The following is a 238,830-nucleotide window of genomic DNA, read 5'->3' on the forward strand; positions in this document are numbered from 1 at the left end:
CTCTAGAATTCCATCTGAATTCTCTTTAGAACTTCCATCTATATCCAGGACCTTTATATTTACATTTGTGAGACTGCTCCATATATCTTCTTTTCCTTTCTACAACAGTCAGAGTTCTGACATTAATTATACTATTTTTAAATTGTTTTCAATTATACTATTTTAATATAAGAAATTACATAAAAGTTGTCATCCTCAGTTATTTGAAACAAGATCAGAAAAGTTATGCTAGAACTCAATGCCACACACTGGTTACCAACAAACTACTGCGTGTGTGTGTGTGTGTGTGTGTGTGTGTGTGTGTGTGTGTGTGTGTAAGAGAGAGAGAGAGACAGAGAGAGAACTGAGGATCTCAAATCCTGAGCTCCAGCAACCCTCCAGCCTCAGCCTCTTGAGTTCCGGGATAACAGATGTGCACCACCACACTGCCTGAGACCACTGTCTTTTTCGTTTTCTTTGGGCTTTGTAAGCCGGGCTCTTGTTCCATAGCCCTCACTGGCTTTGACCTCCCCATTTTCCTGCTTCCACCTCCTGGTGCTGGGAATTACAAATGCGCACCATCACGCCTGGTTCTGAGCCCACGGTGTCTATCGTCTTTGTGTGGATCTGCATCTCTCCCTTCATCTTTTCTCCTTCCTTTCCTTCTCTGTGCATATGCACATAGATACACAGGATACTAAATACCATCACTCTACACATACTGTTCTGTAAACTGCTCTTTTCTGTCAACAACCTGCCATTTTAGGGGCTGGGAATACCATTCAGTTGGTAGAGTATCTACCTAGGATGCTTGAAGCCCTGATTTCAATCCCTAGCCCTGTATACAGCCAGGCACACTCCTATAATCTCAGCACTCCAGAGGTGAAGGCAGGAGGAATCAGAAGTTCAAAAGACCATCCTTGGCTACATAGTGAATTCAAAGCCAACCTCAGATATGAGACCCTGTCTCAACAACAATAACATTTTTAAATCACCATTTCAATAAATGGTATGTTTTGTTTTGTTTTGTTTTTTCAAGACAGCATTTCTCTGTGTAGCTTTGTGCCTTTTCTGGAACTCACTCTGTAGCCCAGGCTGGCCTCAAGCTCACAGAGATCTGCCCGCCTCTGCCTCCCGAGTGCTGGGATTAAAGGCGTGCGCCACCACCGTCCGGCTTTTCTATTTTTCTAATTGACCCTAAAAAGGGTCTGTCAACTACTTTGCATAAATCCAGGCCAGGTGATGGCGGCGCACGCCTTTAATCCCAGCACTCAGGAGGCAGAGGCAGGCGGATCTCTGTGAGTTCAAGGCCAGCCTGGTCTACAGAGTGAGTTCCAGACAGGTACAAAGCTACACAGAGAAACCCTGTCTGGAAAAATGTAGCATGACTCTTAAAAGGTCTTATTAATAAAAAACAAACCCAGAGCCAGGTATTGGGGTGAATGCTGGAAGATCAGAGAAGCAGAACAAGCCACAGCTTCCTCACCTTGCCAGTTCCTCAGCTGATCCTGTTTCCTCAGACTGCAAACCTCTGTGTCCTTATCCGAATGGGTCTCAGCTGAACTGCTTCTCGAAAGCCTGAAAGCTTAACCAGCCTAAGTTTCTGGTCCTCATGCCTTATATACCTTTCTGCTTTCTGCCATACTCCCTGGGATTAAAGCCTCACTTCCTGGGATTAAAGATGTGAGTCACCATGCCTGGCTGTTTCCAGTGTGGCCTTGAACTCACAAGAAAGAGATCCAGGTGGATCTCTGCCTTAGGAATGCTAGGATTAAAGGCGTGAGTGCCACCATTTTCTGGCCTCTATATCTAGTGGCTGTTCTGTCTCTGACCCCAGATAAGTTTATTAGGGTGCACAATATTTTGGGGAACACAATATCACCACAGGAAAAAAAAACAAAAAACAAAACAAAACAACAACAAAAAACCCTAACAAGACATCAGTTGCATCTTCCTGTTCTGAAAAGGAAAAGGAGTCCTAATTGTGTCTAGCTTATAATCAAAATGGCTGCTTTGAGAAGTATGGCATTCTTGACACTGGACTTTGAAGCAAAGCCCAGCCTGGTGTACACAAGAGACACAGGAAATTGCTGTGCGCAGTCGAGGGATATAGCAGACAATCTTTTAGGTCTTTAATTGGAGGGTTGAAGACCACCTCCCTCTTTCTTTTCGTGGTGCTGGAAAGAAAACACAGGGCCCCATGCCAGTTACACAAACGCTCTCTGCTACCCACCCCCCTCAGCTTCCCCTGAGTTTCTGGAAGTCCTATCAATGGGCCACTTTTGATCCAGATCCCAGTCTACTCAATAACATCCCTCCAATAATCCCTCTCCGGCATCATCCATTCTTACTTCTCTCTTGAACTTTCTCATCAGTATTCAAATATGCTGTTATTTCTCCTGTCTTGAGAGTACGTGTCAGTCTTACTTCCCCCTCCACACGCCACCCATTCCCCTCCTTCCACCCCCCCTCACCCCTTTGCCCTTCCCTCTTGAAGTCAGTTCTGTCAGGCGTTTGCTGACACTGCTCTCTTCCAACTGCTCTTGTCCAGGTCGCCCACCTTTTCCTTGTTGCTAAATGCAACAGGCATTTCCACGGCCTCATCATATTTATCTGGGGCATTTGGCAGATGCTCATTTCCTCTTCCTTTAAGCATGGGCTGGTCATTTGCCTATTTGCTTCTTCCTGCTGTGCTGGGTGGAGCACACAATGACATTTCCCAGGCTCCTTTCTTCTCTGACTTCCTGATATGTTTGGCTGATGGGAGTTATTGGCAGGAGATTGGAGGAGAGAAGGGTAGAAGCCAGGGTATTTCCCTTCCTTTCTCTCTGTTACGGATGTTGTCTCCAGCAGTGACTGGATCGCCTCCTTGGTTTCCACTGGATAGTTGCTCCCTCCATGGACCAACCTCCTAGTAGACTGGCATTTCTGCCGTACGGGGTAGTCTCTGATCCTGTGCTAACATCCATCCTCCAACCTTGGCCGCAGCTTCTGGCCACAATACAGTACCAAAGGACTCAATTCTCTAGGATCCATTCTCTTTGCTAGCTGTACTTTTAGCTTTGGCAACCTCATCCTGTCTCGTGGCTTTAAATAGCATCTATACATGGATTATTAATTTATAATAATTAATTAATAACCCAATTATTAATTTTTATTTTATGTGTATGCATTTATGTACATATGTATGTGTCACATGTGCATGTGTGCACATGTGTACCACATGGCCTGGTACCTGTGGAGGCTAGAAGCAGCCACCAGGCTTCTGGAACTAGAGTTACCGACAGTTGTGAACTGCCGTATAGCTGCGTCCTCTGAAAGAGCAAGCTCTTAACTGCTGAGCCATCTCTCCAGTCCCAGACAACTCCCAAACTTCTATCTGTAGCAAGTCTTCCACAACTGGGCTGAAAGATTACATCTCTGTGATGCTTAATCTTGGCTGTCAACTTGATTAGACTGAGAGATGTTTGGATGGTTAGTAAGACATCCATCCCTGTGTGTGTGTGTCTGTAAGGTTATCTCCAGAGACAACTAGGCCATGTGGGTTACATCCATTGATGCATTTTAAAATTGGACAGTAATCGACCTTCCAATGGGAAGGTAATGGCAGTTGAAGAAAAAGGTCACTGGGGGCATGTTCTTGGGGCTGTGTCTTGCCCCTTCCTCATACTGCTTCCTGGCTGTCACAAGATGAGCAACTCTGCCCCTCCACTTCCTTCCATGATGTTCTGCCTCAATTCAGGCCCAGACACAATGGAGGCTAATGACCAGCCTGTATGTAACCTCCTTGAAAATTGTTTCTCTTAGGCTTTTGCTCACAGTGATAAAAATATCTGACTAATGCAACATCCAACTGCTTATATGACATCTCCACTTAGCCAATAAACATCTCAGAAATATGTCCAATTCATAGTCCCTGGCTTTCTTACAAAGCTGTTCCTCTCCACCTGAGACAATGGCACTCTGGGCTGGCAAGATAGCTCAGTGGGAAAAGGCACTTGCTGTGCAAGCCTGATGACCTGAGTTCGATACCCAGGAACTGACATGGTGGAAGGAAGAATTGACTCCCCAAAAATTTTCCTCTGACCTCCACATGCACACAATGAATGACCCCCTCCCCAGAGAGGGGGGGAGAGAAAAGTTTTTATAAAGAAATGACCTTATTCACTCAATTATTCCAGACGCAATTCAAGGAGCTATCGTTGATCCTTGCCCTCACTTCTCACATCTCATCCAGAAGCTAGCCTTGGGAGCCACCCCCATCAGGCTGCATCTCAACCGCACTCACGTTCCTTTCCCAATCTCCCCCCGCCTCTTCCCTCACACTGGACTGCCAACATGGTCTCCTGACTGGCCTCCCTGCTTCCATTCCTGCTTTCCTCCAAGCCATTCTCCACATGGCAGCTACCACTTTAAAGCACGAGTCGGGACTCCAGAGACGGCTCGGCAGTTCACCTATCACTCCCAGAAGACAGACTCCAGGCACTCACAACCAGCAGCTCACGACTGCCTGTGACTTCAGGGTATCCAACACCTTTGACCTCCACCGAGCACTTGCACACGTGGGCATACCCCCACACACCTAATTACAAATAAATAAAGATAAAAGAAGCCATGAATCAGCGGACCTAGAAACATAGTTTAGTGGTCGAGGGTGTTGTGGGAATTCGCTCCAAAGTGTGCTTGTGTAGAATATGCGAGGGCCTCGCACCAATCCCTAGCAGTGCAATTTTTGAAACTTGATTATTTCTTTTAGTTTTGTGATTACAATATACCATGGGCTAGGAATATCGGACGAGGACAAAACCGTAGACACACTAAAGTGGACAAGGGAAAGCCCATGAGGCTTCAACCCTGCACAACGAACTAGAGGCAACTAAGGAAAGCTGAGAGCAGGAAAAATAGTCTTCTCCAGGGAAGAGCACACCAGTTGGTTATCCAATACCCAACAGTCAGCTCTGAACACATGCAAATGTTTTAAACAAAACGAAAGCCATAAATCGTATGGTGTTACAGCTTGGCTTTAAAGTTTCTACCAGTTGCCGACTTCGTCTGCGATCCCAAACCCTTCTTCTCTTCTGCAAGGCCTCCTGTGGCCTGGCTTCCATTCGTGCCTTAAACCTCACTGCTGCTCTCTGCACTCAGTGACCCTTGCTGTCCCTTTGGTTTTCCCCAAAGCTTGCCCCTCTGTACTTTCCAATGCCACCAGCTGGGACGCTTGCCCTTGGCCTTTACGTGTTGGCCCACTCAGCTTTTGCAGATACCACACGGCTTAGAAATGGGCCCTCCCCAGAGCCCACCTCTGATGACCCATAATGCTCTATGACATCACACTCTTTTTTCAAATGTTGCTGTGCATATGTGAGTGTAGGTAAGTGCACATGGAGATCAGGACACAACTCTGGTTATGGGTCCTTGTCTTCCACCGTGACACGGGGTCTCTTGTTCACTGCTGCATATGCCAGGCTAGCTAGCCTCAACCTTCTGGGGATTCTCTCGTCTCTGCCTCCCATCTCAGCACAGACACACTGCGGTCACCCACATACGCCACTACATCAGGGCTTTTACATGCATTCTGGGGGTATGAGCTCAGATCTCCACACTTGTGTGGGAAGCACTCGACTCACTACGCCATTTTCCCAGCTTCATATCACATTATTTTTACTAAAATTTTAATTTAAAAAATTATTATTCATGTGTGTATATGCACAACCATGTGGAGGGCAGAGGACAACTTTCGGCTCTCTCCTCTCACCATGGGTTCTGGGAATTGAACTCAGATTGGTGGGCTTGCGGAACCATCTTCCTGGCCTTGAACTCACATTTCATTCAGTAGTTCCTGTCACTTCGCTTTCACAATGTGAACTGCTTTGTTCACCACTAACGTGCCCTGCTTCAAGAGCACACACAGACTGCTGAGTAGCTAAAAGGTAGTGAATTAGCCTTGAACAGGAAGACAGACATCTTTACCCCGAGACTGCAAAGCCAAAAGGACAGAAGGATCGAAATACATTCCTCTGCTCTTGATGCTTTGGAGAGAGCAGTCATCTGCTGGAGGCAGGGGGGCCTTGCAGGGAAAGAAAGAAGGGAAGAAAGTGGTCCTAAGTTGATATGATGGGAACAGCAGAGGTGCTGATCCAAAACACCGAGTTGAACAATTGACTATCTGTGGTGAGATCCCATCTGACACAAGAACCATACATTCATGGCATCAAACTCCACTCATTTACAAGATGTGGTCACTCAACTATCGGAGTATGAGATCACAGCAAGCAGACTGGCTTGACTCTAAATTGAGAGTTTGCAGGCTGGATGCTGGCATATAATCCAGACTCAGAAGGACAGAAAGACAAATACCACATATTCTCTCTCATATGTGGATCCTACATACACACATACATATGTATATAATATGTGTGTGTGAGGGTCACAAAAGTAGAAAGGGGACCATGAGAGGGGAAAAGGGTTTTGAGGAAGCGCATAGAGTAACAGAGCACATGAGACATAAAAGCAAGAAAGTGATGGCTGGGAGCTGGATGGTGCAGGAGGAGCAGGGGAAATGGAAAAGAAAAGGGACAAGGAAGATCAACAAAAACAATTATGTAGAAATGTCATAATGAAACATTACATCTCACTTGAATGTTTTAAAAACAATCAAAAAGCCAGATATGGTGGTGCAAGCCTATAATCTTAACACTTGGGAGGTGGAGACAGGCAGAACAGGGGTTTCCAGGTCGTCCCTGGCTATACAGTAAGCTTGAGGTCAGCCAGGGTTCCATGAGACCCTGTCTCAAAACAAGACAGAAACAGAAAAATTGGCCTGGACAGATGGTGGCTCATCGGCTAAGAGTATATGCTGCTATTGCAGAGGACCTGGGTTCCATTTCCAACATCCATACGATAGCTCACAACTATCTGTAATTCCAGTTCCTGGGGACCCTACACCCTCTTCTGGCCTCCTTGGGCACCAGGCATGCATATGGTACATATACATACATGCAAGAAAAATACTCACACACATTAAAAATAGAAAATTGATTTATAAAAGAGAAAAAAGTAACTTTTATAACTACGAGAAAGCAGTTAAGTACCCAAGTATAAATTTTAACCCATTATCTACAGGATCTGTACATGAAAAAGTACAAAACATCAATGAAAAGGACCAAACACCTATACAGATGTCAGTTCTCCTTAAAACGATCTTCAGATTTTACAAAATCCCAAAAACCCTAGAAAGAATAGTGAACATATCAACAAGCCAATTTTAAAGTACTGCAAAGACAAAAATTCAGAATAGCCAAAAATAATTCCAAAGCAGAACAAAGTTAGAAGAATCTTAAAACTGAACATAAAGCTACAATACTTGGAAAGCTGTAGCAGGAGAATCACTTGAGCCCATAAGTTCACAGCCACCCTGGGAACATACAGCAAAACTAACTAAGTAACTAAGTAACTAACTAACTAAGTAACTAAGTAACTAACTAACTAAGTAACTAACTAACTAAATAAATAAACAAATAAATAAAAATAATGTAAAGGAGCTTGAGGGTGGTACTCAGTAATAGAGTGTAACACATGTGAAGTCTTGGGTTTGAACCTCAGAATTAAAAAGGAAAAAAAAGTACTATGTGGGTAAAATGACAATGGGTGAAATATAGTGGATTTGTTGTTGTTGAGACAGAGTCTCAATTATGCAGTACTGGTTGGCCTGGAACTTGCTATGTAGATCAGGCTGGCCTTGAACTCACAGAGATACAAAGTGTCTTTGCTTCCTGAGTGCTGAAATTCAAGGTATGTGCCACCATACTCAGACAAGAACTGACTTTTGACAAAACTATAAAATATATGAAAGAAAAAGTCTTGTCAATAATTAGGTGTCAAAACAACTAGAAATATAAAAATAAAATGACACACAACTTGTGCATTATACAAAACTACTTCAAAATAGACTACAGATGTAAATGTCAAAAATAAAACTTCCAGAAATACAGAAGATATTTATGATTGAGTCAAGAAAGGCACTATAGGGCTGGAGAGATGGCTCAGAGGTTAAGAGCACTGACTGCTCTTTCAGAGGTCCTGAGTTCAATTCCCAGCAACTGCATGGTGGCTCACAGCCATCTGTAATTTGATCTGGCGCCGTCTTCTGGCCTGCAGACATGCAGACAGAACACTGTATACATAATAAATAAATCTTTTTAAAGAAAGAACGGCACCACAGGTGCGGGACAGATGGCTCAGTGGTTAACAGCACTTGCTCTTGCTGAGGACCCAAGGTCAGTTGCCAGCCCCCCCACAGAGGCTCACAAGCGTATGTAACTCCAGTTACAGGGCGTCCAATGTCCTCTTTTGGCTTCCATAGGCACACCCATACAAGTGGCACGGATGCACACACATACATATAAAGAAAAGAAAATACAAATCATTTTTGAAAGAAATACATTATGCTATGAGGAAAATGAAAACACATACCACAGAGAGTGGGAGATATTATAAATCATACATCTATATGGACATAGGGTCAGACTGTAAGATCTCCTAATGAATCATAAAACAAACAAAAAATCATCAACAACAAAACACCTCGAAAAAGGAGGTTTAAAAATGGGTAGATGAAGCTGGCCACTGGTGCCGAACACCTTTAATCCCAGTACTTGGGAGGTAGAGGCAGGAGGATCTCTGAGTTTGAGGCCAGCCTGGCCTACAGAGCTAGTCCCAGGACAGCCAGGGCCACATAAGAAACCCTGTCTTGAAAAACAAAAACAAAAACAAAACAGATAAATAAATAAAACAGAAATAGTTCAACATTAAAAAAAAATGAGTAGAAGCTGAATACACACTTTACCAAAGATACACAGATGGAAAATTTACATATATGTGTGTGTGTGTGCAGCAAAAAAAGAGACCAAGTCAAACTGACAAAGCTTTTTTTTTTCCAGAGCTGAGGATCGAAACCAGGGCCTTGCTTGCTAGGCAAGCGCTCTACCACTGAGCCAAATCCCCAACCCCGACAAAGCTCTTGCATAAATACTTCTCTAAAGATGCTATCTAAAAGGCCATAAGCCTATGAAAAGATACTCGACATCACCAGTCACCAAAGAAATGCAATAAAAATACAATGAAATTCAATAAGGGTACAGAGAAATGTGAGCCCTTATATATTGTTGGCTTGTGATTGTGAAAGATTTTGAAACAATACAACAGTTAAGGAAGACAGAACGGAATCTCCTGGAAAAAATTGCAAATAGCCAGACCTGATGGTGTGAGTCTGTAATCCTAGCTCCTTGGGAGGCCAAAAAGCAGGGGGATCTTGGGTTTAAGGTCTACTTGGGCTAGCAAGACCCCGTCTCAAAAAATGTATTTAAAAAAATTTTAAAGGCTAGGGATACAGTTCAGTGATAGAGTACTTATATAGCATGTGGAAGACCCAAGATCCAATGCTCACTACAAAACCAAAACATACCTCCCCAAAATAAACCTCCATAGACCCTAGAACTATCTTACTTCTGAATACTTACCAAAATAATTGAAACTGGGGTGTCCCAAAGATATTTTTACACAGTCATGTAGCCATGCTCACAGCAACATTATCCAAATAGCAGTCTACTGACAGTGAGTAAATAAAATGCAATACACACATGCTAGGGAATTATTACGCCTTAAAAGGATACACTGAGGACCCACACCATGTGAAGTAAGCCCCTCCCAAAAAGAAAAGTGCTATATTTTTCCACTTACATTGAGTATCTAAATTAGACAAGTTCACTAGAGCAGAAAGAACAATGGTGGCTGCCAGGGCTTAGGAGATGCAGGGAAAGAGGGGTTGCTCAATGTGTGTCTGCTTTCAGATTTAGAAGATGAGAAGTTCTATAGATGTGTATCACAATGATGCAGATTAACACTATTGAACCACATCATTAAAAATGGTTAGAAGGCCAGGCATGGTGATGTATGCCTTTAATTCTAGCACTTAGGTAGCAGAGGCAGGTGGATCTCTTTGAGTTTGAGGCCAACCTGGTCTACAGTGAGTGAGTTCCAGGAAAGCCAGAGCCACATAGAGAGACCCTGTCTCAAACAAAAAACAAAAAATAATAGTTGGAGAAACTGGACATGGTAGCCCAATTCTGTAGTCCCAGCACTTGGGAGGTGCAGGAAGGAGAGTTCAAGGTCACTGCTGGGGGATATAGCTCAGTGGTAGAGCAATTGGCCAGCAGCCATTAGATATTAGATTCAATTCTTGCTAGTAGCAAAAGAATAAAAATCCCGCCGGGCGGTGGTGGCACACACCTTTAATCCCAGCACTCGGGAGGCAGAGGCAGGCGGATCTCTGTGAGCTCGAGGCCAGCCTGGGCTACAGAGTGAGCTCCAAAGCTACACAGAGAAATCCTGTCTCTAAAAACCAAAAAAAAAAAAAAAAAAAAAAAAAGAAAAAAGAAAAAGAAAAAGAAGAAAAATCCCACAGCCATCAGGCGTTCCTGTTTCTAAAGATAGGAGCTGGAGAGACTGCTCAGTGTTAAGAGCACTTTTTGCTCTTGTAGAGGATCTGGTTTCCATTCCCAGCATCCACCCATGACTCCAGTTCCAAGGGATCTCATGCCCTCTTCTGACCTCTGTAGGCATCAGGTACACATGTGACACAATAGATATATGCAGGCAAAACACTCATACACAGAAAATAAAATTGAAAAGATCTTAAAAAAAATCATAAAACTAAAACCCACTAAGCATGTAATCCCAACACTCAGGAGGTAGAGACAAAAGAAGGATCTGGAATTCAAGGTCAGCCTTGGGTACATAGAGAACTTGATGTCAGCTTGGGTTATATGAGGTCCTGTTTCAAAAATCTAAAACTAAAAATAAGAGCTAGCTGCTACATGAGCCCCCCATCTCAAAACAAAAAATATGGTTAAGAAAACAGTTTTAAAACTGTATTAAAGGCAGTATGTTCAACATCATCTATCACTGGGAAAATTAAATGAAAATCAGTAGATACCCCTGAGAAACACACAAATCGGAGGAGACTGAGGACAATTGGTCCATGGCAATATGAATCTTTTTTTTTAAGATTTGTTTATTTATTATGTATACAGTATTCTGCCTGCATGTGTCCCTGCAGGCCAGAAGAGGGCACCGGATCCCATTACAAGTGGTTGTGAGCCACCATGTGGTTGCTGGGTCCTCTGGAAGAGCAGTCAGTGCTCTTAACCACTGAGCCATCCCTCCAGCCCCGGCAATATGAATCTTAAGATGATCAAAGCAAGCTAGTTTAATTTATTCTATTCTATTATAATTTATTCTATTCTATTATTTATGTTATTTTATTTTATACTTTATTTTCTGAGAGAGTCTTACTTGCTATAGTGCCCAGATTGGTCTTGAACTCCTGAACAAAAGTGATCCTAAGTGTTAGAACTGTACGCACATGCCAGCACCCCCAACGAGACAGGTTAGTCTTTAAAATAGGTTTCCAATTTCTCTTAAATGACAAGTTACACTTACAAATGTCACCAACTATTAGAGTGAGAACATTTCACAACATTTTCATATTTTAGCCACAGTTGATCAGTTGCAAAAAGAAGAGAGTATGACTACAAAATTTCAATATGGCTCTTTTTATTAAAACACTGTTGCTATAAAAACACTAGAAACTAATAAGAGAAAGTACATCATATTGTTTTAATAATTTTCAATAAAAAGAATAAAATATAATGAAAGGTACAAGCTCACTGGATACTAATGACATATTGCAAAACATACATCTTCCTCTATAAGAAAGCAAAATGCGTAACTTGAGCCAGATGTTGAAATGCTTGGGATTTATCTAAGAGCAAATATTTCAGAAATATGTAGAAGTATAACCACAGAATTGCTTTAGGGGGTTCTCTAGCTGAATATTTTTACATTGCACTTCACTTGGCTTTGCAAAATGAATTATGTTCTGATCTAACTATACATATACATATAAATAAGGATTCCACAGAAGCAGTTCAGCATAGTAAAGAGTTTGAGTTTTCAAGTCAGATTTTTGGCTCTACCAATTACTGGCTGGTGGCTCTTGCGGAACTTGAAGTCTGAGCTTCAGGAGCTCATTTGAAAAACGTGATGACAAGAGTTAAGTTATCTCATAGGAGGTATTGTTAGAAAGAGCTAATACCTCTAAAGTGCTTTCCACAGCATCTGACACACACCAAGTACTCAGTGGAGAGTACGGAGTATTAATGTTGCTATTACTACTATTATGTTGCATTACTAACAAAATAACCACCCCTCAAATCCATACACACACCTCAAAAGGTCTACAAGGAAGGAAGTACAGGAGACTAACAATAATCAGAGGCTGTGGCCTGAGACTAGAAGCCTGAATTTCTGAGGTGGTGTAGGTATATCCAAGCTTTGCATATAGGAATTTGGGGATAAAGTGGAGTAAAGGTAGAGGCCACTGGCTGGTGGACACAGTTGGTCATTCATACAATAGTAATTCTGTCTCCCAACTAGAACAGGAACTGAGGTGAAGAGAATTAGTCACAAAGACCCTCCTCACTGGCTGCGGAGTAACTGGGAAGACAGTAACACGGTACCACTCTGCGCACTGCCGCCATCCCCGATCCTCTAGCCGAGCTTTGGCTAGCTCAACTGTACCTCTACGCTCACCTACTTTTCCCTGCAAGTAATGAAATCAGAAAAAAGGCAAAGAAAATTCCTTCCCGGCAGCACCTCACACACAAGCCCTGGGTGCTTAAAAAGTGCAATTGGTCAGGGATAACAGGAGGAGGGCAACGCACTCCATGTTTGCTCACACCTCGTATCCCAGGCAAACAGATAAGACTATGGGAAGAACCACGTGGATAGTGACCTCGCTGAAGCAGCGACACTTCAAACAGTCCTCTGCAAACAGCAAATGTAAAACAAGACACCCAATAGATAAGCTACTCTCGCGATGCCCCCTCCTGTGTTCTCACACAGTAATTCTCCCGGATGACTGACTAGCTCCTTTGGGTTACTTAGCAAGGCCATATTTCAATTCAGACCTGAGCTATCCTACCCCTGCATCTGCAATCTGGCTCTCCTTTTTTTTTTTTTTTTTTTTTTTTTTTTTTTTTCCGGTGCTGGGGATGACCTCACACATGCCTAGCATGCACTCCATTACTGAGCTACACCCCCAGCCACATGGCTTTTCCTTTTTAATTCTGAAGTTTGATATGGCATGGCTCACCTATAATGCTAATATTTTAAGTACAGAAATATTTCTGCAGATTCGGGTTTCTAACTGATTTCTACTGACAGGAGAAAGATTCAAAGCATAGTCAATTCTAAGAACAGTTCGAAGATCAGAGACAGAGTCTCTTAAAGGATCCACCTTTTAAAAATGAAAAGGAATTAATTTTAAATTTAATTCCTGCAACTTTCCTCCTATACCATACTTTTTCAAAAATCTTTAGACATTGTATTAGCTTTGAAGAAGAAATAAAAAACACCTACTTTAGAAACTAGAGACTTAGCTAGCCCTAAATATATCACAGAAGAAGGGTACTTCAAATGAAGAGGACTGGTACAGAAGCCAGGCACGATGGTGCGTTCCTGTAATTACAGCACTGGAGAGGCTAAAACAGGAGGATCACAAGTTCAAGACCATCCTCCAGTATGTAACAAGGAAGACAGAAAACTCATTTATACATAGTTTTTTTTTTTTTGGTTTTTCGAGACAGGGCTTCTCTGTGTAGCTTTGCGCCTTTCCTGGAACTCACTCTGTAGACCAGGCTGGCCTCGAAAACTCACAGAGATCCGCCTCACTCTGCCTCCCGAGTGCTGGGATTAAAGGTGTGCACCACCACCACCACCACCACCACCACCACCACCACCACCACCACCACCACCACCACCACCACCACCACCACCACCACCGCCCGGTTTATACAAAGATTTTGAAAACAATCTGCCACCCAGAAAGCAAGTGAAATGGAGTTAAGGACTTCAATGAAAGAAAAGAAGAAAAATGTAGGAAAAATCAATGGGATGGTCAGACAATCTTTTCCTGGGACATAGAAACTAGACCATGAAATCAAGAAGCTATTTCGTCTTGATCTAAGTGCTAGCCTCCAGTCTGAACACAAAAAGATCCAGATTATTTGAACTGGTTGTCGATCAGGGTCCCCTTCATTTTTGCTTTCTTGGCTTCCAATTCAGCCTAGGAAGAAAAAAAAAAGTATGCCCTGATATATCACAATCACATGAAATACTCAACATTTCTTCTTTATTCTAACTGTCCCACTCGCCCTTAACTGCTCAGTGTACAAGTCAACAATGGTTTTAGAATCCTTATCCATCAACTTCAAACTCTGGCTCATGAAAGCTACATAAAAAAAGTGTATGTGTGTGTGGGTTACGAATCTAGAAAGAGGCTCACAAAAGGGAAGGAGGGATAATGTGCTAAGAAAGCAGAAGGAAAAGCACAGTGTAGATCTGTAATCGAAGAACTAGGGAGCTAGAGGAAAGAGAATCAGGAGTTCAAAGCCAGCTCTGAATACATAGCAAGTTTGAGGTCAGCCTGGACTAATCCTTTCTTTAAAAAAAAATAGAGAGAGAAAGAAGAAAATAAAAAGCAGAGGAGGAGAGACTATGTGGAAGAAGTAAGGAGAGCAACCAGAGGGGGTAGGGAGCATGGGAAGGCTGTGAGGTAGGGAGCATGGGAAGGCTGTGAGGGAAGGCTGTGAGGTAGGGAGCATGGGAAGGCTGTGAGGGAAGGCTGTGAGGTAGGGAGCATGGGAAGGCTGTGAGGTAGGGAGCATGGGAAGGCTGTGAGGTAGGGAGCATGGGAAGGCTGTGAGGTAGGGAGCATGGGAAGGCTGTGAGGTAGGGAGCATGGAAGGCTGTGAGGTAGGGAGCATGGGAAGGCTGTGAGGTAGGGAGCATGGGAAGGCTGTGAGGTAGGGAGCAGGGGAAGGCTGTGAGGTAGGGAGCAGGGGAAGGCTGTGAGGTAAGGCGGTGGGGTAGGGAGTATGGGAAGGCTGTTGGGTAGGGAAAGAATGAAAACAAAGATAATGAGACATATTTATGAAATGCCATAAAGAAACTTACTACTTTGTATGCTAACCTAAAAAAATGTTATAGACGTTTTGATGAAGCATCAATGCAGTAATGTCTGAAGTAATGAAATAAGCCAATACTGTTATCTTAATAACACAAATTAAGAAAGTAGTAGTGAACAAGAGTTGGGGGGAGATAAAAAAGTGGGGTAAGAACAATCAGAATGAATAAGATACGTAACACAATATTCATGAAATTATCAAAGCACAGCTCCAATTCGGGTATACTGAGGTAGCACAACTGTATGCCATTCCACCCTGGAGAGCACTCGAAAACCCGGCCCTTAACCCGACCACAGAGTACAAGCAGCAGATTCAACCATCACCCCAGTCAGGCCTGTCAAACAAGAGTTCTAATTTAGCAGTCAGAAGCCATTCAGTATTGCAGAGTTGGGCTTACCAACACAGTCAGAGGCTAGGTGAGAAAGCTGGCAGCCAACTATGCTAGTAACTCCGAGAGCTTCTTAAAAGCTCCCCTGCCTCTGCAAATCTTATTCAAAGCAAGACATTCAAGCCAGGGGGGCTGCGCCCTTCCTCCCCAGGCCACTCACCAGCTCTTGCAGTCGCCTCTTGCTCATGCCTTTGCGCTCCAGCTGTTTTTCAATCACTTTGGCATTCTGTGCATAGGAGTCAGCAACTTCCCTCTACAGGAAAAATGAAGGACCTTTACATCAACACATTTAACAGGAACTACAACCAAGACAGCAGTAGTTACACTGCTCAAGTCCAGAAACTGGACCTCACACAGCGGGCCTCCCTACACTTTCAACTCTTTATCTGCTCAATAACCCAGGAGAGTTCAGGTTTCCACGATGGTGATCATGTGAGAACACCCCTCCGTAAAAACCACTTGGCTTGAAATTCCAGAAAAGTAACTGCCGTTACTGCTAAGGACAGACTGAAAGCATCAGAGCCAGACTGGAAGGGACTGAAAATCATTCAGTCAAGTATCTTATTTATTATTTGTTTGTTGTGGAGATAGGATCTTGTGTGTAGTACACGCAGGCCCTGAACTGTCAGGTCTGAGTCCACTTCAGTAGTTTTAAACCAAAAGTGATGAGAGGATCCAAATTCCTTGTTCTCATTTGCTAGATGTCCCTCCCATTCATGGAAACAGGTACTCCAATAGCAGAGTTTCTTACTAGCAGAGCGGGCTGCAAAAGCAGGCTTGCCAACTGTCCTGCTCTACACAGGCTCTGGCCTGGAGCCCCTTACTCCTCCCTCCCGATCCTAATTCCCTGAAAGCAGAAGCACTTACAGCCTCTATCTCTTCTTCTTCTTCATCAATGGTAGACACAGTAACAGAGCTGAACTTGCCCATGTCTTTAGTCCGTTTGGTCATCATAACCTAGAATAGAGGAAGAAGCATCAAGCTAAGTTCACCCCACAAGGATCCATGAGCTATGTATGCAAGCACATTTGTGTGCATCTCAGTGTTTTCAAGCATTTGCTATTGAGCTTTTGGGTTGTCTGTTTCTGTTTTTTTTTTTTCGGGACAGTTTCTCTGTGTAGCCCTGGCTGTCCTGGAACTCACTTTATAGACCAGGCTAGCAATGAACTCAGAGATTCACCTGCCTCTGCCTTCCTCCCAAGTGCTGGGATTAAAGGTGTGTGCCACCATCACCTGCCAAAAGATGGCTGGAGAGACAGCTGTGGGTGCTGGGAACCGAACTCATATTTTTGCTTGTGAGCCTATCCTTTAATGGCTGAGCCATCTCTCCAGCACACTCTTGAGGGTTTTTTTTTTTTTGGCTTTTCGAGACAGGGTTTCTCTGTGTAGTTTTGCGCCTTTCCTGGAGCTCACTTGGTAGCCCAGGCTGGCCTCGAACTCACAGCGATCCGCCTGGCTCTGCCTCCCGAGTGCTGGGATTAAAGGCGTGCGCCACCACCGCCCGGCTGAGGATTTTTTTTAAAGTATATTTAAAAATCAATCTAATTTATTGAGGATTTAATTGTTCCCACTCTAAAAAGAAAAAACTGAATAAAAGGAAAATAGAAATTATACAATTTCTAACCTTACAAGACTACTGTATATAAAGTAAATAATAAATGTCACAGTTCTATAATACCTGCATGTACACAACAATGGCATTTTCTTAATAAATATCTCATCTATAAGGAAAGTCTCTCAGGTATTATACCTTTATTTTAAGAATTAGGAGGTAGTGCTATAGCTCAGTGGTGCTTGCCTAACTAACATGTACAAGTCCTGGGTTTGATCCCCAGCACTAATCAAATTTAGGACTAAATGTGGAGCTATATTAAGTAGTCTGTGCCCTTTGATGATAATTACCTTCTTAGGAGGCTCCTGCTTCTGGGTATATATATTGGTTTTCCCAAAGCCTTGGCCAAATTTCACCACGGCTCCATCCACGATGAAGGTCACAGGAGCATTCTTTGGCTGGGACTGGTAGAAGAGCGGCAGTCCACACCTGCAAATGGCAGAGTGAATCTCTGGAAGGCCTCCAACTCTACACCCCCAAAGCATGACTTGCAAAGTAGACTTGGTTTCTGGGAACAGTCTTGTTTGGGGCAGGAAATGTTTACCTTTTCCCTAACAAACTTGATAAGAATCAATTAGGGTGCATGTTGAAATTTCTGATCAGGTTCCTAGGCCTCTTCCAGAAGATCCTGGTTTGGCAACTATAGGGGTAAGTGAGGCCTGAGATTCTGCTCTTTTAATTGGCATACCACATGATTACTGACATTAGACAAAATTTGGGAAATGCTAGCCCACACTACTACTGGCTTTGTAGTCAAAAACTGCTACCATTATTCCCAGGTGCCTGAACACTGGTTTGGGCATTCTGTCCACTTTGCTGCTTCATTTCACAGCATCAGAGAAAGTGGACAGGAGGCACTACAATGTTTGGCAAAATAAATCCTGTACAACTGCCACTTTCTCTGGCTGACCTACAAGAAGAAGACCTACAAGATATGATTAAAAAAAAAAAAACCAGCTTCATGAATCCAGTATGGCTAGGAACTCCAATGTCTTCCTATCTTCTACTTACTTTCCTCTGCTTCAATGCTCCTACTCTGAGTCTTTTGAGAGCCAAGACACAAGTGTCCTCACATAAAGATTGAACTGAACTGCCAAGTATAGTGGCTGGCCTTTCATCCCAGCACTATGGAGGCAGAGGCAGGTGGATCTCCGTGAGTTCCAGGCCAGCTTGGTCTACATACTAAGTTCTAGGACAGCCATGGCTACACAGACAGACCCTGTCTCAAAACAACAATAACAAAAATTGAACTCACTAATATTCTTACTATTAATAGTCTAAAGCTGGAAGTTTTGCTTTGAACAACATCCTTTAAGATTCCTAGCTTTGTAGTCTACATAATACATTTCATACATAAGCCCGGAACTAAATTATATTGTGTCACATTTTCCATTATGACTCAGCCAATTCTACTCCAAAAGAAAATATATGTTCACAATAAACTGTATCTAGAATACTCACAGCAACATTCCTGGTAATAGCCTACACTGGAAGCAACTGAAATTCATTGTGAATGGGTGTGCAAACTGATACGATGGGATGTTCAAAACTAAAGGGTACTGTGAATGAGGAAATGAACTAACAGGATGGGATACTCAGCAAAAAAGAGAAACAAATGATTGATACACATAACAACTTGGATGAATCCCTAAAACATCAAACTGAGAAAAACTAGGGATGGGGCCAGTGAGATGGCTGAGTGGGTAAAGGAGCCTGTTGCCAAGGCTGAAAACCTGAGTTTGATCCCCCCAAGACGCACATGGAAGGTGAGAATCTTCTCCAAGTTGTCCTTTGATTCCTATATGTATGCCATGTACATGTGCAGGAGAGAGGGAGAGAGAGACAGACGGAAAGAGAGAGAGAGAGAGACAGAGACAGAGAGACAGACAGAGATAGAGAGAGACAGAGAAGAGAGAGGCAGAGACAGAGACAGAGAGAGAGAAGAGAGGGAGAGAGTGAAGGAGGGAGGGAGAGAGGGAGGGAGGGCAGGAGGGTGGGTGGGCAGAGAAGGGGAGAGGGAAGCGGGGAAGAGAGAAAACTAGACCAGCTATAGAAGACATGTACTTGTATGTGGTAGAAAACACTATAGAATTCCCCAAATTGTTAGGAAAGGTGAAAGCACAGTGACAAGGAGTAGTGAGTGACTACCAGGGAGGATGGAGAAAGGAGACTGGCTGCAAAGGACATGGGACTGCTGTAAATGCTTTCTTTCTTTCTTTTTTTTTTTTTTTGGTTTTTCGAGACAGGGTTTCTCTGCATAGTTTTGCGCCTTTCCTGGAGCTCACTTGGTAGCCCAGGCTGGCCTCGAACTCACAGAGATCCACCTGGCTCTGCCTCCCGAGTGCTGGGATTAAAGGCGTGCGCCACCACCGCCCGGTTTGCAAATGCTTTCTATCTTGACACTGGTGGCATTACTTTACTGTATTTTTCTCTCAAAATTCATTGACTTGAATATTTAAATGGCAAATTTTATTGCAGACATATTACATCTCGATCTTTCAAATTATATTATATTAAAAACTCACGTTTTTTTGCTTGGTGCATGGTGCATGGTGCATGCCCATAATCCCAGACTTGGGAGGCTAGGGCAAAGGATCAAAAGCTCAAGGCTGGCCTGAACTACACATCAAGACCCTGCCTCAAAAGAAAAAAGGGCCCCGGTTTCCTTACTTTTGTAATCAGCTGGTCATGGATGGACTTTAACTAGAGTCTTTGGAAAGCATATTAGCATTTGGTTTGAAGGCCTTTGAGATTACCGAGTCCAAAGAGAGACTATTTTCCTAAGACATTATGCTTTTACTTACCTATGCTCAGAAAAACCCATACTGTTGGTACTTACTTTGCACACTTCTTTCTGTACTGACGTTCAATGCCCTCAGGCCTTCACAGAAAATGGAAGTAAAAATTGAAAAGTTAAGAGCAAATCTCATAACCGATTAACCTCCTAGCTCATTTTTCCCATCATTCATCACTTATCATAATTCATGCTAAAAGTTCAGAAGTTCTTCATTTCATAGATCTACTGGCTAGTTAAGCATATATTAAATTTATAACTCCAGCATGCATTCCTTCTTTCACAAGCATGTACTGAGCAACTAACAGGGTTGTGAGCAATTAATAATAATGCTAGCTAAGCAGAGAAAAGGGCAGTAATATTAATAGTCAAAACAGTGATTGGACTTGTAGTATCAACAATAATAACCACAATAATATAGCAGCAGCTAATTATCTAGTCAGCCCTTTGTATCCATGGTTTCTGAATCTGTGGAGTCCCCCAACCATGGATAGAACATGCTAGACAAAAGTTGTGTCAGGGGCTGGGGAGCTAACTCAATGAGGAAGAGTGCTTGATCTGCCAGAACAAGGATCCAAGTTAGAATCCCCAGCATCCACCTAAAAAGCCAGCCATGGCTATGTATGCCTGTAACTTCAGGATTAGGAAGCCAGGACATGTAAATCCTGAGAGCTCACTGGCCAGCCAGCCTAGGTGAATGGCAAAGCTCTGGTTCAGTGAGAGACCCCGTCTCAAGGGATAAAATGGAGAGTGACAGAGGAAGACACCCTAGCATGCAGCTGTAGACGCTGCATGTACACCCATGCACCCATGTGCATGCGAAACACACACACACCACAAAGTTGTATTAGTACTGAAAATGCACATATTTTCTTGTCATTATCCCCTAAGCAATGCACTATCAATTATCTCATACTGTTTCATTGGCTTGGGTATTATAAATAATCTGGGCCTGCTGTTAGTCAAAACCCACTCCCAGTGACACACCTCCTCCAACCTCCTAATCCTTCCCAACAGTCCACCAACTGGGAACCAATCATTCAAATCTATAAGCCTATGGGAGGCGATTCTCATTCAAACCACCACACTGCCAAATTCTTCTCTATAGAACTTGCACCAGTTTATACTAGTATCGATGTATTGAGAGTTCTGTTTCTCTACTGCCTCACTTTTAGTGTATGCTAGTTAACTGCATCCCAGCCAGTTTCACATGTGAAAAATTAGATCTTCAAGGGTGCCATAGCATGTACCTATAATCATGGCTACTCAGGAGGCTGGGAAAGGAGGAACACAGTTTGAGAACCAACTGGGTAACATAGCAAGACTCAATTCCAAAACAAAGGGAAAAGAAAATGAGATCTGCCAATTTGTATTTCCTTTTTTAAAATGGGAGCTATACATCTTAGCACCAATATGACAGCCATTTGTGTCACAAATTTCTTTTTTTTCTGCCTTCTGAACTGTTAGCTCCTATCTTTCGAGTCACCATCTTCTTTTACATTAAGGAGACTTGCACTATTAATGGGCCTTGCAACTGTTTCTTTCTCAGTTCGTCATTTGTCTTTGATATTCTTTTGTTTTACAACGTGAAATTTTTAGACTCTTCTGTAGTCACTACATTTCTATAGTCATAACTTCTCTCTCTCTTGTTCTCTGCCCATATATGTTATAACATAGACAGGACTTCCTCAACATGAATTCCTATCTGAAATAAAAAATTCCAACCACTTATTCTAGAATCTGTTCCCACTAGTTTCTTCCTCCAAATCACTCTCTGAACAGAGGCAGAAGTGGCTTCCCTGGTACCACCTAAGAACATAACTACCGGTTTCTGCAGCATCTTATATAGTCTCCTTCTTCCATATACACATTCCACTTCCATGGCCAAATCAGTCCTCCTCCTTCTGTTTCAGCTCTTTAAAGAGAACATGTGCTTTCCAACAGCTGACCGTTTACACACACATGCTTCTCCCTCTACAAACCACGCTCTGCCCATCACATTGCTAAGGCGGTCTTTTGTCTACGCTGATGCCACTTCCTAAGGAACCTAGTCAGAGGCTATTCCCTGAACACATTCACTAAGAAGTTCTCGTGTGATTTTCTCTATCAACCCTTTGTTTCATTCACATGGCTTTTAATAATCATAATTACCTGATTTTTCTACTTATTAATTTTCCATGATTTCCATCATCCATTCCCTGAGATCAGGCAGACTCTGAGCAAAATAAAAGAGATATCTTGGGGGGATGGAGAGAGGGCTCAGCAGTTAAGAGCACTGGCTGCTCTTCCAAAGGACCTCTGTTTAATTCCCAGCACCCATATGGTGGTCCACAACTGTCTGTAACTCCAGCTTCAGGGATCCAATGCCTTCTTTTAGCCTCTGCAGGCTCCATGTACACATGTGGTAAACAAACATACATTCAAGCAAAATACTATACACATAAAATTAAAAGGACTGGACACTGAGAAGATGTACAATAAACAGTGAATAAATTCATCTTAGTAACGAAACTAAACTGATAATCAAGGAAACTTTTTCTGAGATAAGATCTTACTGAAGACCCCCAGGATGATCTAAAATTTACCTATGTGGCCCAGGCTGGCCTTAAACTCAAAGCAACCTTCCTGCTTCAGACTCCCACATGCTAGGATAACAGTTGTAAGCCACCACATCTGGCTAACGAAGTTTTTTTTTTTTTTTTTTTTTGGAGACAGGGTCTCTCTGTCCTGGAACTCCCTCCATAGACCAGGCTGGCCTTGAACTCAAGATCCACCTGCCTCTACCTCCCAAGTGCTGGGATTAAAGGTGTATGCCACCACTGCCTGGCTGAAGTTAAGTTCTTTTTTTTATTTTCTAAAGAATATTTTTTAAACTTTATTTTATGTGCATTGGTGTGAAGGTGTCAGATCCCCTGGAACTGGAATTACAGACATTTGTAAGCTGCCATGTGGGTTCTGGGAATTGAACTCAGGTCCTCTGGAAGAGCAGCCAGCGCTCTTAACCGCTGAGCCATCTCTCCAGCTTCTGAAGTTAAGTTCCTAAGTGGAGGAAGTTGTAATGGTAAGGTGGCACCGCACTCTGTCTAGAGAGAGTCACAGAAGCTTCATGAAGAGGTGACAGAAAATAGAATTTCATGTAAATGAAATACTCCATGTATACATAGTATATTCATGGAATTGCTATATACAAAGAATTATTGCCTAATACCATTAGGACTTAAAACTCAAGGATTCCCTACCAATATCATACACATAAAAACACTGCCAGAACGGGGAGGCGGTGGTGCACACCTTTAATCCCAGCACTCGGGAGGCAGAGGCAGGTGAATCTCTGTGAGTTCAAAGTTAGCCTGGTCTACAAAGCGAGTTCCAAGACAGCCAGGACTGTTACACAGAGAAACCCTGTTGCTGGAGGGCTTCTCTCCAGGTTCCCCAAGCCCCGCAGTCCCACAATTCACTTATAAAATAATCACTTAGACGCTTATATCACTTATAAACTGTATGGCCGTGGCAGGCTTCTTGCTAATTGTTCTTTTATCTTAAATTAACCCATTTTTATAAATCTATACCTTGCCACGTGGCTGGTGGCTTACCGGCGTCTTCACATGCCTCCTGGCTGTGGCTACAGTGTCTCCCCCTCAGCCTTCCGCTTCCCAGAATTTTCCTCTCTCCTTGTCCCACCTACTTCCTGCCTGGTCACTGGCCATCAGTGTTTTATTTATATAGAACAATATCTACAACAAAACCCCATCTCAATCAATCAATCAATCAATCACTGTCAGGCTATTCTGTGAACAATTGTATACCAGTAAGTCAGATAACCCAGAAGTCCTAGAATGAAAAAGGATGACATGAATGGGTGTGGCGGTACTTGCCTGGAAACCCAGCACAGGGGAGGTTGAAGCAGGACTGAGTTGAAGGCCAGCCTAGGCTGCATAGTGAGAATCTGTGTCAGAAAACAAAAGAGAAAAAAATACCACAAATTGCCCAAACTCACTCAAGAAGTAGATGGGAAAGATGGGCCATGGGCTGTGTGCTCAGCAGTAACTGGTGAAAAAGAGGAACACTAAGAAAAGACCAGAATTCTGCCTTGGCCAGCAGAAAAACACAGAGTAAGCCCTTGGAAAAGCTGCACACTACTAGAACATGAACCATGTCCAAGGGGAGTGGACTTGCTTGTTGGTAAGCTCTAGGAATTCTGAATCCTAACAATGATGTGGCTACAAGTCCCTGGCCTAGGCCCTGCCATTAAATAAGGCACTATTTGCCACTAAATAAAGCTAGTCCTAAGGCTGACTCATCCTAAAGGTAAGGCTGATTGGATTTCAGGGTTTCTACTTCAGTATAGGGTCACCCAGTAATTTTCTTGACTAGCTTTATGATGTCATAGGTGACTGCAGCCTAGTATTAAATTGCTGTGGTGGTTTGAAAGAAAATAGCCCCTATAGGGAATAGGACTATTAGGTGGTGTGGCCTTGTTGGAGGAAGTGTGTCACTGTGGGTGTGGGCTTTGAGGTCTCCTATGCTCAAGCTACTCCCAGTGAGACAGTCTACTTCCTATTGCCTGCATATCAGCATGTAACAGCTCCTCTCCAGCACCATGTCTGCCTGTGTGCCGCCATGCTCCTCACCATGATGACAATGGACTGAACCTCTGAAACTGTAAGCTGCCACCTCAATGAGATGTTTTCCTTTAAAAGAGTTGCCGTGGTCATGGTGTCTCTTCACAGTAAGAGAAACCCTAACTAAGGCAACTGTTTTCTGTACTAACTGAATAATACATATTGATATATAATACTATTATATACATAACTCTCTACAAATATTATATGTAATTATTACAGTGATCCTAAAGATAGTCGATAATTTTCAAAACCAGTAATCGAAATAATGGGGGAAGATATAACGAAGGACAAAGTGACCCATGTAATCTGAGCACATTGGAGGTACAAGCAGGAGGCTCAGGAATGAAGGTCATTTTCCACTAAGTACCCCATTCAAAGCCTGTGCTACAAGAGAGACCGTCGAAACAAACAAAAATAAACAAAAAGTTAAAATAAGAGAAGAGAGGTTAGAGAGACGGCTAAGAGCACTGGTTGCTCCTCCAGAGGCTAGGGTTCAATTCCCAGCACCCACATGGTAGCTCACAATCATCTGTAACTCCAGTTCCAAGGGATTCCTGTTCTGGCCTCTATATACACCAGGCACACAAATGATACACAAACAGGCAAAACACTCACATACAGAAAATAAAACTTATAAAAATGAGAAGACACAGAAAACCCCACATGATACAGGAGTATCATACATGGAGTGATGCATTGATAAGCTAAGGAACACTAAGGATTGTTGGGGGAAAAATCCAGAAGAGAGTAAGAGATGGCTCAGAGAGTAAGGCATCTGCCACCAAACTTGATGACCCAAGTTCTATCCCTGGGACCCATGTGGTAGAAGAAGAAAACTATCCAAAGCTGTCCTCGAACCTCCACAGGCAGGCCATGGCAGCTCCACCCAGGCCCCACCCTCTACCCCACAAAAATAATGGAAAAAATTAAAATTAAAAGAAACAAACAAAAAATGCCAGGCCTGGTAGCACATAGTTTTAATCCCAGAACTTGGGAACCAAGAGCAGACAGATCTCTATGAGTTCCAGGCCAGCCTGTTTTACATAGTGAGCTCCAGGCCAGCCTAGTCTCTCTCTCTGTTACACTTACACACACACACACACACACACACACACACACACACACACACGCACGATGATAGGTGGGAAGGGATAAGTCAGCAAGAGCATAGCTCTGCTGACAACTTTCAAACGTCAGCCTCCAAATCTGAACCTTGCTGTTGTTTGTTTTGACTCTTTGGGCTCTTTTGCGGCCCGCCACCCAGCTCCCAAATAAACACACAGAGAGAGACTTTTATTACTTATAAATGCCCGGCCTTAGCTTGGGTTGTTTCTAACCAACTTTTCTTAAATTGTTCCATCTACCTTTTGCCTCTGGGCTTTTTCCTTTCTCTATTTCTGTATATCTTCCTTTCAATCTTACTCCATGGCTGGCTGGGTAGCTGGGTGGCTGGCTCCTGATGTCCTCCTCCTCCTTGATCCCTCTTGCTCTTCCTTCTTTCTCCTCTCAGATTTCTCCTCCTATTTATTCTCTGCCTGCCAGCCCTGCCTATCCTTTCTCCTGCCTCACTATTGGCTGTTCACCTCTTTATTAGACCATCAGATGTTTTAGACAGGCACAGTAACACAGCTTCACAGTTAAACAAATGCAACATAAAACAATGCAACACATCACACCTGTGCATCATTAAACAAATGTCCACAGCATAAACAAATGTAACACATCTTAAAATAATATTGTACAATGTTACCTATTAATTTTGATTGCTTAAAGTTACCCAGGTTGTGGTATATTTCTATAGCAGCTTTAGCATGCTAATATACCAGTGGATTCCAAGTGTCAAGTGCCCAGCATACAACAGGAGCTCAGAAAATGAAATATTTGCTGAATAAATGAGTGGACTTTATAATAAATGAGTGGATTTCCTGTGGTATTGGGTGCCTGGAGGTGACCACTCTTACCTTTTATATACACCTTGGAATTCTTTCCTTTTTAAAAATGTGTATGCATATTAGTGCTTTACCTGCATGCATATCTGAAGAAGAGGGCATCAGATCCTCTGGAATTGGAGTTACAGATGGTTGTGGAAATTGAACCTGGGTCCTCTGGAAGAGTAGCCAGTACTCTTACTGCAGAAACATCACTCCAGCCCCTCTTTCCTTTCTTAAAACTCTGCATTATTAGGTTCTCCTGGTTCTGTCCAATTCTTTGTAAATCTCAGTCTTCTTTCTTTCTCTCCCATCTGCTTTCTCTTGTATGTATGTATGTATGTATGTATGTATGTATGTATGTATGTATGTAAAGGGTCTCATGTAAGCCTAGGCTATACATAGCTGAGGATGACCTTGAACTTCTAATCCTCCTGCCCCTACCTCCTAGAGCTGAGATTACAAGTGTGCACTACTATCCCTGTTATGTGCAGTACCAAGGACTGCAAGTACTCTACCAACTGAGTTATCAGCCTTATGCCTTGCTCCACACATTCAATGTAACTTTATCCTCCCCCATTTTTATTTATTTATTTGTTTGTTTGAGACAGGGTTTCTCTGTGTAGCTTTGCACCTTTCCTGGAACTCACTGGCCTCGAACTCAGAGAGATCCGCCTGCCTCTGCCTCCCGAGTGCTGGGATTAAAGGCGTGAGCCACTACCACCCGGCTGTGACCTCCCCCATTTTTAATTACCCATATACACCAAGGATTCCTCAATTTAAAAACACACATATGTAACTCCCTCCTTATAAAATGGAACTAAGAAGCCGGGCGGTGGTGGTGGCGGCGGCAGCGCACGCCTTTAATCCCAGCACTCGGTTGGCAGAGCCAGGTGGATCTCTGTGAGTTTGAGGCCAGCCTGGGCTACAAAGTGAGTCCCAGGAAAGGCGCAAAGCTACACAGAGAAACCCTGTCTCAAAAAACAAAAACAAAATAGAACTAAGGAGGCTAGAGAGATGGCTCAGTGATTAAGAGTATGATGCTCTTGCAGAAGACTCAAGTTTGGTTCCCAAGGCCAACATTTAGGTGGCTGACACACCACCTGCAACTCCAGCTCCAGGGGATCAAACATCTTCTCCTCACCTCTACCGGCACCTGCACTCACATGCACATTCATTCTCTCTCTCTCTCTCTCTCTCTCTCTCTCTCTCTCTCTCTCTCTCTCTCTCTCTCTCTCTCAAAAATAAAAATAAATCTTTAAAAATGGAAATAAGGCTGAGGAGACAGATCACAGTCTGTAAAGCACCTGCCTTGCAAGCAAGCAGGAGGATCTGAGTTTGATTCCCTGGAACCTAACTACATGCTAGGTATGGTGGTGCCTTTGTAATGCCAGCACTGGAGAAGTAAGAGTCAGGCAGTTCTATCGGGCTCACTGGCGAGCCAACCTAGACTACTTAGCAAGTTCTAGGCCGGTAAGAGAGACACTTTCTTTAAAAAAAAAAAAGTGGAAGGCACTCAAGGTTATCCTCTGGCCTCCACAAGCATGCACACACACACACACACACACACACACACACACACACACAAAACATCCAACACATACACAAACACAAATACAAAGAAATAGCTTTTTACTTCCTTCAAATAAAGCATTTCACTGTCCTCACCACAGTATGCACGAAGCTTTTTCTGCAAAACAGTAACCCATGCTCTGGCCACAAAAGGCTATTGCAATTTCCCAAGCACATCATGCTTGATGCTCTTAATGCTCCCAGATTCATTCTACCTGGACTGTTCCTCATCGTCCTCCAAAAACTGGCAAAGTCCTAGTTCAAGCCAAGCAAAAATTCCACTTCTTTCAGAGCCTTTCCTGACCACAACACAGGCACCTTTGTTCACAGCACCAGCATTTCTTTCTATCACAATTAAGTCAGTTTCCTCACTGACTTCTTTAATAACAACTGTGCCTTATTCATTCACAGATTTGGTACCTAGCTCAGTACCTAGCACATGGCATGCATAAGATTATAGACGGGGGAATGTAACTCCAGGAGAGTGCTCACCCAGCAAGACCAAGGCCCTTGGTTCTTTCCCCAGCCCTGCAAATAATACCAATAACAACATCAAAAGTTGCATGTTGTGCGAACTCATTCAAACCTGTAACTGAACCATCACAGCTATCAAATGCCAAGAGAAACCATTTCTCAAAGTACATTTCTCAAAGTACCATTTCAACAAAGTACAATAAAGAATTTGCTGCATTAACTTAAGTTAGAATACTAGCAAAGTATCAGGCCTACCTATGTGAGCTGCTCAACCACTACACAGAATAATTTACATTCTTCAGAAACAGACCTCAACACAGCAGCGAACTAAACAGAGCATCAAGCCCTTACCTCCGAAGATAGGTAGTCTCCTCATCTTCTGTGTTACAAAACTTATGAGCATGTTTGGCAGCATCAATCACGCGAGACCGGTCCCGGGGTCTCATGGGCAATTTCTCTAACTGACAATCTAAAGGAATGAAGAAAGATTTCGTCGCTTAGAATCACTGAAAAATATCCTGAGCCTAGAGTGGTGGTGCACGCCTGTAATGCAGGAGGATCACCGGCAAGTTCAAGGCTAGTCTAAGTTACATCATGAATTCAAGTTCTGCCTGAGCAACTTAATGAGATCTTGTCTTTAAAAAAAAAAAAAAGCCGGGCATCTGGCTGCAGCCGCCGTTTTCAGCCACTCACCCAGCACCAGGACCATCTGGCCGCACAAACAGTAGTAAACATGGAGGGGCTTCTCGCCGTCATCATATTCCTCGCGGTCCCGGGTGTCGGAGCAAACCACCGACCGGGACACGACTTTCGGCATAGCTAAGGCAGAGCAGTCAGAAAAGTCCAAGGAAATGAAGAGTCGCGCCGAGATGGCGTCATAGACGCACGTGCAGGACCGGCTCTCCACCCTGGTCACGTGTTGGTACCGGCCTGATTAACTTCCGGAACGTCCCATCTCGCTACGATGCGGGGGGAGGCGGGGGTAGAGGGTAGAGTGCTTTTTATTTATTAGTGCGCTAGTGTGTGTGTGTGTGTGTGTGTGCGTGCGTGCGTGCGTGCGTGTGTGTGTGTGTGTGTGTTGAAGTCAGAGAACAACTTTCTGGATTCTATTCTTTCTTTCCACTTTGTGGATCTCAAAAGATGCAACTCAGGTCCTCAGGTTTAGCGGCAAACACTTTTAACTACTGAGCCATCTCTCTGGTTCATAAATATTCATGAATTTATGTAAAACCCAACACAATAAAGGACTATACATTATACACACACACACACACACACACACACACACACACAGACACACATATATATATATGACCTAGATTTTCGATGTCCCTGTAAATATTTTGATCTTATTGGCAGTATTCAGTGCCTAATAAATGAGTAATAATGAAGTAGAAACTTGGGGCTGGAGAGATGGCTCAGAGGTTAAGAGCACTGGCTGCTCTTCCAAAAGCCCTGAGTTTAATTCTCAGCACCCACATGGTGGCTCACAACCATCTATAATGAGATCTGGTCCCCTCTTCTGGCATTCAGTCAAACATGCAGGCAGAACACTGTATACATAAAAAATAAATAAGTAAATAAGTAAATAAATAAATAAATCTTTAAAAAATAAAGTAGAAACTTTTTGTTTTTTCCGTAGTGGGGATTAAATATAGGATGTCGCACTTACTACACAAGCATTCTATCACTGAGCTATCCTTCAGCCCTATTTCTTCAATTTACTTTTTTTTTAATTTATATATTTTTATTTTATGTGTACCAGTGTTTTGCCTGCATATATGTCTATGCACCCTGTTCGTGCCTGGTATCCACAGAGGCCAGAAGGCGGCTTTGGATCTTCTGGAACTGGCATTACAGAAGGTTGTGAGTTGCCATGTGGGTCCAATAGAACCAGAGTCCTCTGGAAGAGCAGCTAGCACTTGTAAACTGCTCAGCTATCTCTCCACCTCTTCCCTCCTTCCTTCCTTCCTTCCTTCCTTCCTTCCTTCCTTCCTTCCTTCCTTCCTTCCTATCTTCTTCCCTCCCTCCTTCCCTCCCTCCCTCTCTTTCTCTCTCTTCCTCCCTCCATCCTTCCCTCCCTCCCTTCCTTTCTTTCTTTTTCCTTCCTTCCTTCCTTCCTTCCTTCCTTCCTTCCTTCCTTCCTTCCTTCCTTCCCTCTCTTCTTCCTTCTTCCTTCCTTTCTTTTTCTTTCTAATGCAGGGTTTCATTATCTAGTACAGGGTGACCTGCAATTTATAATCCCCTTCTCTCTGTCTCCTGTGTGCTGAGACTGCAAGCCTGTATCACTGTGACCAGATGAAACTTCTTTATTAAAAAAGATGCAACTTAAATTCATTTTTAATAAAGATACGATTCAACTTGGGCACTGAGGAAGCCCAGTGAATAAAAGTGCTTGCCACCAAGCCTGGTGGCCTAAATTTCACCTCCAACACCCACATGATGGAAGGCAAGAACAATCTCTCTCAAGTTGTCATTTGACTTGTGGTGTGTGCGCATGTGCACACACACACACAGAAAGAGAGAGAGAATAAATAAATAGTTTAAAAGACTAAATTCAAATAATATATAATTCATTTTTTGAAAGTGTATTAATAGGCAGGCATGATTGCAGGTCTTCAACCCCTATACTCAAAAGGCAAAGGCAGGCGGACCTTGCCGAGTTTCAGGCCAACCAAGTCTGCACAGTGAAACCCTGTCTCAGAAAAAAAAAATCAATTTGGTAAGTTTAGTCAAAGTTGTGGAACCTATACCATTGTCTAATTCCAGAACATATTTATCATTTCAAAAGGAAATCTCATACCTATTATTAGTCATTGTCTGAATCCTTTCCATATTATAGAAGGTGATTCCTTTTCATGGTTGAATAGTATTTTATTGATTGTTTATCTGAGCATTACTGGTTGTCATTTGCCTTGTCTCCACTTTTGGGCTAGTATAGATAATGCTGCAATAGACATTTACAAACAAGTTACAATGTTCATGTGTGTACAGGTCATAATCAGGATGGCCATTTTCAATTCTTTTGGTTATATACCTAGTAGCAAAATGGCTAGATCAGGTGCAAGTCTGTATTTAATCTTTTGAGAACCTACCAGAGTTTTTCAAGGCAGCACACAATTTTACATTCCTATCGGTAGTGTTCAAGGATTCTTATTTCTCTCCAACCTTGCCAATAATTATTTTCTGTCATTTAGTTTGATTATTTATTTATGTGTATGTGCACACATGTATGGATGCCTGTGAAAGCCAGAAGGGTGCCTCAGATGCCCTGCTCTGCAGCTGGAGTTACCAGGAGTTGTGAACTGCCTGATACGGATGTTGGGGATCAAACTGGGGCCCTTGGCAAGAGCAATAAGTACTCTTAACAGCTTATCTGTCTGTCTAGCCCCCATTGTCAGACTTTTATATTATAGCCATCCTGGTGGGTATGAAATGGTGTTTCATTGTGGTTTTGATTTGTATTTTCCTGATAACTAATGATGTTGAGCATTTTTTTCATATGCCTATTGGTCACTTATATATCTTCTTTGGATAAATGTCAGCTCACATACTTTGCCCACTTTTAATTAGTCAATTTATTATTGACTTGTAAGAGTTTTGGCAGTGCTGGAGATCGAACCCAGGTCCTCATGAATTTGGTGCAAGGATTCTATCATTGAGCCCAGAGTTCTTAATATGTTTTGGATACTAAGCCTTAATCATGTAAATGATTTGTTATTAGAGGAATCTTGCTGGTCTTGTTTGTCCTATGTGTGAGGGGCCATCTTTCATCCTCCCTTCTCCAACCCAGAAAGTCTCCCAACATTCTCTTTCTGGAGGATAGATGCCTGGGGAAACTTAGAATAAACACATCAAGTCAATTCACATTGAGTAACTTCAATAATCCAAGTATCAGCACTGAAATGTTTTGTTTTAAGGAGAGACTCCACTGAAGACTGCAGGAGTTTGTGACTAGAGGAACACAAGATATATACCAACTGGAATTTTAAAAGCAGTTTACCAGCCCTTCAGTGAAGATGTATTATAAAATATAAGACTCTTCTTTTTACAAGCTTATTGATGTGTGTGTGTGTGTGTGTGTGTGTGTGCAATGAGATGGGTAAGTGGTTAAGAGCACTGGCTGCTCTTCCAGATGACCTGGGTTTGATTCCTAGAACCCACATGGTAGCTCATGACTATCAGTAACTCCAGTCCTAGGAGATTGAAAACCCTCTCTGGCTTCCAAGGGCACTAGGCACACTCATGGTGCACAGGTATAAATGCAGGCAAAACATCAATGGACATTGTCCGCTCCCTGTTTCCAGAGTTACTTACAGGAGTGTACATGAGAGGTTATTTACAAGAGTATGAGCAACTCACCAGTGGCTACACCACTGAAAAAAAGATCTCTCTTTCAGCAACCATGAACTGTTGATGTCTCCTCAAGAAAGGGTGAGGTCTCATGAGTCCCTTCTCCCTCCAGGACAGGATGGTGAGGGGTCCAATCTTGTGCCAGTAATCACAGCTGCCAGGAGTTCAAAAGAATGCTAAATCATGCCCAGAAAATAGCATGCCAATCACCCCCAACCCTTCCTTCAACTCTTACATTCTTACCCTCTCTTTTGGGATGTTTGGTTCTGAAGTGGGTGTTTTAGATGTCCCATTTAGGACTGAGCCGCCAACATTAAGACTCTTACCTTCAGCATTTTGAGCATGTATGAGTCTCTGCAGTAATCACTTCCCACTGCAAAAAGAAGCTTCACCCAACAAAGTTGACAGAAGCTTTACTCTATGGGCAGAAACATAAATATGCAGAATGCAATTAGACAGGAGCCTTGGATCTATGACCGCACTTTCCAATTTTAAAAATTTTTTTTAAAATATTTATTTATTTTAGTGTATGGTATGTATGGTGTGTGTGTGTGTGTGTGTGTGTGTGTGTGTGTGTGTGTGCCTGTCACGCGCACGCGTTTTTCCAGGTAGGTCCCACGACTATAACTCAGATTGTCAGGCTTGGCTGCAGGCTCCCCGTCTAGCTCAAGCTAGCTTTGTACTCACAGCTCCTCCGGTTCAGCCTCCCCCCAGTGCTGGAAATACGGTAAGCACCACAGACAAATCAAGACAATTCTTCCTGTTTTGTTGGGTTGCTAAGGAATTGAACCCGGGGCTTTGTGCATGTTAGGAAAGTACTCTCCTGCTGAGTTACATATCTAGCCCCAAGTATAAGGGAAATATTAATGAACGTCTTAGAGAATCATAGCCCTTTACATTTTTGTTTGTGAGCCCAGCCTTTAACAGCTGAGCCATCTCTTCAGCCCGAGAATCACAGTATTTGATCCTTAGATCTTAGACCAATATCATTCCTTTCATTCCATACTATTCAATACTTGTTGAGCATCTGTTCAGTGTTAGGAACTGTGCTATAGTAATCAATTACAAGTGTTCTCACTCCTCATGTGGCTTAGTCTAGTGCTGGAGTTAGCAAATGTATTCTATAAAAAAAATAGAGAATGAATCCCTTAGGGTTGGAGGGGCAAAAGGCAAAATCAAGAACATAGCCTAGGAATTTATATAAGAGAAAATTTATTTATGTAAGCACTTTATTGAAAAATTTCAAAATATAACATTATTCCTTTAATATACAGATTTAGTAATGCAAGTCTACTAAGTAGAAAGATGGCATACTTTTATATAAAAATGATATTTCTCATAGTTAGGTTTCAAAGTGAGTATTTCTGATCAGTAAATTCAGCTGCAGATATTTATCTGTAATAAGATTTGTGCATTTGATCTTTGAAATTTTTTCACAAAGATAAATAATACCATATCTCTGTATCAGTCCACAGGATATTATTTTAATTAAGCATATTAATCCCCAAGAAGGCATTTAAGCAATTCTATTAGTTTAAACAGTTTAAAAAATAGTATGTGTATAAGTGTTTTGCCTGCATGTATGTCTGTGCACCACATGTGTGCAGTGCCCATGGAGGCCAGAAGAGGGCGTCAGACGACCTCTGAAGGTTGTGAATTGCCTTGTGGGTGTTGGGAATTGAACCCTGGGGCCTCTGCAACCACTAAGCTATCTCCCCAGCTCTCATTCATACTCTTGTGTTCATTCTTTTGCTTCAGTGCGGGGAATCAAAGACATTTACCTTGCAGCATGTCCCTGCATTGCAGATTAGTAACTTTCAGTACAAGTTTGAATAGAAAATGCTGTTGGAACTGAAATCTGAGCTTGCGAAATATATTTGCTGCAAATTTATATAAGAATGCAAACCTTTTAAAAACAGTTAAATAATATTTTTATTTATTCTTTGAGAATTTCACACACATATCCAAATACCCCTCACTTCCAACACATCTCAGCCATGCTCCTGCACACACACACACACACACACACACACACACACACACACACACACACCCTGAGTAAATGTTAAAAAAAATTGAAGACACAAACATAAAAAGAATCATTTATCAAGTCTATAGCAAAAAATAATTTTAAAAAACCATTGGGTGTTCTTTAACAGATGTGGAGGGTGCTGCTTCTCATTCAGAAAACTTTCAGTCTTAGCCCTGAGCTCTAAGAAAGTTCAGCTGCTAAGCTGTACAACTGCGGCAGGCAGGGCAAATGAGAAACATTCAATTCCCATCTCTGATCAAAGACAGTGGTTCCATCCAGGAGAGTGAGTGAATGGCCCTCTGCTCTCAGACAGCATGGAGTCCTTGGCTGTGAAGAGGGCATTTCTTCAGGATGCCAAAGTGAGATGGGGGTGAGACAATGCTTGGCTAACTGTGCTGCAGGTAATATGTTCTAGCCTGATAATCATCTGTGGAAAACAACTGTGTTGCTGCTGCTTGGTATGACAACTTGCTTTGATGAAGAGTGTTGGGGACACAGTGTCCCCAGCATGCAATCCCATTCCTCAGTCTTAGGACACTATTCTCAGACAGGTGTCTTGGTCTTGCAAACTAAACTGCTTTGCTTTGAATCCTTGAGTTATCTTGATTATATAGTCCAAGAAAGAAAGAGAAGGAACTTTAAAAAAAATAGACAAGCCCACAGGAAACTTAAACATGTTTACTGTATCTTGAAATTACTTTCAGACAGATATCCAGTCAATAAATTAACCATTTCATGGACACCCCCAGGAGAGCTCCCTTGCTCTTTCGCTGTCTCCTTCCCCTTGCCCCTGGCCCCCTTCCCTCTCTTCTTCCAGATCCCACTATGTAACCCAGGCTGGCTTTGAACTTGCACTCCTCCTGCTTCAGCCTCCCCAGTGCTACATTCACGGTCATTTTTCACCATGCCCAGCTTGCATGGTGCTTCTCAATAGTCTATTCTGTACCTCTTCCTCTCTTGTACTCAAACTCTCACAAAAGCTGCCTATGGAGTCCAAATCCCCCATCCTTGCATTTAAGGACATTTAGTCAACTTTGTTAAAAAAAAAAACCTCTCAATTTTCCAAGCTGAGGTTTCATTACTTCTCTGTGAAGAACCTCTCCCACGCTGGGTATGACGGTTCACACCTGCAATCTTAGCACCCAAGAGGTTAAAACACAAAGACTGCCATGAGTCTGACAGCAGCCAGGGCTATGTAACATAGTGATTTCAAGGACAACCCAGCCTATAGAAAGACCTTGTCTCACTTCCTGCCTCAAACAACACGGCATGGAACACATGAACCTCCTTTTCTGACTGAGCCCGCCTGCCCACTTCTCCAGAATACAGTTTCGCTCCATGCACTTGTTCATGTTGGCGTCCTCATATAAACTGTTGGGATGTTGTCTCTTTTCCAACAAAACTGAAGTGGGCTTGTTTTAGGAAGCTTGTCTTGACCCCAGTAGACTAATGGTCCGTCATCGGTGCATTTCTCAACATGGAGGGATTCCCACGCGCCTCCTAGAGATCCCACTCTTGCTGTGGAAGGTAGGGTTGTATAATGCCACCCTTTACAAAGACTCTTGGTCCTTGTGGTACCCACATATCTTTGTTTGGCTGTTAAGCCAAACATTTAATCTAGATTCTACAGGGAAGCAATTGAACAAATTTTATTTATTTATTTATTTAGGTACTGGGGATGGGACACGGAGTCTCAAACATGTTAGGCAAGTACTCAACTACTGAGCTCTAATACTCCAGTCCTCTGAAAAGAGTGAAGACAAGCTGGAGTCAGAAGATTTTTTTTTTTAGATCTAGAGATTATCAAGGTCCGGTGTGATCTAATCGGATAAACTAGAGAAAGTACACGGGGTTCTCCTTGAAGAAAAATGTTCAAAATGTGAGAAGAAGCAAAGGAGAGAGAAACACTCCATGTGTGACTGAACAGAGAGCAGGTCCCATAGCCAAGAATGGGGAGTGCTCCCAGTTTGGCAGTCAATAATGAAACAGGGCCTCAGCCCTACAACCACAAGGCACTGGACTTGGCTAACAGTAACCAATTGGAATGACAGAGAGCACATGCTCTTGGTTTTTGCCGGTCTTGCTTGTGCTGATTTCATATGTGTGAAGTAGAAGACTTCAAGTTCCTAGATAAGGGGAAAGGAGTTTTTGAAACTTCATTTTGTAACCTTTTCCCACCACAGCCATAATACAATGCTGTGATGGACACTTGCTTTAACCGGTATGTTGGAGTTAATGGGAGATAACAATTGTCTGCCATGAAGGTACTTGTTGTTAAGCACCTAGCAAAATCATTACTGTTGGTATGTGCTTCCTACCTCCTGTACTAAAAACAAATTTTCCTGTGTATCTGATGATTTCTGGACATCTTCACATGGATGTCTCATCAGTCCCAGGAGCTCAGAAAGTCCCACTTAAAATTTCCTCTCCCAAACGTGTCTTTCACCCTTTATACCTAATTCTGTTAATGGCCACTTCAAATCTCCACTTATCTTGGGGCTTAAAGCTTCAGGCACTTTTGACTTCTTGCCACCACATTCAATCTCTTGCCAAGTGCTCTTTATTCACCCCTTCCTTTTCTCTGGTGGCTATAGAAGGCTGGGCTCTCTGAATGAGAGAGAGAGAGGGAGAGGGGGAGAGAGAGAGATTCAAAATGCGAGCAGGACTTAATGGGAGAGAGAGTCTGTTGCCGACTTTGAAGCCACAGTAGGTTCCATGGTAAATGGCCCCTGGGAGGTGGGGTTGCCTGGTCTGGTATCTCTCCCCCGCAGTGGCACAAGAGCCCTAAAGCTGCTCTCTTGGGAGCAAAGTCTGATTAACACAGCTCTAAGGGTGTCACCTCCATGCTCAACCACCTTCCCAGGATTCCATTAGCTTGGCATTCAAAATTCTCCGGGATTTAACTCAAACCTGCCTTTCTCATAATTTCCATTGTTCTTAAACATGTATCTTGTCTGCCTCCTGAGTGATTTTTGGATTGATCTTTAAAAATGCTTCTTTCAAAATGTTATTGCTTTTGCAGGTCCCTATCCCACCTGTGACTCTCCCCTGCAGCTCACAGCTTTACCACGTGCACCTACTGTTACCTTTCCTTCCGATCTTCTGTCCTTCCAAGGCCCTGCAGCTGGATAATCTCATACCTTGGACTCCTCTATACTAGCTGCTCGGCTTGTTGAATTGCCAAGGGGAAATGTGGTTCCAGAGACAAATTGTGAGTGCCCAGAGAAATTGTAAATTGTCCATTTTATCTGCCTGACGCTCTCATTCCCATCACCATTTTATTCAGCCCCAGGTTTAAATGTTGGGATTGAATTGTGCACCCTCATCCTAAAGAAAAGGGACCCAGAGTCCATTTTCAGAGTCAAGACCCATTTATTTCTTTACTTATTTTATTTACTTTATTTATTTACTTTGCCCACAATAGTAAGCAGTCTCTTGTGTCTGCAGGACTGTGACCCTAACATTTGTGTCTTTTGAGAATGGGTTTTCCTCTGCCAACTCTTTCCTCCACTTTTCTCTTTCAACTTCTCCTCTTTCCTCCACCCTAGACAGTAGTTGACACTTCAAAAAAGTATTCCTTCTCAAAACAAAAGAAGTCATATCTCTGTCATCACAGACCTTGGTCGGCCTCTGGGATTTACAGTGAGTTTGAATTAGCCAGTGTTACATTGGATACTATTGTAAGCGACCGAAACTACTATATATATTAAGAGGAGGAGGAGGAAAGGGACTGGGGAGCCAACAACAAAGTAAGAAGTCATTAAGGACTGGCACGGTGGTGCACTCTTGTAATCCCAGCATTTGGGAGGTGAAAGCAGGAGGGTCAGGAGTTCAAGGTCATCCTCAACTACACTGTGAGTTCGAGGTCAACCTGGCTTACAGGGGACCCGGGTCTCAAAAAAAGAAAAAAAAAAAGCAAGTAAATATGAAAAGAAAACTTCACAGGGTTAGCCTTCAAATCAGCAAGTGGGACCAGAGCGGTCCCGTCCCCCCGCCCCGTTAAATCCCCGTGAGTTGAAGACTTCCCTTTGCTCCCAGGCTAGCCTTCCTCCTCCTCGAACTTGGCCGCCACCTCCCCTCCCCGTCGGGGGCTTTCAGGCCGGGCTCGAGTGACATAACAACTTCCCCCCCCCGCCCCGTGTCTTGGTACGGCCCGTCCGGCGTCCGGCTTCCACCCCCCCTCGCTTTCTCCTCAGGTTGGTTCAGCCCCCGTCTACTCAGGGGTGGTGCTTAGCCGGCGCCAGACCGACCCTCGACTTCGGAGAGGCAGTGCCGTTCCTCTGGGCGCTTCCCCGGCCGCTTCGGGCGCCTCCGCTTCCTCGGGGACCGCTGACCCTGGTATATGCCCCAGCTCTGACCCCGCTCGAGAGATGTCGACCCCGGCCCGGCGGCGCCTCATGAGGGACTTCAAGAGGTAAACCCCGCGTCCGTCAGGGAGAGGCGCTTAGGGGGCTGCCTGCCGGGGCACAGGGCGGATCCCCAATTCGGGGCGGCTCGGGGTGTGGGGATGGGGGGCCCGGCGGCGAGGCGCGGGACTCAGGGGAGCCGCTGTGTGTCTCTGAAGGTTACAAGAGGACCCCCCGGCCGGAGTGAGCGGGGCTCCGTCCGAGAACAACATAATGGTTTGGAACGCGGTCATTTTTGGGTGAGTCGGCGGCGCTCCGGCCGCTGCCGAGGACCGAGGCACCGGGGCCGGCCCCTCGACGAGCCGCGGGGGGGTGGTGGGAAGGGGAAGATATTTGGGGTGGTTCGGGCCTAGGCGCCTCCCCGGAGCCTCTGCCTCGATTAGCTCCGTTCCCGCTGCCAGGGGAACCGTTTGGGGTTCTAGGGGGGCGGGGTGGGGAGGGGTGGCGGCCGACGCGGCGGCGGCCTGCGCTGCCTCCGGAACCCCAAAAGGCCGGCCGGCCGGCCCGGAGTGGCTTTGCCAGCACCGACAGCCGGGGCGGCGGCGGCGGCGGCGGCGGCGGCGGGGACGGAGGCAGGCACGGGAGCCCTTGACACAGCCGCCTCCTCAGGGGCGCCAGGAAGAAGGGGACCCCCTCAGCGGGCACTAACTGGCTTCTGTTTTTGTTTCTCTCTGTGGCAGGCCTGAAGGGACCCCTTTTGAGGATGGTAAGAGTTTCTTTACCCACCTTTCAGGAGCCTGCTCATCCGGGGAATGGGTCCCCTGTCATCAGCAAGCCTGCCCTGCTTAGAGAACCTGCTTTGCCTGCCTCCTTTGCCGGCTAAAGGCTTGAGTGAAAGCCAGTGTGTGGTGGCGGGTCCTGGACAGGCTTAGGCTTAACCAGAACCGCACCTTTTCGGTCGCTTTCCTCCGCTTTAAACCGTTCTGGGTAAAAGTCACTTGGTAAAAGAAGTGCCACGGCGCTGGTATTAAGGAGTGTGGGGGTTTGAGCAGCGAGCCTGCTAACTTCAGCCCCCACGGAGGTAAATCAGGACGACACCAGTCCACCAGAGACCATCTGGTCCAGTGTTCATTCCATCCCGAGGGCAAGGATTGTGTTCAGCGGTAGTGTGTGCTTTGTTGAGTGCGGAATGGATGCAAGAGTCTCTGACACACAGTTACCTGGCCTCTTCAAGTCCACATAGAAGACACATCAGCCTTACTGCCTTAAAGATGCCTAATTTCAGTAGAGTATTGTTCCTTGATTTTAAATTCCTTTACAGTGTGTGCTTTCATTGGGATCCTCTCGTCAGTAATCTCAAAGCAGCTTCAGAATTGAGGTTTGCCTTATACCAGTACCCCTTTGGCGAGTGTGTATCAAGAGGTGTATAACTTTTAAACCTAAATTTAGGGTTAACTTTTAAAACACACTAATTGCTCTTCAAAAACTTTATATTTTTGAGTGCCGCCATGGTGCCTTATGCTTTTAATTCCTGCATTTGGAAGGCAGAGGAGGAGGCGGCAGGTAGATCTGTCAATTTGACACTAGTTTAGTCTACATAGTTTCAGGCCAGCCAGGGATACATAGTGAAACTTTGTCTCAAAAAATAAAACAACAAAGAAAAAAACCCTTTCTATTTTGACATATTTACAGATTCCTGTACAGTTGAAGTACCACAAGAAGACCGTGTAAACTCTCCCACGTACCCTCCCTTATTTGGTTATCTCTTGAATGACTTATACTACAATATCACAATCAGAATTGACAGTGATAGAGTTTTATAGGCAGACAGTTGTGTATGTGTGTGTTCAGTTTTTGGGTTTTTTTTTTTGTTTTGTTTTGGTTTTTTTTTTTTTTTTTTTTTTTTTTTGGTTTTTTTCAAGACAGGGTTTCTTTGTGTAGCTTTGCGCCTTTCCTGGAACTCACTTGGTAGACCAGGCTAGCCTCGAACTCACAGAGATCCGCCTGCCTCTGCCTCCCGAGTGCTGGGATTAAAGGCGTGAGCCACCACCGTCCGGCTAGTTTTTGGGTCTTTTAAGGTTTAATTCATTTAAAGAATGATTAAAAACTATTTGAGTTCATGAAATTCTTTAGTGTATGGGGTACTTAAAAATAATCTTTCTGTAATTTTTTTCAATGATTTATGTTTCTTTAGTAACATGTGCATGTGCACGCACACATAGACATACACACCCTTCAGTTTAAAGGTGACAACCAAAACATTTCATTTTTTTCCCCAAGACAGGGTTTCCCTGTGTAGCCCTGACTGTCCTGGAACTTGATCTGTAGACCAGGTTGGCCTCGAACTCAGAGATCCCTCTGCCTCTGCCTCTGCCTCCTGAGCGTTGGGATTTAAAGGTGTGCACCACCACTGCCTGGCCCAATACATTTCTAAAACTACTTCATATCTATGCTTGCTGAGACAGATTGCTTTTAGTAACAAAATGCTGTGAAGTAAGTCAAGTTCACCTCATTCTATAATTTGTCTCAAATTCCCAGACACCCTTAGGAAACCATGGATAGCTACCCGAGTACTTTGAGCTTTCTCTTGACCTCACTTACTAGGTAACTGCTGCTGTTACATGCTGCAATAAAAAGAAAGAAATAACACAGGAGAGGGTGATCCTAGGGCATACTACTTTGATGAATTTAATGGAAGAGTCCGACAGACTTTTCTTTACTAGATTGGTAGCTTTTGTTGTTGTTTGTTTCATTTTGTATGTGTAGCTCTGGCATCCTGGAACTCATGCTGTAGACCAGGTTGGCCTCAAACTCAGAGATCCCTCTGCCTCTGCCTCCTGAGTACTGGGATCAAAGGCTGATCCACTTCTTTATATATAAGCTTTATGTGTAGACCAGTGGTCCTCAACCTTCCTAATGCTTCAATCCTTTAATATAGTTCTTCATGTTGTGGTGTCCCCAACCAAAAATTATTTTTGTTGCTACTTCATAACTGTAATTTTGCCACTGTTATGAATCATAAATATTTGTATTTTCTGATGGTCTCAGGTGAACCCTGTGAAAGGGTTATTTGATTCCCCCCAAAGGGGCCATGACCCACAGGTTGAGAACCACTGGTGTAGGATTTATTTTTATTGCTCCCCACCCCCTATTTTCCTCAGACTGTTTTATCCTAGGCACAGCTTATTAATAGCACATCATTTTGCTAGAGACTGACTACTTAAAATTTCAAGGGTACTCCTGATGTTTAAAGTAGTGTGGATTAAAAAGGTACTTGTGGAATCCATTATCTCCCTGGACTGTTGCCTTTGACATTACTGGCTTTGTTTTTGATGGTGCATAGTTATCTCTAACCTGGCATTGCTGAAAGGAGTTAAGCTAAGTGACAGTGCCCATCTCTGATTCTTTCAGTCTAATATACATGGATGCTTCCTCGAGGGTTTAGAGCTCTGACTGGCAAAAACAAATTCTGACCATTTTTTTCATTATTCTTAATTACATTTGGAGAATTTATAATTAGGGAAGATTGATAAATGATAGCTGATTTTGCTGTTTCCAAATTAAAAGCCCTCACACAACTTTTGTTTATTCCTTGGTAGATGTTTCTGAACTGGGTCCTAGTTAAAAAGAGGAAATCCTGAGAAAAGGATTTCTTAAAGGCAGTTTGCTTTATATTCATATATTTAAGATGAGGTGGATATGTTCTGGAAAACTTGCACTACCAGAATATTGCAAGAAAATACTTCGTTGAAATATCTTTATATATAAGCTAAATACAAAAGTTGTGGGATATATTCTTTATCATATCCCAAATTATTAAGAGTGAGATAACTGCAGGTACTTTTTATGGTATATGTGACCTTAAGAATTTCAGTGTGTTTATCTTTTTAAAAAGTTACCTCTTGAGTCCACTAATAAAGAATTTTCTTTCAGTCATCAAAAGAATTTTTTTTTCTGTTTTTTTGAGACAGGGTTCTCTGTGTAGAAAAAATTTTAAGTACATATAATTTTGCTTTTTCCTCCAGGCTCCTAAGTTAGTAGTCAAATGACAAGAAACATGAGCAGAAAAGTTTTTCTTTGACTAACAGGATTTGCTTTCTTTCTTCTCTCTCTCTCTCTCTCTCTCTCTCTCTCTCTCTTTCTCTCTCTCTGATTTGTTTTTGTTTTGTGTTGTTTGTTGTTTTTGAGACAGGGTCTCTTGTAGTCTAGGCTGGCCTCAAATTAAATATGTGGCTGAGGATGACCAGAGGAACCTAAGAAGTTCCTGATCCTCTTACCTCCCCTTCCCAAGTGCTAGGATTAGAGGTGTTTGTGCCAAATTGGCCATCAGGCCTGATTCTTAACTTTGAATTTCCAAAAACATTGAATCTATGGTATGTCTTTAGGCAGAATATACATGCTTTAATTCAACCATGTCAGTCTTTATTGCCATATACTAGACATTTCACACACACACACACACACACACACACACACACACACACACATACACACACAGAGTATATTTTTTTTTCTGGTCTCCATGTTTATTTATGTTGGTACTTAAAATGTTTTGGCCCCTTCAGGAAGATGAATAAAAATCAGTAAAAATCAGTAAATATTGTGCACAACAATGAGGCCTAATCTTTCATTATTTTGGAGTCTAGCCCTCTGAAGGTGAGCTCTGGTGTGAAACTGTTTAATAGCCTATGATTTTTTAAATTGCCTTAACAGTTGTTTAGATCTCATGAATTGCAATTGAGGGTTCTACTGAAGAGGCTCTGCTTATTTAATATAATTGAAAGAAATGTTGCCTTTTAAATGTATACATTGAATAAGATTTGGTTAAGTCTTAATTTATGAATCAAGTAAGCATAAACAGGTTGTTTCACTTTTGAAGATATCTAAAGCTTTTACAAAGACTGGATTCACTACTTTATAGCTAGGGTAAGCCTCTTGTTGCTTTTCCAGACCAGTTAGGCAGAAGGTTCCAGCCAAAGAATTTGAACTGGCTGCATATATACTCAACTTACAAATATATGTGTTTGCTATATGACAGAAAATTAGTGATGCTTAATAACTGAACTTACTTATGTGTTTCTCACTGGTAGTAAATCTCAGAGCTTGGATTTTTCTCTCATTTAGCCAGGTCTAGATATGTGAAGCAGAATTTTAGCTAAAGTAATTGTCCATTTATGGAGAACTTTGTAGGACTATACACATCTACTACGTTTAAGCCTTACAACAGTGTTGCAGTAGATACTATTAGCCTTCTTTTGCACATGAAAAACTTGAGGTTTATCAAATGCAGTACCAAAGATATGTATGAGTGTTTTACCATGTCTGTGCACCATGTGTGTGCCTATTGCCCTTGGAGGCTAGAAAAAGGCTTGGGATCCTCTGATCTTCCATGTGTGGGAAACCTATCCCTGAGCTTTTACTCTTAAGCCATTGTGGTGTTTTTGCTGTTGCTTCCCCTGTATATTGCTTTACCCCCTTTGGGTACCACATTTAATGATGCTTTAGTTCAGGGTAGCTGGGGTCTCTGTATTGTTAAGCCTGCCTAGTTTTAGAGTAGCTTCATGGTCATAAATCCATTACCTATAATTTAGTGAGATACCACTACTAATCCAGTTCTGTTTATACATAAGAGAATTCTAAGTGTTGAATATGGTCTGCCATTTCCACTTGCATTTCACGGTCATTAATACTGAAAATGAAGGACTGTGCTTTACTTCTAAAGAAGATTGCTGGGTATGGCAGAATATACCTTTACTCCTAGCACTCAGGGGCAGAGGCAGATGAGTCTGAGTTCAAGGCCAGCCTGGTCTACATAAGGAGTTCTGGGGCAGCCAGGACTACATAGAGAGACCTTGTCTCAAACAATGACAAAAAGGAAAATTTGTAAGCAGGAGGCGATGAGCATGAAGTATGCTCTGATGCTCTGTAGTATGCCCATTCCATACTGTTTTGCTCCCATAAGCTTCTTTATAGAGCATCTACATAGGGTCTTCAAAAGAAAAGTTTCTAGAATGACAGTAGTTTGGAGAATGTACTTTTCCAGTTACATTTTATTTACTTCTATTTTTGTGGTGCTGTGGATGTAACTGAGGGCCTGGACTAAGCTAAACAAAATGGTCTTATTCAGCTACAATACCAGGTCCATATTTCCATTTAAAAAAAAATCAATTCTTCTTTCCTTCCTTCCTTCCTTTCCTTTCTTTGTGTGTGTAAGGACTTTGTAGTATTTCTTTTCTTTTTACATTTATTTTCTGTATGCTTGTGGGTACACATGTGGAAATCACAGGACAGTTTGGTAGGAGTCAGTTCTCTCACCTCGTGCATTCTGGGAATCAAACACAGTTGTAAGGCTTAGTAGCAAATGCCTTTACCTATTTAGCCATCTTGCCAGCCCACATACTGTGTTTTAAATTATTCTAGAATTTGGTGACATATTCATAGCAAGCACTTAGCCATCTCATCATGCTCTATAACTGATTCTTGAGTTTACTTGAAGAGATTTCAGCAAAAAAAGTTCGATTGCTTTCTTTTTTTGTTTTTTCCAGACAGGGTTTCTCTGTGTAGTTTTGGAGCCTGTCCTGGATCTCACTCTGTAGACCAGGCTGGCCTCGAACTCACAAAGATTCGCCTGCCTCAGCCTCCCGAGTGCTGGGATTAAAGGCATGTGCCACCACTGCCCAGCCCAATTGCTTTCTTAAATCTAAGAAGCACACTTAAAAATAGCACTTCAAAGGATGTGCTCTCCACATCACAACAGCTTACAGTTGTGGAGTGTCTATAATTTAGTATGCTTTAGGGCCACCAGCTAACCTTAGGCTGGCACATATTTTTAAAAATCATTTCTTTTTAATGCTAGTAACCTAAACAAGGATCATGAAGATAAATTTGTAGGAGCCATTAATGCAATCTAAACCAAATGTAAATTTAAATTATTTTTGTTATTCCCTCCATTAGTATGAATTATTGCATTGATGTTTTAGTGAAGTACTTTATGAGTCAAACTTAAGGGTCTTGAGAGGCATTGCAAAGCTTGTTTTGGCTTAAGTTCAATTAAGTTTTCATTATATCACTATTACATGAAAAGAAACCAATGAACATTTTTCTCTGTGCTCCATTTTATTTATTAACTCAATTGTGGATTTGCATTTCTAGCAATGGTTTTGGATTTTTTTTCCTAGTCTATTGGGGGCTGTTAGAGAATTTGAAGGTAATGGCTGATTGCAATAGGCCTTTGAGGTTTTGAGAGGTACTGGAGGTTAAAACTAGGGCCCTCTGAATGCTAGGCAAGTGCTTTCCCACTGAACTGTATCACTAGTCCTAAGTTATCTTTAGTCTAAAGATCAAATTTGGGGCTCAGTACCTTGTCATTTGAAGGATATTTTCAAAGTGCATAATGACTATCATACAGCAAGCAGCAATTTTGTTTATGGTGACTGTCTTTAAGTTTGGAGAATAATGGGGAAATAACTAAATCACCTTTGGGTGGTGCTTCTAAGAATAGTTCCTAGAGATGTGTTTCTTAACTGGTCTCCTCTATACTTTACCACTGTCTATATGTTATCTCATTTAATAATTGAAAAAAACTCAGATAGCATTAAAAACAAAGTACATGTGAACATGAAAAAATTGATAAATAAAATCTCCTACCCTCCTTTTTTAACTACAGGAACATTTAAACTTACAATTGAATTTACTGAAGAATATCCGAATAAACCACCTACTGTTAGATTTGTCTCTAAGATGTTCCATCCTAATGGCAAGTATTTTATTTATTCATTTATTTCTTTGGTTTTTGAGACAGGGTTTCTCTGTGTAGCCCTGGCTATCCTGGAACTCACAGAGATCCTCCTGCCTTTGATTCCTGAGTGCTGAGATTAAAGATGTGCACCGCCAGTGCCTATTCTTTTGGTTTGGGTTTTTTGTTTTTTTTTTTTTTTTTTTGGTTTGGTTTTTGGTTTTTGGGTTGGTTTTTTTTTTTTTTAATGGCAAGTATTTTAAACATGTTCTTGTAAGGTCCTACAGTGCTTTTTACAGTGGTATTCCAAATGCTGTTGCTGTTCATGTGAAGTACTTGTGAGTATTTTGCGTAGGTATCTTCCTGTCTCTGGAAATTGGAATTTGTTCATGTTCTTTTACCATCTTGACCTATAGTCTTAGAAATGCAAGAGGATGGTACCTTTGCTTGGAGTTGTAACAGTCTGTTAGCTTTATGATATTTGTTACTTACTAAACAAAAATAAGGATGTTTTTGAGGGTTCTGTTTAATGACAGGCCAAATTAGGGTAACTGTATTGTAATTATCTTTACTAGCACTCAGAAAGGTATTTTTCAACTTAAGGTGCAAATCAGAATTGCCATGGAACACTTTGAATACAGAGTCTATGGTCCCACCCCAGACCCACCAAACACCAGATTTTGTTAAAGGACCTGGCACAGTTTGCTGGAAAAGTCTACAGTCTACAGGATTATGTCTTTTACTTTTTTTCTAATAAATTTTTTATGGTGTTAAGACTTTTATCTTTATACCAAGATAAAACTTTGTGAATGTTAAGCTGTTACTATTAAAAATAGGATATGTAGTTTTCAGATTTAGTGAGCTAAATTTCCTACAATTCTATGGAAGGATACCCACTGGAAAATATGTATGACATCCTGAACAGACCGTTTCTTCGGAATAAGCACTGCCTTCCAATTTTATACCATGTTATTTCTTGATCACGTTATTTCCCTAGTAATGATTGATACCTTTTTAGACAGTTAACTAGGAAACTTTAAACTTCAAAAGCATTCCTGAGCATTTTTGTCTTGAATATGCTTAAATTTTAGTAGTCTTATGTTTAACATACCTACTTCTGTGTTCTTAGTCTATGCAGATGGTAGTATATGCCTGGATATACTTCAGAACCGTTGGAGCCCAACGTATGATGTATCTTCCATTTTAACATCCATACAGGTGATTCTTTTTCTTTAATGTGATTATGATCTTTGATGTTTTTACATTAGTGATTATTTTGACCTTTTAAATTTTGGGACCAAGTTTATTGTATAAGGGAAGTAGACCATTAAAATACACATCACCAGGAAATGTTTATGTGCATGTATAGTTGCCTGAGCTACTTGCAGTTAAGTTAGTATGTGGAAGATGGAAAAATTAACTATTATTTGGAACAGCTGTACTGCCACCAACTGATAAAATAACTGTTCTTCAACACTTTTTTTTAAAGTCTTGTTGCATTAAGGAACTGACATTTCTATCTTTTTTATGTAGTCTCTATTGGATGAACCTAATCCCAATAGTCCAGCAAACAGCCAGGCTGCCCAGCTGTACCAGGAGAACAAGCGGGAATATGAAAAGCGTGTTTCTGCAATAGTAGAACAAAGCTGGCGTGACTGTTGACTCAGGGAAGAGCAAACGAAGAGGCTGACCATAAGAAAAATGTATATTGATGCGTTTATCAACTTCTTATTCTTAATTCATTACATTTACTTTATTAAAAACAAAATAGCTGTTGTGCTGTTTGTCTTCCCTTGCCAAATTTTTCTTCCCCTTTCTGTCCTCCTGTGGAGCATCAGAGATACCATTTGAAATCCAATGTACTGTACCTGGGTTACTTGCAAACATTACTACTGCATATGTCCCTTTGTTGTATCTCACCTCCAACCTTCAGCCTCCAAGCAGTTATCAGGTTACTGTACATTTTATACCAAGCTTTTAAGATAAACAGTTATGTACAGCCTGGTGACCAGGATGTTATTTGTAACAAAATGATTGCTGCTGTGTTTCATCCTGGCCAGCCCTTCCCTTCTGTTTTATTTGGCAAAGAATGTATTTAGAATATGACCTAAAGAAAACAGGAATGCATCCATGTAAACATTTTAAAGGGGAAGGAAAGCTGAAAAATCCTATACTCATTTGTAAGCAAGATGAATTACAAGATGGCACTTACTAATAGCAAGGAGACCACTAAAGGACCCAGCTAACAAACTGAAGCAATTTTAATATGACATAGTCCACTTTTTGCAAGATAATCATAGTACAAACCCATTATGTTTCAGAATCCTGGCCTTCAGAGCATTTTGCTTTTTTTTTTTTTTTTTTTTTGGTTTTTCGAGACAGGGTTTCTCTGCGTAGCTTTGTGCCTTTCCTGGAGCTCACTTGGTAGCCCAGGCTGGCCTCGAACTCACAGAGATCCACCTGACTCTGCCTCCCGAGTGCTGGGATTAAAGGCGTGCGCCACCATTGCCTGGCACTAGCATTTTGCTTTTTAAAGAGGTATGAGAACAGGACTAGAAGCTATCATTTTTTTAAGTTGGGAAAAACTGAAGATCCTCTAATGTTTTTAAAGGAACAACAGTGTTGCCCTAAATAAACTTTTCTTTTTATGATTCAAGGAAGTGAGCCTATCTCTTGCAAACTTTTCTCATTCAAATCCTGAGTTATTGCTGCATGCTTTCAGTGTTTTGAGAACCTTAATGCCCACACCTGCAATTTTTCTTTGGATATTTACACTTTTAAAGATACAGTATGGGGCAAGGCTTGTAAATGTTTTGTCTAATATATTTTAATTGTTAACCTTTTATGCATTTATAGCACTTCTAACTTTGCACAAGTAACCCATGTAAAAACTGTACATTTTCGAAAGTTGTAAATAAAAAAATAACCTTAAAACTTAGTTCACATTTTTATTAACTTTTTTTAGGGATTTCCTTTCTCCTTATCTTTCCTTTTAAAAATAAGTACAACAAAAGCAAAAAAAAAAATGTTTTCTGGATATACAGACAGTACTATAGAAAACCTTTTTCAACTTTGCAGTCACAGAGTTACTGCTTTTTGAACATTTTGTCATAAATTATTCAATATACATTGTAGGCTATAAAAAAGAATGAGGGGCTGTAAAGATGGCTCAGAGGTTAAGAGCACCGACTGCTCTTCCAGAGGACTTGAGTTCAATCCCCAGTAACACATGGTGGCTCACAACCATCTATAATGAGATATGGTGCCCTCTTCTGGCATGCAGGCACACCACTATATGTAATTATGTAATAAATCTTTAAAAAAATGAATTGATAGGTATTTTACTAGTATCCTCAGAAACTAAGCTCTAACTTGTTTATCTTGAGAATCCACCTCTTAAAAATCCTCTAGCTTGGGTTGGGGATTTAGCTCAGTGGTAGAGCCCTTGCCTAGCAAGCGCAAGGCCCTGGGTTTGATTCTCAGCTCCAAAAATAAAAAAAAAAATCCTCAAGCTTAGTGGGGTGTGTTTATGTAGGCCTCTAATTCCAGCATCTGGGAGGCAGATGGATTTCTAGAGTTTGAGGCCAACCTGGTCTACAGAGCAAGTTCCAGGCCAAGCAGTTATATAATGAGACTCCATCTCAAAGGAAAATAATGGGGAGGTGGGGGACAATTGGAAAGACAGCTCATTGTTTCAGAACACTTGCTCTTTTTCCAGAGGACCTGTTTCGGTTCCCAGGACCCACACTGGGTTGCTTACAACTGCTGTAACTCCAAAACTAGAGGAATCTGATGCCGCTTCGGGCCTCCTTGGGTATTGCACTCAGGCAAGCACACAACACATACATAAAAATGAATAAACCTTTAATACTACATTTATATAAAATGTTTAAATTTGGTGTAAGCTTGTGAGGGCAGCTATCTTCTGACATCACGTTGAAATGCAAGTAAGCTCTCCTGTGAGGAGCAACCTATGTCACTTTAAAGAGACTATGACAATGACGTGCTATGTCTTGTTAATAGTTGGAAGGAAAAGATGCGTGCACCCCAGTCATCCTTGAAGGGTACTTAAACCTTATTGTGGGAGAGTTCAATCTACACTACTAAATACCACATTAACTGCATTGTTCCACTTAGGAGTGATGTCATCAAATACACTTAATATTTGCCTTTCAAGTCCATTTCTGTTTGCTGTTTGAATTAACTTTTTCCACTCCGTTTTGGCTGGGCACCTTAAATATTGATACTGTTAATATTTGAACAATTTAGGATGAGACTTGGAACAGGCCGAGTTAGTAACACTTTATTTTGTACACCTCCTGAGAAACACCATCTCCAATTTCTCATGGGATAATCCTTTTACAACCTTAACAATGAAGCGGACATAGACACAGCCAAAGCTACCTAGACACTCATCGGAACATTTCATACAAATTACCCTTTTTTCTTCTTTACAATTTTTAGCACAGCCTGCCTTGTCTGCATGTAATTCCAAGAAAGTTAAAGCAGATTTGCAAGGTGCCTTTTTGAGATCCAAATTTTCAATTCTGCACCTGCTTATGTAAGGAAGTGGGTATGCTGAAGAACCAAAGTTGTAATTAAGAGTCCTTTATTTAGGACCAACTTCAAGGGTTACTCATAGCAAAGTAAACACACTGAATACTACTAAAAAAGAAAAAAGCACCCCAGTGGAATGTATATTTCCATTAATTTTGCAGTCAAGGGGGTGTTAAAAAGTGGCTCTGTGAGCACAAGCACATAGAGATTTCGGCTTATATTTAATATAAATAAAACTTGGAAGCACTCATATTCAGGTTTTATAGCAAAGTTCCTGGGCTAAAAATGTTTTTTATTTCTAAGGAAAATGCAAGGACAAAATAAGGGGAAAACTGGAAACTGGAACAGCAAGGTTGTCAGCAGCTCATTCCTGTCAACCTAGTTTCTCCACATTATTCTCAGGCAGTTAGTGACTCTGCCTTAATTCCACATTAATACTAAAGCTACTCTACCAAGTTACCTGGCCCACCAAAATCAGGAACCCAATTCCTATATACTTTACCTAATTATCACAGATCCTTAAGTGTAACTAATCTGTTCCATGATGCTTTTATAAACAAATATGACTTCTGATTTCCTACCATTTTCCTCTAAAACAAAACAAAACAAAAAAACATTTTGAGAGGAAGACATGTAAAGAGAGAAGCAAACCAAGTTTTCAAATATCATAATCCCTGAAAACCATCTTTTGTCACCAAGAGCACCAAAGACAGTGTTCTAACTACCTGAACCATAACTTTCTAAGACGGGAGTAAATTTTGCAGGTAAAAAAATAGTTATAATCACAAAATCGATGAAAGTTCTACCCTAGTTCTCTGTTTTTGCTAAAGTATTATACACCAAAATAAAATGTACACCTCTTCTACCAAAACTAATAAAGTATATACACTACGGTATGGAAAAAGAGTGGAAAGCTGATGCTGTACTGTGCTACCCAATGCAGGCACATGTAAGTTAAGCTGTCCACGTATAAAAGCTAATCTATATTTTTAAATACACATTTTACTCTCGCTTCTTAGCATAAAAAAGAAAAAGGGGTAGGGAGGCAAAAAGAATTTACCATGTATTGTGGGCCAGTTATAAGCCAAACATGGATCCTGCAAATGGGCGCTGAAGAGCTGGCTTAGTGGTTAAGAGCACATACTGCTCTTCCAGAGGAGCAGAGTTCAGTTCCCAGTACCCATGTCAGGAGGCTCACAAGTGCCTGTATTGCCCGCTCCATCTGACACCTCTGGCCTCCATAGGCATATGCACTATACATGTAACTCCCCCACACACATTATAAAAAAAGAAATCCTTTGTTAACGGACATTGCAAACAACCTAAGAGTCCTTATTATCATTTCTCTGGAGTTGTTTAACTATCCATTTTAATATTCATTTGTCGTATTGCTAGGTTTTACCTGATTCATCTGAGATACAATAAAACCACATAAAAATAAACAGCCAAAGATTACTTGATAAGCCAGAATGCTGGCATACAAGAAAAAAACAAACCACAAAGTAAACAAAAAATGTGATGACTGACAGACTCTGCTCCCATTTGCTAAATCACTACATTATCCATGTGTGCTCTGACTGAAATACTTCGTGCAGCCACTAGTTCCTTTGTCTAAAGACCCAAAGTGCTGCCACTAGGCTGCTCTCCAGAAAGAAGCACACCACCATTTTGATCACCTTTGGCTCCTTTTTATTCAGGAAGCATACACTAACTCTTTTATATTTATACATTTTTACATTCCAGAAATAAGCGAAAATAGCAGTTTTAAGTATGTTACAAAGTTGGCTTTGGGGCGTAATAAGCTTTTTGAGAGAGGGACCAGCCAACTGACCTTTTCATCAAAGCACCAATGTATCTTCAGTCTTTTACCAGGCTCTACCACAGCTGTGGTTGCCTTGGATGTGGTGCACAGACCGTGTGAAAGCTACAATGGAGAGTTGCTGAGTCTCTCTGCAAGGCACCAAGAACAAACAGTTCAAGCTTCCTTTCTTCTCACTGAATCAAGGCTTTTGGGAAACTTTTGGACATCTCTCTCAAGTAGTGCTCTCTCAGCATGAAGACTAGAATGTGTTAAAAGTCATCTATCACAAGATACAGTAAATCACTTCCAATATCCTGGATATCACAGGGCAGAAGTTATAAATAAACACACACTAAAATTAGTTTTAAGAAAGTTTTACATCATTTAGTAGTTGGTAAGGACATTTACATGTACAGCACAATTCATTGTTAAATGTTCTATAACTGGCTTCACACAGAGATGAAAATTGGTAATACAAAATGACCTGACATTTTAATTAAATCTGGAAGTAGCTGCAGTTGAATTAGAGTCACCATTGACTTTACATATTGTTGCAGAGTGCGGTGCTATGCCCTTTATAGTGTGAATTGTTTTCCTCAGAGTGAAATTGCACTTCGATGGGTGATTTTGCTTGTGCAAACTACTAGAATCTGAGGGACAGAACAATATGAAAGACACAAACAGTAACTGCACAAACAATATCATCTGCTGGGTTAAGCTAATACAAGTGGACAGAGTTCTCTCCAGGTCCCAATACCTAATAAAGCACTATATGAAACGAACAAGGTGAAACATTTTAAGAATGAATACTCGTCAACCAGAATATGTGGCTTTTTTTTTTATTTGTAGACCTGCCTCATGTGACCTTTACAAGATAACTTAGTAAAATCTTAATTTGCTTGGGGCATGACAAGCTCGTAATGTCCCACTTGGCCTTCCTGTTTGAGTTGATCTAGTAGGTCTTCCTTCCGCCGTTTTCTACCTACCACCAGGTACCTATCGTGGCCTACCCCATGAGACTTACTCTTCAGGCCATACTTCTGAGCAATCTGATGGATTTGCTTCCGTTCGTCATTGGTCAGCTCTGTGGAGAAGGTCAAATCTGAGTGGCTCTCAGAGCGGGCATAGTTTCTGATGATCTGTTCTATATCTCTCTTAGCAATTTTATTGACCCTCTCTACATCTAGTCCAAGCCCTTCTCGCTTATGCTGCTCTTTGACTGAGATAGGCTCCCGTATGCCCTCACCAGATTTACCTAAACCACCACCCGTCCAACCCATCTTTCTCAGCAGTTGGTTTCCTATGTTATCTTCTTTGATTTGCTGTTTGTAAGCTTCTTCTGCTGAGCGGCCCTGAATTTCATTTCTGGAAATCACATCTTCAACAGTCCCTTTCTTCAAGTTGTTAATGACAGTTGGTTGGGTCTTTTTGAGGGTTTTTACAGCTTCTCCAGCAGCTTCATATTTGACACTTTTCTTCACCCCAACTGCTTCTGCAATGACTTCACTTTCTAGAATCACTTTGCATTTCCAGCGGAGACCTGTCATCCTTTCATAGACATATTCAACTGTCATTCGGTTAAACTGAGCCGTATCATTCAATGTGCACACAGGATTGGAAGAATTCTCATAAACTACAACATCTTTTATATCTTTCTTCTTTCCAGATCCTCTGGGTGAAGAGCCTGAGTGGCACTGGGAACTTTTGACAGATGGGTAAGTGGGTTGTGTTTTTTGAAGAACCTTCAAAGCCTCATCAGCAGCTGCATGTTTACTTGTTTTCTTGGTTCCAAAACCTTCAGCTAAGCAGTGATCTTGTAGGAACACTCGACACCGCCATGTGCGATTTGGCATCATCTCATATTTGTACTCAATTGACATTTTGTTGAACGAGGCAGAATTGTTAAGGATGCCAATTGCATCGTTTGCATTTTCTGTAATGACAAAATTGGTCCAGTGTTTGGCAGAACTATTAAAAATAGGCTGCCCCGAAGCATCCTTTCCCAGTACTACCAGGTCTTCTGGTGGTTTCAGAGCTGGGGGAAATTCATATGAAAGCATGCCAATCTGACATACAACAAGGTCCTCTCCAATTATGTGCTTGAATTTCCGCCGGACAACTCTAACCTCAATCCGCTTCTGTAAGAGTTTTACAGCTAGCTCAGTAGCTCGATCCCTGGACCCATTCTTGCTCCCTGCATAACCTGTAGTTAGATAGATATTTTGGCATCTAACTTCACAAGCGTAACCATCTGTGAGAAGTTTTTTATTTTTGGGGATGTCAGCAGGAGGAATTTCTTTTAAAGGAGCATATATATACTCAGGATTTGTCTTACATGCCTGAATACAACGAGTTAGCATATAGGTATAATTAATTTTATCAGATCCAGAAGTCATCTCTGGATTAGAAAGGTTCTTCCAGATAGCTGCTGTTAACTTTTCAATAAAATACTGTTTTTCAGCAACCACTGACTCAGGAAACATCTGTGAAGGAGAAGGCTCTGGAGGTGGCTGACAGTTTGCCTGCTGGGATGTGCTGCTTGGGGCAGGGTTCCCATTGTCAAAATACATGTTGGATTTTATAGGCTGCTCTTTTGTGAAAATAAATCCCGATGAATTACAGTACCGAGAATTCCCATCTTGTATACTGAAAGAGTCTTGAGTATAATCTTGGTAGAAGTTTCTTGGCATGTTGACAAAATGTGTTCGTCCATTTACCTCTTTTGTTTGAGGGCCATAAGGATCTTCCTGTCTTTCAGCTTTTGAACTACTAGCTACAAAATGTACAGGCTCAAAACGAGGTCTCACATGGAATTTGGAACCAGCTTGCTTTTTAGGAGGATTTTGACCTATAGAATGAGTGAAATTTACAATTCATTAAAATGGGAATATTTCAAAAGAACCAAGCAGGAAAATAGCACCAACTGCATTATCTGAAAGCTGCACTGTTGGTACAAGGTCTGTCCTAGTCACTTGGGTGAAGGGATTCATATCACCATAAGACTCAACCATAAGGGGAGATGCTCCCTCTCCCCCCATGCATAAAGAAAGGCTCTTAATAGGAAAGAGTTCATCAAATCAAGTATGCAGGCTGCTGCCGTGCATGACTAGGAGATGAAATCACAAGTGAGCTAAAGCACGAGTGAAATGAACTCTTCACCTCTACGGAAAGGATGTGCTAGGACAAGCTCTTACCACCTGTGCTCGGGAGTTCCCAAAAGAACTCCAGATGACTCTAACGAAACAGAAATGCTAGAGGACCAGAGGCACTTACTAAACCTTTCTCTTTTGTGACAGAGGTGAGTGACTCTATGATAGTGATGTACACCGTTGTAACTTATAGTATCAAAATAAACAGTTTTCAACCAAAACCTTAGTTCTGACTTTTCTTGCACAAAAGGCTGTTGCCTTGATTTCTAGAACAGATAACAACTGGAACTAATGATTAATGGGGGACACCACATTTGAAGCCACAGAGATCTACTACTAAAGCTATGCCAGAAACTAGTGCTTCTTCCCTACAGCATTCCTCAGTAGAAAGCTGGTCCATCTGGACCTATCCAAGAATATCTAATTACTCAGATGCTCAGATGATCTCAGAATAAGACTCTTCTATTTAGAGGAAGGTTCCATGGCATAGACTTCAAGGATAGCATTATAGTGGGACTTTGTACTTCCAGTTCTTTTTAGAATACTCAAAAAATTGTATGTAAGTTAGAAATTACTTATCTGAGCCAGGAAGAAAGGCGCACACCTTTAATCCCAGCACTTGGGAGGCAGAGGCAGGTGGATATCTGTGAACTCAGGGCCACCCTAGTCTACTACATGTAGGTTCTAGGACAGCCAAGGCTACACAGACAGACTCTGTCTCAAAAACAAAATAAAAACAAAACAAAACACAAAAAAAATCATTTATCTTTGCACAGAATTCAATGCTACCAGTGTTATTTGAAGCCACGTGCCACACTCATATCATTTTAAGAAGCCACACTTCTTCAAATCCCACCTCCAGAAACAAGCTATACTCACCATCGTAGGCTGAAAGGTAGCGTTTTTGGCCTTTGGAAGGTTTGGGCAGCATCAGATCATATGACGGCATCTCCCCAATATCAATACCTTCGGCCATCTGAAGAATTTTTTCCATCAAGCGTGGGCTGTATCTATAAATTAATATAATGTACATTAAAACAGGCATAGATACAATTCTTATAAATGCTTCTAAATGAGAGAGTATTTTATCATTGCTCCCACAGGATTTATTAGCAGGGTAATCAGCCCTAAAATATTTACCTATAGAATGAGTAGTTAAGTTACTCATTAGGCATCAAGAGCAAGGTTTTCTGGATAAAATATACATAGAGACTGCAGAGACGGTTTATCAGATAAGAGCATTGAATGCTCTTCCAGAGAACCCAGGTTTGACTCCCAGCACCCACATGGCTGTTTACAACTGTCTATAATTCCTGTTCCAGAGTATACAACACTCTCTTCTGGTCTCTGTGGGCAACAGACATGCATGTTGTGCACAGACATATATGTAGGCAAAAAACAGTCAATATACATAAAAATAAATATTTTTAAAAGACATACAGATATAATTTCTAACCAAAACCATTTTAACACGTGAACTGGAAATATAGCTATACACTCATGATTTTTCTCTTTCATATATGTATTATATGTAAACAATTACATTTATATGTTTACAAAAATACTGAGTGTTAAGGACAGCTGGGTGGCTAACATCCAAATTGTAGCTGCTATCATTTCTCATGAAAAGAAATCATGTTCCTCAGAGAAATGCATGCTTCCAAGTCTGGGGCAGGAATGTCTAAGAAGAGCCTGGGAGATCTTGGGCCTACAAACAAAGAGACAGTCAAAGGTTACAGGAGTTGTGCCAAATGGACTCAGAAGCCAATCAGAATAAACTCCTGGCAACACGAGCCAATTTGCGTATCAATAACAGGAGCAACAGCTAGCGTGAATTAAAATATATCAAATATGTTTAAAATCTATTAGTTCATAATACTTACAAAGCTATTATTGGTGAATGGAAGAAATCAACTCATTATTCTCTAGACAAGTAAATATTAAAGGGAGAAAGCAAGTACTTATCCTGTATTTTCCTGTTCAAATTTTATCTCAAAATCAAAGTGTTGCCAAAGAAAATCTCCTTTAAAGATTTAGTTTTAGTTGTGTGTATTCGTGGGGGAAGTGTGCATACCGGGGTGCAGGTGCCATGGGAGTCCAGAGGCATCAGATCTCTTAGAACTAGAATTATAGGTGTGAGCTGCCTGTTGTGCGTAATGGGAACCAAACTGCACTCCTCTTCAAAAATCAATAAGAACACCATCTCTCCAGCCCCAAGGAAATCATTTACAGAAGCATTACAGCTAGCTAAGGTAAAATGATAGCCCACTATCATTCTGCAAGGCACAAGAAGTCTACTGGTGAGGTATAGACAGGGAAGAACCTAGAAATGGACTCACGTAAATAATTCAAAACTGGCAGTTGACAAAGGGACAAATACAATCCCACAGAGGAAGTCTCTGCAACAACTGAGCACCTATATGTAAAAACCAGGCAGGTAAACCTAAACTTCACTTTACAAAAGCATAAAGTGGAAAACTATGAAACTTTGAAACTATGAAACAGTATGGGACAGTGTGGGCTGGAGGGATGGCTCAGTAGTTAAGAGCACTTGTTCTTATAAAGGACCCAGGTTCAATTCATAGCACCCACGTGGCAGTTAACAACTGTCCATAACTTCAGAACCAGTCCATAACTATTCATAACTTCATAACTTCCAGAACGCACATGATACAGTCATACATGCAAGCTACACATGCATACACATAAAATAAATCTTTAAAAAGGAAAACAATGGTAAAATGGACCTAATCAGAATTAAATCTTATCCTCTTAAAAGGCTGCAAAAAAAAAAAAGACAAATTACAGACTGGGAGAAAATGTTTGTGTACCAGGTACTTGATAAGAACTTGTTAGCTCCAAACCCAAGAACAACAAAATCAAACTTCCAAATGAACAAGAGGAGCTGGGGAGAGCTCAGTGGGTCAAAGAATATTTGTTGTATAAACTGGAGGCCCCAGATTCAGTTCCCAGCATGTATGTAAAAGCTGGGCATGGCCACGAAAGTCAGTGGGGCAGAGACAGGTGGATACCATAGCTGTTGGCCAGCCAACCTAGCTGAAATGGTGAGCTTTGGGTTCAGTGACAGACCCTGTCTCAAAAAAAACAAAAAAACAAAAAACAATAAAGAACAACTAAGGAAGACTCTTGACAGCCTACCTATGGGTGCACTCATCTGTACACATGAATGTACATGTATACACACACACACACACACACACACACACACACACACCAAGTACAGACACACTGTAAATGAACACACAGAAGGATGTTCAACATCATCAGCCACCAGGGAAATGCAACTGAAATACATCACTGACCTATCAAAATGGCCAAAATAAAATAGTGGTGACACCAAATGCTGGCAAAAATACAGAGAAACTGGATCTCTCAGACATTGTTGGTGGGACTATAAAATGACAGTTACTCTAGAAAACAATTTGGCAGTTTCTAATAAAACTAAACATTAATTATCACATGACCCAGCAACTGTACTCTTGGGCATTTATCCCAAGGAAATGAAAAGTTATCGTTCATATAAACACTTGTATATCAATACGCAAACCGGCTTAGGCCTAACTATATATAATCAGGTGAATGGCTAAAACTCTGGTACAAAAACCACCAAAACACCAGGGAAACGACATAGCAACAGAAAGGAAGAAACCACAGCTACAGGTCACAGTGAGTGGGGGGGGGGGTTGCTAATTATTTTAAAAGAACAATAGGCGGGATCTTTGTAGTATTGGGAATATTAAAGGTCTTCTTAAAAACCATATTACAACTGTGTGTAACTGCACACACCGTGGTGCCTGCTACATGTGGCGGTCAGAGAACAACTCTGGAGTCATTCTCTCCTTCCACTTTCATGTGGGTTCCAGACATCAACCTTAGGTCATCAGGCTTAGATGGCAAACACCTTTACTCACTGATTCATCTCACCTGCCCAGAAATAGGAAATCTATTGACTACAGTGATGGATTAAAACAACAAGCAGTTTTGGGGTGCTGCTCAGTGATAGAGTGCTTGCCTGGCATGCATGAGGATCTAGGTTCCCTCCTCAGTACCACAAGTAAAAAAAAACTATACATAATGAATGCTACAGAATGAAATACAAACATACAAGCAGGACCCGAGTAAGATCTGCTGGTGATGACAATGTCATTATTCTAACTGTAGTATTTTATCATCACTGAGGGAAACCAACAGAGTACTATTGGGCTGTGTGGGCTATGTTTGCTTTATGACACTTGTTTATGTGCCTGGAGGGGGTTGTACACGTGCTGCATTGTGCATATGGAGGTCAGAGGACCACTTGTGAGAACTAGTTCTTTCCTTCCACCATGGGAATCCTGGGGCTCAAACTCAGGCTGTCAAGCTTAGTGGCAAGCTTTCTTGTCATTGTTTTCTCCCACCCACCCCATCTTCTGTTTTGAGATGGTCTCAATATACAAGTCATATGTATCTCTCAGACTAGCCTCCCATCTCAACCTCCTGAGTGCTGGTATTACAGGTGTGACCACAACAGGCTAGATTAGCTTCTTGATAACATAATTTTACTGCATGGCAATTAAAAAATGAGCTCAAACAAAGTTTTGTTATCATGAGCACCTGCTTACCCTTCCTATTTTCAGAGCCTTTCTTGGCCTAACTGGCAGGATTTGGGAAGAAAGTCCTGAAACTGAGTAACTAGCACAGCTTTTCATGAATACTTGTGAAGTTAAAGATGAACATCTTGCATTTTCAGTGCAGTAGGCTACCTACCCATCAGATGGCTTTCCTTGTAAAGCATAAATCAAAAGCTAGTAGTCTTTATTGGCAGATTATGGGAAGCTAGCTACAACCTGAATTTCTTACAGACAACTGCTATCACAGTGAGCATCGGTCCCTGAATACCAAGCGTAATTCTATTGTTATTTACTCTTATCTGAGCATCAGAAAAGATATTGTGAAGCATCATACATTCTACATATCACTTCCTTCAGATGTGGGGAGTCCAATTTCTAAAGTATGGGATGAAGATAAAGACTAGGAAAATCAGGTGACACAATTTAAAAACACTTATTCATTACTTTAAAAAAATTATGTTATGTGTATGGGTGCTTTGCCTACATATATGTCTGTGTACCATGTGTGTGCCTGGTGCCCATAAGGGCCAGAGAGGGTATCCAATTCCCTGGAACTGGAGTTATAGATAGTTTGTGAGATGCCATTTGGGTGCTAGGAACTGAACCAAAGTCCTCTGAAAGAGCAGACAGTGCTCTTAACCACTGATTCATCTATCTAGTCCGAAGTCCACAGCTTTTTAAAAACACTAATATCACATTTGCAAAAACTGGTGGTACAATCAAGCCACTGGCCTTGGGTCCAGTCATAATTCTCTCGGTCTTCAATCAGAGCCTGACTCTGAATATGCAGTATAACTGAAAATGGTGCACATGCCATATGATGCACATGAAGGATATACCTAGGGCTCCCTCCATTCATATTCACTTGTCTCTCAAATTTCTTCCAGCTTCGGTAATTATTGTTCCTATTTATTGCTCCCTATTCATTACAACTGCTACAGAATTCACCATCTCCTAGAGGCTATAAAAATAAACCCTTGCGTAGGTTGCCAACACAGCCAGATTCTGTCCTTTATTAGGAAGTCATAATACAAAAGAAGCCCAGCAAGCTTAAATAAGAATGGAAAGACCATCATGTTATCTAATGCTTGACTAGTCAAAATACAAAGCAAAAATTTTAGTCCTGTTTAAGATCACTAGAATTCTATTTCTAGTCCTAAAATTATCCAAACACCCATCCAAGGATAAAGGTCAAGTTATTGCACTCTTCCATAGTGACTTTCCATAATGCACTTTTCATAATGCATTAAAAATGATACCTTAAACTCTAAAGAAAACCAATGAAGAAACACTTTACATCTCAACCAGTGATAACTTCAGTGTCATTTAAGGGGTTATTTTATATTCTGTTTGTTTTCTATGCCCTCCCATCACCAAATGATTGTCTGTGTTGATCTGCTATCTATGACAAGAGTTCTCTTTATGTTGCTATCACACCGATTCTATTTTGGTTTTACCATGCTGAAAATTGAACTCATAGACTTGAGCATTCCAGGCAAAGATTCTACCACTGAGTTATAGTCCCCAGCCTGCTACCATATGGGTTTTAATGGCTACACAATGTTCTGTATTATGGAATATGACATAAAATATCATTAAGGCAAGCCAAGTATAATTTTTAAATGCACACATATCACATATTTATATGCCCATTAGATTACATGTTTGGCTGTTAATACCACAGAATTGCAACAGGTCTTAAAGTTCTTTACATAGTTTATCAAGCTTTTGGAAAGCAGGATGTTCTTCAACTCACCTACCATGTCTAGCATATTATTAAAAGATGATTTATAATGGGCAGCATACTCTTCTTCATAGCTATCACAGTCTTGGTTACAAGACAGTTGCATCTATGTGCACAGCTACAAGAGAAACATAAATCATTATACACAATGGCACCTGAAATTTAGTAAATATTCGATAACAGATGTTTATAAGTTATTTGCAAATATATTAAATAGCTCTACTAAATCTAAATTAAAATGCTGAGATTAGAAACTTAAAAGCTGGATGTAGTGGCACATGCTACTATATTATTATTAATTATTAATTTCATGTGTATGAGTGTTTTGCCTGCATGTATGGCTGTGCACCACATGCATGCCTGATGCCTGAGGAAGTGGTAAACCTCCATGTGGGTGCTGGGAATCAAACCTGGGTCCTTTGCAACAACAACACATGCTCTTAACCTCTGAGCCAACTCTCCAGTTAATCTCAACACGTAAGAGGCGGAGGCAGAGTCAGGCGGTGGTGGTGCATACCGTTAGTCCTAGCATTTGGAAGGCAAAGGCAGGTGGTTCTCTGTGAATGAGGCCAGCCTGATCTACAGACTGAGTTCCAGGACAGCCAAGGCTACACAGGGAAATCTTGTCTGGAATAAACAAACAAAAAGTACAACAACAAAAGAGGCAGAGGCAGGTGGATCTCTGTGAAATCAAGGTCATCCTGATCTACATAGTGAGTTCCAGAACAGCCAGGCTATAGAGTGAGACCCTGTTTTGGGAGAAGGGGGAGAGGGAGAAAGAAAGAAAGAGACAGAGAGAAAGACAGACAGACAAACAGACAGACAAAAATTAGGGCTTCAAAATACAAAATTCGACATTCAAAACTACTTACGAGATATTTAATGGTTCAAGTTAATAATCTATGTATATATTAGAGGTGAATTTTCAAAATCCCCACCCCTCACTCCCACTTCCTTAGTGACTTGTGTACCTATGTGCAACGTTAAGTTTCACAATATATATCTACCTGGAATCTACCCTCCAAACTCTCTAGACTGTATCGAGGAAAAGAAGTCAAGGTAGCTGAGCTGATTTCATGTCATTTCTCTAATTATGTGTTAACAAAGATAAGCAAGCCAGGGTTTGTATGCCAGAACTCTGCTTCTAAATCCTATGGATCAAGACTGGAAAACTGAGCCAGGTGGTGGTGGCACCTGCCTTTAATCCCAGTACTCAGGAGGCAGAGGCAGGTGGATCTCTGTGAGTTCGAGGTCAGTCTGTTCAACAGAGCGAGTTCCAGGACAGGCTCCAAAAGCTACACAGAGAAACCCTGTCTCAAACAAACAGAAAAAAAAAAAAGACTGGAAAACTGAATATTCCAGATAATCTAGACACTGTGTCTTCTTAAATGGCTGTGGGTGGATCTTGGTGGTATAGTTTTTTGGCTAGCATGCATGAGACTATAAGTTCTACACTCAGTCCTGCAAAACAAATAAGTAGAAAACACACTTGCTATAATCTGTAAGTAAAAACTGCAGACACCCTAGGTCTTCATATGCATAATTATTTAAGTGTCATATATGTAGTTGATCCAAAGACTATAGTAAGTTTTCATTAGCCACAAGACTAATGTTTTGAAACTGTTTTAGAAATTTATCGGAAAATTCTTCCTGTCCCACACTAAGTGCTGTGATTACAGGAATGAGCCATCACATCCAGCAACATTACTTGATAGGCTGCTTACTTTTATAAAACAGAAAAAGTGAAGGGAAAGTTCTTTGAGATTCTTGGTTGGTTAAACAGCGAGGAGAGACTATTAAAATGTAGAGTGGAGGGCTGGAGACATAGGTCAATTGACAGAGTGCTTGCCTAGCATTCATGAAGCCCTAGGTTCAATCCTCAGTACCAGATAAAACCGAACATGGTAGTACACCCTGTGATCTCAGCACTCAGGAAGTAGAGGCAGGAAAAGCAGAACTTTCAGATCATCCTCAGCTACATGGCAAGTTCAAGGACAGTCTGGGCTGCATGAGACCCTGTCTCAAAAAAAAAAGTAGATTGCAAAACATCACTTTATTTATCCTATAAAGTACAACTTCTCACACTCTGGTCCTCAAATCAAAATATCAGCATCATCTGGTAACCTGACAGAAATAAAAATTTTGAGGCCCCTTCTCACATCTTCTGATTTGGAAGATTTTGAGTAGGGGTCCAGGAACCTGTCTTTTAATAAACCTAACAGGTGATTATTATTGTTAATGTTATTATTTTAGACAGGGTTTCCTTATATAGTCCAGGTAAGCCCTAAACTCAACATCCTGTTTCAGTCTCAGGTCCTGAGTACTAATATTAAAGTCTCATGCTACCACATGCAGTATCTCAAAACGTGTGTTCTGGTGCATGCTTATGTGTAAGAACCACAATTACAGAGTCAAGAAGATATTCAAGTGCTGGGGAGATGATTCAATGCTTGCTACAGAAGAGGACCTGAGTTTTAATCCCCAGCATCCATGTAAAACTAGGGCAAGGTGAAACACTGCACTGTCTGTAATCATACTGTTCATAGAGGAGACAGACAGATCCCAGAGGCTCAGAAGCCAGTCAGTCTAAGCTAATTGGTGAGCTTTAGATTCCACGAATTTGTCTCACACAGATAGGTAGAGAGTGATCAGAGGTGACACCCAACAAGGATCTCTGGCCTCACAGTCAAGGGTACCCACCACATAGCCTGCCTCTCTCTCTCTCTCTCTCTCTCTCTCTCTCTCTCTCTCTCTCTCTCTCTCTCTCCCCTCTCTCTCCCTCTCTCAAATCTGTTCCATGGAAATGGCCACTATCACCAAAAGGAATGAAACGTGCTCTGTGCTCTGCATCACTGGCACATGAGTTCTTCCTGTGGTAAATGGTAGAATTTTTAGATATTCCTTTTATCCCAGCTCCTAATCAAATAGAATCCCTTGAACAACTAATTAATAATTTGAGTTTACAAAAGACTGTGCTACCACATTCCTACAATTTACCTGAGAAAAGAGCAGTCTGTCACATAAAACAAGAACCCTGCTAACTTTGAGAACGTAGATTTTATGCACTCAAGAAGAGAGCTAACAAAGCCTACTTACAGTGAAGACCACACTTAGTTGCTAACTTCCAAAGTTCCCTTGGGTTCTTCCCATTCTTCTATGTCCAATAATCAGATATAACGCAAACACTGCTTTTCAGTTCATCTATTTCATAACTCTATGGTAATTGTTGTAGTGATGTAGGTATACTGCAACACACAGACTTCTACACAAAGGATTTGCAGATACGCACCCACACACCCTGGGTGCTTGAGCTTTTAAGGCCAACTACCATTGGCTTGGTTTGTGTTCATACCCTAGCTATGCATGAAGCTGCTCTTCTCGGGATATAAGCCTGAGATTTAGAGATTTGACTTCTGTCAGTTACTTGCTTTTGTTTATGGTCCATCCTTCCCAAACATGGCAGCTGTGTCTCAATGGAAAGAGCATCAGACTGGAAATAGTTGTGAGACCTTGCACAGTAACTTAACTTCTTGGCCTTCATTGATATAGCTGTAAAAGGGACATACCTTCTAACCTCTAGGGTGGTTAATACAAGATGGGAAATGTTGAAAATATGCTATATACTACAAATCTGTATACATCTACCACTCCCCAGACATTTACTGAGCAGCTATTATGCTAAAATAGAATATTGTAAAGATTTCTTCTAGGCACTGAAGACAAAGATGTAAATATGAACAATAGTAAAGTCCTACCCACCCCCCTAAACTTGCATTCTAGCAGGAAGGTAAATTTAGTTTTGAACACAAAGGATGCTTATCCTCCCCTAAAAGATGTTTTAGGATTTTGATTCCCTGTAGCCTTTTGTGGTATTAAGATTTAGGATTGTAAGATAAAGGTACCCTTTTACATGCAAGAATAACATTGTTAGGTAAATTAGATTTATCTGATGATTAGTGGTTGAGGCTTTCCCAGCAGCAACCCGTTCCTCCAGTGAAATAATCATTATCTCTAGAGATAGAAATTATGTTAACTTAGAGAAGATAGAGAAAATAAAATTCTGTGACAGGGCAAAACAAAGTTTCACACAGGATGCCACCTTCAACAATTAATAAGGTAAGAGCAGACAATTTCTTCTGCGTTGTTTACAGTCATTCCTAGAACTGATCTGGCTGGATTGAATCTGATCATTTTACAGAATTTTTAATCTTCCTAATAAAAACAAATTGGCTGTTAGGCAGGAATATATAAAAAAAAAAAAAAGAAGTTGTTTTCCAGTCTACTGAAGGAATTAGTCTAGGATAAGGCCAATTCTGAGGTTCTGAAGGACAGAGGACCCAAGCATCCTGTTCAAAAAAAAAAAAAACAACTGCGCTGGAACCATACTGCAGTCTCCACAGAACGCAAAGTGCTTTCCAAGAGGCCTGTTCAGAAGCCACCAGGTTCTAGGAAAGGAGGAAACAGAGAAAGACACATATACACCCCTCCAACCTCACACAGAGGCCAAATGTTAATTCTTCTTATCACATTGAAGGTGAAAAGAGGGCAATGTATTTTCACAGCAGATAGACCCATTTCTTTGTTTGAGTACATTATGCGCAAATCTACAAGCAAGCCCGACACTGCAGCTCAGAGACCTGATACACACCGCCTCCCCAGGAGAAGACTGCAAGACCTGGCTGGGGGGCTGCAAGGAGAGGAGGGTGTTTAATCTAATGGACATGGAAGAAGAGAGTGGCCAAGAGACTAAGATTAAAGCTGCGGAGTTCCTTGTCCACTCCCTGAAGCCCTATGGAATCTCCTCTGCGGATGCCGCATCCTTGGGAAGACCCTATGCAGTTCTGAGGTTCTGCTATTTATCACCAATCACCACGACTAACTCTCAATAATTCTCTTCCAGGAGCCACCTAATCTCCATCTCTGGTCCTCGAGGGGCATCTCTGTGCCCTCATGTGCTGTCATGTCATTGCCTGCCACCACGGACGCCCACCCCACCCCTCCACCACTAGTGAAGCTTCTCCGTGTCCTCTAGCAAAATCTTCAGATCTCAAGCCTCCAAGCTATCACCCGCATCCCGCCCCTGTTCCTATCTGGACCACCTTTGCTGACCCTCTCCTTCCCTTGGGCTGGGCGTAATCCAAACTCCATCCTCCGCCTCTCACCCTCATCCCTGAGCCGACCCCTCATCCCCCGTCTCCCGTCCTCGTCCCTCACTCGAGCTCTCCACAGCATCCTCACCTGCAGCCCAGGAAAACGTGGTTGGTCCAGGCGGCGGAGAGCGCGAGGAGCTGGTCGAGCGCAGCCCCGGGGTAGCTGTGCAGGTGCCGACAGATGAAGCTCCGCCGCAGAGCCCAATGCCAGTCACTTTCGTGGCTATAGCGCCACTGCTCCAGCACTGGCTCGGGCGGGGGCGGCGGGAGGGGCGGCAGCGGCGGCGGCGGGAGGGGGGGCGGCGGCGGCGGCGACAGGAAGTCACCCCCCAGCAGCAGACGTCCTCCAGCCATCTTCTCCGCTTCAGAGTGGGGACGTCGTCCTCCCCCCCCCCTCTTTCCCGCCCCAGGGACGAAGCCAACAAAGTGGCCGCGAGCAATCGAGGCGGCTGCGGGGAGGAGCGGGTCTGTGTGAGGGACGCTGGAGGCCAAGTCTTGCGGGGGGACGGGAGTGTGTGCCTGGGGGCTACGCTCACAGGGGAAACGGGGCGCAGCGGTCCTGGCCGCCAAGCTGGCCGCACCGCTCCAACTAGTGTGGGAACGTGAGGGCTTTCTCGTATACCGGGCGCACGCGCCAGCGGAGTTGAGCCCCGCTACTCCGCGCCTCCTCGGACCCCGAGACCCACACACTGAGAGAGGAGCAGCAAGAAAAAAAAATAGAAGAAGCACCAGCACGCTGGGATCCCCGGCTCAGGTCTCTCACCCTACCTCCCCGCGTGCCACCCTGAGGCTGTGAGGCCACTGCGCACGCGCCGCGGCCGGTCTCCAACTTCAAAATCCCGCCGCGAAATCTCGCGTGATGGACATTTTTTGCCCTTCCTCTGACGATTACTCTCTCCATTGACGCACTCTGGTGACCAGCGGTAGGCGGGGACTCCCGATAGGGACCTGAAGACTGGCGCTCGGAGGTTCCTGAACACGGTGATTCCATGGTGTCCCTGGAAGGTGTCCTCAGGTGATTCGTTGGCAGTGATGCCTGGCTCTACCTCTACCTGGGTTTCTAAGCGGCGCGATTCTGAGGCTGTGGTCTTTGGAAGGGATTTAGGTTTCTGAGTGATTTGGCATGTTTTTCCTGTTAACTCTCTGAGCTGCCTCTTCAGAGACTAGCTTGAAAAATCAACGCACCGTTCACCGGCAGCTTTGGAGCTGCTTGTGAAAGCGTGGTTGCAGAGAAAATAACGGCGTCTCTTCTCAAGCCTATCCTTTTACACTTTTCTGATCGTGGCTGCAGACAATTCTGTGTCCTGTCAATATATATATTTGGTTTTGTTTTTCTTCCACTGGGTTTTATGTAGCCCAGGCTAGCTTCCGATTCACTATACCAAGGGTGACCTTGAACTTCTGTCCTCCCGCCTGCATCTTCCAAGTGCCAGGGTTACAAAGTATATCATCATGCTCTTATATTTCAGTTTACTCAGGAGCCAAAAGACTAGTTAAAAGCTGCTGGGCAGCATAATGGCCAAAACACTATATAGATTACAATCTCAGTAATGAAAATTAACCCTTCATAGATTTAACTATTACACTAGCATCAGAACTACTGGATAAGGTGTCTTTTGATACATTATCCTCAATTTAAAAGTGTGTGTGTGGGGGGGGGAGTTGTTTCTTGCTATATAACCAAGGCTAGCCTCGAACCAACACTTTCCCAGGTCTCTTAGGTGCTGGGATTACAGACACTAATCATTGTGCTCAACTTGCAGATTGACAAGAATAACAAATTTAGCTTCTCATTTTTTTTTTTTTTTTTTTTTTTTGGTTTTTCAAGACAGGGTTTCTCTGTGTAGCTTTGCGCCTTTCCTGGGATTCACTTGGTAGCCCAGGCTGGCCTTGAACTCACAGAGATCCGCCTGGCTCTGCCTCCGGAGTCCCGAGTGCTGGGATTAAAGGCGTGCGCCACCACCGCCCGGCAGCTTCTCATTTTTATGTAGCCATGTCTCTGTGGGAGTGAGGGAGGGCAGACACCAGAAAACTAGAAAGGGGCCCATGAGAGGGAGAGAATTACTTTTACCAGAAAATTGCCCTATAATAAAATCTCAATAACTGGTATCTATGCTTTATTAAAAATACCAAAACTCATGATTGAAGGGATCCACACCTAATCGTTAATGAGAAATCTTAAATTCTTGATTATGTTCTGTTAAGAATTGCTGTTCAAATTTCCTTCTAGGTGTATCTTTTCTGGTTAGTAATATTACTGAGTATATTGTCATATTCTGTTTTTGCACATTTCTACACATGTAACTATTTCCACTCAATGGTGTAATTTTTATTTTGGTCTTGATATATTTCATTAGTTAATCTTGTATCTTCTAAATCTAATAAAATTTTGAGAAAGAAAAACAACTGACTCTTTTTCCCTCGATAAAATGTCCCATCTGTGAAAACAGGGAGTTCCGCTTTTGCTGTTAATGCCTGCACTGGCTTCCACGGGCATGCCATAGGCTCGTCAGATGGATGAATGCTTTTCTCTTTGCACCATCCTAGCTTCTTAGAGTCGACATCTTAAGCTGATGTTTTAATAATTGGATTAATTTTGGGCTTCTATGGTTATGTCCCCTTCAAAATTCAGTTGCTGAAATTTAATGGCCAATGTGATGGCATTAAGGGGTAAGAGTCTTGGGCTAGCCTTTAATCCCAGCACTTGGGGGACAGAGGCAGGTGGGTCTCTCTGAGTTCAAGGCCAGCCTGATCTAAAGAGTGAGTTCCAGGATAGCCAAGGCTACACAGAGAAACTGTGTCTCAAAAAACAAACAAACGCCGGGCGGTGGTGGCGCACGCCTTTAATCCCAGCACTCGGGACTCCGGAGGCAGAGCCAGGCGGATCTCTGTGAGTTCCAGGCCAGCCTGGGCTACCAAGTAAGTTCCAGGAAAAGGCGCAAAGCTACACAGAGAAACCCTGTCTCGAAAAACCAAAACAACAACAACAACAAACAAACAAACAAACAAAAAAGGTAGGGTCTTAGTGCTGAAGAGATGGCACAGTGGTTAAGAACATGTGTCATCCTCACAGAGAACCCAGATGGTGCTCAGAACACCCACATGTTGTCTCACAACCATCAGTAACTCCAGTTCTAGAGGAATCTGATGCCCTTTTCTGGCCTGTGTGGGCACTAGGCATGAATGTGGGCTACATACATGGAGGCAAAACACTAATGCACATAAAATACATCTTTTAAAAAAAAGAAGAAAGAGATAGGGTCTTAAGCTAAGTGTGGTCGTACACAGGTATAATCTCTGTATTTGGAGCTAGCTACTCTACAAAGTGCGTGCAAATCCAGCCTGGGTAAGTGACACCTCTTCTTCAGAAAACAAAATCCCAGGTACTGGTGGCACACACCTGTAATCCCAGCACTTGGGAGTCAGTAGGAAGCAGGCTGATCTCTGTGAGTTCAAAGCCATTCTGGTCTAGAAAGTGAGTTTCAGGACAGCCAGAGCTCTCTGGTACACAGAGAAACCCCGTCTCTAAAAACCAAAAAGGTGGAGGGGAGGCAAGAACAGAAAAAGGTAGGATCTTTAAGAGTTAATTAGGCCTTGTGGGCTACTTCCTCCTGAAAGAAATGAAGATCTTCATAAAACATAATTTCATACAGCATTTGAACTTCTATCTTCTCCTATATGAGGACACAGTATTGCTCCCTTCTGATACAGCAACAAGAAACTGTCTTGGAGCAGAGAACATTCCTCACCAGACAAGCACGTTTGCTATTGTCTTGATCTTGGACTTCCAGTCTCCAGCACTCTAAGAAATCAATCAGTTCTTTAGCAGTTCTGTAGCCTTGGGTATAGCAGCACAAAGGAACTCAGACATGGTCTATGCTGCCAACCCTCTCCAAAGCAGCATTGCAGTTATAACACATCTTTCCTTAAATCTGAGAAAAAGAAAAACTCCTTCCTCTTAGCTCAGAATAAATCTTCATCAGATTTGCACTTAAGTTTGAGACTTCCATATTTGTATTAATTCTGAAACTGCCGACACCATTGCTCCTGTGGATTGGTTACAATTGTATTTGACACCCATAGGTCCCTTTTGTTTCCCTTTTTTCCTCTTGGCATAAACTTAAAATGTTTGATTTTGAGACATGATCATATTCCACAGACATCCTCACTTAGGGAGTTGTAATTATACTGGGCAGTATTCTATAGATTCCTGAATGACAGATTATGTGATCCATTTCCTAAGGTGGATTATACAGGGAGTTCATAGAAAACTGATTTTGTGTAGAACATTTGTGACCTTAGCTTGGGTGTTTAAGCCAGTGTGTGTCTCACAAATTTATCACTGAATTTCTGGAGAAACTTAAGTAAGTATCTTTCTTATATATTATTTTCAAACTATAAAATTGCTATAGGATCTCAGTTCCTGTGATGATTAATCTTGCTTGTCAAGCTGTATCCATACAAATAACATTATACAGACTGAGCAGATTGTGTTTGTATATTTAGGAGTGTGTGTGTGTGTGTGTGTGTGTGTGTGTGTGTGTGTGTGTGTTTGTGTGTAAGACAACAATTAAAAAAAAAGAGGCCCAAGGCCAGAGGCCATTTTTCCTGGAACATCATGATGGTGTTGTTTATGATTTCCACTATAGAGTGGAAAGCTTTTCTCTAGAAAAAAAAGCAGAAGAAAAACTTGCATGTTCATCTTGTGACCTGGTAATCCTTTTTTTTTTTTTTTTTAATAAAATCCTACAGCCAATCTGTTTCAACCCATTCCCTTCTCACAAGGTACAGAATCTCTCAGGGAGCAGCTGAGACACCTAAACAGAAACATTATCTGAATAAAGATTGAGGATATGGAGGGAAGAGACTATAAAGGCAGTCCAAAGCAATCCTGAACCATACCACAAAACTGTTCCCGTTCATCTTCCTACCCTCCATTGGCCTCCAACACAGCCTTCAGCCACTCTCTTTAGACTGTACACGACCCATTTGACTGCACAGCCTGCCTTCTCTGGCCTTTCTTGTAAAGGAGTCAGTAACGACAGGAGGGGACCTCAGAACCCGGTTAAACACTATTTCCCATTAACATATCAGAAATCAGACTACCCCAGATTCGCGTGTGTGTGTGTGTGTGTGTGTGTGTGTGTGTGTGTGTGTACAAGTTACATTATTGTAACTCTCTAGTTTCCCTCCTACCACCAACTCCCTTCCTCTTCCTAACTAGCCTCCTTTCAGCTTTCATAGTTTCTTGTTTTTGTTGTTGGTAACATAATTTCATTAGGGTAGTTTACAGTAGCAGGGGTCAGAGTTTGTTTGCAGGAGCGTGGGCATCTTACCATCAGCTGTACACTGAAGAAAGCTTCTCTCCCGCAGCATCTGCATGTAAATCCTTAGAGAGGCCTTTGTTTGTTTTATTGTCTTGAGACAGAGTGTCAAACAAGGTGTATGCAGGGACTTACAGTTTCTCTCCATAGCTTTTTAGTAGTAAGGTCGTTGATGGAAGAGGGGTGACTAAGCCTGGCAATTATATAGTGGAGGAATGAGGCAACACCTTGACACCACATGGAAATACTTTCTTACTATTTATGAATTTATTGTATGTGTGGGTGCATGGGTGTCATGGTGCATTTGTGAAAGTCAGAAGACAGCTCTGCTGAGCTACACTTGACAGCGCACCGCACGTTCTGTATCTTTAAAAGCAACAACCAAAAGGACTTCAGAAAGATCAGTGTTGAAGGTGGAGAGATGGCAGAGATTAAGAATGCATACTACTAAAGAGGGCACACGCCTTTGATCCCAGCACTCAGGCGGATCTCTGTGAGTTCAAGGCCAGCCTGGTCTCCAGAGCGAGATCCAGGACAGCAAAGGCTGTTGCACAGAAAAACCCATCTCAGATGCATGCTGCGCTAGGACCAGAGTTCAATTCCCAGCACTCTCAGATGTACACTAACTTCAGTTCCAAGGGCTCAGACACTCTCAAACACAGGCATGTCCTCATGTACATTCTTGCTCACACACATTTGTAGTTTTAAAATAAAAATATTACAAAAAAAGATCAGTGTCATAAAAGGCAAATAAATTCTATTCCAAATTAAGGAGATTTAAAATACAAGACAAAATATATGATTCTAGACTAGATCCTGCATTTTTAGAGAAAAATGATGTAAAGGAAATAATTTGGTAGATTAAAATGCTGTAATAATGAGTCATTTACCAAAGTTGACAATGTCCAGAAGAAGAGAATGTACTTAACTCAAGTTGACATTGAACATGATACAATAGCCAACTCCTGATCCTCCTGTCTCACCTTCTCAGGGCTGTATTACAGGCATATACTACCACTGCTGGTTCTATTTGGTGCTAAGGATCAAACCCAGGGCAAGCAAGCAGTAATGCAACATTGTAATGGTTCTCAATGGGAGGTGTTCAGAACAAGAAACCTAAATGCCCCGTGGGTTTTTTTTTTTTTTTTAAGATTTATTTTAAATCATGTGTATGTGTTTCTGTCTATGTGTGGGTATGTGCATGTGAATTCTGGAGCTTCAGAGGCCAGAAGAGGGAGAGGGAAACCATGGAGTTGGAATTACAAGGGCTCAGCTCCTGTGCTGGGAACCTGGTTCTCAGCAAGAGCCGCAAGGGCTCTTAACCAATGGGTCATCTCCCCAGCTCCATCCAATCTCCCCAGCTCCCCAATGGGTCATCTCCCCAGCTCCATCCAAGAATTTCTTTTCATTTTCATTTATTCAGTGACTTTGTACCCACGTTTGCCTGCACCATGGCACATGACTTAAATTCAGAGGACAACTTGCACGAATCCGTTCTCTACTTCCAGGAATTGAACTCAGATCTTTAGAGGCTTGGAGGTTTTCCTGCTGAGGCACCTCGATGGTCCAAATGCCCAGATACTTTTTGTGTTTTGTTTTCAACGCGTATTGGTTCTGTGAAGGACTTACTGGTATTCTCCTTGTCTAGAGAAGTCCCACCCCCACCCTACGCCGGGTTTACTAAGACAGGGTCAGGATATGTAACTCAGACCGGCCTTGGACTCACTGTGTTTGACATCCCCTTCCCCATGCTTTCTGAATGCTGAAATTATAGGAATGTGCCATCATCCCAGCCTTTGGCGTTTTTTGGATTTTGTTGTTTTTTGGTAATAGAAACGGTTCCCAGGGCTTCGAACTCGGGCTTTTATTTATTTATTTTCCGGGGCTGGGTGTAGTGCACGTCTGGGGAAATGAAAACAACTTACAAGAAATCAGGTTTCTCCTTCCGCCATATGGGGCCCGGGGATCGAACTTATTGGACCTGGCAGCAGGCGCCTTACCATATTACCAGGACGCGTCTGACTTTTCTTTATCACAACTTTCCCGCTATTCCAACTAGCTAAGGAGCCTGTATTTTTCCACACCTCTGCAGGCTCATCAGTGTTCAGCGACGTCATAAACGAGAATAGGCTTACTCTGCTGCCCTCTAGTGTGTGAGCTGCGTAGAGGCAGGTCAGTGCTGTTCGCGCTGGTACCTATGTGAGCTGCATAGAGGCAGGTCTCTGGTACCTGGGCAGAGGCTTCCGGTTTCCCTGCAGAAAAGACTCACTGGTCCTTTCTACTGCATTTGGTCGTTAGGCAAATGGAGCTGGGGGAAGCCAGCTCCACTTCACTCACAACCCGATTTCTGAAAACTGACCATTCTCCCTTTTGCCTACCTTAACTTTTGGGAGGATGGGAGGCATCTCTCTCTGAGAGACTGGAGGCTTAGTATCTACAGAATGTCTTTTAACTTGTGAAATGGGGGAAATGTTCACATCACAGGAGTAAATGAGAGACGGAGCACAGAGCTGTTTTTATTCCATAATTAAAACTTACCTGGATTTTGCTCTGTGGGATGCCAGTTTCTGTTTTCCCCTCCCTCTATATCTGATACTCAGTTCATTTGGTTAGCCCAACCAGTGCTAATTAAAGGGAAAGCAGGAGACTGCCTGCTAATACCCACCCTGCCCCACTGGAATTTCAGGGCCAGGAGGAAGAAAGAAGGGGCGTGGCAGTCCACTGAGGAAGACTTAGTGGGCTCACGGCCTCTCTCTGTGCCTCTCAAATTATCCACTTGGGAGGTGGCCACCCATTTCCTAAAGCAAACTGTGGTGAGCCATGCCACCAACTGATGGGAGCAGATCATAGAACCACTGAGCATTTGTTTGAATTTTATTGAAAATTGACATGGACATTAGAAAGATAATGAGCCAAACAGTGCTGGTTCTGGGATGTATCTTGTGGAAAATGAAAGCCCCCGAGGGGCAGTGACTGGTCACACCTTTGAGCAAAAAGAACCACGGAGAAGAAAGGAAAAAACAAACACAGATTCTGGAAAACATGCGGAGAGGCTCTCAAGAGACAGGACAGCAGAATGTTGGTGTTTGTGGTATGGCTATATGGGAAAGATCACTCACGTGGTATTTGGATGTTAAGTAAAGCCAATGAATTGAAGGCAGATTTACCAACATCAAAGCTCTCCTTCCAGATACCAAGTTGAGCAGAAACCTCTTGCAAAACCCCCAAAGCCCCTTGGAAGTTTGTGTGGAGAAACTTTGCTCTCGCTAAGCTTAAACCCCCTCAGTCTCTTTCTCCAGCGGAATTGTTAATGCTCCATTTCTCCCCCTTGCTGGGGTCTGCAGCAAGCCCGTGAATGCTGAAGATGCGGATGTCTCTCCACTTTCTCTTCCATATTCACAATCAGCTTAATAGTGGCTGAAGACAGTCGACCCATTGACCCAGAGAATTGTTTTAAACCAAACATAGAACTCAAAACCTTGTGAACAGCGCTTCCACACCCACAGCTGAGGTCTCCTGCCCCAGTCACTTAACACCTGGGGGAGTGGTCCTGTCGTCGTCTCTGAGGTCACATCTGGTCCATTTCCAGCTCTGATGATTCTTTTCCTGCCTTGTAAGTTTAGGACAAGACACTTCCATGTAAAACACCATGTAAGTCAGAAGAGAGCTTCTTGCCTGGACACAGGGACACATGTACACTTGAGTGTGGTGTATATGTGCACAGTTGCAGGGAGAGGGGAACTGGTTGGTTTCTTGCTTGAGACAATATGGAGCCCTAACTAACTCTTCTAGAATGGCAGTCTTCTCCTGTAGACTTAGAACAGCTGCTGAAGACAAGGTTAAAAAAAGCTGGAGAGGGAGAGAGAAAGAGAGAGAAAACACGAAATTAGCCGAAGAGAAAGGATGTTCGAAGTGGAATGCCAGGGGAGTGGGCAGTGGAAGACAGCATAGGTTAAATGCCAAGAAGACAGGAGCAGGTCACGGAGGGGCCGTCACCATGGGGACTCTGTTGAGAATGGTTGAAGAACACCACACACCGGTTTAATGAGTCTTGCTTTAATTAAAAAATAAGCACATATTAACAGCCACACGTGAATACCAAATGATGTCTAAAAAAAGATCCAAACTAGGTGGGGAAAGCAGATTTCTTGGCTTCGGAGAAATGAAGTGTGTGTGTGTGTGTGTGTGTGTGTGTGTGTGTGTGTGTGTGTGTGTGTGTTTCAGGAAAGCCATTTCATTCTAGTCTAGAAAAATAAAAGCACAGACCATATCTAATGACTGGTTTTTGTCTCACTAGAAGCAAACAGAGTTTAGGGTGCTTTAAAAAAATAGTAACAACTGTACTCATTACAAAGACTCCCAAATGAAGAAAAACAAAACCCATTCCATTTACAGTGAGAATAGTTACTCAATGAAATGTAGCATCATCTCAATTCCTTTCATAAGTTCAATTGTTTTTTATATCCACCAAAGTTCCCTGATTATAAGAAGCCACACAGTGCGCCGGCAAATGGACACTGACCTGGTCCTGGTCCAGACTTATAGGAAAGCTAACTGACCATCAGGCACCATGGCAACTGGCCTGGAGCCTTCTCCTCACCATCCCATCCTAGTTTTCTATGTGAAAACCCTCAAGACTCCTCTAACATTGACTGGTTTCTCTGAACTTCAAAAAAAAAGTCTTGTCTCCAGGAGCATACATAAATACTCGGGTCCCTTAGTGAAGTGGATCAGGAACCCAGAGACATGAAATTTTGCTTGGGTTTTGCCAATAAACAGCAGTGGGGCCTTGGAAAAGTCCCTCCATTTCTCTACATGTCAATATCCTCCATAGGGGGTTACATCAGCCATGCTGACCAAAAAGTTCCCACCTTAGATATAATTCCTGCTTGCTTTTGGAAGGTTGTATAGCTCAAATGCAAACGAGAGGCCTCATTTCTGGGAAGGTGGATTAAAACCTCTAAGACAGCTGGGTCTACACATGGCTGGTGTTTGCCTTTAATCTTAGCACTCAGGAAATACAGGCAGGCAGATCTCTGTGAAATTGAGGGCCAGCCTGGTCTACATTGTGATTTCAGGGCCAGCCAGGGCTACATAGTAAGAACTTGTCTTAAAAACAAACAAAACCCCCACAGAACCCCATAACTACAAATAAGGGGTCCTTTTCAAGGAGACCCAGACAGCCTTAACTCAGTAGCCTGGCTCCCCCGACTACTGACTGTGTATCTGAGGGTATTTAGGGATTCTGCTTTGGAGCTTTCTGTTCTTGGTGGTGGTGGCTTCTTCTGTTTTACCTCTAGGCATATGGTTTCCTGAAATTCTCCACTTCCAGTTGGTTTTTCCCAAGAAACTAGCTCATGCTTTCCCATTGTTGCCCTGTACTTGCCTCTGGCCAGTGACCAGTAACGTATCAACATTGCCTTCTCTCTTTGCCAACAAGAAAAGAGAGTGTGCACATGGACTTGCTTGCTTTGAACTAGTTCCGCTTTGGGCTTAGTCTTGGCTTCGGGGTATTAACTATGATCGAGATAATGGCCCCCGCCCTTTTGCAATGGTTCAGAAAGCCTGGAAATTTATTATCGTCTTGTGTGTTTTAGAGGTAGTGATCTTACGACCACCTTTAAAATATGAAAAAAGAAGAAGGCCATGGTCCATGCCAGTCAGACTGGGAGGCAGAAGCAAGTCGCAAAACTCAAAGAGAGAGAGAGAGAGGAGGCGGGGTTGAAGTACCAGAGCAGGGGTGGAGGGCCCTGCTGTCTGGCACCATTAAAAAAAGTTGTCAGTTAAGATAAGAACCTTCGCTTAAAAGGCTAAGTGGAGTCCAGTCCAGCTGTAGCAGGGCATACTATTCAGTACACAGCCATGGATTACTGCAAAGGAAGGGCAGAGAGACGCCATATTAGCCACAGATCATTGCCAGGTCGCCTCTAGCTGTTGCTCTGTCGCTAGTCAAACACCAAAAGCCATACTGTGCCTCATGGCCCTGAGAGTGGAAGGCTCTGTACTTCAAAGGGTTGCCAAAAGCCATAATCAGATGGGACCCATTATAAAACTTAAGACTAGGGTATTTTGAAAATATCAAATCCTTAGACCAAAGTAAATGTCAAGCAAGAGCACCTCTTTTCTTCCCTCCAGCTAAGGATCTCTCCTCTTGTAAGCGGCATGTGTGCAAATGCAGATTCAACCCATCATTACAATCATTGGGTAGACTAGAATACCCATCCAGGCAAACCCCAAGCCTAGATTCTTTGACCAGCTCACCAGTATACAAACTGGGATTATTAGTCTTGCTATTCCATCTCACTGGGATGGCAAGAAATGACCAATGACATGCTAAAACCCCCAAAGAGAATTCTATAAGTCTATCATTCAAGACTCTAGGCTGGTAATAACATTCCGCTTTATTTTCCCTTCTGTATCTGTGGGGTACCCAGAACCAGAGAGAGGGGAAATATGCACTGTCTTCCCCAGAAAATTGTGTTTTATAGGAAGGGCTTGGAGCAAATAAGTGTGTGGCTGACTTTTAACACAGCTTGTCTAAGGTGACTTTGAGCGAATGGGATTGGGGAAGGGCTGGGCTAAGGATGGTACAAGAAATAGGTATCACTGACGGTTCTTTTGAAGCCTATGAGAAGGGGCTATGGCTCCTGGGATTAGAGGAATGGGAGGACAATCCCATTGACTAGGATGCAGGAGTGTAAGGGGACAGCTCTGAGCCCTGACTGGTGCTTACCCAGCCAGCGTAGATGGAAATACCTCAAGGAAACAAGTATCAGTCACCTTCAGCGGGGAAGCTGGCACAGGAAAAGTAGGAAATAGCAACCCCTAAACATGTAACAGTCTGGCAAGGATGGGGATGGGGAAGTGGGGGCACGGATGACTGGGGTACTAGGTGAGGGACTGAGGTATGGAATGTGTCTCCAAGCTATGTCATGGCTGACTTCTTGGCCAGAGGCCAGAAATCACCATTTGACTCTCAGGCTTCTATAAACACTCGCAGGAAGACAGGGGAGGGCATGGGTTGTATGCCCCCTAAACATGGTAAGGGGGAAATAAAGAGAGGGAGGCCCAGCTCTGGTGCACAGGAAAGGGTGCGTCTACAGGAAGCCCAAACTGAAAAATGAAAAGAGAAGGGGGGGGTTAATGAGTGAATGGATGAATGTACCCCTAAAAAATGTCAGAAGGAAATTAAGTCATAACTAATAGATAAAGTAGAATAGCTATGTTAGATGGTCTTAAAAGTCGTGTTCACTGGCTCCTGGGAACATGCTTTCTCATATGAATGGCAGCAGTCATGGCATTAAAAAGCAAAATAAAGATCAAAACCCACGCAAATAATTTTAAAAATCTGTTCTTGACATACAATCACTCACACACATACACACACACACACACACACACACACACACACACCAACTGATCTAGAACTGCTTTCATAGTCTAGTACACAGAAGCTTGCCAAGAAAAGACAACCTACTTGGGCTTGAAATTGGCTGCTCCAGCTGTTTACTGTCTCTCACGTCTAAGTCCTGGCTTTAATGATAGTTTCCCAGGGTTCATTTTAAGGGTGGCCACTAACAAAGTTGTACTCAGGGAACTCTGAATGAAAATGTGTCCGTCAGTGGGCAATGAAATCTGAATTAGCCAAAATTGAATTCACCAGGCTACATCTTTCCTGCTCTCATTGAAAATGGTGGAACAAAGAACCTCCGTATGAACTGAGCTCAGACACTTGGCTAGGCACTTGGACTATGGTAATGACTATATTCTAGGAATTTAGTCTTCCTAAACAGAACGCTGCTCTTTGATGCTGGTGCTCCAGCAGAGGCTCCAGGGCTTGGTTTTAAAGCAGGCAGTAAATGATTTCTGTGTTCCTTTAGGACGCATTTGTTTGGCTCAGTTTCCTGGGCTTTCTGTTTCTGAGGCCTGGATGGACTTCCTTGCCAGGATTTGCTTGAAAGGAGGATGCTTTTGCCAGCTGCCTCAAGTCTCTAGTGCAATGGTTGCCGCCACCGGTTTGATGGCTGACAGCAGGCTCGCCATATAAACCACTGCATGGCTGGGCCAGAAGACGTCTTCTCAATACTTCAGAACCCAACCCAAACAAACCAAAAGTAAGAAAGGCATTTTATGAGACCACTGGGGTACCTTCAACACCAACTAGACATTTTATGTTAGCAAATTATTATTAATCTTGGAGGTGTGATCATGATGGCTGTGTTTGTTTTAAAGCATCATTATCACCTAGAAATATATACTTTGTATTTTACACATAAAACGATACAGCTTTTGCCTTACAATAACCCAACATTTGTGGGTAACTGAGGAAGCAGGATTAGCTGTATGTCAATGATTCTTTGATGACCAGGCTCCAGGAATATGAGGCTGGATTGTACTATTACCTCTTCTCTTCCCTACATTTGAAAGTTTCCATGTTAGAGTTTTAAAAAGAAATCTAAGTGTGCTGTTAAAACTATCTCTATTCAATTTCCCCCATGACCTGATTTTGGTAGAGTATACAAAAGCTATGTGATAGCATGGAGTGTTCTGTTTACTCCTGTAGACACAACCACTAGCCCTCAGGCATTCTAAGAAATGCCTGCTAAATCCTTAGCAGAGGTTTTCACGAAGCTTGTACTTACAGAATATATATATATATATAAAGAGTGTGTGTGTGTGTGTGTGTGTGTGTGTGTGAGATGTATCTGCAGGTGCCCACAAAGGACAGAAGAGGTTGTCAGATCCCCTGGAGCTAGAGTTACAGGCAGTTGTGGGCTGCCTAATGTGTGGGTGATGTGAACCAAACTCAGCTCATTTGGAAGAGTAGCAAGTGTTCTTAACCACCTGAGCCATTTCTCCAGACCCAGAATTAAATCTTTAAAAAAATTAATGTATTAGCACTGTTTGTGGGCACACATGCCATGATGTAGTGTGATCAGAGGAGAACTTTTGGAGTTGGTTTCTTCTTCCACCTTTACATGGGTTCTAGGGATGGAACTCGGACTGCTGGGCTTAAATGGCTTTCTGTGAAAGGCAGATGCTGTCACTGAAGCTGCTGAGCCCCTTGCTAGCCCTTACAGAACCAAATGGAATGATTTCCCGAGAGTAGCTAAGTCTCTTCACTGTCTTCCACTGAAATAGGAGAACTTGAACCCCGCAGATAAGGAGCAGCTGGTAGAGGGAGACAGAAGTAATTTCCTAAATCTAGGGTGTGTGTGTGTGTGTGTGTGTGTGTGTGTGTGTGTGTGTGTGTGTGTGTAGGGGGGTCAATAGTGACTGTGACATTGCAGGCAGGGACTGTGAACCCAGCAGTTTCCTGCATCATCATAATCCATTTTGATTATGGCTCTATGGGAACAAAAAATGTCTGAACTGAAACTTTACTCATTGGTCTTCTTATGCTACACAGCTGCTGTAGCAGCAAAGGTCTGCAAATGCCATCACACACATCCCTCCAATCAGGCAGGCAGTCATTCCACATGTAGCATGCCCACATCAAACCATGACAGATTACATCTTCATACTGTAAGTCTTGGGAGGAAACTAGCAGGTCCAATGAAGCCATTTCTTTCATCGTTAACTCTATGTATCACAAGTGTGGGGTTTGGGGAGGTATGTTCTAGAAGCCACTGCCAGGTCTATTTAGAGTTAATAAAGCTTACCAGGACCCTGGGTCTCATGCAGCATGCAGCAAACAGCAGAGTTAACTGTAAAACAGTAAGAGCTGATGAAGATGGAGTGAGCATGAAGAGAAATCCAATACTATGAACTGATACAAATAATGAAGTGTTAGCGGTCAAAGAGATTAGGCGAGACAGGGAAGGGATCAGGGAAGGGTGACTTGGTAGACACCCCTGGAACACTGGTACTCTTTCATAGACTCTTCAGGGGCATCCAGAGGAAATTCTAAAGCTGGGACTTGATCAGATCCAACCACAATCTGTCTAAAAGAAACATTGCTACCACAGTTTCTACCCTCTTCCAAACCATCACCAGCAAAAGCACCATGGGAGCAGAGTAGCGTAAGTTTAGTGACATGTCTTCTAGAAGTTAACCAATTGCTCACAGAGACACATAAGGAGCCCAGACCTGGGACCACTCACACACAGTAGGGTACAGATGGGGACAGGCTGCCTCTGATTGCTAGTGTAAGGTGCCACATTTCAGCAAGGTTTTCACCCATCGAAGAAACTGGAAAAGGGCACTGTCACCAACCCCAGATATTTCTGGAGAGTGGGGAAAGTTATATCCCTATCCAGTCTTCTGCATGAGATGGGAGGAAGTCAGTCAGTTTTGGGGGGGACGTCTGGTCTGGGAAGAGTTTTCACTGAGCATCTTAAAGGGACTGTATACAGCAGTGGTTCTCAACCTTTGGGTCCCCAATCCCCTTGGCGGTTAAATGACCCTTTCACAGGGGTCACCTAAGACCATCATTGGAAAATGCAAAATTACAGTCATTAAGTAGTAATGAAGATAATTGTATGGTTGGGGGTCAGCACAACATGAGGAACTGTGTTAAAGGTCGCAGCATTAGGAAGGTTGAGAACCACTGCTCTACAGCATCAGTGCCGCCTAAACAAGCCAGGTGATGACAAATTCTTTTATTTTATTTACTTTTGGTTTTTTGAGACAGGATTTCTCTGTGTAATAGTCCCGGTTGTCCTGACATTTGCTCTGTAAGTTAGGCTAGCCTCAAATCCGAGTGCTGGGATCAAAGTCATGCACCACCACCACCACCCAGTGCAAAATAAATTTTAAAAAGGAAAATATGAATCATTTCCTGCTAGTATAACTAATATGCCATGACTGATAAGTTAATAGATGGTGCATCCAAAGAGGTTTTCCATCTGCCTAGTTGAACCTTACTACCAAAAGAAATATCAGTGAATTTGATATGTAGTTTTAAGATTCTATTGTGGGGGTGGAGGTGGGGCGTGACAGGAAGATCTCTATGAGTTCGAGGCCAGGGTGGACTACAGATCGAGTTCCAGGATAGCCAGGGCTACACAGAGAAACCCTGTCTCAAAAAAAAAAAAAAAAAAAAAAAAAAAAACACAACAAAAAACCCCAAAGATTCTATTCTGGAAAAGAAAAATCTCTGGACCAAGTTGGTGAAAATATTCAAATTTCATATTATGTAATCAAATTGGATAACAAGATCACAAAACTTAGTGCCTTGACTGGAATGTATCCAGTGGCTGACTCAAATCAGTGGCCCAAAATAGAAGGTTATGAGCATGGTCATCTCTGGAATCTTAAGGATCCTTTAGTAAAGAAACTGTTAAATACTCCATCTTGGAATTCCCTGAGTCCCACTGCACAAACAGCCATAGAGTACAAGGGAATCTCTGGATGTGTTCTTCTTTTGTTTTGTTTTGTTTTTTGAGACAGGGTTTCTCTGTGTAGCTTTGCACCTTTCCTGGAAGTTACTCTGTAGCCCAGGCTGGCCTCGAACTCACAGAGATCCGCCTGCCTCTGCCTCCCAGTGCTGGGATTAAAGGCGTGCGCCACCACCACCTGGCTTGGATGTGTTCTTGCCAGAAACATTTTCTTCTTCTCTGGCTCTGAAATGAGGAATGGGTAATTTCTGCAAGCAGAGACTGGGGAAGGGTCAGGACTATTATTAACTCACCCAACACTTGGAGAAACCAGATGGTTTCTGAATCATTCCCCAAGCTTGAAAACGGCCCATGCACAGGACATTGGCATCTGAAGGCTCTCCACCAAGTTCTTAGTGTCCCAGGCTGGGTATAACTAAGCAGCCAGCAGGAAGAGGTACAGCAAAGGGATGGGGGATGGGAAGCAGGGTGCAGCCTTCAGTGGCAGCATTCACCTTTCACAGGCTGCAGCTATTGGGAACTGAGGCAGAGGAAGGCTTAGATTGTAGGCCCCTCCCCTCAGATGTGGGACAAGCAAGCAGACCTGTATGCTGCAGAGTACTGAAAGTCTAGATCAGTGGTTCTCCCCCTTCCTAATGCTGGGACCCTTTAATACAGTTCCTCATGGTGTGCTGACCCCCAACCACACAATTATTTTCGTCGCTGCTTCATGACTGTAGTTTTGCTACTGTTATGAACCGCAATGTAACTATCTGTTTTCCAAGGGTCTTAGGCGACCGCTGTGAAAGGGTGGCCCAACCTCCAAGAGGGGTCCCGACCCACAGGTGGAGAACCACCGCTCTAGGGTCTAGGGAAGTGCATTTAGCTTCTGCTAAAAGATCCTGGTCTAGCCATCCTTCCGTTCCTCTCCGGATCCTCCTACCTCTCTCACAGTTTGTTTCCTACTCTCTAGACCCGCTTCCCTTTACCACCCGCCATGAGTTGGCAGAGCCTTTCCAGATGGGCCAAATGGCAAAGCTGTACTTCTGGGAATGCTCTCCTCCCCCTCCCCCTCCTCCTCCTCCTCCTCCTCCTCCTCCTCCTCTCAGCAACTCAACCTCGGGTGCCTCGGGGACTCTGAAGACCACTTGAGTCACACCTGAGCACCAGCCCCCTTGGGCTCTAGGTCCTGCCAGGTGGTGGATGGAGTGAGGGGAGGGGATAGGCAGGAAAAGAAAGACCACACACACACACACACACACACACACACACACACACACACACACACCGCAGTCTGCTACTTACTTCTTCTTCTCTTTGTCCCTTTTCAGAGTCTGCGAGCCCCCAGCCTGAGAACCCTGAGACTGGAGCAGCTCAGCCGCTGTCTTTCTCTGTTTGAAAGCATTCACTTCATCATCCAGGGATTTCTTCTTATCCTCCAGCTTCTTCTTTTCTTCCTGGTGCAGTTTCTTCAGACGGTCAAACTTCTCATGCAGCTGGCAGAGAGGTACAGGGAGGTTAGAGGGAGCCCCGCCCCCAGCAGTGAGCAGTCCCCAGCCCAGTGAGGACCAGAGTGGGTGGGAACCACTGTGGCTGCAACTCTGTAGGACTCTGAGACATTAGGAGACGTTCCTGCCAGTGACCGCCATGATGGCGCCAAATGATTGTAGATTGCTGTAAATGTTCTCAGAATCTCTGCTCCTGAAATGGTCAAGGAACAATGTATTCTGTGTAACCAAACATTTTATTTAAAAGAACCCTTGTAGTTATTGGGTGTGGTTGATAATAATATTCAGTTAGTTTGTTACAAGCCAGCTACTAAATCTAATGTATAGGCTGGAGAGATGGCTCAGAGTTTAAGAGCACTGGCTGTTCTTCCAGAGGTCCTGAGTTCAATTCCCGGCAACCATATGGTGGCTCACATTCGTCTTTGATGAGATTTGGTGCCCTCTTATGGTATGCAGGCATACATGTAGGCAGAACACTGTTTACATAATAAACGAATAATCTTAAAAAAAATCTAATCTATAAAAACTGTTTTCATTAACAGAGTACTCTTTTCTTTTTGAGACAGGGTCTTGCTGTGCAGCTCAAGCTAACCTTGAACTCACAATCCTCCTTTATCTGCCTTTTGAGTACTGAGCTTACAAGTATATGCCAGCATGCCTAGCTTACACCACAGTTGAGGTAGGCTCTGTTATTATGTCACACCACTGGAATGCACAAAATACCTTCATAAATAGACCAAGAACAATTCTGTTTTCTTCTGGGGATTCAGTTTTTATGAGGAAACTGAGAGTCTCATAAGCGAAGGCATTTGCCCAAGGTCAACCCAATCTTTGGAGGATTATATAACGGGATCTCCCTCATGTAGAGCTCTCCTCCTGGCTAAGCCCACCCTAGGATCTACATGTCTGTGCTCCCTAAGGCTGGATCACAGGCATGTGCAGACATGCCTGGCTCTTTGTGGGGTGTAGCTCTGAACTCAAGTCCTCATGCTTTCAGGGCAAGCACGCTTATTCACTGAGGTATCTCCCCCGCCTCCCCAACTCCTGCTGCCTTTTCTTGTCCCCTATAATCAGGAAAGATCACCATGGACCATGGTGAAGATTTAAACCATAGCAATGCTGGTCAAAGAAAATACTTGGCCTTGAACACAAAAAGCGACAACAACCATTCCATAAAATTGGATGAGTGCTGAGAACTCAGTCTTTTCAAACAATTTTAAAAGATTTATTTATTTTACATGCACGTGTATTTTGCCTGCATGTGTGCATGTGTACCACAGGCATGCCTGGTACCCTCAGAAGTCAGAAGGGGACGTCGAATCTCCTGTAACTAGAGGTCAGGATGGTCACAAGCCACCAAATAGGTGCTGAGAACTGAACCTGGGTCCTCTGCAAGAGCAAGTGCTCTAACTGCTGGGCTATTTCTCCAGCCCCGAAACCTCAGCCTTAACCAGAGGCAAGGCTTCACTCACCTTGAATGGACTCTCAGACTCAAAGAACAGCAAGCATATTCTGGCATGCTGTTGTGACTAGTGGATCAGAGAGCCAGAAGCACGGATAGTCACACCACTGGGATGCACAAAATACCTTCATAAATAGACCAAGAACGATTCTGTTTCCTTCTGGGGATTCAGGAGGAAATTCTGCACTCCGTAGCACTTGCAGGGCAAGGTGGAGGTCAGTTCTGCAGATACTATGGCCATTTGAGACCGTTGCCTAGTAAGATATGGCAAACGACAAGTTTGCTGTCTAAACCTGCTTCACCTAGTCACTTGAGGGGAGTGTCAGTTGCTTTAAAAGAGCTTTAGTTCGGGGCTGGGGATTTAGCTCAGTGAGAGAGCACTTGCCTAGCAAGCGCAAGGCCCTGGGTTCGGTCCTCAGCTCTGGAGGAAAAGAAAAAGCTTTAGTTCATTACAACTTTTATTCATTTTTCTTTTTTTTTTTTTTTTTTTTTTTTGTTTTTCGAGACAGGGTTTCTCTGTGTAGCTTTGCGCCTTTCCTGGAGCTCACTTGGTAGCCCAGGCTGGCCTCGAACTCACAGAGATCCACCTGGCTCTGCCTCCCGAGTGCTGGGATTAAAGGCGTGCGCCACCACCGCCCGGCCCATTCATTTTTCTTTAAGATGACCCCAGCTCTCTTCCTAAAGGTAATGGGTGACATTTTTCTTCTTAAAGTGAAACTGAAATAAAGCCAATACCTTTACCACAAGTTTTGGTGACAGCCCTGGAGAGTCTTAGGAGATCAAAGGTGAAGAGGTTTGGGGAGTAATAGTTTCCCTTGTTTATGTTTGAGGGGTGTGATGGTTAATTTTGACTATCAACTTGATGGGTGATTTATAACCACTATGGAAATTAGCCTCTAGGTGGGTCTATGAAAGAGTGTCTAGATCATCGGACTAATTGAGGTGGGAAGACACACTCTGCAGGTAGGTGGCACCATTCTATGGGCTGGGGTCTTGAACTGAATTAAAAGGAGACAATGAGCTGGGTACTAATAGTCTCTCTCTGTGTCTCTGTCTCTCTCTGTCTCTCTGCTTCTTGTGCAAAGCGATCAGTTGCACTAAGCTTGTGCTATCATGCTTTCTCACCACAATGAATTATATCTCCAGAACTGTGAGCCGAAACCAACTCTTCCTTAAGTTGTTTTTGTCGGGGAGGTCTTTGATCACAGCATCCAGAAGAGTAACTAAGGCCCAGAGAAGTGAAACACTGGCTGATGTTCCCAAACTGTACTGCAGGCCAACTACTCTGCCATCGGAGCCTTGCGATCCAAGGCCATTGCTTAAAGGAAGAGCTGCATATGTTTAGTTCTTTTTAAAGAACTTATTACTATTAGGGGCCGGAGGGATGGCTCAGGAGTTAAGAGGACTTTCTGCTTTTCCAGAAGACTCAGTTTTGATCACTGACATCCACTTGGCAGCTCACAATCATCTGTAACTCCAGTTCCAGAAGATCCAGTGCCCTCTTCTGGCCTCCTTAGGCACTAGGCATAGAAGTGATGCACAAACATACATGCAAGCAAAAAACATCCATGCACATAAAATAAGATAAAAATCATTGTTGTTGTTGTTGTGTATGTACGTGTGTCATAGCATGCATATGGAGACCAGAGAATCACTTTGGGGAGCTGGTTCTCTCCTGCCACCTTGTGTCTCTCTTGGCCGTGCAGCATGGGGTACCATCATGCTTTGTATCTTAGCCTCTCATCTCACCACTCACTACAGATGGGGATCACTGCAGCTGGCTTTTATGTGCTTTCCAGGAACGGAACTCAGGTTGTCAGGCTTGACTGGCAAGCAGACTTTTACCCACTGAGCCGCTCAGCCAGCCCAAACAGCAGGGGCTTAGAAAGGACCACCAAGTCTTGGTTTAAAGAACCAGCTAGAACTGCACCAACGCAGATGGAGGTGCCAGGCGTGGGGCTCAGTGACGGAACACTTATCTAGCATGCGCAAAGCCTGGGCTCCATCCCACCTACAGCTAGTGGCTAGCATGCTGGATGGCAACACCTCTAAACAATGAACAGAATGAGGAACTGCCCCGGCCTTAGGGAATGGAGGTCAAGGAGACACAGATGTCCTCTGAGTCTCTCCAACGGAGCTGCACTGCAGTCCTGCCCAGAGGCCACAAGTCCCTCCACCCACCCTCTAGCTACTCGGTCAAGGCTGAGGCCTCTCGCCCTGCACTCAGTCTCTCCTCCACCTGCCTGCTCTCCAGGCTCACGTTTACCTCTTTCTCCGCCTCCTTGAGCTCGGCTTCTTTCTCTTTGACTCTCTGGACAAACATCTGTCTCATCTCCTCTTCTTTCTTCTGGAGCTCCCCTAGGAACTCATTTCTTTTCGCCTCATATGTCTCCTGTAAACTGTAGATACAATCAAGTCAATCCCACTGGCTCCGGGGCAACCCCTGCTCAAGAAAACGGCCCCAACCATCCTGAGTTCTCTCATCCTCTCTTCCCTAGTTCTAATTCTGACCGAGAAATGCCAAGAGACCCACAAAAGGGGAGGGGTATGTTAGCATGCAACAGCAATATTACAGAGCTACTGAAGGGGGCAGAGGAGCCCTGGTGAATTGGATTCCTTCTAGAAATATTTCTCTCTCTCTCTCTCTCTCTCTCTCTCTCTCTCTCTCTCTCTCTCTCTGTACAGGATGAGGAAACTGGGGCTCACAGAGGTGAAGTGACTCGCTGAAGAGTGTCCACCTAGTCAGAGGCAGAGCTGACCGCAGAGGCCGGGTCTCCTGTTCCTTCGTTTAAGGCCCCTCCCACTGCTCTGCACTGTCGGCCCCGGCTCTGAAACCGACCACACTGACTTGCCACTTCCTCAAACACTTGCTGAGATTATTTATACCTACCATGGAAGTGAACAGTGTGGATAGACATGAAGCCAGTCGCTCGGCCTCTAGAGTCCAGAGCCACCATGCCTGTCCTAGAAGAACTCAGGGTCTAATGGGAGATGCCTGGATCAAGACCACTGCCCCTGGCCTGCTCTTAGTTTTCAAAAAGGGAGAGTCAGCCTGGTGAAGAACAGGACTGTGCTCCCAAAACAGAGAAGCATGTGGGAAGGCAGAAGTGGGGAGTGGTGTTCCTGGGGATGTGGCCACACTAGAACAGGCTTGGGGGAATCATGTGAGCCATGGAGGAGCGAGAGGGGAGGTTCTTGAGTCTGGAAGAAGAGGACAGGCTTTAGATGGCACATTAAAGAAGCGGACATATATCCACAGAGCGGTTTACATCAGTCAGAACATGAGGAAGTCTGCTTGGCTATTCTGGGAAGGAAACTTTGCAGCAATTCAAGTGTGAAGCGGCAGGATCTTCATGTTAAGGGCTGGCAGGGAATGGAGAGATCTGGAGGGACAATAAGGGCTGCAGAATTTCTAGGTCTTGGGAGAAATCAAAGCTGACTCTAGACAGCTCTCCTCTGAGCAGCTCACACGGACTTTCTCAAGTGTATCTTATTCTCTTTGTGCGCATCTTTCTTCGAATCTTAGTGCTTTCTTTGAATCTACGTTAAACTCTGCTAATACCCCCCAAAGAAATGTGGACCACTAGGTAGACGGTAGAACATGAACAGCAACAGGAAATGCTGGAAAGGGAAGAAGAACACGGACTAGACGGCAGACTGTTGGGGACTCAGATCAGGCATCCACAGAATGCCTGAGTGCAAATGTCTGCAAAGCAGTGGCATCCACGGCTTCAGAGTTCAATGGCAAAGTCTTAGCTTTGGATTCATCGGCTACCTAGGTGGAAATTAGGGTTGTGAGAAAAGAAAGAACCAGGACAAAGCGACAAGTATGAGAGAACAGAGGTTCCTTCCTCCATGGAAGGAATTCTGAGGGAGCAGCAACATTTAAAGGAGACAGCTGAAGAAACTGAGCCGGAAAGTGAGACCGAGGAGTAAGATGACAGAGAGGGAGAGGGATAAAGCTGGCCAGGCCACTACTGGAAGAGCTGAAGGTCTGCAGAAGGTATCTCAAGAAAGCTGAATTAATGTTTCCCATTAAAATCAAGCCACAATGAAATCGGCCACCAACCTACAACTACAGGCCCTTTTGTGGCGAGCTGGAGGCGAAGCCAGATTGCAGTGGGTTGAGGAAGTAAGTGAGGGAGGAGGAAGAGGAACGGTAGATACAGAAATGTTTCTTTCCTGTCAGAGACAAACCTCTTGACAGGGGAGGAACTGGCAAAGAAAGAGCAGAGCTTAAAAAAAAAAATAAAAAAAAAGAACTTCATTAGGCAGGAGTATTTCCGAGCAAGGTAGACAAGGGGCAGTGGAAGAGAGGGAAGCGAGCGAGGATGCTGGAACAGAAGTACCAAGGATGGGGCAAAGGAGGAAAGGCCAGGACTGAAGGGCCAGGTAGAGGCACACCTCCTTCCGGGTGCAGATGAAAGCTGTGGAGGTGAAGGAGAGCAACGGCAGAGTTTCCGTCAGAGACAAGCTCGCTGACCTGCCTATCCCCAGAGGGGTGGGAGGCTGCCATTCCTAAAGCAGACATCCCCCAAAGGACTGCTTGTACAGTGTTCTGGGCCCCCTTTCTGCTATGAACAGGTTCCGTGGGATCCCAGAGGCCATTTGAATGCCTTTTCCTCCCACAGATGATCCCCCTGGCTTGCTCATGGATGTCTGACATTTCCTGAAAGGAGATGGAGTCACAGTAAAGGGCAACACATGGTAATTCAAACTGCAGGGCTGATGACACATATTGTGTACACAGAGCCGAGATTTCCACTGGTCTATGGCCCCCACCTGTGTAATAAAAAGCACTTTAGATTCTGAAACACCAGTGACTACTCATCTTCAGTGGCCAAAACAAAACTCACACTGAAATGCTTCGGCAGTGGGGGAAGAGCATCACGCAGGTCACCAATACAAGCAAAGTGACTGTGGTCCTGTTTTGTATTTTCCTACTCATTCATTCATTCATTCATTCATTCATTCATTTGGTGCTAGGGACGAACTCGGGGCTTGTGCATGCTAGGCAAGCACTCGACTACCAAATCACATACCCAGCTTTCCTTTTTTGTTTCTTTTTGAAAGGGATGCTCTTGCTGTGCAGCCCTGGCTGGTGCAGTACTTGCCAGATACCCCATAGCAATCCTTCTGCATTAGCTTCCCCAGTGCTGGGATTCCGGGCATGTGCCACTATGCCTGACTTTTCCTATTTGCTTTCTGAGAACAGGGAAGAAGGGAAAGAATATAGTGGAAACCTGTCTTAAGCAACAGCAGAGCCAGATGAAGAAACAGGGAACAGAGAACAGTTCCTAACTGCTACCCAATAGAACAAAACCCCAGCTCAGGGTCTCTGTGAGCCTGGCTGACTAGAGCAGTTATATATGGGAGGGAGGGGCAGAAGCAGTGGGTGATCAGTGGTTTCTCCAGGCCCCCTCCCTTCCCTGCTTTTCTAAGCAAGGTGGTGGTAGCTCTTCTGGCAGATGTGCAGACCCGGAGCGGGAACAGTCCACACAACACTGGTGACTCTGGAATTACTCTGGGCCCTGTAGCTAGCCCCATGCCTCTCCTCCCCTGCTGATCCTCCAGGGCAAGGCTTCCTGAGCTGGCCTGGCCTGGCCTGGCGTGAGTGGTGGTACCTGAATGGTTTGCTGTCGGGGTCGGTGTCCTTGAAGCCCATCTCCTCCAGCTTACAGCGGCGGTACAGTTCATAGTGCCGGGTGTGGGTTTGCTCCCGCAGATCCTCCATGTTGACCCGAATCAGCATCTCCCGCAGCTTCACAAAGTCGCAGTGGGCCTCATTTTCAACTGCATAGCGGGGATCGGGGCATGGGAGGTATATTGAAAGGAAGGCCAGCAGAAGAAGAAATGGAGGAAGTGAGAAGTAAAATGGCTAATGGTGACATTGCCTCGCAACCTCTTTATACGGCACCTGCAAATTTCCCTTCATTCCATTTTCTGTGAAAACGGGAATGAAACATTAGGAAAGGGCACTACTACTGTGCAAATATCTAAGAGCTTCCATCAATGCCTCAACACGAATTCGCCAAGCAGACTTCCACAGGAATATCTGCTCCGCACTGCTTTGCAGATGACAACACATGCACGTCTATCTATCCATCCGCCCACTAAATGTTTGCGCTATCTTTGTTCCCAGCAGTCTCTGTGGCCCAGATAAGTCAGAAACGAAGCCGTGGGGCTCTGCTCTTAGGGACCTGCAGCTGAGTGGGAAAGCACATGTCCACAGGACAATATATCGCAGTGCCCAAATTACAAACACGCAGGGAGGCTTGGCGGCAGGGCAGTAAGAGCCCAGAAGAGGGGGACGTGTGAACTCCCAGGAGAGCACACGCTTCCCCAAAGACAAAACCTCTTGGATGACTCTGGAAGGAAGAATAGAATGTGTCAGGCAGAGAGCAGAACGCAATCTTCACGAGGTCTCCAGAAGGCTGGGCAAGGGCACATAGTGAGCAACTTGCAGAGTCTGGCCTCAAACTCGGGTAGTGTAGGGGAGAGGCAAAAAGACCAGAGACGGAGTCTCCAGAGAGCAAGGAAAAAGAGCTAGGGTAGCAAAAGGTCATGGGGACGAGGAGGGGCAGACCTCAGGTGTGGCCCATGTGGATAGTAGAAGCTTTCAGGGAGGAGTTTTACCAAGGAGGGATCATGGCCTGACCACTGCAATTTTAAGCAGGAGAAAGTGGGTACCATTTCTTTGCTTTGTGGGCAAAGGTCTGCATTTTGGGCAGTGGACAAGAATGTGAGAGATGTGGACTAAATCACAGCAAAGTGGACTTCTGGCCAGAGCAATTCTGTAAGCAGGGCTCTGTCAGGATGTCTCCAGGCCTGGATCCACTGTGTTGGATGGCAGTGTTTGGCCATGTAGAGATGGATGGTGGTGTCTGAGAGGATGAAAAGATAAGTTACCCAAGATTCTGTCTCTCGGGGTCTGGGAGAGGACAGTAGGGACAGAGAGGAGGGTTCTGGAATGACAGGGTTGAGTATAGTTGTACCATTATAGATCGTCAGATATGGTCATCAGAAGTATTGTCCAAAGTCCAGAGTGGCCCATGTACTCTTTCTACTTAAGGCTCCTTACATTCAGGCCTGAACTCTACCTGTTGCCATAGAACATAAACTAGTATGAAAAGCTGCATCAATAAAATAACTCCTTGGGAGCAAGCTATCTGTATCTGCTTCTCCAACTCTGGACAGTGATCCCTGGTCAGGAGGAATGATTCTAGAGCCAGGCATGCTGGCACACACCTGTAATTTCAGCACTTAGGAGGTGAAAGCAGGAGGGTCAGGAGTTCAAGGCTAGCTTCAACTACATAGTGATTACAAGGTCAACCTAGACTGCATGAGACCCTATTTTTTTTAAAGAGAGAAAAAAAAGGAATAGTTCTAAGTCTCTTTTAGGCTCCCAAGCCGTGTTCAATTGCTTCCTCATTCAAAAAGAATAGTCAACTCAGGAGTTCAAAACAACCAACCAACAACAAAACTCAGTTTGGGATAAGAACAGGGTAGTCTAAGTGGGAGGAAGGAAGTCACTGGAACTCTGTCTGCTGCTTTGTCTCCTCCCATCTCAGGTTCCTGTCTTTCAGGCACAGACTCCAAAGGTGTGGCTGTTGGTTCAGAAGCCACTCATAATGTTCCTAGCGTAACATCCTGTGGTAGTTCGAATGTAATTGGCCCTCATAATCTCATAGAGTGTGGCACTGTTAGGAGATGTGGCCTTGTTGGAGTAGCTGTGGTCTTGTTGGAGGAAATGTGTCATTGTGGAGGTGGGCTTTGAAGTCTTGTATATGCTCAAGTATGCCCAGTGTCTCAGTTCACTTCCTGTTGCCTGTAGGTCAAGACGTAGGACTCTCAGCTCCCTCTCCAGCACCATGTCTGCCTGCTTGCTGCCACGTCCTGCCATGATGATAATGGACTAAACCTCTGAAACTGTAAGCTGCCACCTCAATTAAATGCTTTCATGGTCATGGTCTCTCTTCACGGCAATAGAACACTAAGACACATGCCCAGCTCCAAATGGTGGAGAAGAGCAAAACTTAGCGTAGCTCTGCCCAACAGTCTTCTCCTACCTATGGGACATCCAGACGGGATGTAGCTCAACAGTAGCTTTCATCTAGCAGGCATGAAGCCCGGCTTCAGTCTCTGACACTGGAACAAAGAAGAACTGAGGATGTAGCTTAGTGGCAGAGCACTCGCCTACCTTGCCTGAGGCCCCGAGTTCCATCTTCAGCACCACAAAAGAATGAAGAAAGGAAAGAAATCCAGCTACTGTGAGTGGGCCTTTGCTGTGCCTTGAATCACACCAGTCTTTGTATGTGAGGCGGACAACTCACTATCAACTTTCATCTTTGCTTTTTGGCAACACAGTCTCCCAAGGCTGTCTCTGAACTCACGATCCTCTCATCGCAGTTGCGCTCCACCTCCCAGTACTGGACTTACAGATGCATGCCACCCTTCTTGGGTGCCCATTCTCCTTTATTTGCCCAAGGATTGGAAAGGATTTACAGAGAAACTGCCAGCCATGGCCCAGTTTACAGCCACAGACTCAAGGCCCCAAACTCCTGCGCATTGTAGTGTCATAGGGCTGACAAGAGCAGCGTAATGTGTGTGACAGACCACAAAAAAAATTGTGAGTGTATGCAGGAGATATCTGATTCTTTTAAATTATGAAATAATATATATATAATATACTACTATATAATATATAATATATTATATATGTACTCATATATATACTATATATAGTATATATACCATATAGGGTATGTATAGGGTATATACAGGGTGTATAGGGTATATATAGGATATATATATATATATATCCTAACCCTAACCCTAACCCTCTAACCCTAACCTATAATACACACACACACACACACACACACACACACACACACACACACACACACATATATATATGAGTACATGAAAGAGGTATGTGCAATTTAAAGAAATTCAAAATTTTTAAATATCTCCACAACCTAAGTTAATGTTACCAGTACCTTGGAAACCCCTGCTGGCCTCTTTTTGATCTCATACCCCTGTCTCCTCTGGCAATGAAACTTAGGCATTATCCTGACTTTGGGGTTTAGCATTCATTTGTGTATTTTTTTTATTTCAATTTATTTAGTGTGGGGGTGGGGGGGTATATGTGTGCACTCATGTGGGTGCTGGTCTTTGTGTGAAGGTCAGAAGACAACTTTTAGAAGTCAGCTCTGTCCTCCACTGTGGGGCCTCTGGAGATCAAACTCAGGCCATTAGACTCGGAGGAAAGTGCCTTTACCTTGCCCCGACAAGCCATCTCACTGGTCCCATTTTTTAAGATTTATTTTTATTTTTATTTGTGTGTGTGTGTGTGTGTGTGTGTGTGTGTGTGTGTGTGTGTGTGTAGGGGGTCTGCAGAGGGCAGAAGAGGGTTCTGATCCCCTGGAGCTGGAGTTAGAGGTGGAAGTGAGTCTCATGGCGTGGGTGCTGGGAATGGAGTTCAGGTCTCTACAAGAGTAACAGGTGCTCTCTACCTCTGAGCCATTATTCCAGCTCTTGTTGTTTTTTAAAAATGATTTCATCATTTATCACTCATGTATGCATTTATAAAAACACATATCATGTTATTTTAGCCTACTTTTGGAATTCATATAAATAGAAACCTATCATATGCATTCTTGTCTGATTTTATTCAGCTCAGCATTGTGTTTCTGAGATCCATTCACACAGATGTAACTGCAATTCACTCGTTTTCATTGCTGTCTAAGATCCCATTATGTGGCCATTTCACAAATTACCCAGTCTATTTTTATGGACACCTCATTGTTTGTAATAATTTATCGTTATGAATAGCACTGCTGTGAACATTCTTGTGCCTCTCCTAACGACATACTCACTCTTACAGTCCTTTCTGTGTTGTGCCAAGTCCATTCGTCTTTTGTTGTTTCGTGGGGTGGGGGGAGATAGAAGGGAGTACTTTCTCCATTAGAGACTGCACAAAAAGAGTCTGCTCATATCACAGAATCCAGGCACAGGGCCGGCGCTTGCTGCTAGTGACCCCTGTGGCTGTTTGAGACCCAAACTGAGTAGCAGGGGCTGAGACTAGCTAGGAACTGGTCATATCATGGCAGGGGGCAGCGGATACACAAAGAAGGGGCTCTCTGAGTGCAGCCCATCTGCAGGAGACTCACCCTGCACAGTCCCCCAAGGATACTGCCGCGCCCTCATCATCTTGTTGCCGATCTTCACTTCTTCTGTACTGCCAACAACGGCAAACGGCAGGTGGGCCTAGAACAGAGGCAAACAAGCACTCAGAACTCCAGAAGAAAGATATTCAACAGCCCCCAATGTAACTGCTGCTCCTCTCCGGGCCTTCCTTCGGGCCTTCCCCTGCGATGTCGCTCACGGCCTCAGCACGGAGAGGTGTTTATTAAGCTCCACAGTTCCACAGCCATGCAGGGATGAGACCTAGTTCTTGCCGCTCTGTTCTGGATAACAACGGCATGGGTGAAAACAGAGGGAACAGAGCAGGAACATATGCAGATACATGACCTAGCAACCTAAATTCACCAGTCACAGTTGCTGGGGGTGGGTTTATGAGCATCAGAAGGGCTTGGGCCCAGACTCTGGCATCACTGCTCTCTTTTAGCGTTTGAGAGCACAGTCTACAACCATTGAGCTGGACTGTCCTGGTGCTTGCCCACCCTAGACAGGAGCTCACGCTGACCCCATGAGCCTAGAGGGCAAATCACCAAATCTTCATCCCGAGCTCAGATGGTGCACAATAAGGGCCCTAAAGAAGTAGAAGACACTTCCTCGCGCTTTGGGAGCTTGCGCTCTTGTTGACAAAGCCTAAATTACACACTGAAAATCCTGTTAGATAGTACGTGGCCAAGGGCAAGGAGTAAGTACTTCATAAATACTCCGTGAATAGAGGGTGGCAGGGCTATCAGAGCAGCGAAGAGGATGAGAGGGAAAGTTCAAGCGGGGTCATGAGCTTGGTGCTTGCAGGACAGATGAGGGGCAGTGAATGCAGAGGGCTAGACTGAGGGAGGAGGTGAGAACGAAAACCAGGTTGCATCATCATCTGCTTGCATCCTGGGCTCTCAGCTCTAAGAGATGGAGGAGGACTGTGTGTGAAGTGGGAGGCACTTCTCTAGGCTCAAGAAGAGAGAAAAAAAACACACAAGAAGAAAATGAAGGCATAGGAAATGGCAGTCTTCCCCTGGGCCTGTTATTTTTATCGTCAAGGGACACTGTCAGAATGACAGGGTCACTCACTTCCCCTCTTCCTCAAACCGCTGTCATTTGATTCCTCTGGCTCCCTGACTATTCTCAAACACACAGCCCCCACCAAACTGAACCCCAAGGCCTCACAAAACCTCCCACAGCACACTCCTTTGTGACTGGCCTCGAAGATGCTTCTAGAGAGTACAGGCAAACAGATCATTTCCAAGGGCCAGAAATATAAACCTTATATATTACCAGAGGGAGCCATGCATGTCCTGAACTCCCATGCTAGGTCTTCCCAGTAAGTAGTGAGGCCACCACATTTTGACTGCCAGCCTTCCCGAGCCACCTAGGGTGGTCTACATCCGGTGTCCTGGCTAAACAGCATCTGCTAAAAGTCAACTAAACACGACAGACCACGAGTCACTGGAAACAAGCTCTGACCATGCTGTTCTTGAAAGATACATGGCTATGACAACCAGAATGGAATCAAGCAAGATAGTGAGGACTTTTAACTTTCAATCATACTACCAGGTCCTACTCATGATATCCCCCCGCCAAATGGAGGCCAGACTTTCTTCCATTTTTTTCGGGTCCCTGCAGGAGGCTGACAGGTGATGTTTCATATACGTGGCCCCAGGGAGGAGACTCTTGATAGTTGCAAGACAAGGTCCCTGCTGACACATGGCGAGCAGACTATTGCAGAAGGTAGATAATCAAGCTAGCTAAATTCTACATAAAGTCTCTCTTATAAAGGCCCTTAATCTCATTAGTGAGGGAGCAGCCCTTATGGCCTAACTAACCACTAAAGACCCAATCTCTCTTCTTTTGAAAAGAGGTTTATTTTTCTCTCTTTTTTAAGACGTTTATTTTTCATTGTGTACATGTATGTCTGTATGTGGGGCTGTGCATGTGAGTGCAGGTGCCTACAGAGGCCAGAAGAAAGGGTTGGATCTCCTGGAGCTGGAGTTACAGGAGTTGTGAGTCACGATACATGGGTCCTATGGTTCTCTGGTATGTGCTCTTAACCTCTGAGCCATCTCTCCAGCCCCTCTCTTCTTTTTAAAAATCAGACCTAGGAATTGAACTCAGGGCTTTGCACATGTCAGGCACATGTTCTACCACTGATATATCTCCCCAGCCTTCTTTTTTAGTTTTTATTTTGAAACAGGGTCTCACCAAGTTGCCCAGGCTTGTTCTGAACTCACTCTGTAGTCCAAGCAGATCTTGAACTTGTGGTCCTCTTGCCACAGCCTTCAGGGTGGCTGAGATTATAGGTTTGCCTCACTGGGCCTTACGAGTCTCCATCTCCAGATGCCATCACATGGGTAATACTTTCAAATCATAGCACTACTTTTCCAGGTTCATGACTACCTTCAACACCCCCTGGTCCACTGGAAAGTTGTTTGATGATCAAGAGTCATGACACATGTGTTAGGCTTTGAAGACCAGAAGAATGGTTTTTGCTTTTGTTTTTGTTCTTAGGTTGTGAAATTCCATCAGGATCCTGTCTACTGGAGTATACAAAGTGGCTTTGGTTTCTTCCCAGGGTGGACAGTGCCTACCAGTCATGAGGCTGGTTCTACTTGCCCTCATTTCAGGCTCCCACTAGTGGCTAAACAAGACTGTCACCTAATTCACTCAAGTATCGTTGGTCACAGAAGTACATGGGAACAATGGAGACACCGTTGCTGGGGTGAGGGAAAGGACACATGGGACTCCCTATGATCCAATTTGCCAACCATGTGCTCTTACTGGGCACTAATACACTGTCTTTGTGGGAATCAAACCCAGGACCTAACAAACAGCCAAATAACTGAGCTTAGTCATGTAACCAGGCCTATTCTTTAATCCCCGGCTACAGTTTGAGCTACTCTAAGAATAGCATTAAATTTTTGTTGTATTTTTTTAGACAGGGTCTCATGTAGGTCAGGCTATCCTCTAGCTCTCTGTGTTGCTGAGGATGATCTTAATCTTCTGATCCTCCTGCCTCTACCTCCCAAGTGTTGAGATTATAGATATGTCGTCATGCCAGACCAACAACACTGCATCTAAACAATAAACTGGGCATGGTGACTCATTCCTATAATGCCAGCAATCAGGAAGCTGAGGCAAGAAGGCTACAAGTTTAAGGACAGCCTGGACTACCTAGTGAGACCCTGTCCCAAAACAATGAATTAATTTAAACAATGTGACAATTTTGAGATTTAAAGCCTACACAGCTTTGAGAGCAATCCTAGCATGGGTTGAAAATAGCATTTAGCAAACTCTCTCTCCCAACTCCCCCATCTCCTGCCCCCACAATCTGAAATAAGGTTTTCCAGAGCCACCCAAAAGCCAAAGGTGAGGCCGGGCATGCTCACTTATGAATATCTCTTACTCAAGAACAACAGGGCAGCTGCACTGTCTTCTCTAACTAGGTAAAAAACTTCGGCTTCTTCTATTTCCCATGACAACGGGCTGTGCAGTGGACAGAGGCTAGGGATCTGGAACCACATCTAGACTGGAGGGCCAGCCCCCAATCTTCATAGCCCCCAAGCACCCCCTCCCCATCTCAGTTGATATCAGTGCATATCCCGTGGTTTCTCTGGAGACTTGGACACAGCCGTAGTGGGGGCAGGTGGACAAAGCCCGTCTGTGTTTATTATAGCCGTGACTCTTCCCTCCTGTTTCCCAACTCGGCATCTGGAGCACAGAGGCTTCCCATACAGGCCCCTCTCACAGACAGGTCCAGGTCCAGGCATCTCAGCTGTAAGGCAGCCATTCTCTTCCCTTCCCATTCAGAAGAGCACGATGGAGTGCAGGGGAATGAATACTGAGCAATGCTGCTTAGGGGGCTGACCCCGAAACCACCGGACTGAGCTTACTTTTCTTTTGGAGGCAGGGGATTGCGATATGCAGCCAAGGCCGGAATCAAACAAGTGATCCTCCTGCCTCGGTGCTCAGATGACAGGCGTGCACTACCACAACTAGTTTTTTTTTGTTGTTTTTTTTTTTTTTTTTTGGTTTTTTCGAGACAGGGTTTCTCTGCGTAGCTTTGCGCCTTTCCTGGAACTCACTTGGTAGCCCAGGCTGGCCTCGAACTCACAGAGATCCGCCTGGCTCTGTCTCCTGAGTGCTGGGATTAAAGGTGTGCGCCACCACTGCCCGGCCCCCACAACTAGTTTTTAATTTAGGTGTTCAAAGTGAAGCAGGGGCAAACCACGGGCTGTTGTGCATCACGTACGGCTGGCAATCTCTTCACTGCCATGGCAGCGGGGGTGAGAATTGCTGCTTCCCAACAATGGCAAATTTCCAACTCTGAGGTTCAGTCTGCCTTAGGCTGAGCAGGAGGTGATTGACACTTCCAACCCATAATGTAGTGACATAGTTTGGTGGGACACCTTCGTATTGCAAAAACCTTATTCCTATTTGTTTGTAGCAAAGCAAACTATGAGGCTGAACACTGCTTGATGACTCAGAGAATGAGTCTGGAAGCTATCTACAGGGACTGAAGTCCTGGGGTGACTAGATGCTTCCAGGCATCAGTGCAAGCAACACCCAGAAAACACTTCCTGGTTTGCGACATGCTGGGCACCTTTTCCGCTTTTCTTGCCATAACAGACCTTCATTTCCATCAAAATGCCCTGACTTCCGAATAGGACAGTACTATTTTGTTTTTTGATTTTTTTTGTCCATACCCACAGCAGGTCACAGAGAACACAACTCTACCTACCACATGACACACAGACTTGAGCCAGACTTGTCCAGGCTGATGAAAGGCTTCCACTACGAAACCTATCTGGGGTGGGCTGTGCTGATGGGCAGGACATCAGGCGGGACAGTGACTCGCTGCCTGGCTAGGCTAATTTGTTGGCCAATTCACAGGAGGTGGCAGCTGATGTTGAAATGATGGCTTAGAGGGCACCAGCAGCAGGAAAAGCTGGCTAAGAATGGCTTTTTATGACAAGGCTTTCCTGAGTTTGGCTGTCCCCTGACATTATGTCATTAGGAAAAACTGATGCCTCTCAATAGAGCAAAAGAAATCTGTTCCCGAAGCAGGGACTTGCTGAAAGCTCTTAGCTGTCTCCTAGAAATCACAACATTGAAGCTTTCACAGCAACAGCAGCAACGCGTTGTAAAGAAGCGCCCTCAGCCGTCTTTATTACTCATTCCCCTAGTAGGGGGAGGTGGGGGAGGAAAGGAAAGAGGACTCTTTTTGTAAATTCATTCACACTTAATAAGGCAAAGCAGAACCCTGGTGCTTAAAAATAACATCACCGGGGCTGGAGAGGTGGCTCAGTGGTTAAGAGCACTGGCTGCTCTTGCAGAGGACCCGGATTTGACTCTGAACACCCACAAGGCAGCTCACAACCACCTTTAATTCCAGTCCCAGGTGATCCCATGCCCTCTTTGGCTTCTGTGGAGACTGTACACACATGGTAGCTACACTTACATACATGCAAGCAAAACACTCATATGCATAAGATAAAAATAATTGTTTTTTAAAAAAATCACTGTGGTTGCCAGAATATTGGAGGCTATTTCTCATTGTTCAGTTCATGACAACAGGACTTAATTCTTGGACAACAGCCTCTGAGGCCAACCAATTGTTTCAGTCTTTTGCTGTGCCCAGGGATCCCCAGGGCAAGCTGGCCAGCTAGACTATGAGGTACTGGTGAGCTCTGGCTTCAGCAAGAGACCTTACCACAGTAAGTACAGTGGAGGGTGATTGAGGGAGACACCGTACATCAACCTCTTGTCTCTACACACACAAACATACACCTGTACACACATGTGAACCTATACATGAACCAAAAATGAGGAGGAAGAGAATAGAAGAAGAGGCCTGAATTCCCACTCCACATTAAGCCTTGGGCCAGCCTTTCCCTGGTTACCAATCTCTGTGTCATTGAGACTTCACAGCAGCCATCACTAGAAACAGAAGTTAATTAGGTTCTGGATCCTCTCTGTCAGCAATACCTGAGACTCGGGCAATCAAGAGTTACCACACTAAGATGGTTGATGAAGGTACTTCACTGCTATTTGCCCAAGACTGATCATAAGAATGCATGTCTAGGCAGTTGAACCCCATGCTCCCACTCACATTCATGGTTCCATTGATCTCGGCCACTGACTCATCATCCGTGGGGAACTGATAGATCTGGACTCCATTGCTCACAAGTTCGCTGGTGATTTTGATCTTGAACTTGGTCAGCTCACTCTTAGAAATGGCATCTGATTTGGCAATGATGGGGATGATATTCACCTAGGAAAAGGAGGAACAAAGTGGCATCAACTGTGGTTAACTAGCAACTCACAACTACACAGCCTAGGGCTCCCATCAGCTCTCAGAGGGGATAGCTCAGCAAATAGGTCTGGCACTGCCCACCTTTAGCCACACAACAATATAATAAACAATAACGAGGACTTACTATGTGTTGACCACTGAACTAAGCACCCTACGAGTGGCTTAACAAAGTTAGTCCTAGCTAACTTTCCCAGAAGGTGTTGCTAGTGTTTTACCAATGTGAAACTGAACCACACAGCTGTTAAATAACTTCCCAAGGCCACAGGGCAGGTAAGTATCAGAACTGGAATTCAAATCAAAGTCAGCCTTATTCCCAAAGTTATGAGCAACTATGAGCTATCTATCAGATCAGATCTAAGCTGATGAACTGTGTGATATCTTGGAATCAAGGTCACTGCTGGAGTGAATCAAAGAAGAAAGATGACAGGGAACCTATGGTTGACAAGGGGGCAGGTGGACATCCGTTGCTAACAGTAAGTTGTCCCGACCCATGTAACGTAGGCTGGCCCCAGCCAGATATAACATGGATGCACATGGGAGGTCAGAAAAAGGAAGCAGGGACAGAACTTGATGAAGAAGAACATGCGGCTCTCTCACTTGCAGCAGCCAGTTGGGCACAGAAGGCCCAGTATTACAGATCTGACGTGAAACACATGCAGAAATTTCAGACTGGGGCTGGGGCTGGGACACAGCTCCGTTGGTAGGATGCTAGCTGAGCATGAACAGAGGCCTCAGTTCCAGCTTCAGCTGCCCCTGTAATCCCAGCCCTGTAATCCCAGCCCTGGAGAGTCAGAGGTGGACGGATCAGCTCAAGGTCATCTTCAGCTACACAATGGGTTTGAGGGTAGCTTAAGCTATACCAGATCTTGTTTTACCCCCACCCCACCCCACCCCCTACAAGTTACAATGCTTGAGTCAAAGGATTTGTTTCTGAGTAAAGAAAGTAGGTGTGAATACCCAATTTCAGATAGCAAAAGAAAGGCCTAGTGCCACCCCAAAAGTTCAACTCACCGGAATGCTGATCCTTGAAATCCCTCCAGAAAGAGGGCAAGCTTTTATTGCCCAAGGTAAAGAAATCTGACATGTGTGAGGCCTTGGGAGACACAGCACACTAAAGCTCAGGTTCCTGCAGAAAATGGAGTTGATCCTGCCTGCAGAGCCTTTGGGGCAGCATGAGTGGTGCCCAGGCCCTGGACTCTGAAAGGAGAGCTCTAGAACTGAAGACGTCCCCTGAAGAGTCATACCACATAGCCTGGGTTGCTGGTCAAAGATCAGACCTTGTAGTTATCTCCCTTGAAGTCTTTGGGGTCAAGAGAGCAGAATCTTTGCCAAGATGGAACAGCAAGCAAATCCAAGTCTCCTTGTCATTTTTCTTTTTTGCTAAGTCCTCATTAGTTCACAATAAACATAATCCAAAAACTGCTTGCTTAAGGCAGCCCACCCAGCAGACTGCCTGCCACATGGCTCACTGCTACCCTATACAGGGCCATGCTGGGCAGGAAGACATTTCAGGAGCAGCCTATTATTCATGAGCAGTGAGATCATTGCTGCAAAAATGGAAAAACTGCTCTTATTCTGATTATAGCTGACATTCAGTTTTTATAGTGGCTATGCTACCAAATGACTACATGTAAATTAGAATTTTGAATACTAAAATAACTTGCAGTTAGAGCTAAAGGCAAATCTCAACTCTGTTAGAAGTTGTCTGACCTTGAGCGAGCTAGCTACTTGCCTCTCTGTGTCTCAGTGATCTCACATGTAAAATGCAACTAACAGTACCTAAATACACTAGATTATTATTATTGCTGTTGTTATTATTATTATAAGGACAAAATAGGGCCCAGTCTCTATTGCTTTTTCTTTTTTAAAAGATTTATTTATTATGTATACAGCATGTATAACTGCACGCCAGAAGAGGGCGCTAGATCTCATTACAGATGGTTGTGAGCCACCATGTGGTTGCTGGGAATTGAACTCAGGACCTCTGGAAGAACAGTCAGTGCTCTTAACCTCTGAGCCATCTATCCAGCTCCCTAGTCTCTATTGCTGAAGACAACACTTAACATATCTCATTGAACATGGAGAAGTTGAGCTGGTGACTAACTAGAGCCTTCACCTCTACTGACTAGTGTTCGTGGGACTGGAATGTGCTTTGCACACCACCGAAGGAGAAAGGCAGCTAGCGGGCCACCCAGCTACAAGCCCTGCAAACTATAATGGTCACCTGCCTATGTGATATGCTGGTGCGACAGGGGCACAAATGTTGTGAAGACAACCAACCGCTATCTAATGGCATTTAAGGCCCACTCCATGAGATGGAACTCATGCCCGACACTGCTAGACCTGAGTGAGACTGCATAGGTCATGGGCCTACGGGAAAGCTGAAAACTACAGTTCTGCTAAAAGGACATTGCGATCCAATGGCTCCTGACAACATTCTGTTACACCCATAGATCAGTGCCTTGCGTAGCCATCATCAGAGGAACTTCTTGCAGTAGATGGTCCTGAACTAACACAGAGACCCACAACTAGACAGTGTGCCGAATGAGAGATTTTGGAGCACTCAGTCTTAAATGGCATGTCTTCATCAAACTCCTCCCCTTGGGGAAGAGACGGCAGAAAGACTGTAAGAAGCCAGGAGTGGTGGCGCATGCCTTTAATCCCAGCACTCAGGAGGTAAAGCCAAGCAGATCTCTGTGAGTTCGAGACCAGCCTGGTCTACAGAGTGAAAGCCAGGACAGGATCCAAAACTACACAGAGAAACCCTGTCTCAAAAAAAAAAAAAAAAAAAAATCAACCCCTCCGCCCCCCCCCAAACAAACAAACAAACGAACAAACAAAAAGATCATAAGAGCCAGAGCTGATGGAGGACACCAAGGAAGTAGTGTCTTCCAGACAATGGGACTGATACACATATGAACTCACAGAGACTGTAGCAGCATACACTGGTTCGAACCAGACAGGATCCCATTGCTGAGAGAGGGGAAGTAGATACAAGCTCCCTCTCTAACCAGGAAGCTACCTGCAACTGATACTTATTTGCAAAGGAAAAATGAGTTTGTCGCAAGGAAGTCTCAGTGAGTATATTAACTTCAGGATACACTCCATGCTCAGCAGTAGATGGTGAACACACAGTGAACTCAATGGTGGTTTTGTAGACTTTCTGTCTCACACTGCTTTGTTTGGACTTTATTTATTTATTTATTTATTCTTATTGGTCTTGTACTTATATATTTAGTTTCTGTTTTCATGAAGTTTCTTTTTATATGTGTTTGGGGGGGGCTTTTTGTTGTTTTTGTTTTTAACGAGAGAGAGAGAGAGAGAGAGAGAGAGAGAGAGAGAGAGAGAGAGAGAGAGAAGAGACATGAAGTTGGGGAGGTGGAGAGGTGGGGAGGATATAGGAGGGGTTGGGGGAGGGGAAAAGCATGATCACAATATATTGTATGAAAAAAATTTGATTAAAAATTTAAAAATTAAAACAAAATACAATAAAAACATCTTTTGTTAAAAACAAAACCAAAAAAACAACAAAACCCAGAGCCCAGTGGCTAAGCTCTTGTGGCACAAGTTTGAGGAGCAGAGTTTGGATCCCCAGAACCTACAAACATTCAGCCTCAGAAGGCAGAGACGGGATTCCCAGAGCAAGCAAGCTAGTTAGCATGACTAGCCATATATTTGAATTCTGGTTTGGCTAAGAGATTCTGCCTCAATGAATAAGACAGAAGACCGATGATGGAGGAGGATTCTGACATCAACCTTCGGTCTCCACATAGCACCCATATGTGCATGCACATACACACATGTGTACACACACACACACACACATGCAAACATGCATACACACACATGACCAACAGATACAAGGATGACATAACATATATAAGTACATAGTGCCTGGCACATGCCGAATGCTAAGGAAGAAAAACTGTAGTAATTAGGCTTTTTAAAGAATTCAATGTTCAGTTTGTTTTGCTTTGCTTTGTCTTGTTTTTGGGTGCTGAGAATCGAATCTAGGGCCTTGCACATGGTTGGAGAGATAGTTCAGCAGTTTGGAGCACTGGATGCTCTTGCAGAAGACTTAGGTTTGCTTTCCAGCGCCCACTTGATGGCTCACAATCATCCGTAACTCTAGTTGTAGGGAATCTGGCATCCTCTTCTGCACCAGGCATGCACGTGGTGCACAGATACACACACGGAGGTAAAATACCCGAAAACATAAAATAAAATAAATCTAAAGAAAATTTAAAGGAAAGAATAACACTTTCCATTGCCAAAACCAGCACCCTTAGACTTGAACAGCCATCTTGCTTGCATTCATTCTTATTTCCAAGACACCCAGGACAAATCCATCCCTCATACTAGGAATCCAGATGGCAAAGCATATGATACAAATGCAGGATCTGTTACATCATCCTTATGGAGGAAGGGCAGGAAGGAAGGACTGGATTAGGATGCCACAAAACCTCTGCTGGACTCCAGCATCCCTTACATATTAGATCAGTAAGAGTCCAGCCTGCTCAGCCCCAGCTCCTGCCTCATACCTTACTATCCAGCTTCTTCATGGTTACTAGGTCCAGAGACTTGAGCGAATGTCCTGTGGGGGCAATGAAGTACAAGCAGACATGGATTCGGGAGTCATGGTAGGTGTGCAGTACTCTCCGGATCTTCAGCTCCTCCTGCAGGTAGGCCTCAAACTGAGCGTCTATGAATTCCACGATGGGCTTATAGCTAGAGAGGAAGGGAGAGAAATGACATCAAGTGCTTGGTTTTTTGATGTAGTCAGTCCCAGTTAGAAATGCAAAGTGTCCTCTGTAATTGGCCCTCCCACATCTAGTTGGGCTTCTCCATGACTTCTCAGTGGGCTCTTATACTGACAGATTGGCTGCCTTCTTGGTCCACATGTGAACCCACTTTATTTATTTCTTCACTGTGGAATGCCCATCCATCTTTCCTCATCCCCATCCTGCCTCCGCATACCTCAGGGCTCAGTTTAATGCCTATCTCCTTCCTATGGCCTTCTCTACGTCTGTTCGGAATCCCTTCTGTGGCCCAGCAGGGTAAACAATTACACATGGTATTGGATTGTTTGCGGCTGCTTCACAGGACTCCGTGCTCTCCTCGATCCACTGTGTCTTCCTGAAGGGCAGGGCCTGGGAAGGGAACTTCTCTCTCTTGCAGCAGGCCCTGAGGCAATGTGGAACCCACTGGTGGGATCTGTAGTTGGGCCCTCGGTCGAAGCCCATGGGATGTTTCCTGCATGTCCCCACACCCTGCACTGGAGCTGTGGATACAAGACGTCTCTGTGGCCACCCTGGGGGATTTTGTCACAGTGCTGGGGGACCTTTGCTCATTCTTGCAGCAGTGAGTGAAGCATCCCAATTAACAACCTTGACAGTCCCATTTTTTTTCACTTCTCATCTAAGCATCTAGACAAATGTTGATCAAGATACTTCCCCCATCATCTACACAGGAACCCCAGCTCACTGAGAATCCATGGAAAGCTCTCCTAGGCAGCCTTCTTGACTCAACAACACATTTATTTGTTTGTTTGTTTTTGAAACAGGGTCTCATTATAACCTTGGCTGGTCTGGAACTTGCTATGTAGACCAAGCTGGCCTCAAACTCACAGAGACCTGCCTCTCTTCGCTTCCCCAGTGCCAGGATTAAAGGCGTGCACCACCATGCATAGCTCTATTTGTTTATTTTTGAGACAATGTCTTGCTGCATAGCTGTGGTGGTTTGAAAGAAAATGGTCCCCAAAGGGAATGGCACTATTAGGAAGTGTGCCTTTGTTGGAGTAGATGTGGTCCTGGGGAAAAAGTGTGTCACTGTGGAGGCGGGCTTTGAGGTCTCATATATGCTCAAGCCATGCCCAGTGAGACAGAGTACTTCCTGTTGCCTATGAGTCAAGACGTTAAGAACTCAGCTCCCTCTCCAGCACCATGCCTGCCTGCATGCTGCCTTGCTTCCTGCCATGACAATAATGGACTAAACCTCTGAAATGTAAGCTGCCACCACAATGGAATGTTTTCCCTTGTAAGAGTTGCTGTGGCCATGGTGTCTCCACATAGAACCCCTAACTAAGACAATAGCCTAAGCCGGTGGAATTCATGTAGCTCAGACTGGCCTCAAACTCATGAACCTTCTACCTCAGGTTCCTGAGTACTAGAATTACATATGTGTACCACCACACCTGACTCAGCAAGCCCTCCTAAACAATAGTGAGTGGAAGGTCCAGAGGCAGTTAGTAGTTGCTAAGGGAAGGAGAGATACTTTCTTCATTAGTATAGCCACTGATGAATTGCCCATGCTTCTGTAACTAATCCCTTATCCATGTTCCTATAAATAACCCTAATTAAACTTATTGGTTTGCACATACACAAGCATAAAACTAGAAAAGGGAACTGGTGAGATGGCTCAGTGGTTAAGGGCACCTGTCATCAAGCCTGAGGATCTGAGTATGATTCCCAGAGCCCACATGATAGGAGAAAACTAGCTCTTGCCGTTGCCCTCTGACCTTTATACATGACTGTGGTATGCATACACACACACATGCTTGTGCATACGCGCGCGCGCACACACACACACACACAAATGAATGAAAGTGTAATTACTAAAACACTTCTATTTACAAAAATAAAAGTAAAGGAAGGGTTACTTGGGAAGAGGAAGAAGATCAGTGGGAGGGAGACAAGAGAGGGTAATGGGGAGTGAATATAATTAAAAAATACACTATGTACCCGCCCAAGAGTCTCATAATGAAACCCATTATCACATATAATTAGTATATGCTAATTTTTAAAACTTAAAAAAAGACGAGTCAGCCCACCCCTCCTGCCTGTGACATTCTTTCTTTCTTTTTCTTAAATACATTTATTTATTGTGTAGGTGTGTGGCCTAACTGTGGAAGTCGGAGGACAGCTTGTGGGAGTCAGTTCTCCCCCCCCCCTCCCCGAGAGCTCCAGGGATGGAGGAACTCAGGCCATCAGCTTGGGGACAAGCAGCTCTACCCACTGGGCCATCTCACCTGCCGCTGCCTCACCCTTGACCATATCATCCTCTTTCTACCCTAACTAGGTCATCTCAGTTTTCAGCCCTCCCGCCCTCCCTCCTCCTCCTCTACTCAGCTTGCTGCCTCTCCACTGGAGATGCTGTCTCCCTTCAGGGAAGAAGAGGTTCATTACCTCAGCCCAGGGCAGGGAGTTTTCAGATCCCACTGCCAGAAGAGAACATGATCAAAGAGACGTCGGAGCCCAACCAACACCTCCCACCTGCAGCAGCTCCCAACCTGAGCCTTTGTGAAAGAGCCCCCTTAGGCAAGGGGAGGAAAGCAGCCTTTAAAAAAAGAATCACAGAATTCTGCATCCCGAGAGCTGCATTCAGGAAGAGACCCAGGTGCAGGGTATCTCTGGCACCCCAAAGGGAAAAAAAAAAAAACTAAAAATACTGTTCTTTCTCTTTCTTCCTTTGCTTCATTCCCGCCCCAGCCAAGACTGTTTTGAAGCACAAATGATCGTTTGGCAGCAAAGAGTCATAGAAGGTTCCTGAAGAAATCATAGTGAGAACAGAGGGCACATCCCTCAGACATAGCTAATTTTTAGATGGGTAGCTGCTTTGAATTATATGATCAGGGTATGCATGGCTTTGCTTTCTTTCCTCTATTACATAACTTCTTTTTTATTTCAGTTTTTGCTTCACACAATGGGGTGGAGGAGACAGGGGAGCAGATTTTCTCAGCTTCCTTCCTCTTGCATCTCTGGAACCCTCTGTTCATCTGATTCCCACTGCCCCCTGGCTCTCAGAGCCTCTGAAGAGGCGCACAGATCAGACCAAGCAAACCCGCCAATCAGCCACCAGGATTTGGTTTCAAGGGATCTGAAAGATGGTGACTCATCTTTGTACCGTCAGTGTCTGGCCTGCTGTCTGGCATCCAGTGAGGATTCCACCTACCCCTGCCCCCATGCCTCATCTTCCCACAGTGGCCATCTCTTCTCCATCTGTTGCTGTCCTTACTGAACTCCACTCTGGGGCAAAGGAAATCCTTACTTCTGTATGTAGCTACATTACCAACTGTGTCTTTTTTCCTTCAAGGTGCTACTTTTCTCATACCCCTCCCAAGAGGACATTTCTATATGACCCACACCCTAGTTCCATGGAGGGCTGTAGAAGACAGCTTTCTTCTAGCACTTTCTTCCATGGCAGACTCTATCCTTCCTCATCACTACAATTAATCTTTTCCCTTTTAAGGCAGCAAGTTCAAGACTTTTATGGATCATCCACGCAATTCTTTTCTAATGTATATAGGTGTTTTGCCTGCATGCATGTCTATGTATCGCATGCATGTCTTGAGTCCACGGAGGCCAGAGAGGGTGATGGATCCCCTGGGACTGAAGTTACAGACAGTTATAAGGCTCCATGCAGATGCTGGGAATTGAACCTGGGTCCTCTGCAAGAACAACCAATGCTCGCAACTGCCCTTTCCACACAATTCTAAACATGGAGTCCACAGACCTTCAAGAAGCGTATGAATAGAATTTAGAGGATCCCCAAACTTGGACAGGAACAAAATACATCTCTAACTGAAGTTTGGCTGTTTCTCCTATTATAAACCAAGGCAATAATCTGTAGTCCAGTAGAAATCATTCATATTTTCCTTTCCTAGTCCAGTGGTTACACATCTGTCAAAATATCATCTACATCCATCACAGCTTTTATGTTCTGGTAATTATGAAGCCTGCAAATAGATACTGTTATTTCAGGACTTAACAGAGAAGCATATGGGTTACTAAATCATAATTTTAAAATACTTTTGGTAACTGTATTTTTAATACAATTGGTACATTTTAGGCATTCGAAAGTTAGTTGAGAATGAGCCCAGAGGCCACAGCACAGTGCTAAAGGTGCCAATTGTCCAAATACCTCTTCATTTCTGGTGGTGAGATGTACTGTGGAGACTCTGCACTAGACTACTGAATGGAAAGTACGCAAAGTTCAGCTACTTTTGACACCAGGACCAAGGACAACTTCCCCGATGTCTCCATTTCAGCAGTATCTGAGCTGAAAGGACGAGTATTACCAGCAAGCCATGGTAAGAGCCAGGAGAAGGGCAGTCCAAGCAACAGAAATGCAAGAATGATCCTGAGGCCGAAAGCAGCCTGACAAGGTTAAGCAACAGAAAGAAAGGCTGGGAGCTGAAATTCAGTGAATGAAAGCGGAATGAGAAACTATCAACCACAGCTACACGACAGAAACAGCCTATGTGTCCATCAACTGATGGCTGGATAAAGAAAACACGGACTATCCGTACAAGAAAATAGCTTCAGCTATAAAGAAATTATAACCCACCTAACACATGCTAGGCCCTGGGTTCAATCCCTGTAGCCGGAAGATTTCCTGTGGGACAAATCTCTCCATCTCTCCTACTCACGTCCCCCAAGTAAACAAACACAGGCTTATGTTAATTAAAACTGCTCAGCCATTAGCTCAGGCTTTCCACTGACTAGCTCTTACATTTAAATTCAGCCCATTTCTGTTAATCTATATGTTGCCACGTGTTCCATGGCTTTACCTATATGCCATTACATGCTGCTCCTTAGGCAGCTGGCTGGTGTCTCCCCCACCTTCTTCCCGTCTTTCCCTTTGAATTTCCTGCCTGCCTCTAAGCTGCCTTGCCATAGGCCAAATAGCTTTATTTATCAACCAAGCAGAGAAACCATATTCTCAGCATACAGAAAGACATTCCCCCATCAAATCCCCAACATTGAAAAGGGGGGAGGGGTGGCAGGGAGGGGGTATTAACGCACAGACTAATTCCATATAATTTCATTTGTATGAGACACCTAGAATAATGAAATTCATAGAGACAGAAAATATGGTAGTTGCCAGAAGCTGAGGTGGGAAGGGAATGGAGAACTGTCCAGTGAGTTTCCTTTGTGGCGAAGCAAATGTGTGGGAACTACACAGAGGCGACGGTTGAACAACAGATAGCAGAGGTGGTGGCTGGTGTATTACATGCCACTGGGCCATTCATCTTAATCATCTTACCTGAGTTCTGTCAAGAGCCTCAGTGCTTTGGGGACACATTAAAGTCTGAGAAGTACTGACATCTGGCATCGGCATCGGTTCCCCTGCCTAATACTTCCCCGGAGACACTACCACCCAGCGGCCATCTCCAGGCAATGTTTCTTTTCCCTACAACCCGTGCACCTTGAGGCGAGAGAAGGTGGGCAAGTGTGTAGCTCTTCTAGCCAATCCCTCCAGCCAAGTCCTCCTCCTCCATGCCAGTGTCCCACCTCTCTTCATTGGAGACCTAGCCCATCTTCCTTTGGCCGATCTTTCTCCACACTCTAGGTGATTACAATGTACCTGCCAACAACTCATCAGTGTTCAGTCTCCATAGTCTGTGACTGCCTGCACATCGTACCTTCAGCTCCCCCCCCAAGAAATCCTCCCTGTGACACCCAACTCTCTGATCACAACCTAGTATCTACCTAGCTGTCCTATGCCTTTGATCCCCCTCTACATGATTTAATCTCCTCAGAATGCTGATGCTCAGGAATCTGGCCCCTTTCCTTATTTCACAGGCTATCACTGTCTTCCCGGTCTCAGCTCCTCTGCCCAAGCTGAAACACATGACTGGTCGATTGAACCAGGTTTTTGTCTTTGAGACAGGGTCTTGCTGTGTTGTCCAGGCTGGGCTTGAACTCTTGGGCTTAAGCAATTTTCCTGCCTCAGCCTTTCTAGTAGCTCGGACTACAGATGTGCAACACGGCGCCCATTATGAAACACTCTTATCAACCCCTTCATCTCTGTTCAGCCCCACCCTGCTGGCCTAGAAAAATGACTGAACTGAACAAATGTCAGATGCTGAATATTCCATTGCTCCCAAAGTTGGCTGAAAGCAAACACAAGGCTATGGGTCTTGATGCTTTTATAAATTCATGGCCTGCTAAGTCCCACGTGGTCCGGGTTCCAGAACCCTGGCTAGGGGTAACAAGGGAATAAGGAAAGGACAGACATACAGACACACGTACAGTGAAGCTGGGACCAGTTGGACTCTGCTACCTGTATCCCCACCACCTGGAACCTCAGTATATCTATTAGGTACAATGCAGGGGCCAGTCTCCGTAGGTGAGCAGTCTCAGGCTGTAAACATCTGGAGGAGGAAACTGCAGTTGCTAGTCTTTGCACACACTGATCAATCATAAACACTCATCCTCAGAGTCCCAAAAGGAGTTTGGCCATTTCTTTTGAGTCTGAACCACAGGGACAACAGCTTTTCCAATTTTCCCATGGGTCTGAGGCCTTGGGTTATCCTTGACATGGCCATGCCCATGTCAAAATACACATTCACTCAGGACTTTACACGGGTAGGGTTTCTTCTGTTCCCTACAATGGCCTCTAACTTCATATGAGCCCCCAGAATAACATAATAGCCTTTTACTTGGCCTTGATGGGCTCCTTTCCCACAATTCTCATTGCTCATTCCAGACTTTCATTTGATTTCTCAAGCTCCAATGATTCCTGACCTCTTCACTCGTGATAGTCTGACAACTTATTTTACCAACAAACCTGGGGCCACAAAGCTCATATGACCTCATTACCTGTTCTTTAAAAATGGACCCATTTTCCTTTTAATCTTGGGATGAAATATCTCTCATCTTTTTTTTTCTTTTTTCAAGACAGGGTTTCTCTTGTGTAGCTTTGTGCCTTTCCTGGAACTCACTTGGTAGCCCAGGCTGGCCTCGAACTCACAGAGATCCGCCTGCCTCTGCCTCCCGAGTGCTGGGATTAAAGACGTGCGCCGCCACCGCCTGGCATCTCTCATCTTTTTAAGGCTTGTTATCCCTGTGCACATGATCTCATCCCTTTCAAGCTCTTGGAATCCTTGCTCCATCCCCTCTCTTTCAACTGACTTTTAAGTCTTCCCTCCTCTCAAAAGAGAACTTTTCTTAATCCAATCCAATCCTCAACGCTGGACCTCCCCAACCATGTTCCTGTGCCTTCCCTTCCCCAAGCAGTCAAGTCTGAAGTTTGGACCCAGCATGGGTGCTCAATAAATATTTATTGAATGGAAAGAGCGCTTCTCTTTCCTTTTCAGTTTTGTAAAGAAAGGGTCTCGTGTAGCCCAAACTGTCCTCAAACCCACTATGTAGCAGAAGATGATGACCTGGAATTTTTGTAACAGATGGTTATTAACACTGAGACCCACAACCGGACAACATAAACAGCGAGAGACCTTGAAGCACTCAGCCTTAAGTGGGATGTCTATCAAACCCTTCCCTTCTAGGTCCAGTGATCTATGTAGAAGAAGAAGGGGAAAGACTGTAAAAGCTAAAGGTGGTGGATGACTCCAAGGACACAACAAGGATAATGTACACATGAACCCACAGAGAATGTGACAGTATACACAAGATCGGGAGAAATTCAAGCCAGAGAAAGAGGAGTGCATGCTAAGTCCTACCCCTAACCAAGACGCTCTTTGCAGCTGATACCTACTGGGAGAGGGAAAATCAGTTTTCTCCAATAGAGTGACAGTGGATATATCAACCACACTCCAAGGCAGGCCCCATGATCAGGAGTTGTTGATCAACACAAAATAGACTCCATATTTTTCTGTGTGCATTTTTATTATAGTTTGGTGTTTTTTCTTTCTGATTTGGTTTTTTTTCTGTTGTTTTATTTTGTGTTCTTGATTTTTTTCTATCTTTTAAGAGAAAGAACATAAAGTTAGATGAGTAGGGAGGGAAGGAGGATGTGGAACGACTTGGGGGAGGGGAAAGAATATGACCAAAATGTATTGTATGAAAAAAAGGAAATACTTAGTTTTTTAAAATGTATATGGCTGTTCAACCTGCATGCACATATGTGCACCATATGAATGAATACAGTGCCCTCATGGGCCAGAAGAGGGCATCAGATCCCATAGCACTGGAGTTACAGATGGTTATGGGCTGCTATGTGGGCACTAGGAATTGAATCTTGGTCTTCTGGGAGAGTAGTCAGTGCTCTTAACTGCTAGGACATCTCTCCAATTTTATTTTATTTTTTTTTAAGTAAATTTATTTTACAACATCATTTAGTTCAACATAATAGCCACAGATTCCCCTGTTCTCCTCTCGCCCCTCCCTCCTCCCACCCCACCATTCCACCTCCTCCAGATCAAGTTCCCGAGGAACGGGATCGACCTGGTAGACCTCAGCCAGGTCCAGTCCAACTCCCAGGACTGCTACTCACATCTTCAATTTTATTTTAATCGGTGTATATGTGGGGGTGATATGTGCGCATGACTGTGGATGTCTGGGGAACACAGAGGCATCAGATCTCCTGGAGCTATCATTATAGATAGTTACGAGCTATCAGATATTTGTGCTGGGAATTTTACTCTGTCTCTGGAAAAGTAGTATGTATCTTAACTGCTGACCATCTCTCTAGCCCTATGACCTTGAACTTTTGATCTGCCTACCTCTGTCCACCAAGTGCCGGAATTACTGGCATGTACCACCACGCCCAGATACAACTAGAAGTTCCTGAAAAGAATAATCTGTTTAGTTTTTTTTTATATTAAAAAAAAAATTCAAGCCGGGCGGTGGTGGCACACGCCTTTAATCCCAGCACTCGGGAGGCAGAGCCAGGCGGATCTTTGTGAGTTCGAGGCCAGCCTGGTCTACAGAGCGAGATCCAGAAAAGGCGCAAAGCTACACAGAGAAACCCTGTCTCGAAAAAAAAAAAATTCTAATTCACTCTTCAATTCACTGTAAACTATTTCTACCCCATGTCAGAATCCTAGTTAATACATCTAATGGATACTTTTGGTATCAAATAACGGGAACTTACAGGTACTGTCTTAGTTAGGGTTTACTATTGCTGTGAAGAGACACCATGACCTCGGCAACTCTTCTAAAGAAAACCTTGAATTGGGGAGGCTTGTTTACAGTTTCAGAGGTCCAGTCCACTATGATCACGAAGGGGAGCACGGCAGTGCACCGGCAGACACGGTGCTGGAGCTGAGAGTGCTCCATCTTGCAGGCAACAGGAAGTCAACTGACTGTCACACTGAGTGAAACTTGAGAAAGAGACCTCAAAGCCCCCCCACACAGTGACACACTTCCTCCAACGAGGCCACACCTACTAACAGTGCCACTCCCTTTGGGGGGGCCACTGTCTTTCAAACCACCACAGGTTCACTCTTCATGTTCTCTACCAATGTATATCTCATGCATTCATTCATCACATACTGAATACCAACTACATTCAGGGTGGCTAACTCATACTCATTCATTTTTTTTTTTTTTTTTTTTTTTTTTCGAGACAGGTTTTCTCTGTTAGCTTTGCGCTTTCCTGACTCACTTGTAGCCAGCTGCTCAACTCACAGAGATCCGCCTGGCTCTGCCTCCGAGTGCTGGATAAAGCGTGCGCCAACGCCAGCTCTCATACTCATTCTTGATGACTTCAAGAATTAGCCTAGCCTTTCCTGGCCATCTGTTCACTCCTATCAGTCTACACTCTGGACTCTCACAGCAAGGTTTGGCCGATTGCTGACCCTCCCTGTCCCCACACCCTGAACCCCTCACATCTATATTACTGTACTTAACCCCACTATGCAGAATCGCACACATCTTCATCCCTCCCACTAAGCTGAAAGCTCCTTAACAAAGACTGTGCTTTATATTTTAGTGATGGGATGGTAGGATGGATCAGAGGGTAGAGGCACTTGCTGCTGAGCCTGACCACCTGAGTTTGATGCTCTGGACCATATGGTAAGAGAGAACCAACTCGCACAGGTTGTCTTTGACCTCCAGGCATAGATCATGGTACCTCCTCACCAACACAGCTGCTCTTGTGTAGCGGTTTCCTCAGAGACTGAAACATTCCGTACTGTAGAGAAGCTCCTTAATCCAGAAGGTAAACAACTCAAAATAGCTTCAGGAAGTCCCTGAAACTGACCAGACTTGCTGGGCTCCTCCCTTCCAAGAGTAAGCAATGAAGACTGCCGAGAGTCACTCTCAGTCTAGCCAACCTACAAAGAGACTCTGGAAGAAGCCAAGCTGCAAAGAAGACTCTCAGCCCACACCAGCTGCCTGGCACAAGCAGAACCAGCTCAGCTGCCCGGAAGGGATTTAGACCAACTGAGTCACTTAGAAAGGACACTCTCCAACCTGCCGAGCTGCCCGCAAGCTGTGCAGTGTACTCCAGGCTCCTGGCTTTTGTGAGCTGTCACCCGTGCTGGAGTCGGCTTTGGTGATGCAGCCATCTTTGAGTCGTTTCTGCTCCTGTAACTAACTCCTCACCCACACTCCTGTAAGTAAAACCAATAAAACTTACTGGTTCACCAAGTTGGACTTCGGTGGTATCCATATCTTGGTCTGTCATGGGCTCCTTATCTGGGGTGAGTAGATGTGTGTGTTGTGTCTCCCCAGGAAAAGTCTTGTCACACAACATTGCCCTCATATGCACACACAATGAATGAATGAATGAATGAATGAATGAATGAATGAATGAATGTTTCCTAGTGTCACTAGCCTCTCACATTGTTCCTGGCATGCTGTAGAGAGTTAGCAGTTGATAAACTGAACAAGATCCTCCATATCCACTTGGATGCTAAGTTTTGTGGATTCTCTCTCAAATCTGCCCCTCCTCTCTACCCTATAACATTCTGTTCCTGTTTAAGCCTTCATCATCTCTCCTATCCTCAATTACTGCCCCTGTCCTCCTTATCTCCCTTCACACACTGCCTTATCTCTTTCCCTCAGCTTTTTAAATCCACTGTCTACACCTACTTTATCTATTTCCTCTTTTAAAACAGCATCCTTTAAATTTCCTTTCAGTTATACAAACAATCCATATATGCATTCTTCCTGCCTCATTAGTAATCACTATTTTCTGTCTGTTGACTATCTTTTCAGAGCTTCCCTATACGTTTATATGCAGCTATAGAGAGGATTATTTGTTGGGGGGGAGGGGGAATTTTCACAAATGACACCATAATACAACTACTTCTCATTTTGTAACAGCATGACCATGTGAATATAAACTGCAAATCCAATCCCATGGTATGGTCGAATCACAGCTAATGTAGCTGCTCTATTGATGGACATGTAGGCAGGTTAAAGGTCTTAAATTTGATAGCCAAAGCTGCAGTGAACACTATTGCTTCCTATAAGCATGTGCGTGTGTTTTTCTGGACAACATAAATGAAAGGGGAATTGCTGGGTCATGAATTATTCACATTCAAAAATTTAATGGATGCTGCCAAATTTGCCCTCCAAAAAATCTGTATCACACACCCACGTGAATGAAATTCCCTGGTGGTAGTGGCTATTATATCATCTTTTATTTTTTGCAAATATGAGAGGGGAAAAAAAAAATCATTGTTTTATTTTGCATTTCCCTAATTACTGGGGAAGCTGAATGAGCATCATTTCATAATGTTGATTGTTCTATTTGTATTTCCCTTCCCAGTCAATTATCTGTTTATCACTCATGGAATTACAGAAGCCCTTCTTACATTTAAAATCCTTTTCCATAACAAAGGTTACAAATATTTTTGTTCCATCTTTAGCTTGTTTTCACTTTTGCTTTACTTTTTGAAAAAATGTTTTATCGTATTGATTTGCATGTCTGTGTTTGGGTATGTAGATGTGAGTGCAACAGATCCTTGGGAGCTGGAGTTACAGGTAGTTCTAAGGCACCTGCTGTAGGTGCAGAGAATCAAGCTCAGGTCTTTTGGAAGAGCTGTATGTGCTCTTAACCACCACATCATGACTCCAGCCCCAAACTCCTTTTCCTCTAGTTAACTTAGACTTAACAACACTCTCCTTCTGTGATTTTTAGACTTTGTTTCACAACTCAAAAAAGCTTTCTGTACTCCCAAAGTTATAAAAATATTCTCCGACATTTTCTCTTTATATTTTTAGAATTTGTTTTTAGTCCAACAGGAATCTATTTTTGCAGCGGAGTTTGTGTGAGAGGGTCTCATTTTATGTTTTTCTAAATGGATGGCCTATTTTTCCCAGAACCTCTTCTTCCACAGCCCGCTCTGTCCTTGCTGACTTATAGATGTGAAATTTCCATGCAAACGTGCATCTGACCTTGTACTCCCTTTCCGTCTGTTCTGACGCCTCTACGTCTCATTCACATGGAAGAATGGCAACCTGATTTCTACCTACAATCTCCTGGGAATGATCAGTCCTAACTACAATGTTCATGCTGCCATACCCAATGGAGTTTTGAAAAAATTCTCCTTTTCTTGGACTCCATTTATCATTTCCTCCTAAATGCTACATAATGCTACACCCCTTTGATTCTTATCAATACAAATCATGATCATAATAATACCTTCTATTTATTAGGTAGTTACTCTGTGCCAGGCATGGTTTCAGCATTTTTTTTTTTGGTCATCCCTGTCAACTATGTTATACCATAGCCTGGTATCGTTAAGATTATTAGGTCATCATACCCGTTTTACAGATGACTTAAGAACTGATGCATAGACAACTGAACTACTTTGCCAAAGGTCCCTGGTCTAACAGATGGCAATATGAGATGTGAATCTAGGCCTGTCTGAGACCAAAGCCCAAAGCTTAAATTCCTAGACATTCTTCTCTCTCTAGCCTATCTTGACCCCCCCCCCCCGCTCCATTTTCTCTAGCACACACATTATTCTCTTTCTTCTTTCATTTATTAGTAGTATTTGGAGTTTTCATGTGTTGGTTGGTTGTTTTGGGTGGTGTGCATTTATTTTGAGACTAAGTCTCACTATGTAGTCCTAGCTGGCTTTGAACTCAATAAGTAGACCAGGCTGGCCTAGAACTCACAGAGATCCGCCTGTCTCTGCCTTCTAAGTGCATGGGACACATGCCACCATGCCCAGCAAGTTTGTTGTTGTTGTGTCCATTCGTGTGTGTGTGTGTGTGTGTGTGTGTGTGTGTGTGTGTGTTTAATTTTAGACAACATCCCATAATGTAACCAAGCTGGCCTCAAACTCACTCTGCAGCTGAAGCTGGCCCTAAATTCCTGATCTTCCTTCCTCCATGTTGCATGTGCTGGAATTCCAGGCACACCTCACTATGAACAGTCAAATTTTACCAATCTATTTGTTTGTTTGCTTATCTGTTTGTTTGTTGACAGTGTCTCAAGTACCCTAGGCTGGCCTCAGATTCACTATGCAGTGAGGATGATAGTGAACTTCAGATTCTCCTCCTTCTACCTTCCCGATGCCGGGCTTACCGGTGTGTGCTATGATGCTTGGAAGCAGTGCTGAGTATCAGACCCAGATTGTGTGCATGCCAGGCAAGTTCTCTACCAACCGAGGAACAGCAACAGTCCATATTTTAGTTTTTGGTTTTTCGAGACAGGGTTTCTCTGTGTAGCTTTGCGCCTTTCCTGGAACTCACTTGGTAGCCCAGGCTGGCCTCGAACTCACAGAGACTCGCCTGGCTCTGCCTCCCGAGTGCTGGGATTAAAGGCGTGTGCCACCACCGCCCGGCTTATTTTAGTATTTTTGAGACAGGGCTTCACTGTGTAGCCCAAGACAGCCTCAAACTCTTGATCTTTCTGCTTCAGCCTCCTGAGGGCTGGGATTACCAAGAACTGGAACCACGAGGGTGGAACACCAAACCTGACTCCCAGCATTTCGGTTGTTTAGTCCTTGTTTGAACACATGCCATAGAAAGCACAGGGCGCTCTGAGGTCCTTTTCAGTGCACCTGTACTTACATATCTGTGCTAAAATGCCCCTGATAACATGCAGAAAACACTGTTTTTGTAGGACCTGATGGCACTGGCCTATAGTCCCACTGATAAGGAACGGGGGATCACAAAGTCAAAGCCTGCCTTGCTACAGATAGAGTTCAAAGCTATCCTAGACTCAAATAAGAACATGGAAAACTGGCTGGGGATATAGCTCAGTATTAGAGTGCTCGTCTAGCATGCAAAAGGTCCTAGGTCAATCCCAGCACTTGAAGGAAAAAGCAAACTGCTTTTGAGCACAGAATTGCAGCTTCCTTCTTTCTTGCCCTGTCCTAATCCCAGAGAAGCTTTAGCAGTTCTTATTTGTGTTTGCACTATGTGAATTTTAAAATACCTATCCTATATTTTATTCATTTAACTAGTACTTTTTAAGACAAGTTCTCAGTATGTTACCCAGACTAGCACTAAACTCTCCATCTCCTGCCTCAGCCTAATGAGTACTGTAATTACAGGCATGTGCCACTATGTCCAGCTATCAATCTTAAAATCATGAAGAACTACTAAGGATAGTCTAGAAATGAAACAGAAGTAGATTAGTGCCCAAGAGGCAGTATCTGTTCAGTATTCCTCACCATCATGATCAAGACACTGTCCATATGTGGACTGTCAACAATTGAATGGACTGTGAGTAAATTCATTGAAGACTTCCTTAAAAAAAGTGCAACTGAGTGTAACACTCCGATTGTGACCCAACTACTCAGTTGACAGGAAGTAGGGTCTAAGTGATGCTCAATTCAACAAGATTAGCATAAGAAGCAATCCTATAAAAAGAAAAAAAAGAGTGGTTGGGGCCAGTGAGATGATGCAGCGGATTAAGGCACTTGGCTACAGAGCTTGATGAGGAGTTCAAGCTCAGAGAGTCTCACATGGTAGAAGGACAGAATTGACTCCCCAAAGTAGTCCTCTGATCTCCACACGTATGCCACGGCCCAAGTACGAAGTGTACATGAACATACACAATAAACAATGAATTAATAAGTAAATAATTATTTAAAAGAGAGAGGTGTCTTTCTTTTAGCATTTCATATAGAAAACAGAATTTGTTTCAGTGCTTAAGAAACTACATGTGGTGCCGGGCGGTAGTGGTACACACCTTTAATCCCAGCACTCGGGAGGCAGAGCCAGGTGGATCCCTGTGAGTTCGAGGCCAGCCTGTGCTATGGAGTGAGTTCCAGGAAAGGCTCCAAAGCTACACAGAGAAACCATGTCTCGAAAAAACCAAAAACCAAAAACCAAAAACCAAAAAAAAAAAAAAAAAAAAAAAAAAAAAAAAAAAAAAAAAAAAAAAAAAAAAAAAAAAAAAAACAAGAAAGAAAGAAAGAAAGAGAAAGAAACTACATGTGAACCGGGGGTTAACAGTTTAAGCAGAGAAATGATGGAAACATTGGAGAAAGGAGGGAGAATGTAGGAAAAACCAAACTAAGAACGTATGAAAAAGGCTCCTGGAAAACTACTACTTTGTAAGCTAATTTCAAATAACCTTTGCGGCTGGAGAGATGGCTCAGTGGTTAAGAACACTTGCTGCTCTTGCAGAGGACCTGGGCTGGGTTCCACAACTGCCTGTAATTCCAGCTCCAGGGGATCCAACATTCTCTTCTGGCTTCAAAGACATTACATGAACATGCTGCACATATGTACAAGCAGGAAAACATTCATATGCATAAAATAAATTAAAATACAGTTATTTAAAAAAAGTTTAGGCTGGAGAGATGGCTCAGCAGTTAAGACCGCTTGCTGCTCTTGCAGAGGGACCCAAGTTCAGTTCCCAGCACCCACCCTGAATGTCACAACCACCTGTAACTCCAGTTCCACAGGATCCAATGCTCTCTTCTGGTCTCTGCAGGCACCAGTATGTGCACTCCCATGCACATACATGCTGTGCACGTGCATACATGCATGCTCCCTGGAGTGTGTATGTGCGCAGCGCAGCCGCACACACACACACACACACACACACACACACACACACACACTGAAATTTTTTTAAGAGTTTAAACAGTGGTATGCTATATGGGTGGACAATACTGTTTCTAGGAGACAATAGATTATGAAACAACCTCAGTACCAGGCATAACATACCTCCCTTTGAGTTATTGGCCTTGCAGGCCCCAGAGGCTATTACCAATGTTCTTGGTTGCTCATCATAACTAGATCTTAAGACCTTATTGCTAAAGATATCACATTATTTTACTGGACACAGAGAAATCAATCTGGAACTGATCTGAAAACTTCTGCTGACTAGCTTTCATAGTGCTGGGAGGTGCTCCACAGGCCAGTCGGGAAGGAAAGACACCAATGATCTTACCCACTGCTAGAGCCTGCGATACTGAACTGCCAGAGAAGATGTGCTCACTTCAACAATGGCGTGACTGCTACAGGGCAACTGGCTACTTTCTGGTTGGATTTGAGGCCGATCCGCAAGAGGGGATTCATGCCTGTTACTGTACACTTGGTCAAAAGCCTATGGCTGTTGTTTTGCTGAAGGGACGGATTATCAACCCCCTTCCTAAATATTTAGGTGTACACCGGTGGATCAGTGCTGCTCAGGACGGTTCTCTCTGCAGCGGGCAGCAGTTAATAGAGAGGCCATAACCGGTCAGAGTGCTGATTATGTGACTGTGAGTGCTTGGCCCCTAAGTGGGACATCTGTATCAACCCTCAACAATGGCTCAGGCAACATCAAAGGAGAGATAGAAGAATGTAAAAGCTGGAGCATAGAGAGTAATGCTGTGAAAAGCTGTCTTCTGGATACAACATAGCCACTGGACTCCTGAGTCCAGAACAGCTACAGTTATCTACACAAGACCTGCTCAAGATCAAGCCAGGCAACAACATTCCCGCACAGAAAGGAGAAGAGCTCACGAGGGCCCTCCCCTACCTGAGGAACTACTGCACATGAAGGCAGCCTGGGCTACAGAGCAAGTTCCCAGTCAGAGAGGGATACATAGCGAGACATTGTCTCAAACAAAACAAACAAAAAAACACCAAAGCCAGGCAGTGATGGCACACACCTTTAATCCCAGCCCTCTGGAGGCAAAGGCAGGTGGATCTCTGTGAGTTTGAGGCCAGCTTGGTCTACAGAGCGAGTTCCAGGACACCCAGGGTTGCACAGAGAAACCCTGTCTTAGCACTCAGGAAACAGAGGCAGGTGGATTTCTATGAGTCCAGGACCAGCCTGGTTTATATAGAGAGTTCCAGGCCAGCCAAAGATACACAGTGAGACCTTACTTCAAAAACAAATGAACAAACAAAATAATAACAACCAACACACACACACACACACACACACACACACACACACACACACACACACACACACACACACACACCAAAAACATCAAACCCAGGGGGCTGGAGAAATGGCCCAGCAGTTAAGAGTTTGTACTTCTTTTCCAAAAAGCCCAAGTTTGATTCCCAACACCCACATGGGGCAGCTTGCAAAAGCCTGCAACTCCAGCTCCCAGGAATCTGGTGCCCTCTTGTGGCCTCTACAGGCATCTGCATTCACATACACATACCGTACCTATGCATACACATACACACATACATATGCTTACAGATAGAATAAATGTTGAAAAGTAAAGGACCGGGAAGAAGTCTCAGTGAGTAAAGTACTTGCCACAGAAACATGATGATCTGAGTTTAGCTCACCGGAACCCATGTAAAGGGGAGAGAGCGGCTCACATCTGTAATCCAAACAACTTTACAATGGGACGGGAGGCCAAGACAGAATTCAGTCTCTGACCAGCTACTCTATCGTACGCATACAACAGCAGAAACAAAAACCAAGAAACAAACAAACAGAAAACCCCACAAAACTCCCAAACAAGGTTGAAGGTGACAACCAACAACTAAGAGGTTGCCCTCTGACCTCCACACATGCACCGTGGTACATGTGCTGTGGTACATCACCTGCACTTGCATATACAAACACCTACACACAAAGATTGTTTTTAAGGGATGTTGAGTGGCCCTTTCCGTGAGTGCCCTACCAGCTTTTCCTCCCCAACCCCAGCCTTGAACTCATCTTCATCTGGGAGCCTCATTCACTCCTCACATGCATCCTGAAACCCAGCTTCTCCTGGCTCGCCTCCTTCCGCTCTGCTTAGACCTTCGTGGTCCCTCTTCACAATCCTCCCCCCCCCCACCTGCTGACTTCATTGACATCCCGAGGTTTCTGTGGAAGCCTCTCTGACTTCTCTGCATAGAATAGAACTGACTGTTCTTGTCCTTGTGGCCTCATTGCAATCTGTCCTTTATCTCTCTCTACTCTGTCCTTTACAGGACAAACTCCTCCTCTCTAGAGAAATTATTTACTTTCCCAGGAATGTCTCAGGAGCAGAGATTAGGCCATTCCTTTTTCGATTGTTAAAGTACAGGAGGGCCTGAACAGAGTCAAGGCTCCACTCACAAAGTCTATGGCACGGCACAGCTGTAGAGAGGGACCCTGCAATGATGCCGCCATCATTCTAGCGGGACAGGCTGGGCCCCAGGATATGTGCTCTCTGCCATGGTTTTCCTTACCTGTCCTCCTTGTTGATCTGGTCCCCAAAGCCCACAGTGCTCACGATCGTGAGCTTCAGGCCCACATTGCTCTCCTGGAGGTCATAGGTATTGGATCGGAGCTGGACACCCGGCTGTGTGTGGGTGGCTGGCTCCCCCTCGAACTTGGTGTTGAACAGGGTATCCATGAGGGTGGACTTGCCCAAACCTGTCTCCCCTGAAAAGCAAAAGATATCACACAGTGACTATGTAGCCATTACATGTCATATTTCACATATGTGTGAAGGGAGACGTGTATATACTAAAACACTAAATGAAGAATCATGCAGAAGTGGCTATACAGCAACAATTATATGAAACAGGAAAGCACAGACATGCCAGCAGCAGATAGCTCACAATCCTAGAGCACTGGGCTAGTTTCCATTTTAGCCTTCATATTTTTTCTGTTATTTGAAGCTTTACCTTGAGTATATACTGCTTTTAGAGGCAGAGAAAGAAATGCAATATGTACAGATAGAGGGGTACAATCATTCCTAGAAATAGACTGTAAAAAATAATATACTCTTATTAATGCAGATCTCTAAGTGGTGCGCTTATATATAGTTCTCATTTTTCTTTAGCTTTTTCTGTATTCTTGAAATAGAACATGTAAATACATGCCAATTGTCAAATAGCCCCTCCTCTCATGCCCCTGCCTCGGCTTCTGCCTGGCCTAAGCAGTGCTCAGTTCCACAGATGTTCGGGAGACCGTATTTAACCTTGGCTTCTCCCAGCCTAGATGACCTTTCAGTGAGACCATTTTTTATCTACTGAAGAATGAACTTAAGCCACAAATTCTTCTTCTCAAATCTCAAACAAACCCGGCACTTGTTTGCTTAACTAACACGTCAGCTGTGTGACACTAATAAATCCAAACACTAGAACTTCACGCTTGGGCGATACATGGGGGAAGGGTTATGGTGGACTGGTAAAGGTTTGGGGAGGTTATTCCTGGGAGACTAGAGGATACCAAACTACTGCCTAGAACCAAGGAGTCTTTGGAGAATGAGACACCACAATCACACATTGAAGAGAAGCTGGTGACTTGGAGTTAGGCAGGAATCTGATAAGAACCCGCAGCTGAGCAAGTCACTAAAAGCACTTAGAATGTCTATGGCTTCAGATTGTATTTGGCGCCTCGTCCCACTCCAAGTGAATCAGAATAAATACTAGGAATAAAAGTCAGTAGCTAAGCTGGAGATGTAGCTCAGTGACTACAGGGTTGGCTTAGTGTATCTGAAGCCCTATTTGATCCCCAGCAGTGAAGAAACTGAGCAAGGTGGCCCTCAGGAGATGGAGGCAGATAAGAAGGATAAGATCAACCTGTTACATATTGAGTTGGAGACCAGCCTGGTCTTTAAGTCAATAATTAGTGACAGGCTAGGCAAGGTGGTACATGCCCTTAACCCCAGCACTCGGGAGGCGCAGACAGGTGGATCTAAATTCGAGGTCAGCCTGGCCTACATAGTAAGTTCAAAGACAGCAGGTGCCATGTAGAAAGACGCTGTCTCAGACAAACACACCAAGAAACAAACAAGTTAATGAGCCTGGACCGTTCCCCGGACACCTTCGATCACACTACCATTTTACTAGCATAATCCCGCTTCTTTCTACCCCTCTCCAACCAAGGAGGGACTGTGTGACCTTTGACCTATCCTCATGGTTGGGGTCAGGTTTCATCTGGATAATTCCTGGTCTGGCGAACCTCTCCTGGAGACCAACAGCACACATGTGCAAGGCAGTGCATAGAAGTGCATGATGGGGAATAAAAAAACGCTCCGTCTCCCCGTACCCTCTCAGCTTCCTAAACAACGACCCATAAACATTTCCTACGACGACGAGAGCTTTCTATGCAGAGAAAGAAAAGAGCACTCAATTTAGCCTGGTTCCCAAGGTCCCCAGCTCTATTTCTTGGCCAGGTGTGACTAAGGAGATGAACTGCCAGGGTATACAGACAGGGTTCCTTCCACAGATTGTGCTTCCAGCCAGGGTCTGCTGTAATCATCAGGGACGACTGTCTAAGAAGAGGCTCTTTTCTGTCCTCCCCAAAAGAAAGTACTCAGGTCCCAAGAATAACTGGTGCAGTGAGGTCTTTGCCACGGGAGGGGACAGATTCAGGTGTGCAGCGGAACACGGCACCCATTACTCCACCAAAGGACGTGGCACAGCTCACCCGTAAACAGGGCCAGAATCTGACGTGGGCACGCAAGGATGGCTGCCATGCGACAACTCAACTTCTCTGTGGACACCCGCGCTTCCAGTCCATTTCAACCAGTTTTGTGTATGCCTAATGAATCTTCCATGTAGAGCCTCAACCTCACCCCTCTTGGTCCCCTGAACTCATTACTGAATGTCCCCACTGCTCCTAGACAGTGGTGGGCTCCAGTCTCCCCAGCCCTCCAGAATAGGCTCACTGCCTCCACTGCCTACGAATTCGCAGAGACTCCTCTGTATACTTGACAGGGCCTGTCGAGAACTTCCCTTAGACGGTCTCGGGAGCAGGTCTACAGAGCCAGAGACCCACCCTGTTTGCACAGCTGGAGAGACGGGCGCTGGGTGGGGTAGGGCGAGCAGCAGGGAGGAACGGCAAGGAAACTGGCCACCCAGATGCCTGCCAGCAACAGGAGGGCTGTGGCAACTAGATGTTAAATAATGAAGGTCTGGAAGAGAAGAATTCGCCATGTCTAGGGAATTGCAATAAACGCAGGCATCAGAAGAAGGCAGAAAATGCAGCCAGCTCCTCCAGAGGCTCTCGAGTGCTTCTGCTCTCAGTTGCCATCAGGGGGGACCTGGAGCTGGAGGGATACCCTCTCTCAATGGCTGGCACAGACCCAGCCTGAGACTAGAATGCTGTCTCCTCCTATAACTGCCTTGGGCCCAGTAGTAAATGTGTGGGGATATGACATGTGCCCTAACTGGGATCAGGTCAGCAGATTCCACCAGGCCTCATCAAGAAGGTAGGAACTGGGCAATTGGCTTCCAGCAGGAAATTCAATGAGTCCCAAGGGCTCAATTTCCCTCCCCTTCTCTCCAGCCCTCCCAGAGCATGTCACAATGGAGAGCAGGGTTTCTTAACTCTTTGAACTCATGCTCTACCTCTCACTTTGCTTATTGCTGACATTGTACTGCAAACAATAACTTTTAAAAATAACATAGGGGCTAGAGAGATGGCCCAGTGATTAAGAGCACTGGCTGCTCTTGCAGGAAACTTGGTTTTAGTTTCCAGCATCTACATGGCAGCTTACAGCTGGTTGTAACTTCAGTTCCAGGGGAACCAAAACTGTCTTCTGGTTTCTGCAGGCACCAGGCACACATATGTACATGCAGGCAAATATTCACACACATAAAATAAGTAAATGTCTTTTTTAAATAATTTAAATTTGCCAGGTGGTGGTGGCAGCGCACACCTTTAATCTCAGCACTCAGGAGGTAGAGGCAGGTGAATCTCTGAGTTCAAGGCTAGCCTGGTCTACAGAATGAGTTCCAAGACAGCCAGGGCTACATAGAGAAACCCAGTCTCAAAAAACAAAATGGAAGGAAGGAAGGAGAGGAGGGGAGGGAGGGGAGGGGGGGGGGGGGGGGGGGGGGGGGGGGAGGGAGGGAGGGAGGAGAGAGAGAGAGAGAGAGAGAGAAAGAAAGAAAGAAAGAAAGAAAGAAAGAAAGAGAGAAAGAAAGAAAGAAAGAAAGAGAAAAATTCTAGATATGCTAGCACTACATTTGCATCTGACAAAATGTCAGCCCTGTCCCAGTCCTTTTTCCTATAAAAGGGGAAGGTTGAAATAGCAATAGTAGGTGGTTTTTTTTTGTGGGGGAAAGGTTGGCTTGGTTTTTGAGACCCCTCGAACTCATAAGTCTCCTGCCTCAGCATCCCAAGTGCTGGGACTTCAAGGCATACACCAATAGTATTTGCTTGGAGCACTTTTATGTGCTCTGTGCCAGAATTGCTGTGAATAAATTTGTATTTTCTTTTCTTTTTTTTTTTTTGTGGTACTGGGGATGGAAAGAGGCAAGCTCTCAACTACTGAGCCACACCCTTAGCTTCCACAGATTTTATTTGTTTCTTACAGCAAGCTTAGAAGGTAGACACTATGTTTTTTTATTTTTAGTGCTGAGCATGGAGTCCAGGCACTCAAGTCCATCAGGTTGAACAAGAGCTCTACCCGTAGCTGTGCAAGGGGACACTTGGAGGTAGAGGCAGGCAGATGTCTGTGAGTTCCAGGCCAGCCTGGGCTACAAAATGAGACTCTATCTCAAACAAGCAAGCAAGCAAACAAACAACAAAAAAGGTCTACCCTTGAACTACAACCCAGTCAGCCCCTAGATGCAAGTGACCCTTAATTTATAGATAGGTCAACCAAGTCACCCACTGGCTTTGTGAAGTTTCAGGTTCTCCTCCTCTCTGGGCCCAGTTTTCCTCCTCTATACACTGTAGAGGAGATGACCTTTGTGTCCAAGGTCACAAACTAATACATGGCAGAACCAGTGTTTTCATTGAGTCAGGCTACTTCTGTAGCCCATGCTTTGAACCAATACACTCGAGTGAGGCCCACAAGCATGACAGATGGGTTCATTTCGTCACTCAACAAGCATTTACAAAGCCTCTGATAATAGCCAGCTACAATTATAGGGGCTGAAAATACAGCAAAGAGCAAGATAGCCACAGTCCCTGTTTACTTGGAGCGAAGTCTCACTCAGCTGTAAATGGTGGGATAAGCCAAGAGAAAATGCTGCTGAGCTCAACAGGGAGGTGTCCAAAAGGAAATACTCCAGGAACTACAGTTAGCCATGGCCGTCTGTGGAGAGGGACAAGGTCCTGCCTGGCTATGTGACCTTGTCCTCTCTCTTTCCTGTTCTTGGTGGAGCCTGGCAGACTGTGGTGTGTTTCAGCTAGCACATGCAGCTTCCTGTACCTCTTCCCAAACCCGTGTCCTGTGACACCGATAGCTTCAAGTCAGCTGTGGGGGAAGTAATGACGCCATGGAAATCAGTGGGTGCCACAAACCATGGGCTGTTTTCTCCCATGGTGCCTTGTCAGCCAATGACCAAGCGCTGCGGCAGCTTAGAGCTAACACCGGCCTTTCCCAGAGATAGGGAGATGGAAACATTAGCCCCCGACCTTTATAGACTACCAGCTGCCCTTTGCACACCTCCCGCTTGTCCTGAGTGTGTTTTCCAAGTTCAACAGAGCCCAGTTGAGCCTGGAATCCTGAGCAGCTTCAAAGTAAATATTATCATTATGAGCCTTTGTGCTCTTCATGGCCATTAGCGCTGCCAGCACATTTAGATGGGCCACTCTTGTTAGGGCTCTTTCCCAGCAGTACAAAGCACCAGGCCCCAGAACGCTGCTATTGCTGGCGCGGGTTTTTCTTCTGAGGCCTCCTATATGGATGTTTACAGTCACGAGAGACTCAAAAGTTCCAAAGCTAAGGGCTTGGGATACGGGTTTTGATGGGATGGGGATGGGGGAATCTCACCTCACTTGGTAACTACTGTCAACCTTAGAGAATCTATCAGACTGAGTTCATATATGCTTACATCTTTATGCTTAGCTAAAACTCATAATAATCATGGATGGAAATGATTGGTGTAGTCAATTTATTGCACTATAATTTAGGCTGCGGATTCATAAAAATTCTCTTTCCCTCCTCTCTCAATCTCAAAAGCACACATGCACATAGTCACACATACATGTACAATACTTACTCTGCAGGGTGTGGGCATAAGATCAGTGGGCCAACATCAAGATAAACAATAATGTGAAAAAAAAACTATCCTAGCTCTCCAGCTAGCTCTCCAGCTAGCTCTCCAGCTAGCTCTCCAGCTAGCTCTCCAGGCTAGCTCTGCTGTAATTGGACACTAAAAATACTTCAGGTAAACAATTTCTGTGAGCAAACAGAACCATTTTATAACAGTCACCAAGGAGGTAAATTGGATAGTCACATACAGGTACTAGGCATAAGAACATGGTCACTAAAATTCCTGCAGGAGCAGAGATCACCTTCAGTAACCTCACTGTGGACTTTGCCAAGTCAGTGACCATTCCCAGCGCTGTAACTGGGCTCAGATGGCAGTCTCAGAGCCACTTGTGACCTTGAAGCAAGTTGAGGGTTCTCTGAGCCATGGTAAGGCTATGAATACAGCAAGAGAGGAGGATGCACACACTGTAGGCATTTTTTGATTCAGTTCAGGGATTGGTTTATCTAATGGTCCTATCTATGGGCATTATAGGAGGAGAGCCATTTCTTCAAACTTGACAAGTAGAGAAAGAAAAGACATGACTCCTTGGGGATGAAAGGGTCTTCCTTTCTTCCCTCCCTTCCCTTCTGAGAGAGTCTGCCCAGCAACTTCATGTCTTCAGATGTATGCTGAAGCACTGTAGAGAGCGATACCCTAGTGGCATGAGTTGACTATCACACTCACCTTGTCTTGGTCTTGGCTGCCCCATCCTGGGGGACTAAGGAATCTTAAGAGTCATATGACAAATTTCCGTACACTTTGCCATCACGTGCCATTCTGACCCACAGGGCTTTATCAGTCCAGTCTATTGCTCTAGGTTGAAAGGTTGCTTACAGTGAGCTTGTCATTTTGCTTTAATCTCAACTTCAGCACAGGTCATAAGGCACTCTGGGAGGAATGCCAAGGGAATCTGGTATGTGTGTGTACTGGAATATTTCAGTCATCAAATATTGTGTGAAATAAGTTGGCCATTAGCCAAAGATTGATCTTGTTAGCTAAACAGAAATTTGTTAGTGCCAATATTAGATGTGATGATATTTCTTCTTGAGGTTGATACCCTGTCTTGCTTTTATTTTCTGTCCCTGTCCTAATTAACACCTAAACATGACTGTGAGTTAGACTTCCAGCATTCAAAGAAAGACTTGGCAACCTCTAGGCAGACTCTAAGGCCTCTCGTGTGTAATTCCACGAAGCACATATTTTTGTCTCATAGGCTCCAAAGCTGATACACAGGAATGAGTCACTTTTGCTAGTGAGTGAGCCTAGCTGACTGCCTGTCACCCATATTTAGAAATGACCTTATTGCTCTGTTTGTCCTTACAAGTACAGTGAATTCCCTACAGAAAGTGACATGGTAAAGAATACTGGAGATGGAGGTGAAGAAAAAAATGCCTTCAAAAAACTTTGAAGACCTTTATTTATTTATTTATTTAAGATAAGATCTCATCATGCAGCCAGGGTTAGACTCAAATTCACAATCCTCCCTGTCTCAGTCTCCTAAGTGCTGGGATTACAGACCTCTACCAACACATCCAGCAGAAAAAGAAATTTTCAATACATTAAACACTAAAGTGTAATTCAGTGGTAGTTTGAATCTATGATGTGAATGAGTTCCCCATATGCTCTATACAAAAACAAGAAAAGGAAATTAGCAGAAGTGTGTAAGTGTTCCAGCCAGTGTGAAAATTGGTTTTATTATGGTACTTATGCAGCCATTAAGGTTCGGAAGGGGGTCACTGAAAATATGCAGGTATACTTTTCTTACACTGTGGGGTGAAAATTACACGTTACCACTGTGTTTGTAAATTGGGGATTTTTAAGGTTTCAGAACACATTCTTAAAGAATGACAAGGTACTATTGTCCGTCATGTTTGTTTGATGGTGCTCAGTGGTTTCCAGAGGACTTTCATGGTCTCAAGGGATGTTGCTGGCAGCAGTCAGAGGCAGTGGGAGGAACGAGAGCTTAGCCCGTTTTCCCATGGTGCCTCAGGTAAATCCCTTGTCCTCCTCAATTCTCCTCTCCAGGACGATGAGGATACGACTCCCAAGCCTCACTTGGCCCACTCGGGGCAGAACAGCTAACGCAAGAAGCCACTGAAAAGTACAGTGGGTGCCTCCTGTGGGCTCAACTTACTCATTCACTTCAGAAATATTATTAAAGTCTCCGTGTGCTGGAATCAGCACAGCACGTGGACTAAAACAATGCCTCCTCATATAGGTGTGGTGGCGTGGGACCATAACCCCAACACTTGGGAGGCTAAGGAAGGAGGACCAAGAATTAGAGGCTAGCCTGGGAGACTTGTTGAGTTCCATGCCAGCCTAGGCCACATAATGAGACTCTGTCTCAAAACATACCAAAATCAATCCCAGGCAGAGATACAGGTAGGGGAATGAAAGATCTTGGTACACAGCCGTATGATTCTTACACTTAAGTTCCAACTACAAAGACTACAGAGACCCAGCCGACTACGCACAACTGGAAGGCATCTTTATTTCCTCAGCCATCACCTCCCTCCCCATTCCATCCTGGTTCTCATCTTCTGCAATCCAAAAGAACCTGACAGCAGGAACCGAGCCAGCCAGCCCCCTTTAACAAAATTTTCCACCGAGTCTCACAAAGCTCTGTTTTTCCCCCAAGGTATGGCCCCAGATTCTGGTCTGGGCAGAGGAAAAAAAAAATAATTGCAGCTGGTCGCTTGCAAAAATAAACAAAGGGATGAGAGAAGAAGGAGGGGGGCAAGCTTGCAACTAGATGAGAAGGACCCATTATTTAACCTAATTACCTGCAGAGCCACATCTAGCCATTAAGGATCTATATCCTGTAATAGAATTTCCTGCCATGGAAATACTCACCCACGCACAGGATGTTGAAGCAGAAGCCCTGGCTGACTGACTTATTCACCAGCTGGTCAGGCAAGCTGTCAAACCCCACATGTCCAGCCAGGGGGACAGTTCGGCAACCTTCGCCCTAATTTGGAAAGGGGGGAGGAGAGAAAAATGACAATGTGCTTAAAAGCCATTTGGATCTCCGCGCTCCATCCACATGCACTCTATCCTGGGCCAGGAAGTAACAACCACAAAGGCCCAATGTGTCATCTCTTCTCTCAGTCACCCCCAACACACACACTCCAAAGCAAAATGGCCCATCAGCTTGGAAATCATGGGTGCTTGGGTACGGGTACCCAATAGGTTCAGTAAGAAATACCACTGTAGTTCTGGACAGGACAAAGAATGCGGGCAGCTTATCCAGGCTAGCACTGGATGTTCCAACTTGGATGAAATCTCAACTCAATCATTTAGAGGCTAGGGAACCTCTCGGGGACTCAGTTCCCTTCCACATCTATCACATGAGACAATACGATGTGTTTTAGAGGTGTCAAGAGGATACAATCTGCTTATTAATACTTATAATGAGCTTAATATGTGTACCCACACTCAATACATATTCCAAAGCCCTTCGAAATCAGTGAATCTTCTTTCTAGGACACGTTGGAGACCCACAAAGGTGGCCCAGTGGAGAAGTTAAGAGCACAGATCTGGGCAGGCAAGATGGCTGCCAAGCCTGATGACCTCAGCTAGATACCTGGGACTCACGTGGTGGATGGAGAGAATCAGTTTCCATAAGTTATCCTCTGACCTCCACACTTGTGTGGCACCAACACACACACACACACACACACACACACACACACACACACACACACACAAACACAATGTAAAAAAACAGTTTTTTAAAACACAGACTTTTGAATCAGGCAGGTCTGAGTCAGAGGCCAAACTCTGCAGTTCAACCTCTAACAAGTGACTTAAATTCTCAGTCTCCCCCTTTTAAAGGCAGGAGTTAGTAGTTAATGTGCAGACTGCATAGGACCATACTCCTTATGCACAAAGCATACTGCTTGGCATGTGGAAAGCATCCAGATAGTAGCTGCCCTTATTACAGCACTGTAAGGTTATCCTTGGACCCCAAGCTGGCCCATCATGCACTAAAACACTTGTAGCTCCCTCCAGCTTGAAAGGAACTGTCTCCAGGCTTCCTCTGGCTCCCTTGACTCCGTAGGGGTCAGCCAAGCCACTCCCAGCCCTGGAAAGCAGAGGGCCAAGACTTCTTATAGTTAATGGTTTTATAAACAAGGAGAGTCTCAAACTGAGGCAGACTTCCAAGGAATCAAGGGGAAGGACGAAAAGGGCCTGCATGTACTCAAGAAATATGCCAACTGCTAACGGTCACAGCCAAGGGTGGGGTGTCAGGAGAAAGGCGGGGAGGAGAAGCCGGAGGCAGCCGAGCTTCACAAAAATGATGGGCTATGGAAACAGGCAGAGATTCTGTGGGGCGAGGCTGCACCAAACTTTCCGTAAGCAGCAAGATGCCAAGAGCAACCCAAAAGGCCATGGTTTGTGCCAGGAGGCCTGCACCAGCATCCCAGGCTGTGCCAGCAGGCAGATCGTATGCTGACTGGACCCGCTGCTGACTGGACCCAAAATGGATGGGATGCCATAGCGGAGGAGCCGCTCAGCCACGGATGTAGTCACGCAGCCCCTCCACCTAGCTGGGGCTGGGGGGAATCTCCTCCCTCCCATCAGTGTCATTGGATCCTCCAAGAGCTTGTGCTGGTGACTACCATCTGGCATGTTCATTCCCCTCTCACTTTTCTCCACACAAACTTCCAGCAGAGCGCACTCGAAAGACTGCCATATGCCATCAAGTCAGGTTGACGCAGCCTTTGCTCACCTAAAGACAAGGAGTTTCATGAGGGATATACAACACTCTGCTGCACACTCACTTCACCCGTTTCCACGTCCCTTTCCCTATTTCCCCGTTTTTCTTTTTTGCTTAAAGCAAACAGTAAGCTGGAAGTTTACTGCTGTTGGTTCTCAGCCCTCGGCAAAGCAAAGAGACTTAAGAGCCAATATGCTCTCTCCAGGGAGCCTCCTACGTAGCAGGCCTCAAAATTGGGACAGACTCAGAGTTGAGGTTTCCTGAGCCATATTTTATCATCTCTTCCTGTCTCCAAATTCAGCACTATGAAACTTCAAGGGCTCTGAAGTCCCAGGAATTCTCAAGCTAAAGACAGCAGGCAGTGGGGGGAGCATCTTACCTTTAAAATTCACTTCACTGTGAAACAATTCCCAAATATGAGGCCCAGGATGTAGTTCTCTTGGTAGAATGCTTGCGTGGCACACACAAAGCCCTAGGTTCAATTCTTAGCACCACCTAAATGGAGCATGGTGGCACACAACTCTAATCCGCACCCTCTACCACTCAGTTCTACAACTACACTGTACTCCCAAGCCCAGTTCCCTGCTTGAGTCTCAAGTCAGTTCAGTTGACTTGAACCAGAATTTTTTCCCCTCAAGGTGTGTGGATGTCAGCCTGCCAATTCAGTACCACTGGAGACATACCCTGCCCCTACTTTCTTGTTCTTTCAGTCAAGTATCTGCAGATAGAATGAACTTTACAACAAGTCCTGCATGTGGGGCTGGAGAGATGGGGGGTCAGCAGTTAAGAGCACTTTCTGTTCTTGCAGAGGCTTGGTTCCCTACACTCAATGTGGTTCCTAACTCCAGTTCCAGGGAATCTGCTGCCTTCTTCTGACCTCTGAGGCACCAGGCACACCCATGGAGAGTAGACATGTAGGCAGGCAAAACCCTCATCACATAGAATAAATCTAAAAAATGTATTTTTAAATATTACATGGATCATGGCACTCCCTGCTCAAAACACCCCAAATTCCCCAAGCTCATTGCTTGTAGAGTAAATCCTATGTTCTTCCTTTTCCTGTTTGGGGAATCTTTATACTGCTGTAGAAAATAATGGTGGGTTCATGGTAGGTGTTTGGTAAATTCTCATTTGGGGGCAGGGTCTCAAGTAACCCACGCTTGTCTCAAATTCAACATATTGTAAAGAAGTCTTACTTACACTGTTGATCTTTCTGCCTCTGCTTCCCAAATGCTCAGATTAGGTCTGTTCTGTCATACTCAGCAGAAATTATTAGAAAACACAGAAATTATCAGGAATAAAATAAAAATCATCTATCATATTCTCATTCTCCCAAGATGAGCAATATGCGCATGGATTTCCTGCCAGTCAGTACACCTTTACTTAACAAAACAGGGACATTGTTATCTGTTCCTTGGCAGGATCTGACTTAATACCCTGACACTTAGTACAGATGTTTTCTTGAGTAATTAGGTATACTTCTTTTTTGTTGTTTGTTTGTTTTTTTTTATATGAACTTTTTTTTTCAAGATTTATTTATCATGTATACAGCATCCTGCCTGCATGTATGCCTGCAGGCCAGAAGAGGGCACCAGATCTCATTCTAGATGGTTGTGAGCCACCTTGTGGTTGCTGGGAATTGAACTCAGGACCTCTGGAGAAGCAGCCAGCGCTCTTAACCTCTGAGCCATCTCTCCAGCCCTAGGTATACTTCTAAATTATTCATTTCCTTAGAGCAGCATCTTTTTGAAGATCTATTTTATTTTCAAAGACGCGCACTTGTGTGTATCTGTGTATGGGTATGTGTACAGGAGTGCAGGTGGAGACAAGGGGACGCTGAGTCCCTTGAAGCTGGAGTTAGAGGCAAATGTGAGCCGCCTGATGTGAGTGTTGGGGATCAAATGCAGATCCTCTGCAACGAGCTCGTAACCACTGAACCATCTCTCTAGGCCCCAAATCAGTACTTTTATTGGCCATATAGCATTCCCGTGCAGGAACCTGCCACCTGTTCCTAATATAACTTCTACTACTGGACATTTGATGTGTGTCTCCAGGTTTTCTACTTAAAAAAAAAAAAAAGAACAGTTGTTTTGTAGGGCGGTGAATGTCTGTATTTCCTAAAATTGAAGCCTGCTAGAACAAAGGGCCATATTTATTTATTTATTTACTTACTTACTTACTTATTTACTTTGTTTGTTTGTTTGTTTATTTGGGTTTTTTTTTTTTGAGACAGGGTTTCTCTGTGTAGCTTTGGAGCCTATCCTGGAACTCGCTCTGTAGACCAGGCTGGCCTCAAACTCACAGAGATCTGCCTGGCTCTGCCTCCCGAGTGCTGGGATTAAAGGTGGATGCCAGCACCGCCCGGCAGGGCCATATATGTTTGACATCTACTTATTCGCTTGTTTGTGTGTGGTAGGCAGCACACGTGCCACAGTGCACATGCGGAGGTCAGAAAGCAATCTGCAGTTATAGCCGCCTGTGTGGGTCTCGGGGGCCAAACTCAAGTGTTCAGGATTGGTAGCAGCTACCTTTACCCGCTGAGCCACCTTGCTAGCTCCAAAGGTTCACACACTTTAAACACTGATTGATGCATGACTTAACAGAGGACAGTGCTACTGAGTGTTTCTATCGCTACTATGTACATGTTTGTGTACCCATGAAGTTTCATGGGCTTCTATCTACTGTGAACTGATTCATTGGAAAATGGTATCGTACTCTTTAATTTGCATTTTATTAGTGATAGTAAACATTAAAAAAAAAAAACAACCTTTCAGCTGTGTATGTGTATTGTGTATGTAAATTATCTAATCGTGCTTTTGCCCATTTCAAAAAATACATGTTTGTCTTTTCTCTTTGATTTGCAAGAGCCTTCCATGCATCAAGGGAAAGAAGATTTGATTTCCAGGTGAGATAGGTAAGAAAGTCAGTAAGTAGCTAACATCGTGAGGTTTGAGGCACAGACAGCACTTAAGGGGGCGATAGAAATTTGAGGAGTGAGAGAGCAAACTGGATTGCTCTGGGAGAGACAGTAAAGGGGGGGACGCTAAAGAGTGAGCATAGGGAACACCCGTGAAAAGTGGGAAAGTGAAGGGGATTTTGCCAAGAGGGGGGAATAATCAGAAAAGCAAAAGATGACCCGTTTCCTGTCATCTGAAGCGAGAAATAAAAGTACGAAGAATTAGAGACGAAACGACAGATTTGCATTTAGTGATGTCACTGGTGACTTGGAGTGTTTATTTCTTCTGTGTCTTTTACCCAGTGTCACTCTACCTAAATTAGCTAGAGAACCTGGAGCCTTGGGACATGGAACCTGGTTGATGTGTTATTCTTGCTGTTTACTAGGTTGAAGGAGTCAAATTTTGTCTCAATCTCTGTGGTTAAGAAAGCATCCAAAAACATTTGTACAGTTCTTGATTTAGGAAATTCTGTCTGGAGAGCACCTGTCTTGCTTTGATTAATCTTACATCAAGATCATCCTTGTTCAGAGTGAAATATGTGCATGCAAATTACAGACAAAATACTGTAATTGTCCACTGACCCCAGGACAAGCCCTGCAAGTGTCTTTCCTTCTCTCTTACGACACCTCTGATGCCTTATCTCCTTAGTCCTTCTCCTTAAGGTAATTGAGCTCCTAATTACTCTGGTTGCAGTTAATTGAATGTTCACTTGACTACAATGTGCAGAAAAGGAGACGGAAGTGGCAACCTGGCCCAGCACTCTAACACTGAAACCTTACTTTGCTAGCCTGAGTAGCGACAATCACTCAAATCATTAATCTACCATAATCCCACCACCGCCTCTTAGAATCTGTTCTGTGGAACCTCACACAACTGTACAAGGGTTTCTGTGTGAGGACATACACTAATGCATAGTTTATAGTCATGAAAATCTAGAAACTCCTTAAATGCTGGACAACTGAAAACTAATGAACACGCGTGTTCTGGAACACTCTGTACTGATGTGAATACCTCCAAGACATAGTATAAGACAGAAAACAGAAGTTGTAGCATGATATGCATAACGAGTACATGTATGTCCAAAAGGTCTGTATATGTGTATGAGAATACTTAAAACAGATGCATGAAAAGACACCAAACCAAAAGATACCAGTAGTTATCTCAGGGGACAGGAAATGGAAACCAGGGGCCTACTCAGAAGTGTAATCAGTTTTTGTGTGTGGTGTTTGATTCTTTTGTAACACAGATGAACTCACATGTTACCTGAAATAATTTATAGATATTTTTCTTTTCTTTCTTTTTTCTTTTTCTTTCCTTCTTTCTTTCTTTTTTTTTGTTTTTTTGTTTGTTTGTTTGTTTTTCGAGACAGGGTTTCTCTGGGTAGTTTTGGAGTCTGTCCTGGATCTTGCTCTGTAGAGCAGGCTGGCCTTGAACTCAGAGAGATCTGCCTGGCTCTGCCTTCTGAGTGCTGGGATTAAAGGTGTTCGTCACCACTGCCCGGCAATTTATAGAATTTTTTTAGTAAGAAAAGGAAAGCTCTTGCTCACTCGGCTTTGCACTAGGGTTAATTAGCTAGGACACAGAGTCTGCGAGGAGTTAAAGGAAGGCAAAATGAGAAGGTGCTCCTGAGAACTGAGAGAGCCCCCACTTCCCTCCTCCCAGTTCCATTTCCTGTTTGCTCCTCATCTGCAGTCACCTGCGGTTTTGAAATACGTTATACCACATTTTGTATGAGAGGCAGAAACGCCGCTCTTCTCCTCTTCTGCCTCCTCCGAGGACACACCAATTTCGGTTTTTAATTGAATATTCGTACAGTACATATTAAGAGCATCGAGTTACGGCGCTTCCAGCCGTGTGTCTTTCTCCCGTTGCTGTTTTTTGGAAGTAAAGAGTCCCAGAAGCACTCACTAGGCAAGTGCTGTCCTCCACTGCCCGCTGCCTCTCCAACATCCCAGGCAGAGAAAGCAGGTCGTTAAGCGGGGCCTCTGGGAACTGGGCCCACCTGTGTCAATAGAGAACTTCCTGTCTCTGTTCAAACCCGAGGTAGCCAAGTTCGCACGTGTCATCCTGAAGGATGAGGGGGAAACGTTTGGAACTCATGACCTATGACTCGGCTTTCCCTTAACTTTCTCCTCCGGTCTTTTGTACTCCAGTGTTAGCAAAGCAGACGGATGCTGAAACCTCGTCACCAGCCTCAGTGACTGCTTGGTGGTGGGTCCAATCCTTCCCCTTCCCCACACTCCATCATCGTTCCGGCACTGAGAAACTGCAAATCTCCTAGACTTGCAAAACCAATTCATCGATCCAATGACATATGATGGAATATTAAGCAACTAATGAAAATATTTTCTAAGAGTGCTTAATGACCTGAGGAAATATTTGCCAAAAACTGTTATATGAAACAAAAGCTTACATACACAGGAGCATCCCAGTGAGGAGAGAAACCTGGTGTTAACAGGTTACTTCGGTGGTAGCCTTTCTGTTGCCCACTCTTTTTTCTAGAATAGGCACACTCTAGTTTTTTAATCTGGAAAAAATGTTTTGTTTTGAAAAAAGACTCTATGATGATACATTCCTAGGCAGCAAAGTAGCCTCAGATATTTTAGAAAAATGTTCAACTTCAACCAGAAAATGCTTTACAAACAGATAATCAGCAAGTTTGGTTAAGCGCAGCCTTTAGCATCTGGGCAATTTTATTATATAGAAGACATTTGTTTTTACCAACAATACAACAGATTCTTACTATCTTCCTTTATTATGACTTCTTACTACATGTAATATATAACTGACTATTAAACAGTACAACATAATTAGAGAATTGTGTAAACCAGAAGACAAATCATGTGTCCTGAAGTATGTCAGAAGTCCCGATAAAATCCCATCTGTAGTTGAGAAAGGAATGGAAAGTTCTATACCATCAGTCCTGAGAGCCACAGAAAACCAATAAGGTCCAAAACTTTAACAAGAAAAAAGTAAAAATGAGTGTACCCAACTCATCAAATGCCATTTTTCATGGACTGCTAAACCAGGACTAAGAGAAAACTATCGCTATAATGTCCTGGCTGGGAGAGAAATTTAGGGACCAATCTTAGGAGAAATAAGGCTTGCCAAAGCCTCAGTGGGGAAGCAGTTTAGGGGATCTCAAGGAAACACAAAGGAGACCATCTTTACTATACAAGGATGAAAGCATCTCTTTGGCAACACCGATAGATGAAACTGATTTTAATACCAAAGATAAATGCCAAAGTGGCTTCTCGTTCTGTAAAAGGGTTCACAGCAGGACTCCATTAACTAGCTAGCTCTCCTGGTGCATTTAAAGTGGGATTCCACAGACAAACATTCAGTTGTCGTGTATCTTTATAAAAAGCCAATTGCTATATATATCTAGCCAGACAGGCCACGTTCAAATGGTTGTTTCTAGTTCAGTTGCAGAGACCCTGCTGAGCTAAGAGCATAGGTTCCTTCTCCAAAACTCTCTCCTCGCTCAGCTCAAGGCTGAAGGAGGGAAGGGTGGAGCTCAGTTCTGCCGCCTCATTCAGAAGCAGAAGCAGACAAGGACCTAATAGAATTGAGCCTGGAGAACAAGGCAGCGCAAGGAAAGCACAACTCGAGGGCTGGAAACTCCCTTAAAGATCGCCTGACCCCGGGCCTCTTTATGCAAAGGGGGAAATGGAGCCTGGGAGTGGGGGAGATGACTTGTCCCGAGTCATCCAGTGATTTAGTGGCAGAGAATGATGCTAGGATCCAGGCAGACTACTTCTCTCAGATGGAAAAGCTGACTTAAATACCAGATGTATTTCTTCCTGCTGCTAAAATTCCAGGCCATGAGGCTTCTGACTTGATGCAGGTAGGAGTGAGAAAGGACAAGGAAAATGAACTGGAAGCTTGTGGGCTCACCATGATAGCTCTGGCCAAACCAAGGCAACCAAGGCTCCTGAGGTCTATGCCCCAGCTTTCCTCTCTCTCTCTCTCTCTCTCTCTCTCTCTCTCTCTCTCTCTCTCTCTCTCGTTCTCTCTCTCCCTCCTTCCCTCTCCCTCTCTCTCTCCCCCCTACTTTTCTCTCTCCTTCCTTCCTTCTCTCTCTTCTGACTCCAGCCTGATCCTAGGCTTGGCCAGCTGCCCAGCTCTACTCAAGAGCCCCAGAGCTAATGAGTCTACCTAACTCAACACGCCATTGTCTGGTAAAATATCTCCACTTCAGGCCAGGGGTGACCCCTGCTCTGGGTGGGTCAACGTTCCCACAAAAGCCATACACATCTCCTTCAAGTCATACAGTTTGAACCATTTTCTAGGTGTTCTGGTCATTGTTACCTCCAATCTGTTTTTTTTTTTTTGGGGGGGGGGGCGGGAAGAAAAGGTTTACCCATAGGCCTCTGGGTAAATGCCCAACTACCCTCTGGGGAGCCTGAATTTGCCTCTGCCTCCATCTGGTCTCGTTTAATGGGGATCTGAAAAAAAAAAAAAAAACGTTCTTGCTTCTGCGCCAGTGTTCAGAGCTGGGGGCCTCTGCCGTGAAACTGAACACCACCTCGCACCTCATCAGGGCTGGGAGAGCAGAGCTCTGCTCCTGTTACCCCAGGGCCCTCGTTAGGGCTTGGAGAGAGTCCTGGCAGGGGGAACCGGAACCCTGAGGCTTGTCCCTGAGACTTGTCCCTGAGACAGCCTGGAAATCATTCCCTGGTCACAGGAATGACCAACTCCAGGGCCAGCTTGAGAGCCTGCTGCATAATTCAGCAGATGGCTGTCTCTAGTGGGAAGACACTGGAGAAGAGGATAACATTAGTTCTCACTCTCCTGAGCATGTGGCCTCCTTCCTCTGTGCAGGCAGCCGAGAAACCCACGGTTTCAAATCCCGGCAGCAGCAGCAGCCTCCTGCCAAACTGAGGGGGGAGGGGGGTCTGTGTTTCTAATTTATTCTGTACCCCCTCCAGTTGTTACTTAAAATAAGCCATCATTACATGGCTGGTGGCTCCAAGATTTTTATTTAAAGCAATATGGAGAGAGAGAAGGAAAAAAAAGAAAGAAAGAAAGAAAGAAAACCCACACAACCCGTGACTCTGCTATCTTGGATTTAAGCTGAGAATCTTTTTAACATCAGAGTCTCCACATCACTCAAGTCTGCTTTTCTCTGACCGCTTTGGGGATGTTGACGGATGCACGGAGAAGAGGGAGAAATGAGGACGTGGCAGAATTTTAACTTCTTAGAAACACCTTGGAAAGGCCAGTGCCTTTCAAAAGGAGTCTGTGTGATCTGGCCGGTGTTGCATTGTCCTGTCCACTAGCCGGCAATAACACTTCAGACCAAGCCTCTTGCTTGCTGCAGGCATAACATGAAGAGACCAGGAATCCCTGTCCAGGAAGTTGTTGGGGGAAATGAAATCATACAGATGGAAGCATTTTGAGGGGGCTAAGCATGCTACAACTATGCAAGGTTTTCTTTCTTCTCCCTCCCCACCTCGCCTCCCCTCCCCATCCCTTTTTCTTCTTTCCATGTGTCTGGTATGCAGTTTCAATGCACACAGAAATAAAGGCCTTCTCAATTGTTCATGCTAATATTAAGTCATGGCTTTGACAATCTAGCAATCCCAGCAAGTCTGGAAACCAGTGCTATATAATTATAATAGTGCTTTTTTTCCCCCCAGCAGACGAACTTTCCTAATTAGTTTTGTCTAAGTTAAAGCAATGGGGTTGTTCCCTTACAGAACACAAGGTGTGGGACCATACTAGTAACAAAGCCAGCAATTAATAGAATATTTATGTCAGACACAAAGTAAATGCTGTGCATATGATTGCAGATCAAACTCTCATTTTATTATACAGACCTATTAGTCTACTGTAATCAAGTTTTGTAATAAATACACCACTAACACATTTCCTGGATTTAAAATGTCAAGAGAAAACAGGGCTCATTTGCCTCATCTGGCAGCTCTGAGGAGGGGCAGAGTTCCTCCATGCCTTGGCCACCACTACATCCCCAGCACTTGGCATAGGACCTGGCAGAGTCCGTGCCCGATAAATAAATGTTGAAGAATGAATGAAAACAGCAGTGGGTGAATTGACAAATGAACTGTTCCCAAGCAAGTGGTAGAAGTGTGATCTCACCCATCTTCACACCTACCCTTTTTCGTATCCAGAAGCCCCCAGGAAGCCTTTCCTATCGCTTACAGCCTTCATCCATAGCTGAATTCGGTCCCCTATGATGACTTCTCATGGCAGGCAGTAGTTCTCCTCTTTAGCACTTAAGATGATGATAATTAAATAGGGATTTTTAAAACTTTAGTGTGTGTGTGTGTGTGTGTGTGTGTGTGTGTGTGTGTGTGTGCAGGATGTGTGTGGGGACTTGCATGCCATGGCACATGTGCACAGGCCAGAGAGTTTTGTTAAGAGATCACCTGAAATGTCAAGTTTCTATGGTAAGTGGTTTTTTTAACCCACTGAGCCCTACATAAAGATTTGTGTCTGCCCCCACCATTAGACTGCAAACCCTTTGGAAGGACGAGGCCTTACACAGAGGGCTGGTACCGTAACATTCCTTTAATTTTTGTTTTACACACAGGTTCTCCCTATGTATATAACAGCTCTGGCTGTCTTGGACTTACTCTGTAGACCAGGCTGGCCTCAAACTCACAGAGATCCGCCTGCCTCTGCTCTTGAGTGCTGGGATTAAAGGCGTGCGCCACCACACCCAGCTTCTCTAATGTTTCTGACAAATCTTAAAGGTACAAAAAAGTTGGGAAACTATGTAATGATTACCCCTATTCCCTTGACTTGGAATCAACAGTTTTTCACTGTTTGGGACCATGTAAACTTCATCCCGTACTATAGCCTCAGGTAGATCTATGGGGTTTGGTTTTCTCTCTCTCTCTCTTTTGAGAACAATTATTACTTTTAGTGATTAAGATTTAAGGAGGAGCATCAAGAGGAAAACCGTGAAGTAACTGCAATCCAGAGCACCCAAGGCAGGAGTTCCAGACTAACCTTGGTGGACAGGTAAAAGTCTGTCTCAAAACAAACGAACAAACAAAAGATAAGAGTGAGTAATTGTTACTAATTGTAAGACCAGAATGCAGAAGCAGTCTTCTCCTCAATGGCAGGTGGTAACTTGAGGACAACGCCTTCAGGGCAGTCCTGGCGAAGACAACTCTTGTAATAGTCCTTGCAAGGTCTTTCGTTAGGGGCAGTGGCTTAATGGACTGTAACTGGAAAAAGTAACACTGATCACATTGTGGGTGGTATTTGTTCAAGCCAGACTCAACCACACTCTGCTTTCCAAAGCACAGTACTTACAGTCCGAACCGAAAATGCAATCCTGAAAACTAGAATCAAGTGCCAGTAGATATAGAGATTCTGATGACTGCACTGTGCCTTCCTAGGTCACCTTCACATCAGTCATGTAACATCTCTAGACAGAGCAACGACAGTCCGAGTCATGTCACAGATGGAAGCACCCCAAGAATCTTCTACTACTTCTTAATTGTATCAGTATCCACAATTTGCATCTCCAACTAAGCTGGAACTTTGAAAGTCATGAGCTGTATATATGTATGCTACCTTTTTTTTTGTATGGTTTATAAGGGCTGGCCATAGTGTTGTTCACATCAGCCAAACAAGTATTCATAGCAATGGTGGAGAAATACAGAATCCTTTGTGGTGTTCATTCAGATGGGATACAACTGAGCTATGAACTTTCAAGATGCATGAACACCCAAATGTAAGGCCTACAAGAACAACTCCCACACCATTTTACTACTAACGGTATTTGGTCACAGTGATCCTCCAGAGACTGTGAAGAACATACACACCAAGACACTACTCACATGGCATCATGCCTCAGTTTACTAAGAACTTCAAAGCTTGCCACACATAGCATGATTCTCAGGCCTTCTCTTCCCAAGCCCTAAACACTTATTCCTTTGAAGAAATCAGAAGTAACCAGCCACTCAAAGTCTCTTGAGTTAATTCCAGCCTCCCCTGGTGAATTACAACTTCTTGCAGACACAAAGGAAAGCAGAGAGACAAATGACACATAAATAAGAGCTTCCCTAGCTTGGGGGAGGGAAGCATGGAGAGTGACGTCAGCTTTCCCAGAAACCCATTTGTCATGATAACAAAGTCTCAAGTGCTTGGGCCACTTCAGAATTTGCCATACAATTATGTTTTTCAGTATACAATGTGGAAGGCCAGCCAGAAAAAACTGGAACCACCCAGAGCAAATCAAAAGACCCTACACCATCCCTTACTGCACCCCCATTTGCAGAACAAAGGTGATCTCTAGGTTGCCTGAGTCGTGCCTATGGTGAAGCAGCCTTCTGAAATCGTCTCCTTTGCCAATATCAGCCTTGCAACCCCAATCCAGGAAAGGGAAACTGGTGAGGGCAGATCCATGAAAATTCATCATGACAAGAAAATCACCAGTGTAATTTTTTTTTTTTTTTTTTTTTTTTGGTCACTAAGGTTAGAGCAAGTGTAATCCAGGAAACTGATTCATCTACTTAAAACTATGGCATCTTTAAAATGCAGAGAAGAAATTGCCCTGGTTTTTCTCAAACTATTACAGTGTCAGTCTTGAGAAATCTCTCCAATTCCATCATCATCAAGAGCTGTCTCATAGCTGCCTCTGCCTTCCACACCATGTCTGCATAAGGAGCTCTGTGCTGGGGTGTACGAGGAGTAAAGAAGGTTTCGAATAAACGAGCCTGACCTTCCAAAACCAGACAGGAAATGCAATACATTTCTCTATCTGTAGAAAAAGATGCTATCAGATTCTGGATTCAGATTTAGAAAACAAATCAATTGCAATTACCATCAAATACCTACAGGCTGCTTCCTACCCCTGCCTTTTGTGCTGGAGTTACATTGCACGGCTAGTTCACTAAATAAATGTGAGCTTACAAGGTTATCATTTTTCCTCCAGTAGTATTCGGGGTAGTGGGCTATGCCTGCGCCTTCGACCTCATTCTGCTTCTACTTATGGTTCTGGTGTGCTGGTGGAATAGAAAAACTAGATCATTCCCACAAATGGAATCATCTCTTTGTAACCAAACTTCTGATCTAAAAACAAACAAACATGGAGCCTCCAGTTGTTGAGTATGAATGATTTCTCTGCACATCCCAGGCTGGAAAACTTTAGTTTTTAAAATGATTTTTTTTTTCCCCACAGTTGGTCGCCACCAAAAGAGAGGGAACAGTTTCTGCAGTTCTCAGGCTATTTTCCTCAGTCTCTACAGAAAGATATCAGCGTCACAGGTTTTAGCATACAAGCCCATGCACACTGAACCCAAGACCGACCCTCAAAGAAGCGCTCGGAAATGTACCAAAATACGCACCCAGCCACCTACAGGCTGGGTGAACTGCACCACCCCCTTCCACAGATGCACAAGTGGGACCCTGCGGGACTCAGCACAAGTGGACACAGAGGCATTGGGATGCAGGAACACACACCATAGAGGTGAGCACAGAGAAACAGGCCGACTCATTCAGGGTCACGTAACCCTGCCACGGGGAAGGCAGGAGGGCGCCCATGCACATATATGCATACACACTGATACACACAGAGACGCAGTCACATATGTAATGCATATGGAGAAACCCTACTCCAGCCATTCATCTCCCCGCCCCCTCTCCACACTCTGCCTTTGGTCCCAGGCTACCCTCAGCTCCGCGCCCCTCATTCTGAGCAAGCTGGAGTCCCAGCAGGCAGCTGTGCCCAGGGGTGCTGCCAAGCTAAGGGGACATGGACCCGGAGGGCTCCGTACTCATGCGGCCATTCATTCGGCAACGCCCCAGCAGCGGGGCCACAGCTGCAGCAAGGGAGGCGGAGGCGCTCACTGCAGCTTTCTCCCGCTATGCAAGTTCAGCTGCCCGCCAGTAGGCTTTGCCAATCGCCCCCCACCCTCCCGCCACCACAGGTCTCCAGGAAGCGCTGGGGAGAGAGGGGACTGAGCTGCTGACCCTGGGAGCAAAAGTCCCGCCTTGCCTCTGCTCCTGGATGCTACCCCACTGCCCTCCTCGTGGTAGTGGTGGTGGCTGTGGCCAAGTCTGTTCGGCCGTCCCCAGCTATCCCCCACCCCAACCTCCCAGCCCGGGGACTGGTACCCAAGCCCCGCACTCACCACCTGGCGAGCTATGTCGGCCGCTGCCATCGCTCCTTCGTCCGCCAGGGCTGCTACGGGTGCCGCCGCAACGGGAGCTGCTGCACAGGAAACAGAGGAGCTCCTCCGACAAAGAGAAAGTGTTACACTTCGGGCGCGACCAAGTCTGGTGGGGGGAGGTGCCAGGGAGGGGCCCCCTCACTGCTGCTCCAACCCCAACCTCTTCTCTATCCCCCACCCCCTCGGAGTAGGGTGTGGGGAGGGGACGGATTGGCCGCGCTGCCTTCCCCTAGGGCGAGCCCAGTTCCAGTTCTCTCTGCAACCTCAGCCTCGGCCTCCGTGAAGGGGGCGGGGGTTCCCTTCGGTGACCACGTCCTCGGGCCCCCCCCTCCCCGCCGCTACTGGGCTCCGTGGTACGTCCCGACCTCTGCTGAATTGTCCAACACACACACACACACACACACACACACACACACACACACACACACACATCCGTGTTCTCCTTTACATCCCTGAGCCCCCAGACTCGAGACTGGAAGGGAGTCCCGGCCCTTCCTCCCTCCTGCTCTCTGCTCCCAGGCTGAGATCTGCAGTCCTCCTTTCTCTTTTCCCAACCCCCATCACCCCTCGTGCTCCCTGCTGAGAACCCCAGGGTACTTGGATGGGGCCTCTGGCCTCTGGGGTCTCAGTGCTTCACTGTAGTCCATCCTAACTAACCAAGTTATCGCCTTGGCCCGGGAAGGATGGGGGGGGGGAGCGGCAGGACAGGGGTTGCCGCACCTGCAGCGCCACCACATTAGAGCTCAGAAATGGAGCGTTAATGGGGGAGCCGCACTGCAGCCCCACAACTGAGCTGTGACTTTTGGAGGACGTCTTTCCTGTCCTCAGGTTCCCAAGCCTTGGTTGTAGTAGGCTGTAATTTCCGTGGAGCCTGGCTCCTCATTACTGTACCTAATAAAAACTGACCTCACTGGTTCCCCTCTGGTCCCTGCCCTCTGTGTGAACAGGGTAAACAGGGATGCAGAGCATTCGACCTTCTAGGGTAGGGAGCCAGAATGGAGTCTCAGAGTGGGAGATAGCGATTACAGGAGGGGTCATCTGTCCAGCCCCAATTGCTCCTCAATCCTAATGCAGTCCAAGACTACATGACCGATCTGGAACAGAGCACATAACTCCCAAAATCTAGAACTATGTCTGCCTGCTCTCCTTTCCCTTCTAGTCAACTGTTATTGCTGGTCCTCTCCCTGGCATGTTTTTCCCACCTCCCCAGCGCTGAGATCCACCCCTCCCCTTCTCTTGGGATTGGTTCTTGAGCTTGGCATGATATAGTTTGCCAGAGGCCCAAGAGGGACACCCCATTCCTCAAAGTGATAGGCTCTTAGGTCTCTCTCTTGAAGTCAGCAGAAAAGGAGAAAATCTGGGAGAGGGCTTTCACATGCCTAGAAAGTGTGGGGAGAGAGGAGGCAAGGAACCAACATAACCACAAAAGCACTCCCCTGGCCCTTCATTCCACCTGGCAGTGAATGCGCCTCACGTTCTCTCGGGGAACTCTTTATGTAACTTATTCACTTTGACAACAAGGACTCTATGAAATGTGTCCCCAGTGCTTAAAGTGCTGTGTCCCATTAAGTGATTCCAGAACAGAAGAAAGTGGCGTAAAGAGAAGGTAGCAGGAGGGGCAGCCATGAAGAACTAAGTATTCAGGGCATAAGGTGACTGTCCGCCATTGTTCTAGCGACTCAAGAGAGTGGGCTAAAGGGAAGGGCCTGGCACAATCAGAGACCACAGGGTGGGTGACAGTATGGAGGAAGAGGAGCAGCTGTAGTTTCTGAGAGCCTCAGGAACACTTGGGGAACAGTTAGGCCCTGGTTATAGCACAAGCACATAAAACCAAGACTAAAATTGAGGAACTGCTTTAAGGCTTGGGCCTCAACCGGATGGGGGTGGGGAATCAGAGGTGTTGGCTGCTTCCAGGCTAGGCCTCCAGAAGGTATAGCCCTTGTGTCTTCCCAGACAAAGGCTGGGGTGTGGTAGATGACAAAGGCCCAGGCCAAGCTCTGTTATTGGCTGCACTGACTTCCTCCAGGGCAAGCTCAATTCTAATTCTCTCTGCAGCCTCAGGCACCGGAACCTCTGTGAAGGGGGCGGGGGCTCCCCTCAGTGAACACGTCCTCCATCCCCCTCCGTGCTACTACTGGGCTCTGTAAAAGCTGCTACCAGGATGGTTGAGCTGGAGGTCATAATGGGGTTATGGGGCTCCCCAGAAGTCCTACCAGCCTTTACCCTCAACACACACATCCCACATACTATCTCACAGCACTGGGGCCACTTCAGCACAGATACCTTGGCGCGCTAGGAAGTGCCACACTCAGCTGCCTGTCCCTAGAGGCTATCAGAACCTGAGCCAGATCTCTTTACAATGCTGGACCTCCCAGCCTGGGACAGAGGGTGTAATTCAAATCTCCTGCAATGCTTTTGTTCGTTCCTTACCTACCTGCTGTGTGTCTCTACAAAGAACACTCAGTTCTCCAGAGGTTTTGGAAACTGCTGGGGTCTGTGCCTCCTGGTCACCTTCTCAGGCACAGGGCAGGCAGAAAGGCTGAGAAGAGTTATCAGAGGCGATCACTTGGTAAATTTTGCTCCTTCTCTCCTCCTTCTGGATGGTTGAAAATATCTCCTTTCATGATAGGAAAAAAACAACAACAAAACTTCAGAGGATAAAATAAAAAAAACAGAGTTTAGGGGGAGAGACTGGCCGGTTAATTTAGTTGGTAGAGCACTTGGCTAGTATGCAGGAAGTCCCGGAGCTGCTTTCCAGCAGGGCCTAACTCAGCTGTGGTATAATCCCAGCATGCCTGTGTTCTCAGCAGTCCAGAGGGAGAAGCAAGAGAATCACATATTCAAGGTTATTCTAGCTACAAGTTAAATTCAAGGCTAGCTTGGGCTAAATGAAATTCTGTTGCATTTTTAAAAAGGAGAAAAAGGAGGAGGGAGTGAAGAAGGGGGGACCTTTTCATGAAAAGAAATGTTTGGACTCATAAGCACTACTACGGACATATGTGCATCTATGATGTGGTGTCCTTGTGGTACCCTGGCTACCAAGGCCCAGCACAGTGCAGTGTCTGGCAGGTGCTCAGTCAATGGTTGCTGAGTGATGAAATTAACAGAGGCACGTAAATGAGCTGTTTTCATATTTCTACTTTCCTTAAGGAAGCTGGAGCAGGCCATAACTTCCTTAGGGTCAGCAGGTGACAGTTAATGTCCCAGAAGCCACAGTCTTCTGCCTGGGAGAGGAAATGGCTCCCTTGCTAATTGGAGCCAACACTTACAGTCAAGCTTACAGAGATCACTGTGACTGATGAGGTGGGATGCTAATACTGGAGAGGATGAGGGGGTGGGGTAGAGGTGGGGTGGACACATAATAGTGACATGCATCCAAAGGCTCAGGAAAAGCCATTATCCTGAAATTATCCTGAAACTGAGGCTGTATGAAAGGAGACAATGAAGACCAGAGGAATTGGTCTCAGGGAAAGTAGAGAAGCATTTAGAATGATCTTAGATCGGAAAGTTGGAGGACAAAGCAAAAGCAAAGTGATCAAGACAGCATCAACTGCATTAGAAAGTCAGTTAAAAGTTGGAAGCCAGGTGATGGTGGCACACACCTTTGATCCCAGCACTCAGGAGGTAGAGCCAGGAGGGTCTCTATGAGCTCAAGGCCAGTCTGGTCTACAGAATGAGTTCTAGGACAGCCAGGGGTACACAGAGAAATCCTATCTCTAAAAACAAAAACAAACAAAAAAACTAGGTTGGTGGCACATGCCTTTAATTCTCTCTCTCAGGAGGCAGAGACAGGAGGATCTCTATGTGTTTGAGGCCAGCCTGGACTACATAGAGAGTTCCAGGACAGCCAGGAATACACATAAAAAGACCCTGTCTCTTTTGGAGAGAGAGAGAGAGAGAGAGAGGAGAGAGAGAGAGAGAGAGAGAGAGAGAGAGAGAGAGAGAGAGGGGAGAGAGGCTGTCAGGATGAACTGAGGATTCCTTTGTGCATTAACACCTGCCGCTCCTGGTTTTAATTTAGGCCACTGGCTCTCAAAATGTGGTCTTTCTGCACCAGCCTCAGTGTAACCTGGTAAGTTATAAGGAATGCAGTCTGGGGCTGGGAATGTAGTTCAGTTGGTAGAGTGTTTGCTTAGCGTGCACAAAGCCCTGGGGTCTAGTCCTCAGCACTGCAAAGCACAGGCATGGTGGCCTGTGTAAATCCCAACACTTGGAAGGCGGAGGCAGTAGGATCAGAAGTTCAAGATCATCATCAGCTACATAATGAGTTCAAGGCCAGCCTGGCTTACAGGATACCCTATCTCAGATCATAACTTGAGTATGAATAAGAGAGCCTGCAAAGATGGCTCAGTGGATAAAGGAAGGCTCCTCGAATCCTGAGTTCAGTCCTAGGATCCACATAGTAGAAAGAGGAAACCAAATGCTGCCTTTTGTCCTCTGACCTCCGCATACATACCATGGCATGTAGAGACTACACACACACACACACACACACACACACACACACACACACCTTTTAAAGAAGAATGTTATAAATAAGGAAATCAGATGGAGGGGTTGGCAGTTAGAGGCATTAACGACCTGAGTTTGATTCCTGGATTCCATGAGGTCATAAGAGAGAACTGACTCCTGAGAGTTGTCCTCTGACCTCCACAGGTGTGCCATGACACAAGTGCATCTGCACACACACACACACACACACACACACACACACACACACTAATATAAAAAGAAAGGAAGGAAGGAAGGGAAGAACGGAAGAAGAAAGGAGGAAGGAGTCCAGGTTGTGGGCATAGTTCAGTGTTAACATGCTGGAGGTCCTAGGTTTGATTCTCAGTGCTGCAAAGAAAAATCAATAAATAAAAAGAGGAAGAGAGCCTTTAAGAAACGCCAGATCTCAGACAGAAGGGGTGGGACGAGAAGACAATGGCTATAGAGACTGCAAGATGAGACTGGACCAGGTCTCGAAGAGCCATGTTAGTGACAGCAAATTGCTTGGGCTTCTTGCTCTAGAGTCGGGGTGCTCAGGCTGCGCTGTCTAAAGACAATGACCACTCAGTGTCTGGAATTGTGCCTGGCACAAATGAGATGCTCATAGAGCAAATGAAAAAAAAAGTTAATGAGTAGAATTTTCTCTTTTAAAAAACTTTTTAACCATAAATCTTTCCTAAATCTTTGACAGATGTTCGTGCTTATTAGCTAGCAAGCAACAAAATGAAGGAATGAGTAGCCAATGAATATTAAACAGGCAATTCCACCACTGATCATGCTTAATTCAACAGTTTATCATTTCATGGACATCTGTGCTTGTGGCTATGATTTTATATTGCACACACATAATCTAGACATATTTCCCACTCACAGAAGTGTTCTTTAGAAAATCATTTTATCTCATATGGTGTGATTTAATATATCAATTACTTCATGGCATTCTGGAAAGGACACCGTGACTTCCAGATGCTGCGCTACCTGAATCTGTTGGAGAAATGGTCCCTTAGATGGTGGGGACTTCAGAGTGAAGAAGTGACAGGAGCCCATTTGCAACTTGAAAAGGTCAGCTCTGGCTTCAGCTAGGAAAAAGGCATTTGGAGCAGAGAGTGACTGGAGTACAAGTAGAGTGACAGGTCTCAGGATGCTATTTGCTGTGGTTGGCGCCATCCAAGAACTTCCGTTGAAACAAACAAACGCAGTCCCCTTTGTGAGGGAGTGAGAAGGTGTGAATGCGATCCCAGCACAGGGTTTAGAGGTGGGGCCTTGAGGAAGTGATTAGGATTAAATGGGATCATGAATGTGAAGCCCCTATGACTGGGAACATTTTCAGAATGTAAGATAATTATAACACTGACTTTTTTATTGTTTTTGGTTTTCTCGAGACAAGGTTTCTCTGTGTAGCTTTTGGAGTCTCTCCTGGATCTCGCTCTGTAGCCCAGGCTGGCCTCGAACTCACAGAGATCCACCTGGCTCTGCCTCCTGAGTGCTGGGATTAAAGGCGTGTGCCACCACCGCCCAGCATAACATTGAATTTTTAAAATATTTATTTTTATGTGTGTGTAGGCATCGGTGTAAGTGTATGGCACATGTGTGCAGGTGTCCTCAGAAGCTAGAAGAGTGTTGGATCCCCTGGAGGTGGAGTTACAGGCTATCAGCATGAATACTGGGAACTGAACTCAGGCCCCTGCAGAGCGGCCAGCTCTCTTTTCTGCTGAGCCATCTCTCCATCCTGACCCTCCTGTTTCTCCTTGAGTGCTGAGATTGTGGGCATGAGCCACCACCATGCCTAGCCTGCCCATGTTTCTTAATGGGTGATAATTAGTGTGCATTAGAAGGGGAAGCGGGGATGGGGAAAGGCCGATAAACTTGTACTAAATTACAGTTAGATGTTCAGTAAACTACAGTAAGAAGTAAGATGTTCTAAAGCCAGGCGTGGGGTGCATACCTGTAATCCCAGCACTTAGGAGTGAAGGCAGAAAAATCAGGAGTTCAAGATCATCCTCAACTACATAGCAAGTCGGGGGCCACCTTTGGCTTTATGCGATCTTGTCTAAAAAAAGCAAAAAAATAAACAAAATGTACAAAGTTCTAAAAAGAAAAAATTCTATATCTAGGAGTACATTTCAGTAGTAGAGCTTTTGCCTAACATGTACATAGGCTCTGGGTTCAATCCCCAGCACTGCCCCCCAAAAAGTTATACTGTGTTATTATACAGTAGGGTTATTATAGATAGTAATAATATTTTACTGTACATTTCACTAAGATAAAAGAAATTGTTTTGGATTTTCTCATCATAATTGAATGTTTACCCCATTACTATAGTTAGATCTTAACTGCCCCCTAAAGGCCAATATGTTAAAGGCTTGGTCCCCAACTCAGCACCATTGAGAAGTGGTGGAAATTTCAAGAATCAGAGCCTCGATAGAAATCATTATGTTACCGGGGCATGCCCTCAAAGGGAATTGTGGGATCTAAGTCTCATCTTTTACTTGTTTTTCCCTGGCTCTCCATCAGGTGAGCACTTTTTTTGTACCTTGCACAGGCCTTAAAACAATACGATCAACTGAAAGCTCAATTGCCAGAGCTGAAAGCTCAATCGCCAGGGCTGAAAGCTCAATCGCCAGAGCTGAAAGCTCAATCGCCAGAACCCACATGGTAGAAGGAGAAATCAGACTCCTGCAAGTTGTCCTCTGACATCCACAGATGTCATGCCCACTCATCCCCAAGTAAATAAATAAAAATTTAATGTAAATAAATAAATGAACAAAAAACATGAACAAACAAACAAAAAAGGAGATATTTGGGATACCTTGAGAGTGGACAATGGTGGATGGTGTTAAGGACTGATAGAACTTAGTCTGGTAGTTTAGTTTATCTGGGTATAAGGCTCCATGGAAGAAGTGATGTTTGACTTAAGATATGAAAATCACATAGGAGTCTGCAAGAACAGTGTCAAGGACATTCCAGGTAAAAGCAAGAGCATGTGTGAAGTCTGTGTTCAAGAAACAGGCAGTGGTAGCTCATGCTTTTAATCCTAGCCCTCAGGAGGCAGAGGCAGGTGGATCTCTGTGAGTTTGAGGCCAGCCTGGGCTACAGAGCGAGTTCCAGGACAGCTAGGACTGTTACATAGAAAATCCCTGTCTTGAATCACCACCACCCTAAAAGAAAGAAAGAAAGAAAGAAAGAAAGAAAGAAAGAAAGAAAGAAAGAAAGAGAGAGAGAAGAGAGAGAGAGAGAGAAAGAAAGAAAGAAAGAAAGAAAGAAAGAAAGAAAGAAAGAAAGAGATAAAAAGAGAGAGACAGACAGAGACAGAGAGAGGAGAGAGAGAGAGAGAGAGAGAGAGAGAGAGAGAGAAAACAGAAAGAACTGGGGCTGGGCTGGGCTGGGGCTGAGTGGTAGAGTGCTGACAGAAAGCTGGTGTGGCTGGAATTCACAGGGCCTTGAGTGAGGTAGCACAGAGCAAGATCATGCAGGGCTCAAGGCCATTGCATTGTTTCTACCCTGAAAGTCTGGAGGGAAGCTGAGGATATACTCGGTGGTAGAGTGCTTGCTTAGTGTGCATGAGATCTTGGGTCTAATCCTTAGAACTGGAAAAAAACAAACCAAACCAAATAAACCTCTCTGAAAGCAAGGGAAAGCTTATCAGGGCCAGGAGGACTTAAAACAGGAGTGTGATGTTTGAACATCCTTGGCTTCAGCATGGGGTGGGCTAAAGAGGAGACTACAAACGGGAAAGCAGGTTTGAAGGCTGTTGTGGCAGCCTACCTGAGTGATCATGGAGGCTTGGGCACAGTGGTGGACGTGCACATGGAGACAAGAGGACACATTTGAGAGATACTTAGACAGTAAAATTGGTCCAGGTTTGGTGATTTGGAGGGTAAGGAAGACAGATGTCAACCTAGGGACTCCTGTTACACTGGAGGGACAACACCAAGTAGGAAGTTACACTCAGAGGGGGATATAAATATGAAAAACACTGGAGTATGTGGAGTATTTAAGCCCATGTGAATGGATGCAATTACCTAGGGGCGAGTAGAGATGACTAAAGACTGAACTCCGGAAAACACCAATACTTCCAAGTGGAAATGGGGCTGAAGACAGAGCTGAGCTGACACAGTGCTGGCACTGCATGTGCAAGCCTTTGGGTCTACCTCCCATACCACCAGAAAGGAAGGGAAATAAAAGTGGAGATGGAAGAATCTGAAAAGACAGAAACTCGAGGCCAGCCAAGATCATGTGTCATTGGAGCTCAAGGATCAGAGAATTTCAAGAAGAAAGTAATCAACAGAATTGAATGCTGTGGAAAACAAAAAAAAAAACCTGGGAGGTCTGAATGGTGGCTCTGTGCTTGCCTAGCATGAGAGAGTCCTTGGGCTTCACACTCAGAAACACTTACACACACACACACACACACACACACACACACACACACACACACACACACACACACACACACGGGGCCGGGGATAAAGTAGTCAAGGAAGATAAAATATATCCATAAAATAAAATTCCAGCTTCTTGGAGATCTCTCAGCTCAGCAACAGCTATTGCAGAGACAAGATGGTGGCGTGTTGAAAAATGACGAAGAAATGAATAAAGAGATCAGCATGTACAATTGGCTGTGAAGGAAAACAGAAGTATGTAGGGGTCAGGATTTCTTTAGAGACACTGAGAAGACAGAAAACGTGGGGATGTTTCAGTGTACTTGGGAAACGTCCAGGTAATAGGCAGTGATTGACTGCACCCAGTGTTGAGCCAGTAAATATTGAATAGCTAGCAGTCCAAGAGACAAACAACAAGCCTGCTCTGCGTCACTTGCTGATTTCCATGCTGTAAATACTCTCACCAGCTATTGGGCAGCTGTAGTTCTTGTTTTCGTGAATTTCCTGTATGTGTCTTTTGCCCACTTTTATATTGAAACACTTGTCTTCCGTGTGGATAGTCATCCTTTGTCATTCATTTTGTTTATAGTTAATTCTGTGTAAAGAGACTGAAATATTTATATGCCCAAATCTATCATTGTTTTTCTCCAAGATTTTCGCCCCTGGTGTCGTGCATTTTTTTTTTTTTGTAAACTATTAGGTTGGTATTCTGCTTTGATTAGTGTGTACTTGCCTAGCATAAGTAAACTTCTGAGGCTGAGGGGTTTGAATTGCAAAGGTGAAAAACTAGCTATGAGTCTTAGTAAAATTTGCCAAGATAACCTTTTATGAAGTGTCATTCTAGCCAGCTAATACCCTTAACCTCATCCTTTCAACTAAATATTTCAGACCCCCACCCCACCCCAGAATCTCAAGTTTCCCTGGATGGCTCTGAACTCCCCACTATGTAGCTGAAGACGACCTTGCCCTTTTAGTCTTCCTGCCTCTACTTTTCAAGTGCTGGGATCACACAAGTGTGTATCAAAATGCCCTGTTTCTATGGTGCTGGACTGAACTCAGGTCTTCGTGCAAACGAGGCAAATGCAAAAGCAAACGACCTGCATCCCTCGCCCCTCAGCTAAGAATTTCAGATATCACAGCAGTGCAGAAAGCACTTCTAAACAGTCTGCTTCCTTCTTTTCCAAGTCAAATCTACATTGCAATGAGGTATTTTACCTACCCTAGCAAATACAGTTGAAGTGCCTTGGGTAAGCTGGTGGCTGGTGTCCTGGTTTGTTTTATGGTCAACTTGGCACAATCAAGAGTCACCTGGGAAAAAGGAATCTCAGCAGAAGAATTGGCTGTGGTGTATTGTCATGATTGCTAACGTGTAGGAGGTCCAGCCCACTGTGGGTAGTACCACCCTTGGGAGGCAGTCCTGACTGTATGAGAAAACTAGCTGAACATGTCAGTGAATGAGTCAGTGACTGGCATTCCTCCATGGTTTCTGTCTCAGTTCCTTCTTGAGTTCCTGTTCTGACTTCCATCAATAACGGATTGCGTGACCTGGAAGTCTCAACTGAAGCAAACTCTTTCCTCCTCTAAGATTCTTTTGCTCGTGGTATTTATTACAGCCACAGAAAAGCAAACGAGAACCCATGGTTTTATCATTACCTGGCCATGAAGGACCTCGAAGTAACTAGTTATGGTATGTTCTTGTTGGAAACAATTAAGGTAAAATTATAACTGTGGACTTTGACACCATTATTTTTTGTAACTTGACTGCTCAATATTAAACTTTATAAAGTAGGTCCCATCACCTAGGGGTATATTGACTTGCAGCTAATTGGTGAAGCTGACTCATAAGGAAGTCATGCAATTTAAAATCATCTGTGCTGTCAACCTCTAGCTGAGGGAAGAAGTCAGAGGTACAGGGGAGATAGTGAATGGAATTCATTGATGTATACTTATTTATTTCATAAAGATTGAAAGAGCACCTTTTGTGTGCTGGGCATCTTGAAGATCCAGCCATGAATAAGTGTCATTATGGAACTTAGTCTAGATAGGAGAAAGAAGACAGAAAGACAAGTCTGACTGTTATAGTACAGAACAATAAAGAGACGGGGCCCTGGGGTCCTTGGGAATAGGTACCTTAAGTCAGGCTCAAGCAATCGAATAAGGCTTTACTCATGTGATGATAGCTAAGTTTAGACTTTAATAACAGAAGCATCACTAACCAGAAATAGGTTGGGAAATGCCAAATTGGGGGGAAAATAGCCACCGAGGTGGATATAAGCTGGCATCCAACCCCGAGAGAGAGCATGAATGTGTATGTGGAGGGCAGGGAGTGGGTAGGTTTCCAAACTTAGAACCATTAGTTCCTGATAAGTTTTGGATTCCCGGTTATTGGGTATCCTCCACCACCGATGTAATAAGCCAATCAAGCCAAATTAATAAATCCAGGTTTAATCTGAGCAGAGTAAAGCATCTTCCGCGTGGCTCTCTTGTAGGCAAAGAGCACACAGCAGGTATGGCAACCAGTTCTTAAGTAGCCTGTAGGCGTGGTCTTGAGTAGCCCCAGGGAGGGGCTGAGTCAGAAAAAAACCAGATTGCTAACACCTGCCCTATGAATGGGGCTGGCTGTGGGGAAAAAAATGAAACGGAGATGTGCCCTGGTTGTACAGAAGAGACAAGGGTGAATGAGCCAGACAAAAGAGCAGATATCTTTGAGTCTGGAGGGGTGGTACCAGCACTGATATTCTAGAAGCTTGCATGTGGGCAAAATCAACCTGTCAGTTCTCTTGTGAAGGAAGACGTGGGCCAGAGAGATATCTTTGAACAGATCTCTAAGGTATGCAAATCCAAAAAACCTTGCCTCAAGTATGGATGCGATCTTGTCAGTTGTCTTAGTTAGGGTTGCTATTGCTGTGATGAAACACCATGACCAAAACAACTTGGGGAAGAAGGGTTTATTTCACTTATACTTCTATATCACAGTCATCACTGAAGGAAGTCAGGACGGGAACTCAAACAGGACAAGAACCTGTAGGCAGGAGCTGATGCAGAGGCCATGGAGGGGTGCTGCTTACTGGCTTGCTCATCATGGCTTGCTCAACCTACTTTCTTCTAGAACTCAGGACCACCAGCTCAGGGATAGAACCCCCCACAGTGGTCTGGGTCCTCCCACATTCATCACTAATGAAGAAAATGCTCTATGGGCTTGCCTACAGTCTGATCTTATAGAGGCATTTTCTCAGCTGAGGTCTTCTGCTCCCAGATGACTCTAGCTTGTAAGCACAGCAGATAAGGTCAACATCCTCCAAGTTTTCATACACTACACCACAGTCCAGCTCCATAAAGGGGTCCTCACATGGCCTTTATGCTGCTGTTTGACGTGGAGGTTCATCTGCCGTCATGCAAGTTACCTGAGAATACACTTCTTATTGAGGAACTTGGGAACTTGATGTACTTACTCACTTTGTGACCAGTTGGCAAAGAGCCAAAGCTGCTTCCTGGGCATGATACGGGCTTTGCTACAAATGGTTTCCTGGCCCACCTCAGCGTAAGGTCTTCAAGTGAGACAGAGGCCAAGCTTCTCAACATTCATAATAGGACACTTACAAACTGTCTCCTCTCCTGGTTTCCAAAGGAAATGCACCAGCTTTCAGCAGTGATAGTAATGAAAATATTAGTTCTCAAGTCCTGTGTCAGAAATAATTATGAATTTAAATAAATTGCCATGGCTTAAAGTTTGGTGGGTATGGAATTTGGGAGTGGATCTGGGAGGAGATGGGAGAAGATGGGTAAATATTATCAAAATATACTTAGAAAACTCCCAAAGAACTAATGAAAATATATTTAAAAAAGAAAAAGTAATAATTAATTGTCATGAGTCTAATCACAAATCCAAGCAAGATACCTAAAATTTTAGGAAAGTTTGTTAAGATATGCTACTCACATTTTTGCCATTGGAGGTCACCTAATAAAAAATACAGATAAATACATATGGAATAAATTGTTAATAAAAGATGGCTTATTATCTATTCAGTAGTGAGTACTGTGAGGACGATAAAGCAAAAGCATTCCCCAAGAGTTTAATCAACTGTGTGAACTCCAAAGGGCACATTTCCAGACTCATTGTTGGTCATTGATCAATATTGATTGACCCAATAATAAGAATAGAACACTGGTATTTAAAGAAATGAATTAGGCCAGTAGCAGCTATTTAGTCTGGCCCTCTCTCATGATGAGTCCATTTAGAGATTTGTGATAGGGGCTTCAGTTTTGACAATTTTTAAGAAAGTGAGGTGCTGCTGGGCATGGTGGCCCACACCTTTAATCCCAGCACTCGGGAGGCAGAGGCAGGCAGAGCTCCGTGAGTTCAAGGCCAGCTTGGTCTACAGAGAGAGTTCCAAGAAAGCTGAGGCTACTTTTTTGAAAAAGCAGGTGGTTGCTGGAGAGACAGTGCAGCAGTTAAGGGCACTTCCTTCCGTTGCAGAAAACTCACATGGGCACTCACAACTATTTGTAACTGCAGTTCCAGGGCTTCTAACTCCCTCTTCTGGCCTCCGTGGTCATTGCACACACGTGTTGCACAGACATACACACATCCACATAAAATGACTTTTTAAAAACAAAACAATGCCGGGCGGTGGTGGCGGGGCACGCCTTTAATCCCAGCACTCGGGAGGCAGAGCCAGGCGGATCTCTGTGAGTTCGAGGCCAGCCTGGGCTACCAAGTGAGTTCCAGGAAAAGGCGCAAAGCTACACAGAGAAACCCTGTCTCGAAAAACCAAGTTCAGGTCCCATCACCCTGCCACCAACTCATAAAAGTTTACTTTTAATTTGAAAACTGAACTCAATGCTCTATGCTTATAATGCCAGCACTTGGGAGGCAGAGGCAGGAGGATTGCCACAAGCATTAGGCCATGGTGCTCAACACAGTGAATTACAAGCCATCCAGGGCTATATAGCAATAAAACCAGAAAGGAAGGGGAAGAGAATGGAGGGGAAGAAAAGGGAGGAGAAAGTGAGGGAATGGAAGGAAGACGGAATTCAGGGACATTAGGATGACCCCCAACTTTGCTTAGAATTTCGTCATTCATCTTGACATTCATCTGTTAAATTCTTCGGTGGGGGTAAAGGAGAGTTAGACAAGGTCTCGGGTAGCTCAGGCTGGCCTTGAACTCTGATCCCCCTGCCTCTACCTTCCAAGTGCTGGGATGATGGTATGGACCACCATGCCTGACTTTATTGGTAAAATTCTGATACAATTTTTGATAATTTAGTCAGGTAAGATACATAAACTGTCTGTAGTCCTAGAGTAATCATAAAATATCTTTAAACTTGTATTTTGTTCATTTGTTAAACAATTGTTTATATTTATCAAAACATGTGAATTAATCCATGCCTGGAATCCCAGCACTTGAGAGGCAGAGGCAGGAGACTAGTAAGTTCCAAGTTAGCCTGGGCTATATATAGCAGGAACTTGTCTCAAAAAGCCAAAGGCTAGGGGTATAGCTCAGTGGTAGAGTCTTACCCAGAATGCATGAGGACCTATGTCTAATCCCCAGCAACATAAAACCAGCCAACAAAAACAATGAACAAAGTTAATAAGCAGTTATATTACATTTCAATACATGTCTGGGCTGAAGAGATGACACAGCAGTTAAGGGCACTTGTTGCTCTTCCAGAAGACTCCGGTTCGATTCCCAGCACCCACACTGGGTGACTCACAACCATCTATAACTCCGTTTCCAGGGATGGACACCTTCCTCTGGCCTCCTCAGATATTGCATGCACATGGTGCACATATATATGCAAAAGTAGAACACTCATACACATAAAAAAATAAAAATAAATATTTTTTAAATGTCTAAGGCTGGGACAGAGGCAGGCAGATCTCTGTGAGTTCGAGGCCAGCCTGGTCTACAGAGTGAGTTCCGGGACAGCCAGGGCTACACAGAGAAACCCTGTTTTAAAAAGCAAAATAAATAAATAAAAATAAAAATAAAGCAAAAAAGAAAGAAAAGTCTATGAGCCTTATCTGCCCATTTCCTCACAGTGTCTTACACTCAGCTGCACCTCTGTATCCTACCATGGCTTCCACACAAAAGACAGAACAATCAAATGTCCCAGACCTCTGCTAGGCATGGCACATCCCGAGGCTGGCTCTGTCCCTGTTGTTACGACTCCGGTCATTTTGGCTTGTGAGTTCCTGGCTCTGCACATCTAGCCTAAGATGAGAGAGGCTTTTCTCCCTCCAGGCCTGAACTCTCAGGACCCTGTGGTCTAAACTCTCTTTTGCATCCTTCCCTCCACCCCTATACCCAGGGAAGGGAATCCTCATGCAATCATGACTTATTTCCCACCAAGTATGGCACAGCATTCTTCCAAATCTAAGCATGGACGGGGCACGAGTCAGCTCTGCAATGAGAGACTTCCAGTCGCCATCTGCCTAATCCACATGGCCAGTTGGAGTCTGCATTTCCAGGAAGGAATCAGCAGAGCTTTTCTTTGCCTCCTGTTGTTTCAATTTCAGTGTGTTCAGATGCATTGTCTCTTCCATGAGAAAATACAATCTTGTGATTTGCTGAGGTCTAGCAGGTTGGATTTGAGGATTCATTCCCCCAAAGTCCTTGGCTAGTGGCAGTAGTTCAGTACATCTTCAGATCTGGTGTCAATCTCTTCCAAACAGCCTTTAAGCTGGTTGTGGCTAAGGCCTGAGGGCAGAGAAAATATGCTCTTTGCTGCTTCTTCCATCACATCGTACGGTAAGTCGGATTTGCAAAGTTCATGGTATAAGGCAATCACAGCTGGACTCACCCAATTTCTCTTGGCTTAAATAAATTATTTAAATCTTGCTTGCCTTTTGATGCACATACCCCACGAACAGCAAGTGAACATTTTAGAAATTTCAACCGCTTCTCTTTGAGCTGGTGGAACCAATTCATCCATGTGGCATGCCATTAAAAAAAGGGAATCCGAAGCCAGACCCTTATGTTTGGGTTATGCTTAAGTGTATTGAGCTATGTGTCCTTAAGCAGTACACTAAACCTCTTTGTAGTATAGTTTGTTTTCTCATATCAATGACATAATAATAATAAGAGGACCTATAATACAGGGTCATATGAAAACAAGTCTCCAAATTTGTAGGATGCTCAGAACCACACTGTCATATAATAAATCTATGATAATAATTTATCCTTGTTTTTTTTTATCCTTGTTTTTTAAGACAGGCTTTCAAATACCCCAGGCTGGCCTCAAACTTTCAATGCAGCTAAAGATGACCTTGAACTTATCATCCCCCTGCTTCCATCTCCCAAACGCTGACATTACAGGTAAATACTACCATGCCCAGTTTATGTGATACTGAGAATCTAACACAGGGTTTCACAAACGCTAGGCAAGAACTTTAGCAACTGAACTGCATCCCCAGACCTATCTGTATTACTTATTAAGTAAATTAGTGAGTTACCAATATGCATCGCATGTTTATATCCCTATTAAGTTAATATGTTAAACCCCAATCTTTAATGTGACAATGTTTGGAGTTGGGATGTTTGGGAGGTAATCAGCTCATGAGGGTGGGGCTTTCCTAAAGAGGACTAGTGTCCTTGGAAGAAGATAGCAGAAGCCTGAGGTCTATAACCAGGAAAGAGGTCAGCACCACAGTTTCATTAGCACCAATGGGCCAAAGAGGAGATGACAAGACAAATGAGGGGAATTCCTCATGTGATGAATGAAAATGATGTGGCATACTATACCACCAGCCGAGGGATGAAGCTAGAGCAATGCATAGAGGGAAACATGAAGCTATAAATACCTTCGTTAAAAAGGGAAAGGAAGCTCTCAGATCTATAGCATAACCTCCCACCCCAGGAAACTACAAAAACAAGGTCAAATAAAGCCCGCAGTAGAGACTGGAGAGATGGTTCTGCAGTTAAGAGCACATACTGCTCTTGTTGACGATCCATGTCAGGTGACTCCCAATCACCTGCAACTCTAGCTCCAGGGGATCCAACAACCTCTTTCTGGCATCCTCCATGGGCACCAGGCTCAAGTGTGCATACCCTACACGAGCATACACATATAAACATCATCAAGAGAAAAATAATGGAAAGTTGAAGAAATGGAACTCTTCAGTTAAGAGCACTGGCTGCTCTTATGGAGGATCTGAGTTTGGTGTCCCAGCATCCCACATGGTGCCCCACAACCAACTGTAACTGCAGTTCTCCAAGATTCAACTCTGTTTATCTCCTCAGGTACCATGAACACATGTGGTATACATATATGCACACAGGTAGAACACACATACACATAAAAAATAAATACTTTTAAAAGTAATAAAATAATAATTTTGAAAACCCACTGCTGTGGGACGTCTTTCTGTATGCTGTGAATATATGTTGCTCGTATCAGCTAATAAGAAAAGCTGCTTTGGCCTGTTTGGCAAGGCAGTTTGGAGGCAGGCTGGAAATGCAAGCAGAGAGACAGGGAGGAAAAAGGCGGAGTGAGGGAGATGCCAGCCACTGCTAAAGGAGCAAGAAGATGCCAGCAGACCAGTAGTGCTACAGCCACGTGGCAACACACAGATTAATAGAAATGGGTGAATTTAAGATGAAAGAGCTAGCTAGCAAGAAGCCTGAGCCATAGGCCATCCAGTTTGTGACTAATATAAACCTCTGAGTGATTATTTTATAAGTGGCTTCGAGAGTTCAGGTGGGAGCTACCCACAACCACAAAGGAAAGAGAAACAAAGCCTAGAGAAGAAGTGAGAGAAATAGAGAGCAGAAAAGCAAAAGTTGATTCTTTGGAAAAAAATCAAGTTGACATATATTTCTTTAGGCTCACCAAGGAAAAGACAAAGCACTCAAATTACCAAAACCGTAAGTGAAAAAGGAGACGTTCTGACCAATTTGTGCAGAACTGGAAAAGATTGTAAGGAAATACCATAAACAACCATGTATGAACAACTGAATGTTAACTATTGGACAACTCTGATCAAATGAAAAAAAAAATCCTAGAAACAACCAGATAGTAAAAACTCACTCGAAGAAATGGGGAATTGAAAGAGATAGATACCAAATGAAGTTTTGCAGTCAGGCATTCATGATATCTAATGATGAACCAGCATTCATCATTAGATAGTGTGTTATGAGCTGCTTTTTTTGAGGCAGGTTTCGGGTAGCCTGGAATACATGAAACCCTGTTTGAGAGAGAAAGTGAGACTCATCACAAATTATAGTAATCAAGACAGTGAGGGGCTAGGAAGATGGCTCAGTGGTTAGGTGCAAGCATTAAAACGGTGAAGACTAGAGTTCCAGTTCTTCAGAAACTCTTGTGAACTGTGGGTAGGGGAATGGCAGCCAGCCTGCAATTTCAGTCTCAGAAGGTGCAGAGAGAGCATCTCCAGAGCAAGCTGGCTAGCAAAACTAGCCATATGTGTGAGTTCTGGGTTTGACTGAGAGATCCTGCCTCAGTGAATAAGTTGGAAGAGCATAGAGGATAATTCCTGACATCAACCTTGGGCCCTCACATGCACACATCCAAGTCATGCCCCCCACACACATATGCACACAGCACACACACAAAATGGAAAAAAGACAGAAAGGTCCTAGCTTAAGAATAGACATAAAGATCAATTGAATAGATTTGAGTACAGAAATAAACCCTCTGGTTTATAGTCAATCAATTTCCAGCAAGAATGTTGTCTTGTACATTCAGGTTTCTATTGACAAAATATCATACACCAGGCAGCTTATAAACAACAGAAATTTATTCTTCTTGGTTCAAGAGGCTGGGAAACTCACAATCAAGGTGCTGGCAGGTTCTCTCTAGCTCACAGATGGCACCTTGTTACTATGTCCTCACACACTGGAAAGGGCTACCTAACTCTCTCAGCTCTCTTTTATAAGGAGGCTAATTTCCCAAAGACCCCACCCCCAATATCATCACCTTGTGGTTATAATCTCAACATGTGGATTTGGGGAGGGGCCACAGAATCTGTCAAGATAATTCAATGGGAAATTAAACTTTCAAACAAATTATGTTAGGACAAATGGATACCCACATGCAAAACAATAGCTAGATTCTTACCACACCCTGTATACAAAAAAGCAAACTTGGTATGGTGCTATGTGCTTGTATTCCCAGTACTCATAAGGCTGAGGCAGACTCAGGTAGCTGTGAGTTTGAGTCTATCCTGGGCCACACAGTGAGACCCTGTCTCAAAAACAAAGAAGTCTGGAGAGATGGCTCAACAGTTAAGAGCATTCGTTACCCTTGCAGAAGACCTGGGTTTGAATCCTACAAGGTGGCTCACAACCATCTGTATCTCCAGTTTCAGAGTATCAAATGCCCTATTCTGTGGGCAGAGGTCACATACACACAGGTGGAGCACAAATTCTAATTGGTCTTAGTAATAAAAACCCAGAGTCAGCTATCAGGGTAAATGCTGAAAGATCGGAGAAGTAAAGGAGCAGCCACAGTCACCTCTTACCTCCAGAACATAAGGTGGGAGGAGACAGAAGCTCACCCTTCGGGTCTGAGGATTCAGTAGAGGTAAGAGGTGACTTTGGCTAGCTCCTTTATTTTTCTGATCTCCGGGCAAGCTTTATTTGTTAAAGTGCAAACAGAGTATCACCACATACAGGCAAACACACACATAAAATAAGAATAGATAAAATACTCACATTTTTAATACTTATTTGTTTTATTTTATGTGTGTGAGTATGTGTTTTGCCTGCATGTATATATGCACACCGCATGAAGGACTTGTACCCAAGCAGGTCAGAAGAGGAACTCAGATCCCTTGGAACTGGAGCTATAGACAAGTTGTGAGCTACCATATGCATGCTGGGAGTCGAACCCAGGTCCTCTGCAAGAGCAACCAATACTCTTAACTGCTGGGCCATCTCTCCAGACCACAGATAAATTTTTTTTTGTTTTTATTTTTCAAGAAATGGTTTCTCTGTGTATCCCTGGCTTTCCTGGAACTCGCTTTGTAGAATGATAAAGAACACATCTGACATCCCCCTCTTGAGTTTGCATGTAACACACAGGAGCACACATTCACACACCCATATGCATGCCACACACATGCACGAACCAAAAAATGTAGGTACTAATGATACAAAACTCTTAAATATAAATCTTTGTGATCATGTATTAGGCAATGGATTCCTTGATATTACACCAAAAGCATAGATAGTATTTAACAAAATATTAGCATATCAACTTGTAAATATATAGAAAAATTTGATGCAGGGGGGAGGGGCTCGGTCCTGCCTCAACTTGGTATACTAGCCTTTGTTGGCTCCAAGCGAGGCCTTACCCCCTCTGAGGAGTGGATGGGGGGTGGAGTGAGGGAAGGTGGGCGGAGCGGGAGGAAGGGAGGGAGGGATTCTGTGGTTGGTATGTAAAATGAAAAAAAAACTTTTAACTAAAAAGAAAATTTAAAGTTAATAAAGCATTGTGCAATCTAAAAAAAAATAGAAAAATTAATATAACCAAGTGACATATTCCCCAGGAAGGCAAGGCTGATTTATTCAATGCTAGACAATCAATCCTGGATTTATGCATTTTTCCATTTAGCCCTGTCAAGTTTTGCTTCATGAAATTTGAAACCCTTTTATCAGGTAGACTTATTTAATGAATTGACCTTTTCCGTATTATTAAGTGTGCCTTTGTCTCTAATATTATTCTTTGTCTTGACATTTATCACACAGCCATGCTAGCTTTCTTGTAATCATTGTTTCCCTCCATCTTCTTACTTTTCATTTTATGCACTACAAAGTATAATCCTCACAAAAATTCTATTTTACAGAGCTGTTAGGCCATGTCTTCTTATTTGCTCTGACAATACCTGTCTTTATTTGCACTAAATGTGATTGCGGCTATGCCTGAGTAAAAGTAATTTGATTTTCACATTTTTGTCAGTCCTACAAGTACTTTTTCATGTTTTTCATTTTTGAGATTATGGTTATATGTTTATCCTTTCCCTTTCCTTCCTGCAAACCCTCTCATATACCCCGCCCCACTCTCCTTCAAATTCACGGTCTCTCTTTTTATTGTTGTTACATGCATATATGTGTAATACATATGTACATACATATATATTCATAAATATGACCTGCTCGGTCTGTACAATATTCTTTGCATGTATGTTTTCACGCCTGTCTCTTTGGCACTGGACACTCAGCTGGTGTGTTTTTCCCTAGGGAAGACCCACCTCTCCCGCTTGTGTGTGGAGGGTTGGGGCCTTGCGGACTCTTCCCCATCCAGTTTGGCATGTTCTTTGGTGTCAGCCCTGTTTAGCTCACGTTTGGGTGGTCATGTAGATGAGACTTTATGAGTGTAGCTTCTGCTGTTACTAGAAGGCACAGCAAACTCCCTGATCCTCTGGCTCTTACAATCTTTCTGGACCCTTCTTCTCCAATGTTCCCCGAGCGTTTAGGTGTGGGAGTGTTTTGTGAATGTATCCCTTGGGACTGTGCTCAACCACTCTGCGTTTTTATTGGTTGTGATTTTTTTTTTTTTTTGTAGTTGTCTTCATCTGTTGCAAAGAGTAGTTTCCTTGATAAGGGGTAAAGACTGCATTTATCTGTGGCTATAAAGACAAATGTTTATAGATTGTTATGATGTCTAGGAAGCCCATCAATGACCAGCATGGCATGATAACCCTGACGGTACAGTTGTGGCGCACGTACTTTGGTGGTAAGCAACTGCTCTCTAATTGGACTGAAGACCTATTCAACAAGAGGAGTACCATGTGTCTTACTGGAAAACTAGCTAACTAATCAGTGCTAGTGAAGTAATACTGGAAAACTAGCTAACTAACCCAGCATAATCCCTAACAACAATCTTCTTTTTCTTTCTCTTTTCCTATTTGAGACAGGGTTTCATGTATTCCAGACTATTCTGGAACTCAATATGTAGCCGAGGATGACCTTGAACTCTTGATCTTCATGTCTCAAACTCTGGTGTGCTGAGATTACAAGTGTACAACTCTATGCCTGGTCTATGCAGTGCTGGGAGACAGATCCAGGGCTTTGTTCATGCCAGCCAAGCGCTCTACCAACCCAGTTATGTCTCCAAACCCCCTCTCTTCCTTTTTATCAGTGAAATGATTGTTTAAGATTCTTAAAATATAGATAGATTTAACTTCATCAAAATTTTACAATTTTGTGCTCAAGTGGATACCAAACAAGAAATTGAAATATCTTAAAGAATGGAGGACGTGGGCTGGAGAGATGGCTCAGAGGTTAAGAGCACTGACTGCTCTTCCAGAGGTCCTGAGTTCAATTCCCAGCAACCACATGGTGGCTCACAACCATCTATCTGTAATGAGATCTGGTGCCCTCTTCTGTGTACATAATAAGTAAATAAATCATTTAAAAAAATGGAGGACGTTTTGTAAACTATATATCTGATAACACTTATAATTAAAATATATAAAGAAATCCATAAACCAAATTACTCATTTTTAAAGCGAATGATATGAGTAGACACTTCTCCAAAGATAATAGGCAGGTGGCCACTATGAAAAGATGCCAAATATCATTAGCCATCAAGGAAATGCAAATGAAAACCACAATGAGAGCCAGCAAGATGCTCATCATTAAAGGCACTTGCCACTAAACCTTGGCCTGAACCTCATCCCCAGGACTCATACGATGGAGGAAGAGATCTGACTTCCCAAAGTTGTCCTCTGATTTCTACATGCATGTAATGCCATGGTACACATGCATGCATGCAGGTACACACACACACACACACACACACACACACACACACACACACACACAAACACACACAGATGTTACTTTAAAAAATGCAATGAGATGTCACTTCACATCTAATAGGATGTTTATAATAAAAAAGACATAATAACAAGTGTTGGCAAGAATTAGGAGACATTAGAATACTCATTCCCCATTGGTGCTAATGTATAATGGTGTAACCATTTAGGAAAACAGTTGGTCAGTTACTCAAATGTTAAACACCATTACCAAATGACCTAGTTTCTACTGTTAGATATATTTATATAATGGTTAGTCTTCACTGTTATGTAAATTAGTGGAGCCACTATGGAAATCAGAATGAAGGTTCCTCAAAAACCTAAAAATACTACCGTGAGAAGCAGCTCTGGCACTCCTGGTGTGATGGTTAGTCTCAATTGCCAACTTAATGAGACCTAGAATAACCTGGAAGATGAGGCTCTGGGAATGACTGTGAGAGATTATCTCGATTAGATGAACTGAGTTGGGAAAACATTCCCTGGGTTGGGGTCTCGGGCTGTATGAAAAGGAGAAGATTAGCTGACCACAAGCATTCATTGCTCTTTTCTTCCTGACTGTGGATAAAAGATAACCAGCTGCTTCAAAGTTCCTGCACTTTGAACTGTGAGCGAAAATAAACTATCCCTTCCTTAAGTTTTTGGGTTTTGCCAGAATATTTTAGCACAGCAAAATAAAAATAGCTAAGACATACTACAAGGATTCTAAGCACACTGCATAGACAACATGCTTATCCATTTTTATCATAGAACCATTCACATTAGCCAAGATATGGGACCACTCTAAATGTCCATCAACAGAGGAATGAATAAAGAAAATGTTATGTGTTATAACCCAATGTAGTTTATTGGGCCATAAATAATAAAATTGTCATTTTTAGGAAAAAGTGTGATTATCATGTTAAGTGAAAATAAGCCAGCCTGTCGGGCAGTGGTGGCACACACCTTTAATGCCAGCACTTGGGAGGCAGGGGCAGGTGGATCTCTGTGAGTTTGAGTCTAGCCTGTTCTACAGAGCCAGTTCCAGGACAGCCAAGGCTACACAGATAAACACTGTCTCAAAAAAAAAGCCAGACTAAGACTATCTATCATATTTTCTATCATATGCAGAATCTACACACACACACACACACACACACACACACACACACACACACACCACATGAAATAAAATGAGTACTTGAGAATAGGACAGTGACCAGCAGAAAAGGTTGGGACAGGAAAGGATAGTGAGGGACTGTATGAGTAAAGTATATGATATACATGTATGAAAGTATAACCCATTAGTATATACAACAAATATACACTATTCAGAATATCATATATCCAAACAAAAACTTGTACATAAATGTTTGAGGCAACATTAATCATAATAGCCAAGATGAAAATAATACATTCCATTGATGGATGGATGGTTTCAATAAAATGTAGTATGTCCACACACTGCAATATGTTCTGCAACAAACCATGAATGAAATTCTAATATTACACTACAACATAGGTGAACCTTGAGCACATGCTAAATGAAGAAACTTAAAAAGAAATAAATAGGAACCCACATACTGTATGATTCTAATTTTGTGAAATGCCTAGAATAGAGAATTCTACAGAGATAGACAGTGGGTTAGTAACTACTAATTACAAATTAGTAGTAGTGATTAGTAATTATAGCCAAGAGCTGGAGGGCAGGGAGGGAATGGGGAGTGACTGCTGATGGGTATGGGGTTTCTTTTGGAAGTGATGAAAATGTTCTAAAAATAGGCGATTGTGAAAACCTCGTTAAACACTAAAAGCCACTGAATTGTGCATTTTTACTTTTATTTTATTTTATGTGTGTGAGCGTTTTGCTTGCATATATGTCTGTGCATCAGGTATGTGCATATTGCTCACAGAGGCCAGAAGAGGCCTTCAGATCCCTGGAACTGGAGTTACCGAAGGTTGTGAGTCACCATGTGGGTGCTGGAAGTTGAACCTGGGTCCCGACAAGAACAGCACATGCTCTTAACTGCTGAGACATTCCTCCAGCCCTGAGTTGTGCATTTTAAAAGAGCTGGTTGTGTGATATGTGAATTATATCTTAGTCAAGTTGCTATTTTATAAAAGCTCCGTAGAGGCAAGACTGGAGGTCACAGGAGTCAACAGTGCATGGTCTGTGCAGAAGGGACAGCACTTGGACAGGATTCGTTAATTAGATAGAATCAGAAGAGAGTTAGGTCAAAACTTGCTGGCAATTAATGTGTTGGGTTTTGGGCAGTGGGGGTGAGTAGAGACTGTGGTGAGAGAATTGCCTTACTCTATTAACCCTGTCTGATCATGACCTTATGGTCTTCCTTCTTCATCCAACCAAATACTGGGAATACAGGTACACACCACCACATCCAACTGAAAATTAATTTTTTTGTTTTGTTTTGCATTTGTTTTATTCATCTGGGGCTGGAGAGATGACCCAGTGGTCAAGAACCCTACTTTTCCAGAGGACCCAGGTTTGAGTCCCAGCACCTACATTGGGGTTCACAACCATCTGTAACTCCAGATCCAGGGAATCCAACAGCCTCTTCTGGCTCTGAGCGCACTGCACATGTGGTGCACAGTCACATGTATACATATAAAAAATTTAAATCTCAAAAAATAGTTTAATTTTCTACCCTTTTATTAAATTGTATTCATGATTATATCTATGTATGTATGTGTGTGGTAGTGTGGGTGTAGAGGTCAGAGAATGACTTCATGGAATCAATTCTTCCCTTCTACCTTTTATATGGGTTCTGGGATTGAACTCAGGACACTAGGCTTGCACAGCAAACACATTTACCTACTGAGTCATCTTACTGGCCCCTAATGTATTTTTATTCTTTGAAAAAAATGTATGTGTGTGCGTGTCTCAATTTCACCCCATCACTTTCTCATATCCCTCCACCTGAGCTTTCTCTTCTTCCCAAGTCCACCTCATGCTTTCATGTCTGTTTGGTTTGTTAACTCACTGAATTTGGATTTTTGTCTGTCTGCTTGGAAACAGCATCCCACTCTATAACCCTGGCTGTCCTGGAACTCACTATGTAGCCCAGGCAGGTCTCTAACTCATAGAGATCCACATGCCTCTGCTTCCCTGGCGCTGGAATTAAAGGTGTGTGCTACCACACTCAGCTACTCACTGAGTTTAATTAGGGTTGCTTGTAGGAACATGGGTAAGGGTTCTTTACTGGAGCATGGGTAACCTACTGATGTCTATACCACTGAAAAAAGCCATTTCCCTTCTCCAGCAATCATGAAGTACCATTAGCTCCTTACGGAAGGCTTTCTGATACAGTTGCTGCTTCCATTTTATCTGTAAGACTACCAAACTGGTCCACGCCGTATTGCTTCGTCTCACCTCCCTCCCTCTTGGATACTCCTTCTGCCTCATCTGCTTATGTTCTCACCCCGCCCCCCCCATCCGCCCTCTACACTGCAGCCATAGTGATAATTTCATGCTACAAGTCTGATCATGACATTGCTCTGCTTTTATTTTACATTTAGTATAAACACAAAAATTCTTAGCATGATTGACCAGCCCTAACGTTTAGAAGTCCTGGCCCTGCACATATCGCTGGACTCACCCTCAAATGACTATGCTGAGCACACCGTGTTCTGTCCCTCCTATCACTGGGCCTTTGCACATGTTGCTCGCCCATAGGGTGTTTCCTGCTTTACCTGATAATGCCTATTCTCCCTTCACTTACCAACTTAATACCACTTCCTCAGGGAAGCCTTCCCGGAAAGCCTAAAAGCCGAAATCCCCCTATTTTGTGCTCAGAGAGCTCTTTGTGCTTGTCCTTCATGCCACATGTCTGTGTGTGTGTGTGTGTGTGCGCGCGCGTGTGTGTGCGTGAGCGTGTGTGTGTGTGTGTGCACGCGCGCGCGCCTGTCTCTGTGTGTGTTTGGTCTGACCTTTGTTTATGAGATCATTTCATTACTGTCTGTCTCTTTCATTAGATTAAACCTTTGTAAGATCAACATCTGTGGCTCTTTGTCTTCCCCATTTTATTGTGATGCCTAACACAGTGTTTGACACATAACAGGTTTTGAATTATATTTGTTAAATAAATGAATAAACCTCAGGAACAATTTTAAATGCTAATTGAAGCAACAATAACCTATCATTGTGCCCACAGATTGGCAAAGACTAAAAAGACTGAAAATATCCACCACGGGCAAGGACTGAGGCAAATGAGCACTCTCCTCCTCCAGGTGGTGGGGTGCAGATTGACATCTCCTGCATGGAGGCCAATCGGCCCTTCAAATGCTCACACTGTTTGATCTCACTATTCTGCCCATGAGAATTTATTCCAAGCGAGTGATTACTCATGTGCACAATGATATACTTGGACGGATGCTGGCTGAGGCACTATTTGCAATAGGAAAACACTGGTAACAGCCTCAATGTTCAACAATAAAACCCTACTTAAAAAGCCACAGTGTATTCATAGAACAGAATACTGTGTAGCCATTAAAAATGGTCATGTAGGGCTCTAGAGATGGCTCAGTGAATACAGCACTTACCTCAAAAGCATGAAGACCTGACTGAATCTCCGGAATCCACAGAAATCTGGGCATGGTAGCATGTGTCTGTAATTCCAGTGTTCCTTTGGTGAGATAGTGAGGATTGACACCAAAGTTCAGCTCTCCCTCACACGTATGTGCCATGGCACACACATGCCCGCCCACACTCATGCCCACACAAGATAGTAACAATAAAACAAGCAGCAATAAATAAATAAATAAATCAATTGGAATCATTGTTATCATAATATATTTATGAAAAAATTATGAGAAAAATAGCTACCAAAAGATGATGAGAGAACACTAAGCTTTCTGTTTTAATAGTATGTAACATAGCTGTCTTTTCATGTATTTATTCTGTGTGGGGGGTTGGGGGCTGTTTGCCACAGTGAATATATGGAGGTCAGAGGACAACTTAGGGAAGTTAGTTTTCTCCTTCTACCTGGGAGTTTTAGGGATCGAACTCGGGTCATCAGGCTTGGCAGTAAGTGTCTTTACCCACTGAGTCATCTCATCAGCCCTTAATAGCTAATTATTATAAAAAATACAAAGCAGGGCACAGTGACATGCACCTACAATTCCCGCACCCAGGAGGTTGCTGCAGAAAGATGATCGTGAGTTTTAGGCCATCCTGGGCTAATAAATTAAAAAACAACCTCAGCTACATAGCAATACTTTCTCTAACTAGCAAAAATAAGTAAATGAGGTTCAATGCCCAGTGACACCAAAAACAAATGAAAATAAACTCATATATAATTTACATAATTAAATAAATTACCTAAGAAAACATAGAAAAATAAGTATTGAATACAAAAGGTAAATATGCATCCATACGTATGTGGTGTAGGTACATAGCCACGTGAAGAGGATCTGGACTCACATGAAACGTGACAGTAGCTGTTCTGTATTTGTGATCCTTATGCTCTCTTTTTTGCATGTCTATTTCCTCTATAATTAGCATATATTAATGTTGTAATAAGAGAATGATCAAATACATTTCACTTTGAAAAAAACATGTTGAGAAATAAAGGTCAAGAGAGAAGAAGAACTCAGCCTATTATTCCTGAGAGGGAGAGCCATGCGGGGGCCACAGTTAATCAGGAGGTTGCTTAGTGACCAGAGAAGCAGAGAGAGGGCTTAGCCGGATGGCTCCAAAGACTGGCGACTTGCAAGGAGAAACGGATACACATCTCTACTGAACTGACAAGCTACCTGCCGTGACTAATTCAGCCTTGGTTTTGTTTCCTTCATTACCATCACTCTTGTAATTACCGTGGTGCAGTTTGTGCAACCCAGGGCTCCAAGTATGCTATGCAAGTGCTCTACCCCTGGGCTCCACCACCAGCTCAACCACAGCAAATCTTTGACTCCACAATGAAGCTTTGCAGCCGTTTGTGGCCTGGTTTCTGAACCTCTATTTCAGCACCTGCCCTTGATGTCCCTGAGACTTAATGTGCAGCCTCTCTCTGATCACTTGACTCCTCTTACTAATTCTCTCTAGCTGCAGAACCGACAGCACAGTCCCTACTCTTCTGACTCTCCATGTTCAATTCCCATGGTGGAGACAAGACGTGGGGGTCCAGACACACTCCTAATGCGGGTAACTCTGACATTTGCATAAACTGGGTGGGACCCTGGACTCCACTACACTGGGTAGACTCTATTAACTCTTTCTTGCCATTTTCCATTTCTCTGAGTGTCATATGACTGTACACCTCTGGATGCCTTCTTTCCCTAGCTAAGGACTTTCCTTTTCTGTGTGTGGTACTTGGGATTGGCATGTGCCCTACCTACCACTGAGCTCTATCCCTAGCCCTCTTATTTTACTTTTTGAGACAGCCTTTTGCTAAGTTGTCCAGACTGGCTTTGAACTCACTCTGGTGCCACCAGCTCATCTACAGCTGATTTCTTATTCCTGCTTTAGGCCTGGAAAATATTTTGATCCTAAAGCATTTATTTGAATGTCAGATCATATCCATCATGTGCTAATTTTGTTACTTTGAGAAAAGGTGCCCTGTAACTTTCCTACACAGATAAAAACTAGCAATCAGCTGAAACCGAATGACATTTTTTTGTGAGACAGACTTCCACTCTGTAGCCCAGACTAGCTTTGAACTTGTAATTCTCCTGCCTCAGCCTCCCAAATGCTGAGCTTATAGGGGTGGGCCATAAAGACTCATAAAAGCAAACCATATTTAAATTCTTCATATACTCACTGCATCTAACACAAGTGTGTGTATGTAGTAAATGTGCAATAATAAATGACCAAGGGGGCTGGAGAGATGGCTCCGCCACCGTTAAGAGCACTGGCTGCTCTTGCAGAGGACCTGGGTTCAATTCCCAGAATTCACATAGCAGCTCACAACTGTCTATAATTCCAGTTCCAAGGGATCTGATGCCCTCTTTTGGCCTCTGTGAGCATCAGGCACATATGTGATACACATACATATGTGTAAACAAAACACTCATTCACATAAAATAACAATGAACAGCAACAACAAAAAGAATCGAATGAATGCAGCCAATGAAGACCTTAAATCACATCTAGTAATGTTCACGTTTTTCTGGGCATTGTGGCATATGTCTGACATCTCAAGCACTCAGGATGTGGGGCAGGAAGACTACCTACCTACAAGTTCCAGATCAATCTGGTCTTTAGTGTTCAAGTCTTTGTAAAACAAAATAACGTATAAATAAAAACAAAACAAAAACAAATGAACAAAAAAACCCAAACTATATGTAACTCCAGTTCCAGGGGGAACTAATGCTCTCTTCTGGCCTCTTTGGGCAACAGGCATGCATGCACATGTGACATGCATGCATGCATGCAGATAAAACACACATACACACACACATACACGCACACACTATATATATATATATATTTAATATATATATATTTAATATATATATATTTAAAAACAGGCATGGCCCTGGAAACCACTTGGTTAAAAAGGAAAGAAGCAAGTCCAGTAAGTTCTCCTCTGACCTTCACATACATGCTGTGGCATGTATTGGCATAGGAGCTTTTGTATGCCTAACAAGTAAATAAACAAATGGCCAGCTTGGGCTACATAGCAAGCCCAAGGTCAATTGTCCTATATAATAAACCCTGCCTCAGGAAAGAAAAAAGGAGAACAGAGAAAAAACAGGTTCTCTTGGATGTGTGTGTGTGTTTGGCGTATGTGCCTCTGCAAGTCTTGAGTGTGTTCACGTGTTCTCTCATGTGTACACGCAGGTATGTGCAGATGTGGGTGGAAGCCAGGAGCTGATGTTGAATGTTTTCTGATTTTGCCCTCCACCTTACTTTTTAAGAGCCGATCCCTCGCTGAAGCTGGAGTTGACTAACTGGCTAGTCAGGCTGCCTGGTGAGCTCTAGGGTCCATTGTCACTGCCTGCTGCATTGGGGTTACAGGCACACAACACCACAGCTTCCCTTTGACATGGGTCCTGGGGATCTGAACTCAGGTCCTCATGCCTTACATGGCAGCCACTTTACCAACTGAGCCCCAGTCCAAGTGACAGCTTTTTTTTTTTTGTTTGTTTTGTTTTTCGAGACAGGGTTTCTCTGTGTAGCTTTGCGCCTTTCCTGGAACTCACTCTGTAGCCCAGGCTGGCTCGAACTCATAGAGATCCGCCTGCCTCTGCCTCCCGAGTGCTGGGATTGAAGGCCTGTGTAACTACACCCAGCTTCCGTTGGCTTTTAAAAATTTTTATATTTATTATTAATCTGTGTATGCATGCATTGAATGGTATGTGTTAGTAGGGACACACGCGCGCTGCAGTGTGAGTGTGGAAGCAAGGAACGACTTTCGGGCATCAGTTAGCTCCTTCTGCTGTGGGCTCTGGGATTGAATCGAGGCCATTAGGCTTCATCCAGCAAGTGCTTTCAACTGCTCAGCCACCTCCCTGGTCCCCACTCCTTATCTTAAACTCCTGAGCCTAGTGCAGAATCAAGGAGCTGGACGGACTAAATAAACACTTGGCAGGAGGTTTCAAGTGGCTGTGGCGTTCTGGAAACAGCCTTCTTCTATCGAGTCCCCTCGAGGACCACTTGCAGAGGCTACTGCCACTAAGCATTATGGGTTCATTCCAAAAGGAAACTGACTGACAGCGGAGGGGCTTGCTGAGCAGAATGGTCTCTGTTTTTGGCATCTGCCTGTTCCGGAGTCATCCTTTCCATTCCCTGGGAAGCAGTCCCTGCATCCACTCGCTAGGGCTGCCGTAGCAAAGGAATAATACAAACCCACGGAAATAACAGGACTGAAAATAATGGAAGTTTATTGTCTTACAGTTCTGGAAGCTAAACGTCCAAAATAAAGGTTATGGCATGCCCATGCTGCCTCTGAAATCTGTCCTTGCCACTCCCAGATTTGCGGTGCTTTGCTGGCATCTTTGGGGCTCCTTGTCTCTGAGACGCATCGTTCCAGTCCTGTGTCTTTATTTATTTATTTATTTACACTCATGATAATAATCACATTTGCAGTCCTGTGTCTTTACATGACCATCTTCTGCCAGTGGGTGGTCACATTGCTTTCCCTTTACACATGTCTGCCTCTGGATCCAAAGCTCCCCTTTTTGATGAGGACACTAGTCATCCTAGATGAAGGCTTCCTTTGAACATCAAACCCTTTAAAGGACAAATGACACCGCCCTATACTCTACCCTGTCTCTTCATGAGGATACTCTGGCACGAATACCTACTGGGCTAAATGTATCCATGACGCCGCAATGACAGCAGATTCTAGCTAGGTATGCCTGTACTTCTAGTACTCAGGAAGCTGAAGCAGTAAGATCGGTTTCAGAGGGTTGGAGTTCATGACCATCACGGTGAGGAGCATGGCAGCAGGCAGGGAGGCCTGGTATTGGAGCAGTAACGGAGAGCTCATATTTGAGACACAACCACAAAGCAGAAGAGGGAGACCCAGAATAGCAAGAATCTTTTGAAACCTCAGAGTCCACACCTGGTGACACACCTCCTCCAACAAAGCCACACCTAATCTTTCCCAAACAGTTCTATTAACTGGGGACCAAGTATTTGAACCTATGAGCCCGTGGGACCATTCTCATTCAAACCACCATATAGGCAAACAAAAGCAACAGCAAAACACCCAGCACTAGAGATGTAGCTCAGCTGATAAAAGTGCTTGCCCAATATGCACAAAGCCCTGACTTCTAGCCCTAGAAACACATAAACTAGGCATGGTTGTTACGGGAATTCTGTTACGCGTCCGCTAGCCAATTGAAAGGAGCGTTTTGGTCCAAGAGGCGGGGTTTTCATTGGGAATGGACATGATTGAGAGAAAGGGCGGGGCGAGGGATGCGCGGGCCTTTGGGAACAAGCAGCAAGTTGCAGAACGGAGCGGAGCGGCTAGTGACTCAGTTCAGATTCCCCATTCTCTCTTATGATAATTGTAATTGTGCACAGATTTTGCTTCAAAATAAATGGTAAAGTAACCTTTTGACTTTCTTTATCACATGGTGATGCTGCCTCTAACCCCAAAACTTGGAAAGTGGACACAAGAAGATAAAAACATCATAGTAGGGTTTGGAGAGACGGGTCAGCAGCTAAGAGCACTGGCTGCTCTTCCTGAGGTCCTGAGTTCAATTCTCAGCACCCACATGGTGGCTCACAACCATCTATATCCATAGTCTCATGGGATTTGATGCCCTTTCCTGATGGGCAAACGCATATGCAGAAAAAAAAATCATATACAGAAAATACATAAATAAATAAACAAACAAATCTTTGCGGGGGGGGCATCATAATGAGTTTGAGGTCAGCCTGAACTACATGAAATCTTGTTGAAAACAAATCCAGAAAAACAAATAGAAACGAACCAGCAACATGCTACCTGAGTAGATCAGGTTAGTTACTCGGCTCTCACTAAGGGCTAAGGCATGCAGTAGATCTCTGACATTTTCAGCCCTGAGTAGCACCTCCAACCTAGTGCTCTTAAACGCCACATCTTTGTGCTGCCCTCCAGATGAGGTGGGACTGACTGTTGTCCACTCTGAAGGCCTAGTGAGTTATCTTGACGACTCAGGTTCCATGGCAGCTGAGAGGTAGACAAAGAGGTAGGAAGGGCTAATGGCACCCTCAGAGAACAGGAGCTTTGTAAATAAGACCTCTTCCTGCTGTAGCGTGCTATTTTAAGGTATGTTACTTTTGTTTATGTTGCATTTGTTTAACTGTGAAGCTGTGTTACTGTGCCTGTCTAAAATACATGATGGTCTAATAAAGAGCTGAATGGGCAATAGCAAGGCAGGAGAAAGGATAGGCGGGGCTGGCAGGCAGAGAGAACATATAGAGGGAGAAATCCGGAAGGAAAATTGAATAGCCAGAAAAGGAGGAGGATCCAGGGGCCAGCCACCCAGCAGTACAGCAAGCCACAGAATAAGAGTAAGATTTACAGAAGTAAGAGAATGGGAAAAACCCAGAGGCAAAAGACAGATGGGATAATAATTTATGAAAAGCTGGCAAGAAACAAGTCAAGTTAAGGCCGGGCATTCATAAGTAAGAATCTGGCTCTGTGTGATTTATTTGGGAGCTGGCTGGCAGGCCCCCCAAAAGACCAAATAAACAACCAACATCTTCCCAGAGATCTTCCATCTTTTCCATAAACTGGAAAAATTTTTTTAAAAACTGACCATTTATACATCTGGCCTTCTGGTAACTTCCCGGCTGTGGGACTTGTCTGTGACAGGTGAAGGGGGTGCCCCTTGGGCACATGAGACCTCCATTTTCTTCACTGTTACTGAGCTGTCTAACTGTGTACTGTGGGAGTTTTAGACAAAGCCAGTACTCACCCCTAAATCAATACAGCTTTACTGTGTATCTCCGACAACATCCCAGATGTGCAACCACTCCCCAGAAGCACTACCCTCTGAACTGTCACCACTCCTAGCGCCCGACAGAGGTGCCCCCCTCTGTGTACATCTGGAGTGGGACCTTTCCAAACCCACCTTTCACAGTCCCGTTCGCCCCACATCCACGACCTGGCTGTGCTCAATTGTCTTCAGGGACACAGTGACTCACTCCTACTATTCCAGCTGTTCAGGAGGCTAAAGTAGGAGGATTGGGAATTCAAGACCAGCCTAGACTGCACAGTAAATCTGAGGACCCGCTGTGCTGTGTAGACATGGGGCCTTGTGGTGGTTTGAATGGGAACGGCCTCCACAGGCTCATATGCGTGAATGTTTGCTCTCTAGTTGGTAGAACTGTCTGGGGAAGGATAAGGAGGTGTATGGCCTTGTTGGAGTAGATGTGTCACTAGAGGTGGGCTTTGAAGTTTCAAAAGTCCATGCCAGCCCCATCCCCCTCTACTTCCAATTTGTAGATAATATATAAGCTCTCAGCTACCGCTCCAGCACTGTGTCTGACTGCCTGCGGCCATGCTCCTCACCATGCTGGTCATGGACTCACCCTCTGAAACTGTAAGCAAGCCCCCAACTAAATGCTTTCTTTTATCAGTTGCCTTGGTCATGGTGTCTCTTCACAGCAATAGAGAAAAGGAACTAAAATAAGCCTCAAAAGACAAAGAAAAAAAATGAGATTCAAGGACACCCTCCCCTCCTGGCTAGACCAGCCCCTCTTCTGGACTCCAGAGCAGACAGTGCTTACATCTCAGACCTATCAGGTTGTTCTATAGTTTTCTGTTTATCTCTTCCACTCTATTCAAGGGCAGAGGGCATGTCAATCCTGATAATCATTGTATCCCAGCTCCTAGAAAGGGGAATTGGGGACTTGAGGTATGATTTCGGTGATATCTAAGAGTCTCCCATCTCCAAAATGGTTCCTATTTCCTGACATGGCTAAAGTGAGACAGTCCCTCTCCCTCCCCCTCTTTCTCTCCAACGCTCCCCCCTTCCTTCCCTCTTCTCTCTCACATCTTGAGTTTAGAAACAAAATCTCACTATATACTCTAGCTTGGCTTGCAGCTGGCCGCGTATCTCAGACTAGTCCCAAAGTCAAGCTCCTCCTGCCTTAGCCTTCCAAGTGCTGAGAATAAAGACCTGCAACACCACATCTGGCTCTTTTCATTCTTCTAATACAGACATAACCGGAAGTGGTAACACACTTAACTAGCGTTACTCCTTGGCCCCGTGTATATGGTTCCATCGATCAACCCAATCCTCCTCGTGGCAGAAGTAGGCCAGAAGAGCCAGTTTCTTGGATATTAGGTGTCATAGCCAACGGTAGAGTTCAGGCAAAAGAAAAAGTTGTCCCAAGGTAGCTCAGGGGATAAGAGCACTGGCTGTTCTTTCTGAGAACTCAGGTTTGATTCCCAGAACCAACATGGGGGCTCGAAACCTTCTGGCTGCCATGGGCACTAAGGCATGCGTGTTGTACACAGACTGCCACATAGTCAAAATACCCATACACATAAAAAATAATGACGGTAATGACGATGATAAAGAAAACAGTGTCCTTTTGTCCTTTTTAAATCCCCTTATCTCACAAGTACTCCACGAGAGAGTGATATGTACCCAGCACTGTGCTAGGATCTGGGGACACAGCTGTGGGAAGTACTGGCATGATCTTGGCCTCAGAGAGCTTGCAGAAGTCAGTTAAGAATAAGGTCAAGCAGATGCATGAAGTCACGACTGTAATTAAGGTCAGCATGCAGAGCAAAGGGAAACTCTCATACACTGCTGGGGATGTAAATCAGTATAGCCATTATGGAACACAGTATGGGGGTTCCTCAAAAAAATAAAATAAAAGTAGAACTACCAGATGGTTCTGCAATCTCACGGGTGGGGATACAGCAAGAGGAAATTGAGATCAGTATGTCCAAGAGCCATCTGCACATGCGTGTTCACCTCAGCACTGGCCACAAGAGTCAAGAAACAGAAAGCACCTGTGTCCATCAGCTAATGAGCTGATAAGGAAGACGTGGCACGTATGTACAATGGAATACTATTCAACCGTAAGAAGGAAACCCGGCCACTTGAGAGAGCAGGACTAGAACTGGACATCAGGAAGTGGTGGATCGTCTCGCCCATCACAGGTTGAATATGTACCAGTTGATCTCAGAAGCTGAGAGGAGAATGGTGGTTACCAGAAGCCAGTGAGAGGAGGGAGGGAAGGCAGCAGAAAACTGATCAATTGGCCAGGTGTGGTGGTTCAGGGCAAGGCAGGAAGATTACCAGAAGACCCAGGTCACTTGGGACTACAAAGAGATGCCCTGTCTCAACAAGAAGATGGCAATGGCGTTGACTACAGTGGGGAAGAAGCAGGGTGGGTTAAGGGATGCTAAATAACAAGTGGATTGGCTGTCTTGGTGGCGTGTGTCAATCCCAGCCCGGGGAGGGGTTGAATGAAGGAGCAGGACGATGGAGAATTAGAGGGCAGTCTGAGCTACGTAATGAGTTACAGGCCTGCCTGAGCTATGCGACTGTCTCAAAAAGGAGAACGTTATAGAGAGGAGGAAAACTTTCTGGTGGGCTATTCCACGGTAGGGTGACTCTAGGTGAGAACAATATGCGGTATACTTGAAAAAGTTAGGAGGAACCTTGAATATTTTCACCATAAGTAACAAACATCTGAGATGAATTTGTTTTACTGATTTAAACATCACACACACACTGGGTGTGGTAGCACATACCTGCAATCCCAGCACTTGGGAGGATAGTGACATGGTGAAATCCTGCCTCAAAAACACAAAATACGGGCTGAAGAGATGCCTCCGTGTTTAAGAGCACTGGGTGCTCTTACAGAGGACCTGGGTCGGTTTCCAGCACCCACACAGCAGCTCATAACCATTCATAACTGCAGTTCCAAGGGATCTGACCCCCATCTTCTGGCCTCTGAGGGCTCCAGGCACAAATGTGGTATACATACTTACATGCAAGCAAAACACTCATACACAACATAAATAAATTTAAAATACAAAACTTTAACAGAAAACAAAATGTTGGATTCACACTATTTATAGATGTCGTTCTCAGTTTATTTTAGTACTTAGGTTCACTAGCTATCATAGGTAAGAAAAAGGACATCTCAAAAAAAAAAAAAATTCACATTCAAGACATGGTTTCATATGCCCCTAATCTTAACACTCATGAGGGAGAGGCATGTGGGTTTGAGGTCAGTCTGGTTTACATAGCGAGTTCTAGGCCAGCCAGGGCTACCTCATGAGAATTTGTCTCAAAAAGAACAAAACAAAATTGCACAATGTTAGAAGGGCAAAATGGCTCAGAATGTAAGGGGTCTTTCTGCCAAGCCTAACAATTGAATTTGATCCCTGAAACCTCCATGGTAGAAAGAAAGAACTAACCAGGTGGTGGCTCACACCTTTAATCCCAGCACTCAGGAGGCAGAGACAGGAGGATGTCTGTGAGTTCGAGGTCAGCCTGGTCTACAGAGTGAGTTCCAGGAAGCCAAGGCTACACAGAGAAAACACACACACACACACACACACACACACACACACACACACACACACACACTTAAATAAACAAATGTAAAAAACATCTTTAAAATTATGCAGTGTAGGGCTGGAGAGATGGCTCAGTGGTTAAGAGCACTGACTGCTCTTCCAGAGGTCCTGAGTTCAATTCCCAGCAACCACATGGTGGCTCACAACCATCTGTAATGAGATTTGATGCCCTCTTCTGGCCTGCAGGGGTACATGCTGTATACATAATAAATAAATAAATCTTTAAAAAAAATTATGCAGTGTATATATATTTCAACATATCATATGGGGGAGGGAGTCATGAGGTGGCATCTCTTCCATGAGGATCTGTAGACAATTACTAGTTGCTGGGGGAGGGGCTTCAGTGGTGGCTGGTGCTCCTGTAAATAACTCCTCACACGTGCTCAGGTAAGCAACCCTAATTAAACTCACTAGGTGGCACACAAGATAGGAAGAAGGGGGACTGGTTGGGAAGAGAAAGGATCAATGAGGGTAATCTGAGGGTGAATATTGTCAAAACACTAAACATACATGTATTAAACTGTCATAATGGCCGGACGATGGTGGCGCACGCCTTTAACCCCAGCACTCGGAAGGCAGAGGCAGGTGGATCTCTGTGAATTCGAGGACAGCTTGGACTACAGAGACAATCCTGTCTAGAAAAATAAAAATAAAAAGTCATAATGAAATTAATTATTATGCATAATTAATATAAGTTAATAAAATATGAATGAGTACAATTACATGGTATACCATTGATAAATAGAATATTATTTGTTTGTTTATAATTTTTGAGACAGGGTCTCACAATGTAGCTCCAGTTGTCCTGGGTCTCACTCTGTAGACCAGGCTGGCCTCGAACTCACAGAGATTCGACTGCCTCTGCCTCCTGAGGGCGGAGATTAAAGGCTGTGCCACCACCACCCAGATAGCTAGAACTCAGTTTAAATGTCATCTCTGTCAGATGACATGGCAGTTATAACTCACATACTTAACCATGAGGGTTTTTCTTGTTTTGTTGTTTTTGAGACGAGGATCATACTCCAGGCTGAATTCAGATTCACTGTTGTGGCCCAGGCTTGTGTTTAACTCCATATCCTCTGATTCCTGAGTGCTGGGATTGTAGGGATGCATAATCACACCCAACTCTACCTCGACTTTTCTTTTCCTTGCCTTTTTTCCTCCTCTTCCCTTCCCCCTCTTCCTTTCCTTTCTCTTTTTTGCCTTTTTTTTTCCCCTTGCTTCAGATAGAACTCAGGGCCTTGCTAAGCAAATGTCTTATCACTGAGTATATCCCCAACCTACATCAGCTCTTGTTCAACCGGTTTCTTGTTCCATGGGTTTTGTTCTGTCAAATAGGCATAATACGAGTACCTACAGTGTAGGATCATTGTAAGAAGCGAGAGATGCCATGCAAAGTGCTTACAGCAGTTTGCCAAAAACCACGTGGCCTTGGGTGTGTCATCTACTTTCTCACCTTTCATTCAACCTCTCATTTGACCTTGAGTACTTCTTCATTTGATCATTTTAACGATTCAAGGTCTCTGGTGCATAACAGATGTTCAATAACAGATCCTTTGACTCTGCACAGTAATAATATTTGGCTATTAATCTGAGAATTTAACCTATTATTTATCTTTATTACATCTTGATGGATGGATGGATGGAGTGTGTGTGTGTGTGTGTGTGTGTGTGTGTGTGTGTACACGTACATGCTTGTACGCGCACACAAACATATGCGAAAGTATGGAGGTCAGAGGACAGTTTGCAGGAGTCATTCTCTCCCTTCCACCATGAGCATCATGGGAATTGAATTCACATTGTCAGACTTGGCAGCAGGTGCCCATAACCACTGAACCATCCTGCCACTATCGCCTATTAAATTAATCATTCCCTTTCATCGTCAAGACAGCCGTACAAAGGGAGGTGCTAAGGAAGCAGGTACCCCTGTCCTAGTTTATGGTGAAGAAATTAATGATCAAATAGCTCATAATTGAACCAAAATCATATAGTAAAGAGTTGAACTGAGATTTAAAATACTCCTTTTCATATGCCGTCCCTGGCATGGGTGATAAGATTTGCTGGTTGATCTCCATTTGTTGCAATGGTTAAGATGCCCTCCTCACTAGCTTTCAACTCAAGGCCTAGTTTTCTCTGAGTAGAGAGCTTTGCTGCCCCCTTGTGGCCAAACCATGCACCTACCTCCAGGTTTCCATTCATTAAAAAGAAAACAAAAACTATCTTTTCTGTTATAATTATTTTCCTCCAGGAAAAATGTCCCAATTCCTTCTTTTATGTCACACGGATATATTATGAGCCGTGTTAGGTGGTGGGATGACATCTGTGGATACAAACAATGCTAGTCATGGGAATGGAGGAGCACCAGACAGAGCTACTTTCTACAGGATCCTCCTGACCAGGTAGCATTTGACCAGGACAAAACAAAGTGAGAAAGCGGACCTCACAAAGGAATGGAGACTATCATGGAAGGGAAACTTCCAGTACGAAGGCTCTGAGGTAGCTGAGGCTGGCTTTAAGCTCTTGACCTCCCTCCTTCAGCTCCCTGAGTGGGCACACCTAACATGCTCAGTCGTGGACATGCCTAACTGGGTCACGGTTTTTAAAGAGGGGGATGGGGCTATGGATGTGTCTCAGTGATAGTGCACTTGCCTAGCATGAGGGAGGGCCTGGCTTTGATTCCCAGTAGAGAGAGATGGGGAGGAAGAACAGCAGTGTTCTGGGGGCTGGGGGGAGGCGGCGGATGTCAGAACAGGAGGGACACTTCAGAGAAGAATCAAGAGTGAACGCTATCTGTTCCCACAAAGGAATCTGTGGTTTAGAACTTAGTTGAAATGTTGCCACCCCCACCTCGGAGAAGTTGCAACAGCGCTTGTCATCACTGTTCGCCCAGATCCAAGCTGATCCTTCCCAGAAGCTTGTGAAACAGAGAAGGTGTCACTTTCATGTCCAGTTTTCAGACAGGAAAATGGAGGCTCAGAAAAGTGAAATCATTGCCTAAGGTCCCACAGCTGATGAATGGCAGACCCCGGACTCCAAAGGCAAGATCTTCTCCCTCTCCACCCCCAGCTACCCATTCTAGCCAGCTTTTGAACACCCAAAGAGTAACAAATGCCTGAGGGGCGACCACTTACAAGTGTGGAAATCGGTGTCTCCCCTGGGGAGCGGGGGCCGTGCTCCAGGGCCAGTGGTCCAGACCAGCCTTGGCAGCTCCCCTCCACAGCCGTTGCAGAGCTGGCCAGCTGGCAGGCAGCTATGCTCAGGGAGAGGCCCCCACTTGGAGCCAAGCATTCTGTGAGGGGTTCCACGGGGCACTGGGGTGGACAAGCTGCCTGCTTCTGCCCCAGAGAACAGTGGCTGCTACACCGTGCACCATCCTCGGAGCCCAACTGCCACCATCTTCATAAAGACCAACTGTGTCTGCTTGCGAAAGATCATTAGAGCTGGGCTTGATGATCACTGGCGATCCCTCAGCTGGGGAGGGAGTGGGGGAGTCATGAGCCCCTTACCTGAGCCTCCAACCATTCCTCCCAACCAGCTGTTTGCATATGGCCTTGATTGGGGGGGGGGTGTCTCAAGAAAGGGCTAGAGCTATAGGCTGAATGAATGGGACTAGGGACAAGACGCTTCACCTAAGCAGCCATCAGGGAGTCATCATCCCTCCAGAGTGCAGTGATGCTGCTTTAGGGTCACCTATTGTCTTGCCCCTAACCCCTCATCCATATTCTGTGAGTGAACCTAGTAAAGCCATCGGTTGGTTCCTAGGGAGAACTTCTGTGGGATGAAACTTTAGTCTGTCCTTGGGATCTTAGAAGGAGGGAGACAGATCTTGCCTATAGTCGTTCCCCACTCCCCACTGGGAGAAAATCCTAAGACGGGGTTCTGGAAGAAACAGCAGCCACTGGCAAGGACTGTTCTGAAAAGAACTAGGACCATCTGTCCAGTGGCTGACAGAGTAGACAAAGTCGGCAGGTGGGAGCATGGCCAAGGGCAGCAGCTGTCTGCTTGAAGCTGCATCAGGGTGGCAGTTGGAGGCACTATTACAAATGAGCTGGGCAGAGTGGTAGCCATGGGTAGGAGGGCAAGCTAAGATCCAGAAAAACTACACCATTGTGACAGTGAACTGTTTGGAGAGACGTCCTTTAAAATAACATTGGGGGGTAGAGACGAATTGGAGGGTGGGATTAGGGGGGTAGAGTTGATCAAAATACGTATGCATGTATGAAATTCTCAAACTGTGAAAGAACAGCTTTGGGGCTGGGGAGATGCTCAGTGGTTAGGAGCAGGGGCTGCTCTTCCAGAGGACCTGAGTTCAGTTCGTTTCAGATGGCTTGCAGCTTCCTATAACTCCAGATCTAGGGGTTTTTGACTCCCTCTTCTGGCCTCCATGGGCATTCACACACATGTGGCATATGCTTACACAGACTCATACACACACACACACACACACACACACACACACACACACACACACGTTTAAATAAGATATTGGGGCAAGGTCTTTGTGTAGGTCAAAATCAGTGGAATAAAAAATAGAAATGGAGGATGGATGATTCATTCTAGTGACTGGACTTTGCTGAATCTTCAACTCTGAAGGTTGGATGAGCTCTTAGAAGTAACCCTCTGTGATGATTCATGTTGTCAGCTTGACAGAATCAAGAATCACCTAGGAGCTACGGCTCTGAGCATGTTATGAGGGAGGTCCTAGACTAGGTGAGTTGAGATGGGAACCACACCGTCCCATGGCTTGCCTCCTGAACTGAATAAAAAGAACAATGGAACTGAATGCCAGCGTTCATCTCACTATGAGTGCCGACTGCGGACACAATGTGACCAACTGCCTCAAGCTCCTGTTGTCCTGCCTTGCTTGCCATGGTGGCCTGTGCCATCAGACTGTGAACCAACTTAGCTCTTTCTTTTCTTTGTTTTCCTTTCTTTCTTTCGTTCTTCCTTCCTTCCTTCCTTTCTTTGTTTTTTTTTGTTTGTTTGTTTGTTTTTTGAGACAGGGTTTCTCTGTATAACAGCCTTGGTTATTCTGGAACTCTCTTTACAACAGGCTGGCCTCGAACTCATGGAGATTCTCCTGCCTCTGCCTCCTGAGTGCAGGGATTAAAGGCGTGCGCCACCACGGCTGCTTAACCCTTTGTTAAATTGCTTTTGTCAGGCATTTTGTCATAGCAACAAAACAAATCTGCGATGCATGTCTCACCATTCCTCTGTTTACAGGAATCCCTCCATGAAACTCCCTAGAAAATACTGCTCCAGCAGCTGCTTGGACATCTCCAGGGAGATGAACCTGCTGTTTGCATACCAGCCATTTGCTTCAGAAAATTCATGCTATAGTTTGGATATAAAATAGCCCTGGGGACTGAAGCGATGGCTCAGCAGCTAAGAGCATTTGCTGCTCTTTGGAGGACCAGAGTCTGGTTCCTAGCACCCATATCAGGTGACTCAATCTCCTGTAGCTCTAGCTCCAGCAAATTCAGTGCCCTCTTCTGGCCTTCACAGGCATAGTCACATATATAAAACCAAAATAAAATAGGAGTTAGAGAGATGGTTCAGTGGTTAAGAGTGCTTGCTACTGGGCTGGAGAGATGGCTCAGAGGTTAAGAGCACTGGCTGTTCTTCCAGAGGTCCTGAGTTCAATTCCCAGCAACCACATGGTGGCTCACAACCATCTAGAATGAGATCTGGTTGCCCTCTTCTGGCATCCAATATGCCCAGGCAGAAGACAATACATAATAAATAAAGATTTATTTTTTAAAAAAAAGAGTGCTTGCTGCTCTTCCAGAGGGCTATCATTTGATCCCCAACACCCAAGTTGGGCAGTACCAGAGGATCTAACATCCTCATCTGTCCTCTGTGAGCACCCACACACGTGTGCATACTTATACACAGATATATACACACACTCATAAATAAAAATGAAAAGAATTTAAATGCAATAAAATGTCATAGCCCCAACAGTCATATATTACAGGTCCCCAACTGGTAGTACTATTGAGAAGTTATTGGTCTGTGAGGATACTAACTTAATCAATCATGCATTAATAAGTTCATAGATGAATGGTTTTTTTAGGAGATGGGCCTGGCTGGAGGAAGAAAGTCCCCAGGACTTGTCCTTGTCCTTTTCCTATCTAGCTCTCTCTGCTTCCTAGCTTGCTCACCATGAACTCTTTGTTTCTGTCCTGTTGATGGGGTCTCATGTAGCCAAGTGTGACCTTAAATGTCTGGACCTCCTGACTCTCCCTCTCCACTTCTGTGTTTGTAGCTATGAGGCACCATGCCTGGCTTTGCCATGAACTCTTGCCACCATGATGTTCTGTCTCAACTTCAGACACAAATCCATGATGCTGAGAGACCATAGATTGAAAGTTCTGTGAAGCAGACAAGCATAGGGATTAGCTTAGCAAGCTAGGACTCTACCTGATTTGGGTTATGTACACCCTCACTTCTAATAATGTACTTGACCATCTAGTTCCTTTACCTGTGTGTACTACACACACACACACACACACACACACACACACACACACACACACACACACACCTCTCCAAACAATACACCCAGCAATTGTGGACCCATACCTGTATCAGCCTATACATGCACCCCTCTCTGAACAATAGAACAGGTTTATCCTCCACAACAACAACCAAACTTAGTTTCTATTCAAATATATTCCAGTGTATTTGGATACAAAGAATGAAAGGTTAGTGTGGCCTGAATTGGCTTTGAGCGCATGTGCAGTAAGGCAGATCTGTGACTTCAAGTAAACTTTAATGGAGAATCCCCTATTTACCATCATATACCCATGCATAAGGGTGTGCATATGATTAAAATCAGATACATTCTGGGAAGAGACAAGAGAAAAGATTATATGACCTAATCTATGAACCAAAATAGAGAACCATCCTTAGTAACCAGCTCCTCTTCGTGAACCCCATAAAGGAAGCTCCAAACAAGGCTCACAACCCTTGAGTATCTTCATTTTTGCTTAATGATTGATGTATGAGGGTCCCACCCATTGTGGGTGGTGCCATCCCGGGGCAGGTCCTGGGATGTGTAAGAAAGCAGGCTGCGTAAGGCACAGAATGCAAGCCAGTAAGCAGTACCTTCCATGGCCTCTGCATTGGCTCCTGCATCCAGGTTCCTGCCCTGACTTCATTCAGTGATGGATTGTGATCTGGGAGTTGTAATAATCAATCAGCCCTTTCTTCTCCAAGTTTTTTTGGTCTGTGCTTTATCAAAGCAAGAGAAAGCAAACCAGGACACCAGGAACCTGGAAACACACAGCCCACACCCCAGCACTGATAACATCTGAAACAAGAGGCCCAAATACATCTTTTCTCCTTTAAGTTTTCTATGACAGGTATTTTGTCCCAGAGTTGAGAAACTGATTGCTAAGACCACTATCAGGTTAGGTAGCTCTTCTTAATGGTACTGACCCAAATCTACCTCTTTGTCAGTTTTGACCACCGGACCAGGCTCTGTACTCTGAGACTTAAGTAATACCAATTGCTAACTGTTTTTTGTTTGTTTGTTTTGTTTGTTTGTTTGTTTTTGAAGATTCCAGCTACTCTTTTACAGGCATCCTTTCACTGGATCCTCACAACAGCTCAGTGAAGAAACTATTATCCTACCCACTACACCAGTGGAGAAACTGAGGCTAGGGGAGACAAGGTGGCTGAGCAAATGGACGAGGCCTAATACATTGCAGAGCCATGAATTCAGCCAGACTCCTGAGTCCAAAACCCATGATCTTTGCGGTCCTCCACTCCGCCCACACCTACCCACCTTGGCCATCTTTCCCATGGGCTAGCTGTTCTGTTTTTTTTTTTTTTTTTTTTTTTTGTAAAGGCAGTTGTCACGTTCCCAAAAAGCATTTTCTCTTTCAGTTAAACATGTTTAGTGTTTTCTGTCACTTCTTATCAAGAGGCCATTCCCTTCCTGGTCCCTCCTACAGATGAACTCCAACCCTTGAGCACAATACTCCAGGAGAAGCCTGGCCAGACTATAGTGGGAAGTTTCTCTGGTCCTGCCCAGCCCCGAGGTCTGAACAAATCTCTCCCACCCGTGGTCCCACAGCTGCTTAGAAAATAATCACACAGAGGCTTATACTAATTATAAACAGTATGTCCTATGGCTTCAGCTTCTTGCTAGTGAGCTCTTTCATCTTAAATTAACCCATTCCTATTAATCTGTATGTTGCCATGTGGCGGTGGCATTACTGGTCTGCTGGCATCTTGTTGCTCCTTTGGCAGTGGCTGGCATCTCTCTCGACTCCACCCTTCTCTCTGTATCTCTGCTTGGATTTCCCACCTGGCTGTAAGCTTTCTTGCCATAGGCCAAAACAGCTTTATTTATTATTCAGAGCCACACATATTCACAGCATACAGAAAGACCATCCATCCCACAGCACCAGACCAACAGAGAGAGTACAGGTCTCCTGAGCCTCCTCCCCCAGGCTCCCCTTGACATTCCTACAGCTTGGGTACCAAAGTCTTGCCCATCTGCAGGCTTACTCATTTTTCACTCTTACATATTGAATAATTTACATGTATGTTTGGATGTGTTTTGTTCCTTTGTAAAAATCTTCTGGGAGCCCTGGGAAACAAGTGTTATGTAAGCTCAGAAGGAGATGCAGGAGGCAGCCCTAGCATTTAATTAGACTTTGAAATGTGTGGACAAGTGTGGAACCGGCCCAGCTCTCTAGATCAGACACGCAGGCCCTATCTGCTCTTGAAGGAGAGTATCCTCCCCCTAGATCTGGGTGAGTGAAACCATGGCAAGTTATTGCATCTGCACACACTTCTAGCAGCTCCAAGCATCTGTCAGACAGAAAAGAAATCCAGTGACTATTCTTCTCAGACTTCTCTTGCCAAACTGGCTGCCAGGGGACCCCAGGAACAGAAGTCTGGATGTCGCCAGCTGGCAACCAGAATGGATGTCCAAGCTGGGCTAGATTCCTCAGGGAGAAGCTGAACTTGCAAAAGAGCTGGAACCACCTCATGACAGGTGGGGGCAACTGCAGGCTTCGGGTCTTAGAGCACCCAGCAGGCTGATGACCCTGACGACTCACTACCCAGCAGGCTGTTGACCCTGACCGCTCACTGGCCCAGCAAGGCCAGGCAGGGCTGTTTTGTTTGTTTGGTTTTTTTTTCTCACGTTTCTTCTCTTTTTAAAAAAAGATATATTCTGCTTTTTTATTTTATGAGCTCGTGTGTGTGTCTGAGTGTGGATATGTGCACATTTGTGTGGGTGCCCAAGGAGTCCAGAAGAGGGTGTGAGTTCACCTGGGACTGGAGTTACAGGCGGCTGTGAACTGCCTGACGTGGGTGATTAAACGCTGGTCCCCTGGGGCAGAATTGTGTGCTCTTAACCACTGAGCCATCTTTCAAACTTTTATTTTATTTTATTTATTTTTATATGTATGTGTGTGTGTGTGTGTGTGTGTGTGTGTGTGTGTGTGTGTGTGTGTTTTGCCTCTAGAGGCTATAAGAGGGCACAGCTCTGGAGCTGGAGTTATAAGAGTTGTGAGCCACCTAATGTGGGTGCTGGGAATTGAACTTGGTTCCTCTGGAAGAAAAGGAAGTGCTCTTAACCACTGAGCCATCTCTCCAGCCCCAGATACAGCTCTCTAATACCACAGAAGACGCAGATGACAATGACTGACTCAGTGCCAGGAAAGACACAGGCCCTATTTCTTTGGATCTCTAGATGATAACAAAACACAACCAGCAATACTCCAAATGGAGTTTTCACCAGATGCTTCACATTTGAAGCCAGAACGGTTTAGGGGAACTCAACCCATACACATGCAGACTGCCATCAGCCAACACCAGCATGCTAGGTGTACGGTCACACTTGGGAGGTAGAGACAGGTGGATCTGCGGAAGAGGTCAGCCTGCTCTACCTAGCGTGTTCCAGAAAAGTCAGAGCTACATAGAAAGACTGTTTCAAACAACAAAATACCAAAAGCACCTGCTAGCAGCCTCAGGTCGATTAGATTGATGCAGGGCTCCAGTTAGAGACCCATCTCTTCAGGTTTACACCGCATGAGACAGCTGTGGTCTCCAGATGAGTGTTTAGAAACCCAAGGCCTAGATGCACGGTTACCTGTGCCACCAGGAAAGATATGGGTGACCAGAATAGTCTCCCCATTCAGTCCCTCTGCGTCTGGGACGCCCACCATCAGAACCACTGCATTGAGTGCAATGCACTGAAGGCCTCTACCACAAGGTGGCTATTTCAGAGTGTAAGCTCCGAGCTGAGCCTGAACTAGGGTCATACTGCCTCAATGCAAACTAGCTGTATAGTCTCAGGCAAGTTGTTCAACTACTCTGTGCCTCAGTTTCCTTACCTGGAAAATGGAGGTGATAAAGGAACCAGCTGGTAAAGTTTGTATGAGGATTTAAATTTGGAGTGGTGGCAGGTTGGAAGAACTCACCAGGTATGAGCTTGTTTTTGTTTTTTGTTTGTTTAGTTGGTTGGTTAGTTGGTTGGTTTTTTGAGACACGGTTTCTCTATGTAGCCCTGGCTGTCCTGGAACTTACTCTGTAGACCAGACTGGCTTTGAACTCACAAAGCTCCACCTGCCTCTGCCTCAAACAACCCTTACTTGAAGGCTCTGCCCTGTCCCAGGTTCTAGCCCAGAGGGAGATCAGCAGGTCCAACAATCCAGCCCTCCAGCACCCGGTCTCACTCCATTCTTACTGTGAACTGTTGCTCGAATTTCTAAATGTCTTTTAATTAAAATCACAGCCAGATATTGGGGTAATACCTCTAGGACTCCTCAGCCTGAAAAAGCCTCTAGTTCCTGTCTCCTCACACCTTACATACCTTTCTCCACCCAGGCATCACTTCCTGTCTCAACCTCTCTAGTGCTGGGATTAAAGGTGTGTGTCCTTTCCAAGCAAAGACATGAGATCTCAAGTGCTGGGATTAAAGGTGTGTGCCACCACTGCCTGGCCCTGTTTCTCTCCTAGACTGAGTCAGTCTCATTCCAGGGTGGCTCTGAACTCACAGAGATCCAGGCAGATCTCTACCTCCCCAGTGCGAGGATTAAAGGTGTGCGCCACCACTGCCTGGCATCTATGTTTAATCTAGTGACTTGTCCTGTTCTCTGATCTTCAGGTAACTTTTATCAGGGTACACAATATATCACCATGGTGGACTGTCCAATGCTTTCAGACTGGACTGGCAGCCCCCACCCACCCATTTCTAAGTCCTACTCCCCTATCCACTCCAGTTGTGGTTGCTCAATCTTTGTCTTGCCCCCTGTGCTCACTTTTGTGACACTAGATATAGAATTGAGACATAAGTCATTTGAGACCTACTCAAGATAGGAAATGAGAAATCGTGAGGCTGAGTGCTCAGACTCGGGGTACTGTGGGAGAAGCAAAGTTAAGGGTAAGAGCGGTCAAGCAGAGCTGCGTGGGGGGGGGGGGGTGTTGGGAGGCAGGGCTGGGGTGCCAGCAGTGCATGGCAGAAAGTGGAAGGGAAACACTGGAGGTCTGGGCACCTGCTCAGGCCCTTAGCTCTCTAAACCTTAAATTCCACTTCCTGTCAGGTAGTCATCAGCTGCAGTGTGTCTAGCCATATCCAGAGAGATGATGATACCCAGCCGACACTGAGGGCACGGCTGATTTGGAGGGCAGCGTCCCTCTGTAGTGCTCCAACCGGCTGCCATCAACAGAGGGAACTCGTGAAATGCACGCTAGACTGGCTCCTCAACCTCTTGTCAGTGAAAGTCAAGCACTCTGTTCTCAGAAATCTTCCAAGAGGACCAAGGCCAGATCTCCCTGCCTTTCACAAGCGCTTCTCGGGTTCAACTCCTGGGAGATCAAATTACTCCCAAAGTCTTTGGGGGCTCACTATCAGGCAGCCCGCTACTTCCCTTACTTGGCATTGACTTCTCTTGGTGTCAAAGTGGCAGACCAGGGCCACTGACAGCAGGTGGCATTTGTCAATGCCAAAGCTTCTCTGAGTAGAAGAAGAGAAAAGTTTTTGCTTCATCTCCTACATTTCCACTGTCAGCAACAGATACTTTTAGAAAATAATTCTGAGGGCTGGAGAGGTGGCTCAGCGGTTAAGAGCATTTGGCTGCTCCTCCAGAGGTCCTAAGTTCAATTCCCAGCAACCACATGGTGGCTCACAACCATCTGTAATGAGATCTGGCGCCCTCTTCTGGTCTGCAGGCATACATGCAAACAGAACACTGTATACATAATAAATAAATTAAAATTAAAAAAAAAAAAAAAGGCTGAGAGATGCTCAGAGGTTAAGAGCACTGACTGCCTTCAGAGTCTGAGTCAATTCCAGCAACCACATGGTGGTCCAACCATCGTAATGAGACTGCGCCTTTCTGCCTGCAGTCATACTTGCTTATAATAATAAATAAATAAATCTTAAAAAAAAAAAAAAAAAAAAAAGAAAAGAATTTTGAAAAGCCACAAGCCAAGCGTAGCAGCTCACACCTGTGATCTCAGCTGAGTAGGAGGATTGCATGAGTTTGAGGCTGGCCTAGACTACATAGTGAGTTCCAGGCCAGCCTTGACTAGAAAAAAAACCTCTATCTTGGAAACAGCAAAAATTTTAAAATCGGGGGGGGGTGGCACATGCTTTAATCCAGCACTTGGAGCAGAGGCAGGCGGATCTCTGTGAGTTCGAGGCCAGCCTGTCTACAAAGCGAGTTCCAGGAAAGGCGCAAAGCTACACAAGAGAAACCTGTCTCGAAAAAAAAAAAAAAATTAAAATCTTGAAAGAAATTGATAATGTGCTTGGATGATACAGCATTATCACATTTCTATAATGCTTCTTGGAACCTAGGGCCAAGGCTTCTGGGAGTAGATATTTTTCATTCCAAGCATATTATTTCCTGTAGGGAACTAGAACTCAAAATGATGAAGATTATTTTACATCCTAAGTTTGAGAACCACTTAATGTTTTTTTAATTTTTAAAAAAGTTTTATGTCATACAATAGCCAGCATTCTAGTTTCTTTTGGAAAATTACATATGTGTGGGGGCAGTGCCACTGTGTGTGTGTGTGTGTGTGTGTGTGTGTGTGTGTGTGTGTGTAAGTCACAAGCCAACTTGTGGGATTTGGTTCACTCCTTCCACCATGTGGGTCCCAAGGGTTGAACTCAGGTCTCTGGCCTGCCTTTACCCCCAGAGCCATCCCACCAGCCCCAGGTTCCTTTCTTACCTCATTAGTCAAACACCAACCCACAGTCCGTACCATTCTACATGTGTCTGGAGTTCATTTCCCTTAAAAAGGCAATTCTGGCCGGGCGGTGGTGGCGCACGCCTTTAATCCCAGCACTCGGGAGGCAGAGGCAGGCGGATCCCTGTGAGTTCGAGGCCAGCCTGGACTACCAAGTGAGTTCCAGGAAAGGCGCAAAGCTACACAGAGAAACCCTGTCTCGAAAAAAACAAACAAAAACAAAACACAAAAAAGAGACAATTCTGGGGCTGGAGAGAAGGCTCAGAGGTTAAGAGCACTGGCTGTTCTTCCAGAGGTCGTGAGTTCAATTCCCAGCAACTACAAGGTGCCTCACAACCATCTATAATGAGATCTGGCGCCCTCTTCTGGCCTATAGTCATATGTGCAGGCAGAATACTGTATAATAAATAAATAAATAAACAAATAAATAAATAAATCTTTTAAAAAAGGCAATTCTGTTATTCTCCATCTCAAGCAATGATTGAAGGCTACAAGATCTGTTAGGAGATGCCTCGCCCCTTGTTATCAGTGGCCTTTAACAAGTTACTCTCTCTAAACCTCAGTTCTGCATCTATAAAATGGGGGATAATATACAAGAAGTGTGTGTGTGTGTGTGTGTGTGTGTGTGTGTGTGTGTGTGTGTGTTTGCATGTATGCGCAAGCACCTTTAGAGTCCAGAAGAAAGTGGTGTATCTCTGGAGCTGGAGTTACAGGTAGTTATGAGCCACCCGATGTGGGTGCTGGGAACGGAACTTGGGTTGCCTGCAAGAGCTGAGTCGTCATCACTCCAACCCTGACAACAGTGTTCTTATAAAGCCGTTGTGGGAATTCAGTGAGAGAGAAACAGAGAAGGTAGCACACTGTCTACCACACAACTAACTAATCAGAGAGATACGACTTCTGGGGCAGACAGATGACAGGCAGCTCCATGTGTATTTTAGGTCTGTGGGTAAGCCACGTCCCAGAGGCTCCACTAACACATGTCTCCTGGACATGTGAGGGGACTGAACGCTTAGCACTGCGTCACACATATGGCGAGGGCATTGCCCACATACTTGCTCTAATCCTAATCCCTACTCTGCTGTACCCTGCCCAGAGGGAAAGGCACTTCCCGAAGAGAAAACACAATTAAGAAATCTTCCTGCCGGGTGGTGGTGGCACACGCCTTTAATCCCAGCACTCGGGAGGAGGCAGGTGGATCTCTGTGAGTTCAAGGCCAGCCTGGTTTCCAAAGCGAGTTCCAGGAAAGGCGCAAAGCTACACAGAGAAACCCTGTCTTGAAAAAAAAAAAAAAAAAAAAAAGAAAAAGAAAAAAAGAAAGAAATCTTCCTCCATTCTAGTGCCAGAAATGAGAAACCTGTGACTGAATCAGCCAGAACATGTAGTCTCATAGAAGGAGCACTGAGGCCAAACAAGTGTTGGGATACTGGCCCCGTCACACCCTCATTCACGACTTAGTTTTTCCCTTGTCAGTACTTAGTAACCTTATCTGTTCTTGTTTTATTGCTTGTGGCAGAGTATGGCTGTATACTCCAGGCAAGTCTGGAACTGCTATGTAGCCCAGGCTGGTTCAAACTCAAGGTCCTCCTGCCTGTACCTCCCAAGTGCTGAGATTATAGGTATGTGCCACCATGTCCATCCATATTCTTTGAAAAATGGCCTTGATGTAGTAAACCAATTGTCTCCAAAATGGAGTATACAAGAAATGATTTATTGAGGCATGGGATATCTACTTAAATGCATTTGGTAACAAAAAATATAAAAGGGAGGCTGGGCAGTGGTGGGCACGCCTTTAATCCCAGCACTTGGGAGGCAGAAGCAGGCAGATCTCTGTGAGTTCGAGGCCAGCCTGGTCTACAGTGCGAGTTCCAGGAAAGGTGCAATACTACACAGAGAAACCCTGTCTCGAAAAATATATACATAAGATATATATATGGGCTGGAGAGATGGTTTAGCAGTTACGAGCACTTGCTGCTATTCCAGAGGACCTGAGTTTGGTTCTCAGTGCTCACGTTGGGTGGCTCACAACCACTTGTAACTCCAGCTCCAGTGATTCAAAGCCCTCTTCTGACCTCCATGGGCACCTCCACATACATGTGCACATACACTAATATAGACACAGACACATGAGTGTACACACATAAATAAATATTAAAAAATATATAAAGAAATTAAATTAAATGTAAAGCATGGGTTGCCAAAGGTCCCCTCGTCTAGTCCCTTTGTAATATGGTCTTTGCTAAACATGGTGAAGGGGGACCAGAAGTGACAACCTCAAACCCACTCTCTTTCATTTTTTTTTATTTTTCAAGACAGGTGGCACACGCCTTTAATCCCAGCCCTCAGGAAGCAGAGGCAGGCGGATCTCTGTGAGTTCGAGGCCATCCTGGTCTACAAAGTGAGTTCCAGGAAACACAGAAACCCTGTCTCAGAAAAACCAAAAAATAAAAAAAACAAACTTGTGGTGGTATTGTGTTCTCCAAAATATTGTGCATGCTAATAAACTTATCTGGGGTCAGAGAACAGAACAGCCACAATATTAAACATAGAGGATAGGCAGTGGTAGCACACACCTTTAATCCTAGCATTCCAGAGGCAGAAATCCCTCTGCATCTCTGTGAGTTCAAGGCCACATTGGAAATAGCCAAGCATGGTGACACGCCTTTAATCCCAGAAAGCCAGCCTTTAATCCCAGGGAGTGATGGCAGAAAGCAGAAAGATATATAAGGCGTGAAGACCAGAAACTAGCAGCATTTGGCTGGTTAAGCTTTTAGGCTTTGAGCACCACAGTTCAGCTGAGATTCATTCTGGATGAGGACTCAGAGGATTCCAGTCTGAGGAAACAGGATCACTTGAGGAATTGGTGAGGTGAGTTAGCTGTGGCTTGTTCTGCTTCTCTGATCTTCCAGCAGTCACCCCAATAATTGGCCTCAGGTTTGATTTTATTAATAAGAACTTTTAAGATTCCTGCCACATAAACTAAGCAAAACAAGCTGGTATCTCTACGGTAGAATAATAGCTGCTTATGTGTGCCAAGGCCCTGGATTGTCTTCCCAGTACTGAAAATCAAAACAAACCCTAACAAAGGGCAGGATACTTTTGGAAGCAGGGTCTCACTATGGAACCCTGGCTGTCTTAGAACTCACTATGTAGACCAGGCTGGCCCTGAATTCACAGAGATCCTTCATCTGCCTCTACTAGCTCCTGAATGCCAGGATTAGATATGTACCACTATGCCTGGTCTTTTGAGCAAGACTTTTGATTCAGAGTAAAACCTTTAAAAAAAATAGTACTGGGGTGAGCCTTGGGTGTGCTAAGCAATAGCTACTCTTGATTCACATATCTAGCTCTTTTTTAAACCTTTTTTACATAGTGGCCTTGAATGGACTAGGCAAAATCTACTGGTCCAAACCCTTTGTTTTTTTTCTTTCTTTCTTTTTCTTTTTTTTGGGGGGGGGTTTTGTTTTTTGAGACAGGGTTTCTCTGTGTAGTTTTGGGGTCTGTCCTGAATCTCACTCTGTAGACCAGGCTGGCTTCAAACTCACAGAGATCCGCCTGCCTCTGCCTCCCAAGTGCTGGGATTAAAGGCGTGTGCCGCCACCGCCCAGTCAGTTTTTTGGTTTTTCAAGACAAGGTTTCTCTGTGTAGCCCTGACTGTCTTAGAACTCACTCTGTAGACCAGGCTGGCCTTGAACTCAGGATTTACCTGCCTTGGACTCCTGAGTGCTGAGATTAAAGTTATGAGCCACTGCTGCCTGGCTTCCTTCTTTCCTTTTCCAAAAAAAGGTTTATTTATTTGTGTGTGTGTGTGTGTGTGTGTGTGTGTGTGTGTGTGTGTGTGTACACCTGTGCACACCTGAGTGTGTATATGTACCACATGCTTGCAGCGGTCAAAAGCGGGTGGTAGATTCCCTGGAATGAAGTTACAGGTGGCTGTGAGCCACCTGAGTGCTGGAAGCTGAATCCCAAGCCTCTACAAAGATAACAAATGTTCTTAACTGCTCCAGCCCCCTCTGCAACCCATCTTTTAAATATTGCTTTGAAACAGTGTCTTGTCACAGTTTTATAGCTCTGAAGAGACACCATGATCCAGGCAACTCTTATAAGAGAAAACATTTAATTAGGGGCTGGCTTACAGTTTGAGAATCTTAGTCCATTATCAGCATGCAGATAGACACTAGAGCAGTAGCTGAGAGATACAACCTGATCTGTAGATGGAGGGGGAGAAACATTGGGCCTGGACTGGACTTTTGAAACCAAGGATCACCTTGGACATCTTTTTTTTTTTTTTTTTTTTTTTTGAGACAGGGTTTTTCTTTGTGTAGCTTTGTACCTTTCCTGGAACTCACTTGGTAGCCCAGGTTGGCCTCGAACTCACAGAGATCCGCCTGGCTCTGCCTCCCGAGTGCTGGGATTAAAGGCGTGCGCCACCACCGCCCCGCACCTTGGACATCTTATCCTCTACCTCCTGAATGCTAGAATCACAGGTACACACCACCACATCCAGAATGTTCTATGGCTTTTGAGCCAGGTAGCTTTGGGTAGGTCATTTAACCTCCCTCAATCCCACGTATGAACTGGAGATAAACACTACTCTTCTATACTAACCTCATTGGCTTGTTGCCTAGGTTAAAGAGATAATTAAAAATAAAAAAGAGCCAGGACCTGGACAGGGTGGATAGTTCAGCGATTAAGAGCACTTGCTGCTTTTGCAAAAAGCCAGGATTTAGTTCTCACATTGCGCGGTTCACATCTACCTGCAACTTCAGTTCCAGGGCATCTGATACCTTCTTCTGGACTCTGTAAGCACTGAATGCATGTGCTACACATTCATACATGCAGGCAAAACACATCTGCGCATAAGATGAAGATAAATAATTTTTAAGTGTCGGGACCTTGAGCCTATACTAGATGGGGGGGTGGGGCATGAGGTGGGAGAACCACTTGAGTCCAGGAGCTGAAGTTCAGCCTAGATAACACAGCAACTCCTGGTCTAAAATGGAGGAGAGAGGGCTGAGAATGTAGCTGAGTAGTAGAACACACTTGCCTAGCACCTGTGCCTAGGACCTGAGTTCAACCCCTAGCCCTAGAGAGAGAGAGAGACAGAGAGAGAGACAGAGAGAGAGACAGAGAGAGGAAGGATGGAAGAAAGAGAAAGGAAAGCATGCTAAAAAAAAGTTCTAAAACAGTATTATTCCAAGCCTTAAATATTACAGCAGTTATTGTTTTTTCAGTCGTTTTTCACCAACGACTTAACTCCTAGTGTTTGAATAAAGTGACAAACCACTGTGCCACTCACTACCCTCCTCTCTCTAGATGGCTCCCCTCCTTTCAGGGTGACATCTATGTCTTTCCAGAAGTCCTGGCACCAGTACCTCTTTCCTTTAAGCTGCCTAAAAGCCAAGGGTGAGCAGCAGCCTCCTTCCCTACCACCTGCAAAGCCTCTTCCCGCTGGAACCCTGTCTTTCAGGTTTACTTCTCTAGAGCGCCCCCTTGTGTCGGCACATGGTAACATTCCCAGAGTTTTCCTGGAGAAGGCATTGGGTTTCGTCACAGTGTCGATGAAATGTGGAATATTTTTTCTTTTCACACTTCACACCCAAAGCTGGATTGTTGGACTCCAGTCAGGCAGTTCTAACCCCGGTGTTAAGGCAGGTTTCCTGCCTCCACCGAGGCCGAAAGGTTTCTTTCTCCTCCCTGCCCACTGCCAGGTCATTTTGAGCAGGTGTGGACACGTGACTCGCCTGTGCTTCAACTTGATTCTACCACCTTCTATTCTGAGCAGCCCCAGCTCACAAAATAAGACTGGAACTTTTGACAGTGAAGCAAGGAATGAAAGAAATAATCTCAAAGTACTGGGAAAGTACTCAGCATGGCTTGTTCATAGTCTAGAGGGGAAAGTATTGAAAATGAGATCCCGGGTTGGCTAGATGGCTCAGTGGGCAAAGGTGCTTGCTTCCACATGCACTCTAGCACATGTACACACACACACACACACACACACACATAAACATACATACACACAACAAGTAAAACAAAAGTTTAAAAATTTTAACGATATCTGCTAGTGTAAAACCTCAAGGAGGGGACAATGACAACCAGAGAGCAACACCTGACAGTGTACACAACGCACACGCACACCACCACCTTCGCCACCACGCCACTCAAACATGTGTTCTCGGTCACACATTCTGTGTCAGTTCCTTCTCTAGTGCTGTGACAAACACTGTGACCAATGCAACTTATAAAAGAAAGGTGGCAGGCTGGAGAGATGGCTTAGTGGTTAAGAGCACTGACTGCTCTTCCAAAGGTCCTGAGTTCAATTCCCAGGACCACATGGTGGCTCACAACCACTTGCAATTAGATCCGGCGCCCTCTTCTGGCCTGCAAGGACACATGCAGGCAGAACACTGTATACATAGTAAGTAAACCTTAAAAAAAAAAAAAAAAGAAAGAAAGAAAAAGAAAAAAGAAAGGTGGCATACACCTTTGATCCCAGTAGGCCAGCTTGCTCTACTGAGCGAGATCCAGGACAGCCAGAGCTGTTGTTACACAAAGAAATGCTGTCTCAAAAAAAACAAAAGGGGGGCAGGTTAATTGGGGCTTTGGGTTCCAGTGGGTTAGAGTCCACGTGGTGAAGCAAAGGCGTGGCAGGAGGACAGCTTTGAATGTACATCTTGATATACAAATAGGAGGTAGGGGAGGGGTACCATGAAAACCTCAACCCCCACCCCAGTGAAATGCCTCTTCCACCAAGGCCATGCCTCCTAATCCTTCCTAAGCAGTTCCATCAACTGGGGACAAAGAAGTCAGACATGTGTCCTGTGGAGGACATTTTCATTCAAACCATCACACACTCATACCCACATAGTATGGAAAAACAGATTTCTATCTCACTAAGAATCATATAATATTAGATATGGGCTTCATGGCACATGCTTTAGTCCCAGTACTTAGAAAGCAGAGTTCTAGACCAGACAGGACAACATTAGTGAGACCCTTCCCTGCCTCCCCCCCCAAAAAAAAAATATGACATCAGCATAATTTGACAGAGGACTCTGGGAGTCTGAGAGATTTACTTACCATATCCTATACACCTTCCTCTTGCCTGTTGGGCACTAGTGGGTTTTTCTTAATCTATAAAGTCCACTGCCAAATTTCACTGATCTCCTAGGATGCACATACCTTTACCTTTACTCTAGGACCAGTGTTCCTGGGAAATTGTGTGTAAATTAGCTAGAATCAGTGGAGCAAGCTTCTAATCTCAGCACATGGGAGGCTGAGGCAGGAAGATCACAAGTTGGAAGACAACCTGGGCTACACAGTGAGACCCTTCTCAAAACAATAACAAAGACTTCTTTTAGGCAAGACATTGTGGCATACACCGTAATCCCCAAACTCAGTGGGCTGAAGCAGAAGGATCTGGAGGTCAAAGCCACCCTAGACTACATAGCTAGAGCCTCTCTAAACAATTTCTCTTCATTATCATAGTACAGGATCCCTACATAAAACCACAGGGATATTAGGGGTATTCCAGCAGCAGCAACATAAATTACCCATCCTATAGTCAACTTTTGGTGTGGCGTTGGGGGCATGGTGGTGCACACAGCTATCTTCTAAACTCTGGGTCGATCATTTCCAAGAATTTGAGAAGATGAGACCTAGAGACGTAGCTCAGAGGTAGAGTACTTGTCTAACCTGTGAGACCTAGGTCCCATCCTGAACATGCAAGTAAGATGAAGGCTGCCACGTAACTAATATCTCGGTCATAAGCAAGTTGGTAGTATCCCTTCTGTTTCTCACCCTACCTATTCCCTGCTGAAATAGAGACGGGTTCTGTGGTTGTGGGGATCAGGGCATGCATCTGGCAATCTAGGGAAGAGAGAGCCCTTGAAACAAGTTACTGGAGAAGCAATGTGGCTTTGGTCTCTACAAAGAGTTTAGCAAGGGCACGTGGGTCATGGGTGCCAGGCAGGTGCCTGCCTTTGCAGTCTTTGAACTGGAACTAGAGATATTATTAATGCTGATAGGAAGGCAACTGCCTGCTTAGTGGCAAGGAAAATTCATAGTTCAAGCATTCTTCCATCCAGCATTCTCCAGGCTGGCATTTTGATTTAAAGAAAATATTGCTGCAGCTGTTCAGATATTCTAGAAGTATGTGTGTGTGCATGCATGTGGTTTGGTGTTTACAGATTTGGGGTTACAGAGGGGAGTTTCCAGAGCAACGGAAGAGCTGCTTGTCAATTGGGGTTCATTTTGAAAATGAAAGCCTGTAAGCTTGGAGCCCATTCTGGCCTGGGCCTGGTCTTTAAGGAGTCCACAAAGGCCAAGGGGAAGCTTTGGCCATTTGGCTCAAGGAAGAAACAGTTTAATTGCTATTTTTCTTTATTTTTATAAATTGAGCAAATCAATGAGTTGCCAAGTCCTGTAGATTTTGGTCTGATGCAGTGATAGGAGTTGACATGGACTCTTCCAATACGAGCGTATATTCACAGTCATACACACAAATTCACCTTTTCCCAGGCTACCACTCCAGAGCAAAGTAGCACCTATTTCTTCTGCACATACAAAGTTTGCACAAGGATAGTGTGTGATACACTCATCAAACAGTTTAATCAACCTGTCAGAGAACCCCAATATAAGAGCCAGTCCCCTCTAAGTGGGGTGACAATGGGGTAATAGAGACAGGGAGGTGGGAAGTAAGAGGTCATTCCAGGCTGGGGCAGAGGAGGCTGGCTAGATAAGGTGGATACTGGGGTTGATCTCAAAACATGACGAACTTCACCAGACAGAAGTGTGAAGGAAATGGGAGGCTGAGGCAGGGGGATTGCTGAGAGTTCAAGACCAGTCGGGGCTATACAGTGAGTAGCAGGGTAGCCTAGGCTATGTAAAAAAATCCTATCTCAAAAAACAAACCAACAAACAAATCAGAGGCAGGCATGGTGACAGCTGACTGTAATCACGCCATTTACGAGGTGAAGGCAGGAAGATCGGGAGATGGAGGCCAACCTGGACCAGATAAAACCCTAATATCAAAAATAACCCCAAATTGGCTGGGCTGTGGGGACATGTAAATCCACCTTTAATCCCAGCACTCGGGAGGCAGAGGTATGCAGATCTCTGTGAGTTCGAGGCCAGCCTGGTCTACAGAGCGAGATCCAGGACAGGCTCCAAAGCTACACAGTAAAACCCTGTCTCAAAAAAACAAAATAATAGTAATAATTATTATCATTAATTATTATTAATCCAAAATAGATTAATAAACTTAAAAGAGAGAGAGAGAAGGAGGATGGTCTAGGTAGAGGAGGGCAAATGAGAGGTCAGTTCAGAGAGCTCACACTTAGCCATTTGGTTGCAATTTGGTGCTTGTGTGAGTGATCAGCAGCAGATAAACCTGGCTTGAATGCCAGTCTCTTTGTGCCAGAACAAAGGCCACTGTGTCCTACAGACTTACTCTGCTACTTCCTGCTGGGTGACCTTGGGCAAGTGGTCTAACCTCTCTGCAAACTGAAGGAAGGAATGATTCTTAATTCTTAAGACCATGGGGAGAAGTAAGAGCTCACACATGTAAAGTAGCTGGCAGCGGCTAGTGCAGAGTCAATAAATTAAAAAAAAAAAAAGGTTCAAATTCATATACTGTCACAAAGGAACACTCAAGATATTTAGAGCCAACGCCAAATATTTGAACAACAAGGAGGAAAGGCCACTGTCTGACACTGTCCATGGCTGGTGCCACTGTAGGACTCAGAGGAGAGAGCTGGCTTGGCCTCAGTCCCCACCCACCCTGATCTGGACTGCTTAAAGAGGTGGCTTCCTGCCTCTCCCCAAATCATATTCCAAACACAGCCTGAATGATGGCTGTGTCTCTCCCTGGCTCCAAAGCCTTCTCTGGCTCCTCCTTTCTTGCATGCTTAGTTCCTTAACACTGGAGGGGAGGGGAGGTAAGAACTACTATCTCAAGGGGGAGTTAATTTGGCAACCTTTATTCCCCAGACTTGGGAAGAGAACAAATGTGGATCAGAAATTCAATGTCATTGTTGACTACATATTGAGTTTCTGGCCCGTCTGGGCCGCGTAAGACCCTGTCTCCAAAATATCAGAACTGTCGTCTCTTGAGACCAAAGGCAGAGAGGTTCACCTGGAGTTCCAGGCCAGCCTGGCCTAAAGTAAGGTATTGTCTCAAAGGAAAAATCAAGCAAACAGCAAAATCATCTGTTGGTAAAAGGAAAGACTAAGAGGAGTCTAATGCTGAAATAAAAAGATAAACTATCTGCCCTTTTCAAAAGAGTAGAAGCTACGAGTTTACTAACATCAGCAAGTTTCCTAATGCATTTATCAGGGATGAATCTGTGACGCTGGGTCAGGTTCACCAGACCAACCCAGAGAAGTAACGAAGGGAGAAGGCTGGGTTCTGGGAAATACCTCTTCTACCAGGCTCCCCCCACCCCCAGCCCCGTTCTCAAGTTTCTCCGCAGGAATCCCCTACAACACGCCGGTGCTGCTGCGAAGAAGAAGGTCAAGGTTACAGAAAGGGCAGGGCAGAGGAGCAGCCTGAGTCACACGGAGGAGAGGCCAGGCTGCCTCACGAAGGCTTAGGGAGAAGGCGCACAGGGACAAAGTGCAAGAAGATTCTTGAAGAGATAAAGAGTGAAGGAAGAGAGAGTAGGGAGCGATCGGGAAAAGTGAAGGAAGAGAGGGTAGGGAGCGATCGCCCCTGAAGCTCCAAGATCCGGCTCTTGAAGGCTGTGACTGGAAGCCCAGCTCAGCCCAGCCCACAGACGAAGAGGCGACTTAGGGCCTCTTCACCCTAGCTGCGGGATGCTGAGAACCCGGTTCACCAGAGCACCACATACCAGTGCCCTGCCCCCCCCCCCCTTCCCCGGTTGTTCTTCAGGTGCTGGAGGCCCGGCTACCACTCACCTGGTCTTTTGGGGTTGGAGTCTGTCGAGTCCTGAGGTCGCTGCGCTTGCTCATGGTGCAGTGGTACCCAGCGTGCAGAAGCCTGGCTGGTCCAGGGGACGCTACTGGACCGCCCACCCCTCCACGCCCCCCACCGCCCACAAAGGCACCCTCCCCCCTGCTTGCTCCCTCCCACCGATCCTTCTCCTCCCCTTCTTCACTCCCTCCCTCGGAGCCCAGTTGCTCAAGACGCTTCCTTCCCCACCGCCAGCGCCAGTTCCTCTCCCGGTGGGGCCCTTGGAAGGCCAACGAACGCTAGCCATCGGAGCCACCCGGGCGGCAGCTGGAAGATCATGGCCCAGCCCCAAGGAGACGCGAACCCGCTGCCCAAGACCTCGGACGAGCCAGCCAAGTTGAACACGCCCAGAGCCGTGCGGATCCGCTCCTACAGAACAGACGTCTGCAGCCTTGGCAGGTACAAGGGCCAAGCCGTCGCGGACAGTGCTACCCTGTCCCGGGAGCCGATCTTCCACAGCACCCTGTCGGTGAGCGGAGCGAGTGGGACACGCCGGCGAGGGGCGCTGCGGGAGCTGCTGGGGCTGCAGGGGGCGGCTCCCGCCGGGTGTCTGTCGGAGGAGCGCTTGGAGCCGGCCTCGCCTGGGTCCCGACGCTCGAGCGGACAGGGCAGCAGCCGAGTGTGCCTGGAGCCGAAGGAGCACGCGTGGATTCTGGCAGCCGCGGAGGGCCGTTTTGAGGTGCTGCTGGAGTTGCTGGAGGCGGAGCCCAGCTTGCTGATGCAGGACGACCCGATCACGGGCTACAGCGTGCTGCACTGGCTAGCAAAGCATGGGCGCCACGAGGAGCTCATTTGGTTGCATGACTTTGCCCGGCGTCGGGGACTGCCACTTGATGTGAGCGCTCCAGGCAGCGGTGGCCTCACGCCGCTCCACCTGGCTGCTCTGCAGGGCCACGATATGGTCATCAAGGTGCTGGTGGGAGCTCTGGGGGCTGACCCCACGCGTCGCGATCACAGTGGCCACCGGCCTTGTCACTATCTTCGACCTGGTGCTTCTTGGAGCCTGAGAGAGCTGTCCGGAGCAGAAGAATGGGAGATGGCACGCGACAAAGAGCACGACAACGCCAACAACAACAGCACCACCAGCACTGGGTGGTCGCTGAGACACACTCCAAGTGCAACGCGCTCCAAGTCCATAGGGACACACTGCAAAGAGATGGGTCAGTCAGCCAAAGAGAAGAAGGCACCAGGCAATCAGAGAGGACAGAGCAATGGCTTTCTGCGCCATCTGTTCCCCTTCATCCAGTACCGTTGAAGTGGACCAGAGAGCTTATACTTAGGTTGTTCCTGACCCCACTCAAGTAGATGCTCCTCCGACACAGCTTGGGCCTGTAATGGGCAGACCACGTCTGGGCCCCCAGCCCTGTCCCAGGTCTTCTGCCACTAGCTAACTGTCGGAAGAATCCATCTAGAAGGAGAGCCGAGAACCAGGCTGGCCTTGATGCCCAGTCCCAACGCTACAGGACTTAGACGTTTGGAGCAAGGATCGTGATCCACCTTGGAAGAGAGCGGGAAAGTTACACTTCTGGTAGCTGTTTCTAGGTAGATTGAACTACTGAGTTCATTGAATAATATTAAAGAAACAGTTTAAGACTGTAAACTACTGATGCAGAGCAAATAGCTAATACCTGCCTGCCTGGGTCTGCTGTTAGCAAATCTCCCTGTGCTGGTAGCATTAGCCTCTGGCAACCTGCTCCTGAGACTGGCCAGGCCTTACCAGGGCCAGGCCTAATGTATCATGGATGAGTTCTTAAGTACATTAAAGTGGAATTTTCTTTCTTTCCACACAACAAAGCTATCTTTGAGTGTCTTTCTTTTTTTTCTTACTAACCACGGGGTAGGGGGGACCTACTTATATTTGCAGAAAAGAGGTTGCCAATCGAAACCTTCAAGCTAGTGATCCGTGGCAGGCTCCGAGCCTCCTTCTCCGAGCAAACGGCCAGACGCTGTGCACGAAAGGAGGGGCGTTACCTTGACTCTGAGTAGAAACACAATTCCCCGGCTTCCTCAGCCCTGGAGTCCAGGTCTGGCTTCAGGCACGTCTCGCCCTAGAAGAGTTGTCCTGGGGGGTGAAGAGGGGCGAGTCCTAAGGGTAAATTTGTATTTTCCATACTTCATGGTGAGTCAGCCTTTGACTCAACTTGTGTCCTCCAACGAGACATAAGTAGAAGCCCTTTCTACTGAAACAGGCCTTCCCTCAGCCCAGCTGACCTGGAACTTGCTATACAGACCTGGCTGGCCTCAAACATCCGTCCGTACTTCTGCCTCTGCCTCGAGAGCGCTGAAAGTGCAGACGTGTCTGTCGCCACACCTGGCTCTCGTCCACACTAATTCAAAAGTTAAGTTTAATATGAAAGTTGTGGTTTGGGGAAATGCTACGCCCACAGCTGTGACACCTGTGTAGCTGTAGCAAAGCTTGAAAGCTTGCCGCTGTACTAGAGTCTGGCAGCTAAAGGGCTGAGGTTGAAGCTTCCTGGAGCGAGACCTCAGGCAGTTTCCCCACGTCCAGCGGTCGTCATGCGGCCTGAGGATCTCAGGGCGACAGTCCTTGTTTGCGCTAATCATGCTTTTTCTCTGTATGTCTTTTCTGTGTTGGGGGGAGTGAATCATGAAGGAAAGAAACAACTTTGGAGTGATTTGCCTTTCATGGAAAGGCTAGCCAGGACTAGAAAGCCTTGGTGCCTTTATAGTAGGAAGAAAGTCAACAGATCATAGAAAATATGAAGCCAGACCTAAGGTATTGATATAGAAAGGTATATGACAATTAGAAAGATAGATGAGTGTATAAATGAAATTATACAAAAAGTATATAGAGGGTGAGTTAAGCCTTGGCTGGTAAAAGTCTGGATCTCACAGATGTGGTCTTTGGCGCGAGACAGATTTCACAAAATTCTGAGATCATGCCCTTAAGCAACAACCCCCATGAACTCCAAGCTGCGGAAGTGATACACAGAAATAGATATTAAAGTGCTTTGCTATTGTCTACACAGAAATAGATATTGATATATTTTTGCTATTGTCTTTTGCTGATTCTATGGAATTGTAAAAGTTTGCTGATTCTGAGTAATTGTAAAAATTAACAGTCTGATGTAATCCCCTGCCAAGTTCCTTGATTGTAAAAGAATATAAGCACTGGTTTTACAGAAGTAAATCTGCAGCAGCACATCAATCCATCGTGTGTCTGTCTGTCATTTCCTCGCCGATTCCTGACTTCTCCTCGAGCCTTCTCCCTGGTTCTCCCGCAGTGGTGGTCTCCCTCTGGGTGGTCTGCGGCAGGTGGCGCCCGAACAGGGACCTGAAGGACAGGTAATCTTTCCCTCTTTTCTTTCCTCAGAAGTCAGGTACGGTTCTTACCAGGGAGCTGCAGTCCCGCCGGTAAAGGATCACCGGTTAAGAGTAAGTAATCAAGGAATCATGGGGCACTCATTGACTAAGAATGAGAAAATGATGGGTACTATGATACAACACATGTTAGCCAAATCAGGGTTCCGGACATCAGTTTCAGATGTGGGACAGTTTATTGAATTTTTAAGAAAGGCTAGCCCTTGGTTCGTTGAGGAAGGCTCCTTGACTTTAGAGGAATGGAAGAGAGTGGGGAAAGAAATGCGTAAATATGTACAGACCATGGCGAAAAGACTCTGCCCCCTCAAGCATTTCAATTATGGTTTCATTTGAGGGATCTCTTGTCAGAGACAACCCCGTTTCAGGGACTCTGCAGAGAAACCGCTTCTGATCAGGGGGAATCCCCTATTTATGCAGAAGTAGGCCAGGAGGAAGGAGAAGAGGGAGAGTATATGCCGCTCACTGCCTCTGCTCCTCCTCTGCAGTATAGCACTATTTTAGAAGACAATAATGGTGATTGGGGTCTTGATGATCAACAAGCAGAGCAGGAATGGGAAGATGATCATCGGGATCATTCTGATAATCCCCGATCTTTTGAGGTGCTTAGCGCTGCGGCCAGTCAGCGGCCCGTGCCAAAACCCAGGAAGCATCCTCCTTTGCCACCTGTTGGCTTCCAAGGGGCCATGGCAGAGGCACGAAGGACGGGGGACGCCTCTTTTGGGGTCTTTCCTGTTACAGAACCATGGGATGATGAGGGTCCTGTATGGGAGCCCCTCTCATTAAAGGTGTTAAAAGAATTGCAATCTGCAGTAAAGAGTGTTGGGGCTTCTGCTCCCTACACACTGCAAGTAGTGGATGTGGTTGCCAGCTCTTGGTTAACACCCTATGACTGGATGCAAACCGCAAAAGCCACTCTCAGCCCTGGGGATTATATCCTCTGGAGGACTGAGTATGAAGACAGAAGTAAAGAAACTGTGGTACAATCCCTCAGAAAACGTGGCCCTAAGCCCACTATGTCAATGCTTATGGGGACAGAGGATTACACCACCCCACAATCTCAGACCAAGATACCTAGAGATATCTTGCAGTTGATAACAACCAACGCCGTACAATCATGGCGTAAGATTCCTCCTCAGGGTACCAAAGGAGGAGCATTGGCTAGCATTAGGCAAGGTACTGAAGAGTCTTATCCAGAGTATATAGCTAGACTTGAGGAAGCTATTTCTAGAATGCTCCCTCCCTCTGAGGGAACGGACATTCTTTTGAAGCAGTTAGCCTGGGAAAATGCCAATGCTCTCTGTCAGGATCTGATTAGGCCAATCAGAAAAACAGGAACCCTGCAAGATTACATAAAAGCATGCCAAGATGCCTCACCGGTTGTAGTGCAAGGAATGGCCTACGCCGCAGCAATGAAAGGACAGAAATTCAGCGCCTATGTAAAACAGACATATGGGAATGGCAAGAAGGCCACCCAATCTCCTACTTGCTTTCAATGTGGGAAAGAAGGACACATGCAAAAAGATTGCAGGCAGGGAAACAGAGCAGGACCCAGAAAGGGGGTTCCTGGCCTGTGCCCTCGCTGCAAAAAAGGTAAACATTGGAGAAATGAGTGCAAATCAAAGTTTCATAAGGATGGAACTCCTCTAGGTAGGGGAAGTTTCAATGATGATCTAGAAGAGACAAAAAACTAGGTCAGGGGTGTTCTCCTAACCCCGCACCCAAGGGAGAGGAGGCCAAGCAAAGGGCACCTCCCTCAGGGTTAAACCCTGATGCTCCAGAATTTACTATTCATGATTTGCCAAGAGCAACTCCAGAGAGTGCAGGCTTGGACCTTGCTAGCACTAAGGATATGATATTATCCAAATGGGATGGAGTGACATTGGTCCCCACTAATGTGAAGGGTACTCTGTTGCCACAAACTGTAGGAATAGTCATTGGACGAAGTTCCAATTATCAAAAGAATTTTGAAGTCCTACCAGGAGTTATTGATGCAGATACAGAAAATACAATCAAGGTTATGGTGAAACCATTAGCTGAAACTATACAAATTCATAAAGGACAGAGGCTAGCTCAATTGATTCTTTTGCCTTTTGTTAAGTTGCCCAATCCTGTTATTAAAGCTGCTCGAGGGCAAGGGCAGTTTGGATCCACTGGAGGTGCATTCATGATACAGGATCTCGGAGAGAGACCCTTTAAATGTATTATGATCAATGGACGGAAGTTTCGGGGTCTGCTGGATACAGGTGCGGACAGGACCTGTATAGCTGCCTCAGATTGGCCCAGTAGCTGGCCCGTCCATAAGACAGGTGCTTCTTTGTTAGGGCTTGGCTCTGCTTCAGGAGTTATGCAGAGCACTGCATTATTAAAATGGAAGAGTGAAGGCAGGGAAGGATTGATTCAACCTTTTGTGCTTCCTTCTCTTCCCTTTACACTATGGGGAAGAGATATGTTAGATTCCATGGATATAAAGTTAGTAACCTCAGACCAAATTAGCCATCAAAATTTTTCATAGGGGCCACTGCAGAACATCTATATGCAGATAAAATAGAGTGGCTTACTCACGAGCCTGTATGGGTGAGTCAGTGGCCCCTAACAACAGAAAAAATACAGGCTCTAGAACAGCTGGTGCAGGAACAATTACAAAAAGGACACATAATAGAGTCCAATAGTCCATGGAATACTCCTGTCTTTGTAATTAAAAAGAAATCAGGAAAATGGAGACTGTTGCAAGATCTTAGAGCAATTAATGCAGTCATGAAAGACATGGGACCTTTACAGCCTGGTCTGCCCTCACCAGTGGCTGTGCCACAAGGATGGCATATTATTGTCATAGATTTACAGGATTGCTTTTTTACCATTAAACTTAACCCCTCAGATAGTAAATATTTTGCCTTTAGTGTTCCCTCAGAGAATTTTAAGCAGCCTTTTAGGAGGTATCAATGGGTAACTTTACCACAAGGAATGAAAAATTCACCCACATTGTGTCAGAAATTTGTAGACTTGGCTTTACAAAAAATAAGACAGGAACATCGTGATTTGTATCTTATTCATTATATGGATGACATACTTTTGGCTCATAAAGATAAAACTCAGCTAGAAAAAATATTAGAGAAAACTATAGAAGCATTAACTCTATATGGTCTGGTAATAGCCCCTGATAAGGTGCAAAGAGATAAGCCTTTGAATTATTTGGGTCAAATTATTAAAGAAGGTTATATTACTTCTCAAAAGGTTTCCATTAAAAGAGACAAATTAAAGACTTTAAATGATTTCCAAAAACTTCTAGGGGACATTAATTGGCTTAGGCCTTATTTAAAAATTACCACAGGCATGCTAAGTCCATTGTATTCCATTCTTCATGATGATACAGATCCAAAATCAAAACGGGAATTGACCAAGGAAGCTATTGAGGCTTTACAATTAGTGGAACAAGCCTTAACTGAAGCCAGAGTACAACAGATAAATTATGAAAAACCTTGGTCTTTGCTAATTTTTGCAACTTCCTATACACCTACTGCCTGTCTTTGGCAGGACGGGGTGTTGGAATGGCTACATTTGCCACACACTCAAGCAAAAATGTTAGCTGATTATCCATATTTGTGTTCCCTGTTAATTTGCAAAGGCCGCAATCGGTCCAGGGAATTATTTGGCAGAGAGCCTCATATTATTATCATTCCATATAATAAGGCACAATTAGAAAATTTATATCAATTCAATGAAGATTGGATATTGGCATTGCAAAATTATGCAGGCCAAATATTGTATCATTACCCTAGACATCCTATAATAGAGTTTGCAAGGCATGTGGAACTGATATTTCCTGTCTGGTTCTCTCACAGCCCCCTAGATCATGCCATAAATATCTTTACAGACGGTTCTTCCACAGGAAGAGCTGCGGTTTTCACTCAGACACATGGGCTGTGGGTAGAGGAAAGAGAGAAAACTTCTACACAGCAAACAAAAATAAGAGCAGTTATCTTAGCTTTTGAGAAGTTTCCTCAGGAACTTAACCTTTTTACAGATTCTAAATATGTAGCTAATTTGTTTCCAGCATTAGAAACTGCTCTTTTATCAGGGAAGTCCCCTATTTTACCATTTTTACAAAAATTACAGAATTTGGTACACAATAGATCACAAAAATTTTATGTGGGACACATAAGGGGACATAGCAAATTACCTGGCCCACTGGCTCAAGGAAATGCTATGGCAGATCTACTAACACAGAATTCTTTAGGAGCCTTTACTATACAAGAAGCTCAACAGAGTCATGCAATGCATCATCAGAATGCATCTGCTTTGAGGAAAATGTTCTCTATAACAAGAGAACAAGCAAGACAAATAGTGAGGGAATGTACACATTGCCCTCCTATTCATCACCCACGAAAAATGGGTGTAAACCCTAGAGGTTTAAAACCAAATGTCATTTGGCAAATGGATGTGACTCATATCTCCTCCTTTGGTAGGATGGGATATGTCCATGTTACAGTGGACACTTATTCTCACTTCACTTTTGCCTCAGCCAGGACTGGAGAAGCAGTCAAAGATGTGGTTCAGCATCTCATACAGTGTTTTCAGATTATGGGCCTTCCATCACAAATAAAGACAGATAATGGGCCAGCATATACTTCAAAAGCATTTGAGCAATTCTGCAATCAGTGGGGAATTGCCCACACTACTGGAATACCCTATAATCCACAGGGGCAAGCTATCATAGAAAGAACTCATCAAAATCTGAAGCTGCAAATAGAGAGGCTGCAAGCCTCAAATGGGTACTTTACTCCTCATCATGTTTTATCTCATGCCCTATTTGTGCTTAATCATCTAAATACTGATGACAAAGGACTCACTGCAGCCCTAATTCACTGGGATCGTGAGTTCCACAGTACACCTCTGCCATTGGTGTATTGGAAGGATTTATTGTCTGGCACATGGAAGGGACCGGATGTCCTCATAACCGCGGGACGAGGATATGCTTGTGTCTTTTCACAGGATGCCGATTCCCCTATCTGGATCCCGGATCACCTTATCCGACCTGCAAAGGGAGAAAAGAAGGCGCAAGCGCCGCTGGAGGAAGCAACACAAGAAGCTGCTGACGAAAATGAAGAAGATGAAACTCGGCGGCGAGAAAATGAAAGTGACTTGGTCGCAGATTCAGCTTCTGACTCAGAACGCGAAGAAGCTGCTGATTGAGCAAGGAAAACCCCTCACCGCTTCATTTTATTTCATTGCCCTTTTGTCTTTGCTCTCTGCTCCATTACCAGTAGCTCAGGGAGTTTCCTTTTGGGCGTATGTTCCTAATCCCCCAATCATTCAGCCAGTGGGATGGTTAGATCGGGAACCCATCAAAGTGTTGACAAATGATTCAGTCAGGTTGGGTGGAGCTCAAGATTCTGAGGCTCGAAGCAGCTCCTCCTCTCTTGTAAATTTTGAAGGCAGAGCAGATTCACTACCAATCTGCCTGACACTGCAAGGGAAAGTGCCTTACGGCTGCTTTCCCACATCTTATAGAACCTTCCTGACTGACAGCCCAGACAAAGCGAGTGCTGGTAGGCGATGGGTTTGGGAGCTACAGCTGCAAACTTTAGGAGACAGACTGTATAGAGATAATTTTACTCAAGTTAATACTATTCCTATAACTCCTTGCATTCAAAAATATAGAGACAAGGATCAATTTTGGGATTCTTCCTTGTCCAAGTTTCCAGCTTGGTTGACTTGTGGCTTTCCTAATGCTGCTGCGTGGTATGAACCACGGGGGTCGTTGGATGTGCTTAAAGTTTGGGACTACTCTAATTCTAATGACAAAGGAGAGACCTATAAAGATTACTTGAATACTCATAAAGAAAAATTTCATGAGTATGTCTTTGAGGGACATGGAGAGCCCCTTAGGAGATGGTTTTCTCCAGGCCTTGTGGAGCCCACCTGGTTTGCAAAACAAGGCAACATCACTAGAAAACATTCTGATTTATTTAGGCTTGTTGCAGCTGCCAATATGATGCTAGAGAAAAAACCTAACCATACTCAACCAGAGGCCATTGGTCTTTGAGCCTGCGTATCCTATCCTAATGCTTTACTTTTGACACAATCTTCCTTTGTTAATATTTCACAAGATGGTAATTCATTTCGGATAATTTGTAGTTCTTGTAAATTAGCAAATTGTATCACTTCCTCAGAGCGGAAAGATTTGGGAACTGTGATTATGGGCAGGCGACCTCCTTTTGTCATGTTGCCTGTAGAACTAGGCCCTGAGCCTTGGTATGATAATTCAGTCTTACAAGTATTAAATACTTTGAGAGGTTTGATTCGGCCAAAATGGTTTGTTGCTGCATTAATTTTGGGCATTACTGCATTGATTTCTATAATTACTACTTTTGCTATTGCAAATACAGCTTTAGTTCAAGAAATTCATACTGCTCATTATGTGAATACTCTTAGTAAGAATATTACTATGGCTCTGTTCGAGCAGGAGGCTATAGATAAAAAATTAGAGTCAAAAATTAATGTTTTAGAAGAAGTGGTTTTGGCCTTAGGACAAGATATTTCTAACCTCAAGACCACAATGTTTGCTCGCTGCCATGGTAATTTTAAGTCCATCTGTGTTACTCCATTACCTTATAATACTTCTCAGCCTTGGGAAAAGGTCAAGGCCCACCTGCAAGGTGTCTGGCAAGATACAGATATTACTCATGATCTAGATGAACTTCAGAAAGATATCTCTGCTATGAGTCAGGCTAATTTGCAGATAGGAGGTTTACAGGACCTAGCTTCAGAAATAGAAAAGGGAATCAAAGATTTGAATCCGATGGATTGGCTGCAATATTTTATAGTCATTGGAGTGCTTATTTTACTGGTGGTGTTTGTCATCTTTCTTTTCCCTTGTCTCATTAAATGTCTCTATACTTCCGTACAAACAGTGCAACAGGACGTGTTCGAGCTTCATTTTAAAAACAGAAAAGGGGGAAGTGCTACGCCCACAGCTGAGACACCTGTGTAACTGTAGCAAAGCATGCCGCTGTGCTGGAGTCCGGCAGCTGAAGGGCTGAGGTTGAAGCTTCCTGGAGCGGGACCTCAGGCAGTTTCCCCACAATCAACGGTCATCATGCAGCCTGAGGATCTCAGGGAGACAGTCCTTGTTTGCATTAATCATGCTTTTTCTCTGTATGTCTTTTCTGTGTCGGGGGGAGTGAATCATGAAGGAAAGAAACAACTTTGGAGTGATTTGCCTTTTATGGAAAGGCTAGCCAGGACTAGAAAGCCTTGGTGCCTTTATAGTAAGGAAGAAGGACAGCAGATCATAGAAAATATGAAGCCAGCCCTAAGGTATTGGTATAGAAGGGTATATGACAATTAGAAAGATAGATGAGTGTATAATAGTGAGGAAGAAATAAATGAAATTATACAAAAAGTATATAGAGGATGAGTTAAACCTTGGCTGGTAAAAGTCTGGTTCTCACAGATGTGGTCTTTGGTGCGAGACAGATTTCACAAAATTCTGAGATCATGCCCTTAAGCAACAACCACAATGAACTCCAAGCTGCGGAAGTGATACACAGAAATAGATACTAAAGTACTTTGCTATTGTCTACACAGAAATAGATACTGATATGCTTTGCTATTGTTTTTTGCTGATTCTGTGAAATTGAAAAAGTTTGCTGATTCTGTGTAATTGTAAAAATTAACAGTCTGATGTAACCCCCTGCCAAGTTCCTTGATTGTAAAAGAATATAAGCACTGGTTTTGCAGAAGTAAATCTGCAGCAGCACAACAATCCATTGTGTGTCTGTCTGTCATTTCCTCGCCGATTCCTGACTTCTCCTCGAGCCTTCTCCCTGGTTCTCCCGCAGTGGTGGTCTCCCTCTGGGTGGTCTGCGGCAGGAAATTGCTCTCATTCAGAAGGAACATGAATTAAACAGAAATACAAGAGTGTTGGTTAACTCTGCTGAAGGGGAGGGAAAAGCTCTTGGTGACTAGAGAAACATGCTGCTTAGAAAACAATAATTTAAAAAAATATTGGGTCCCTGGAGGTTTTTGTAGCATTTTGATGAACTGTTGGATTCCCGATCTTTGAACAGCAGGGAGAAGCAGGGTCATTACAGAACAGCCCAGAGACCCATTCCTGAGCCTATACATCCAGGCCTCCTCCTGTACCTCATGCTCCTGTTTGCCCCTCGTGTGCTGGGAGCTACCCTGTCTTCCTGTAGCAACCCGTTAGTTTCTTCTTACCCACGGGATGACCCAAACCCTTCCTGCTGCTGCTTTAGCCTGCCTGGTGTCTCTAGGAACTACACCTTAAACATACCAGTACGGTGTAACCTGGCATGTTCCTTTGCTTATACACAACCTTTTCTGGAATGGAGGGAGGAGAACAGCTCCCAAGTGCCACCAGTATGTGGCCTTAGCCCCCTCTTTCTCTGTGCCCATGTTTTAAGATATAAACTGGCTAACTGACAGCAGACTGTGGTCCCTGCTCCCCCACCTCCCCGTCTCCAGGTGCCAAGGTGAAGTCGGGCTTTGTGAGGACTGGCGCACAGAGCCTTCTTGCCACGTGGCTGAGTCTTCATTCTCCTGGCTTGTAAGGGAAGACTGGCATGTGCTGAGCATTCAGGGGGCACCTGTCCCAGTGGTCTCGTAGAAAAAAATAAGAAGCTAGGCATCTTAACTTTGGCAGATTTGAGGACCTGAGACAAGCATCACCCTGTTCTTCCCAAGGAAAAAACGAAGGCAGCCGGAGGACTTCGGAGTGGCTTTCCATGGCTGGCCCTGCTGTTGGCTATTCTTTCCCACAGATTTTTCTCATCACTGCGATATGGCCTAGCCTACCTCCTCCATGTAAAATTGAGGTTTGGCTGCAAAGGACACAACCCTATGCTGAAAATGCTCTGTGCCTAGCATCAAGCCATTGGCATTTCTGGTATGCTCTTGGAGGCAACACTGGTATGCTCACACCAAGAGAAAGAGTAAATTCCCTGAGAAACAGAGTTAGGGAGATGACGTGAAATTAAATTCTAGTGCTGGACAAGGGTAGGCCAGAAAGATGGTTAAAAGCAAGGAGAGGACAGGTAAGGGAGAAGGCTGGGGGAGGGCTGCAGAGGATGCAAGCAGGAAGGACCTGAAATGACACCTAGGGACAAGAGCAGCAAAGGCTTTCCAGGGAGGAAGTCTGGAAGGTACTGGAGGCTGGGGGGGATGAGTGGGAGCCGGCCAGCGAATGTAGGAAGTGCCAGGAACTGCCAGTCAGTTTGGCAGGATGGGAGCTGGGGAGTGGTCAATGATAAGGCTGGAAAAGCAGATGTGAGTCCAGATCACAAAGGGCCTCCTAGGCTGCGCTAAAAGAGGCACACTGATGAATTTAGCCAAAAGATACTTGGGAGTCCTGGAAGGTGTCTAAGCAGAGAAGTAAAATGACAGGCGCTGACGGAATCACGCTGGTGGTCACATGGAAGATGGATGACTGGGCTGGGCGAGAGATGAGGGCTGTCGAGCAAAGCATCCCTAGAGCAATGCTTTAAGAAAAGTCACATTTCAGGTAGGGAAGACCCCTGTGAAGCAGGGCCTTCAATCCTTTCTCCCTTCTACACCATCGGCTCTCAACCTCCCTGATGCTCTGACCCTTTAATATAGTTCCTCATGTTGTGGCGCTCCCTCAACCATAAAATCAACTCGTTGCTACTTCATCATTGGAATTTTGATACTGTTGTGAATCATATATAAATATCTGTTACGTGACCCCCCCCATAGGGGTCGAGACCCATAGGTTGAGAACCACAGCTCTGCACCCTCCAACTCCGTTGAGGCTTACCTAGAAGCCCGGCATACGCAACTGGCAATGTGAAGTTCTTCGGATTGCAGCTGGCTGGAGGTTTGCCGTTTCTGGGCCTCCCTGGTGGCCTCTGGAGGGAAATTCATACCCACTAGTGTAGTGGAAAGTGCCCAGCCTACCCTGAATTCAAATTCCGACTCTCAGTTATCGATCTTTAGCAGAGTGCTCACCTCTCTGAGTTGCAGTTTCCTCCTCAGTAAACAGGAGCAATACACGGTCACTGGGTGAGCTGTTCCGATTCCAAAGCCTCTAGCAACAATGTGTAGCCCACTAGAGACACAGAAGATGTAGAAAATGTCAGCTATGGCAAATAACTGAAAGGGGGTTGGCAGGGTTTATGGTGAAACTATATTATCTGCTAGGATAGTTCAGGAGGGATCTTGTGGATGAAATACATTCCCTCAGCTTTTAAATGGGTTCGTCTTAGGGCTGGAGATACAGCTCAGCTGGTAGAGTATGTGCCTGTGTGCATGAGGTTCTGAGTCCCATTCCCAGTACTGCATAAACCTAGCATGGTAGTACATGCCTGCGATCCTAGTACCACACAAGAGGGGTAGGATGATTAGAAGTTCAAGGTCATCCTTGACTGTTTATTGAGTTCAAGGTCAGGCTAGGCTACATGAGACCCTGTGTTAAAAAAAAAAGAAAGAAAGAACAGAAAAAGGGTTCATGTTATTAAAGGTCATTTTCCACATGTGCCAGAGGAATAGATTTTCCTCAAAAAGGACACTGGGGACTTTGATTTATATATTTTATTTGGCTCTGAGGTACAACCCAGGGTCTCCTGCATGAAGCACATGCTCCATCATAGAGATATACCTTTAGTATTGTTATAGACTCTGGGGAGTTGCTCATTTTGAAAAATGGTCTTGTATAGCCAAGGCTAGCCTTGAACTTCTGATCCCCTGCCTCCACCTCCAAGTGTTGGAGTTACAGATATGCACACCCCATCTGGTTTTTTTTTTCTAATTTCTTCACACCTGGCTTTGTTTTGAGGCAGAGTCTCTCTCTCTCTCTCTCTCTCTCTCTCTCTCTCTCTCTCTCTCTCTCTCTCTCTCTCAGCACAGTCTGGCTTAGAACTCACTTTGTCAGCCAGCACTGGCAGTAGAGTCAAGGAAACCTTTGTCCTCAGCCTCCCAAGTCCTAGCATTGCAGATGTGAGCTGCCATGGCCAGATTTTAAAGGAGGCTAGGTAGATCACTCAGGTGGCAGAGTGCTTGCTTAGCATGCACAAAGACGTGGGTTCAACCCCCAGCACCAAGTAAGCTGGGTAGAGTGGCACAGGCCTGTAATCCCAGCACTTTTGAGATGGAGAGAGAAGGTTAAGGTTAGCTTCTCATCTTTGATTACCTATCAAGTTCAAGTCTTGTGATAGCAGCTTTTATTAAATGTCCAATAAATGTTAAATATGTCAGATATTGTTTCCAGAGAAGTCACAAACAGGAGTCCAAGCCAAGCCTGAAATCTGCTGAAGAGAAAAAAAGCTATACATGCCTTTCATTTCTTACCCCTATTTATCTATGGAAATGCCTCCTGCCCCCCACCCTGCCCCCCTGCAGCTAACATACCACATATTCTGCTTCCAGTCTCCCTGTCTTTCCTCCTCTCATTCATTTTAACAGAAAGGTATGTCTGTTTTCTGTCAAGATTTAACTTATGGAGTCAGGCACAGCAGCACCAACCTATACTTCCAGCAACTGGGGGACCAAGATAGTAGGATCTTTTGAGCCCACGAGTTTATAGTTAGCCTGAGCGGCATAGCGAGAATCTTCTCTCTCAACTGAAAAATAAAAGGGGGGTAAACTGGGGGGCAGGTATAACTAAGTTGGTAGAATGCTTGCCTAGCATGCGAAGAGCCCTGGGTTCCATCCCCAGTGCCACATAAACATGCCAGTGATCCCAGCACTCGGGAGGTGGAGGCAGGAGAATCAGACCAGCCTGGACTACAAGAGACCCTGACTCTCTCTCTCTCTCTCTCTCTCTCTCACACACACACACACACACACACACACACACACACACACACACACACACACACACAAGGCTAGGCTACAAATAGTGGCCAATGCCCATGCCCGTAATCCCCACATCCAGGCAACAGAGGTGGGAGGCTAGCTACAAATTCAAGGTCAGCCTGGTCTATATATGGAGTTCCAGGACAGCCAAGGCTGTATAGAGAGACCTTGTCTCAGAAAATCAAAAAATCAATCAATCAATCAACAACAACAACAAAATAAAACAAAACAAAAGCCTCCAGGAATGTCTTGCTCACAATTCCAGAAGCTAGAAAGCCCAAGACCAAGGCACGTGCAGCCTGCTTTGGTGTCTGTTGAGGGCCCATCCCTCATTTTCAGTGCCTTCTGTGTGCCTTCACATGTGGAGACAGAGGGGCCAGGCTTTGGTCTGAAGACTGTTTTACAAGATATGAGTTCTATTCGTGGGCACCGACCTCTCCGTAACTTGATTGTTTCCCCAAGAGACCCACCTACCACCCAATACCAGCACCCTTGGGTTACGGCATGGTGGGGATGTGTTGGGCTAGGCTCCAACACATGACTTTTGAAGTGACACACACCAATACACATTCAGGTTTGTTCCTCCCACCTGCCAAATCCAAGCCCTCGTCTTAGTTTACTTCTTCAGCAGTATCCTCATCCTCGGACTTTTCTCTGGCCGTCTACAATGTTCTGTGGCTTCCTTTGTCAGGGTTTACTAGGATAAAGCCCGGAAGAGTGCCACCATCCTTCATTCTCTCCCAAAGTCCTTCCGTTCCTTCCCTACTTGGGCCCTAACCTGTCACTCTGTTTCAACCAGAGTTCTTGCTTTCTCCTTCAAGAGCCACGCTCCGGGGGGAGGGGTGGGGAGCAGTGCTGTCTTTGAGACGGGGTGTCTTTGTGTAGCCCTGGATGGCCTGGAACTCATCTAGACCAGGCTGGCCTCGAACCCACAGATCCTCCTGCCTCTGCTTCCCAAGTTCTGGGTGCTCCTCTGAACTTCTGGATTCCTACTTTGTAGCTAGAGTTTTCCTGCCTTGCCCACTGTCAGGACAAATCTTTGTCACCCGCCAGTCCCACAGCCGCTCAGACCCAACCAAGTAAACACAGAGACTTATTTTGTTTACAAACTGTATGGCCGTGGCAGGCTTCTTGCTAACTGTTCTTATAGCTTAAATTAATCCATTTCCATAAATCTATACCTTGCCATGTGGCTGGTGGCTTACCAGCGTCTTCATATGCTTCTTGTCATGGCGGCAGCTGGCAGTGACTCTCCTCTCTGTTAGTCCCGCCTATACTTCCTGCCTGGCCACTGGCCAATCAGTGTTTTATTTATTGACCAATCAGAGCAATTTGACATACAGACCATCTCACAGCACTACTTCATCAGAAGCACTGGCCTCCCTTCTTCTGCACCCTCCTCACCAGCCACTCCAATCCTCCTTCCAATGTCCTTCCATGTTCCCTCTTCCAGCGTTTATGATTTCCAAGAGAGGCAAAAATAGAGGATGAGGAAGGATGGGGGGTAGGCAGAAGGACACATGGGGTGCGAAAGTAGGAAAAGCAATTAGAGGTAGTTTACCAGGGGCATTTAGGGGTATCAGCAGGGTGGAGGGCACGAGGGTGAGAAGCTGCTAAACACACTGTTCAAGAATGGTATAATGGCACCCTCTTGTTTGCTAATTTAAGAAATACTGCTCAGCATATTAAGACCACACACTTTCTGCTCATTCACAAGATCCTGGGCAAGAGCGCCAATGCTGCTGCCTCCAGGGCTGTTGCCTCCTTTCCTCTTCTTTCTTCTTCTTCTTTTAGATACAGTCTTCCACATTCCAGGCTGGCTGACCTCAAACTCACTTTGTGCTTGACCTTGAACTCCTGATCCTCTTACCCTCCCTCTCTACGATTATAGGCATGAATCACCACTCCCGGTTTTATGAAGTGCTGGGGGTCAGGATGGAGACACAAGCCTCCTGCATGTCACACAAACACTCACCCCAGTTCCCCAAGGACTATCTCCTCTGCTTTGACTGCACTCAACTGCCCCAAAGACAGAGACCAAGTTGGTTGTATTAATCATGCAATCACTAGATTCTGGAATGGAATTCATGGAAGTACTCAGAAAATGTTATCCACTGGGGGCTGGAGAGATGGCTTAGCAGTTAAGGGTTTTGTACTGATTTCTCAGAAGACCTGAGTCCACTTCCCAGCACCCACACTGAATCGTTCACAATCATATATGATGCCAGTTCCAGGCTATTACTAATACCCTCTCCTGGCCTCTGAGGGCATCTGCACTTCTGTGCATGTACCCACACATAGACATATACTCACATAATTTCAAAAGTAAAACAAAATCTAAAAAGAAAAGTAGTTACTGATTGCTACATAAAGAAACCCTGTCTCAAAAAAAATCAATACATTTATGTGTGTGTGTGTGTGTGTGTGTGTGTATAATATATATCACATTTATTTGTTTGGTGTTGGTGCATGTGTACATGCCATGCTATGCACAACATTTCAACGTTGGTCTTTTCCTTCCATTGGATCCTGGGGAACTGAACTCAGGCCATCCGGCTTGGGAGCAAACACCTTTACTGACTGAGCCGTCTCACCAGCTCCCAAATTTAAACCTTTGGAGAACAACAGAAAACTATTAAGAAAACGAAGAGGTCAGGCATGGTAACAACATTCCTGTATTCCCAGCTGAGGCAGGAGGATCAATATGGGTTTGAGGCCAGTCTGTCTAGAGGGAAAAAAGTGAGTTCTGGAAAGGAAGTTGAGTCAATAAGCTGCTTGCTCCACAAGCAAAGAGGACCTGAGTGTGGATCCGCAGCATCCCTGTAAAAAGTCAACATTAGTATTGCAATCTGTAGTCCCTTGCTGGGGAAGCAGAGATGGGAGAGTCTCTGGAGCCTGCTGGCCTGCCAGTCTAGCTGAATCAGTGAGTTCTGAGTTCACTAAACAACCAAGCCTACAAACAAACAAACAAACAAACAAACGTGGAGAGCAACTGAGGAAGACACCTGACACCATTGATCTCTGGCTCCATACACTTGTACACACACACACAGTCTCTTGGTGGGGGGACCCATAGAAGGGAAGAAGGTATTTGTAAACATGTATCTCATAAGTTATCTGGTCTAAGCCTAGGGGTGACAGCCTGTAGACCCAGGGGACTAAGACAAGGTAATCTCAAATTCCAGCCTACTCTGGGCTACAATAGTTAGAGACCCTACCTCAAATTAAAAGGTGGTATAGATCTGTGGTGATATTTTATTTGTATGTTAATAAGTAAAAAATTGCCTGGAGATCAGAGGAAACAGCAAGCTATTAACACAAAAGTCAGGCAGTGGTAGCACATGCCCTTAATCCGATCACTTGGCAGGCAGGGTCTCTGTGTGTTGAAGGTCACACTAGGGAACAGAGCCAAGCGTGGTGACACACACTTTAATCGGAGTACCAACCATAGAGACCCTGGAGGTCTGTACAGATAGGCAGTGACAAGGAAATGAGGTAGCTGGGCTAAGAGCCAATGAGAAAGCAGAACAGCAAGGCAATAAAAGCCTGTGTAGACAGGAAATCGTGGCATTTTGGAAGCTGGAAAGGTAAGGCGGTTGGTGGCTCTCACTATTTCCCTGATCTCTAAGGCTTTCACCCCTGTATTTGGCTCCGTGTTTTTTATTTAATAAGACCGCTTAGAAATTCATCTACATAGATCTGATATTGATCACACATAACTCCTATAAGTTAACAACAAAAATACAAATAGCCTGATGTTGGAATAAACAAAGGACTTTACTACACATTTCTTTGTGGGTTTTTTGTTGTTGTTTGTTTGTTTTGAGACAGGGTTTCTCTGTGTAGCCCTGGCTGTCCTGGAACTCACTCTGTAGACCAGGCTGGCCTCAGACTCAGAGATCCGCCTGCCTCTGCCCCCTAAGTGCTGGGATTAAAGGCGTGCCCCACCACCACCCGGCCTTTACTACACAGTTCTACAAGGAAGAGAAGCATATGACTGAGAAGCATACAAAAAGGTGCTCATTGTCACTAGGCCATGGGGAAATGGAAATCAAAACGACAACGAGAGCGCTGGGAAAACAGCCCAGCTTTAGAGTGCTTGTCTAGCATGCATAAAGGCCTGGGTTCCATGCCAGCCCTGCAGAAACTAGGCATTGGAATGCTTGCCTGCAATCCCAGTACTCAAGGGTGGACACTACAGACTTAGCAAATGTTTAGTTCTGGAAAGATGGCTCAGTGCTTAAGACCACGTACAGCTTTTGCTGAGGACCCAAGTTCAGTTCTCAGCTTCCATACTGAGCAGTTCACAAACACCTGTAACTCCAGCTCCAGGGGATTGGCTTCTCTGGGCACCTACACTCATGTGCACATGCACACACACACACACACACACACACACACACACACACACACACACACATCCCTCACAATTTAAAATAACATCAATCTTTTAAAAATAGAAACAGAGACACTGGAGAGACGGCTCAGTGGTTAAGAGCACCTTCTTCTCTTCCAGAGGACTGAAGTTCAGTTCTCAAGACTCACGTCAGATGACCACAACACAGCAGCCTGTAATTCCAGCTCCAAGCGATCCTAGGCCTCTGACCTCCAGCACGTCTGCACTGGCCTGCTCATACTCACACAGACACACGCACTTATTCACCTTATTTGATTAAGAAGCAAATTAGCCGGGCGGTGGTGGCGCACGCCTTTCATCCCAGCACTCGGGAGGCAGAGCCGGGTGGATCTCTGTGAGTTCGAGGCCAGCCTGGGCTACCAAGTGAGCTCCAGGAAAGGCGCAAAGCTACACAGAGAAACCCTGTCTCGAAAAACCAAAAAAAAAAAAAAAAGAAGAAGCAAATAAATTGGGGCAGGCAGAGAGATGGCTCAGCAGTTAAGAGTACTGATTACCGGGTTGGGGATTTAGCTCAGTGGTAGAGCACTTCCCAGCAAGCACAAGGCTCTGTGTTTGGTCCTCAGCTCTGAAAAAAAAAAAAGACAAAATAACAAAGAGTACTGATGACTCTTCCAGAGGAACCACGTTCAATTCCCAGCACCATGTGACTGCTAACAACCATATGTAACTCCAGTTCCAGGGCCTCTTCTGGCCTCTGTAGGCACAGCATGCATCTGGTACACAGAATACATGCTGGCAAAACACCTATATTCCTAAAATAAAATAAAATCTTTTAAAATTAAACAAATCTTTAAAAAAATTAAATAAATAAAAATAAAGACAGAACAATGGGGTTTGAAAGCAGAGAACAAACATAGATCAACTGAATTTATTAAGAAAAGGAGCAACCCAAAGGTGCCCTTGTACTCATGGATAACGATCTTGATCAATCTCTCCCATAGCTGATGCTTTGCTCAAGGACAAGGAGAGGCTTCTTTGAGGGAGATTTCTCCCCCCAGCACTCTGTATTCCTTGCAGCTCTCCTGGCCTAGTTGGTTCCAGGATAGGGGCCTTCAGAAAGGCCCGGGGGAGGAAGCCCATGCACAGCGGAGGAACGTTAGGTCTAGAAGAATGAGGGCCCTTGACATAAAGGCAAGGACTCCTCCAGGCCTCAGGAGGCCTGAAGATTCCCTGTTACTCAGCTCAGTATGCTAAAGATGTTCAAAATGGTGCCTGGGGCATGACAAATGGATTAGTGTGTTCAGGATCATCTGCCAAAAAGACAAGCAATTTGTCATGCATCTTAAAGAGCTAGTAGCCTGTGCCTGGGGATGTGGCTGGGTGGTAGTGGTCTTGACTAGCATTCATGAGGCTCTAGGTTCAACCACCACACCCAAAAAAGAGGGTTCTTTTAAAAAAAAAATCTGGAGTGACTCACAGATTTTCATGTCATCGTTGCTCAAGGGCCATGTTAATCTTCTCTGTCTTGTTCAAATTTTAGTATATGTACTGTAGAATAAGTGAATGCACAAAAATAACTTAAAAAATAAGAACTTTGGTTCATAACAGGACCCTTCACAGTAATCCAGAAACCATACATTAATGGTCCCTGGTCAATGAGAAGTCCTGGGTTTAGAATCTTCCTTAAAGATATGAAATTCCTTTGGTATGTGGATTTGCCTGGGCTCTAGGGCCCAGATGGTCAATAAACACCAACTTAAATGGTATTGTGGGTTCTTCCATGATGACCTCATTCTATGTAAGAAAGAGTTTCTGAGGTGACCCGAGGGACTGATTTAATCAATGGGATTGCTATAAGAGCAGAATGGAAGTGTCTGTGACGAAAGAATTTTCATCTGTAGACGGCAGCCCTAGCCAAGGGCAGCCTATGCCTGGGAGGCTCAGTCTGCCTTTCTTGAAGGCCAGTTCCACAGACTTACCATATATACCTTGGGAGGGCCAGGAATTGTTGAAGCCAGTACCTAGTAGTAAATCTCTTCCCATTCATCACCTATGAGTTCTGCTTCTCTGGCTGAACTCTGACTTATTAAATAAAAGAAAGAAGGGCTGGAGAACTAGCCAGTTCAGAGGTTAAGAGCACTCACTGTTCTTGCAGAGGACCTGAGTTCAATTCCTAGCACCTACCTAGCCACTCACAACCATCTGTCAACTCGGGTTCCAGGAGATCCAATGTCCTCTTCTGACCTCAGAGCACCAGGCACACACATACATAGTGCACATATATACATGCAGACAAAAATTCATAGATATAAAATGAGTATTTAAAAGAAATATGTGAGCTATGCTAGGACCTGTAATCTTAGGCAGAGGCTGAGGCAGGAGGATGGTAAAATCCAGTCCAGATGGGCCATGCATCAAGACCACATCTGAACCACACATAAACATGATGCACTCCAACACTGCAGGTCAGTGATCAAATTTAAATTTGTTCAGGTCACAAGGCTCTGGTTTTGATTTCCAGTAAAACACACACACACACACACACACACACACACACACACACACACACACACTGTGGTGATATTGTGTCCCCCAATATATTGTGCATCCTCATAAACTTATCTGGGTTCAGAAAACAGAACAGCCACTAGACAGACATAGAGGCCAGAAAATGGTGGCACTCACACCTTTAAGCCTATTACTTGTGAGGCAGAGATCTATCTGGAAGGTCATACTGGAAACCACCAGGCACGGTGACTCACACCTTTAATCCCAGGAAGTGATGGCAGGAAGCAGAAAGGTATATAACTCGTGAGGACCAGGAACTAGAGCCTGTTAAGGTTATAGGCTTTTAGCAGCAGTTCAGCTGAGATCCATTCGGATGAGGACACAGAGGCTTCCAGTCTGAGGAAACAGCATCAGCTGAGGAATTGGCGAGGTGAGGTTGGATGTGGCTGGTTCTGTTTCTCTAATCTTTCAGAATTCACACCAATACCTGGCCCCTGAGTTTTTATTTAATAAGACCATTTAGAAATTCGTGTTACAACACACACACACACACACACACACACACACACACACACACACACACACTTTCTTTGAATAGAACATACCTGGCAGCAGGCCATGGCTTCTACAACCATTTTCCAATAAAAAGAACCGAAATGGATTATAACACAATGAATGCATGAAATAAATATCAAAAAGTTCCAACTGGTATGAAGAAATTACTATTTTGTTGTTTTGGTTCTTGGAGGCAGGATCTCCTGAAGTTCAGTCTGAGGCTAGCCTTGGACTTCTGATCCTCCTGCCTCCTCCCAAATAATAGAAGAAATTAATGAATACTTAAATAAGTGGGGAAGAAGAGACAAACTTTGTATGCATGAAAACCCCAAATAATATGCGCAGGCAGATACTTCTTCAAGAAAGACTGTAGCTCCCTATTCCTTTTCTGCGCTGCTCCCCCCCGCCCCCCGCCTTGTGTGTGTGTGTATCTGTCTGTCTGTCTCTCTCTCTCTCTCTCTCTCTCTCTGTTCCTGTCTCTCTCTCTTGCTGGTTGGCTTCAAACTCTCCATCCACCTGCCTCAGCCTTTCTAGTGCTAGGGTTACAGGCATTCACCATCACACTCTGCCCTACTCCTTCAATGAAGGCAGCACCTAACAGGTTATTTTTTTCAGAGAACAAGCAGAAAGGAGAAGGAACTCTACACTGGAGAAACCCGACACCCCACTCAGCCAGGTGATCTGGGTCAACATCGACAGTGATACATCATGTTCATGGTATGTTCCCTAGACAGGATACAAGAAATATGGCACTTTTCCTCTGTGATCTTTCTTACCTAAGTTCACAAGCTCAGTCTAATTGTGAGAAAAATAGCAAAGGAATCCAAATAGAGGAGCATCCTACAGATGATTGACCAGTAATTTTCCAGGTCAGCAAAGACAAGGCAAACAGGAGACTCTCACAACTAAGAGGGCTCTGAGGCTATGTGATGGCTGAATAAATCATGACCTCATGTATGGGATCCTGAAATGCCAAAGTGGAAAACTTTTTAATGCAAAATGAGTGTCTAGAAGGTCACATCTGCTATTCTAGTATTTAAAAGGATGAGGCAGGAGGACCACCACAAGTTTGAGGCCAGCCTGGACTACATGGTGAGTTCTAGTCCAGCCTGAAGTACACTGTAAAACCTCATTAAAAAACAAACAAACAAAAAACTACCAGGAGGTGGTGGTGCATGCCTTTAATCCCAGCACTTAGGAGGCAGAGGCAGGTGGATCTCTATGAGTTCAAGGCCAACCTGGTCTACAAGGAGTTCCAGGACAGCAGGGTTACACAAAAAAAATCCTGCCTATAAATAAATAGATAGATAGATAGATAGGTAGGTAGGTAGATAAATGTATGCCAGGGAAATGGAACAAACCATAACTTTCTCTGTGGAATCTTCTCAATTTTTAAAATAAATCTGTTATAAAAATAGGGACTGAAAGATGTCTTCGTGGTTTAGAGTACTTGCTGCTCTTCTTGAGGACCTGAGTTCAGGTCTTAGCACTCACTATTGGTAGCTCACAACTGTTTGTATATCCAGCTCCAGGAGATCCAATGATTCTGGCCTCTGAGAGTGCCTGCACTCATGTGCATATACCCAAATTCGTGTGCATATCCATACATGTGCATGCACATACACACTCTAACACACACACCTACACATAATTAAAAATAATAAAAATAAAAATCATCCTTTAAAATAGCATCTATTTAAAAAACTCAATCAGAAAAAAAGTTACACAAACAAGTTTCAGTATTAAAGCTACAGAATGAGGAGCTATTCTGCTGATCTTATTTTTACTTTAATTAAGATGCAACTCTTGGTGGTTTAAATGAGCAGCAGCTGGTTGAACTTCTGTTGGTCACAACTGCCTTGGATTAGCCAAGAAAGGAAGAAAGGAGAGGAAAGGAAAAGGAAAAAGCAGAAACCACCTGAAGAAATTGTTATGCTTCTTGTCTGCCTGGCCTCCTTTTATCCTAGCAGTTGTTAGTAACTTACCATTTTGCTTGGTACATAGTAACCTCATGTGCTACCACCTATGAGAGATGGCCAAGCACCTAGAAAAACATGCACATTATCTGCACTATTGCCTCAAATTAGCAGAACAATTTTATGAGGCAGACCCTCATAATTTCACTCTTCTACAGTCGAGGACACTCAGACTCAAGAGTGAGAGGACCAAGTTTTAACCAGCTAGTCCGGCTCCTAGGCTTTCCTCCCCAGTACCTCAAAGCTGCCTCCAACATCTGACTCGTGCCCTCCCATCCCCCAGGACCCAGGATCCACTGACTACTGTGTCTTCCTACTTCTCCTCCTTAAGCCATTACGCAAGTGAGTTCTACGTTAAAAGAACCCCCTCCCCCAAGTCCACAGCCTGTCTCAGTTTGGGTGTGTACATACTCAACTGTGTGTCAGAGATCATCTCTTGGATGTCTTACAACCATATCGAACTTGGTATACAAAAACTGATCTGCCAGCCTGCCCTCCAAATGTTCTAATTGTCTACCTCTTAGTAAACACACAAACCTCTATCCTGTTGTGCAAGACAGATACCTGAGCTTTGTCACGGGCCCCTGCCTTCTCCTCATCCCCTGCAGTCAGTCACAAGTCTTCTTGATCCAACTAAATCTCTCCGGCCTGTCCATCTCATCCATCTCCACTACCTCTGGCCCAGTTCCGTCACCGGTATGCCTCCTCATCTGAACCACAGCCTCTGGTGAGTCACTACTCCACGCCTACCCGCCCCAGCCCCGGCTATCCGTTCTCAGTGGACCACACACTAACTAACCTCCACTGCTGCCTTTCTTTCTCCTACACTATTTCAAATCTTTATTTTGAATCAATCCTGGTAACGAATACCTGCAATCACAGCACTCAGGAGGTAGAGGCAGGAAGGTTGTCCCAAGTCTCAGCACACACACACACACACACACACACACACACACACACACACACACACACATTCCAGGGCTAAATATACATATGAACTCACAGAGACTGTGACCAAGAACACAAGACCTGCACAGGTTTAAACAAAATCCCAGCACTGAGAAGGGGAAGTGGACACAAGGTCCCACCCCTAAGGAAGACGCTATTTGCCGTAGATACCTGCTGGGAAAGGGAACACCAGTTTTCTCCACACCCCAGGACAGGCCCCTGCATTCAGGCCCAGGAGTAGTTGACCAACAGAGAACAAACTCGTGGGTTTTTGTTTTGTTCTGTTTTTGTTTGATTGCTTTGTTTTTCGCTTGTTTTGCTTTTCATTGTTTTTGAATGAAAGACAAAGAAAGAACATGAAGTTGGGAAGGTAGGATCTAGAAGGAGTTGGGGGAGGGGAAAAGAATAAGCTCAAAATATATTGTATGAAATAAATAAATGCATAAAGTAGAATAGTGTTAAAGAAAGGAAGGAAGGAAGCCGGGCGGCGGTGGTGCACGCCTTTAGTCCCAGCACTCAGGAGGCAGAGGCAGGCGGATCTCTGAGAGTTCGAGGCCA

The 238,830-nt window shown here is 44.4% G+C and overlaps 6 protein-coding genes and 1 non-coding gene across 16 annotated transcripts; 3 read left to right on the top strand and 4 right to left on the bottom strand.

The window, feature by feature from the left end:
* Positions 1-13,880: 13,880 nt before the first annotated feature.
* On the bottom strand, positions 13,881-57,383 carry CXHXorf56 (chromosome X CXorf56 homolog). 3 transcript variants are annotated; one of them, XM_028887306.2, is made up of 9 exons: positions 57,311-57,383; positions 33,138-33,229; positions 32,821-32,965; positions 28,810-28,927; positions 19,905-19,946; positions 17,356-17,494; positions 16,321-16,410; positions 15,614-15,706; positions 13,881-14,164 (listed from the first exon to the last, which is right to left on the bottom strand). In XM_028887306.2, exons 4-9 carry the CDS (start codon positions 28,902-28,904, stop codon positions 14,102-14,104), a joined length of 522 nt encoding a protein of 173 aa, XP_028743139.1. In that variant the 5' UTR covers positions 28,905-28,927; positions 32,821-32,965; positions 33,138-33,229; positions 57,311-57,383; the 3' UTR covers positions 13,881-14,101. The 3 variants fall into 3 exon arrangements, with proteins under 3 accessions (XP_028743139.1, XP_028743140.1, XP_028743138.1); XM_028887307.2 differs by lacking the exon at positions 32,821-32,965; XM_028887305.2 differs by lacking the exons at positions 32,821-32,965; positions 33,138-33,229; positions 57,311-57,383 and adding an exon at positions 29,152-29,371.
* Positions 39,057-48,702, top strand: Ube2a (ubiquitin conjugating enzyme E2 A). The gene is made up of 6 exons (XM_028887308.2): positions 39,057-39,257; positions 39,408-39,488; positions 39,930-39,955; positions 46,856-46,945; positions 48,054-48,142; positions 48,458-48,702. Exons 1-6 carry the CDS (start codon positions 39,214-39,216, stop codon positions 48,584-48,586), a joined length of 459 nt encoding a protein of 152 aa, XP_028743141.1. The 5' UTR covers positions 39,057-39,213; the 3' UTR covers positions 48,587-48,702.
* Nkrf (NFKB repressing factor) lies at positions 53,641-68,667 on the bottom strand. Its single transcript, XM_028887302.2, has 3 exons — positions 68,045-68,667; positions 57,311-57,441; positions 53,641-56,130 (listed from the first exon to the last, which is right to left on the bottom strand). The coding sequence occupies exons 1-3, from the start codon at positions 68,308-68,310 to the stop codon at positions 54,173-54,175; spliced, it is 2,355 nt and encodes a 784-aa protein (XP_028743135.2). The 5' UTR covers positions 68,311-68,667; the 3' UTR covers positions 53,641-54,172.
* Positions 68,668-76,136: 7,469 nt separating this feature from the next.
* Positions 76,137-212,777, bottom strand: Septin6 (septin 6). 7 transcript variants are annotated; one of them, XM_028887311.2, is made up of 12 exons: positions 212,700-212,777; positions 153,362-153,544; positions 150,889-150,991; positions 135,953-136,067; positions 127,346-127,541; positions 108,614-108,800; positions 103,869-104,030; positions 97,744-97,840; positions 93,193-93,361; positions 89,835-89,967; positions 85,904-86,094; positions 77,317-79,150 (listed from the first exon to the last, which is right to left on the bottom strand). In XM_028887311.2, the coding sequence occupies exons 3-12, from the start codon at positions 150,916-150,918 to the stop codon at positions 79,126-79,128; spliced, it is 1,305 nt and encodes a 434-aa protein (XP_028743144.1). In that variant the 5' UTR covers positions 150,919-150,991; positions 153,362-153,544; positions 212,700-212,777; the 3' UTR covers positions 77,317-79,125. The 7 variants fall into 7 exon arrangements, with proteins under 7 accessions (XP_037054777.1, XP_028743146.1, XP_028743144.1 ...); XM_037198882.1 differs by lacking the exons at positions 77,317-79,150; positions 153,362-153,544; positions 212,700-212,777 and adding exons at positions 76,137-77,129; positions 82,943-82,987 and having other exon boundaries at positions 150,889-151,216; XM_037198881.1 differs by lacking the exons at positions 153,362-153,544; positions 212,700-212,777 and adding an exon at positions 82,943-82,987 and having other exon boundaries at positions 150,889-151,215.
* Positions 212,778-212,912: 135 nt separating this feature from the next.
* Positions 212,913-215,118, top strand: Sowahd (sosondowah ankyrin repeat domain family member D). Its single transcript, XM_028887333.2, has one exon. The coding sequence runs from the start codon at positions 213,032-213,034 to the stop codon at positions 214,007-214,009; it is 978 nt and encodes a 325-aa protein (XP_028743166.1). The 5' UTR covers positions 212,913-213,031; the 3' UTR covers positions 214,010-215,118.
* Positions 215,119-223,368, top strand: LOC119086635 (endogenous retrovirus group K member 19 Env polyprotein-like). 2 transcript variants are annotated; one of them, XM_037199048.1, is made up of 3 exons: positions 215,119-216,060; positions 221,086-221,642; positions 223,008-223,368. In XM_037199048.1, the coding sequence occupies exons 2-3, from the start codon at positions 221,087-221,089 to the stop codon at positions 223,085-223,087; spliced, it is 636 nt and encodes a 211-aa protein (XP_037054943.1). In that variant the 5' UTR covers positions 215,119-216,060; position 221,086; the 3' UTR covers positions 223,088-223,368. The 2 variants fall into 2 exon arrangements, with proteins under 2 accessions (XP_037054943.1, XP_037054944.1); XM_037199049.1 differs by lacking the exon at positions 215,119-216,060 and adding an exon at positions 216,067-216,150.
* Positions 223,369-233,742: 10,374 nt separating this feature from the next.
* Positions 233,743-233,852, bottom strand: LOC114705448. Its single transcript, XR_003736391.1, has one exon. It is a non-coding gene; the product is annotated as a U6 spliceosomal RNA (small nuclear RNA).
* Positions 233,853-238,830: the final 4,978 nt, after the last annotated feature.

This window comes from Peromyscus leucopus, chromosome X (assembly GCF_004664715.2).
Source record: "Peromyscus leucopus breed LL Stock chromosome X, UCI_PerLeu_2.1, whole genome shotgun sequence".
NCBI lineage: Eukaryota > Metazoa > Chordata > Mammalia > Rodentia > Cricetidae > Peromyscus > Peromyscus leucopus.

Coding starts and splice junctions, on each gene's coding strand:
- CXHXorf56 (XM_028887305.2), bottom strand. CDS start 29,275: ATGCCGAAAGTCGTGTCCCGGTCGGTGGTTTGCTCCGACACCCGGGAC. Junction 28,928..29,151: donor CCAGATGGTCCTGGTGCTGG/GTGAGTGGCTGA, acceptor TCATTCCTTTAG/ATTGTCAGTTAGAGAAATTG. Junction 14,165..15,613: donor AGAGGCGACTGCAAGAGCTG/GTGAGTGGCCTG, acceptor TTTTCTTCCTAG/GCTGAATTGGAAGCCAAGAA.
- Ube2a (XM_028887308.2), top strand. CDS start 39,214: ATGTCGACCCCGGCCCGGCGGCGCCTCATGAGGGACTTCAAGAG. Junction 39,489..39,929: donor TGGAACGCGGTCATTTTTGG/GTGAGTCGGCGG, acceptor TCTCTGTGGCAG/GCCTGAAGGGACCCCTTTTG. Junction 39,956..46,855: donor AGGGACCCCTTTTGAGGATG/GTAAGAGTTTCT, acceptor TTTTAACTACAG/GAACATTTAAACTTACAATT.
- Nkrf (XM_028887302.2), bottom strand. CDS start 68,310: ATGGCTGGAGGACGTCTGCTGCTGGGGGGTGACTTCCTGTCGCCGCCG. Junction 57,442..68,044: donor CACGTTTTCCTGGGCTGCAG/GTGAGGATGCTG, acceptor ATTAATTTATAG/ATACAGCCCACGCTTGATGG. Junction 56,131..57,310: donor CTACCTTTCAGCCTACGATG/GTGAGTATAGCT, acceptor CTCATTCTATAG/GTCAAAATCCTCCTAAAAAG.
- Septin6 (XM_028887311.2), bottom strand. CDS start 150,918: ATGGCAGCGGCCGACATAGCTCGCCAGGTG. Junction 97,841..103,868: donor AGATCAATGGAACCATGAAT/GTGAGTGGGAGC, acceptor CCTCTGTTCTAG/GCCCACCTGCCGTTTGCCGT. Junction 89,968..93,192: donor CCCGACAGCAAACCATTCAG/GTACCACCACTC, acceptor TTGTATCTACAG/TTTACAGGAGACATATGAGG.
- Sowahd (XM_028887333.2), top strand. CDS start 213,032: ATGGCCCAGCCCCAAGGAGACGCGAACCCGCTGCCCAAGACCTCGGAC.
- LOC119086635 (XM_037199048.1), top strand. CDS start 221,087: ATGCCGATTCCCCTATCTGGATCCCGGATCACCTTATCCGACCTGCAA. Junction 221,643..223,007: donor CCCAGACAAAGCGAGTGCTG/GTAGGCGATGGG, acceptor CCGTACAAACAG/TGCAACAGGACGTGTTCGAG.